Source organism: Acanthochromis polyacanthus, chromosome 3 (genome assembly GCF_021347895.1).
Source record: "Acanthochromis polyacanthus isolate Apoly-LR-REF ecotype Palm Island chromosome 3, KAUST_Apoly_ChrSc, whole genome shotgun sequence".
Lineage (NCBI taxonomy): Eukaryota > Metazoa > Chordata > Actinopteri > Pomacentridae > Acanthochromis > Acanthochromis polyacanthus.
In genome coordinates, this window is record NC_067115.1 from 29,717,234 (window position 1) to 29,975,273 (window position 258,040).

At 39.5% G+C, this 258,040-nt stretch overlaps 7 protein-coding genes and 1 long non-coding RNA gene across 15 annotated transcripts; 2 read left to right on the top strand and 6 right to left on the bottom strand.

Moving 5' to 3' along the window:
- Positions 1 to 1,135: 1,135 nt before the first annotated feature.
- On the bottom strand, positions 1,136 to 11,874 carry ppm1kb (protein phosphatase, Mg2+/Mn2+ dependent 1Kb). Its single transcript, XM_051946222.1, has 7 exons — positions 11,731 to 11,874; positions 9,730 to 10,265; positions 9,534 to 9,634; positions 7,359 to 7,524; positions 5,883 to 6,027; positions 5,311 to 5,445; positions 1,136 to 3,085 (listed from the first exon to the last, which is right to left on the bottom strand). The coding sequence occupies exons 2-7, from the start codon at positions 10,197 to 10,199 to the stop codon at positions 2,954 to 2,956; spliced, it is 1,149 nt and encodes a 382-aa protein (XP_051802182.1). The 5' UTR covers positions 10,200 to 10,265; positions 11,731 to 11,874; the 3' UTR covers positions 1,136 to 2,953.
- Positions 11,875 to 14,979: 3,105 nt separating this feature from the next.
- On the top strand, positions 14,980 to 64,870 carry herc3 (HECT and RLD domain containing E3 ubiquitin protein ligase 3). Its single transcript, XM_051946191.1, has 25 exons — positions 14,980 to 15,081; positions 16,916 to 17,267; positions 21,083 to 21,242; positions 25,154 to 25,230; positions 26,662 to 26,883; positions 28,788 to 28,879; positions 29,188 to 29,318; positions 31,424 to 31,575; positions 32,276 to 32,349; positions 33,439 to 33,563; positions 33,706 to 33,765; positions 41,263 to 41,374; positions 43,660 to 43,849; positions 45,753 to 45,916; positions 46,088 to 46,201; positions 47,806 to 47,829; positions 47,944 to 48,042; positions 48,215 to 48,385; positions 48,485 to 48,628; positions 51,678 to 51,844; positions 52,957 to 53,023; positions 55,180 to 55,262; positions 59,043 to 59,226; positions 60,995 to 61,097; positions 62,007 to 64,870. The coding sequence occupies exons 2-25, from the start codon at positions 17,045 to 17,047 to the stop codon at positions 62,213 to 62,215; spliced, it is 3,147 nt and encodes a 1,048-aa protein (XP_051802151.1). The 5' UTR covers positions 14,980 to 15,081; positions 16,916 to 17,044; the 3' UTR covers positions 62,216 to 64,870.
- On the bottom strand, positions 38,005 to 39,536 carry LOC127533391 (uncharacterized). 2 transcript variants are annotated; one of them, XR_007941130.1, is made up of 3 exons: positions 39,160 to 39,536; positions 38,754 to 38,912; positions 38,005 to 38,576 (listed from the first exon to the last, which is right to left on the bottom strand). It is a non-coding gene; the product is annotated as an uncharacterized LOC127533391 (long non-coding RNA). The 2 variants fall into 2 exon arrangements; XR_007941131.1 differs by having other exon boundaries at positions 39,153 to 39,536.
- A 3,211-nt stretch (positions 64,871 to 68,081) lies between the features above and the next one.
- fam13a (family with sequence similarity 13 member A) lies at positions 68,082 to 155,127 on the bottom strand. Of its 4 annotated transcripts, XM_051946187.1 has the most exons (26): positions 154,835 to 155,127; positions 149,302 to 149,497; positions 145,769 to 145,978; positions 141,831 to 142,008; positions 135,778 to 135,931; positions 132,917 to 133,000; positions 131,982 to 132,056; positions 124,740 to 124,981; positions 114,887 to 114,928; positions 102,715 to 102,756; positions 102,377 to 102,571; positions 97,763 to 97,967; positions 91,578 to 91,636; positions 91,241 to 91,283; positions 84,755 to 84,908; positions 82,481 to 82,546; positions 79,739 to 79,952; positions 79,508 to 79,649; positions 78,835 to 78,916; positions 77,524 to 77,729; positions 76,173 to 76,256; positions 74,627 to 74,722; positions 72,514 to 72,597; positions 70,724 to 70,920; positions 69,363 to 69,464; positions 68,082 to 69,272 (listed from the first exon to the last, which is right to left on the bottom strand). In XM_051946187.1, the coding sequence occupies exons 1-26, from the start codon at positions 154,859 to 154,861 to the stop codon at positions 69,164 to 69,166; spliced, it is 3,288 nt and encodes a 1,095-aa protein (XP_051802147.1). In that variant the 5' UTR covers positions 154,862 to 155,127; the 3' UTR covers positions 68,082 to 69,163. The 4 variants fall into 4 exon arrangements, with proteins under 4 accessions (XP_051802147.1, XP_051802148.1, XP_051802149.1 ...); XM_051946188.1 differs by lacking the exon at positions 82,481 to 82,546 and having other exon boundaries at positions 154,835 to 155,125; XM_051946189.1 differs by lacking the exon at positions 72,514 to 72,597 and having other exon boundaries at positions 154,835 to 155,124.
- Positions 155,128 to 156,719: 1,592 nt separating this feature from the next.
- On the bottom strand, positions 156,720 to 193,016 carry zgc:154142 (uncharacterized protein LOC555481 homolog). Of its 2 annotated transcripts, none has more exons than XM_051946186.1 (25): positions 192,795 to 193,016; positions 188,347 to 188,476; positions 185,820 to 185,913; positions 183,478 to 183,618; positions 183,179 to 183,276; positions 178,597 to 178,723; positions 177,109 to 177,309; positions 176,197 to 176,412; positions 171,951 to 172,091; positions 170,108 to 170,353; positions 169,763 to 169,948; positions 165,735 to 165,844; positions 165,465 to 165,565; positions 164,096 to 164,373; positions 163,669 to 163,832; positions 163,380 to 163,563; positions 163,056 to 163,274; positions 161,593 to 161,727; positions 161,260 to 161,487; positions 160,977 to 161,159; positions 159,797 to 159,909; positions 159,625 to 159,719; positions 158,743 to 159,032; positions 158,339 to 158,499; positions 156,720 to 157,206 (listed from the first exon to the last, which is right to left on the bottom strand). In XM_051946186.1, exons 1-25 carry the CDS (start codon positions 192,947 to 192,949, stop codon positions 157,009 to 157,011), a joined length of 4,194 nt encoding a protein of 1,397 aa, XP_051802146.1. In that variant the 5' UTR covers positions 192,950 to 193,016; the 3' UTR covers positions 156,720 to 157,008. The 2 variants fall into 2 exon arrangements, with proteins under 2 accessions (XP_051802146.1, XP_022054224.2); XM_022198532.2 differs by having other exon boundaries at positions 192,799 to 193,015.
- A 17,401-nt stretch (positions 193,017 to 210,417) lies between these two features.
- Positions 210,418 to 217,187, bottom strand: gprin3b (GPRIN family member 3b). 2 transcript variants are annotated; one of them, XM_022198529.2, is made up of 3 exons: positions 216,573 to 217,187; positions 215,926 to 215,984; positions 210,418 to 213,287 (listed from the first exon to the last, which is right to left on the bottom strand). In XM_022198529.2, exon 3 carries the CDS (start codon positions 213,194 to 213,196, stop codon positions 211,010 to 211,012), a length of 2,187 nt encoding a protein of 728 aa, XP_022054221.1. In that variant the 5' UTR covers positions 213,197 to 213,287; positions 215,926 to 215,984; positions 216,573 to 217,187; the 3' UTR covers positions 210,418 to 211,009. The 2 variants fall into 2 exon arrangements, with proteins under 2 accessions (XP_022054221.1, XP_022054222.1); XM_022198530.2 differs by lacking the exon at positions 215,926 to 215,984 and having other exon boundaries at positions 216,573 to 217,186.
- Positions 217,188 to 221,408: 4,221 nt separating this feature from the next.
- On the top strand, positions 221,409 to 236,088 carry elmod2 (ELMO/CED-12 domain containing 2). The gene is made up of 9 exons (XM_022198528.2): positions 221,409 to 221,530; positions 223,899 to 224,046; positions 224,143 to 224,171; positions 226,463 to 226,560; positions 226,664 to 226,793; positions 228,481 to 228,614; positions 230,902 to 230,970; positions 231,135 to 231,268; positions 235,144 to 236,088. The coding sequence occupies exons 2-9, from the start codon at positions 223,902 to 223,904 to the stop codon at positions 235,299 to 235,301; spliced, it is 897 nt and encodes a 298-aa protein (XP_022054220.1). The 5' UTR covers positions 221,409 to 221,530; positions 223,899 to 223,901; the 3' UTR covers positions 235,302 to 236,088.
- A 53-nt stretch (positions 236,089 to 236,141) lies between these two features.
- On the bottom strand, positions 236,142 to 243,802 carry ucp1 (uncoupling protein 1). 2 transcript variants are annotated; one of them, XM_022198526.2, is made up of 7 exons: positions 243,643 to 243,802; positions 243,364 to 243,497; positions 242,301 to 242,499; positions 240,707 to 240,904; positions 239,456 to 239,557; positions 237,729 to 237,909; positions 236,142 to 237,605 (listed from the first exon to the last, which is right to left on the bottom strand). In XM_022198526.2, exons 2-7 carry the CDS (start codon positions 243,487 to 243,489, stop codon positions 237,491 to 237,493), a joined length of 921 nt encoding a protein of 306 aa, XP_022054218.1. In that variant the 5' UTR covers positions 243,490 to 243,497; positions 243,643 to 243,802; the 3' UTR covers positions 236,142 to 237,490. The 2 variants fall into 2 exon arrangements, with proteins under 2 accessions (XP_022054218.1, XP_022054219.1); XM_022198527.2 differs by having other exon boundaries at positions 243,364 to 243,494; positions 243,643 to 243,782.
- Positions 243,803 to 258,040: the final 14,238 nt, after the last annotated feature.

The following is a 258,040-nucleotide window of genomic DNA, read 5'->3' on the forward strand; positions in this document are numbered from 1 at the left end:
GATTTGCACACTCTTGGCCTTCATTTAATGAGCTTCATGAGGTAGTCACCTGGAATGGTTTTCACTTCACAGATGTTTCTTGTCAAGGGTCATTTGTGGAATTTTTTGCCTTCTTAATGGGGTTGGGACCATCAGTTGTGTTGTGCAAAAGTCACGTTGGTACACAGTTGACAGCCCTACTTGACAACTGTTAGAATCCATATTATGGCAAGAACCATTCAGTTGAGTCAAGAGAAACCACAGTCCATCATTACTTTAAGAACTGAAGGTCAGTCAGTCTGGAAAATTGCAAAAACTTTGAATGTATCCTCAGTGCAGACACAAAAAACATCAAGCGCTACGAACAAACTGGCTCACAGGAGGACCGCCCCAGGAAAGGAAGACCAAGAGTCACCTCTGATGTTGAGAAGTTCGTCTGAGTCACCAGCCTCAGAAATGGAAAGTTAACAGCAGCTCAGATTAGAGCCCAGATAAATGCCACACAGCGTTCTAGTAGCAGACACATCTCTACATCAACTGTTCAGAGGAGACTGACCAATCAGACCTTTATGGTCAAACAGCTGCTAAGAAACCACTACTGAGGAAAAGCAACAAGCAGAAGAGATTTGTTTGGGACAAGAAACACAAGGAATCGACATTAGACCAGTGGAAATCTGTGCTTTGGTCTCTGGGAACTCCTTCAAGACTGTTGGAAACCCATTTCAGGTGCTACCTCATGAAGCTCATGGAGAGAATGCCAAGAGTGTGTAAAGCAGTAATCAAAGCAAAGGGTGGCTATTTTTGAAGAATCTAAAATATAACGCATGTTTGACTTATTTGACTTTGTGTTTTCTACATAATTCCATAGGTGTTCATTCATAGTTCTGATGCATTCAGTGACAATCTACAATGTAAAGTCATGAAAATAAAAAAACAACATCGAACAAGGTGTGTCCAAACTTTTGACTTGTAGTGTGTATGTGTGATAGCCATTAAACATTTTTGTGTATATTCTCAGAGTAAAGGTGCACAAAGTAATCCTGTTGACTATATTATATATAAGATAAAGCATTTGGACATTCTGGTTTTATGACTGACAACTAGCCCCAACCTTACCACACTGCTAGTAGTAGCTACAGTACAACAAGAACAACACTTTTAATGTATAATCTTTAATTGAAGTGTCACAAGCCATTTATACCAGTAATACAGTACTGACAGTGTTGCTGAAACAGTCACATTTAGGTCCCAGGTACAGATCCACAGAGCGAGAGATTACAATTGAAAGGCAGTGACATAAAACACAGTAAAATACCGAGTGAACACGCAGAAAAACTTTAACGGATGAGGACGTGTTAAGCATAGACAAAGTCTTCAGGGTAAGTCAAGGTTTCATTCAACACATAAATAAGGAAGAAAAATACTATTTACACAACACTTGTAAATGAAGTGTGAAGAAAAGCTGAAGAAAACACAACATTAGCAACTCTCACAGATGCAGTAAAATCAACGATAAATAGGAAGCGCTGGATCTGTTGTGCTTAAAAAACAAAGATAGGATCATACCAAGAGTGAACAAAAACGGTACAGTCTACTTAAAAGGTTTACGTCTGCCTCACTTTGGAAAATGCATCCACTCACATTGAATCAGCCACAACAACCTCTACAGCATAATTACTCCTCTACCCCACAGGCTTCAATTGTATTATTTAGTCATGGAGGGCATTAAAGCAAACATTCACACTGTCATCCATGGCTCTTAGCTGAACAGTTCTTTAGTGTTGCATTAAGTGTGCTTTGCTCTGTCTGAGTGACACCTAAATGGTGCAATTACTGATTAGAAAGAAGCTACAATCAAAGTGAGCACCTACGCCAAGGTTCTGCACGTGTGAAACAGGTTTAGCTGAGATATTGAGAAAATGTAACAGAGAACTATCTGTTTTACAGATGTACATAATAGAATTATTTACAAAACATACACTATACATTTCTGTACCCCGAGCACTTCCTCGTGCCCCGACAAGACCGGTTTAAATTCAGTACAGATGTGAACACGTATACAAGCTTGAACGATGCTGACGCTGCACTAACCGTGAATTTCTTATTTTTGTACATGTCAAGTTCAACCAAGAAATGCTGTTCAAGGTCGTGCAAATCTCCATCAAAGCTCGTCAGTGGTGCCTCAGTGAGTGTTCTAAAAACACAGAAAATATCAAGTGTTGAAGTTTCTTGTGTGGGAGATTAGTTTAGATGAGGAAATCTTTTAAGAAAAATCACATATGATCTAATTTAGAAGCTTTGACACTCCAATTGACACGCAATCGTTAAGACCCACTCAGTGACTTAATTTATTCACAATATTCATATGTGGGTTGTTCAAAAAGTCAAGAGGTTCTATGTACGAGGACTTAATTCAAATTACAGACACATTACTGCAGTTCAGTTCTATTTTCCCCACTCTCTTTAATCCAATCGTTAGCATTGAGAAATGGTGCAAAATCAAATATTAAAATCTGCACCTGTTTAAAATGGTGAACTCCAGACATGCAAGTTATCCAAGTGAAGTTACCGTCGAAATTTAAAGTGCAAATTTGGGCATGAACAGCTCGACAGCCAAAAAAGAAAGTATTTGAATGACAGACAGTCAGGAATTGTCACTACTGTAGAGCTGGCTGCATGTCTGTCATCACGAATTCCTGTCTGCCATTCACACACTCCTCAGCTCTGCCCACTTTGAGGTCATTGGCTTACTGGTAGATAAAACCTTGAAGAAAGAGGGAGCTTGTTATTATTTAGTGCACATCATGAATTCAGGGTCTAATAAACACAATGTCCAGCTAAATAACACGTTGTAGCCATCAGGCATCATCGTTGGGGCAAACCACTCTTTATATAGTTTCTCCAAGGGCACCTATTGTATTGCACACATTAACGGGGTCCATAGACCACACCTTTAAATCCACCATCCTGCCGACTACGCCCAGCGACCGCTGGACACGATACTTCTGCTGAAGGAGAAGCTTGCGTCCGAACTCTTGTGTTTTCCCCAAGCACCGAACGGCACCACGATGATTGTGCTGTTGTCCTCTGAACCATACTGCAGAGCCTAAGAAAGAAGAGAACCAGAGTGAAAAAAACCCCCCATCAACATACGCAGAAATGTCTACTCACAGGTGAGACAAAGTTCCCAGCTTTGCGGACACGGTGTGCACGAGATGTTACAGGGTTTCTGCAGAAATCAGACTTAATGCTTTTTAACTGTAAAAAATTTAATGCCATGACTGCGAAAACAACAAATTACACTGGCTTGTTTTGTTTTGTTTTTTTGCAAAAGATGATTTTTATATGAAAACTGTCCCTACATTTCACTATTTCTGAATCCGATAACCGCCCCTGACCACCCATGGGCTGTAGTTATTCTCTGAAATCCACATTTTCTGGCTATTGTTGCTGGAATTTGTATTTCCCCATTTCCCAGCTCCCCTCCACCTGATCCAGCCTGTTGGTACCCGACCGGGTGGAACAATTATCTCAGTGCTTCAGCATGTTCACGCAGATGCACATAGCTGATACATTGCATTCTATAATTATATATCATGATCAAATATTTTTCTGAAAACTGAACAATATTTTTTAAAGCCACTGAGAATCAAATTTAATGATTTTGAATGCCATTTAGGCCATAATATTCACAAAATAAATTTAATGACTACTAATGCTTTTTAATGCCCTGCAGAAACCCTGTTTTACTCTCATCAACTTTTTTTGTTGATGAATGAAATGGCTGCATTTTATGTGAAAGCTGTTACTAATAATCCTGCAATAACTCTTCAATAGAATTTACGCTGGTTTACAACACACAAATCTACTGATTCACTTGCACAACACTCCCCTGATAATCTATACAGTTTCCTGCTCAACAACAAACAGCAGGCAGACACAGCTGGTCTTAAGTTGGTGAACACTAGTGCTGAATGATGAATTGATTTAAAACTTGAAACACTGCAATCATCAAATTGCAAAGGATGCAGTTTAGGATATGCAATGCATGTCATTTTAACTGTCGAATCAACGGTTTTACAAATTCATGCCGTCCTACTTGGGTAACAGTCACACTTTTATTTGTTTTTCATGTGGTAATGCTTTGTCACATTTTAAATCTGTAATGTCAGCACTGAACTGAAGCATGACTTAAAAAAAAAAAAAATTATGGGCGCCCGTATAGCTGAAGGGGTTAAGCTGTCTTTGCTGCACGTCTTCCCACCACTTGTCTCGTCTCCCCTCCACCTATTAATAAAAGCCAAAAAAAGGCAAAAAAAAAAAAAACTACAAATCAAATCGAGACTACCCATCAGAAAAATTGCAGTTAGACATTTTCCTGCATTGCTCCAATCACAGTGGAGAACGTAGCAGCTCAAGAGTCACATATTTCCCTTTGTAGTTGTCAGAAATCTTCAGGAGAAAACAAAGCAAATGCTACACTGGTCTTCATCAGGTGGCCTGACACACAACTTCAAATGGATGCTAAAGTTGCTCTGTGTGAGGTACTGTATGAGTGGCCCCAGACCACTAAGCCTAGTCCACCCCACAATGCTGGGAGCTCAGAGGGAGAGTCTCTCCCTGATGAACACAAGTGTTCTGATGACAGCAAACTCACTGCCCAGTCAAGGATTCGGGTTGCCCGCTGTCCACCTTTAGGTTCAGGGCTGATAGATGGATGCCACGAAGATGAATTTGAGCTCATAGAGTATTTTTGGTGAGTGTTCTTAATTCAGAAAAAAAGCTTGAAGAGTAGTATGTCAATAAATGCCTCATCTGGCCACCCCTGTGACAAGTTTCTAGAGGTGCCTCTGCCCTCAGGTGGCCAAAAATAAATATATCAATGAATGCAGAGGCATGGCTAAGTTTAATAGCATAATAATGGGATTTCTACACATACTGTGTGACAAACACTAGTGATTAAAAGGCTGCACTACTGACATATTTAGACACTAAATAAAGTTGAGATGAATTTTCACAACCTTGTAACTTCCAAACCTGAGGGCATGATCAGGATTTCTCTGAAAATCTTTGAACAGCATGTGTAGATGCTAGGTTCATGACTCAACCTGCTGATCAGTGTGACACAGATTTTATAAGTATTTTCATTTGTCTGTTTGACACAACATGTAAGCATTGATTTCAAATGCGTAATGCAAATCTCAGCCATGAGCAACAATGAACAAGTTCCTCATCCACTCAGCACGGCATAAACCCACAGTGTCTCACCTGTCATACACATTTTCTCGGGGGTTTACTGCACATATTAGCTGTCATGTATAACCATTTTACCTGGTCAGATATTCTCTGAGCTGCCTCTTTGGGGTCGTGGCATTGGTTGATGACGTTGCAGATTTCCTGGCTGTTCATAATGAAGTTAACGCCATCTGTGGTCAGCGCCAGGAATGCATCATGGACATGGTGCAACTAAGGAAACAACAAGCAACGTTTAACAACATTTCGATCATGTGAACACGACCTTTACAGAGCTGTTTATTAGAGGACATCATGAGAAAGTAGAAATATTTTAAAAGGGAAATTAAGTCAACGCAAAGACAGATAATAATCATAAGACCTAATGAATGAAATCTTTAACAACTCAAGATGACATGTCTTCTAAGACTCAAGAGATGTGTGTCACTGGTCATACAGATTAGTATGCTAACGGACAGGACAGCATTGATTCAAAATGATGCCCAGATGTTCAGTATTCATTGTGAACTGTTTACTTTTAACATGGCAGAAACGTGAACAGAAACATCAAACATTACCATAATGATCATATTCATAGCTAGCAGTTTAACATACAGAAATGACAGTTAAGAAATGTGTAGCAGCTCATTTCGAAAGACCACTAAACCTACCGATAGTCTTTTGGTCTCAGGCTCAGCAATAACTCCCATGTTCTTCAGGTCAAAGTCTCCAATACTGCGCGTCATTGCCAACCTGCCGTTGACATTTGGTTGCCCCAGACTATTCCAGGTGATAAAACCCCCACTCTTCTTTATCCTGGCGGCAGGTGCAAATTGAGACAAAAATGACCAAAGTTCAGAGAGAAACAGAATTACGCTTCTGGCAATACTAATAGACTGTTTAGGTCACATGCGGAAATAATGCTACGGGGTGCATGTAGTGCAACTTCTAAATGTGCTTTGAAGACTTCAGCTGTCAATCCTTATCTGTAAAGGGTCAAAACATATTATTCAGTATCAAAAGGACTTTCTGTCATCAATCAAAATGAATCTCTTCAAGGACCATTATGTTCTATGCAACTTCTCCTCGCCAATACATTTTGTGATAACTTCCCAATGTGGTTTTCTGGATACATCTTGATATCATGTATAAGGCTGCAGGGGCGCTGTGGTGTATTGTAAATATACAGTATAGTACAGAGGTTTTGTACATACATAGTGTGGTGCAGGGGTATTCAACTAAAACTCAAAGCCATGGGAAGCCCACATGTATTTAGTTGATGATGCAGAAATCACATAAATATGTTTTCATGTTTGGTCCATTTAAACTGCTGGTTTCAAACAAAAATAAGAAAACTGAGCAATTTATTAGTACTTATTAGAGAATATTCAATCATTAACTTTAGTTTCACTTCAATTTGGTCACAAATTTAAGTGATTTCCTTCATTATGAGAGTGTCAGACCTACATGCTCTTCAATAATATCGTGTTTGAATATGTGAAGTTTAATAATTTTATTGTGTAGTTGTCTGTTATCAATAATTAGCTGCATTGATCGGTAAAATAAATAAGTTAACGCATGATTAACAGTTTCCTACCAGCATTCCTGTCTTACATCATTTCCAGTCGCAGCTTTTTACCGTCATAAATGTGTATGTTCCTCATTGTTCTCCATTAAAACAGCCTGTTTGTAATCAGTTCATTTTGTGCAGAAAATGAGTCAAATGATCGTTAAACGCTCCTGTTTGTGTGACGAGATTGAAGCAGAAAGTCTGAGTTGACAAAGAAAGTTAAAAACCGCCTTCATCCCTGTTAACTCTGACTGAGGTTTTAGTTTTTGTCGACTCACACAAAGAAAGTCTGAGTGTTAAACTGCCTTCATAGTTCAGCCTCTGATCTGCTAAATGCTGTAAACACTAGAAAAGCTGCACCGGTTAAAATAGAAGCGTCCTGTCAAATTTAAAATCCTCTTATAATTTATTGATTATAGGTCCAGGTCCTTATAGAATGAAGTCTGGGTCCAGACTAGTTAATGACCTGGGTTCTTGTATGTTGTGGATTAAACGAAGCCTCAATTCAGAGAATTTTGCCTCGAGGAATTTTAGTAATCAAATTACTTGAAGAATCGCTTCAGTCCTGACCATGTACCTCTCTTTCTCGTCCTTCCTTTCAGGAGTGTGGTCAACAGTGAGTTTCAGGGCCTTGCCTCTGCGGCACAACATGGCACGACTGTCACCCACACTGGCAACCACCAGCTCGATGCCGTCCCTCAGCAGGGCCACAGTGGCGGTGGTTCCTGCGTTCGTCCCGGCGACTACAGAGACATGAACGGACACATCAGAGGTGGAACGAGCCCTGGAGGTCCACACAGAAAAGTCACCTTGGTCGCAACAACTACATAGTGTATCTCACACTCACATCCGCACACTGAAACATAAACACATGGGTGGGAAGTTGTATAGTGAGACTTACAGCAAACTACAGATTACACTGTAAACAATAGAGGAGGAGGAAGTCACACATGCAGGTTGAACTGTTGCAGCATGAAGTTGAGGTCCAGAGGAAATTTGACAACATTTAAGTCTAAAACTGAACCTAAAAATGATAAATGTCATCAACTGACATGATACTTGTAAGAGTAGAGTACTGAGCTGGGCCCTCAAAAAGTCAAACATAAACTCATGTAAAAATGCTTCATGTTGTCCATTTATACCACTAGAATTATGGAAAATGGAACACTTGTCACTCACAATGAAAATTATAGCAAATTGAATTACTTACTGTTTACAATCATGATTTCTAATGACTTTTATTATTGCAGACAAACAGTATCATGTCTTTTAACATTGAAGCTAACAAGTATTTCCTGCCAACCATTTGAGTTTGGCAAGAAATCAATCAATCAATCAATCAGTCCTTTATTGTCATTGCACACTTTTATATACAATGAAATTTCATTTGAGCGGCCCTGCCAATGGCAGCTCTGGCTGCAGCACCGTTGGGAGCGCGCCTGTCTTCTAGGGCAGAATTATGACTTACAACACTTAACTTCAGCTTTTTAAGGGATGACAAACTGACGGCTGGCATTAGTAGATCTGGTGTAGACCTTTCTCTCTCCAAAGAAATGAATGAAATGACTAGCTGGAGATTTTAGAGATTTTAAGACTGTTTTTGTTTCTAGCCTAAACATGCTGCGTTTCATGGACTTGATTTCTCACTGACAACATACATCTCATACAACTTTTCAAACTGAAGCACTGTCTCACAAGAAGCGTTGCATACACTTGGTGAGAGGAGAAAAGAGGAAGAGAGAGAGAGAGGAGTAGAGGAGTTAGAGAAAGATAGGGAACCTTCCAGTAGTCCAGGATTTAGGACCCGCTGGACTCTCCTTCAATATCTAGCCTCTCGTCATCCACATTGGTGCCAAGGGCCTCCAGCTCTTAGCTGGATCAGCAGCTGCCGTAGATAACATGCACACACACATACAGGCATATTGGGACATTTCACACAGCGTGGCCGATGTATGGCCACATAACAGGAAAACTAGCTTTTATATCAACAGGTAATCATAGCGGTGGTTGAGAAAAATTAAGATAATCTGATGAGTTTCTACATGGCTAGGGCAAAAATGTAAACCAGGATTTATAAGAAAAATGATTTGCATATTTTTTTGAGGTAAGCTCAAATTACAGTTACTGTAATTTCAATGCTTGTACTAAACAATATACTATGCAGCCTGAGAAAATATAAACACACAGGTAACAAATTAAAGGAAAAAAACAACATTCACCACACAAGCTGTTTGAGAATCTTCAGCGTTTGTTGGCATGGGCTCTACAAGTTTTTTACTGAAAAATGCGCATGCCATTGTTTCTATCGTTCAGGGTTTCTGGTAAGGGTGATGGAGTCTGCTGATTAACACACCATTTCAAAATCTCACAAAGGTCTTTAGGGTGGTCCAAGAGTGGGAAACTGTGACATCACACTCTTCAGGATCCATATATATTATGTTTGTCCCCACATGTACTCAGGTTGTTCCTTTAATTTGCTGCCTGTCTTTATGTGTAAATTCTTTACTGGAATCAGTGAAGCACTAGTGTTCGCTTGACTTGTAGTTTGTCTATTGTTCATCAATTAATGGGTAACTAAGTGAATGACAGACCTCTAATTAAAGTGTTTAGCCATGTCAGTTAGGAAATCAGAGTCCCAGTAGGACAAGCAAATTCAGTTTGAAGAGAGAAGCAAAAAGTGTCATTACATATATGTATGTGTGTACATGCAGTGCACACGGTGTCTAAGTGCATGTAACATGAAAGAACCTACCGCTTGGAGAGAAGTGTAAGTGCTTCGCAAGAGCTTTGTCTACTTCAAGGAAGGCCTTTGTTAAAACTAATTCCAGATTGTCCTCTGCTGCCACAAAGTCCCTAAAAACAACGTGAAAAATAATCAAGGTTACAGACGTGTGAAATATAACACTCAAACTGTGATGCGGCTACACGTTAGCAGCAGGTTTCCTTACTTAATGAACTTCTCCATGTATTTTTCACAAAAGTCAGCCGCCTCTGGTCCGCCATGCCCATCAAACACAGCAAAGTAGAGGATGTTGTCGGTCATTTGGGAGACCTGGTAGCGATCTTCATTCCCTTTGCGTTGACCAATGAGCGAGGCACAGCCCACCTTCGATAGGCTAACTTTGGGAATGGGTTTGCCATAACGAATGCTGGAGGGCAGCAAGATGGGCTCATCAATACGATTGTCCCAGATGCCAAACGAATCCCAGGTGGTGGGGCGACCACTGCTGTCAGCATCAAAGCGTGTGTTGCTGTGCCGTCTTCCTGAAGGGCTGAAAAGTTTTCTGTGGAAGACTGTGAACTGCAGGTGGCTGTCGTGCTGGAGTGAGAATGGGACTAGGGCTGTCTGTAAAAGGCCAACGCGACCCACATGAGGACCACTGCACCTTGCCAGGCGCACGAGACAGGCTGCTGACATCACCCTGACAGCACAAACACCAGGGAAGCTCTGGATGGAGTTGTAGAGGAATGTGCTGTCCAAACACTGAAGAGAAATTTGTTAGTTAGACAGGATACGGAATTTTACTGAACATTAACAAACTAAAATCTTTTTGTTTATTCAGAAGGGGAGGAGGAGGGGGGTTGCAGTACCTGAATGCAGGTGTTTTCATCACCCCCGTTTTACTGGGGCTAAAGGTCTCTTCACACTAGAAATGATTGAACACGTGCTTTGATTTCCTCATATTTCAGGTAGAAACTAGTCATCAGGATTCAAATCTTTCTTTTTTTTAAACAAAAGTTCAGCTACAACAGCTGACTGAAAATTGATCAGTAACTTATCAAAAACTTTGACATGTTTTAGTTATTCCCATCCATCCATTATCTATACACCGCCTGATCCTCATTAGGGTCGCATGGGGGCTGGAGCCTATCCAAGTTGACTTAGGACGAAGGTAGAGGACACCATGGACAGGTCACCAGTCTAAACAATCACACTTGCATTCACACCTACAACAATTTATAGCTACCAATTAACCTGAGCATGCTTTTGGACTGTGGGAGGAAGCTGGAGTACCCAGAAAAAAAAACACACACAGGGAGAATATGCAAACTCCATGCATAAAGATCCTGGGAATGCAAACCAGAGATCTTCTAGCTGTGAGGCAAAAGTGCTAACCACCAAGCCACTGTGCAGCCCTATTTATTTATTAAGCAATCAAAACATGTTAAATATCCACTGGTTCCAGACTATCTGCTATCAACATCTGAAGGTTTTCTTGACAATAACAATGCGGTTATTTCTGGACTAAACACTGGTAAGTGGCTCAGTTTACCCTGTGACCAATTCTCTGACAAAAAAAAGATAGTGGGTCTCGAGTTCACATATTCCAAAACTCACCATAGTAAGTTATGAGTTAATCAAAATGCAATTCTTTCCAAATACCTTTAAGTTTATTACATGTATTTAACAGAGAAGTTTGGCTAAATGATGGAAAAATGCATTTGGTGTGTATAAATAACATTTCAATTTTATTTACGTGTCTGCGACACCACTGACGATGCCTCCTAAAAATTTAACAGCATCGAGTAATGTTTATAATATACTAAAAATAGCAACACATATAAACAATATGCGGACATCAAGACACACAGCTAGCGTCAACGCTAACGAATGATGCAACTACTGACAGTAATGAAGCTAGCAGCTTGCACCACACCATACTATTAGGACGATAACATAAACAAATTGTGGAAGTGTGCGTCTCGGTTAGAATACTTTCACGGCCCCAAAATAAAATGCAGTTTAATAAATGCAGTAATGAAAAACGTCATTTGACTAACGTTAACGTTTAAAGCGTCTTTAGTGTTAGCATTCACGAGCTAACTGTAAAACGACAGCTATCTTTAGCTGAGTGGCTAGCTAGATGGTTAGCCTGAGCGAGAAGCCCCCTACCATTTCCGACGCTTTCACCTTGACCTTTTAGCTGTTAGCTACATAAAAATCATACCTCGAGTATTTAAAGTGTATAAATATGCTTCAGTCTTCTGCCGGCTTGTTAAGGAGTGGCGAACAAATAGCTGAATGAAAACCGCCGCCCTCGTCTCCGTGTTGTTTCTTCAATGTTATCAAACAACTCCTGTGATCTGACCGCGCCAATCAGGATGCTGCGAAAGTCTACGCCTCCTTTGACGCCCCGCGAACTCTGCATATGATTGGCCAATGAAATGATTATTGACAGCTGTGTGGACCAATCATTAAGCGCAAATTCGGCCCTCGGCAACCAGTCAGAGGAGGAATCTATAAACGACCAGTGAAAATATGCTGATTTTCTCACTAAAATTCTTCTTAATTCACAGCTTTTTTTCTCTGCATAGTTGAAGCACAACCCACTCAGCTCCCACGTCTCCGATCAACTTTGTACTAGTTTTGGTTCTTGGGAAATCTGATTCCTCCGTGGAATTTAAGGTTACTGGGACTAGAACTCGATCTGGCCACTTTTAACTGGGTCACTGTGCAAAACTGTCCTCTTGGAACTGCATGATGTTACTTGGCAAAATAAGCTCAATTAATTTTGTTCATATGTGTGCTATCCTAGTCATAAATATCACATGATTTCAAGGACCCAAACCAAATTATGCTATTTAACCAGTGTTTATAATGCTTGCTGCTGTGGGGTTTGACATGACAAATCACATTTTTGAAGTAAGTATGTTGAGTGTGTTAAAAAATAACCTGAAATGTTTCTCTGATATACAGAGTACAAACATAGAGGAACAGAAAACGGAAATATCTTGACAATTACAATTTTTAAAAAAGCATTTCATAATTTTATAAAAGGAAATAGTAATTTAAAACACTCACCAGCCTTTCAAAGACATGGCTATTTATATAGAATTTTTTATTTAGAGTTTACCTTTACATCTGTAAATCAACTCAATTAATTTATGCTGACTGACACTGTTAAGCTGTAAGCTATCTTGTCTTCAAAGACATGAAATGCTGTGGAGAACCTAATACTTAAGTTTATCAGTCTGTGTTTTGTATAAATATTCATGAAAGAAAACAGTCATTGACATGTTTTATTGAAATTCTCTTTGAAGACACGAGAAGATAATTTTATGTCTCTCAACTGAATGACTAAAAGCATGAAAGACAGCCTCCTTTTCCTATATTTATATGTGTAATTTACATATAAATATGCTGATAATCTAGTTATTTCTGACTAAACTCAATGGGATCAAGAAAGATGCGCTGGTGTGAATTTTTCTTTTCTTTTTACATGGCACATATTTCAACCTAATTAAATGTTTATAAACTTCTTTTTATTGTTACATCTTCAGCTAAATAATTTCTTTGTCATGTTTCATCAAGAATATTTTCAATCTCAAAAAAGAAGCACCTTTAGAAATATGATGGAAAGAGAGAGTGATATGATGAAAATAAATGAATGTATTAAAGATTATTTTACATTTGTTTAGTTTACACATGAAGTTCAGTTTACTCGTCACATGAGAAAAGATAGGAAAAAATAAAGCATGTGCCACAATAAGAAACACTGAAAATACATTTACAGGTTATAGAACATTATGATTCAATTTGTCATAACATCTGCACTTCCTGTTTACTTCATCACTAGCTTTACTGGTACTGCTAATGAAATTTATTCATATTATATTTATCAGTCAGAAGTCATTTACAGAAGTTAAGTGAATTGTGAAAATTGTAATCAAATAGATGGTACACAAAGGAAAATGTTTTGAAAGCTCCATCGATCTTTGCTTCATCAAATTAATCTTTAAATGCCTCAATAAATCAGCGCCACAGTCACTCTGTGGATTCATCCAAAGACAGGACGGCAGCAAGGCCACCAGAATCTGCACCTGCAACAAATGCGAAATATCTTATCGCAGAACCACATTTGGACAGACAGCCTTTAAATCAAAGGCTGTCACATCTGGAATGCAAATGAAACTAATATGTTAGCAGATTTTTAAAAAAAAATTACAGCAGAAGCTAAGTATTGGCTGAAAGAAAAACAATAATGTATCCACTTTTGACATCTGTAAGTCCGAGTGACTGTGGATTGCATCATTGTGTGTGTGTGTGTGTGTGCGTGTGTTAGTGTGAGATGCTGTGTGTGTGTGTGTGTGTGTGTGTGTGTGTGTGTGTGTGTGTGTGTGTGTGTGTGTGTGTGTGTGTGTGTAATGTAGTTTATAATGTCTGTGCTGTTTTTGTTGGTCTTGTTTGTCCTCTGTGTACTTTTCCTAAAAAGCCCAACCAGTGACAGGAATTGGAAATGAGCTTAATGCTATACACTCGATATGTAAGACATAATTGCATAGTCCCCGATCAAATAAATAAATAAAATACAGTAAAGAAGTAATGAACCACATGCAAAACACTGAAAAATATTTCAAATATTAAGTTTACCCTCTTTGTGTTAAAGGAATTTCAGGGTAACTACACATGAAAAGAGCAACAGAAAGTCATCTGAGTGTGTGGAGGGAATTTTCAAAGTCTTTTCCATAAAGAATTCGTCACATTAAATATATCTCATATAGGTTTTACCAGGAGTAGTGGTTAGCACTTTTGCCCTGCAGCAAGAAGATCCCTGGTTCAAATCCCGAGGTGGGCCTGAGATCTTTCTGCATGGAGTTTGCATGTTCTCCCTGTGCATGCGTGGGTTTTCTCTGGGCATTCCGGCTTCCTCCCACAGTCCAAAAATATGCTGAGGTTAATTGTTTACTCTAAATTGCCCGTAGGTGTGAATGTGAGAGTGATTGTTTGTCTGTATATGTAGCCCTGTGACAGACTGGCGACCTGTCCAGGGTGTCCCATGCCTTCGCCCCAGTCAGCTGGGATAGGCTCCAGCACCCCCCGCGACCCTAGTGAGGATAAAGTGGTGTATAGAGAATGGATGGATGGATGGATGGATGGATAGGTTTTACCAGACACCAACATGTTAAAAGTCACTGCTGTGCACGCAATTACACTTTAATTTCTTTTATCACAATTGTTTAAAACCATGGAGGCAGCAAATATATATATATATATATATATATATATATATATATATATATATATATATATATATATATATATATATATATATATATATATATATATATAGTATGTCCCACAGTAAGAAACACTGAAAACACATTTACTTTACGGATTATAGAATGTAAAGGGTTGTCACATAATTTTTTGTAACATCCGCACTTCCTGGTCGGTCAACCAATCACATTTGTGCTGCCCGTAACGCTCGGTGACGTGTGCATCTTGTGGTACTTCCTCGTTTGTTTTCTGAGCTGCCGAACCGAAACCTGACGCCCAGATTCAGAATGCATCTGTCAAGGTAAAACACTCCGTTTTAATTTCGCACGAACACACCTTTATTACGACACCGTTTTGGCGAAGAGTCTAAACAACGAGCTGTTCGGTCGCTTTCTGTTTTTAGCCATAAGCCTTGAAAAGTCAGCTCTGCTTTAGCCTGCTAAGGTTAGTTAGCTATTAACTATCACGGCTCGTGCGGGTCATCAAACTGCCTGTTTTACTTCCGCAGCCAAACTAACTCAGCTGATGGCAGTAGAGATATTTAACTAAGGCTGCAGACTGTTTATACGTAGCATAAATACGTATACGTAGCTAATGTAACGTTGAACACTCAGAAGGGCTGGACCGTTTACAGTCTGCATAGAGCTAAACTTAGCTACTAGCTGAACGGAACTCATATCAAGCAAATTCAGATTGTTTGCTACTATTAAAACAGTGTTCTAGCAATTCAAAGCCACGCTTGGGGTGTTATAGTAAGCTAAGCTACAATATATAATATTTTCTGCAGTTTTTACGAGGTGGGATTAGTGTGTAGTTCATTTTCAGTATTTTCTTCCATCCAACTTGGTCTAATACAAAAATCTACCTTCCCTCTTTAAAGTTCTAATATTCTAATTTTGTTGAAACTGTTGATGAGGAATTTCAACTTTATGGTCATTTGGGGGCTTGTGCTGTATTGAGTTGTGGATTTATTACTAATTAAACTGGTACTGCTAATGAAAATGATTTATGTAACACTTATCACAGTCAAGAATCACTTTTTGTGAAAATGGTAATCAAATAGATAAATACAGCAAAGAAGTAATAAAACACACAGAAAAGAGACAGAAAAGTATTTCAAATATTTAGTTTACCCTCTTTGTTGTAAAGGGGTTTTACTATAAAAAAACACTAACTTGGATTGCAACTAGCAAAAACAGGCTTAATTAATAAGTTATTCTATACAATGTTAGCAAACGATGAAAAATTATTAAGATTACATTGTTTGAGCGCTAATTCTAGTATTCACCAAGGTATCTGTTGCATTGCTGTTGCATTAGTTTTTAACTTGGTGTACCCAATAAACTGACAACTGAGTGCAGATAAACAAAAACAATTATTATTTTGTTCAAACTATACAGTAAGGATCCATACACTACCATTCAAAAGTTTGGGGTCACTTAGAAATGTCCTTATTTTTGAAAGAAAAGCATTTTTTCAAAGGAGACATTAAACATTAAATGAATCAGAAATACAGTCTAGACATTGTTAAGGTGGGAAATGACTATTCTAGCTGGAAACAGCTGATTTTTAATGGAATATCTACATAGGGGTACAGAGGAACATTTCCAGCAACCATCACTCCTGTGTTCTAATGCTACATTGTGTTAGCTAACTGTGTAATTGATGATTAGAAAACCCTTGTGCAGTTATGTTAGCACATGAATAAAAGTGTGAGTTTTCATGGAAAACATGAAATTGTCTGGGTGACCCCAAACTTTTGAACGGTAGTGTGTATGATATGCATCGAAGAGTCCCATGCGACCACTATCACCATTTGTTTCTGTGATATTCCTTTGTGTTAATCTGAAGTGAACTCACGCTGTAACATGCATGTACTGTGAGTTGATAGACATTAAAGCAGGACTTCGTGAAGCTGCTTAAGCTAGGATTACACTGACAGTGCTTATTTAAACCCTCGTCCTGTTCCCATGTCAAAGTGTTTACATCATTCTCATACACTGTCAGACCCACCTCTGAACTCATCCTGACTTCATTCTTGAACCTTTGTCAGAATTCACACATGGAGCATGTGATCAGCGTGCTTCCCTAATGAAAAAAGACGACATAATGGAGCTCATTTTCATTTCTTTCAGGGTTGGAATTTACATGAAGAGGAGAAAGCGGGCCTGCTCTCAAGCTTGAGCATTATCTGTCTTCCTCCATCTGGCCGTCACTGTCTCTGCCTCCTCACATTGGTGCTCATTTCCTCTCCCTTCATCAACATGCTGTGCTGGGGGAATGCCAAGGATGGGCAGTTGGGTGTTGGTGTGGAAAGGAACCCAGTGTTTGAGCCAAGGAACTGTCAAGTGTTCAGTGGCAGGGGACTGAAAGATGTCGCCTGTGGAGGGCAACACTCGATTTTCCTGCTGTACGATGGTAGCGTGTACACATGTGGCTCCAACAGCTGTGGCCAACTGGGGCACGACAAAGCAGGGACTTCCCCAGGTAAGGCATCAGTTTGATCACCGGATTCGCTGACCTGGTTAATCGTTAAAGCTTCTGGACTGCACCATCCTGCTGCAATGCTTAAATGGGTGTGGAAAGTTACCCAACATGTTTAAGAATGTGGACGATCATGACGTGGGTGGTTTGTGCAGCCTGGCTATAGTCACAGTGACTGAACTGAGGGTCTCAGAAAAATGTGCTTTATTATGTTTGGTCAGCAGTGGTCTTCCAAATGATGAACATGGGTTAATTTTAAACCATTTTTCATTAAAATCTCAAAAGCTCAAATAGAATAGAATAACCCATAGTAGCTTGGTTTTTAACACACACATTCTTGCCAAGTCAATCTTGTCTTTTGTGTAAAATTGAAGAAGCTTCACAAATATGCAGTGAAATGCCCCTTGCATGTCTGAACAAGTCCAGTAGTGTTTCTATGTCTGCTGTGCAGCCTGGATGACTGCAGATCTGGAATACTCAGGCAAAGATAACTTTTCCAATTCCTTGTCCCAGCACATACACATTTTTGTCCAAAATGTAGTGATTGTAAACAGTAGTGGGTTTGTATTGGATTAATGGGTGGGTGGAAGTTTGTGTTGTGTGTTACTTTGTTTAGACATGTGGGTGAACCTGAAAAGCTTTGTTGACAAGCAGGAGAGAAGCTGACTAACTATCCCACACAGTGCATAAGTATTGGTACTTGACACGGCTATGTTTTGGTTAGTAGGCTTTATCAGCCATGTTAACGTTTTTGAATCATGCTGTAGTGTAAGCCTCACTGGAACCACATTATCAGCCTTATTGTGTATGCATATTTTGTCTGACACAGTTCACCTTTGTTATTCTGCTCCAAAGCAGGAAACCACTCAGGAAGCCAGTGCACCAACTTCATAACTTCTCATCTTCTGCTCCACATGTTCTATTCACACGTGCTTCCTACTGTAATTCTCAGTGCACTTAAAAACATAGGTGACGCTTATTTCCTGTGTGTGTATTATGTTACAGTGCTCTGAATCTCAGGTGCCAGTGTGCTGATATGTACAACACATGCCTGTTTTGGTTGTGGGTAATTTTAAGTTTTGACTGTGGAAAAGATGAGATCGTTCTGTTGAAACGTGTTGACACCCGAACCAAATGCCTCACGTGGGTTGGGTCCATGAGGGCGCTATGAATGCTCTCTACTTGAACAAATCGAGAAATGAAAAAGACATACCATTTTTATTTTGTAGGTCTATAAGTGAAAAGACAAAAAATAGACTGTCACCTTCGGGCAGGGGTGTCAGACATAAGGCCCACGGGCCAATACTGGTCCTCCAGAGGGTCTAATCCGGCCCACAGGATGACTTTGTGAAGTGTAAAAATGACAGATAAAAATAAATACTAACTGTGAAAATATTTAAAGATGTTGAACATTGTGCAATATAAGGTCAGTTAGCAGCTTCAGTATGACATAATTTGGTTTGGTGGAACTTCTATGTATTTTTTAATGTAAAAATTTCCTACTTTTACAAGGTGGGGGGACAATTTATCCTTCTTCGTTATTGAGTCAGTTCAGGTGGTCAGGATTAGTACACAGATGTGAAGGTGAATGTAAATTTAAAATACTTTCTAGATCTTGACAAGTTGTTTCTGTCATGAAATAAAATACTACACTGCTCAAAAAAATTTAAGGAACACTTTGAAAATATATCATATTTCAATACGGGGAAAAAACTAACTGGATATTAACAATGATATGGACTGGATAATGTGTTAGGAATGAAAAGTGCCACATTGTTTGATGCGAATGAAAATCATCAACCCCTCAGGAGGGCTAAATTCAAGACACCCCAAAATCAAAGTGAAAAACTGATGTGGCAGGCTAGTCCATCTTGCTGAAATTCCTTGGCAGCAACTTAAAATGGTGTTCAGTAGTTTGTATGGCCTCCATGTGCTTGTATGCATGACTGACGATGCTGGGACAAGCTCTGGATGAGACGATGGATGGTGTCCTGGGGTATCTCCTCCCAGAACTGAACCAGGGCATCGCTGAGCTCCTGGACAGTCTGAGGAGCAACCTGATGGTGTCGGATGGAACAAAATATAATCTTCCAAAGGTGTTCTATTGGATTCAGGTCAGGTGAGCATGGGGGCCAGCTAATGGTATCAGTTCCTTCATCCTCCTGGAACTGCATGAGTTCTCTTACCACATAAGACTGGGCATTGTCGTGCACCAGAAGGAATCCAGGACCACTGCACCAATGTAGGGTCTGACAATGGATCCAAGGATTTCATCCTGATACCTAAAGGCAGTCAGAATGCCATTGTCCAGCCTGTAGAGGTCTGTGCGTCCCTCCATGGATATGCCTCCTCAGACCATCACTGACCCACCGGCAAACCAGTCATGCTGAACAATGTTACAGGCAGCATAATGTTCTCCATGTCATCTCCAGACCCTTTCATGTCTGTCACATGCACTCAGGGTGAACCTGCTCTCATCTGTGAAAAGCACAGGGTACCAGTGGTGGACTTGCAAATTCCTGTGTTGCCAGCCGAGCTCCATGGTGCCAGTCAGCGAGCACAGCGGGCACTAGAGGACGCTGGGCCCTCAGACCACTCTCATTACATCTCTTTCTGATTGTTTGATCAGAGACATTCACACCAGTGGTCTGCTGGAGGTCATTTTGTAGAGCTATTGCAATGCTCACCCTGTTCCTCCTTGCACAAAGGAGCAGATAGCTGTCCTGCTGATCGGTTGAGGACCTTCGACAGCCCTGTCAAGCTCTCCCAGACTAACTGCTTGTCTCCTGGAATCTCCTCCATGCGCTTGAGTATGTGCTGAGAGACACAGCAAACCTTCTGTTAATGGCACGCATTGATGTGCCATCCTGGAGGAGTTGGACTGTCTGTGGAACCTCTGTAGGGTCCAGGTATCGCCTCATGCTACCAGAAGTGACACTTACCCTAGCCAAATGCAAAACTAGTGAAAAACAGCCAGACACTATTAGGAAGGGAAAAAAATGTCAGTGGCCTTCACCTGTAAACTCATTCCTGTTTTGGGGGTTGTCTCATTGTTACCCCTCTAGTGCATCTATTGTTAATTTTATGAACACCAAAGCAGCTGAAACTGACTAAAAAGCCCCTCAGTTACTTACTTGACCAGATTAGTATCCCACATGTTTCACTGATTTGATGCAATACTTAAATTAAAAAGTGTTCCTTTGATTTTTTTTTTTTTGAGCAGTGTATATCATTCAGTTCCAAATACCTGTGACTAAATGTTTCATGCATTTTGTGATGTGTAAGTTGTAATGCACAAATGATGAATTGAGGGATAGTATTGTTGAAATTGCACCTGTTTTTCTTTAAAAAATTCAGGTTAAAGATAGTTAATTAAATGTGAACATTTTCAGAATAGACTTTTTTGCACTGAAACACAGGGAAATATTTGAAGTTGTCATTATTTAGAGGTCATTATGCTGTGATTTTATTGGTCCGGCCCACTTGAGATCAAATTGGACTGCATGTGGCCCCTCAACTAAAATAAGTTTGACACCCTCGCCTTAGGACTTGCTCTGGCTGTTCAGGCATGTGGGTTCTGTAAAGCATCTTGAGACAATCTGAATTGTAATTGGTGCTCTCGGAATAAAATTGAATTGAATTTTGATGAGTCCAGTGTTCAATTTTGAATCAGAATCATGTTCCGGGCGAGTGCTCATAAATAAAAAGGCGTGAATCAGCGAATGTAATTTTATACAGCACGCACACTCCAGATTCAAGGCTCTACATATTTTCATCTGCTATAGTCTGACAGTTTTTCATTTTTTTTCTCTTCACAGAGCTGGTAGGGGCTCTGGATACACAGAAGATAACAATGGTATCGTGTGGTCGGGCCCATTCGATGGCGGTGAATGAGCAAGGTCAAGTGTTTGCCTGGGGAGCGAGTGAAGGGGGACAGCTCGGCCTGGGGACCGTGGAGGCGGCTGTTCGAATCCCAAGGTGACCATGTAGTGCATCAAAGAGGAATTAAAGCTTTCAGCCTGAAAGAGCAGAAGCACCCACACCAAAACCCACACTTGTGGTATTTGCAAGTAGTCAAGTGCCTGCTACTTGTGTGATGAATTTCCAGTAACTGCTGCAGTTCAGAGTGCCTGTTAGCACTGAAAGCACGCGGGGGTTTGTCAGAGTAAGATGTGAGACACTTGGCTTTGGACAATTCCTGCAAATACAAAGTCTGTACATCAAGCTAGGATGATTTGTTGAAACAAATAGCGTCAACCGTATTGTAGTTACAATGAGATGACAGAGAAAAACAGATTCAGGACCTGACAGGAGCCTACGCTGAGTTACTGTATGTAAAGGTACTGTAGGTACTGAAAATGTCATATTTAATATTTATATTGACAGTGTCGTATTATTCTTATCAGTCTCATGAAAAAGAAGAGATTGTTGAAAACACGTGATTTGTGCAGGTTTGTTCATAAATGTGTATTTGGACATGAATATTATTATTGTTCATGCTGAATCAACAACTTCATAATGTCTGTTGGTTATTTTTGGCCTTAAAAACAACCTATACAAGCATTAATGTCAACATCTGGAGGATCATGCAGCAGTAGACTGGGATGAATTGTCAGATACACTTAGCTCTGTTACATATCTTGGATGTGGTATAAGGAGAAATGAGCATTAAATGTGCTGTGCATTGGCCTTCTTTCATAAGAAGGCTTAAGGCTACTCGTGTAGGTCTTGGGACGGACCTTATATCTAGGTGTACCTGCATCCACAGATAAAAATTTGTTTTTGTTTTAAATGAAAGTAAAATTTGAACGAGAATGTTAACAGCCATCATAATTACTACTTCCATGGAACGCGGTGGAGTTATGTGACAATCGGCATACGTTTGTCCTTCTTATAGTTGATATCCGTCTGTTTGTCTGTCTGTTTGCTAGCCTAGCAGCACTAGACCCAGCTCTTAAGACACAAGGGTCTAGGAACGCTCGACAGGGAGGGAGGCGGGGTAAAATGTTGTCTTTCAAATCACTCTGCAGCAATTGGGTAGGTATACAACCAATCAGCGCAACGAATAGGCTGACGTAGTTCCTCGAGCGCCGGATTGTGGCTCAGTCCCATTAGCTTCCCAACCAGCGGAGCCAACTGGTATATTAAGGATTTGCCATATCCCGTCGGCATAAGTCCAAATACGTCTTTCTTCTCAATGAAACACTTTAGTGCCGTCCTTTGTTTATCTTTCAAGTTGAATTTTAGCTTCAAATCTTTAAGGGCTGTGGCCAAAGCCAAGTCGAAAGATAACTGTTTATAGTACGCCGGTTGTTTCTGTCAGAATCGTCGCGCCTCTGTCGTCACTTCGTTACGCCCGCCTTCTGACTCTACACTTCATGGTGATTCGTCCGGCCAGTTTTAGGAGCATCCAACCTCAATCCTTATGGAGGGTAACTAGACCCACCCTGGCAGAGAATTAAATTCGTTGCCGTGGGTTGTCTAGCACGGCTAGGCTATCTGTTTGCAACATTACTCAAAAATGACAGTGATGCGTTTTTGGATCCACGGATTTGATAAAGACATTTCTGACCTTCCCTGAAAATTTCATTCATATCCATTTGTCCATTTTTGAGTAATGTTGCTAGCAGTAAAACAAACAGACAGACAAACATACACCGATCGTCACGTAAGTCCGCCGTTCCCTGGCGGAGCAAAAAATCTGACAATCACAAGGTTAAAAAAAGAAAATTTGTGTTCACAGTAATTTGTATTTTACTGACAGTTTTGTAGAGTGAGCAATAAATAGCTTGTTATTTATTTTTTATTTGAAAAAGTTGTCAAGCTGTAGTTGGCAGAAATCTAGAAAAGGAAAAAGAAATCAAAACCCAGCCGGGAAAATGGTGAAATGTTGCCTTCCTTCTACAGCTCTCGTCTTTTTTGTCTCTCCAACCACACGAGCACAGACATGTACTGAAAGTTCAAATATGCAAAAACAGCCAGGCTGAAATTCAGCACTCACTTTCAGCTTCAAAAGGTGACTGGAGCCTGACTCCAAGAACTCTAACCCTTTCTGCCACCACGGCGTACTCTCACTGTCTGCTACTCTTTATGCAATTATCTGATTGGCTGATGACATCTAGTTTGTAGGTGTAGAAGTCTAGTTTCTTCTCAGGATGTGCGAATTACAATATGTTGAAAGATTATTGTGGAACCTTTGTCCAATGCTGCCTGCCTCAGTTTTAAATGTAGTTAGGCTGTTGTATGTCAGTTTCATTTTGTAATGGAGATTTTTAGAGACCAAATACAGACAAAGATTTAACTCAATAGGAGACCTATCAGAAAAAACATACCTTATACTGTATGTACTAACAAAATATGCGAAAATAAAAGAAAACCACACTGATGTCTCCCCAATGTTAGGCACAATAGTCCGCTAGTTATTCAAGACTGCAAAACTCCTACCTGGTCTGGTAGATGTCACCACAACAATGATTTTTAATAGAGCAATCAAGATGTGCTTCAAGTACAAACGCTCATCTTTAATTTGAAGGTTTTTACATCCAAATCAGGTGAACGGTACAGGAATTAGTATACATTTTAGATGTGCCTTGATTTGGATGTAAATGCTCTCAAATTAAATCACATCTTGGTTGTTTGAATTCAAAGCTGTCGTTGTGTACAGAGTCAAAATGCTGAAAATTGTGTTAATGTACAAATATTTATGGACTAGGCTGTAGATATGAACAGTGCTGTGAGAAAGTATTTGCCCCCTTCTTGAATTCTTATTTTTCTGGAATATTTCCCGCACTTTAAGACCATCAAACAAATGTAACTATTAGATAAAGATAACCAAAATAAACACAAAATACAGTTTTTAAATGACAATTTAATGTTTTAAGGGTAAAAAGCTATCCAAACCTACCTGGCCCTCGGTGAAAAAGTAATTTCCCCCCTTGTTAAATTGTGAATTAACTGTGGCTAGTCACATTTTTTAGAAAGCGAGTTCAACTTCACTGACCACACCCAAGCCTGATTACCTCCAGACCTGTTCAATCAATAAACTAGAAAAGCACTCAGAGAGTGTAGACCTCCGCCAAGGATAGAGAGGAAAACAGGAAACCCATGCAGTAAAGGATCATGAGCTGGAATCGAACCTGCATCTCTGACACATTTCTGTTCATGAAGCACCTTCTTAACCAGTTGAGCTATCTGGACACCTTGTTCCAATTTGTTGGACGACATACTAACCTTTGATGTTTTTGTCCTATTTTGGACCACATACTAAAACATACTAAAAAATTCAAAGTGATCCAGAATCCAGGATCCTTTCCGGATTGCCACCAAAATTAAATCAGCTCTTCCTCTTACCATAGTCTACATCCTCGAATATTCAGATACCAAATTAATATCCGGATAGTGCCGTAGCGAAGGAATATTGGGATATTCAGGATATTCGGGATATTCGGGTCCAGCCCTAGGCGGAGGTAATCACTTAAATGTAACCTGTCTGACTAAATGAAATCAGCCAAAAGATCTCAAAAGCTGTGACAAAATGCAAAAATCCAAAGAAATTGCCAGTTAAAAAAAAACGCTTGGTTTCAGTTGTTGCTGCTGAGGGTGGCCCAACCAGTTATTAGGTTTAGGGGGCAATTACTTCTTCACACAGAGCCAGGTACCTTTGAATAGTTTTTTTCCTTAATAAATAAAATCATCATTTAAAAACTGCATTTTGTGTTTACTTGGATTGTCTTTGTCTTATATTTACATTTGTTTGATGGTCTTCAACATTAAAGTGGGGAAAATATGCAAAAAAATAAGAATTTAAAAAACGGGGCAAATACTTTGTCATGGCACTGTATGTAGAATTTTCCGGTAGCTAATTTTGTTTTGTGTTTTCTTTTTTCTAGGTTGGTCAAGAGACTGTGTGACCATCGCATCTCCCAAGTAATGTGTGGGAACCAGCACTGCATCGCACTTTCTAGAGGTGTGAAAGACAAAACCTCCCACAAATTTTCTGTCCACTGTATGCACTGCATATCTTAACTGTGTCCACATCCAGTTGAAACAGATGGCACCAGAAAGCTTCTCATATTCACAGAATGAAATTCACATCCAGATTGTGTTGTCATTTGTTATTCATCCCTGCTTGTATTCGATTAGTGTGGGATACTCTGATTTTCTTTAAAAAAACAAAAAAACACATTGATGATAGATAGATGCCTGCCAACCTGGAAACTTGATTTTCTTAAGGTGTAAAGATACATTTTTTTAAAATTTGCCTCGGGGTGATTATTGTCCAGGTTTTTCAGGGAGGAGGTGTTTGGATTTGGAAAAATGTTTGTTGCCTTAGATGTGGGCAGGAAACATAATAATGGATTTATAGTGGTGCTTCAAAATGTGTGTGCCTTTTATTCCAGAGTTTGAAGTTAATAAGGAGAACCAATTGAACAAATGAGACAGTAATATGCATTAGTCTGATTCAGCTTCCTCTCTCTGTCTGTCATCACTCTGCGGTTTCAGAAACATCTCTCACACAGCAAAAAGTGAACAAGAAACACAAGTTTTGCCACAAACCAGTAAACCAGCTACTCTCACTGAAGCTAAGGCGATGCTACAGGCTAGCGGTGAAGTTAGAAGGCAGCCGGAGATTAATCTGAAGCAGAATCTGGAAAACATAAATTAGTAATGATTTAATAATAACCTTAGTGGACAATAAAAATGACAGAACAGTGAAAAATTAAGAAAATAGAGAAGATCAGCGGATGTAACTGCAGGAGACAAACTGGTTGATCACAGGCAAGAGCATCTTATTTCAATCAGTGTCACCTTATTCATAAAGAAGCCTAGTTATGAATAACAGGTTCTCTGCAGTCACATGCTGTTAATACAAAATATTGACTGTCGGCTTTTCTTGGTCACCAATAATGGGCACTGACCCTGAAAACCCACATCTGTCGATCGCTAATTTGGTCATTTACCGTATTTATTGGGGAAAATGAGTGTGACTTTTGCTCTTACTGTGTGGTGTCACCCATTTTGTATCGATAACTGCAGCTAAATGTTTCCAGAAACTGCTGATCAGTCTTGCACATCAGGTTGGAGGTATTTTAGTCCGTTTCTTTGTACAGAACAGCTTCAACTCTGGAAGGTTGGTGGGCTTTCTTACATGAACTACTCACTTCAGGTTCTTCCACGTTTCTTTTCCCAAAACCTTAGAAGAAGACTTTCAAGCTGTATTTACATAGAAATACAGAAAATTTAAAAAGCTTCACAAACTTTCAAGCACCAGCACATGTACAAAATCCAAACACTGTCATGCTACAGAACAAATGTTTGTCCTGTACGTTTTGGCAGTTATTGATGTGGACATAAGGCTGTATAGATGTATAAATTCTGCATGTCCTTTTCCACTTAGATGGTGAGCTCTTCACCTGGGGCCAGAACAGCAGTGGTCAGCTCGGTCTGGGGAAAGGAGAGCCCAGCAAGCTGTCCCCTCATCCTCTGAAGTCTCTGGCAGGAATTCCTCTGGCACAGATAACTGCTGGGGGAGACCACAGTTTTGCACTCTCCTTGTCCGGAGCTGTATTTGGATGGGGCAAAAACAGAGCTGGACAGCTGGGTCTCAATGATAAGCAAGGTAACAATTAGCTGGTCAGAAAGAATGTGCATTTGAAAGAGACATATTATCCTGCGTGATACAGTGGTACTAAAGTTTGGACACACCTTCTCATTTGATGGTTTTTCTTTATTTTTGTGACTATTTACATTGTAGATTCTCACTGAAGGTATTAAAACTATGAATGAACACATATGGAATTATGCAGTAAACAAAAAGGTGAAATAAGTCAAAACATGTTTTATATTTTAGATTCTTCAAAGCAGCCACCCTTTGCTTTGATTACTGCTTTCCACACTCTTGGCATTCTCTCCATGAGCTTCATGAGGTAGAACCTGAAATGGTTTTCCAACAGTCTTGAAGGAGTTCCCAGAGATGCTGAGCACTTGTTGGTCCTTTTGTCTTCACTCTGTGGTCCATCTCATCCCAAACCATCTGGATTGGGTTTAGGTCAGGTGACTGTGGAGGTCAGGTCATCTGATGCAGCACTCCATCACTCTCCTTCTTGGTCAAATAGTCCTTCCACAGCCTGGAGGTGTGTTTGGGGTCATTGTCCTGTTGAAAAATAAATGATGGTCCAGCTAAACACAAACTGGATGGGATGGCATGTCGCAGCAGGATGCTGTGGTAGTCATGCTGGTTCAGTGTTCCTTCAGTTTGGAATGAATCCCCAGCAGTGTCACCAGCAAAGCACCCCCACACCATCACACCTCCTCCTCCATGCTTCATGGTGGGAACCATGCATGTAGAGACCATTCATTCAGCTTTTCTGCATCTGGTGGAACCAAAGATCTGAAATTTGGACTCATCAGACCAAAGCACAGATTTCCACTGGTCTAATGTCCATTCTTTGTGTTCCTTGTCCCAAACAAATCTCTTCTGCTTGTTGCTTTTCCTTAGTAGTGCTTTCTTAGCAGCTGTTTGACCATAAAGGTCTGATTGGTCAGTCTCCTCTGAACAGTTGATGTAGAGATGTGTCTGCTGCTAGAACTCTGTGTGGCATTTATCTGGATTCTAATCTGAACTGCTGTTAACTTTCCATTTCTGAGGCTGGTGACTGGGATGAACGTCTCCTCAGCAGCAGGGGTGACTCTTGGTCTTTCTTTCCTGGGGCGGTCCTCATGTGAACCATTTTGGTCGTAGCACTTGTTGGTTTTTGCGACTGCACTTGAGGATACATTCAGAATTTTTGCAATTTTCTGGACTGACTGATCTTCAGTTCTTAAAGTAATGATGGACTGTGGTTTCTCTTTATTTAGCTGATTGGTTCTTGCCATAATATGGATTCTAACATTTGTCAGATAGGGCTGTCAGCTGTGTACCAACGTGACTTCTGCACAACACAACTGATGGTCCCAACCCTGTTAAGAAGGCAAGAAGTTCCACAAATGAATCTTGACAAGGCACAGTATGTTTACTACATAATTCCATGTGTTCTTTTATAGTTCTGATGCCTTCAGTGAGAATCTACAGTGTAAAAAGTCATGAAAATGAAATAAAAAACATTAAATGAGAAGCTGTGTCCAAGCTTTTCACTGGTCGTGTACATGTCTTTATAGCATTGAAACTGAGCAGAGAAATGTGTGGTTTGCAGAAGTACAATGTGGCAAATGCAGAAGAAAGAAACTGGTGTCCGAATACTGACTGGAATGTATGAGGAAGTCTCTGTGGTACAAAAGTATCGTGCTTGCCCGATGTTCTGCCTGCTTTGTTGTAGAACAGGACGACACGGTTTGTCATTTAAGGTTAAAGTCCTCTGTGGAAACATTTGGTGCTGTTTGGTGTTCTGTTCTAAGTTTTTACTTGGCACAATTAGAAGATTCCTATTAAAGAGTAAACTTATCGTTGGATTGCCACTTTCATGCTGAATTCACAAACAGAAGTAGAACAGTGTGAACTTGTTTGCTTGCTGTTTCCTTGCTCAGATCGTGCCGTCCCATGCCACATCAAATTTTTGAGATCTCAAAAAGTTGTTTACATCAGCTGCGGAGACGAACATACAGCAGCACTCACAAAGGTATGAACAGTGCTGCAGTCCTCACACAACATGTTCAACAGCTCAGTTTGTTTAGTTGGTGCCCAGTAAGCCATCAGATAATGATGTATTGTATTACTCTATACGCTGTTATTGCACAAAGAAAAAAAAGAAATGTTCTTCCAGCCACACAGCCTAACCCTGTCTCATTTTAATCCACCAAATAATGCGTGCTTTAGGTGTGGTCCATGACAAGACTGTATTATTTTGACTTACTGCAAAGCTATGCTAAGAATTTCTGTCTTGAATAACAACAAAAGCGTCAGCAATGTGGTGTCTCTCTCTGGCAGGATGGCGGCTTGTTTACATTTGGTGACGGCTCATGGGGTCAGCTGGGTCACGGCTCCACCAATAATGAACTTTTACCGAGACGAGTACTGGAGCTCATGGGTACTGAGGTGTCCCAGATCGCCTGTGGCAGGTACTGTCTGTTCCAAAAATACGTCTGGACAGTCTGTTCCTAAAACTATGAAACGGTCTTGCAGTGAACTCTATGTTTGTGAGTTTAATCTTTGTTGTGACTGTCAGAACGCTGCTGATTTAGCTCTAGGAGGTCGTAGTTAGTGATGCTGCTGTGTGTCGGAACATAGCAACAAAAATACTATAGTTTTAGTGCGTTGTCCACACACCCATTTACTTGTTGAGAGACTGGAAACACCTCTCATAAATGAAATAAAATTGAACGATTCCAAGGTGCCTTAAAGCTCAAAGGTGGATCCAACACACTTTTTTTGTCAAATACAGTGATAATCTCCTCATGCTTTACTTGCTGTCCGTTGTGTGCACTGAAAAAAAGAAAAGAAAGACTATTTAATCGGTGGACACCACACATTTTATTACATCACACATATTATAACCGTTTTCTTTACTAAATAGAGGTTTATGATCACTATTATTGCTGCTAGAGCTACTGCAGAGGTGTAAGCATTATTTTTTTTGCAAGAGAGAGTACTTGTATATCAGAAACATGCTGAAAGTAGCTTAAACCCATAGATGCAGAAGTGGGTCAAAAAAGACCCTGTGATGTTGTCTTGCAACATCTTTGTAATGAAAACTATTCATTTCATATTTCAGCTTTTCCTCAGAAAAATCTGTTTTTGATATTATTCCATTTCAATATTTTTTTTTACCTTTTATGCTTTTAATGAAATTGTAGTATTTGTATTACAACCCCAAGCTCTTTATCACTGGTAATATAATACAAGGGGTGATGAAGTGCACAAACTTGGAAGGATGCAGAGCAGCAACAGCTGGAGGAAGAGTATAAAAATGTCCACAAAATGGATGTTGACATTATTCTATTGCTGTTCTGTGTAATATTCTTCTTTTTAATTACCAAAATGTTCAAAATCTGTTATACAGTGAAAAATAGACACATTTCAAAAATGAAATCATTCTTGTGTGGACAAAAATACAACATAAACAATAATACATATGATTATTCTTAACCAGAATTACAAAAATGACATAAAACACACTGATTCTTATACAGGTAATTTGACCCACTTATGAATGAGTGTAGGGTCCAATCACTCTTGCATCTAAGGGTTCAATGGGGTTTTTGAAGGGAAACAACAGTGTACTGTATACTGTACAATGCAATTCAACAGCAAAATACTGATCTTCTCACATGTTTTGAATAATTGCTCCAATCCACAAACTCTATAAATTACAACAGTAATAAGAATAAAATAAAATAAAATAATACATGCAAAGCAAAAATATGAAGGAAAAACTCTAATTAGTGCCTGTAGGACAGTGTGTGTGCAGCACACAGTATTTGTTTACCAGTTTTACCTCTTGGATGTCTGAAAAAATCTGATATATGGTCACTGAAAACTAAAACCTGCACTCATGGCTTCAGCAAAGAGAGAGGTGGTGATACCGTCTTTGTAGAATAGAATAGAACACAATAGAACAGCTTTATTGTCATCATTCATGAGGGCATGATGAAAATATAAGTAGCTGCCACTGGACGGTGCATTGACAGTTAAAGTAACAAAAATACATAAAATCAAATGTACATACAAACAAGACTATATTAAGAATTACAACATATGCATAAAAGGCAAGCTATATACAGTACAGTGTGGGAGGTAAACAATGTTTGACGTTTTCTAATGTTGGGGTCACTTAAGGAAAAATCATTGAATTTGAATTTAGACCTGCTGTTAAACGTAGTGGCTGTGCCATTTTTGACCCTAAAACAACACGAGGGTTAAAAGTTAAGATAGCAGGCCTGTCCTGCAACGTTTCCGGTTAGAATGCAGCTGACTCCCTTTGTTGCCCCTGTCTTTTTGACTCATGGCGTAAGATTTTAATGAATACTAATTAATAATGACATTAAAAGTAATAAGAATGAAAATATATTCAACACTTTGACTGACAAAGCAAATTAACAAATCAAAATTGGAAGACCACAAAGTTACTGAATTCAGTTAGATTGTAAATGTGTAGCTGATGAACTAGTAAAGCAGTTTGTTAATACACCCCTGCATTATAAATCTTGCTTTTTCCTTTTACCAGGCACCACACGTTGGCGTTCGCGCCTTCCTCTGGCGTGGTGTATGCGTTTGGTTGTAACAGCCATGGCCAGCTGGGCACAGGAATACTGGGGGATGCCAGAAGCCCGTTTCCTGTCAAGACCAGTTTCATGACAGGAAATTTCCACAGAAGAGGTAAACAGGAGACTAGTTGATAGACTGTATAAGATGGTAGCTAAATGGCCTTTTAAAGATGCCTGACTGCTATTTTCCATGTTAGCATTTGTGCTTTTCAAGACAGGGCAGTGGAGATGCAGGCAGTAAATGTGGAGAGAAATGCTTCAAAGGGAATTAAGCTGTGGTTATGTATAATTACTAGGCCACCGAGGGACACTCTTTCCTGTTTCCTAGAATGCAGAAGTGATCGTTCAGAGATTTTGTTTCAACTTTATGTCATGCCTGTTCTTTGAAATATCTTCCCTGTGGCAATTCTGCTGTGTGTGGTTTATAAATATGACTGCAGACTGTTGGCAAAACAGCCGGCGATAAGATCCAGGAGGATAATTACTGCTTACTTATTTGCACAGCAGTTTCTTGTATTGGATTTACCAGGAATCAGCTTGTGATGCGACTGTATTCGCTCATAATACAATCTAGTGGGTGTGAGTCATAGGAGAATATTCTTTTTGTCAGAGGATGACTGTGAAACATGTTTAGAGTGTTTATTATAAGAAGATAAGCTTTTAAGGGCACCGTATGTTGTTAACCTTCATTATTCTGTATCATCTGCATACTCTGATGTCAGGCATCATTTTATACAACTGCAGTTTAAAATTATTTATTTATGCTTTTTTCCAAAAGTTCAATTTCTCTTTATTTTTCCTCTTTTTATTAGAATCCAAACAGTATACAGTGACCAAAACCATATGTGGAGGAGACCATAGTTTCTTATTGTACTCCAATGAGCAGGTATGTCTTTTCTTTTCCCACTGTCACTTGATGCCTTAATTGTTTTATATCACTTTATCTCAAATCTGTCTTCACATGTCATGACAACCCTTCATTGTTTACTGTCATCTTGTTTTTGCAGTCACATAGTTAACAGAATAGCGCTTCTGTTATTAAATGTGGAGCAATGTGGCACACGGGGGAAATTAAGCGTCTAAACAAGTCCAAATACCAAAAATGTGTACCTACTCCAAGCACAGTTGCGAATAGCGCTTGGTATGCGTGTTACAGCATCAAAAGAGGAAGTGCTTTGCAACAGAAATAACCGTCCTGGTGGAACATCTGTGGTTTATTGTACATATACAGTATGGTACAGGGGTTTTTAATTAAAACTCAAAGCCATGGGAAGCCCACATGTATTTAGTTGGTGATGCTGTTAACTCTGACTGAGGTTTTAGTTTTTGTCGACTCACACAAAGAAAGTCTGACTGTTAAACTGCCTTCATAGTTCAGCCTCTGATCTGCTAAATGCTGTAAACACTAGAAAAGCTGCGCTGGCTAAAATAAAAGCCTCCTGTAATATTTAAAATCCCCTTATTATTTACTGATTGTAGGTCAGGGTCCGTATTGGATGACGTCTAGGTCCGGACCAGTTATTGACCTGGGTTCTAGTATGCTGTGGATTAAACGAAGCCTCCATTCAGAAAATTTTGCTTCGAGGTATTTTAGTAAACAAATTACTTGAATAACTTGAGCAATTGTTTCAGCTGCAGCCCTACATCAAATAGTTAAGACTAAGTTAATCAGCTTCAGTGTTTCGCCACAGGGGGGCGCTGCAGTCTAAGCTTCTATTAGTTCATGTTTATACACAAACTATACTGTAAGAGGAGCATTTGTCTGAGGCAAATTTCAAACAAATTGTCAGGAATGTACACTGATAAATATGTAAAGCACACACACACTCCAGCTAAATATTTAGGCCATTTATTTTATCTCCTTTGAAGAAATAGACACAATCCAGACTGAACTGCGCCACACACAGCGAGTGCAGACAGTCCTCCATGTTTTCACAGTGCTGTTATGTTCTTCTGTTTGTGTTCCTCTCTACAGAGTTCTGTCGCCCCGGAAGATTTCAGGGTGATTAATATCAACAAAAGCCTCTCCCCAATCAATTATGAAAGGTTAAATTCATGGAGGTTAAAACTGATGTACAGCCCGGACTCCAGCATCACAACGTAAGTCAGCAATAAAAGAGGCTTTGAATTTAATTTTTCCAATTTTTAAATGCTTTACATAAGAATCTAACTTCAGTAGTGTCCCTGCACTTGGTCAGTGGACATTTTTCATTGTAGTGTGATTCTCTGTTTGTGTTCACAGCGACATCGTAATTCAGCTCTCCTCAACGGCTTGTTGGAATGCCAGCTTCTTGGACCAAAGGTACACAAACTCCGTCTGTGACAAAACACTTGTATAAAGTTACACAGACAGTGTGGTCAACCGTTGTTTCACTTTACGGTACGTTCACGTGTATTAATGTGAAGGTTTCAGTGGTAAAAATGAACTTTAGTGGGGGCTGGACCCCTAGGTTGGACAAAAGGGTAGCTCCACCTCGACCTGCTCGATTAATCTATATTAACAGGATGTTATTTATCCTTTTCAATATGTTTTGCAGCTCATATTTTTGTACTAAGACTGTTGGAATTTTACTTGTAATAGAATATTTTGTTTTTATTTACGTCAAGGATCTGGGTCCTTCTCTCCCTGCTGAACGGGTTTAAAATGTCAGTACAGAAACATAAGTGTCCAGAGATGAACTGAACTTTAAAACTTCAGAGGATTTCAAGATTCAGGAATTTTTATTTGTCACATGCTCATACAGTATGTGCAAAATTACAACCTTTGAAAAACTGTAGAAAATTAGAGAAACAAAATAATGGAGTGGATTTTAAATTCTGATAAAATTCCAAGGAAAAAAAAGAGCATAATGCTGACTATAAGTAAGAGTTTAATGAATAAAGAGGTGATAACATGCCTTCTGTGACAGCTCAGTGCTGGTTGTGCAAGATTTTATTCAGATGAACACAATGGACCTTGTGTACATACCTGTCCATGGCACTGTAGGTGATTAAACACTTTTTGTGTTGAAGGGAGAATGAAGGCTTCTGTTCAGTCTACATGCTGATGTGGAGGACAAATGCTGGCTATAACCAGATATTACTCTTTGCTGTGCCTCACTGGCTTCATTGCTATTATCAGAATAACTTTTTCACTGTGTTTACTGCTTCAGAAATATATATATATTTTTAAGACAATTGTAGAACATATAAAAAGGTTTGTGTAATCTTGGAGTGGTGTGAATGCGCCTGCTCTGTGTTTCTGCTGTGTTCTACCAAAAATAGCACAGTGCACACTCAGGGTTTTTATTTGGACTTGGTTCAGGCAGGTGACAGATGGTACAAACTGCAGTCATGCTTGACAACAAATTTATGGTGTGCTGCTGGATTGCTACTCTGAAACTCTCCTCGTGCTGCGTCACCACAGCATTATACCGGTGCATGGAAGGAAACCTGTTATTGGAGCTGAGAAAAAATAAGTTGTCCAAACTGATCTTGAGGAATTAGTACAGTTTTATCATAGAGTAACTGGCTTGTCATTTAAGCATATACAATCAAATGAATTGAAAAGAGATCCATTTTCTGTGATGATGAGGATCTGTCGTGTAGCACTACATGTTGGTATCCCTTCTTGTATACATGAGACACCTACTAAGAATCTGTGGGATGGTCAAGTGAGTGAGATCCTCTGGGTTATCAAGTGGGCGCCTTCTTTCCTTGGTGTTTTGCTGACTGGCCCACGATGCCTCCAGAGGGTTCAGCAGTGACTTCCAGCATCCCAGGTTCACCCCCTACATGCCATCTACTCACTTGAAGACCCAGGTGGAGTCTGTTCTCTTCATCCACAGCCACTGACCCTTTTATGCAGCTGGAGATGTCCTTGATCACTTACCAGTGGGCCTTCCCATGTACTCCCATCTCCTGGAGAAGCCTTGATATTGAGATGGCTACAAACCTTCTGCGGTCTACTTTGACTGCTCGGACCCTCACCTTCCTCCAAGCTCCATATGCCTCAGCTTTTTGCGCTCATAGGCCTCCTCTACTGAGATCTCCCAGGCACTGTGAGCTCGATGATGTAAACGTTCCTAAGAGAAGCTCACCATAGCACCAGGTCTGGTCGCAGATTGGTGGATATGATCTCAGGTGGGAAGCAGAGCTTTTGGTTGAAGCCTACCAGCATCTTCCAGTCGAAAGCCCCTCTCAGCTGCCTATGATCTGGTCTTGAGGTGATGAGACAGGCTCAACCCTCACCCTCCCAGACAAATGATGTTTCTTGCCAGCGATACGATGTGGGTGGAAGGACGTTGACACTCATCCGCCGCATGTCCAGCGCTAGTGCCAGGCACTTTGATAATGTTGTGAAAGCACGTAATCATGATTCTACAAGATTCCCATGAACTGATTCATCTGTGACATTCCACTGCGTGTCTCATACTCCCACTTTTCTCTCTGGGAAAGATGCTATCTGTGTGGTTCGTGAGATCTGTGCAATTCCATCAACCCGTGTGTAGGCGTCACAACTTTTTAGGCCACAGTCATCAGCAGATACTTATCTAGTCCTGGGAATGAGCTGCAGAGGTCATCAGGTTGGGACACAGATCTCAGCAGGCGCATGAAGTCCTTAATGCAGGAATTATTGAAAGTATTGACCAGAGCAGTACATCTGAAAGACAAGACGGAAGAAATGAGTGTGATTGATTTGATCACTGTTCAATTGTTCAGGACTGATATGAAAGAAAAATGACAGCCATGTCTATCCAGCTTGTCAAATGTGGGGATTTGCTATTTTTTAGTTTTACCTTTTAGAAAATTCACAGTTTCCCTGCAGTCAGTTGCATCAGTCGCCATGACGATGACTGACAATGATGATGTATTAAGCCACTTTATAACCACGTTTATCTGGGAACAGGATCTCTGTAAATAATCTCCAGCTATAGTGTGCATGCAGCAATTTTTAATCAACATTTAAAACCTTCAGCAACAGAAATTATTTTCTCACTGTATTCTACAGACAAATCATTATGTGAAAACAATTATTTTCATTATTTGATTAATTATTATTGAAAACAACTGTTAGTTGCAGCGTAGTCTAGACCAGTGGTTCTCAACCCTGTTCCTCAGGACCCCATGTCCTGCATGTTTTAGATGCTTCCCTGCTCCAACACACCTGATTCAAATGATCAGCTCGTCAGCAAGCCTCTGCAGAAGCCTGATGACGAGCTGATCATTTGAGTCAGGTGTGTTGGAAGAGGGAAACATCTAAAACATGCAGGACATGGGGTCCTGAGGAACAGGGTTGAGAACCACTGGTCCAGACTACGCTGACATTTAATGTAGTCTGTGTTTGTATTTTCCTTTGAGAGGGACAGCTTTGGGATTTGTTTGCAGCAAGTACAGCCCTTTTCATTGTATTAGTGTCACGTTTGGGACTCAGAGCTGCTCATATGGTTGTTTAGGCTCAGAGAGTTCTCATCTTTTAGTGGGTCTGACTCAGGGCTGCACAGCGGCTCGGTGGTTAGCACTGTCGCCTTGCAGTGATAGGCTGTATTGGCTAAACGAGATTGTGTTGGTTCGTTCCACTCACGTGGATCTACATGAACTCTGCTTTATAAGATATATCTATTGCTAATTAGTACCCCAAAAAAGTTTCTACTCACCGTTTCCAGTCATTTTTTTAAATAATTGGCGTTTTTGTGTCGGCCTTTTTTTACTGTGGCGTAGTGATATTTACACGGGCGGACTAGGATTTGCAGTGCGTGCAGCGGTTTTTGGTCACGTGGACCAATAGGAGCCGAGTCTTGTTGCTGTGGTATCAGATAAACATCCAACATGGCGTCGACTGTATCAAGCAGAGATACCAGCGAATATGACGAAAAGAAAAGAAAGACAAGGAAACTGCCTTCAAAAGTTACTAAAAAAGGATCGAAACGATGCTATATGCATCGAGGCTGTATTGGGACCATGGAAAAAGTGCCTAGAAAGTGAATTTCGCTCCACTACGCTGGATCTACGTGTTCAATGCATTTTTTCATAGACAATACCCTTCTAGACTCTGGGTTAAAAGTTCTACTCAGAATATTTGTCCGAACTTTGTCACCAGCCAGAAATGTATCTTTATGAGAATACCCAAAAAATGAAAATCTGGTGCTGCTGTTTTTGCTTGTTTTAAGTGCTATGTTTATTCTGGCAACACAAAATCTTTATCAAATGTCATAAACACATCTACCAAACATTTGAAACAAGTATCGGTGCCTTAGTGTACACATAGGTGAATTCAGAGTGAGAAATATAGCTAATATATTGAAGGAAATGCTTCAACTTAAGTGATTTGCACCCAGCACAATGAAATATATAGTAAATTTAGCTAAAAGCTTATGTGTCATATATTAAAAATATCACAACCTACTGTGTAATGAAAGATATAAAATAAAAAATGCACACCATGGCCATAAATGGCTGAAAATCAACCGAATTGCTACCACGCCCTCCTAAATCGGAATAATGGCAAAAATGGAATAAGACAAAAAAAATAAATGCACCAAAGGTCAGACTCATTCACAAGTATGGTATAAAACATTTATTCAAATACGGCAGTCTCTCTGAATATGAAAATATAGATTAATATACATACAAATATAGAAAAAAAATAAAGAAAGACAAAGAAAAACTGTACATGGTGACATGGTGTGTATATTACTCATCAATATCACTTTCATCAAAGTCATCATCCCATACAGCTCTGTTGTCTGTTTCTTTTGAAACATTCTCGCATGCTTGGCACCGACATAAATCTGTACAAGACAGTCTTGCAGACATACAAGAACATCTTTCAATTTCACATTTGGTTGTCTTGCAACTGCAGTGGACTATCTGCAAAACACTATCAGGGGCAGGATTTTTAGTCATCCAGATGTTGTGCTAGCCATGTGTTCTCTGTCACTTTCAGTTTGGCTTTCAGCTTGGCTTACCTCAGTGGACTCAGTAGATGTACCTGACTGTGGAGGTATCTTTTTTAATAGTCTATCAGCTGACAGTGTCTCAACAAAAACAAGTTCACTGGTGTTTCTCTTGGCAGGGCAGTGGAAAATGAGCTGCGGGAAGTCACACGTCAGCCGCCTCTTCAGTAGATCCTGCCTGAAACACAAAAAATATGGGGAAAGATGAGTATGTGTGTGCACATGCACGTGTGTGTTTACATAAACATACGCGCATACCCTTTTTTGTGAGAATAAGTCAATAGCAATTAACCTTGTAGTATTTACTTTTTTTGTTTACAAGAACCATGAGAGAGACACATGATATTTCTGTTACCTGTATTCTGAAGCATGAAGACCCTCTTGATTCTTCACTATGTCCATGAATGTCTTTCGTAGCTTGTCTATTCGCAGCACTTCCTGGTCAACTATAATCCTTTGACGGATGACAGTCTCACAGAAGAAATTGTAGCTGTCAGTGAAGGGTGTTTCAGTTCTGAAAAACACACGCACACACACACAAACCATGTGTAAACTGTTGCAGCCATGTCATATTTACATAATCATCCAGTCAAGATTATCTAAGCTTGTCTATTCCGCCAATTTTTCCTGAATAAAATTAACAAATAGGTTTTCGGAACTACAGTTAAACAAATTAAAGACTATGTTGTTTGTCAATGCCTCATTTTGAAATGTACAATGTGTAATAAAATGTTAATGCATTGTAATAACTCACGCTTCACCTGGTGTTGCAGTATTTGTTTCCATAGGCCTTGACAAAAACTTTGTGTACTGTGTGTAACTGGTCCTGTGGTACTGCACCTACAGGGCCGCACAGTCTTTTTCTTTAATGTGCAAAAGCACGCTGGTGTCCTCCTTCAGCTCAGCAGCCTTCTGCAACCGGCGTTTAAAAAAATATATAGAGAAAGCCACTGTAAGCGTCCCACCGTTTCTGTGTAAAGTCCTGCACGTCTTCGCCCTGGACATCTGTGAGATGCATATAGCATCGTTTCGATCCTTTTTTAGTAACTTTTGAAGGCAGTTTCCTTGTCTTTCTTTTCTTTTCGTCATATTCGGTGGTATCTCTGCTAGATACAGTCGACACCATGTTGGATGTTTATCTGATACCACAGCAACAAGACTCGGCTCCTATTGGTCCACGTGACCAAAAACCGCTGCACGCACTGCAAATCCTAGTCCGCCCGTGTAAATATCACTACGCCACAGTAAAAAAAGGCCGACGCAAAAACGCTAATTATTAAAAAATGACTGGAAATGGTGAGTAGAAACTTTTTTGGGGTACTAATTAGCAATAGATATATCTTATAAAGCAGAGTTCATGTAGATCCACGTGAGTGGAACGAAATTCACTTTCTAGGCACTTTTTCCATGGTCCCAATGCAGCCTATGAGAAGATCCCTGGTTCATGTCCCAGCCTTCACAAGATCTTTCTACATGGAGTTTGCATGTTCTCCCTCTGCATGTGTGGGTTTTCACTGGGTACTCTGGCTTCCTCCCACAGTCCAAAAACATGTGCAGGTTAATTGGTAACTCTAAATTATCTGTAGGTGTGTGTGATTGTTTGTATGTAGCTCTGTGATAGTGTCCCATGTCTTCATCCTAAGTCAGCTGGGATAGACTACAGCCCCCTGCGACCCCAGTGAGGACTGAGCCATGTAGATAATGGATGGTCGGTCTGACTCACAGTTCACTAGTTCTGCAGGGCGACTTTACTGTCTACATCAGAGTTTTCTGTTTGGCAAACAATCTCCTCGGGATAAGGTCCGATATGTTTGTGTTATGACTAAATAAAACCCGTGATATACGAATGTGAAGGTTGTAAATACCGTAATTTCCAGACTATAAGCCGCTACTTTTTTCTCACGCTTTGGACCCTGCGGCTTATAAAACGATGCGGCTAATGTACAGATTTTTACGTGCGAGCTTCATGCCATCATTAAATTTAGCCTCGTCACATCAGACCAATAAAATTACCAAACAGGTCACAGTGGACCATTGACACTGTTCAAATTAAATCAAACACTCACTAAATTCTTCAGATCAATCATTCTGTGCTTCATACACACACCCTCATCATGGAAAACACGAAGAAATGCGTATGATGCAGCTGTTGCAGGCCAAGCCTGCTCTCCTTTAACCTCGGCAGGTTAAGGTGTGTGTGTGAGAGAGTGTGTGTGTGTGATGTAAGGAGGAGCACTGCAGCTGTGTGTGTGTGTTGCAGACACGAGTGTGGAAACAGGCAGAGCGAAATGCACCACTATGATATACAATACAATAAAAAACTTAAAGATAAGTTTTAGCTCTAGTGCGCTAAGCTAAGCGCGTTGGAGTTGGCAGTGTGCATGGACTGACTCAATGTGTTTCACTGCCGTGTTGCAGGCACTGTTCGGAAAGAAAGTATATTTAATTACAAGTTAAATAAAATGTTTCAGTGTAAATATCTCATGTTACAATGTGGACACCTGCGGCTTATAGTCAGGTGTGGCTTATATATGTACAAAACTTTTTCTTTTTAAATTTAGTGGGTGCGGCTTATATTCAGGTACGCTGAATAGTCCGGAAATTACGGTAGATGCTGTGTCTCATGTTGAGGGTTTTGTTGCCTTTGCTGTGGGTGTGTTTATGGTGTTAACATCTGCTCAGGGATTGATTTAAATACGTTTGGCCTGTGTGTAGACCTAACCTTCGCTCATGTTGAGATTTATGTTTAATCCAAAGCAACGTGTATTTTTACATCAAGGCTTTACAATTAAGCTCCCAAATCTGAACCCTGACCTATTTTTATCCTTAATGAGCACTGAGCTGTATTTTCTGTGTTTCCTCAGTGATGATAACCACTTCAAAACCAACCCAAAGATCCCAGGCATTGATCTCAACTCTGTCAGAATGCTGTTTGAGACTCTGAACAAACCGGCCTTCTCTGGACTTCTGGAGCAGGTACTGTCTGACTGAGTTCTCTTAAATATATGTGTATGAACATTTTTGTCTCCTTTTTGGATTTCCTAGCATCATTTCCTGTGTTTCAACAACATCGATGTGTAGAACTAGTACTGTTGTCCCATTTTCTTTATCTGAACAGAGGCATAAATGCAGAAAATCCCCCACTGAGCTGCCACGTGCACTACTTTTAAAATAAAGCTAGCTTTTAAAAAAAAAACACCTCAATTTTCTTTGCGCAAATAGCAATAATGAAACTTTATGAGCACGAAAACACACACTTATTGGTTTTGTTTCGTGCTTGGGATCATGCTCCACTCAGTCAGATCATTTAAGGATGACGATGTTAAAGCTGCACCGAGGGTGTCAAACATGCGGCCCATGGACCAAAACCGGCCCTTCAGAGGGTCCAATCCGGCCCGCGGGACAACATTGTAAAATGTAAAAATCACAGAGAAGACATTAAGTGCAAATTGTTGTAGAAGCATGAATTTAAAAATCATTTCTAGACCATGATAAATTGTTTTGATCATGAAGTAAAATGTGATATTGTTCTTTTGTTGTTTTGTGTCTCATTTTTGTAATATTTTGTCTTGTTTTTGTTGTTTTTTTGTCTTTTTTTCTGACTTTTGTCGTCTGTCTTTTGTGTTTGTCATTTTGTGTTTCCTTTTTGTCTCACTTGTGTTTTTTGCGTTATTTTTGTCATTTTGTGTTTCGCTTTTTTGTTGTTTTGTGCATCGTTTTTGGTGTTTTGTGAGGGTTTTTTTGCCTCGCGTGTGTTTTTGTTGTTTTGTTTCTCGCATTTTTGTCTCATTTGTGTCACTTATGTAGTTTTTTGTCTTGTTTTTGTCATTTGTCCATTTTTTGTCCCTTTATAGCATTTTGTCTTTTTAGTTTTATTTCATGGCATTTGTCTGTTTTTTTTATTTGCTATTTTGTTTTTTGCTTTTGTCGTTTTGTGTAAAGTAAAATACTATGTCATTCAGTTCCAGATACCTGTCACTAAATGTTTTGTGCCTTTATAGACTCCCTGTGATCTGTAAGAGCTGTAATGTTTAAATGATAAACTGAAGCATGATGTTGTTGAAATTGAATTTATTTTTCTTTAAAACAATTCAGGTGGTTCATAATGTTTTGTAAATAGGTAATTCCTTAAATGTGAAATTTTTTTGCACTAAACCAAAGGAAAAATTCAGAGTTGTGGGTATTTATACGTTATTGTGCTCTGAATTTACTGGTCCGGCCCACTTGAGGTCAAATTGGGCTGAATGTGGCCCATGAACTAAAATGAGTTGGACACCCCTGAACTGCACAAATCAGAATTATTATATTAACAGTGGGTGAATCTCTGCGGAACATTGGAGCGTGTTTCAGCTCATCGTTTTTTCATCTTGCGTCTTCTCTGTTTGGGTTTAATCTCACTGCTCACGTGAGCCTTGCCGAAGTTGTTGAGAATTGTGAAGCATTTAGTGGCCAAAGTGGCAGAAATGTGTCTCAGGAGATGATGGAGGGCAAAACGAGGCTAGGAGGAAACCAAATATTGGACGTAATTCCTCATATATGCTTACTGGCCCCAAAATGAAGTAAGAAAATCTTGGGAAATTAGGGGAAGTTTTATAATATGATAGCCAATTTTTGGGTGCTGTTTAGCTATAACTCCATTGCCTTGGCATAAGGAATCGTTATCCACTTTGAAATGTTCTCATTTTCCATTCTATATTAATCTTGAAAGCCATTCGTGTCTATAATAAAAAAAAGTTTTAGTTTTCCTCTTAGAACCCACAAAACACTTCCCGTTTAGTGTTTTTGGGGTATGACACAGCATTTGCTTTGAAGCTATCGACTACAAGAAGCATCCATGTGGAAATCTGGTTTGTTTTGAAAGTACATCAAGTGCTGCCACAGACGTAGGACTGACTCACAACCTCTAACACTGGCTCCGTCATGTTAGGTTTGGGACTTGTACAACTAAACCCAACATGAAGTATAATCTGTGAGCACACTGAGGTCGCATTCCCAGCCACTAAAAGCCTCGCCTAAAATTTAGTGACTGATCATTTTTGCTCCTGCTGCCTGGTGGATCTGACCTGTTTTGAAATGGGAAATATTCCATAAATTTGTCTGGTTTACTTTGAACTTTCAAGCATGTAGCATAACAACACATTCAAATAGTTTTGTCTGTACAGCTATAAATACTGTTTCTTTCAGCTATAGTAATAAAAATGTAAAAAAAAACAACAACAACAAAAAAGCAGTCTGATATCTGTGTCCTCTCTCTTGTTTAGGCCACCAAGAGTTTTGAGAGTATGTTGATCCCTCAGCTGCCGCGCTCCCCTCCCGATGTCGAGGCCATGAGGATCTACCTCATCCTGTCTGAATATCCAGCGCTGCAGGACTCCAAGAACTACATCCGCCTCACTATACCCCTGGCAATGGCCATTCTCCGGCTCGATGCCAATCCCAGCAAAGTATTAGGTATCATATTTGCAAGATCATGCTATTCCAATATCCATGTCACCTGTGTTTGGTCAGATATCTCAGGAACAGATGAAAATCCTACAAAAAACAATGGAGCCTAAATGAAAAAAATTGTTTAAAAAAAAAAAAATCAAAAGTCTTCCTGCCAGAGATAAAGTTCAGCTGGCAGCTGGTCCGGGAGTTTCCCTGTGAGACACAAACAAAGGAAAGTTTTGCAACACACTAAGAATCTGTACTCTGGCTACTCTTGAGTCTTATTACTCTGCCAAGGAATGGTGGAGTTATGTAACGATCAGCTTTGATTTGTCCGTTTGTCTGTCTGTTTGCAACGTTACTCAAAAACGGACTTACGAATTTGGATGAAATTTTCAGGGAAGGTCAAAAATGACACAAAGATCAAGTGATTAGATTTTGGCAGTGATGCAGCTTAGTCTGGATCCATGGATTTGTTAAACATTTCTGTATCATTACGAGATAGCGACATGGCGTAACTGTAGCTATGACAACAATTGAACACTACGTCAGCTGCCTGCTGACCATCACATGATCGTGTTGCAGACTTATCCATCGGAAATGATACAAGGAACAGTTGATTAAATTGTGGGGGTGTTTCCAAGTCCCATCAATTCCCGCTGCCCGCTACATATTTAGGTCACATGATTCGTTATCCGTACATGATGTACACATGAATAACACACGCCTGTGCTCAGCGCAACATTATTTTGTTTGTGGGTACATCTGTATTAAATGGCCACATTCTATGTTGCCGTGATTTCTGCTACAAATTTTTTTCAAGATTTCAACCTTCGAAAATGATACGACTGAGCAGCCTTGGTGGAGCACTTTGCTCTCTGAGTGCTTTTTTGTTTGTTATTTTTAATTAGAGGCTAGAGGTTAACCTAATAAACAATGGTTTAAATAACTATTTTTGAAGTTGGTCAAGAGTAATTTTTCGATGCATTGTTGAGATACTTGGATGCTGTATTGGTATGCACATTGTATCACACAAGATTGAACAACACTCCCCAATAGCGTTGCTGGTGTTACTGAGTGCTTTGGAGGAAGGGGCTCAGTCACTGCCTGAAGTAAATGTTGGACATTTGAAAGATGAAGCAGGCAGGGTGTTACACCCAGCCTCAACATGAAATGCCATCCTTCACATGTCCCAAGCAGCCACACAACACGTTTTCTCCAAGACATTTATAATTAGTTTCCAATAAAATGTGATGTGATAACAAAAATTGTGGTTAACACAAAACCAAATCAGTGGTAATTTATAGATCAAATTCAGAGTGAGCCAAAAGCCAGCATACCAAACAAAACACACTATCCTCGGGATAGAAAATAAAAATGGTTAAAATAAACACTAAGTCTTTCATCCCTTTCTACTTAAACAAGAGAAAACACATTAAACCAAAAGCGGCAGCTCACTCCTTCCTTACATAGGAATGCTGTGCTTCAGCAGTGTGTGCTGGTTTGGATTCAGTGAAGGATGACTCGAAGGCGTTGTTATTTTTCCGCCTTATCTACTGGCTTTCGTCGGTAGCTTGACCAGTCCTGCGCTGACCCGATACTCTGGTGTTCAATCTTGTCGGCGATATGGCACAGCTCTGTTTGAATATTAGATCGATGCAAATCAAAAGAGGCATACACAGGAAAAACTAGGGGATTTCACTAACTGTTCTAAAACCTTAACGACTACTTCCATGACTACACAAACAGAATGGATCCTGGTTTTTCACATTTATTGATCTTGTACAGAAACCATATGCTAATAGCGCTCATACATTAATATGTTACGAAACAAACCAGAAATGAGTTACAACCACAGTGTAACTTCTAGTAAAATGTTAGCATGTTTGAGGTCACCGGTGTTAAACTCTCTGTTCTGTCCGTGCAGATAACTGGTGGTGTTTGGTGGACGGCAGCGTGTTCACCAGAATGGTCGACATGTACAAGAGCATCGTAGTGTTTATGCTAACAGGAGGCAAGACGGTGCTCGTACCTGTCTGGTATGAGAACTATTTTCTGGCCACGCTAAGGCTGCTGGAGAAACTCCACAAGGTATCCACAAATGCCACCTGCTGCACCTGTGAATACACGCTTAGCTGTGCATTGTTCCTCAGTTCAGTCTGAGGAGGAGGTCTGTCGGCCCTGACCAGATGGTTCTTGATGATCTGTAGCCTACCGTGACATTTCCTGGTGTTCAGACAGGTGTTTGTTCCTTGTTGCCAGGTAAACTTAAAGGCCAACCATGTGGAGTACAGCCGCTTTTATATCCCTGACATCACCAACCTCGTGGACATTCAGGAAGACTACCTCAAATGGTTTCTGAATAGAGCCGAGATTGTGAGTACTGACGTTCTCTGGCAGTGTTACACAAACATTTCATTTGGGATCTTCTGCACTGCTCCACGTGGACTTTTACATTGTGTACCAAGTTGTTATGCTGTTTTTGTTCATTTTTCCTAAATAGTCAATACAAATGACAGTCGTTACAATTTTTTTAAACCATCAACTACTACATTATAACCAGGGTTCTCTTAACAAAACTTCAGGTGATGGCAAAAGTATTTTTTTAAATATCTCAAAGTACAGTGTTCCAAATTATTATGCACACAAAATGGAAATCTGTTATATTTTCTGCATTAGGAGGTAGTTTTTCTCTTTCAATCAATAACATCTTTACAGGTCAATTTGCATGTTAACATCGGAGCCCTTCTTGGATATCACCTTCACAGCTCTGCTATTCATCAAACTTGTGAATCCATGTATAGTTTCTGCCTGGATTTCATTCGTTTATACCAGAATGGTCTCCCAGAGATGCTGTTTTCAGATATACTGCTGTCCAACTTCATAGATCTTCCTTATACAGATGCTGCACAGGTTCTCACTAAGATTGAGGTCAGTGGATGATGGTGATCACACCATGACTTTCTCTCCCTCTATGTCCATAGCGGACAAGAACTCAATGGTATTCTTTGCAGCATGCGATGGTGCATTGTCTTGCATGAAAATGATTTTACCCTGGAAGACAACGAGCAAGAAACAATCAGTTAGCACATATTTTACAGAGATCATTCTGACACCTTTACACACCTAAAAGGAGCCTAGCAGTTCACTCCCCATTACTCTTGCCGAGAACATCGCTCCACCACCTCCTTGCTGACGTTGCAGCCTTGTTGGGATACGGAGGCCATCCACCAGCCATCCAGAACTCCATCCATCTGGAACATCCAGTCTAGCACAGCATTCATCAGTGATTAAAACTGTTTAAAAAATGGTCTTCAGGTATTTTTAAGCCCACTGTAAACATTTCTCCTTGAGAACATTGATTACCAGTGGCCAAAATACACCTTTTAACAGCTGCTTTCTTAATACGATGTATGTACTTGACAGAAATCATTCTCAATACACCTTTATCTGAAAACGAACCCGTCTGTGCTCTGAATCGAACGCATATGTTTTCACAAGACGATGAGCACTCTTAGATTTTTGTGAAATTTCCAGTGTTTTCATCCATTCTGGAAGGCATTGCAATATTTCACACTTTTCATCTGCAGAAAGGCCTTTCTTCCTCCCCATATTGCATGAAACCGTTGACTTGCTTTATAATTTGGAACAACCTCCTTAAGTAGTTTACCTTTAATTAGACTAACCTGCCAAATGTATTATCAAAACTGCCTGAAATTGATGTTAGTGTTTTCAACAAGCAGGAGAAACAACACAAGCGAAACGTTTCATTGATGAACCAAAAACCAAATGTTTATTCAACTGAAATCCTACTTGCATAATAATTTGGAACACCGTGTATTCATAAATGCTTTACAGAGTGGGTGTGCCTCGGTTGTAGCTATCCACGGGTGTCACAGGAAATTGAAGGGAATTTAAAATCTTCTTACGGTACTGCATTTGACATTTTTTCATTTTCTGTCTCTTGTTTTGGTTTCTAGAAAACGGGCTCATCCCCTGCGCAGGTAAAGATAATCTAGAGATTGAATTTCAATCCTCAAAGCTTTAAGCATGTTGTATTTAATCCGACTCATTTTGATTTTGGTAGTGTGATAAGGATAAATATTTATTCTTTGCAGAGTGACTTTCTCACAGTGAACCTATGTGCCTACCCGTTCATACTGAACGCCCAAGCCAAGACAACCATGCTGCAAACTGATGCTGAACTGCAAATGCAGGTACCTGCTACTGATGGAGAAGTATTTCTGTTTGTGCTACATGCATGAAGAACAATAGCACTGCTTGTGTTTTATTTAGTCTGGTAAAATATAGCAGATTTTATTGTAATTGTGAGTTAATATTTTATTGTCTCTGTTTTCCTTCTCACCTCCGCCTGTGTCCGTTACCAAGATGGCAGTCAGCGGTGCAAACCTACATAATGTCTTCATGCTGCTCACGCTGGAGCCCCACCTTGCTAGGAACCCTTACCTGGTGCTCCATGTGCGTAGGAACCATTTAGTAAGTGACACGCTGCGTGAGCTCACCATGTACTCTGACGTGGACCTCAAAAAACCCCTCAAGGTGAGAGCCAGGTCTGAACAGAAAAAGTGACTTTGGTTCTTTAGTTTGCTTTCCTCTTGCTTGTTTCCACCCTTCTTATCGATCTCGCCCTCCATCCAGGTGATCTTCGATGGAGAGGAGGCCGTAGATGCAGGCGGAGTAACTAAAGAGTTCTTCCTGCTGCTGTTGAAGGAGCTGATGGATCCCGTTTATGGGATGTTCACTCATTACAAAGACTCCAACCTGTTGTGGTTCTCAGACAAAGTAAGCTAGCATTCAATACTTAACCCTAACTGAAGTCATATCCTTTTTTTCCCCACTTCTCTCTGATCCAGCCTTGAAATTGATGAGACAAAACATGTCTCCACTTCATGAATGTTCCTTATTGACCATGGAAAGAGCAGCTGGACCAAAACTCATCCACTCCATTCACATTTATAGAGTTTGTCAGTTGCCATGGAGATTGCTCACCTGTGGTCTTCATCAGACTTTGCAGTTTAATTTTGAATCGAAAACTGTTTGTTGAACATTTTAGTTTGAATTTAAAACAGGATGTAGAGAAATAAAGATTTCTTTAAGAACCACAGCTGCAGACAGTTAAACACACTCAGCGTTTCATTGTTGATAAAGGAAATGGTTGTTTTAGTTACATTATCTTTGTTACACTGAAATGTCAAGGTAAAGGTGTTTGTACAAATCCACCGACAGTTGCAAAGGATGAGAGGCTGTTCACTGGAGTGACACAGAGATTGTCATTTTTACTAGAAAGTAGTTTTCTTTACATATTTAATGACATTTATGTTCATGGGGTAGCATTTTTTTGTCCAGAATAACAATGACCCTGTTTCTGGAGATGATGTCTTAATCTTTGATCAAATTTCAGACAGATATTCTCTCTTGTGTAATTTGGGTGACACAATCCTTTAACCCTTAGATTGGGGGTCGGCAAGTAGATGCGGCTTCGGGCCAAAATGTTTGTAAACAATAGAACAGCAGGCCAACCTGTGGTGGGGTTGTGCTCCGATTCCGCGAGCGGGTGGGGGTGCGGTGAGGTACCGCGAGCAGCAAAGCTTCTACAGCTGATCGCCGCTGCTTGGGACACACGTCTCAATTCTGATCACAGATGTATTAAAAATGACTCCTGAGACACACACATGTTTTGCACACACTGTTGCTCAGTGAAATCTGGCTGGTACAACCGTGTCCGACCAGTAGCGCAAACACGGAAATGACCGGCAGCAGCCGACCACGAGAGTTTCATGTTGCAGTGACAGACTGGCTTGGCTCCGTGCCAAATCAAATTTTCAAAATCATCTGGCGGGCCAGATATTATTCCTGACGGGCAAGTTTTGGCCCGCGGGCCGCCAGTTGCCAACCACTGCCTTAGATGCTCCAGTGATTGGACCCTACACCTTTTCATAAATGGGTCAAAAATGACCTGTATAAGAATCAATCTGTTTTTATGCCATTTTGATTAAGAATAATCATTTGTATTATTGTTTGTTTTATATTTTTGTCCACACAAGAATGAGTTCATGTTTGAAATATGTTTATTTTTCACTTTAGAACAGATTTTGAACATTTTGATGATTAGGACTTATTGTTCTTCAGAAGTTTAAGATTGTTCATAATGTTTTGTTCAAAGATAGTTCAGTAAATATGAACATTTTCAGAATGTACTTTTTTTCCTCTAAAACAAAGTGAAAATTTGGAGTTGTCTATTTTATATTTATAGGTTAATATGCTGCGTTTTTACTGGTCTGATCCACTTGACATCAAATTGGGCTGAATGTGGCCCCTGAAGTGAGTTTGACACCCGTGCTCTACAGTAACTTGTTAGCGGAATGCGGTACAGTGTAAAATATTGCATTTATGAAGGAAAACTTACAACTTCCCCTAATAATGTACTTTATATTCCAAAAATACTGAACTTAAGATACTTGGACTTGCTGACTGCTGCGTTGGTACTGGAGTCACTTTGTTCTGATGTGTGTGTAGCAGCTCACCTGTTTGCTGTGCAGAACGAGCATGTAGGACAATAAAGCTAGTTCTAGCCAGCTAGATTTAAATAATTAGTGATGTTCCCACTGCTGTGCCGTGTATTTATTGAATATTTATCCCCATGTGTGATGGCTGCTGCCACTTAAAGTCAAAGAAAAGGGATGTGGCCCCATTTACTGTCAGAGACGATGTCCTGAAAGCATCTTTCAAATGTGCTAAATGGATTTGCCATCTGTTAAGAGGCAGTATTTTGAGTCAATATTTTAATAAATTCACTGACCACCTGTTTCAGCTTTTGTTTGGAAGCTTTTTCACGATAGCAAGAAACCTTTAATGGGTCCTCAGATTGTGTGTGGACAGTTGTTTGACCTGAAAGTGTGTTTTCCAGGAAGAGCTGTTATTTCTGCCATTATATACACGTAGTGATGCTGTATAACTTTGGTAACTCTGAGGTTTACAAAACACACTCCTCCATCAGGGGACATTATCCTGAACTTGGACTGTCAGTAGTTACATAAGTGGCTGCACAGTGGCTTGCTGGTTATCAGTTTTGACTTGCCGCGAGACGATCCGCGGTTCACCCTCAGCTGTACTTGTACACTAAACTCGGAACATTCAAAACATTGTTTCTGCTTAACTGCAGTAAAGTTTAGCTTACAGAGGCACGGTTTTAGACTCAGTCTCAATTTTCGGTTAATTTTTGTGCTAAAATGTTTCAGCTATAATCTTGTGGTGAGGAACAGCTGGAAAATAGAACATGTAGCATAATGGCATAATTAAGGTTCTAACAGGTTATTAATTAGAAAGTTGTGTTATGTATGTTTTTACCTTTGAATCATGCTGTAAATATGAATTTAAATGGTTATTATGTTACATGTCTTTGACCTTGTGAGATTTTGATGTGTGATCAGACTGACCCTGGTCCAAGTAGAAATACACTGCCCTTTTTTTTTAAATTTGTTTTTTCAATGAAAATAGTATTAAATGAACCGTAACTACAGACTAGACATTGTTAATGTGGTAAATGACTATTCTAGCAGGAAACAGCTGATTTTTAATGGAATATCTCCATAGGGGTACAGAGGAACATTTCCAGCAACCATCACTCCTGTGTTCTAATGCTACATTGTGTTAGCTAATGATGTTGAAAGGCTAACTGATGATTAGAAAACCCTTGTGCAGTTATGTTAGCACATGAATAAAAGCGTGAGTTGTCTGGGCAACAGCAAACTTTTGAGCGGTACTGTGTGTTTATGCAGGTGGAGCTGTGAAGTGCTAATGAGGGGAATCATTTTCCTGTGTCCATCTGCAGTGTTTTGTAGAGCAGAACTGGTTTCACCTGATTGGGATCATCTGTGGTCTGGCCATCTACAACTCCACCGTGGTTGACCTCCACTTCCCCCTGGCTCTCTACAAGAAGCTGCTTAATGTTTTACCAACACTGGAGGACTTCAAGGAGCTCTCACCCACTGAGGCCGGGTAACCGTTCTGTCCCAGCATGTTGGCTTGTCTCCTCAACACAGATGCTTGCTTTCATAATTCCCAGACACGGCAAACAATTTAGTGTGATTGTGTCCACATTATGTGTGTCCTCGCGGTTGAAAAGGGGAATTTCTGTTTAGGTCCTTTGAATAGAGAGTAAGAGAGCCTCAAAAAGGAATTCTGATTGCCTGCACAAACAGTGCCAGTCCTGCTGTTACCTCTAAAAATTGCTCTCCAGGTTTGGCATCAGGACATAAAACTGTGTCTGTTGCTTACATAACCAGGTTTTTTTTTTTCTCAAGTACCGCTGAAGCTGAGTGCCTCTTCATGGGAGTTAGAGCAGAAACAGTCAGCGTTTCAGTAGCGCCTAATTGTCTCCAGTAGACTATTGATTTAAAGATCATCCTGGAGTGCGATGACAAATTCCCTGGAAGTGGGTCTGCACAGACTGTTGCTATTGAGACGACACACTCGTAAAAGAAACAGTATCTGTAAAACCATTTAATATATTTATTCTGACTGCCTTCTTTGAGCAGTTCTAGTTTGACAGACTGAAGGCAAACAACGTACCGCATCACACAGACAAGAAAGAGACACATTTGCGCCAGTTTTTGATGGATTGTTTGGCTTTTGGTAACTGGCAATAACACTCCACCCTCTTTGACAAACTAGTATTTCTTGCCAGGCCATTTTCAATCTCTTTCCATGTTTCCCGGCTATTCACAGTAAATATTCAGCATGTTCTTTGCGGGAAAAGTCCCACAACAGTACATGTCATAAGCTAGTATTTTATTATCCCGCCTCTAACTTGACCGACCGCTTCTCTGATCTGTTTAATCCATGCAGTTGTTAGAGTTAAATCTTAGATGAATTGATTGAACTGCTTGATGCAGGAGAAAAACAGATATTTAGCCACAGAGCTGCAGATGTTGTTAAAGCAACAAATGTATGTTAAAGCTAATTCTGCTATTAAATGTTGAGATGATCTTATTTTAAATCCAACACATGAAGATTTTTGATCAGCTCAGTGACTGTGATAAGATCAATAGCTTCATAATCAACTGTTAGCAGCGTCTGTCTTCATTAATTGATTTGCTTTTTTTCTACAGGAGTCTACAGCAGCTTCTGGACTATGAAGGAGGAGATGTAGAGGAGACGTTTCTTCTCAACTTTGCAGTAAGAGAAGCATTTCATGTGTAACCCTGATTTATGTGAAAGTTTAGGATAAGGCTGGTGTTACTTCGGTACATTTCTTAGCTTGAGCAGTCACTCCTACTGAAGGTGTCAGTGTTTAACAACTGATCACTAATTAGTGTCTGAGCACCAGAAGTGTGTAGGACCCTCTTGAAATCCATTGGTCTCTTCTTTTTATTTTTTCTCCAGTTTTTTTAGTCGCAGTTTTGAAGGCCTTAAAAACACTTAAATGCATGAGAATTCACATGTCAAGACTGGCAAAATTTTTTATATTTTATGGAACTTAAAGCCAGAATGGATTAATTGTGCCACCTGGAAAATTTCAAACAGGCTCTATGACCAGGACATGTCACCTACAGCTATGAAATTTGATAGGCATAAGTAACTCATCACTTCACAAAAAAATGTGACTGACAACCAAACCTTAAACATAACAGGCAGTCTGCCATTTTGAATTATGTGCCATGTTTTGGACAATTTTGCACCCATTTTTGCACATTTTCAATAGCTATTAATTCAAACAGAGTATACCCAACTGAGCTGAAATTTGGCCAGGATGTCCACCATGCGTGGGTGATCAAAAGTTATCAAAATGCTCCATAAGCAAGTCTGTGGGGTGTGGAAATGACGTCTGGCATAATTTCGACGATTTGCCATGACACAGGAAATGCTGTCTAACGAGGCTGTACATGCTCCAATCTGCCTCAAACTTTACGTGTGTGATCACAGTCCTGATAACATACCTAAGCTGATCTACATTCACAGTGATAGCGCCACCTGGTGGACGTGCTTGGAGTCGCTGACAAGCAAGGATGATGCGGAGACCTGTTCAAGGCTGCTTGCAACTTTAATATTTTACTTGTTTTTCAAAACGCAAAGTTATTTCCTGAAACAGCTGATGGCTGTAGCCGTTTACAGACTTGACTCAAACTAGAATAAACAATGCATCTTTTGGGGTTTTCAGCAGTGGAGTAATACGTGTCACTTGGGTACAGCTATGGGAGAAAGATGTTATGTATGTTTTAGGGATTGGTGCAATCACAAAATTTGACCAGATCACAAATATTGCTGCAAACTGATACTTGTAGATACTTCTGAAGCATATGTCATTTATGACTTTACCAAAACCCTAATATGTTTCTGAGTGCATTTTATTACCAAACGATTGGAATTGCTCTGGTAATTATGTGATCAGATGTATGTTTTAAGAGGAAAACTTCTGCATGCTCACAACAAGACTCAGGTGTATTCATATTTCACGTGCTGATCTACCCTCTCTTTAGCCTAGCCGCGCTAGACAACCCACAGCAACGAATTTAATTCTCTGCCAGGGTGGGTCTAGTTACCCTCGGTAAGCCTCGAGGTTGGATGCTCCTAAAACTGGCTGACGAATCACCATGAAGTGTAGAGTCAGAAGGCGGGCGTAACTAAGTGACGACAGAGGCGCGACGATTCTGACAGAAACAACCGGAAACAACTAGCTAGACAACCCACGGCAACGAATTTAATTCTCTGTCAGGGTCGACAACAGTCGTTGAGCTCCATTAGCACCGACTCTGAATAATCTTTCTGTTAACATGTCTGTAATATACTTGAGCTTCACCCATTGACTGTATAAATAAGGCTTCACCGAACTCCCGCATCCTCTGATTTCCGGCACTTTAGGAACTATGTCAGCCTATTTATTGCGCTGATTGGTTGTGTACCTACCCAATTGCTGCAGAGTGATTTGAAAGACAACCTTTTAGCCCGCCTCCCTCCCTGTCGAGAGTTCCTAGACCCTTGCGTCTTCAGACCTGGGTCTAGCGCGGCTAGGCTACCCACTCTTAGTATGTGGGATTGACTAAAAATACATTACCCGTGTTTTGCAAGAAAACATGCAACTATGTGGGATATTTATTTGTTTTTGTTGTATTTCGACAACAACAGAGGTCTAGAACATGGAGAAATGAGCTATAAACTGCTTCGACTACACAAGAAAATGCTTATTAGAAGCAGTGTTAGCTTTGGTCTTCTTGTTGGAGTAAAACTTGAATATCACCAGTCTCATTCTTTAACTGATACGTGCTGAATTATGAGCCACAACTGTGTCAAAACCTGCAAAGAACTCCAAGCTGTTTGTTGTGTTCACACCTCAGATCACCAGGGAGAACTACGGGATGACAGAAGTGAAGGAACTGATCCCCGGAGGAGAGAGCATCGCTGTGGACAAAAACAACAGGTACGTCTGCACGACAAACCAAGTTAGGGCTGCAGCCATCGATTATTTTAGTAATCAAGTATTTTATCGATTATTCTGGGGATTAATTGAGTAATTGGAGTCTGTGCTTGGCGTTGCAGCATCAAAAGTGGAAATGAGCGCGCTGTGCAACAGAAATAACCATCATGATAGAACACAGGTGGACATGTGTGGGGTATTGTATAGGAGTATTGTACATATATAGTATATTTCGCTAAAACTCAAAGCCATGGGAACCTACATGTATTTAGTTGCTGATGCAGAAATCCCTTGTGTCTGTTTTTATGTTTGGCTCATTTAAACTGCTGTTACTGCAGCTGATAGAATGCAAATAAGAAAACTGATCAATTTATTAGTATTTATTACAGAGAATATTCAATCATTAATTTGTTTCATTTTGTTTTGTCCTCAAATTAAAGTGATTTCCTTCATTATGAGACGGTGTCAAACCTACATGCATTTCAATACAATATCATGTTTCAGCCCTAAAACCACACAACAGCTTAACATTTCAGCTGAGTGGGTTTTGGTGAGTCCATCAGGTTTTCCTTCACTGTCCTGTTTTAGTTGCCTACTTGCTGTCCACTCTGGAAGACAAACGGATCACTGTGAGGTTTATTGATGTATTTTTGCAGCACTGAGATTATCATGTGCTCACACTGTTTAAGCTGAAGGCCACGACGAGTCTTTTTTCGAGAGCCGCTCTGTTCTGCTCCTCAGCTCCACCTCGTTTCTTAATCCTGTCCTTGTGCCAGTGTCCCTGATTACAGTGTTCTGAGGAGGAGTCCTCAGCGAGCCGTGGGTGACTGGTGCTCAGCAGATGGCGAGAGCAGCAGTGGTCTACGCTGTTTCTGAAAACTATCCAACAGTCAGATAGCAAACTGTAATAAGAGACATAATAGAGCTGTGGTGTTGTTACGTTATATTTGGCTTAGAGTGCAGGTGGACTTGTCAGAAACAAGATTTGCTTTTGCCAGTCGGAGTGTGTTTTCAAGGCTTTGTGACCTCGGGGGTGGGACCTGTTTTGTTGGACTGGTGTTTGTGTGAGCACTGTATTTGTTAGGTTTTTGGTGTGCAGGTTTGTTGCAGGAGAGGACCTGCTGTTCACAGGCAAAGTTTTTCTCAACAGATTTCATAATAAAGCAGTTTATTTTTAGAGCCTTCCTTCCCTATTTTGACAGTTTTCCTGTTTGAACAGGATGTTATGGCAGCAGTCCAAACACCAAATCATCATTTTCTAAACTAAACTTTCAGGGAAATAGCTGAAAATTCTCTGATGGTTTCCTCGCTTGGATTTTTAAAATTTATTAATAGAGTTACTGTGCAAGTTTTCCAAAAGAGGTGAATCGGTAAACTCTTAAACGTCTCATGTACTGGAGTATTTTAAAGTTTTGGGTCTTTAAGAAGATTTAATTCAGTCTAAAGATGTTTGTATGTGCTGTTCACAAGTTTGAGGTCACTTAGAAAAGTCCTTATTTTTGAAAGAAAAGCAGTTTTTTTTCAATGAAGATAACATTAAATTAATCGGAAATACAGTCTACACCAGGAGTGTCAAATTCATCTGAGTTCAGGGGCCACATTCAAGCCAACTTGATCTGAAGTGACCAGTAAAATCACAGCTTAATAACCTATAAATAACCTCAACTTCAAAATTTTCCTTTGTTTTAGTGCAAAAATGTTCACATTTAAGGAATTATCTTTTTCCAAAACATTTTAAACAACCTGAAATTTCTTTAAAAAAATAAGTTCAATTTCAGCAACATTATGCCTCAGTTCATTTACACATGACAGCTTACAGATCAGAGTGTTTACAAAGGCACAAAACATTTAGTCACATGTATCTGTGTAGCATTTAACTTCATAATCAAAATGACAAAAGCCAAAGACGAAAAAATACAAAAAACTTCAAAAACAAGACAAAAATTACAAAAATGAGACACAAAATGACAAAAGCGAGAAACAAAATGACAAAAATGCAACAAACGACACGAAACAAAAATCAGACCAAAAAATTACAAAGCAACAAAAAATGGACAAAAATGAGACAAAAAATGACAAAAGCAAAACACAAAATGACAAAAATAAGACAAAAAACAAAAGCGACACAAAAAAGGAAACACAACGACAAAAACATCAAACGACAAAAGGCAGACAAGAAAAGACAAAAAACAAGACAAAATGTTACACAAATGGGACACAAAATGACAAAAGAGCAATATCATATTTTACTTTATGATCAAAATAGTGTGTCATGATCTAAAAATTATTTTAAATTTATAGTTTTACCAATTTAAAATCTACAGTTAATGTCTTCTCTATAATTTTTACATTTTGCAAAGTTGTCCCACGGCCGGATTGGACCCTCTGGAGGGCTGGTTCTGGCCTGCAGGCCGCATGTTTGACACCCTTGGTCAAGACATAGTTAATGTGGTAAATGACTATTCCAGCTGGAAACAGCTGATTTTTAATGGAATATCTCCATAGGGGTACAGAGGAACATTTCCAGCAACCATCACTCCTGTGTTCTAATGCTACATTGTGTTAGCTAATGGTGTTGAAAGGCTAATTGATGATTAGAAAACCCTTGTGCAATTATGTTAGCACATGAAAAAAAGTGTGAGTTTTTTTATGGAAAACATGAAATTGTCTGGATGACCCCAAACTTTTGAACAACAGTGTTTGCGCTTGTGTGTGATCAGCTTTTGTGGTTTTATGTCTCTTCTGCTGTACTCAGAGTTTCCTGTTTTTCTTGTGCAAGATAAAATCAGTTTTTTATGCAATAATTGAACATGTGTGTAAAAATGGGCCCTGTTTAAGTTTCAGTGATAGACAGTAGGGTTGCAACTAACTCTAATTCTGGATAATCTGTAAAGTTGTTTGACTTATAAGATGGTGGAAATCAGTGACGATATCCTCAGATGTCTTGTTTTCTCCACAATCCAGAGATCTTCAATTTACTGTCAGAAAGGAGTAAAAATAGAAAATATTCACATTTAAGAAGCTGGAATCAGCAGAATAAGACTTGTTCTTCTTAAAAAATAACTTTAAACTGCATCATTATTTATCCCAGTAGTTGACAATTCATCATTGCAGCTGTAGCAGACAGCAGGTCAGAAGTTCCTATCTCTTGCAGCAGCTGCAACATAGTAAAGATTTTAAAGCTGTGCATTTTCCCCTGACTCTATAATTTGCAGCATGACACGAAATTAGTCCACAATGCTTCTGAAAATTCTAAAAAATGCTCAGAATTTGTGCAGAATGCTTGAAAGTGATTCAAAAGTACAGGAAATTTGTTGAAAATTGAATGAAATAAATGTTTCTCTCCCTGAATAAAGCTGTATATTTTTTAAAATAGTCAAAAAAACATGTCATGTATTTATGGTAGAACATGTTGAAAAATTTCTTTAAACTTAGCTGTCTTCATTAGAATTTATAATAATCAGTATGCAGGTCAGCTGCTTGTTGTAATGGTTGATCAAGGGATGAAGAGATTATTGACCTCACTGGGGTGTAAATAAATTCAGGTCATTCTGGATGAGGAGGGTGTCTGGTGCTAAAATATACAAACCATCAATTAGCTCTAAAGCACAGCTGAATTGATGTGGAAACACACAGTTACAGACACAATGAGAGAGGAAGTGAGTGTTTACAGTCTGAATGAATTCTTTCCTCATAAACTGATTTTTGAGGATGCAGCTGCTGGGCAGAATAAATCACTAATCAGAGTGTTTACTGAAATGTGCATGTGTTGATGTGTTTCAGGAAAGAGTTCGTCGAGGCCTACCTGCGTTACGTGTTCTCAGACTCTGCGGCCGAGCAGTACTCGGCCTTCTCCTCTGGTTTCCTGAAGGTGTGCGGAGGGGAGATCCTGTCGCTGTTCCAGCCCTCAGAGCTGATGGCCATGGTGGTCGGCAACAACAACTACAACTGGGAGGAGTTGGAGAAGGTCAGTGTGTGGTTTGAAGCTCTAACTTGCCGCACAAACCATTTCCTGCTCAGCTGCGTATTCTCAGTTTTTACGAGCACTTTTCCAATCTCATAGTTGGATTCAAACTGCTGCAAGTACAAACCTTCAGTCCTCAGTGACGCAAGTGCTTGAAAACGGCTTGCTGTGGATGTGATGATCACCATGTTTCACCAAACAGAGCTGGAAATTTGGGTTTTACATCATCAACATGTGCCTGTTAGTCACCGAGCTCATTCATAGACTAAAACAGAATGGATCACAACACAGTCACACAACTTGTGATATCATACTGACCTGTACTTCACTTCTATTCAGTTTTATTATTTATTTCCGACAAGGATCGTGGTGGTGTCATGTGACGATCAATGTTGGTTGGTCTGTCTGTCTGTCTGTCTGTCTGTCTGTTAGCAACATGACTCAGAAACGGACTAAAGGATTTGGATGAAATTTTCAGGGAAGGTCAGAAATGACACAAGGACCAAGTGATTAGATTTTGGCAGTGATGCTGCTTATAGTGTGGACCCATGGATTTGTTGAAGACTTCTTATCAATGCGAGATAGAGACACAGCATCACTGTAACCATGACAACAAGTGAACACTACGTCACATGATTGTGATCCTACTACAAATCGAACACTGTGGACTTATCAGGACTTATCCGTTAGAAATGATACAAGGAACAATTGATTAAATTGTGGGGGTGTTTCTGAGTCCCATCATTTCCTGCCACCTGCTACATATTTAGGTAGCACGATTCAGTATCCGTACATAACGTTCACATACATCTATATTAAATGGCCACATTCTATGTTCCCGTTATTTCTGATCATCAATAACTCATGTACAAATCTGCATTTATAAAAAAAGTTCCGCTTTTCTGACAATGCCAAATGGGGGAATGAACAGCCTTGGCAAAGTACTGTGCTCTCTGAGTGCTTTTCTGTTTATTTACTGGGACATTCTGATTATAGGGAGTTACAACAGTCCAGCCTAGAGGTTACAGATGCATGAACTAGTTTTTCAGCGTCACTCTGAGACTGAATGTTCCTGAACACTGTCCTTTGACAATGTTGCACAGGCGAAATAAGGCCGTCTATAGAGTTGTTTTATGAGCGAGTTAAGAGACAGATCCTGGTCAAATATAACTCCAAGATTCCTCTCAGTAGAACTGGAGACCAAGACAATTCAGGCCACTGACGGTGCTCACAGTGAACCAGCTAGTCTTAAGTCAAAGTCAGCTTTATTGTCAATTCTTCAATATGTACATGACATACCAAGAATCAGAATTACGTTACTCTCTCTTTGTGCAACAGTAGACATTAAATAAACACTTAGAAGGTTCTGAGATAAAGGAAATAGTATAAATTTAGAAAATGTAATGTACAAAATAAGAAATAAAGTTTGGTTTTCATCTGTTAACACATTAAAAAGAATCATATGAACCACAGCTTGAGACACAGTTTATGCAGATGATTCTGACGGTTGGCTCACAGCGTAGCTCTGGATCTGATTATACAAGGGATGTGTTGGCACAGTCTCACATATTTCACTGATGATATGAACTGTTCATGCAGATTACAACATCAGTGAGAGATTATGTAAGATGTCAAAACTGAGAAATTTTTGAGATTTTTTTATGCATTTAATGGAGAAACTTGACAGATTCGTGAAGATTTAGAGAAATTTACTGATGACAAAACAGGAAAAAAATGCTTTTAATCTATATTTCTTCTTTTGTCTTCGCAGAACGCCGTCTACAAAGGGGAGTTCACAGCCACTCATCCAACAGTCAGATTGTTCTGGGAGGTTTTCCACGAGTTCCCTCTGGAGAAGAAGAAGCAGTTCTTACGTAGGCTTTTATTTCCTTCATTGCTTCATGTGCATGACAGTTTAATTCCGATAGTGCAATAAGGAAGCAGCGCTGCTCCCAACCTGCACGTCTGCCTTAACTATAGACAAGTAACAGTAATGATAGTAATTTTGCTGAATGTAAAGTCAGCATATGTATTCACCTCCCAACCCTTTTCCAGTTTATAGTCTGAGCCAAAGTGTTAAACAATGTAAGGAAGTGTGTTTTGGTTAAGCATTAGTTCACCGAGTCATTAAAAAGTTTATTTTTCTGCAAAATTAAAACTTAAAGATGATCAGATTCGACTCACCTGTGCAGTTTTTGAACAAAAATGATGTTTTGGGAAGTTTCTTAGCTTTTGAAAATAAAATGAGACTACATGTTTGCTATATACTTTTAAGGATTGACATTTATGTGTATATGTAAAGATAAAATAAGCCTTTATTAATCCTGCAGTGGAGAAAGTTGCAATGTTACAGCAGCAAAGAGAGTGCAGATATTTTAAGCATAAAGATAAATCGAAATAGACATAAACACGAATTCTAAAACATAACATTATAGGTAGTAGCAGTGATATTGCATTTTTTTTGATGAATAGACATACTGACAGATTACTGCTATAAGAACATTCACATCTCAGCCACCTCCCCTCTCCTCTGGTGTTCCCCAAGGCTCTGTTCTTGGTCCCATCCTCTTCATTATTTATCTTCTCCCTTCTCGGCCATATATTCTGTAAAAACAACATTCAGTTTCACTGCTATGCAAACAACACCCAGCTCTACCTTTCCAAATTTGCTTCTTTTAAACTTTTTGCATCTGTAAGTTTATATTTTTAATGTGAATGTGTTTCTACCATTACTTTGTCTCCACTGGTTGGTTCTAACTCCGTCGTCTGCCTCCTGCCTGCAGTGTTCCTGACCGGCAGCGACCGCATCCCCATCCACGGCATGGAGAGCCTCCGCATCGTCATCCAGTCCACCACGGCCGAGGAGCACTACCTGCCGGTGGCCCACACCTGCTACAACCTGCTGGACATGCCCCGCTACCAGACCAAAGAGATCTTGTGCCGCCGCCTCACACAGGCCGTGGAGCAGTACGAGGGCTTCAGCCTGGTCTGACAGGAGTCCGAGAGGAGGTCCAACCAACGCACTTTAACAGCAATACGCCCCCACGTGAGTGTTGAAGGAGCGTCAGCGGGGCATTCTGGGACGCAGGAGAAACGCTGTCTTTACACAGGATTGTTCAGCATCTGGAGTGTCAAAGGTCTATGTATGTAAATGCGGAAAGTATTACTGTGTTTATTGCTTTGGTCAAAGTTTCGCAACCTTTCAGGACCATTTGGAAGCAGATATGATGATGTTTGTTGGAATTATGTCAGAGGATTGAAATGAGGCAAGTAATCAGTGAAATTGGGGATCATCAGAACTTTGGGACCAACAATCAGGGCCGGAGAAGGTTGAGAAACTCTGGGCTTTTGGGCGTTTGCGTCGTTTTCTTTCTGTCTTTTTTTGCAAAGCCGTGTATTTTCTATTCCTTAAATTCTATTTTTCACCTTTAAAGAATTCTGTTACTACCTTTGAGACAATATATTGCTTTTTGTTACTTTTAATTTATTAAATAGAGTGGTTATTTTTCAACCAAATGAACATGTATGTATGTAAATAGCACTTTGAATATAACCTTTACCCCCGGATGAAGGGAGAAGTGCTAGTCCCACTGATCCTTTTAAATCTGGACTTGTCCTCCGCGATTTCAAAGAAGGTCGAAAGAAGAGTTAAACACGGTGAACATCGCTTTCAATCCCTCATTGCTGTTTAGCTGTGGATCACAGACCAGCTGACTTTGTCTTGAATCTGCATTCAACAGTGTGGCCTTCTGCAGCAAAACCTACTGTACGGACACTAAGCTGACTTCTACAGTCGATTTTTACTGGATGTCGTCTGTGTGCATGTTGTTGAGTGAAAGAAAAAACCTGATTGTGATTTAAAAGTTAGACATTTTCGGAAATACAATCTTTCTTGCTGAGAGATATATGAGAAGAGTGAACCAGTTTTCTTGTGTATCGGTTAAATATGAAGCCACAACTAGCAGCCAGTTAGCTTAGACTGAAAGTGCAACCAGTCAAGTGTTTAAGGGTAACAACCTGTATCTCTGAAGTTCACCAGTTAACTGCTTATATCTTGTTTGTTGAAGTGTGAAAAGGATATTTTATTGTTTTATTGCCCAGCTATTGCTTTCACCAAATTATGTAGCTTGATCAAGAAACGTCTTTCGGTTTCTGCTTCTAACTTTTTTTCCCGCTTTTTTGAATTGCAATTTTGAAGAGCTAAAAATGCTTAAAACAGAAGAAAATTTGCACTCAAAAAAGTTTATATTTTACGACACTTGCGTAGGTTTTGATCCAAAATGGCTCGATAGCGCCACCTGGAAAATTTCAAGCAGGCTCTACGACCAGGACGTGTCACCTACAGCTTTGAAATTTGGTAGGCATAAGTAACTCCACAATAAATGTAATTGACAATCACACCTAAAACACAACAGAAAGTCGGCCATTTTGAATTTTGTGACATTTTGGACGATTTTGAACCAATTGTTACACATTCAGAAGCTGTAAACGCAAACAGGGTGACCCCAACAGAGCTGAAATTTGGCCAGGATGTACACTAGGCATGGCTGATTAAATCAAAATGCTCCACAAAAGTCTGAGGGTGTGGGAATGGCTCCTGGTGGAATTTTGACAATTACTATTTACTGAAGTGGACAGGTAGCACAAAAAGCCACCTACAACTTTCTTGAGTCTTCACTGGTTTTCTGGCCAACCAAGAAGAACCACGAAATAATTGGTCACAAGCCACACTAGAGGCGTTAATTTCCATTTTTGCAGTCCCGCTTTTGTAGAAATTAAACAAACTAGACATATGCTGAGCTTTTATTCACGCAAACTCGCTGTTTTCAGTCTTTCTCATTCGGCTAAGCTAACTGGTTGCTACGAGTGTACCATAGAGCAAGTGTGTGGATCGTACCATTCCGACAAGAAGCGGGTAAGATTGTGTCCTAAAATGTAATTTTAAACTAAATATACAAACCTTGAAATGAATAATTGTAATTAGTATGGTTTCCAAGTTGCAGAATAAGAATACTTAAATTGTGATATTTGAATAAAATGCATATTTTAACAGTGTGGGCAGATATTAGACTCTCATATTTAGTCATGTGATGATAAACTGTATATCACTTGTTCCAAAACTTGCCCTGATACTGTATTTATTCCTGCAGTCAAACCTCTTAACTGAAAAATGCTGTTTAATTAGGTAGTGCATTAGTGTGAAGTGCGTGAAATGGTCTTGCATATATATATACATATACATATATATTTTTTATATATTTCCTACATGACAGCAGTGATAACGTGATTTCAGACAGTAAAATGATCCGATGTGTCCCGACTAACACATCCATTCAGCAATAACAACCTGAAACAGCCCAGTAATGTAGTGATAAACTCCTAAAGGTCTGAAACTCTTCTGAGATGTTTCTTAGGACAGTTCATCTCGTTGCTTAGCTCTATACTGCATGTACACACATGTTCTACAGTCAATATTTGTCCTCTTAAGGCTGGTTTCTCTTGCAGAGTTTAGTCCTATGCAAAGGTTTGTGACTTTTTTGCACCTTTTAATGTGCTACAGAAAATGTGATTTTTTGCATATTTGTCTGAAATCTACACGACGCTCTCTGTTCCAGCCAAGTTTTTAAATAAAATACAATGTCCGAGAGGCTTTTCTGCACGGCTCATGATTGTATTTCTGATTTCTTCACAATCGCAACAATACAACCTATGCTGTAACCAATTCGCAGATCCGTCTGTATGCCGATACCATTATCTATAGAGCTAGTTCCTCCGTCCACACTGCCCAGTCAGCGCTACAGATTAGCTTGGTTCTTTCTTTCGTGTACTTAAAGTGCATTAAATCTATGAAAACTAGTCATTAACTTTTACTTCAGAAGTACTTTAATTTATAATTGATGCACATTCAGGAGTTGATCCCGAACAGTGAGATAATTGGTGAATTTTTTAAGGGATAATTTCCATCGTTTCAAAGTCTCTGTGTTTGTTTTCCTCTTACAAATAATCACAAAGCCTTGACAACAAAAGGCTAATTTGTCCATTAAATTTTCCATAAAAAAGGCAATATATATATATATATATATATATATATATATACACACATATAGTTTTATATAGAAATGTGTTCATTAGTATTTTGTTTATATATGCATATATAGCATAATCATATATTGTCTCTTCAAATGATTAAAATAGGCTAATTGACTTTACTGCCATTATCTGCTTCTCTAACATATATTAGTGTGTGTGTGTGTTTACAGTGTTTGCAAAATACTTGTCTACAGTCGAGCTTAATATCAGAATATTCTATTACTGTTAATCCCGCTATGAATATTAAAATACGCCGAACCATTTGTCCTGTATCATAGCTGCATGTATGACGTTTGCAGCAAAAAATAAAAATAAAAAACGCATGAAAATCAGTTTAATATTCAGAGTTGAGATGGATTAAATGCGCTGTCAAACAGCGCTGAGTGGAGCGGGTGACCGGACCAAGATGGCGGCCGTATTTCTCGCTGCGCAGCACCCCGAGCGGCGTCTACTCTTTATTATGTCTATGATCAGGACTGGTCCGCTAGCTCAGTTAGCATCGCTAATTCACATTAAAGCTAATATTCACTGGATGCTAACTCTCTTCTCTGGTCAACACACACAAATAAACTCCACCAACTCCTGGGATTCACTGCTCACATTATATCAGACTCTGAAGTTGAACATAAAGTTCATTAAAACTGGCACCGATCAGTAAATTATCTTTTATTATTTTATTAGTCCTTCAGTGTCTGTTGGTCCAATCAGCCAAAGGACTGAAATACTGAACTGAAAACCAATAAAAACAAGTTTCTCTGACAAAAAAAAGCCGTGATTTGTTTTACAGAAAAATTACATGATTTCAAAAACGTGATTTTGAAAATGTAAATCAAACTGTAATAAGCGTTAGCTAGCTGCTCCACTTGCTCTGAATGTTCTTGTTCTAGTCTTTGTCTAGCCCAAACGAAAAATTAATCCATATTTTGGCTACATTACCAACAACAGCATCCCTGGAGTGACCGGAAGTTAGCCCACCTAGCGGAAGTGCTAATGAGGTCTGCTCTGGACTGGATTATTATCGTCACAAATGTAGCTTTGAAAATAAATCTTCTATAAGACACAGAGCTGTACCTCCGTTTCAGTGTGAGCTCTAATGTTTCTGTGTGTGATTGTGTCTGACTTCCTCTAAAAAAATCATCCTGTTCGCTGTGAGCTGCAGCCACAGATATTTATCTATCTACTGATTCATATCTATGCTCACTAGTCTGGTCCAATGCAGTCTACATGATGACGTTTCACCAGTACGTGAGAACCAAGTACAGACAGTTACATACTGAGAAACAGCCACAGTCTTCTTACCACAAAAGGTACAAAGCTGCTCTTCTCCTTCAGCATCATGAAACGTCTTCAAAGCTTCTTCAAATCCAAACAAAATACAATCAAAAGATCAAACTAACGTCATTGGTGCATTTAGGTGCAGTGGGTCAATGAAGTCACGTTCAGGAGCGTCGGAAATCGAAGTATCAATAATGTAAATTTCCAACGAAAAACTTGGGGGGGCACACGGGGGGCAAATCAGATCACGGTGATCCCCCCCTCCCTGTGCCCCCACGGAAGATCCGACACTGCTTTGTTTTAATGCAGAAATGTGAACATTTGAGGAACTATATTTTAACAGAACATAATGGAACAACTTGAAATTTCTTAGTAAAAATAAATTCCATTTCATTTACACATTCCAATTTACAGATGAGAGAGGATCTAATAAAGGCACAAAACATTCAGTCACAGGTATCTGGAACTGAATGATATTATATTTAACTTTATGATCAAAATAATGACAGACAAAAAAGACCCAAAAATAACAAAAACAGGACAAAATTTACAAAAATAAGACAAAATGACAAAAGCAAGAAACAAAATAACAAAAAAATGCGACCACTGAAACAAAACAAAAATTTGACAAAACATTATAAAGCAAAAAAAAATTGACAAACAATGCAAGCAAAAAAATCCCCACAAAATTACGATTAAAGTGAAACACACAGTGACAAAAACAAACAAAAACCACAAGCGAGACAAAAAGGAAACACAAAACAAGAAGCAAAAGGAAATAAGACAAAAATAAGACCAAAAAAGAAAAAAAAACAAGACAAAATATTACAAAAATGAAACAAAGCGACAAAAATTAGATAAATGACATAAGTCAGACAAAAAACAACAAAAATAAGACAAAATATTACAAAAACAAGACAAACAACAAAGAAAAAAATTGACAAAAAACTGACAAGCGACACAAACAAGACAAAAAAAACACAAAATGGCAAAAACGAGGAAAAAAATCATAAAAACATGAGACAAATGTCAAAAGTCAGACAAAAATAAAGACAAAAAACAAAAATTTTACAAAAATGAGATGCAAAATGACAAAAGACAAATGAGCAATCTAGTATTTTACTTTATGATCAAAACAATTTATCATGATCTTGAAATTATTTTAAATTTATGGTTTTACAAATTTACAATCTGTCTTCTCTGTAACTTCTACACTTTATAAAGTCGGCCAGATTGGACCCTCTGGTGGGCCGGTTTTGGCCTGCGGGCCACATGTTTGACACATCTGCTTTAAAAGACAATAAATGAATATTCACCACCTGTGACTTTCTGTTTTTGATCGCTTTGTCCAGCTCTGAGATTTTACTAGATATTTGTATCTTTGTTTATCTTGATTTTTGGGTCGTTTCTATTCTGTTATCAAAACACGTCCCTAAAAATAACGTTAAAATATTCACAATCGGAAAGAAGAAAAAAACCACGGAGCCAAGAAGTGTCAGTAAAAATATGATTTCATTCATGTTATATACAAAATACAATTTATGTACTAAAATGTACACACTCAAAATTCATTAAGCCTGGCCAGTGTTTACATTCAGTAAAAACAAAACTCACACTGATAATCATCCATTTTGGAGAAAGAGAGGAAGAAGTACTCGCTCACAGAAATGTAAACAAACATCCATATTTACAACTGAACAGACGAGGAGGAAACACGGCGGCCTTTAGCGACCACTCCTGCCCCGCTAACGGCCTTGTCAGTGTTAAACACACACCAGTGATTCAACGACGAGAATAGCTTATTAGACGTGAAGTAAATGTGGGTAAAAAGCAGAAAATATACAGTTGAATGCTGAACATGGTGCCAGTGGTCACAAAAGGAGGTCGTTTTATTGGACGAGATGAACATTTGAGCCTTTTTGGTTCGCTGTTTGCTGTCTTTGGGTTGTAGTGAACGAGAGGAAAAACACTTCTTTTAGTGAGCAAGTGCCTGATTGGACTTCTAGAGAAGCAACGCGAGATCATTTCAAACTATTCATTCAGCGAATACTGATACAAACGGTAACGTCTCCCTTACAAAAATATACAAACATCTTAATCACAAAATCCTTCTTCAAAAAATAACATTATATCTATTATTTTCATTACCAGGGTTGGTGCTTCTTTTAAGACTTCTATAGTTAAGCTCGAGGAAAAATAACATTTCTGTTAAAAACTCTCAACAGGATAGAAATAAATTATCAGCGATACAAGAGTGATTGGGGTTATCTGTGCGTGTCGCTTTAAGGTGAGGTCCGTTGGGGGGAAAAAAACGGAGATTTCAGGTGAAGCAGGTGAAGCAGGTGACTCGGTGTCGCTTTAAATCAGTCTTGGGTCGCCGGTCCTCCGCGGGCATCGGAGGAAAACCCCGCTGTGCTCGACGGAATGGATTAACAGGCTTACAGGTGGGCTGTTTCCAGAGCAGCGACGACGAGAAACCGATGTTTTTTATTTCCCCCTGCAGAGTGAGATGTGTTCGACTGGAGACCAAGTCCTCTGAGAGTCCTTTATTTTCAGATGAACTCTGTCTTTATTTTCAGTCTCTTTTGCTGATGAGGACTTCCAGCAGCCGCAGCTTGGCTTTAATGTGCTTGTATTCGTTGTACTCCACTGCCAGCGGGGAGCGGTCCTCCTTCTGGACGTTTCTATGGGAACAGGACAGCAAACATCAGGATCTGCGGTGGAAAAACTCTGCTCACCGTCTCTCTCGCGGCTTCGTTTTTTTTCCCTCTTACCTTCCGTTTTGCCTGAAAAACTGCTCCTCGAACTCTTTCAGGTTCTTGCGGATCCTCTTTTTGTCCTCCCTCGTCTCCTGGAGCTGCTCCAACAGTTCCTGCCTGTGAAGGAAAGACGAGGAACATTTTAGGATCTCACACTGCAGTTATTTTATAGTTTAACTGAAGCATTGAGGGAGAAAAAACCATGAATTCAAAGTGATTTCATCAAATTGTGTTTAAAGTATTAAACCCTCTGAACTCCAAGTGGTTTCAGGGTGTTGTTTTTTTTTGCTCCACCAAGGAACATGGTGGAGTTATGTGACGACTGGCGTACGTTTGCCTGTCTGTCTCTTAGCTACATTACTCAACAACGAAAGGATGGATTTGGATGAAATTGTCACAGGAAGTCAGAAATAACACAAGGACCAAGTGGATTGATTTTGGCAGTGATGCAGCTTATAGTCTGGATCCATGGATTTGTTAAAGATTTCTGTACCATTGTGAGATAGCAGCATGGCGTCACTGTAACTATGACAACAAGTGGGGGAATAAGCAGCCTTGGAGGAGTATTGTGCTCTGAGGTTGTTTTTTTTTAAGTTATCAGCTTGTAATCATCTGTAAAGCTCTTCTAAATTGCTCTAACATTTGGTAAAGTTGCTATAATAATAGATTTATTGCATTTCATTGTAGGGCTTTCTCTAATCTTTGCAAAATATTTAACATTTTTACCTGTTTTATTTCATATTTATTAGAATTTTAAAAACTAGAAAAGCACTCAGAGAGCACAGTACTCAGAAGGCTGCTCAGTTGTTGTATCATTTCTGACGAATAAGTCCCGATAAGTCCTCAGTGGTGGATTTGTGATCATCAGCAGGCAGCTGACAGTGTTCACTTGTTGTCATGGTTACAGTCGCTATCTGGCAATGATACAGAAATCTTAAACAAATCCATGATCCCGACTATAAACCCCATGAGTGTCAAAATCTAATCAGTTGATCCTTGTGTCATTTCTGACCTTCCCTGAAAATTTCATCCAAATCCCTTAGTCTGTTTTTGAGTAATGTTGCTAACAGACAGACAGACAGACAAACCAACGGTGATCGTCACATAACTCCACTGTGTTCCTTGACAGAGGAGAAATACAGATAGTTGTTTCCTTTTTCTTTAACAAATCAAAAAGTAAAAAGGTTTGCCCATGTCAACTATCTGCTGTATTTCATCAGCTTCTATTCTTTTAAAATTTGAAAACCGACCGATTAAAAACTGTCTGATGAATGTCGACTAAATTAAATGTAGCGACGTAAAAGCACAAAGCAGCAGAAAATGCAAACATTTTCAAACAACCTCAGTTACTTTAACAACAGTCCTGTCTGTCTTACGTGGTGGCTGAGTGCAGGTTGGACAGCCTCATGTCCGTCGTGTTCTTGGAGGGCGACAGGTCGTCCACGGGTGAGATGAAACCGTCCACTTCCTCCTCCATGTGGTCCAGGAAGCCAAACACGCTGAGGTCGGGTCGGACGGTCACGGTGAACTGAGTTTTCGAGTCTCCGTCGTCCTCCGAGCCGTCTTCCTCCTCCTGAGAAGAGATTACAGAAGGTCAGAGGGTTAAAAGGTGGCGCTGTTTGCCGGGTGTCCGGGCTGAGACGCTGCCGTGCATTAGGGTCGTGCGGTGTTAGTGGACAGCTGTTATAAATCATCAGGGGAGAGCAGCAGGATGCACGTCGATGCTCCTCCTTTCTGATTCCAGTCGTTAGACGGAGTTAATGTGAGTCCAAACCAGCTTTAAATCATCAGCTTTAAAGGAGCCTCAAAGATCCTTCCGACCGACCAGACTTCTACTTTCCATGATGTTACCTCACAATCTAGAGCAGGGGTGTCAAACATGCGGCCTGCAGGCCAAAAGTGGTCGTCCAGAGGGTCCAATCCGGCCAACTTTGTAAAGTGTAAAAATTACAGAGAAGACATTAACTGCAGATTGTAAATTTGTAAAACTATAAATTTAAGCTAATTTCTAGACCATGACAAGTTGTTTTGATCATAAAGTTAAATACTAGATTGTTCTTTTGTCATTTTGTGTCTCTTTTTTTGTGATATTTTGTCTTGTTTTTGTTGTTTTTTTCTAACTTTTGTTTTTTGTCTCATGTTTTTGTTGCATTGTAACTTTTTTGTCTGTCTTTGGTTTGTTTCGTATCGTTTGTCTAATTTTTTGTTGTTTTGTGTTTCCTTTGTCTCGCTGGTGCTGATTGAATATTTTTTGTCTCTGTTTTTTGCTTTTGTCATTTTTTGTCTCATTTGTGTCATTTTTTTGTCACTTTGCTACTTTCTTGTCTATTTTTTGTTTTGTTTTGTGTCGTTTGTTGCATTTTTTGTGTCTTATTTTTGTCATATTTTGTCTTGTTTTTTGTGTGACTTGCTTTGTTTCTCGCTTTTGTCATATCTGTCTCATTTGTGTCATTTGTATATTTTTTGTCTCATTTTTGTGATTTGTCCATTTCTTTTCACTAGAATACTGTTTTGTCAAATTTTTTTGTCATGTTCTTTCTCGCTTTTGTCATTTGTGTCTCATTTTTGTAATATTTTGTTTTGTTTTTGCTGTTGTTGTTTTGTCTTTTTTTGTCTGATTTTTGTCGTTTTGATCATAAAGTAAAATACTGTCATTCAGTTCCAGATACCTGTGACTAAATATTGTGTATCTTTGTACACAATCTGTGATGTGGAAGTTCTAATGTGTAAATGATAAACTGAGGCATAATGCTGTTCAAATTTAACTTGTTTTTCTTAAGTAATTTCAGGGTTTTCATGATGTTTTGTAAAAAGATAATTCCTTAAATGTGAACATTTTTGCACTAAAACAAAGGAAACATTTGCAGTTGTGGTTATTTATAGGTTATTATGCTCTGCTTTTACCGGTCACTGCAGATCAAATTGGGCTGAATGTGGCCCTGAACTAAAATTCGTTTGACACCGCTGCTCTGAAACACATCTGCATCACTCTGACGGAGCGACTCAAACATCAGCAGCTACTGATTCCACATCTGTGCAGACAGGCAGCCGTCCAATCAACAGGCAGCAATCAGGTTCATTAGAGGGTAAATGGTAGTAAATAAGGGGGAGGTGGGGTTGGAGGGACGGTGCTCTGATTATGGAAGCCGCAGCAGGAGCTCTTCACCTTGATGTCATCGAAGAAAAGTGCGGTTTCACCCTCGATAATGGGCTGAAGGAGGGGACCTCTGCGCTTGCTGGAGGGAGAGCCCTGTGGTGACGGTCAAGAAGGAGGAGTTAACCACGCTCAGACCTCGGATTGTGTTTTAATCGGAGCTAAAGAGGAGGAGTTCTTTGTTTTTGTTGTTCTTTTCTTTCTGAACATCACCTTTATCCACACATAAATAATTCCACATTTCCCAGCTTGTTTGGTTTATCTTCTCAGAGGAGTGTGTGCAAAACAGAAGAGACATATCAGAACAAACTTAAAAAATAATAACGATAAAAATAGGGAAGATTTACCAAAGATAGTGCACAGGTTTGTTCATTTAAATCTGCCATTTTTGGGCTAGTTTGTTCTCAGTTGAGTTTAAGTTTTCAGACAGAACACTGAATCATAAATTAGCAGTAAGAGCAGCAGTAAAATCTTTTAATTTAATTTAAATTTGGATTTTGGGATTCAGAGGGTGACAAAAAAAGAAACTAAACTATGATTATTTATGTTCATATAGTTGATGAAGCAAAGTGTGAGCTAGTTTCCTGTTGTATTCTGCAATAAAACTGTTTTATTTTCCTCTTCAAATGGGCTTATTATCATCTGTAAAGCTAACTTTTGTCAAAGTTGCTGTAATAATAGAGTGATTGCATTTCATTGTAGGACTTTCTCTCATCTTTGCGAAATATTTAATACTTTTACCAGCTTTACCTCATGTTTATTAAAATAAAAAAATAGAAAAGCAAAAACTAAACTCAGAATGTGTCCACAGTGACATAAATCTAGTCAACAGTCACCCAAAAACAGTCCAAAATAATTAGAACTTTTAAAATTCCTAAAGATTTATTTAATTTGTCTAAAATGAGGTGAAACCTGTCCAAGATGACTGGAGTGTAACCAAAATGAGTCCAAAATGATAAAAAAATGATCAAATGTGTTAAAATAAAATCAAATTGTATCCTCAATGACTCCAACGTTCTCAAAATGACTCAAAATGGGTTTAAAATGGCAGAAACCCTGTCAAAAATGATCCAAAATTCCTAAAATGTGTCAAAAATGAGATGAAATCCGTCCAAAATGATTCACGTTTATTCAAAATTAGTCCAAAATGACAGAAAAAATTACTCAAATGTGTCCAAAATAAAATCCTCAATGACTCCAATGTTCTCAAAATGGCTCAAAATGAGTGAAAAATGACATAAATTATGTCAAAAATGACTCAAAAGGCATTTAAAAATGGTTTTCTAAATGTCCCAAATGACTAAAACTGATCCAAAATTTCAAAAATGGGTCAAAAGTTTGATGAGATCCATTCGAAATGACTCAGGTTTATCCGATATTAGTGTCATTAGGGTCACAAAATATAATTCAGCACTTTAAGAGGAGGAGTTCTATATTTTTGTTCTTCTTTATGCACACATTGGGACCGAGGGAGAATAATTCCCACATTTCACAACTTATTGTGGGTCATTTTCTCATGTTAGTGTGCAAACCAGAACAGAAACATTAACATAAACTAAAAAATAATCAAAGATTGTGCACGCTTCTGTTAACTTAAATCTGGCGTTTTTGGGCTGGTTTGTGCTTGTTTGACTCCATGCACGCTGCTGTAAAGAATAATCTATGGAGCCACTCAGCATGATGGGGATTAGAGGTTATATAAAGGGAGAACTGTGTGTCCATAAGGCAAATCATATCTTACATAATAAAGATGCTTTTTAAATATCCGAGTGGAAGAATAATTGAGGAGCTTTACATTAATCTATGAGCGGAATTATTTTCTTACATAAATAAGAATATTTACTGGATGCATTTTCTGCTTCCTGTCATTAATTCTTTACAGCTTGTGAGCCTCTCGGTCTTTTCCCGTGACCTCAGCCTGCCACCTGTGAATCTCCTTTACGACCGAGGATCCGCTGAGCTGCTAAATCTGGACTTAAGAGCCTGGAAAGGTGGATCACACGTCTGCGGCACGACTGCGGCCCGTTCCAGCAGCACGAGCCGGGATTAGGTGTCTGCAGACGTTCTGACAATGTGCTGATCTGCGGCGCTGGCTTGTAAAGGTAGGTTAAGATGTGATGCTTACTATGACGGGGATGGTGGAGGCTCTGCACAGGATCTGCTTCACCAGGCGGTATCTGTCGTACAGCGGCTTCATGATCTGCCTCTCGCTTTTGGTCACCTGAGGAAGGAGTGTAACACAGATCAGCACAGCTTCAGCCTCCTTCTGTTGTCCTGAGTGAGCCTGCAGGCTAACAGCGCTAACACTAGAAAAGAGAGCACAGTCCTCATTCCCCCATATGGCTTTGTCACAAATACAAATCTATGTCTGTTCAGTTCTCAGCAGAGTTGTCCTTTAATTCAGCAGTCACCAACCACCCTTTTCTGGTAGATTTGCATCATTTTGTGTTGATTTTGCATCTCTTTCTGGTAATTTCATGTGTATTTTGGTGATTTAGCATCTTTTTCTGGAGATTTTGCATCATTTCGTGTTGATTTTGGACATTTTCTGGCGATTCTGTGCTAATTTAGCATCTTTTTCTGGTGATTTCACATATATTTTGGTGATTTAGCGTCTTTTTTTTTAGTATTGACGCATGTTTTTTTGCTGATTTTCTGCCTTTTTATGGTGATTCTGCATCGCTTTCTGGCAATTTTGTGTCATTTTGTGGTGATTTAGAACCTTTTTGGTTATTTTGCATCATTTTGCGTGAATTTTGCATCATTTCCTATTGATATAGAATCATTTTCTGGTGATTCTATGTTAATTTAACATCTTTTTCTGGTAATATCACATATATTTTGGCGATTTACCATCTTTTCTGATGATGCTGCATATTTTTTGGGTGACTTTGGATCTATTTATGGGGATTCTTTTGTGGTTTTGGGGGAGAATTCTGAATTTCTGCAGTGATTTGGAACCTTTTTGTGGAGCTTATATGTTTTCTTTGGTGAGTACAGAGTACTGAGCTGCACAGAAATAATAAAAACTTTTTTTTTTCATTTTATTTCCGGCTGAATCTGCAGGGTGTTTCATTCTGAAAAATGACTACAGTAGATCGTCTTCCTATCCCTTCTATCTGTGCTCATTTGCCACACTGTTCTCAGCTGTCAGTCTAACTGCTGCCAAAATGAATAAAAAACTACCGTCTCTACAGAGCTCTTTGAAAAGAGGGAGACTCCCTGCTAAAACAGTAGGAAAAGTAAAAACATATTCAGCAATAAAAACTATTTTTGTTCATTTAGGGCACATTTTTTTAAGTTAAAAAACCTTAAACAATAATTATTTGTTATGTGCACAATGACCGATCCGTAGAAAACTGAAAAAGGTTGGAGACCGCTGCTTTAATTGTGATGGCAACAAAAGTTGGCATTTCAAATGTCCAGAAGTAAAATCACATCCATCTACTTAAATTTCTTCAACAGGAACACACAGGAAAGCTGACCCCACACACACACACACACTGGCTGCAGACATTAGTCACCCTTCACTGGAAATGTAGGTCACCATCAAGTGGTGGAGAAGCTACATCTTCTGTGTTTGAGCCAACATGGCTGGCAGGAGATCAGATGTACGAGGTGGAGGACTCTGTGTTTGTTTGCTCGACATGCGGAGCTGCAGGAGGACTCACCGGTCGGCCGTGTATGCTCTCGTAGTAGAGAAGAGCTTTCTGCAGCGCGACTTTCTCTCCTCCGATCTGCTCCCGTGTCATATCCTGTCAGCAGGAGACGAGAAGTGAGTCAGTCGGTTTCAAAATGGCCTCAGTGTTGCAACAGCAAGAGCTTATTCCTCATGTTTGGTTCTCTGTCATAACGAATTCAAACCCTGCTGAGGTCTTTAATTTATGCTGTTTGTGTTACATGTAACATCCATTTGCTGGAGATGTTTTACTCATTCACCCCCTGTGAGTGTACAACTTTACACTGGAAAAAATGCCCCTCTCAAAACAAGAAAAAAACAGATTTCAAAAAACTTTTACCTTGAAATAAGTGAAAAAATCTGCCAATGAAAAATGGCTTGGTAAGATTTCTTGAAATAAGATCTGATATTTAGAATATTGAGATCTCAAAACTAGCTGGTAAAACTTATTTCAAGCTATATTTTACCAGGATTGTCAAGCTTAGGTGTCTTAAAATCAGCCAGACATGCTAAAAAAAAGCAGTTTTCACTCAAAAATAGATTTTCACTTTCATGTAGAATTCCTAATTTGAGATGTACTAACCCCCCTGTTGTCCTCATTTACGGGCACCAAAAATATTTTTTTAGTTTCCTTGATTGAAAAAAAATCCCCCAAATCAGCAAAAAATTCCCCAAATTTCAGAAAATTTGCAAAACCTTCAGGAAGAAAATTCCAATAATTTCTTAAAAGTTTCCCTTAAAAATTTTATTCGTAAAAAAAAAAATCCCCGAAATTTGGCAAGAAAATTCTTGTAAATAATTTTTAAAAATGAGTGAAAATCTTCCCAAAAAAATCCTAAAAATATCTAAAGTGATTACAAACATATCAGTAAAACTTCTAATATTTTCTTGAAGAGCACTCAGAAAAAAAATCAACCAAAATCCAGCAAAATTCACAAGATTTTGGCTGATTTTTATCGATGTTTTTAACATTTCTTTTTTTCCATTAAAAAAAAGTTCAAAAATTTCCCAAAAATTTTGAAAATGTGGATGTCAGAAGTTTCACTGTGAAAATATTTCTTTTTTTTCCACATTTTCAAACTTTAAAACGAGTCAATTTGATCTGCAGGACGACACGAGGGTTAACATATTTTGAGTTTTCTTGTAAAATTCAACTCAAAACAAGATAATTTCAAGATTGTTTGACTTAACAAGATATTTAAGATACGATGTCTTCAAACTAGTCCCTCCATCTCGCTGAAATGTCACTTGTTAAGTGAATTTATCTTAAATCAAGTGAGATGAGACATTTTGACTAAAAACAAAATAAATTAGACTTGGTAGGATTGGGAGTTTTTACATACCTTGATGTCCTCGGGGCGGTTCACCTCGTCTCTCTTCTCCTGCAGCTTCTTCAGGATGGACTCCAGTGTGCTCTCCACCGGCGGTTTCGGTGCCTTCTCCTGCTGAGGTTTCTTCTCCAGCTGAGAGCCGAAGCTTTTGGGCAGCGTGTTGCTGCGCTGGCGGGTCAGAGGCGGCAGGTCCTCCTCGGACTTCATCAGCTTGTGTTCTGGTGAAGAAAATGGCAGCAAAAAACCCACACGTGAGCATTGCAGGTTTTAGTTTAAATAAACAGTTTTCATTCACTATTAACCCTCATGTCGTCCTGTGGGTCAAATTGTATTTCGTGGTCACAAATTAGCATTTTGTGCGAACGAATTAGTATTTCGTGTACGTTATAGCTGTATCATGGCCACAATATATTTATTTTTTTACCATGTCACCAAAGGGGCTCCGTAAAATTGACCCGTTTTAAAGTTTGGAAACGTGGGGAAAAAAACGGAAACGTGGGGAAAAAAAACATATTTTCACAGTGAAAACTTCCACAATTTCAACATTTTTCGGAAGTTTTTGAAAATTTTTTGGTGGAAAAAAAGAAATGTTAAAAAAAAATGTTTCTTTAAGAACATTGAGAAAAAAATCAGCCAAAATCCAGTGAAATTTGCTAGATTTTAGTAGATTTTTTTCTGAATGTTCTTTTTAAAATATTAGAACTTTTACTGATATATATGGAATCATTAGAAATTTTTAGGATTTTTTGGGAAGATTTTTAGTCATTTTTTGAAAATATTTACAATTTTTATATATTTTTTTATTTTTTAAATTTTATTTAAAAAAAACTTAAAGGGGAAATTTTTTGAAACTGTCTTCCTGAAGATTTTGTAATTTTTTTGATAAATTTCAGGAATTTTTTGCTGATTTTTTTTTTTTTCAGAGAAAGGGACAACATTTTTTTTAATGCCCATAAATGAGGACAACGGGAGGGTTAATAAGAGAGGAAAAACACTGCTCTCGCCTTTATTCTTCTACAAAACAGCTAGCTATTATTATATCTTTATAGTCAGATTTTTACAAGATCGAGAAAAAAAACATGTTGTGATATGAAGAGTTGTAAGAGTTTAAAGACATTTTGAAAGGCCGTGTAACAGTGACTAATCCCACAGATGTTAACGTTGTTTGCATCAATGGTGCAAAAAAAAAGCAACAACACTGTAAAGTACTAGACCATAGGTAGCATTATAACATAGACATTTCCCTTCTAGTAAAATCCCACATGTAAGATTGTTTGGCTAAAATGAGAAGCAGTCACTGAGTTGCTTTCATTTCCGTTTTACCTTTCAGGTCTTTGCGAAGCTTGGCCAGTTCATTCACCCATCTCAGCACCTCTGGGTTTGCAGCTTTATCACTGTGGGAGGGCTGGATTAAAAAAAAACAACAACAAAACAACAGGTGACAAGTTGTTTTTAAAAAAAATCTAAAACCACTGAAATTAACTGTATTAACTATAAATCTCAAATACACTTTTGTTCAAAAGTTTGGAGTCACTTAGAAATGTCCTCATCTTTGAAAGAAAAGCAGTATTTTCAATGAAGATAACATTCCAGACATTGATAATGTGTTAAATGACTATTCTAGCTGGAAACGACTGATTTTTAATAGAATATCTCCATAGGGGTACAGAGGAACATTTCCAGCAACCATCACTCCTGTGTTCTAATGCTACATTGTGTTAGCTAATGGTGTTGAAAGGCTCATTGATGATTAGAAAACCCTTGTGCAGTTATGTTAGCACATGAATAAAAATGTGAGTTTTCATGAAGAACATGTAATTGTCTGAGCGAGCCCAAACTTTTGACTGGTAGTGTATAATCTATTCCCTAATTCCCTTTAATGAGTCATCTCAGACAGTTCATATCCTTGCTTCTGGTCTGGACAAACATCTTTTGAGTCAGGTTTTATAGTGTAGGGAATTATGAGATGAAGAAAGAACAGGTTGTCGGTACCCACCCTGTATTTTCGCTCCTCTTCAAACCTCTCCTCAAACCTGTGGATCTTCTTCTTCAGGATATGAATCCTCTTTGTGATCTGGGCAGAGGTCAGTTCCTCTTTCTCGTCGTCACAGGAGCCAAGGGAAGAACTCCGCCTGCGACTGTGGAGATAAATGACGCTGTTACTTCTGACAGCTTCTTCCTGCTGCCTCCACCTACAACATGATCCTCCAAAACGACGTCGGCTCACCTGACAAATGAGTGTGCATTTGGAGGCGAGGGTGGCACTTCTGTGTCGTCCAGATACTGCTGGCACTGTCCGTAGGCGTAGAAGCGAGGGGACACCATCGGGTCGCTGTCCTCCTCCAGCAGCTGGCGGATCAATCGACCTCCGGCGTGAGGCGACAGTCGAGCCTCCTCGCGGTCCATGCTCTCCCTCTGCAGCGAATACGCCGGCACCGGTTCTGAGGAACACACGAGCAAACACTTCAAGATGTGTCGCTTTGATTGTTCTGCATGGCTAAGACATATGAGACAATGCAAACAGAGGACAGGTTAGTCAAGGGAAATGTTGTGCATGCTGGCCAGCTCGCCTCAGTACAATAACAGCATGCAGCTCCCAGGAGGTTTGTAGCTCCAGAATAACAGGATGGGGTCACGCTGTCGGGCTGGAGTTCAAATCTGGTCGCTGAATCAGTATTCATCAAATCTATTTAGGTCAAACTGTTCAAAACAAAGCTAGAAATGACTCCTATTATGAACTTCTGGTTCTGTATAATGCCAAACAGTTACAGTTTCTTCAAGCTGCAAAGTAGCATCTTTAAATTACTTGTTTTGTCTTCTTGACCAACAGCCCCAAACCCACAGAAAAGCAAAATTCCTCACAAATAAGAAGAAGCATTTTGAGGCTTTGCTTGAAAAACAACGGAGCGCTCTGTTTTCAGAGTACGGTAGTTAATTTATTATCAGTCATCTCTATTTGTTGTGGCAGCTCTAATTTGGATTTCCCTTTGCAAGCTATTTTACACTAGCTTTGGAAATGGAGGTATTTTTCCGTATTGTAACTACATTCAAAATGGACAATATGCTTTCCTGCTGGGATATACCTTTTTTTGTTTTGTTTTGTTTTGTGAAGTCAAATGTACTTGTCCTGAGACCAAATCTAAAAACTAGGAGAAAAGAATGTGTGCAAATGTTTTTAAAATGCCAAATAAGTCTGGAGTCCCCCCAAAATACCATTTTTCTCTTGTCTCACCCCCCTGATGACCAAACTGAATCTCAAATAAAACAGTTAAAATGAAATTTAAATCAGATTTTTTTGGTATTATTTTTTCATTGACGTTTCTTGTAATTGTGGGAAATCTTTTTTAATCAACATAATATTTTAAATGATATTTTTATGCATGCTACCCTGTTAGCTTAACCTAGTAGAAGAAGAAGAAAACAGTGAATCACATGAAACACTGGAATTAACATCATCAAACAGTTTTCCAAAAGAATGGGTAGAGCTAAGCTATGTCCTCTCTCCTATTTTTCATATTTTCATAGCATCATTAGCCTTGATTAAATGTCTCACTTTACCTCAAATTTTCAAGGAAAGACTAATTCTTTTAATGTTTTCCATCAGTCAGTTTGTCCTCTTGGTCAGCAGTAACAGCTAGCTAAATATCTAGCTTCTACTGCTGAGAAAAAGCTAACATTAGCATAGATTAGCAACCCTGTATGCTTTCCTGCTGGGATATACTTTTTGTAAAGTCAAGGAGAAAGAAAAATGAAAGTCACAAAGCCTGAGTTTGTCCACAGATGAGCACCAGTTTCCATCCTACAGACACTACGAGGACACTTCTCTCCCCACGAACATCATGTTGGCTCCTCTCTAAGAGTCACTGGAGACAACGATGCTCGCTCTAAAACTGTTGTGGGAAAAAAAAACTTCCTTCGGGGATCGACAGTCGCAGATGTTGTTCTGAAACTGTGGGTAAGACACGCCCGCCCTGCCTTCCTCTGCTCATCCCCTGGATACAGTCTCCACTCTGGCAATAATTATGTCTGGTGAAAATAGCAATCCAGATACCCCTGACAATCCCTGGGCTATTAATAAAGCCTGTCTCTCTGCGGGATAATGTCAGGCCATGACCCCCGTTGAGAGGTGCAGCGATGAGTTTGTGTTTTAGTTTCCACTCTGCGTGGTGAGAGACAAACGCTGCATCTGTTCCAGCATGAGAGAAAGACTAGACAGAGGCATATCAGGTTGGGAGAATCCACTGTTCCAACGAGGAGGGAAAACTACAGAAAGATGAAACTCAACAGAAATAACAGATTTCATGGAAAACAGCAACAGGTATGGGGAATATAGTGAGGAGCCGTTACCCAGAGAGAATAGATGGAGGGAGTGAAAACAAGCTCTGAAGGAAACCAACCGTCAGTGTAAACATTCAAGGTGTCAGTATGCGACCGTGAAAATATGCACGCCCAGTCTAAAACTGCACTTGCATATTTTTCTTAGCCGGGGTGAGTTGAGGCATACGAGAAGCGATTTAGCTCAAATTCCAGCTCCAGAGTCCCGGGGGTCCTCCTCTACCTCTAGGTACGTGCCGTTCACCGAGTAGCAGCTCTCTGGCGTGTTGGAGCTGACTCATAGCGGCGGGTTGAACTCTAAATCACGCCGAACGTCTTCCTTTGAGGCCTATTATCTAGCTTAGTGCAGTGTGGCCGGCCAGTAAGGCTCCATGGCATTTGAAATTAATCCTTTAAATCAACTGCTTGCTGATGGTTCGGGATTAACTGGACTAATGAAACAAAAAACACGCCAGTGTGCCATTTCACTTAAGGCTGTTGTGTGCACGACGCTCAGCCACAATGTCCCAGATCACTCAAGCATGTTGCCATGCAGTGGAAAAGGTCATTCAGACAGCCTTCCCTTTCTTTGCTTCACTCTGACATGCTATTTGCCAAAAAAAAAGCACTGACAGTGATGTAGCACAAGACTTACCATCACAACAACTTGAATGGAAAATGGTTTTGAAATCAAGGAAAGGGTAGTTAAAGAACGTAGAATCTAGAGGGACAAGAGAAGAAGAGGGAGAGAAAAAGGAAAAGACATGATGAGGGAACAGAAACAGAAATAAAGGAACAGCAGCGTCCTTCTTGTTCCAATAATATGGGGAAATCTAATCAACATGCAACTGAAACTTTAATTAACTCATGAGACATATGAGCTTCAGAACTGTGTCTCTTCCTGTTGAACTGTCTGCTACTGTCTGTCCAACAGGCAGAGAGACAGACAAGGACAGGGCAGCGGCAAATATCAGGTCACCATGACAAGCATTTGCACAAAGTGTACTGGAACAAAGGTCTCATGCATCCTCGTGCCCGTTTGTACAGTAATATGGCTTCTGTACAGTATGCAGTAGTTTTATTAAATGATTATTCAGCTTGACTTGTCAGGACAGAACGTAAATCCCTCTTTGGCGCTTGTTGCTGAAGAATAATCGTGCCAGCTACACAGAAAGAAAGTTCAACTTTGCACAGCACAGACCTGCAGTTCGTGCTATGGCAGGCCTGACTGGTTGCTTTAAAGGCACCTTGAGGAGACAGTGTCGTCTGAGTGGCCTGTCAGCCAATCATGCAGCGTCCTTGCTGCTATGAGCTTGGTTAGATATTCAGGACAGAATGTACAAGCAGGAGGTCTGAGAGGAGGCAGAGAGCCAAGGAAATGTAGCAGGATGCAGAGGGTCTAATGTAAAATGTCTCATTGTCAGAGCTGGATTTAACCACTTTCTTCCACTTCATCACACCTCAACACAAATTCCATATTAATTAAAACCACACACCACCAGAGACGCACCAAGACATCCCAAATAGCTCAGGTAAAATTAACATTTCAGTTCTTGATGTGACCTCTTGGTAAATGCTGCACAACAACAGAAACTCTCACAGACTGCTGGAGTGTTTTTGTATGTGTGTAGGAAGTTTGGCCACTAGAGAGCTCCACAAAACACGCCATAGCCTGCGACTGACTGCTCCAACCGTGAGGCTGTTGAAACTGACAGGTTTATTGCATCGAACAGCTTGTTCTTACATCAAACAGGAAACAGTGGTGACTGTGGTGGGAGCGAAGACGAACTTTAACGGTGTTTTAAATGAACCTGTTGGTTATCAATCCAGTGCACAATTCAGCCAAAACGCTCTGCTTTCACTGCTCAATACAGAAACCTCCACCCACCTCCGCTGTGTTGCAACATCCTAACAAAACAATCAGGGTCTCGGTGCTACGCGATTGTAGGTTATTTCCTTTTTTGCACGTACTGCAATGCCGCACAAACAAACACGTCAATAACAAACTCAAAAGAGGGTCTGACAGCGACAGGGAGCTGGAAGAGACGTATGAATAATGCAGTGCACTGGCTATTTCTGCAAACTCCCTATCAGTAACGGCACGTGATGAGCCAGCATCAATAAAGAACCCAGACATGCTTCATTAGCCGCATTCAAATGCGATCTCGTGCACCGTTGACATCAAAAAGACAGACATCACCATCACAAATCCAGTGAAGGAGCCAAGAGAAGCTTATTAGAAAATGAGAAGTGACCGTTTAAATGGAGCACAAGCCTAAACATTTTAACCAGGATCAATAAACTGCCCAAAAGCAAAGTTCCTGCAGCCAGCTCACTGCACAATGTTATCATCCGAGCTCCCTTTTAATGATCGATTCGGGCTGAAAACAACAGCTGCTGTCATTTGCACCCTGGACACAGTTCAGCCACATGAACTGCAAAGTAAGTGACACATCATGGCAAAAAACCCACAATTTACTCTTTAAATAAAACCACAGATGGAACCCTAAGCTGAGAATCACCTTCCTTTACTCACATCACATGTGACATGAACACAAGACTGCAGTGCTGCCTTCGCTTGCCAAACCAGCACGTCTCCTCCAGAGATAAGCAGCTCGCACACTTAACAGGATCTTTAACAACTAAATTCTGCAATAGTGCCTGAAGGAGTTGCATCAGGAGGAGGAGGAGGAGCAGGAGAGGCAGCAGAAGGTGTGCAGCTGCTACCCAGACACCCATGTGCAGATCTGGGTGGAGGGCGTGTGTGTATGTGTGTGTGTGTGTGTGTGTGTGTGTGTGTGTGTGTGTGTGTGTGTGTGTGTGTGTGTGTGTGTGTGTTTTAGATTCAGTCCACATATGATAAAAAGCAAATGAAGCAAGCAGAAAAAGAGATCAGATCAGCAACAGCAGGACGGCCTCCAAGCCTCACCTCCCCAGTTGTTGTCCTGGGTCAGTGCTGTCAGGTCCAGCCGGGGGACGTCCTCGCAGCTGGTCTTCTCGCAGTCCGGGTCCGAGCCTTTCACCTCGCCGACCCTCCCCGTGTCACAAGTGACGGGCGACTCCTGGATCTTCATCCTCAATGCCTGCACGACCATGAGAGAAAAGCAAAAGAGCGCTCAACAACAACGATCAGCCCCGTGGACACACTCTTTAAGTTGAGCCACTCGCTCCCTGGGACTGGCCCTGCCCCAGTGAAGGGGGCTGCTCCCTGCCTGCCATTGGCCGCCCCCGCCGTCCAAAACATCCGCCCATCTGTCTGGAGCCGAGTGTGAAGGGAGCAGGAGTGGCCTTGCTCCGCCTCCTCTCTCACCCACAGGAATCCCTCAGCCCTCCCCTCATTCTCCCCTCTACAGTAGTTCTCTTTGCTTCCTCTGTTGCCTGACATGCTGCTCTGGACTTGTTTGTTTCAGGGAAGCCAGAGCAGGAGGGAGGGGGGAGTTAGAGAGGGAGGGAGGGAGGGGCAAGAGGTGAGGACAAAAAAGAAAAAAAAAAAGCAGACAGATTGTGAGCCAGCACACGTAGGCTGACTGGGTGATTTTTTTCCTCCCCCTATCTGTCTCTCTGTGCAGACAAACATTCAGCTCAGAGCACAGAGACCACTCTTCCTGCACCGTCTTTATTTATTATTTGCTCAGCATTTTAACCCGTCCCCTCCCCATATTCTCAACTTTCTCCAATTCCTGAATCAAAGCCGTGTCATCAGTTGTAGATAATCTGGACAGACAAACTCGGCTCAGGCCGGGCATTCAGAGCGTGTCCATGGATCAGCCCATGGGGTCCCATTTCCTCTGCATGGGCGTGGGACCAAGCTATTTTTAGGAAGAACAGATCAAGGCACACGGCTACTAGATCCCATAAATGCCAGAGACGCCTTACGGGAAGGGGTGCACTACAATCCGGTTACAAAAGCCCTTGTTTTGTGTTGTTTTGGGTTTTTTTTGTTAATGATACTAAGTTGTTGTTGGGCGGTTTAATGAGAGATTATGGCAGAACAGCATAATTCACTTCAGGTGGGCACAAGGCCAAAAAGAGGGAGTTATCAAATCTCCTCAGCTGTTTCATGGGAAACGACCGTGAATCACTGAGGTTACGGTGTGTGTGTGTGTGTGTGTGTGTGTGTGTGGTACCGCTGCCCACAGAGAACGTGCACACTGTGACCAGCTAGCCGTTTTCAAGAATCCCCACCCCCCATCCCCGTACAAGTACATACTGTACTCAGGCAACATCCAGGATCACCTTATCACAGATCCACAGACTTACTCAGTACTTTAAACAACATCCAGAGGAGTGACATGTCCAGCTGGAGCGGCGTCTGGACACAGTCAGGAACAATTTACCAACACTGTGGTAACACTTCTTGCAAAGGTACACAAACGTCAACCCAATTATAAAGGAACGAGCAGCTGTTGAAGAAGTACAGTAATCTTTTAGTCACGTAAAACACGACAGTGTTGTGTTCTTGCAATCAAAAACAGGAGGTCCCAGAATGGCCTTGTTCGCAGGTCAGGCTAGATTACTGCTGCATTAAATCAAAAGTACCATTTTAACCCTCTGAACCCCAAAGACTGAAAACAAGCTTAAAAACTATGGTGTCTATTTTTTTTTAAATTCAAAATTACACATACTACCGTTCAAAAGTTTGGGGTCATCCACACAATTTCATGTAAAACTCAGACATTTATTCATGTGCTAACATAACTGCACAAGGGTTTTCTAATCATCAATGAGCCTTTCAACACCGTTAGCTAACACAATGTAGCATTAGAACACAGGAGTGATGGTTGCTGGAAATGTTCCTCTGTACCCCTATGGAGATATTCCATTAAAAATCAGCTGTTTCCAGCTAGAATAGTCATTTACCACATTAACAATGTCTATACTGGATATTTGATTCAATTAATGTTATCTTCATTGAAAAAAAATGCTTTTCGTTCAAAAATAAAAACATTTCTAAGTGACCCCAGACTTCTGAATAATATTGTATAAACATAAAGATTTCCTCAGATGACCAACTTTAATAAACGAAAGCCATTTGAAAAAAAGAGTACTAACCACAATATATTCTATCTTTGCATCAGGAGGTGCATTGAGTCATGTAGACCCTAAACAGAATGCCTTTGTTCACATGTATTTATGCAATAGGCCACATCACTAGTGCATTAATTCAAAAGTACCATTTTAACCTTCTGAACCCCAAAACCTGAAAACAGGTTTAAAAAAAAATGTGTTATCTTTTTTTTTACTCCGCCAAGAAATGGGGCAGAGTTATGTGACGATAGGCTTGTCGATAGGATTGGTTTGTCTGTCTGTTAGCAACATTACTCCAAAACAGACACCGATCGTCACATTACTCCACCGCGTTCCTTGGCAGAGTAATTATAGTGAACTAAAAACTACATGAAAAAGAAACAAGGAGTGAAGAAACACTTTATACTGAAATAAACATAAAAATAGATTTTATAAAAAAGGAACTATGATGTATCTTGTAACTGAAAAAGTCAATAAAATAATATATATATATATATATATATATATATATATATATATACACCAGAAACATCTTCAGCTTCAGTCACTGTCAGTTTGGTCAAACCTGTGACCATAACAGGCATCACGAAGCAGATGTGCATTGAGTCATGTAGACTCTACATGACTGTGAGTCACCTGCCTTCACAGTGTTTGTATTGTAATACCTGCTCTGAACCTCTTGCCCCTGACAAATACATCACCTATTTCCATGAAAATAAGTCAAAGTCAGAGTGAAACTAAAACTAAGTAATTAAAAAAAAAAAACTAAAAGCAAGCACACCCACTCTGGAAACTACCTGAAACTAGAAAATGAATATAAAAATGTAGATATAAAATAACATGTTAATGGAAAATAATCAAGAACAATGAATAGAAAGTTTGCAGTACAGATTCCTAGATATCTAACAACTGTTTATTATTGTCTCATTGATAAACAGAACTCTTTAAAAGTAACTAAAGTCAGTGAATTCAGAAAAAGGTGTCGTAATTAGCAGTCAGTGTTCATCTACTTTGTGCTTGTTCTTCGTTAACTACTCTACTTTCTGTTCTTTCTTGTTAAATGTTACGAGCACAGCTGATGTGATCATGCAATTAAAGTATGCACTCATTAACTCTGAAACAGAGGAGTCTACCTAGTGAATGTTATGTAATGTTGCCAGTCTCAGAGGAGATAACACCTCATTGCAGAATATTATCTGTATAATCTGCTGTCCAGATTCAAAACGGGCCTCGAAGTTTCTCTACAAAGCCACAAATTTTCCTCTGATCCTTTAACATGCAACTGATTCATTAAACTCATACTTTACTGCTCACTTTACCTTGATGATGAGCTTATCTCATTTGTTTCGGCAGACTGATTAATCGATTTGTTGTCAATAATCACAAGAAGAGGCGCTGCTGCAAGCCTTTCTCAGGACTCAGTGGAGGACAATCGCTGTGGATTAACTCGAGTACAGATGTTTGCTAAAGCTCACCGTTGTGCTGCTGTGTACACATGCAATTCTGATGTACATGCAAACACACATACACACACACACACACACACTCACATTGCACATCATTCACTGGAACATCAGCCGCCATGTTTGCTCACTTGAGCCACGATTACATCATCATGTGAGGTCCAGCTGGTGCAAAGGAGGACGAGATAGACAGAGCTACTGTGTGTGTGTGTGTGTGTGTGTGTGTGTGTGTGTGTGTGTGTGTGTGTGTGTGTGTGTGTGTGTGTGTGTGTGTGTGTATGCGTGTGTGTGTGTGTGAGCAGGATGTATTGTAGGTGATGTACTAGACAATGATTAAACTGTGTTTAGGGGTTTACAGACACACAGTGTACAAACAAACCTTGTAAATGGTGGAATTTACATTTGCTTGAATGGCAAACAGACAAGTATGTAACCGCACACACACACAATGCAGCCTATTATAAGATTCCTGTCTGATAGCCGCTGTACATATGGTACATTCAAATCTCACACAGACACACTTACTGAGACTAGAAACTGCAAAATTTTTCTTTAGGGGCACGTTCAGTATATGGTTAAAAAAAACCCTGAAACTCTCACTGGGATTTTACGACAGACACAAGTCTTGTTTTCTTTTTGTGTGAAACAGAAATTGGTGGAAACAACCTTTTTGCCTGTTACTGACTGTGGAGGTGTGTTGTATATGAAGGCTTCTGCTAACTGTCTTAGCATGCTGGACAGTGTGCACCATGAGGAGCTGAGATGTGGTCCCCATACTCATAATTGGGTGCTCTATTCTAAAGTTAACTGGACATCTTTAAATGCCCGACCTCTCAGTCATTGGTGTTTATTTACAGAACCATTCTGGGTATTGTTCCTTCCTATTTGTCTTGTCTTTTAACAAGGAAAAATGGAAGCAACAATCTCAGATCTATGGATACTCTGCAATTTGTCGCCCCCAAAGTACCATCTGAACTGGGCAAGGAAGCATTTCAGTTATCAGCACCAAATGCTTGGAATAAATTACAATCTAAACTGCAACTTCAAGCCCTTGTTACATTGAATGAGTTTAAAGTCCTGGTGAAATCACTACAGCCTACATTGTCTATGTGCAAGTGTTGCATGTGAGCAGATTTTAATGTTGTTCATTTTATCTGTTGTTTACTGTTTTTAATGTGACTATGCTGCTGCCCTCTTGGCCAGGCCTCCCTTGTAGAGGAGACTTCCAAAAACAAGCAGAAAACCAGTAAACTGGCACATTTTCTGCAAACAATTGGCTGGTTAAGCAGTAAATACACTAGTGATCAAAAGTGTTGGGTCCCTTAGAAATGTCCTCATTTTTGAGAGAAAAGCAGTTTTGTTCAGTGAAGATAACATTAAATGAATCAGAAATCCAGTCTAGACATTGTTAATGTGCTAAATGACTATTCTAGCTGGAAACGGCTGATCTTTAATGGAATATCTCCATAGGGGTACAGAGGAACATTTCCAGCAACCATCACTCCTGTGTTCTAATGCTACATTGTGTTAGCTAATGGTGCTGAAAAGCTAACTGATGATTAGAAAACCCTTGTGTAATTATGTTAGCACATGAATAAAAGTGAGTTTTCATGGAAAACATGAAATTGTCTGGATGACCCCAAACTTTTCAATGGCTGTGTACGATTTCTGCCAGACCTCAAAAAATGTGTTGATTCTAGTTAAACTAACAACAAGTATACCCTGTTGTTAGTTTGAAATTTAACTGCAGGGGATGAGATGACCATATTAATTCTTGTAATTGAGAGAGGAAGAAAAAGCAGGCCTGACGGTAACAATCATGTCTGTGTGATGTCCATGTTGTAACCCAGGCATTAATGACCAGCTGAGAGGTCGCTACACTTGGAGAGCAGCGACATGCCGGCTCCAGATGGCCGCTCAGTAGCACAGTGTGGTGCTGATGGCAGAGCTGCAGTCAGAGCTGCTACTAAAATCCATCTGCGCCGCTCAGACAAAAATTCACCGTCTTGGTTTCGTACTGCATGACTCTGTGCGATGGCGCCGGTCCAGATTAAAACTGGAGATGAGCAGATGGAAGAGTGGGCTTGTTTCCTTCTGCTCACATCCAGAGCAAGTGTTTTCATTATCTTATGAACAACAGACTAAAGAGTGTTTGTGGAGGAGATGATGGTAAGAAGAAAAAAAAACCCTTTTCACAGGAACACTAAAATCTCCCTCTGTCAAAAGTGAAACTGCGTGTTTCTGTGGAAGTGCAGAGGAGTTTCTGTTCAGCTGAATCTGTGCTAATGTCACAAAAAAGCATGTTCAGTTAGGAGCTTTTTATTTACTGTTCTGACAGCATTACTTCATCAGTTTATTACTCCGTCAAGGAATGCAGCAGAGTTATACTAGTTTGTCTGTCTGTTAGCAACATTACTCAAAAACGGACAAATGGATTTGGATGAAAATTTCAGAGAAGGTCAGAAATGACACAAGGACCAAGTGATTAGATTTTGACAGTGATGCGGCTTATAGTCTGGATCCACGGATTTGTGAAAGATTTCTGTATCATTGCCAGATAGCAGCACAGCATCACTGTAACTATGACAACGTCACATGATTGCAATCCTACTACAAATCCACCGCTGCAGATCCGTGGGAAATCATATGACTGAGCAGAGTTGGAGGAGTACTGCGCTCTCTGAGGGCTTTTCTATACTGTGTTATTCTTTTTGAATCCAATTTTTGTGCATTCGTGTCTTATACATAAACATTTTTTTGCTGAATAGCAGTGTAAGAACTTGCCCTGCCTTTATTCTATCCTACTTGTTTTTGTTATTGTGAAAGGTGCAACACAAACAACTTCTATAGTTGTCTATAATTACTTTCGTTCCTGTATCTAAATGGTGGCACTAGCAGGAAAGAAGATGTGAAACTGAACCTACCTGTGAAGCTGGAAGAAGGCCATCTTTCCTTGAAACGCCAACCCTGGAAAATCCAACAGAGAAACCACCTCAGCAAAGCAGTGTCACCACCAGCTTGTGAACAATCAGTGCAGTTTATCTCACAGTTTACACAAGCTTCGGGAAAACCCTACATAGCGTACGCATTCACACACACATGCCTGCTATTTTATCAGATAAAGCCAATGTTATGAACACGACAACATGCGAAACGGATCTCTTGAGATAACGGACACAGCTGCGAGTGGCAGCCAGTAGCTTATCAATGTAGAACGAGCATTAAGGCAAGAGGCGCTGGAGAAGATTTTGAAGAGCTTACCCTTTGTGAAATCTCTCCATGTGGTTCTCTCCTGGTCGTTCACCAAAACATTCCTTGAACTGCAGAAAAGACGCACAGACTTTAACACTTACGACCATTTTGCATAAAATAGAACTAGCTGTACATATTGTATTAGCACCCTGACAGACCAGGAATGCTTTTTTGAATTGACAATTTTGAAACTTAGCGTAACTTATTTGATCATTTTTGTGTATAGAATATACATTAGAATATATATATTTTTTACTTAATTTATTTGTCCTTTATTTTACCATGTAAAAAGTCTGACAACCAGTTCTCATTTGCAAACGTGACCTGGCCAAGAGGCGCCAGCAGGAACAAATGCACATGTAAACTAGAGACACCACAAACATATTAACATAACATTGAACAAAAGTAGACAAGTAAGAAGCATGGAAGCATGTACATGTGAGTGAAAAAAATGTGCACGAGGCTTAAAAAAGTGTGTGAGTATACATAAGTATGCGTGTAAGTAAGGTCCAAAGTGATCAGCAGGAGCAACAGTCAACCACAATCTGTTGGAGTTTCGGCTTGAAGGTGGTGAGTGGAGTCAAAGTTGCAGGTTTGAGGGTGTTTTGTAAGGTGTTCCAGTCGTTAGCTGCTACAAAGTGAAAGAAGTTGCGGCCAAAAATAGTAGAAGTACTGAGGAAGATGAGCTTGATGTATTCACTAGACCTAGTGCGGTATGAATTATGGGTGATTTGATGAAGAGAGGACATGTTGGGAGGTGTATTGCCCAGAATCGACTTATAAACAAAATGAAACCGGCAGTGAAGCTGCCGGGTATGAAGGAAGGGCCATTACACCAGTTTATAGAGATCACAGTGGTGAGTGTGGAAGGGTGCGTTAGTGGCAAAGCGGATGTCTGAGTGATAAAGAGTGTCCAGTTTTTTTGAGCACGGTACTTGGGGCCATTTTGTAAAAGATGTAATTCAGAATTGGGAGTATCGTCATCAAGATGAAGGTGATTTTGACAGCATGAGCGAAGGAAGAGAAGAGAAGAGAAATGCTAGTCTGGCTCTGAGTTTGGCCTGAAGGTTGTCCAACCAGAAGCGTAGATATTTGAGTGAATATGCTGACTATACTGACTGGTAAAAGCATACTGTGCTGATATGTAGCTAGTGTAAATTTACCAATGTGTTGACAGTGTGTGGGGAGCTACTTTTAACATGTATACTGACGAGCAACGATTGGTTTTCCTTCTGGCTCGTTTAAGCCAGTAACATCTATTTTAAAAAGCAGAATCTGAAAGTTGTGGACTGAAACTAACCGTATTGCGAACATAAATGTATCCTTGATGCAAACCAACTGTTTCACACAAATCGGTAATGCGAGAGGTGAAAGCTCTCAGAAAGGAACTAATTCTGTTCACACTGTCTTGCGTAGCGTGTTGTATTGCTGTATAATTAACAGCTCTCCAAAGGCTCTCAGAGCCCATTAGTAGCTCCAGTGGCTCTTGACCTAATCAGCTTACGCTCACAGACACAGATCCTCACCAACATCAAACCTCTGCAAGCAGCGTGACACACAGTTGGACAGTCAATCACAACCATGCCAGTTATAATATATATACCATATGTGTGTCAAGGCTTCATGTGTCGTATGTACTGTTACGTAAAGTGTTGGCAAGAAGTGGGGAAATAGAACAGCCTGCTTGTCTCAGATTCTGCCGCCAGAGTGAGTGTGTGAACTCAACAGTTCTACTTCCATCAGTCAGTCGGTGGCCCGGCACGCCATGCAGCTCAACCTTACATTAGCAAACATCATTTATGAGCCAACAGTGAATATTAATGTGACTCGCTTTAAAGTACTGTAAGAAGAGAGTGCAGAGATCAGGTTACATGTTTCAGCTGCATGCTTCACAACATGCACAGTTACACTTTCACTACTTTCACACGCTCCTTGTATAGACTCCTGATTGCTCTGCAGACTTCCTGGTTAGCATCTGACAGAAAGCCAAGTATTTTATTATTTGTTTGCACAGTATGTGTACACGTAGCCTCGATCCTGAGATAAACTGTAGCAGGATCAAGGTGGGCAACATGGACAAAACATTCTTCCACGCTGTTTGTGGTCGTTTATGTGCGCTTAGACCAGAAAATGTGAGAACACAGCAGGAAAATACTACTAAACACAGCTTCCCTTCTCCTATTTAAAATCCAAAACATTTTGTTTACAACGATCTGGAGAATAGAGAAAAAGTTGGAATCAGACAATATTTTTACATTGATCTGAAATTAGACTAAACTGATAATAAATCTGTTATTAGAATTACAAAGCACATTATTTATATGTTAATCATCTATGTCAGGGGTGCCAAACATGCGGCATGCGGGCCAAAAGCGGCCCTCCAGATGGTCCAACCCGGCCCACAGGACGACTTTGTAAAGTAGAAAAATTACAGAAGACATTTACTGCAAAGTGTAAATTTGTAAAACTATAAATTTAAAATAATTTATAGACCATGACAAGCAGTTTTGATCAGAACAGAAATTACTAGATTGCTCTTTTGTCATTTTGTGTCTCATTTTTGAAATATTTTGTCTTGTTATTGTTTTTTTTGTCTTTTCTTGTCTGATTTTTGTTGTTTGTCTCATGTTTTTGTCCTTTTGTTTCTCATTTTGCCGTTTTGGGTTTCCTTTTTTGTCTTGCTTGTGTTTTTGTCTTTTTTTTTTGTCATTTTGTGTTTTGTTTTATTCATTGTTTTGTGTATCATTTTTTTCATGTCTGTTGTTTTGTCTCACTTGTGTTGTTAGTCTATTTTTTGTCGTTTGTTTCTTGCTTTTGTTATTTTTTGTCTTGTTTGTGTCATTTGTGCAATTTTTTGCCTCATTTTTGTTTTGTTTTGTGTCATTTGTTGCATTTCTTTGTCATTTTGTTTCTCGTTTTTTTCATTTTGTGTCTCATTTTTGTGACAGTTTGTCTTGTTTTTGTTGTTTTATATTTTGCTTTGTCTGACTTTTGTCATTTTGATCATAAAGTAAAATACTGTATCATTCAGTTCCAGATACCTGTGACTAAATGTTTTGTTCCTTTGTAGAAAAACTGTGATCTGTCAGTTGTAATGTGTAAATGATAAACTGAAGCATAATGTTGGTGAAATTGAATTTATATTTCCTAAAACATTTTAGTTTTTTCATAATGTTTTCTAAAAACATAATTCCTTAAATGTGAACATTTTCAGAACGTACTTTTTTTGCACTAAAACAAAGGAAGAAATTGGAGTTGTAGTTATTTATAGGTTATTATGTTGTGATTTTACTGGTCACTTGGGATCAAATCGGGCTGAATGTGGCCCCTGAACTAAGATGAGTTTGACACTCCTGATCTATGTGATTCAGTGATTTACTGTTTTAGCTCTGTATCAGTGTGATACTAAAGCTTTTGGTATTGATCCAACATATGTATTTTTTAGTATCTTACTATGAGAAACATAATGTTTTCTCTTCAAAACTATTTTTCCTATTGAACAAAACATCAGATCCTCTTAAAAGCAAAAAGTCATGCCGCAATTTTGCCAAAAGAAAAAAGTGTAAAACTGGGAAAAATAATAATTTAAATTAGAAACACTGTCACTAAATTAGTATAAAAAACAGAAATCTTAAAAAAAAGAAAACAGCTACAGTCATGAAATATGGCAATTTAAACATATATGGCAACACGATTTAGAAATTAAAGTAAAAAGCTGGATACAATGAAAAACCCTGGATGATGTTTTTCTCTATAGAGTGACTGAAATACCTGAGTAATCATTTACATATCCAGCACACTGAAATAATAATCAGGCAGCTTCATTTTGCCGCATAGCAGATCAGGAAGCATGCATTCATTTAATACAGCCAGAGATATGAAAGAAAAAAAACATATTGCAGCTTTAGGGTAAACAAGTAAATCAACTGTCAAAGCAAAATTCTACACCCTCCATGAAGCACTACATCTCACCAATTTGCTCTTGATTACATGAAATCGTGAGCACTCAACCAACGCTTGAAATGTTGTGGTCTTCAATACCCACAGTTAAAAAGACAAGTTGCTCTCTGCTTCCTCATCTTGAGTGGATGAAAGCTGCAGCTAATTGTGTACTCACAGGCTGTACATTTAGACTACTTCTGGAAAATAGTGGGTATCAGTTAGTTCTGCATGTTACCAGCTGCTGTGCAATTGCAGAGAAAAACCAGTCAGCTGCACAGCTTCCTGTCATTTTCCAACTTGTATCCATTTTGTGATTTTTGTTAATTCCCACTGATTATTTTATTCAGAAACAAAAAGACAGGGGGTTGATATGAATGCTTCATTTGTCTTTGGAACATCAGCGGCAAAGTTATGCAAATGTGCCAATGTAATGCGCTGATGTACACCACCAGAAAAAGTTTGGACACACCTTCTCATTTTTTTTAAAGTTATTTTTTGGCCTTTTCCAATAAATGCAGTGGAGACAGACAAGGAGGGAAGACATGCAGCAAAGGGCCACGAGCAGGAATCAAACCCAGGCTGCTGCGTCGGAGAAGTCCCTGTGCATGGATCGCCCACTTAACCCATTGAGCTAATAGGGCGCCCACATGAACTTTCTCATTTAATGTTTTTTCATTATTTTCATCAGTATTTACATTGTAGATTTTCACTGAAGGCATACAAACTATGAATGAACACATATGGAATTATGTAGTAAACAAAAAAGTGTAAAATAAGTCAAAACATGTTTTATATTTTAGATTCTTCAAAGCAGCCACCCTTTGCTTTGATTACTGTTTAGCACACTCTTGCCATTTTCTCCATCTGACAACTGTTAGAATCCATATTATGGCAAGAACCGATCAGCTACGTAAGTAAAGAGAAACCACAGTCCGTCATTACTTTAAGAACTGAAGGTCAGTCAGTCTGGAAAATTTCAACAACTTTAAATGTATCCCCAAGTGCAGTCACAAAAACCATCAAGCGCTACGACCAAACTGGTTCACATGAGGACCGCCCCAGGAAAGGAAGACCAAGAGTCTCTTCTGCTGCTGAGGAGAAGTTCATCCCAGTCACCAGCCTCAGAAATGGAAAGTTAACAGCAGCTCAGATTAGAATCCAGATAAATGCCACACGGAGTTCTAGTAGCAGACACATCTCTACATCAACTGTTCAGAGGAGACTGACCAATCAGACCTTTATGGTCAAACAGCTGCTGAGAAACCACTACTAAGGAAAAGCAACAAGCAGAAGAGATTTGTTTGGGACAAGGAACACAAAGAATGGACATTAGACCAGTGGAAATCTGTGCTTTGGTCTGATGAGTCCAAATTTCAGATCTTTATTTTCACCTGCCAGAAAAGCTGAATGGATGGTCTCTACATGCATGGTTCCCACCATGAAGCATGGAGGAGGAGGTGTGATGGTGTGGGGGTGCTTTGCTGGTGACCCTGTTGGAGATTTATTCCAAACTGAAGGAACACTGAACCAGCATGGCTACTACAGCATCCTGCAGAGACATGCTATCTCATTTAGTTTGTGTTTAGTTGGACCATCATTTATTTTTCAACAGGACAATGACTCCAAACACACCTCCAGGCTGTGGAAGGACTATTTGACCAAGAAGGAGAGTGATGGAGTGCTGCATCAGATGACCTGACCTCCACAGTCACCTGACCTAAACCCAATCCAGATGGTTTGGGATGAGATAGACCACAGAGTGAAGGCAAAAGGACCAACAAGTGCTCAGCATCTCTGGGAACTCCTTCAAGACTGTTGGAAAACCATTTCAGGTTCTACCTCATGAAGCTCATGGAGAGAATGCCAAGAGTGTGTAAAGCAGTAATCAAAGCAAAGCGTGGCTGCTTTGAAGAATCTAAAATACGTTTTGACTTATTTCACATTTTTTTGTTTACTACATAATTCCATATGTGTTCCTTCATAGTTTTGATGCCTTTGGTGAGAATCTTTCCAACGTAAATAGTCATGGAAATAAAGAAAAACAATTAAATGAGAAGATGTGTCCAAACTTTTGACTGGTAGTGGACATATTTCTACAACATACAACATAACCTATCTTTCATGAAGCTAACTTTAGACCTATGGTCCCAGTGAGAAAAAGGAGAAAAAAACTGCTAAAAACCAGCAATAAAACAGAGGACAGAATCTACAAAGATTGTGACAAATCTCCAAGACAAAAGAAAATGACTCACTGCGTGGGCAGCCTGGTTGTCAGTGAGCTGCACTAGAGTCGGAGTGTGTTTTGACTTCCTGGGTTTGGGAGTTTGCTCAGAGTGAGCGCTCTGTCCTCCCTGTGAGTCCCAGCTGCTGCCCGTGTCCTCCGCTACACTGCCTGAACTGCTACCACCACTCGACGGGATGTTCTCCTTGTTGGTGTTCGCCTTGATGGATGCAGGTCTGTTCTCAGATGAAAAAGAAAAAGGTGAGAAAATGAGACATCTGCCCTCCATCTGACTCCCTCTGCTCTCTCCGGTCTTTCTTTATCAGCTTGATATCAAATGAAACACTCCGGGAAATCAAATGCCAAGGCCATCCTGGTGCCTTACTTATACCTTCTTTAGCAGCTAATGTGCTGTTTGCAGTTTGTACTAATTCTATTTACTGTCCACGCTCTTGTTGACATTTTCTGCCATCTCTGGACTAAGACACTCCTCTAATCCACGTGTCACTGATCTCTACGGGTCTCCATCAACAAGGATTACCTTCTTACTGGTGATGACTGCAGTTGTTATGACTATATTGGGTGCTGACACTTTTCAAAAGTTTGCTGTTACCAAAACACCAACTGGAGGTAGTGTCATAGCAGTGAGGCTCTGTGCTCAGGCTTCATAAATGCATAATATTAATATTTCAACTTACGGTCCTAGATATAAACTTGATCTAAGGATTTTCAGGTGTTCATTAATCTATCACTGCTTGTGTTTTCACTTAGCTCCCAAAGGTCAACCTAATAATTATTAAATTTGCTAACTAAGCTTTATGCTGTCATTTAGTACATAATAATCTTACTTTACTTGGTTTTAAAACAGCACCTAATAAGCTCTTATACAGTTATGTGAAACAAGCTCCAGTAGTCAGACACAGTTTGTTGTTGTTTTATAAATAGCGTGTGATGTTAACATTTTAAGATGGGGTAGGTAGCTTTCTTTGGGCAAATTATTTACAGGTTTAAGTAAATCAAGTCTGATATTGGGAATTATAGCCAATCACAGTGAATCTTTTGACTTCAGACTTGACTATCGTTAATGAAGTTTGTTTTTTCTGCTTTTCAGATTTCTGCTTACTCCAGCTTTAACCCTTTACGCTTCAGTGCGTCGTAGGTGTACCGCCGGCGGTACACCTACTAATTTGCATAGGAATTTCAAGAATGTCCGACGGCTGCAAACCCGATTATATAAACACTATACGCCGATGGAAAGCTTAGATTCTCATGAATCCGCCGGTATAAACCACTTTCAGATGTGATTACCACAGCGGGTGAGAAAAACACATTTGTCCGACAAAAACAAATATTCATCCATCCGTTCTCTATACACGGCTTCAACGCACACAGCGCGACTCACATTTCCGGGTTCATTATTACACACAAAAAAAAGATTCCACAAAAAACGTCCATAATCCAACCTTTTACATCCAGACAACACAAGCCAGTAAACTATTTTGTCCAAAACATGTCCTGAAGTCGGTATATAATCCACGAATCGGTCGTTTTCAAGGAAATGCACCTCGTGATGTGCGTCCAATATTCCCTGTATTTTTCGTCATTTTTTTAAATTTAAAAATAGAATATTAGCGATTTTTTGTACTGAAAACGGCTGGAATTGACTGAAGCTTAAAGGGTTAATGCATTTACATCTGTGCGATTGTTCAGCACAGCAGTGGTTTAAAAAGTAGCATTTCTGAGTTGCAAAAGAAAAAAATAAGGAAATAGTAATGTTTTTGTACTATACTGTATATATTATACTGCTACTGTATCACAGGTCTAATATGCTTTAATGCTGAAAAATTTAACTTGTTTTTAATTTATATAATTGTTTATGATGATAATAGTTATGTGATGATCGGGGCTGGTTTGTCCGTCAGTTGGTCTGTCTGCTAGCAGCATTATTCAAAAACGGACCAACGGATTTGGATGACACCAGGACCAAGTGATTAAATTTTGGCAGTGATGCAGTTTGTTGTCTGGATCCATGGATTTGTTATGGTTTTACACATCATTGCGAGATAGTGGCACAGTGTCACTATAACTATTGCTAAAAGTGAACACTACATCAGCTGCCTGCTGATGATCACATGACTGTGATCCTACTACAAATCCACTGTTGCGGACCACAAATTTTGCAAAGATTTCAGCCATCGGAACACTGGAAAAAATGCCCCTCTCAAAGCAGGGAAAAAAAACTTATTTCAAGGAACTTTTACCCTGAAATAAGTGAAAAAATCTGCCAATAGAACAAGTGAAAAATGGTTTGGTAAGATTTCTTGAAATAAAATCTGATATTTAGAATATTGCAATCTTAAAATTAGCTGGAAAACTTATTTTAAGCTATATTTTACCAGGATTATCAAGCTTAGGTGTCTTAACCCTCCTGTTGTCTTCATTTACGGCACCAAAAATATTGTTGCCTTCTCTGAAAATTTTTTAAACAATCTGCAAAAAATTCAACAAATTTATAAAAATTTGCAAAATCTTCAGGAAGAAAATTCCTTTGAAGTTTCCCTTAAAAAGTTTATAAATTTTTTAAATCCTGAAATTTGGCAAGAAATAAAAATAAAGAAATATATAAAAATTGTAAATATTTAAAAAAAAAGGAATAAAAATCTTCAAAAAAATCCTAAAAATATCTGAAGTGATTCCACATACATAAGTAAAACTTCTAATATTTTCTTTAATTACATTTGGAAAAAAATCAACATTCTGATTTTTTCTCGAATGTTCTTAAAGAAACATTTCTTTAACATTTCTTTTTTCCACCAAAAAATGTTCAAAAATTTCCCCCAAATTTTGAAAATGTAGAAATTTTCACTGTGAAAATATGTTTTTCCACATTTTCAAACTGTAAAACGGGTCAATTTGACCCGCAGGACGACACGAGGGTTAAAACAAGATCATTTCAAGATTGTTTGATTAAGCAAAATATTTAAGATGCATTGTCTTAAAACAAGTCCCTCCATCTGCTGAAATGTCACTTGTTAAAGCTGCTGTCCGGAGTTTGAATCGCAGCGTCTCCCAAAACACTGTTGGTCCCTCCCTCCCTCTGATTTCGCACCTTTATTTGTGCACGCGCGCAGTACCTGACAGGAGTGCCTGGAGTGCTGCAGCATCTCGCCTGTTTTGCTGTTTTCCCCTCTTCTGCATTTAGTACATTTAGTAAATAATAAAGGAATTACGTTAGAATGCTGTATTGAGTCTAACTTGTCCTAATACCAAAATAACATGAATCTGCTAGGACGAACGAGTAAAGTTTCAATATGTGATTACACTCGTGTATCCCTCTCGATGACGTTGTTTATCAAACTTAGTGCATTTACGCGTGTATATGTGTTACATTGTTTATTTATTTCTATCTAGAGTTCAGAATTGCATGACTCCTCTGACGAAGAGTATGTCCCAGACGCCCCAACATCTTCCTCCAGAGGTCGGGCATCTAAACGAAGCCGTCAGCCGGGCTATGGAGGCCGTGGTCGGGGAGCGACGCGAGCACCCCGAGCCAAAAAACGTCCTGCAGTCTCTTGGCCTGACAAGCCGTGGGATTGGTAACTTTTCTGGAAGTTGCTGATCCCTGATGCTCTCTCCTCCACAAGCAAAACAAATGTGCGCGCGGTTGCGTAGTGCGTAGCTCGCCCACCTCTGCATGGGCTTGCTTGCTGTGCGCGTAACCGTTGATTGACAGCATGACAAAGCTGAAGCTCGAACTTGATTGGTCGACAGCGACCGGCGCTTTTTGGAATAACATGGGGGTCTATGAGAGGAAGGCGGAGCTCAGGAATAAATTTTCATATCGCGTTATACTAACTTTATATTATAGTATCGAACTAGACTAACACATTTAAGCTTTGTTAAAAAATGATACATAAATTGAAAACAAATGGAAACTCCGGACAGCAGCTTTAAGTGAATTTATCTTAAATCAAGTGGGATAAGACCTTTAGACTAAAAATAAGACAAATAGACTTGGTAAGAATTGGAGTTTTTGCAGAGAAATCATACAATGACTGAGCAGCCTTGGCGGAGTACTGTGCTCTCTGAGTGCTTTTCTTGTTATTATTATTATGTACACTATCGTTCAAAAGTTTGGAGTCACTTAGAAATATCCTTTTTTTGTTAAAATAAGCATTTTTTTCCCCAATGAAGATAACATTAAATGAATCAGAAATACAGTCTAGACATTGTTAATGTGGTAAATGACTATTCTAGCAGGAAACAGCTGATTTTTAATGGAATATCTCCATAGGGGTACAGAGGAACATTTCCAGCAACCATCACTCCTGTGTTCTAATGCTACATTGTGTTAGCTAATGGTGTTGAAAGGCTAACTGATGACTAGAAAACCCTTGTGCAGTTATGTTAGCACATGAATGAAAGTGTGAGTTTTCATGGAAAACAATAAATTGTCTGGGTGACCCCAAACTATTGAACCGTAGTGCAGATGATCATTTTATGCAAGCAAGTTTTTCTTTCTTTTCATGTGAGAAACAAGACTTTAAGGACAGAAAATAAGTGTTGCAACTATAGACAAACTGCCACTAATTTTATGCTGGTTCCATCAACTACCAACATCAACACGATGCCAGATTATCTGTACCTGTTTCTCTCTCTGAGTTTCAGTCCCTCCTCCTGCTGAACTCTCTGGTACCGACGTCTCTGCCGTGCCGTTAGCGTCACCTTGGGGCTTGAAGGACGCGTGGTGAACTCACAGTTCCCTGAATGCTGATCCTCTAAAGGGTTTACGTCAAAGAGGTGCTGCTCCACTGCTGAGCGTATGGTCCTATCCAGATAACTAATTGGAGCGGGAAAGAAAAGGAGCAGATCAGTAAATCTGCTTGTTTATGCTCTACAGTTGCAACTTCTGTGTAAAAACTGTGTAAATTACAAAAAACAATGTTACATCAGATTTAGGTTACTGTGCTAAAGTCCACTTACTTTACAACATCTGGTCTGCAGTGGACAGGGGAGAGGTGATTACTGAAGGAAAACAAGAGGGGAAAGGTTAATGTTACTAAAAGAAGTGGTCACAACAGGTCACTGAGCAACGCTGAAAATGCCCCGGGGCTCTGATTCTGGCCCCAGGTGATCAAGGCATCTACGAGCATGGCTGAGTGTTAACCTCAGCTGTGTTCAGAGCTTAAGTGGGTCCCCTAAGAGCAAAGTGGCTGGCTTCTATGGCTACCATTAAGCTCAGCTGCTGATTATGTGGTAGGAGATCTTTATACTGATCCATGTCTTCATCTGTAGCTTTCTTTTTCTGTCCTCTATTTATATATTTGACCTCATGTGGTGGAATATAGATATGGAATATTTCCATAGAACCAGACTCCTGTCAGCATCTGCTTTCCAAGTGTGATTTCTCAATTTTTGCTTGTTTGTTTGTTGTAACTCAGCTTTTTTCAGGGGGTTCTTCTGTCTCTAAGCTAAACAAATAAAGATTACTGGACAGCACCTTCTCAGTTGCAGTAGTTGAACGTAGAGATAAAATAATTAGTCGATTGAAGCCGAGGTAGGCTGGGATTTCTTGGAAAAATTGTGAAATTTCCATAACTACCTTTATGTGTATTTTAATTTAAGTGATCTGAGAGGAAACCAGCGTTCTGCACTTTCTCTTGGCTCCATTTTTTTTTAGAAGGCAAAAATTTCTATACGCTTCAGAGAGTTAAAAGTCTGATTCAATGGCAGAAAAAGAAGCATTGCCATTCCAGCACTGGCCACATCTGTCTACATTGCAAAGCTCCCCCCAAAAAACGGAGGCAGACTAATCAAAAAGACGTTTTGTCAATAAACAGATAAATAAAATCAGCAATGTTAAGAACTGATGTTACATCCAGGAACCACTATATTCTGAGCATCTCCTGGAACTTCATTTCCCTGTAATATCTAAATGTGTTGGAGTGGCTCCAACTGACTGGTTGATCAAAAATGTTGAATCATTCTGATCTGATGACAGTTTCACCATTGTGATAATCTGAAACTGTCTCTGTTTTGTTAATGACATATTTTAGTTTTGGACCGTCCCTTAAAGGTTTGTAGGAGATGTGAAATTCTGATGCGACCTTTATGAGAATAATCGGTAATGGCTGAAACAACAACTCAATTTAGCTACCTTAATAAACAATTGGCATTTTTAAGTCAGTGGTGTCAAACTCATTTTAGTTCAGGGGCCACATTCAACCCAATTTAATCTCAAGTGACCCAGACCAGTAAAATTACAGTATAATAACCTATAAATAACCACAATTCCATTTTTTCCCTTTGTTTTAGTGCAAAAAAGTTCACTTTTAAGGAACCATCTTTTTACAAAACATCATGAACACGAAATTTCTTAAGAAAAATAAATTAAATTTCAACAACATTAAGCCTCAGTTAATCATTTACACATTACAACCTACAGATCACAGAGTGTGTACAAAGGCACAAAACATTTAGTCACAGGTATCTGGAACTGAATGTTAAAGTATTTTAAATTATGATCAAAACGACAAAGTCAGACTAAAAGAGAAGACAAAACACAACAAAAACAAGACAAAATATTACAAAAATGAAACACAGAATGACAAAAAAACAGGACACAAAATGACAAAAGCAAGAAACAAAACTACAAAAATGCAACAAACAACATGAAACAAAACAAAAGAAGAGACAAAAAATTAGACAAAAAAGTTAGAAAGCGACAAAAAATGGACAAATTACAATAACAAGGCAAAAAATAAACAAATGACACAAACAAGACAAAAATGACAAAAGCAAGAATCAAAAGGACAAAAACATGAGACAAATGACAAAAGTCAGACAAAAAAAAGACAAATGATAGCAAAAATAAGATGAAATATTCCAAAAATGAGAAACATAATGACAAAAGAACAATGAACAATCTAATATTTCACTTTATGATCAACTTGTCATGGTCTAGAAACTATTTTTAAATGTCCAGTTTTACAAACGTAAAAGTTGCAGTTAATGTCTTCTCTGTAATTTTTACACTTTGAGGGCCAGATTGGACTCTCTGGAGGGCCAGTTTTGGTCCACGGGCCGCATGTTTGACACCCCTGTCTCAAGTGAAACATTCTATGCTTTCAACCTAAAAATGTAATGAGTCACTGCTTTCTTCTATTACTGCATTTTAAAACAAGCAGTCTAAATCTGTAAACTTCTGATGGCTGTTCAATGACTAATAAATCAATTAAAAAAAACCAAAATCCTAACACTGTGATTTAGTTGGTCCTTTAGCCTTTGAAGAAATGACCTGAATTTCCAGGAGTACGGTTACCTCAACATGTATAAGTTTGACATGAAAATAATCTTCTATAAACAGTGGTGTTGACAGTAATAGCATGGCCGCGCAGTGGACCACGTACGATAAAAGAAGAGATAATAATGGAGTGACGGCACACGGTGAAGGTGACTGCGGTGAACCTGAGTAAAATAGGGAGCTGTAAGTGTGGACAGTGAAACAGATTTCTAAAAATTTATTTGACCTTTGTTTTATCAGGTAAAAATGTTAGAGAACCAGTTCTCATTTGCAAACATGACCTGGCCAAGAGGCACCAGCAGGAACAAATACACATGAAAATTACAGACACATGCAGACATATAAACAGCCACAACGAGTCCACAGTGAGAAAAAAGTGTTCCAAAGTGAGCCAAAATGAGACCACAGTGAGTAAAAATGAGCTGACTATGGGTAAAAAATGAGTCTACAGTGAGTAAAAATGAGGTGACTGAGTACAAATGAGCCCACAGCGAGGAAAAATAAGCCCACAGTCAGCAAAATGAGCCCACAGTGAGTAAAAATGAGCCCACAGTGAGTAAAAATGAGCCTACAATGAGGAAAAATCTACCCATGATGAGGAAAAATGAACCAAAAGTGAGCCAAAATGAGCCCACAGCGAGAAAAAGTGAACACACAGCAAGGAAAAATGAGCTGACAGTGAATAAAAATGAGCCCATAGCAAGGAAAAATGAGCCCACAGCGAGAAAACATGAACCCACAGCTAGGAAAAATGACCCACAGTGAGTAAAAATGAGCCCACAGTGAGGAAAAAAGAACACAGCAAAAAAATTAACACACAGTGAGTAAAAATGAACCCACTGCAAGGAAAAATGAGCCCACATTGAGTAAAAATGAACCCACAGCAAGAAAAAATGAGCCCACAGTGACTAAAAATGAGCCCACAGTGAGGAAAAAATAACCAAAAGCAAGTCAAAATGAACCCACAGCAAAAAAATGAACAAACAGTGAGTAAAAATGAGCCCACAGCAAGGAAAAATGAGCCCAGAGTGAGTAAAAATGAGCTCACAGTGAGTAAAAATGAGCCCACAGTGAGGAAAAAAGAACCAAAAGCAAGCCAAAATGAACCCACAGCAAAAAATGAACACACAGTGAGTAAAAATGAGCCCAAAGCAAGGAAAAATGAGCCCACAGTGAGTAAAAATGAGCTCACAGTGAGTAAAACTGAGCCCACAGTGAGGAGGAATTAAAAGAAGGCACACCCTGTTGTGCGATAACCAGGTGATCACAATGATCAGATTAAGTAATTCCTATCATAAATAGGCCCAAACATGCACACAGGCTTTTTATATCACTTCAGATAACTGTGCTTCAGAGTTTCCTTTCCAAAAGAAATATCTCTAAACACGTGGAAATAAAAAAATCCTCTTTAATGTCAGCACAGGTTCTTTTGTTGGGACACTTCACAAGTAAAAAGGGAGACAGAAGAAGAGTGAAAGTGGCTCCAGAGGCAGCAGACTAAACTGCTTGATAACCTCACAGCAGGAAAATATTAGCAAAGAACCTAAATTTAGACCGGGCTCTGAACGCAGCAGGTTAAAGCAACAGAAAACAATTCAATGGCACACTCGTGTTGACTTAACCTGAGACCTCAATGCCTGCAGATGCCAGACGCACAAATTCATCAAGTGCAGTAGACACTTGTGACAAAAGGTCAGTTATCTCTAGAGGCTGAAATACAGCAGAAGTTTCTAGAGCTGTCGACAACTGTCTTGGACTGCTCTGTGCTAAAGGTTGGTTTAGTACGAAGATGATAAGAGGGTCAATTATATAACTAGAACCGATGCCAGCAAAGGGCGATTGTCATACCGTGAGTATCAAATCAAGCTTACCGTGCTCAATGTTGCAGTTTTAGCATTGATGCTGTGATGGTTATCTTTTTGGCTTGTTACTACTTACAATAAACAGTTGTCCACATGTGACTGGTCATCAAGTTACATATACTACCGGGGGTCACTTAGAAATGTCCTCATTTTTGAAAGAAAAGCAGTTTTTTTTCAATGAAGATAGTATTAAATTAATCAGAAATACAGTCTAGTGTAGGTCAACTGTAACTAATTTAGAGCAACTTTAACTAATATGGAGCAACTGTAACTATTATAGAGCAACTTTAATTGTTGAGCAACTTTAGATAATATAGGGCACTTCTCTAATCAGGGCTGCACAGTGGCGTAGTGGTTAGTACTTTCACCTTGCAGCGATAAGATCTCTGGTTTGGGTCCCGGCTTTCCCTGGATCTTTCTGCATGGAGTTTGCATGTTCTCCCTGTGCATGCGTGGGTTTTCTCCGGGCACTCCGGCTTCCTCCCACAGTCCAAAAATATGTTGAGGTTAATTGATTACTCTAAATTGCCTGTAGGTGTGAATGTAAGTGTGATTGTTTCTCCCGATATGCAGCCCTGTGACAGACTGGCGACCTGTCCAGGGTGTCCCCTGCCTTCACCTGAGTCAGCTGGGACAGACTCCAGCACCCCGTGATCCCAGTGAGGATAAAGCGGAGTATAGAGAATGGATGGACTTCTCTAATCATCAATTAGCCTTTCAACACTCATTTTTGAGCAACCTTAGATGATACAGAGCAACTTCAACTGATTTAGAGCAACTTTAGTTAATATGGAGCAACTGTAACTATTAAAGTACAACTTTAACTCATTTAGAGCAATTTTAACAATATAGAGCAACTTCAGCTAATATAGAACAACTTCAATTAATTTTTGAGCAACTTTAACTATTATATAGCAACTTTAACTCATTTTTAAGCAATTTTATTTAATATAGAGCAACTTTAACTCATTCAGAGTACCTCTAATGAATGTAGAGCAACTTAGATCAAAACAGAGCGACTTCAACTAATATAGAGCAACTTTAATTATGTACACTGCCATTAAAAAGTTTGAGGTCTCTTAGAAATGTCCTTATTTTTGGAAGAAAAGCATTTTTTTTCAATGATAACATTAAATGAATCAGAAATCCAGTCTAGACATTGTTAATGTGCTAAATGACTATTCTAGCTGGAAACGGCTGATTTTTAATGGAATATCTCCATAGAGGTACAGAGGAACATTTCCAGCAACCATCACTCCTGTGTTCTAATGCTACATTGTGTTAGCTAATGGTGTTTAAAGACTAATTGATGATTAGAAAACCTTCATGCAGTTATGTTAGCACATTAATAAAAGTGTGAGTTTTCATGGAAAATATGAGATTGTCTGAGTGACCAGACTTTTTATATACCGACGGCCAGATGTTGTTTTTCCTTCACATCCAAATCATTTTTGTGACTCGTATCATTCTCTCATTTAAGCAATTAAAATTCTGTCTGCTCGAGCCAGATTAAATACTGCTTTATTATTTATTTATTTATGAAATATTGAAAATTCTTCTAGTCTAATAGTTCCTAAGTTATTTGTCTGGATCATAATAGAATTGCACAAGATGATTTAAAAAGGGATCTTTTAGCAAGTTTTCTTCATTAAGCAAGAGCCAGATTAAGAACAGAATTGATCCATGAGAAGAGAAGATACAATAAAAATATCTAAAGTTAACAGATTTTTTATAGGTAAAAATGGTGCCTTTAACAGAATATAAAGGTAGTAAATACTGGTGATACATCCGATAATCATTATTTTTTAAACTTTCCTCAAATCTTTGCTTATTTTCTTGTATTTACTGGATAATTTCACGTTAAATTATTTATGTAAAATAATGAAACTCATATTTTTATGCTTCAACTGTTTTTAACTACTGTATTCTATTGTAGTAGATAACAGTAGTGTAACGTTATCAGATCTCAAGAGAGAAGTCTTTTAAAAACTCCTTGTATGGCATGTAGTACTCTGGTTTATTTCCATGACACCCTAAAATACACTACTAGCTCCGAGAATCTTTTATCTGTCATGGTCAGTAAACTTAAATTAGCTTTCTTCTATGCCCGTTCGTGCCACATTTAAACTGCTGATGAAATAAACAGCTGAGCTTCACAGCCAGTACATATCAAGTGATAAAACATTTAGTAATTAAATATCTTGTGGGAGCTATGATCGGCCCTAATAGTCTTTGAGTTGGCCCCGGACAGTTGAGGTGTGACAATTTGGCAAATGAAGTCGTCTCACTGCTCAGAGATAACTTTGTTCCACTGATTAAGTTTTTTGCTAAAGATGCAACAGTGTGAAACCACTCTGGTATGAGGCTTATTACCCGGTGTGCAACGGAGAGAGTGTGAGTCATGCACTGCTGGCAAAAGAGAGCATATGGCAAAAGGGATGAGTCAACGCATCAGAAACACAACTAGAACAACATCAAGAGTATGAGTGAGGCCAGTCAGCAATCCATCCTCAAGTTCACTCTAAAAACATCATAGTAGACCACAGAGTCCAGTCAAATGTTTGATCAACAGCTGATCAGCAACTTTGCAACACAATAATTGTGTTATTTCATATTCAGCTGTAAAAACGTTATCTGAGCTGTTAAGTCTGAGGATTCACACCAAACTACAGTCATTAACTGCCTTTCTATTGTCACTGCATAGCTGCAACACAAGTGTTTCATCTCAAAACAAACTAGCTGCTGTTTATTTAAGCTATGAAGCTAACAGTGCTCCAATTGATGAAGTGATGAATTGGGGAAGGTCTGCTAGTTATTGTGAAAGTGCAAACTTTTAAGATTTACGCAAAAACAAACCCTATATGCACTACCGTTCAAAAGTTTGGGGCCACCCAGACAATTTCATGCTTTCCAAGAAAAAAACACACTATTATTCATGTACTAACATAACTGAACAAGGGTTTTCTAATCATCAATTAGCCTTTCAACACCATTAGCTAACATAATGTAGCATTAGAACACAGGAGTTGATGGTTGCTGGAAATGTTCCTCTGTACCTCTATGGAGATATTCTATTAAAAACCAACTGTTTCCATCTAGAATAGTCATTTACCACATTGATATAATATGATAGACTGTATTTTGATTAATTTAACACTATCTTCATTGAAAAAATTGCTTTTCTTTTAAAAATAAGGACATTTCTAAGTGACCCCAAACTTTTGAACGGTAGTGCACATGAATTAAAGTTGCTCTATATTTGCTAAAGGTGATATCATCAGTTAAAGTTGCCTTAAATTAAAAATTCTTGACATTATTTAAAGTTGTTCTAAATGAGGTAAACAGGTAAACGGCTCTACATCAGCCGTTTACAGCTAGAATAGTCATTTACCACATTAACAATGTCTAGACTGTATGTCTGATTCATTTAATGTTATTTTGACTAAAAAAAATGCTTTTCTTTCAAAAATAACAACATTTCTAAGAGATTCCAAACTTTTCAATGATGGTGTATGTTAAAATGGGAGTAAGTTGTAAATCTTACTGATGTTAACAGAATTCTATTTTGTATTACTTTTATTCTCTTTGGTTGATGATTGTGATGCCTCATATCATGTTTGAACGATCGAACTGAAGTTACAGCCGGCATTGCTCAGCATTAAGACCCCGGCTCTTTCCAAAGATAGCAAAATCCAAATTTATAGGTTGGACTATTTCTTGGCCAGTTACTCGGGTTTTATTGTTTAAGAAGTCTTTTTACATTTAGACAACCATCTCCTGGATGTGGCTTTCTAATATTAAACAGACAAACAATGTTCTGTATCTAAGTCATGGCAAAAACACAAATAATCTCCTAAAAGACTGAACAACTCCTGGTTTGTTTGACAGACTCAAAATATAGTTTACCTGAATGACTGACTGACTGACTGACAAGTAAGCTGTTTCCAGTTTAATGGTGTCTGTAAGATTTGCTGAACTGTTCAGTCAGGTCTGTAAGGATATGACATGTCTGGCATTTTAATTCTGCAGTTGTGCTATTTTTATCCTGCTGTGTCTGTATTTAAAAAGCCAGCAGTGCAAGTCTTTGAACTTAATTGCCTAATTCCAGACCTTTTAACTGAGAAACTTCCTTTGCAAATAAAAGTAAGACCAAAATAGTATGCTTCTGCAGTTGTGTTGGTGATTTAAAGCCAACTGATCTTTAAGTCATTAAAACTGTGAAGGAAACAACTCCAAAGCTTCCACAGCAGATGCTAATACCAACTAAATCCTCAGCGCTGCGTACCCAGGGACGTCCACCCAGGTAATCCAGTGTTACACCACAGTCAGATATTATCCAGGACCTTCAGAGTCTTTGGTCAACACTCGGAGGGAAAAAAATATGTTGATCTATGATCCACTGTGGCTGGGCTAAGGTTAAGCTCACAAACGGCACTCTGAGACTTTCTGTACGCCAAGGAATGTAAGTGGAGCTCAGCAGAGAGGGAAAGCATGTATGCATTAGTATGTATGTGTGTATGTGACAAAGAACAAGTAGGCCATGGAGTTACTGGTGAACGTGAGCACGAGAAGTGAATGAGAGGCAAACAGTGAGAAGTAAGAGGAGAGTGGAAAAGTAAACACAAGTTGGTCTTTGTCGGTCATGGCAGAGTGAGAAATACTTTCTGGCTATAACTAAAGATTATTTTCAAAATTTGATATTTTTAAATTATTACTCCGTTAAAGAATGCGGCGTAGTTATGTGACGATCAACGTTGATCTGTCTGTCTGTTCGCGACAATACTACAAAACGGATTAACGGATTTGGATGAAATTTTCAGGGAAGATCAGAAATGACACAAGGACCAAGTGATTAGATTTTGTCAGTGATGCGGTTTATAGTCTGGATCCACGGATTTGTTAAAGATTTCTGTATAATTGTGAGATAGCAGCACAGCGTCACTGTAACTATGACAACAAGTGAACACTACATTAGCTGCCTGCTGATGATCACATGATCACGATCCTTCTACAAATCGACCGCCACGAACTTGTCAGGAAGACTGAGCAGCCTTGGTGGAACACTGCGCTCTCCGAGTGCTTTTCTTGTTATTTATTCGATAACTGTTTTTTCTAAAACATGAGACATCTTTCTTTGCACTTGAAAGTGTCCACAACCCACAAATATTCATCCATCCATTATCTTTAAACCTCTTTAGGGTTGCTGGGGGGCTACACATAGAGACAAACAATCACACTCACATTCACACCTACGGTCAATTTAGAGTGACAAATTAACCTCAGCATGTTTTTGGACTGTGGGAGGAAGCCGAAGTACCCAGAGAAAACCCACACATGAACAGGGAGAACATGCAAACTCCATGCAGAAAGATCCCAGGAAGGCCGGGACGCAAACCGGGGATCTTTTAGCTGCAAGGCGAAAGCGCTAACCACCAAGCCACTGTGTGCCCACCCACAAATATAAACTTTCTAATTATACAAATGTGAGAAAAGAAAATGTGAATATTTGAGTTACTAGTTAAGTGTGAGATTTTTGATTGTTGTGAATTAAAATGTGAAACTTAGAACAAGCTTAATGACATACCCTTCATGTTGTCTTTAAGGACTTCACATACATTAGGTATGCATACAACAGCAACACATACAGAGCACACAGTTCCTGTACATATACACACACATGTACATACATCTTACACACATGCATGCATACCCGTGTGCCTGTACATCCTGTAATAACTTACAGTGACATCCGACATGTCTTAAATGGGCCATATGACTTGCAAGTGTGAATAATGTAGCAAAATGCTGTCTCAACTCTATAAAGTAAGGAATCCAGTGATTATGTAATACGTACAAAGACATTACATATCCTATACCACAGTGAAACAGGTTGTAGTTACACATACACATACTACACATCCTGTACATAGCAAGACCTTGGATTAATGCAGTACGTCCATCACGGATATAAAGGATTTGTGTTTTATTATATCACAACAAAGAGACAAGCTGTCCCAGTTACTATTATAGCTCTTTTTCTATCCAGGTTTCCAGCTTCTATCAGCAAGATTTAATCAGACTGTATGCTAAACTTAACTTTTTTGTACTTTTACTACTCCAACAGATTATCCTGTGAAGCATTTGTGCTGTAATATATACCGTGTTCTTTTTAACATAACAAAAAAAAGAAAGAAAAATAATATGCTTGTTTACACAAATGTGCCAATGTGTAGCAGAAACACTCCTGGAAAAATGCACCAACCTCAAAGGACCAAAGATCCAGCTGTTAACAGAGAATGGCTGAGCCTCTGTGCTACATTCAGTACACTGAAGGTGAGTCATAACAGTAGAGTCATGTATGATTAACAAGTTCTTATCAGTAAGGTGTGGCTTGGTTGTAATCAAACATTGCACGTGCAAATACCTGAAATTTACTGTGGTAATGTGGCAAAAATGACAGGAAACCCTCCGGAAATTCATAAAATTAATTTGATACAGTGAGATAATATTAGGACTCCAATGAGGAAGAAGTTTCATCAGCCAGGTTTTTGGTAAATTGTTCAAACTGTTAAAATAGTTGTTAACTGTTGGGGGGAAAAAAACCACTGCAGATTCCCAGGGCTAAAGGTGGCATCTAAAAATATCTTGTTTATGTTTGGCCAACAGTGCAAACCCAAAATACATAAATTTAAAAATTATATAAAGAAAATCTGCAAGTCTTCTCAACTGAGAGACCTGAACTGGAATACATGGACATCTCTCACTGTCGAAAAGATGAACTGACTGAAAATAGTCCATTATTTTTCTGATTATTCATTTAAAACCTGTTTTAAGTTATACATATTTTCACTACTTCTGAGTATTATTCTGAGTATTATTCTTTTATTCCCACACTGTTCATTAATCACCACATCACTCAGAAAACACATCTTCACCCAGATGTGCCCTCCAGAGAGTCCAATCCGGTCCGTGGAATGACTTTGTAAAGTGTAAAAATTACAGAGAAGACATTAACTGCAAATTGTAGATTTGGAAAACAATAAATTTTAAATTATTTCTAGACAATGACAAGTTGTTTTGATCATAAAGTAAAATACTAGATTGCTCATTGTTCTTTTGTGGCTTGTTTTTGTAATATTTGTCTTGTTTTATCTGACTTTATCATTTGTCTCATGTTATCATTTTGCTTGTCGTTTTTGCCACTTTGTGTTTCCTTTTTGTCTCGCTTCTGTTTTTGTGTCTTATTTTTTGTCATTTTGTGTTTCATTTTATTCATTGTTTTTCGTCTCGTTTTTGTCATTTTGTGTCGTTTTTAGTCTTGCTTGTGACTTTTGTTCATTTTCTTAGTCGCTTTGTCTCATTTTTGTTGTACTTTGTCTTATTTTTGTCTGAATTTTGTCGTTTTGATCATAAAGTAAAATACTACATTGTTCAGTTCCAGATATTTGTGACTAAATGTTTTGTGTCTTTGTAGACACTCTGTGATCTGTCAGTTGTAATGTTTAAATGATTAACTGAGGCATAATAGCGTTGAATTGAATTTATTTTTCTTAAGAAATTTCAGGTTGCTCATAATGTTTTATAAAAAGATAATTCCTTTAATGTGAATATTGTCAGAACATACCATTTTGCACTAAAACAAAGGAAAAAATTGGACTCTATTTATAGGCCATTATGCTCTAATTTTACTTGTCACTTGAGGTCAAACCGGGCTGAATGTGGCTCCTGAACCAAAATGAGTTTGACACCCCTGCTTTAGATGGTATGTCTGAAACATGTGCTCCGGCTGCCTTCTCCACAATAAGCAAACAGTGTTGAGCAAACTGTTGCATGTGCACGCTGCCCTGCTTTCCCTCTAACTGATGGCTCTATTGTTCCGGATGATAATGCACTGAGGCAGCAAGCAGCCACTTCCCCCACACCTCCATTCCAAAACAACACACTCTCAACCCGCTCTGCCAGCCTTTAAACACAAACACAGGAGGCCTACCTCATGTAGAAAGGAGATATCGGCCTGTCGTCTTCTTGCGAGCTGAAATGAGAAAACAAACACGCCTTATTAGCTTGCACGATGTAGCCATAAAGTGCAACAGCATAAAATCATTAAGCACCCCCCTTCAACACTACATGCTAGTGGGGCTGAAAATAGGCACATAAGGCTGGCTTTTGTCTGCAGAATAATGGCTATGCAGCGCTACAGATCGGTGCCTTTGTGGAACTTGTCTCTGGTAATTATTATGGACCAAAAGAGAAATGGGAGCTGCTCTAGAATATAGGCTGCCTGCTTGCAACTGCATGCATTCCAACAACACATGATGAAATTATGCAACAAACGGAGGAACTCGGTGTTGGCACTGAAATTGACGTTGCTTAACATTTTCATATCCTGGCACTTGGAGGCTACAAATTTCATAATCGCCTGATCTTGTTTGCCTAAGCAGAGCCTGATTCTATATTATCTCCTCTAAAGTCAGAGCAGGAAGAAAAACACTGAAACCAAAACCTGAACTGGTTTATGTCTAACATGCATATGTATATGTATGTGTAACATTTAAAGATGAACTAAGTGTCAAAGGGTCTCAGTAAGGCCGACATTACTGACAATTTATCATGATGCTCAGACAGCTAAAGCTTTGCTGCAAATATGCAAAAATAAATAAATAAATAAAAACAGATTATTGTGCAGTAAATTAGTTACTTGAATTTTGAATGAGACAATGAGGAGCAGTTCTAAATTAATAAAATATAATTTTTTAATCTCTTTTGGGACTTTATTTGGATATCTACACACGTGGACAAAATTGTTGGTACCCCTCAGTTAAAGAAGGAAAAACCCACAATTCTCACTGAAATCACTTGAAACTCACAAAAGTAACAATAAATAAAAATTTATTGAAAATTAAATAATCAAAATCAGCCATCACTTTTGAATTGTTGATTAACATAATTATTTAAAAAAACAAACTAATGAAATAGGGCTGGACAAAAATGATGGTACCCATAACTTAATATTTTGTTGCACAACCTTTTGAGGCAATCACTGCAATTAAACGATTTCTGTATTTGTCAATGAGCGTTCTGCAGCTGTCAACAGGTATTTTGGCCCACTCCTCATGAGCAAACAGCTCCAGTTGTCTCAGGTTTGATGGGTGTCTTCTCCAAATGGCATGTTTCAGCTCCTTCCACATATGTTCAATGGGATTCAGATCTGGGCTCATAGAAGGCCACTTTAGAATAGTCCAACGCTTTTCTCTCAGCCATTCTTGGGTGTTTTTGGCTGTGTGTTTTGGATCGTTGTCCTGTTGGAAGACCCATGACCTGCGACTGAGACCAAGCTTTCTGACACTAGGCAGCACATTTCTCTCCAGAATGCCTTGATAGTCTTCAGATTTCATCGTACCTTGCACACTTTCAAGACACCCTGTGCCAGATGCAGCAAAGCAACCCCAAAACATTACTGAGCCTCCTCCATGTTTCACCGTAGGGACAGTGTTCTTTTCTTCGTATGCTTGGTTTTTGAGTCTATGAACATAGAGTTGATGTGCCTTACCAAAAAGCTCCAGTTTGGTCTCATCTGTCCAAAGGACATTCTCCCAGAAGCTTTGTGGCTTGTCAACATGCATTTTTGCAAATTCCAGTCTGGCTTTTTTATGAGTTTTTTTCAGCAGTGGTGTCCTCCTTGGTCGTCTCCCATGAAGTCCACTTTGGCTCAAACAACGACGAATGGTGCGATCTGACACTGATGTACCTTGGCCTTGGAGTTCACCTTTAATTTCTTTGGAGGTTGCTCTGGGCTCTTTGGATACAATTCCAACGATCCGTCTCTTCAATTTGTCATCAATTTTCCTCTTGCGGCCACGTCCAGGGAGGTTGGCTACTGTCCCGTGGGTCTTGAACTTCTGAATAATATGAGCCACTGTTGTCACAGGAACTTCAAGCTGTTTAGAGATGGTCTTATAGCCTTTACCTTTAAGATGTTTGTCTATAATTTTTTTTCGGATGTCCTGGGACAATTCTCTCCTTCGCTTTCTGTTGTCCATGTTCAGTGTGGTACACACCTTTTCACCAAACAGCAGGGTGACTACTTGTCTCCCTTTAAATAGGCAGACTGACTGATTATGAGTTTGGAAACACCTGTGATGTCAATTAAATGACACACCTGAGTTAATCATGTCACTCTGGTCAAATAGTTTTCAATCTTTTATAGAGGTACCATCATTTTTGTCCAGGCCTGTTTCATTAGTTTGTTTTTTTAAATAATTATGTTAATCAACAATTCAAAAGTAATGGCTGTTTTTGATTATTTAATTTTCAATAAATTTTTATTTATTGTTACTTTTGTGAGTTTCAAGTGATTTCAGTGAGAATTGTGGGTTTTTCCTTCTTTAACTGAGGGGTACCAACAATTTTGTCCACGTGTGTACCTGTGAGAAGAGAACACTTGTCGGAGCAACATGAGCAACATTACTGCCTCCTGGTTCTATGCCTCCTCCACTAAATCATATATTCAGTAAAACTTAAAGTTTATTTTTGTTTTACCAATAAACTTCCTTCACATAAAGTTGCAGCCATTCTGCCCGACAGTGCTTCAAATTCAGAGGTTGCTGCAAAGAAACTACAGTATAAATTCTAAAATGTGCATCAGTTCATGTGAACAATAGCGCCAAATTTTAAATAAAATCCCTTCTTAATCATGTTTCTGATACACTGCAGAATGAAAAGAATGGGCAGACAACCTGAAAGCATGATGTCTCCAGGCCAAAGCTGTCGTTGCGGAGGAATAAAAATGTTGGGAGCTGGTTTCCCAAAATCATCTTTAGATAACCAATGTTTAAGTGGTTTTGTTCAGTTGAACCTGATGTCGAGCAGTTTTCTTTGTCCAGACAGTTGTAAAGTAATCTACGCCAACAAGAATTTACCACAAATTCCATGGTTTTATGAGAACTAATATTTTACCCAGACCACAAACACAATGATTTATGGGTAAAACCATCTCTGAAAATTCTGGATATTGTGTTTGGAAACCAGGAAAAGCAGCGGTCTCAGGGTTCAGTCTTGACCGGTTAAATGATTAGCAGATGTAGCCACATTTATTAATTGCTTGGTGATTTGCATTTAATCTTTTACATATTGTCCGTGAATCTATCCAAGTTGAGGTAAGACTGATTTTATTTAATTGCAGATCATCCATTTCACTTTTTGTATCACAGCAGAAGCCAAAAGAAGTAAAATTGCTATATTGTTGACAGATTTAAATACTGACTTTCAGAATCAGACTGGTGTTTGAGAGGTTTTGTTTGATATCAGTGGAATATCAAGTGGACAGCATCAAACCGAAAAAATGACGCCCACAGTCAGTCAGCACAGTGGGTTGTGTACATAATGAGCCTCGGATGTTCTGAAACACAGAAGAAAAGAGCTGTTATTGTGGACCGCTGCTGAATGTTTGCTCCTCCGTTGTGTTTTGGGATGTGACGTGCCTGCATGTGACTTATTGTAAGAGGCAGGTGTGTCGAGGGGGGAGGGCAAAACTTCCGAGCAGCACCTCGACATGTTCAAAACAAAGGATTTGGGTTTCAAGTCGGGCAGGAATCAAAACGTTGTTGCACTTCAAAAGTCTTCTCAAATGTCACAATGCAAGGTAAACTGGATGTGCTCCTCCAGCCTTGTTTTAGCTGAGGGGGTAGTTCACCACATAACTCTTCCAAATTCTTTTAGAGCCTAAATGGTGAATGAGGCCCCCCTTCCACCTCACACCCTTGTTCTTAACCGGTGTTACACAGTCTGGCAAGCGTATTAAAATAATGTGTGCCGTCACTGTCGCCGTGAATTGCAAAAGCGGAAATCCTGCTTACCCACTACCTTACTGAAGGGATAACAAGAGGCTTTGTAGGCAGACTCAGAAAGGCCTGATCCCTCCGGGCAGAACGGAAAACTACTAATAACAAGGTGGTCAATCTGGACAGGTTTTTCCAGCTTCTCTACTGCTTCAACAATTTCAAGAGACGAACACTGGTCTGGTTTAAAGGATGCTATAGGATCACTTGAATGATCCAATCTTCTTCTTTTTTTTTTTTTTTTTTTTGCTGACAGGAGAAGCTGGCATTATTTTTGCTCAGAAATGGGTTGAGTAAAGCCATTATTTAAGCTGCTGCTGCAAACAAATAGAAAACAAAGCGACTCCCCCACAAAGTACAAACAAGAGTGGTGATCAGGACTTTACTTGTCTGTTATTTATGGTGTCAAAGCAACACAGAGCCTCACGTTTTACAAGGATGAAAGAAGATGTGGAGACACATAGAAGAATTTACAGACGACAGTCCTCAGTTTTACATGCCTCTTGTTTTGTGTGTGTGTGTGTTTTCTTTATATCATGACCATTACTTGTGCTATAACTTATTTACACTAAAAAATAAGTAAGAAAAACTCCATACTTGTATGTTTTTTGCAGAATGGAAATCAAAAATCCAAGTAATGTTCCAAATACACTATAATTTAAAAGTTTGGGGTCACCCAGAAAATTTCATGTTTCCCATGAAAACTCACATTTTTATTCAACATAATGGCACAAGGGTTTTCTAATCATCAATTAGCCTTTCCACACCGTTAGCTAACACAATGTAGCATTAGAACACAGGAGTGATGGTTGCTGGAAATGTTCCTCTGTACCCCTATGGAGATATTCCATTAAAAATCAGCCGTTTCCAGCTAGAATAGTCATTTACCACATTAACAATGTCTAGACTGGATTTCTGATTCATTTAATGTTTTCTTCATTGAAAAAAAAAATGCTTTCTTTTCAAAAATAAGGACATTTCTAAGTGACCCCAAACTTATCAACAGTAGTGTATCTACTTACAAACAATTCTAAATCCAGCCATACTCAGACAAAAGCAGCAAATAGTCACATTTATGAAGCTAAAGCCTGTGAATTCTTATGCTTAAAAAGTTAAACTATAATCAAAATTGATTCGTATTCTTTTCCATCAGAGCTGAGCAACATACATGCTTTTTATTGTTCTTTACCGGCAAACCTCCTTTCACTTTGCAGTCAATCTGACTTTCAGTTAGCTGAGTTAACAGATCAGACTCAGTATATAGTAGTCATCATAGCATCAAGACATCTGAATGTAGTTTTTGATTTTTTTAGTCATGTTTTCCAGTAGACTTATAGTCTCAGCATGAGAAAATTAAAGACGCCATTTATGCACATTTAAAGGTTTATAAATGTATTTTTTATATTGACTGGAATATGTGTACAAAAAACACATTCATTTTCTACTGTACATTGCTGCAGTACCTCCTGAAAAGCTCAGTCTGATTGGTCAGCTGTCCCAGCAAAGTCAAGGCAACATTGGTTACAAACTGTAACCTCAGATTTGTGAGTTTTGAGGAGTAGCTCTGACAGAAGCAGCTCCTGCAAGGAAATGAGGCACCTTCTTGTTTTTTGGGTTTGACTGCAAAACTAGCTGCCTAGCAGACGGTGTTTATGTGTGGTGGTGAAGAAAAATAAGTAAGGCCAGAAAATGCACAAAAAATATCTAACACAGTTAAGGAAATGAAAGAAAGCATAATGCAGGCTCTTTGTTAGATGGTTGAATGAAATATCTGCGAACAAACCTGGCAACCTTTGACTTAACGGTAGATGTCCTCCAACACTGAAGCTGGAGAATCTTCACTGACATCAAATCTTTGCATAACTAAAGGCCACTGTCTCATGACAGGGTTGGAAAAAAGGTGTATTGACATTATATTTGTCGGAAAACCAGTTTGATCCAGCATGCAGGCTCTTGCTGTAAATATGTGCCGTCATGCTTTCAGGCTGATGGATGAGACTTCCTGACAGGCGGCCAACAATACTGTTATACCCACAGGTAACCTGCACTCACACCACACTGCAACGTTTCTCACTCCCACTTATTTCCAACGGGCTTCTAGGAAACTCAGTGGTTACATCACAAAATTCAGTGAACCATGGCAGCTCCACACAAAAGCCAGTATGCATCCCCAGCATGCGACTATGCAAGGCTAAGAGCGGAATAACTCCACATGATACTGCAATGTTTCCTGTGCAATGAATCCTGTGCGGTGAATGGGTTGGTGTCATACAGTGATGCAAAAAATGCATCTGTGAAATATTGCATTAAGAATCACTCTCAGTTCTTCAAGTGAAATTTCTTTTAGTACAGTAACAGCCAAAAATATTAAACAAATCCTTAAAAGGGAAATTAAAAGTTTAAAATTCATTGGTTCCATAAAAATACATAAGAAATTTTGAGTATTTTGGTACCAGTGATCCACTAATGAAGTTCGTGCTTTCTATTAAAAGACATAAGTTTTGGTTGCCGTGCTTCGTGTCAATATAAAGGCAGCACATTTGAAAGTTCATCAGAGACAAAAATGGGTAAAACAAGGAACCTAATGCAGGAGACACGCCTGAAGATACAGATTCTCAGCCAGGAAGGGTATAGCTGCCACCAGATAGCCAGGAAGTGGAGATGCAGTCCTTCAGAAGTTGGATTCACTCTGCAGAAATATAGATGAACCAACAGGCTGGAAGACAAACCAAGATCTGGGCATCCAAGCGTTTCTTCAGCAAGAAATGACCACATCCTGATCCACATGCGCAGGAAAACCTCTGAATGACACCACAGGACCTTCAGCAGCAGAGGTAAACCACACTGGAGTCCAGTGTTCCACCTGCACTGTACGTGGCCGACTTTTAGATCATGGCTTAAGGTCCTACAATGCTGTCAAGAAGCTTCTGATCAATGAGAGACAGAGGTTAGCCCAGCGTCGTTGGACCCAAGAACACAAGAACTAGACAGGCAGGAATTAGAAGAAGATTCTGTGGTCAGATGAGTCCAGTTTCCAGCTTTATCTTCCTCTTGCTAATGTGAGAGTATGCAAAAGACCAGGAGAAGCATTAACTCCAGCATGTACAGTAGCATAGTGGAGGCAGTATCATGGGTTGAGGATGCACGAGTGCTGCTGGTGTTGGTCATCTCGATGTCTGTGATGGCACATTGAACTCTGCTAAGTATTGTGCCATTCTCCAAACCCACATGCTCCTGTTGAGATCAAAACTGGATGTCTCAATAAAATAATGCCTTGAACACATCCAGGACAAGTAGAATTTGGCTGCAGGAGCTCAGTATCCACGGTCTTAGAGTGTGTAACTCAATCCCCGGACATGAGCCCCATTAAAAATCAGTGGCGGATTATCAAAAGGTCTGTTTCAAAGCCTAAACCAAAGAATTTAGAATAATTAAAAACAGTAATTCAAGAAGAGTAGGACAAGGTTACCCCTCAGGAATGTCAAAGCCTCATGGGGAGCATGCCAACTAGGATTAGAGCTCTACTGTGTGCTAATGGCAGAACTACTAAATATTAGTTTGATGAAGTGATGGTTTACTTACTTTTTGTTCAGTTTTGAACACATTCTCTGTTATTTGTTCACTTTGATACCGACAATGTTGAGATCTGACATATTGAAACTGTCAAGAATTTAGTTTTGTTAGTTTTTAGAAACACAAAAAAGATTTTTCCACAAATATTTCATGATAATATTTGAGACTGTGTAAAAAGGGTGTCCAAAAACTTTTTTCCACCACTGCATATTTTAGATACAGATGTACCTGAATGAGATGTACCGTGTCACACAAACCTCATTTAATTGATTGCGAAAGAGGACAGTAGGTATACATTAAAGATGTGAGAGAGAAATGAACCAAGATCTAAAAGTGGAGCCACTAACAGGGAACCCTGAGAGTGATGATTAGATTTCTACTGTGACCTGAGTAATCAGGACAACCACACATAGGGTAGTAGTTCCCAGAAAGAAGGGATGCATGTGTCAGCTATAATATGAAATTACAAGTTAATCAACACAGTTGATAGATTAAAAAAAAAAATCTCTTTATCACCAACTTCCCAGATTCCTGATTGAATATTTTATACTCAGCTTGATTAAAATCTGAAATCCTTTCTTCGTTTTGCCATTCTGGACATACTGAATACAGTTTTGGTTGCTGTGCTGCACTGTGTTGACTGAGATTTGTCTGACACATACTTATGGAAAGTGAGAGCAAGCTGATGAGTACGCATGAGAGCCGCTACAGATATGAAACGCAAATTTCCACTTGTGTAAAATGATTGTATATAAGCCATAAGTTTTATTTGTCAAAATCACAGCCACTGAGACTACTATTTAACACAAAGTCATAAAAACTTTTTTCCCGTCATAAATAAAATAAAACACTTTGTTTGTGAACCTTTAAAACTCCATGGTCTAATCCGTTTGACACTACCAGAGAGTATTAAAAGCTTTTAATGAATTAAAGATGGTGAAGTCATTTTGGATAATTCTCCACATGGCAAGTGTCTGTTAGTAAATACCAGTGAGTTCAGATGACTGATGCACATTACTGAGGTTCCCTGTCACACTACCTCTACATCAGCCATCTAATACGGCTTGGCTAGGAGAACTTTGGGGTGCTAGGAACATCCAGGAAGATTTACTAGTATCCTGACACGGTGAGGAAAGCTCTTGCCACCTTGGAAGTATCATCTTTGCACCTTCATGTATCCAGGACATTTCTGCTCCAGTAAAAGGCAACGGTATTCCGACTCAACAAATTTTAAGTCACACAGATTCATCATTTCAAAGCTAAACACCAAAGAAAAAAGTTGATTAAGTTGAGTTTTTCCAAGACAGTACTTAATACTGTATAATGCCCCTGGAATTTGTCAGATAATAAAAAATTATTGCCGATAAAGCTATAGTACCACAAATTGACATGCATTCAACGTAATCTGATAAACTAAGTTCCATTTATAAGATGACTATGTGACCATGTGTGTCATTCTAAACGTTTATGTAATGCGTTAATGGATCTAGTGCTGACACAGTTTTGAACTGTGATTAATGTCCTACTAAAGGTCACCAGTGTGTTCTACAAGTTGCAGCGAAGGCCAAAATGGTGTCTCAATTTCAAATTCAAACGTTTAAGCATCATACGCATGACATTTATTGCTTTACTACACACTATGTCTTGTAGTTTGTCCACTGAAAAAGAAAAAATCCACTTCTTTTTTTTCCAAATAGAAACAATAATATTCTGAATTTAAAACTTACATTGTGGATAAACAGCATTTGGAGGGAGTTAAAAATAACAGAAAAGTAGCAGTGTACAGGTGAGTGGGTTAAAACTCCTGGTGGAAAAGCGAGTACCCCAACAACAGACACAGCTGTAGACTTGCTATTCCAGGACTGAAGACACTCGATACTATGAGGGTCCAGTTTCAGCTTCTTATAATAGGTTTGTTTGCATGCCAAAAGCACATTGCCATGGAGCTCAGGCTGTAGGTCTCTGAACAGTTTTAACCCTTACCCTGGCCTTACAGCACATCACCGGTGCAAGCAGAGGTCATAGCCTATTTACTGCTGATATGCCCTCCTTCATATTCCACATAGAGGCAAGATGGCATCACAAAACAGAAATGATGTAACTTTAAAGATTAGGCACATAGCAGGGAAGCTTTGCTTTGTGCTCTACGACCTTCGGTTTTCATTTACACCAGTTCAACACAGTTAAGGCTGTGATCATAATAAAATCATAAAACTGCAGGAGTGGCTGAGAACATTTCACACAGTATCTGAATTCTACACTGTTCTTTACTTTTTTTCCTTATAATGAGGCATCACAACTTTACCTCACATAAGAGGCTCATAAAACAAAGTAATATCTACTACTACTATTAACTAATTTCCTGTGGAGCAGCTCACAAAATGATATTAGCCCGTGTTTGTAATTTTCAGGTCATGCACAGGACACACTGACCTGCTAAGGGCCTCCAAGCTGCCAGAGAAGCTGACATCGTGGTGGGCAACGTGCGAGGCAGCTTCAGGGGGGTCTTGGTGATGCCCGGGTGTCGTTTCCATCCCCTCTTGGCCGGGGCTCCTCAGCTCTGAGGTCAGCGGCAAAACTATGGGTATGGAGAGAGGCCTTGTGTGGGGCGACCCAGCAGAGAGGCTGGGCTGTGGGACAACTTGAGTCATGCCGGCTCTCTTCCCTTTCCTCACCTGTTGGGCACAGACAGCGAGCCTTAAGTCTTGTGACAGGATATGTGAGCTGGCATGAGAGGTAAGTGATACATGGCTAGTAACGTTTCTGTACAATCAAGCTCATTCAGACATGGGCACACGTGTAGAAACACACAGTGGAGCTTTCAACCTTTGCTCAGGTTGCTATAAAACATGCATAAGAGGGATCTCATGAGGTGAGAGGGAGAGAGCAATAAATGAGTGGAGGAAAAAAGAGGTTAGCCTGTAAAACTGTCAGGTTAGACTGATGTTTGCCTTACCGTACTGACCCTGAGTGGGTAGAAACAGCGTGAACCGCCAACTGTCGTGTAGGAAAAGAACCGTAACCTAATTACAGCCACATTGTGAAAACTACCCTTCTGCATTTTTACTAAGTCACAACCAAGGAAACCTGAGGGAAATGTTAAAGAATGTGTCTCCTCGTATATAAGGAGAGCACTCGTATCGCTGCTGATGTAGACTGAAGCCAAATAGCTGTCTGGCTGCAGTAAACAGAGTACGAAATGGGCCTGACACAAACAACTTAAGCATCGATAATGGTCAGAAACAGCTAATGCTAAAAGTGGCTCCTCGGCTGAATTAAAAGGTTTACTTTTTTTTTGCCTTTACACCAATTACCAATGGAACATTTCTGTTTAGTGCTGAACTTAATGGGCTGTTCTAAAATCCATGCATGCAGCCTCCATTTAGACATTTAGCCATTGGTGCACTTAATGGATGCATCTCTGGAAACATAATTAGTTCTTTAGCTAGACCTGGGATGGATTTTGCCCGTCGGAACTTTGTGATTGACTCAGCTAAATTTACCTTTCACAGAAAACCACGATGGAGGAAAAAGGAAAAGGGAATGTGGACATACAGGCTTTGTTTTTAACAATGAGCCTGTAAAGGAGACGTCATGGAGAGACAGAAGATGCAAAAAGGTGTTCTTGTTTTGTCTATGATGTTACTACAGGTTTTTCTTTGCCGTGATTTGTTGCTGTTTTGCTTTTATGTGATTGTAATCAATAAAATCCTTAGAGAAATTGTAGCAGCTTCTCAATTCTCCAATAATGTCATGTTTGTTTGAAAAGTAAATAAAAAGTGTTCATTTATTCATTCATTACTGCTCACTGTATGGTGAAATCTGTGTGAAGAGTTTTAGCTTTTATGCTTGTATATCACTGCCACTAATGTCTGTTTTCCTCTTGGATAAAATGGTCACTTAAAAATATACTTTGGAATATACACTATTGTTTAAAAGTTTGGGGTCACTTAGAAATGTCCCTATTTGCGAAAGAAAGGCATTTTTTCAATGAAGATAACATTAAATGAATCAGAAATCCAGTCTAGATATTGTTAATGTGGTAAATGACTATTCTAGCTGGAAACAGCTGATTTTTAATGGAATATCTCCATAGGGGTACAGAGGAACATTTCCAGCAACCATCACTCCTGTGTTCTAATGCTACATTGTGTTAGCTAATGGTGCTGAAAGGCTCATTGATGATTAGAGAACCATAGTGTAATTATGTTAGTACATGAATAAAAGTATGAGTTTCAACGGAAAACGTGAAATTGTCTGGGTGACCTCAAACTTTTGAACAGTACTGTACATCAGAAAACAGTGAAAAATGTTCATCTGTATTTCCCAGAGCTTCATGAAAACTCTCATTTTGTCTGTCCAACTGTCCAAAAGCCTAAGACGTGCAGTTTACTTAAATGCAAGACAAGGAAGAGCAAAAAATTCTCAAATTTGTGGTAACAATACTATCAAATTCAAACAAACAACTGGCTATCAGACCAGATGATTAGTTTTACTTTGATCGACAAACTAAATGATGGAATTTACATTTTTAAAAGTATAATCATTCCCACTGGACACAGGTTTCCCCATCAGTTTAAATACTGTTAGCTCGTTCTACAGTCTCCATCTCTGCTTCTTGTATCTGCCTGTGCACAAAGACTAGCTCAGACACAGCAAGCATTAAATAGTCTAGGTGGCAAAGAAGTCCGACAGACCAAAATGAGGATATGACCTCGTTTCTAAATCATGGATTAACTTATAATTTGAAGGTTTATGAGTAAAACCCTCAAAGACCGCCAAGAGAAGCCAAATGCAATATTTAGAACTTGATATTTTATGTTGATGTGCTTTCTCTCTGTTGACCTGCAACAAGGAAAAGGAGCTTGAAAACAGCCTCCACTGCTATGTGATCTCTATTCATCGACAGCTCATTTCTCACATGTCTAGTTTTTCAGAAATGTCTTTACAATCTGATCCGTACCTGTTCTCGCTTGCACATCCAACACAATTACTTTCATCTGGCTTTGTTAAGGATTAGATGTTAGACTAAGCGCTTTTGCTCAAAAAGAGAAAAGATGACCTTTGTCTGTTTTTCCAAAAAAATTGCTGATCATAGCAACAGAAGGCTTCCCTGCAATGCCACGGGCCATTCTAGATTTGGAGGACAGTTTACATCCCACCCACCAAATTTTAAATAACTCACGTACAAAATACTAGAACATGCAGTTGTTGTGTAAATTTACTCGTCCTGAGACCAACTTTTAAAAATACCAGGAGAAAAGAATGTTTGAAAATATTTTTTAAATAACAAATAGGTCTGGTGTTTCCCCCTAAATGCCATTTTTCTCTTGTCCCACCTCCCTGATGGCCAAATTGAATCTGAAATAACTTTAACAAATAAATAAATACATTTAAATCCCCTTTTTGTGGTATTATTTTTTCATTGACATCTCTTGGATTTGTGGGAACATTTTTTTAAATCCAAATAATATTTTAAATAGTAATTGTTATACGTGTGTCCCACAACGGCCCTGTTAACATAACCTTTCAGCTGACAGAAGAAGAAGAAAACATGATGATATAAATGCTGGAATTTATATCATCAAACAGTTTTCCAAAAGAATGGGTAGAGTAAAGTTATGTTCTCTCTTCTATTTTTCAAAACATTATCAGCCTTGACCGAATGTCTCCCTCTACCTCATATCATCTGGATAAGACAAATTGTTTCTACTGTTTTCCATCAGTCAGTTTGTCCTCTTGGTCAGCAGTAGCAGCTAGCTAAATATCTAGCTTCTACTGCTGAGAAAAAGCTAACATTCGCATGGATTAGCAACCCTGTTACTGTGATTAGAGTAGGGTCAGCAAACAACACATAAAACATGGAATAAAAATGGTACCATTGATGTGTACGCTGAGCCAATCAAGCCTTTGATAGTTTATTACCTATTACTGATGAATATGGAGCAGAAAACTGTAAACAGAAGGTCTACTTTTCAAAAATGTTGAAGCCCAAATGACCCTCATATTAATTTACAACAAGGCGCTAGTAATACTACGCCAAAAGCAACTGAGTCTAAAGTTCATCTGAGGACATAAATATCTGCTAATCACACAACATTATTGTTATTGACGGGTGCATTTTAAATCAAACTAGAGATAAAACAGGCGTGTTTATGGCTGTCTAATTTAAGCGAGTGGGTGTGGTTGGTTGTTTGTGTGTGTTTTACTACTAAACCAGACCTGAGGCCAATAAATATTGTAGAATTTAATCGCTCACATCTGCACCTCCCAGTGCCTCAGAAGCTGCTGCAGCACTGGTAGCAATGTCTGAGTTGTGATGAATAAAACAAATTGTCTTTACCGGTAATGAGAAGTGATACCATATCTGTACAGGATTGTTTGGAAAATGCAGCTATAAAAGTACATATTCATAGCAATGATGAATCACTTGATAAATCATTAAGGAGGCCAGTTCTCTAATCCTTTAACCCAATTTTTTTGTTTGTTTTTGTAGGGTTTTTTTTTTTGTGACAGCAAAGGATATCTGTAAGTTTCATGGCATCAGCTATATCATTAGGAATCAGTAGCTGGAAAGTAGGTGGGCTTTGTGCTTCAAAAGCTTCTTAAAAAATGAAATATAATATATAAACATAATTAATTATTGCAATATGTAGTTACTTCTTTTTTATATCTTTTGAATTACTCTGATGTTTGGACCGTTGGTTGGACAAAACCTCGAACATGGTCGTCAAAAATGAGCCATTCATAAGGAAAACTAGAGGAGCACTTAGAAAGCGTAGTCCTCTGCCAAGGCCAAAGCCATATCATTCAATTTTAAAGAAGGTGGTCAGATCCGCACTAAACTTTTATGTATCCTTCCTTTGGAGGTGCTCCACCTCTTCACCAAGTTTTATGAAATTCAGCTCTGTAATCTTGCTGACAGAGAAACAAACAGAAAGCCTCGGTAGAACTTCTGTAGTCAGCTCATTGCTAATCTTGGTATTTTAACCTTGTGCAGCACTTTGGTCAACTGGGGTTGTTTTGAAAGTGCTTTTCAGATAAATTTTGACTTGACTTTGACTGACAAAACTTTCCATTATGCTCACAGTCTAAAATTAATGTCTTATCTCTTACATGCATAAATAGGTCAAAAGTGACCTGGTGAGGTTGTTTTCTTGCAATATCTTAGTAATGACAATGTCTGTGCAGGTTCTCATTCATCCAGGTCATGGTTATCCAAAGTAGTTTAAAACAATCCACTGGACTTTAAGAAAGTTCCTTGAAGACGTTTCAACCATCATTAGCACTCAAGGGCTCAGTGACATCTGTGCATTTCACCGACCCCCACCGATACTCACAACGACCATCGTTGAGTAGTCAGATGAGTTTTGGTATCGGTCGTTGGAATAATAGCCCTGGACACACCTCACAAAGGGTTAAAAGCTGAGGCAACACCAACCACCACCAGAACTGAAGAAGCCTCTTGGATGAGAGGTGAAACGTCTTCAAGGAACTTTCTTAAAGTCCAGTGGATTGATTTAAACTACTTTGGATTTGTAATGAAAAGTTTTTATCACTTTATTTTCCAGCAATTCATCAAAAGCATGGTTTTGATATCATTCCATTTAAATTTCTAAGTTACCTTTAATACTTTTAAAGAAATGATAATATTTATATTTCTACCAAGCTCTTAATTACAGATAACATCATAGAAGAGGTGATGCACAAACTTGGAAGGATGGAGAGCAGCAACAGCTGGAGGAAAAGAGTAGAAAATGTCAACAAAATGGATGTTGATATTCCTCTATTGCTGTTCTGTGTAATGTTCTCCTTTTTCAATAATCAAAATGCTCAATATCTGTTATAAAGTGAATAATAAACATATTTCAAACATGAAATCATTCTTGTGTGGACAAAAATATAATACAAACAATAATAAAAAAAATATTCTCAACCACAATGACAAAAATGGGATTAAAAAAAACCCTCTTTGATTCTAATATTGGACATTTTTGACCCACTTAAATCCAATCAGTTGTGCATCTAAGGGTTAAATACCTGCTTCACACCTGAAGGAATAATGTAAACTCTTCCATGCTGTTGCATTTCTGTTTGTAGCTTTATTTAGTGGTGCAGAAGCTGTGTATGTTCACTAGATTAATTGTTGTTCTGTGCTTACTAGGAGGACCAAATGTTGATCTTTCGCTTGTGATATTGAACACACATTGTGCTTCATGCACAGGATGCAGCTGGTCGAGACAAGAGAACCAATTGGAGGGCAGAAATGTAGGACGGGTGTGAACATTGACCAATTGCAGTGACTTTTTTGGCTGCATGCAGAGCCAGTCAAGTCTTTCTTTCTCTTGATTCCCAAAGGAATAAAACCAGCCATACATTCAGAATTCCAGTTAGAAAAATCGGGATATCATGCTCAGAAGATGGGGATGCTATTCCAAACACTAAGAGGCTGGAACGGATCAGCTTGCACCGTGGAAAAGGACATGACTTGTTGGGTGCAAAGGGGACATATTCTGTGTATTTATCTTAAATCTTCAAGGTGTGTGTCCCAGCAGCTACTGGTTGAGTAAACGGTCAATAAACAAACAGGCTACAGTCCCTGACGCAGTGGTCATGGGTTCGAGTCCAGATCACTGCCCTTTGCTGCAGATCCTCCAATACTATTCTCCCACCTTCCTTTCTCTCTCCATCCTCCTATATAAGAAAAAGCAATGTTCGAGGCAGTCTGGTCACATCAAAACTCACTGGAGGTGTGTTTAGTTTGCCGCATAGCTGCACACCAGCACACTGAGGCCTGAGGGGCAAACTCCTATGATTAAAGGTAAAGTAACTTCAAGCATTTACAAATATTCTACATACCGGCTCTGCTAAAACCAAAAGCTTTCTCACTGACTATGAAGTAAAACAAACATCAGTCATTAGAGGATGTCTTTATCCTCCTGAGCTTATCTTGCTATCAGTCAGCATTTCTTTTATCTCTACAGCGACACAAGTCTTGATATGACTGAGCCATTTATGACCCCAGATCTGTTTTAAAACTGTCTTCCAAACATCCTTTTAGTGCGTCTAAAACCCTAAAAGAAACTGAGTGAGGAAATGAGAAATGACTACTTACTTCACCTCTACTTGTGAAAAGAAGTATGAAAATATAAACTTTACCAGCTATTTTTCCATTTTGTGGCATCACATGATGAGTGCTTCAAACTTAACTAGATTTTCTACTACAAATGTAGCTCTCTTGTTGAACTTTTTGATTTAAATTAATGATCCCAGAGCTCAATTTCTAAAACACGTGCACAAACAGGAAATTTTCAGCCTTTAATTGCACTCAGATCAATAGCCAAAAGCCATTCTCTGTGACAAGGCTCATCTGTAGCAGCACAGTTGTAACAGCATACCAGAGCCCATGTTTGTCTCTCCCTGCAAATAAGCACGTTGCTGCTTCCTGCAGCAGATTGCCTTTATCAGATCACATCATGTGACCACGCAGCGAGGCCACAGGCATCAGAGGCTGTCTGAGAGATAGACTGAGGCTAATTAGAACCAGGGCATTCGAGCAGATAAGGAAGCAGTGAGCGTTTAGCAGAAAGAGTGAGAAATAAACTGTGGTAAAACAACAGGCCCGTAAACAAAAGACAATTAATCATACTGACAGGAAAAGGTTATTTCCTGTACCTTCTTTTTCCCTGTCGTCGCCCGTGGAGTGGCAGCAGAGGATTTGTCTCGATGTTCTGCGCTTCCTGCTGCAATCTTTAAAAATGTGGAAGAAAATGGCAGATGGACAGAATGAGATTCACAGTGCAAAGTAAAATTATCTGCATAATTTTAGGAACACAGTTAAATATGTTAAAGATTGAATATAGCTAGCAAGCTATGAACATTATAAACAATGACGGACAGGTGAGTGAATGAAAATAGGTTGGACTGCATTATAAAACTGATTACTTTAACGGTTGGTGTAAAAAGCACTAATTATGATCATCTCAAGCTGCTATTTCTACATTTTATGTCACTGTTTTGACACCTACACTTGCTGCACTATGGAAAAATAAACATGTTTTATTGCTAAATTGTAGCTTCAAATAAATATACAAAATAAATAATCAATAAATTTGGATAATCCTGCCATAGTATCAACAAGAGCAAGGGAATAAATGCAAATCTGAAACACGCTATCTTTCAATATCTCTATCCGACAAACAAATACAGGCAGGTTGCCCATAACAGTGTGTTAAAACCAGAAAAGTGATCAACTATTCAGCAGAGTGACCTGAAAAATCAAGTCAGCTGACACTGATAACATCTTTAAAGCTGTGAGAAACCCACACAGACGCACACAGGAATGGCTTTGGTGTTGGAAAACAGCTTTTCCAAAACATGCCCATGCTATGTTAATCACGTCACACAGATCACATGGTTGGTGTTAAAAAGGACTATGTAAGGGAATTTAAAGGGTTCACGCAAGTTTAACCTGGGAATGTCAGGCGTAAACAACAATTTCACAGCAGACTCCCAACAAAAGCTTCCATAATGGGTACACTGTGGAGCATTAACGCATAAACAAAGACGCACACATGTAGGCCTGCTACTGAAAAAAGCCCAGCACGCACTTTCATCCTGGAAACTGGCGTCGGTGTCTTTGTTTTGAGATGGATGGTTGACTTCTTTGGTTCTGCGTTCGTCACAAGCGCTTCCTGCGAGCAGAACGGGGACAAAGAAGACATTTGTAATCAGTCTTACAGTAGACACAGTGGGCAGAAAGCTTTGTTCGCCAATTGATATTGCAACAGGAGATTCATACAAGCAGCAGTTGTGAACTATTCTTCTCTTTTCTTCTGAGAGCCCCTAACAGCATGGCTGCACATAAACACTCACATTAAAGACCTCCTTACACACCTCCTGCTCGTCAGCATTTTGTGACAGAAGGTGAAGGCAAAACCAGTAATCAAATGTTAAAAGGGAGACAAGGAAGGTCAAAGGGCCTCCACAGGCCGTGCATATGTGCATGTATGGGCTAGTGCTTTTGTATATGTGAGCACGTTTGCCTGTAAGATGATCTTGGTTGACCGTGGGGTTTCCTATAGAGCAGTGGGGTCTCATGTGACAGCGCCTCTACAGGCATTCACAACACAGCACAGCACAAACGTTTGTGACTGGAAAAAAAACGACACAATATTGTCAAAGTTTTTACAGGACTAATTTTGCTGCTCGTAGGAATCTGCACCTTGGGATTCCATGAAGTGATCAGTTAATTCACGATCAACATCTGCAGAGGACATTTGCACAGCGATCAACACTATGTTTGATGGTGGGAAAAATAGCAGGAGAGGTACCCTGACTGAAGAGGTGAGAGGTCAAACCCATGTGGAGTTCAGTCCTATGCCCGCTGTCTGGTCATCAGAAGGCCAATGTCTTGTTTCACACATCACAAGTCATCGTTCAACAGCAGATGTTGACGTCCATGTATGTGTATGAATAAATTCTGACAAGGTTTTGAAGTTTTGCTTATGGTGTGAGAGTTGAAAAGATACTGATGCTGCAGTTATTCCTGCCTCTCATTTCATCTGCTTTAGTATGCTCAAATGAACCTTAGTTTACTGTAAATCCATGCGACACGTAGTGCACGTGTGGGTAAAAATAATTGAAAGCAATGACAAGAATTCCATGCTAATTAAGGTGGTTGGTGTGTCACTGAAACAGATCAAAGCACAACAGCAGTTCTCTAGTTGTTCTGGTCTGGGTGTGCTTTATATCTTACATTCCAATGAGGTCCCTGTGGGCGGAAAAATGCAAAAGAGTGATAGTGGCAGCTGCATTAAAGACACTGAGGGATTGTAGGATGTTCAGGACATTTGATCTACATTGTTTATTCCATAGGTCAATTCCTTTTAATGTTTCATCATATTCTATTTGTACTATTTTTCGGAAAAGAGAAAAATAAATCAATGAATCAGATTTTTTTTTTAAAATCATAGTTTCACCACAAAAATTTAAATTTTGTGTGAGAAATTACTGTCCAAATAAAAACCCAAGTAGTGGTGATAAAGCAAGTACAAAAAGTGCACGATTTTTTATTGGCAGCAAGTAAAAAAAACATCACAAAACATTGGCTCCAGAAAATTGCCCTACCACAGCCCAATTTGTCAATATTGTTAAGAAGCTGCATATTATAGAGTAAATGGACTCCTCTACAAGACTCCAAAAAAGGACCAAGGAAAAAAGGATGGAGAAAATGGTGTGTGTATTTAGACACTGAAAGAGATAAACATTAACGACTATTGTCACTCTGTTATTGTGATGCACAGACCTCCAATTCATTCCGAGACGCTCCCCCTGTTTGTATTTTTCTAATTTACTGCATTATTATTAGGGCTGGTTCGAATAGTGGTTTCTGGCCTCCGAATATTCGGGCCCTATTAAAGACGAATATCTGAATATTCGTTCCGCCCCGTAACGTCCGGGAAGGGGGTGGGGGGTATTCGCATACCAAAATTAATATCCGGATACTGCCGAACAAATATTTGGACATTCGGGTCCAGCCCTAATTATTATATATTTTTTTTCTATTTTTATTTTAATTCCATTTCTTATCATTATTAATCTTGTTGATGTTGGTAATATGGTTTCCCTGTTCCTTGTTCTGTAAATGCTCCTTTAAAAAAAATGCATAAACAAAAAGTATGAAAAAATTACCCAATTTCATATAGACTTCGGGATTATATATTCCTAAATGTGTTGAGATAATTCTTCTTATACTTTAATAAAACACTTTTAAAAAATCATTGGATTATCTGAACTACACAGTCAAAAATACAAAAACATAGTTGTTTTTCTTCATTCATGAAAAACTGACACATGTTGACAGACACTGAATTTGGCAAACATGTTTTCCAGTCAGTAGATAAATTGGTTCAATTAAAATGACTTTTTTTTTTAAGTTGTAGCTGTTTTCTGGAGAGAAATGGTATCTGCATTTAGTCTGAGATCAAATGATAAGATTCAATTTCTTCATGAAGGAAGATTTGCAGTCTTGGTTCATATTTTTCTGCCGCTGCGCTCGAGGTAGTAACAGATGCAGCAGTAGGATGCTGCCAAGAAAACCAGCCAACCGGACAAACCGGCAAATCAATAAACACATCAGCCATCAAGGCAGCAAATAGAAATAAACAACCAGAGACTCAAACCGGCCACCTGTGGAGAAGTGTTTCCTGTGAGGCTGTGATAAAGGATCACTTTTAAATCAATTTTGTCTTGGCATTATGTAAGCTCGTATTTATAAACCATCACTCCTCCGAGTGGATGGGCAGCATGAGGTCACAGGCCAGAGAGGAATCCTACTGTTTAAAGTGTATGGGCTCATCATGTGACTCACTGTTCTTGTCTTACCAGCTGCCCAACAGTGTACTGGCTGCCAACACACATCTCTTTCATACAAACATTAACATCTGGTGCTCCAGGGAGTATACAGCACCTTGACAATGATAAGCGTCGGCTGTTCTTCTGAGCCGTCCTCTCTGACTTTGTCCGTGCTCGCCTCAAAGATGCTGCTGTAGTTCTGGATGAGTTTGACCATGATCTTGTTACAGACATTTTGGTCCTTTATTGCTTCGAAGCCAGGTGCCACACTGGAAAAGAGGACAATCAAAAAAAAAAAAAAAAAAATCAAGGAAAAAAAGATTACATTTAGTCAAATTCTTTAAACATGACAGCAGCGGCAGAAATCAAGAATCTGTACTGAACAAACATGGTTCAACAGTGATCTTGATACTGAAATGGAATTTGGTCATCGGTTCGTCGACCTGAATTCAACTTCCCCACTAAGCACGATGTGTCATGCTACTGAACAGCTGTTGGAGATGTCCACTGGGCTATAGGCTTAACCTTAGGCCTAATTATATAACATCGGCACACACGCACAGAACCACACACTGCCCGCGGTGAAGAGAACAGGTTGTACAGTATGAAAAAGTACTTCGTTTTTTTTCAACACCTCTGTCTAGTGAAATCTGATCTTGTTTCCATGCAGGTCTCCCAGCAAAAAGACACCAGCTTATCACTGGAGATTCCCAGCAGTTCCCAGTCTGGAGAACAGTGCAGCTATAGGTCAGGAGAAGTACAAGTGTGATTTGAAACTAACTGCTCACTAAGCCCATCACAAACAGAGAAAGTGAGGCTACTGACTGCTACATTATAGTCACGTCTGAAAACAGATGTTCAGATTGTATTCATCGTGCATTACCATCAGTAGGTGTCTGATTGATCACAAAATACTTTCTGGGCCAATATGTAATTGAGGGACTTTTGAAGTCCATGGGATATATCTTGTATATATTTTATTAAAAGTAAAAAACAAATCATTTTAAGTTCATTATGATCATGTCTTTACAAATTCCATAATTATTTATTATGGAAACAATCACTTATTAATAAAAAATGACTGGATAGCACTAAAATGTCAACTAAATAACCATCTGAATTTAATAACAACCACCTTCTAATTAGCTAAACAATAATAAAATGAGCTTTCCTTAAAAATAGTTTTGATTGTGTTGTTTTTATTAAGTTGAGATAATCATGAGAGATATTTCTTTTATGGCAATATATCAAATTTTATATGCAAAAAAAACAAATTGTATCCATGTCTGAGAAATCACTTTCAGCTAAGTTACCCCAAGAAAAGACTGGCAAGACTCCAAAAGTAGTGTGTGAGTCAAGCATGGTTTTATTGCATGTCGACAGGTTTACCACAAGATCTTTATAAATAACTTTCAATTTTACTCAATTGTATGCAGTTTATAATATGGAGAAGAGTCTTTCTGTCAAAATGCCATGTGGTGTTTGCTTATGGGCGGCCATGTTGATTTTAGGCCTGAAAACAGCAAAAATGTCAACTGTTACAAAAATTCCTGCAATTATATGTTGAACCTTCTGTTGCAAAGACCCCAGAACTATATTTAGCCACAAGAAAAACAAAAAGACGAGATCAGGGTCCACAGAGCAACCGTACAGGTGTACCAAGTGGAATTTGTACTGTTTTAAATATAACGGTTGGTCATACTAAAAACTGATATTATTTTTATTTTTTTGTTTTTTTGTAAAGGTTTACACAATACTCGATAACCCCTATCAGATGTTCCATTTGCTGTCTGACAGCAACTGAATGTGTCATCCTCATGTATGAATGAGCACCCTCGTCTGTGATCTGTTGCATCAGCAATGTTACGAGAAAATGTAGCTCTTTACTACAGAGAAACTGCAAAGAAAGCTAAGATGTCAGTGAGTGCAGTTTTCTTCACCATCAAAAGGCTCAGAAACTGGAGGAAACTCTGACAGGAAGAGGTCCGGAAGACCCAAAGCCACAACAGAATCAGAAGACAAGTTTCTGAGAGTCAACAGCTTGGTGAGAGGAGCTCACAGGACAACAGCTTCAAGCACAGCCTAATAGTGGTCGTAGTAAGAAGTCTCAGTTTCAACTGTGAAGAGAAGACTTGGAGTTGCAGGTTTGACAGGTGGAGTTGCAGCAAGAAAGCCATTGCTAAGACGACAGAATAATAAAAAGAGGCTTCTTTGGGCCATGAAACACCACCAATGACCTACTGGAGACTGGAAGAAGGTACACACGTGGACAAAATTGTTGGTACCCCTCAGTTAAAGAAGGAAAAACCCACAATTCTCACTGAAATCACTTGAAACTCACAAAAGTAACAATAAATAAAAATTTATTGAAAATTAAATAATCAAAAACAGCCATTACTTTTGAATTGTTGATTAACATAATTATTTAAAAAAACAAACTAATGAAACAGGCCTGGACAAAAATGATGGTACCTCTATAAAAGATTGAAAACTATTTGACCAGAGTGACATGATTAACTCAGGTGTGTCATTTAATTGACATCACAGGTGTTTCCAAACTCATAATCAGTCAGTCTGCCTATTTAAAGGGAGACAAGTAGTCACCCTGCTGTTTGGTGAAAAGGTGTGTACCACACTGAACATGGACAACAGAAAGCGAAGGAGAGAATTGTCCCAGGACATCCGAAAAAAAATTATAGACAAACATCTTAAAGGTAAAGGCTATAAGACCATCTCTAAACAGCTTGAAGTTCCTGTGACAACAGTGGCTCATATTATTCAGAAGTTCAAGACCCACGGGACAGTAGCCAACCTCCCTGGACGTGGCCGCAAGAGGAAAATTGATGACAAATTGAAGAGACGGATCGTTGGAATTGTATCCAAAGAGCCCAGAGCAACCTCCAAAGAAATTAAAGGTGAACTCCAAGGCCAAGGTACATCAGTGTCAGATCGCACCATTCGTCGTTATTTGAGCCAAAGTGGACTTCATGGGAGACGACCAAGGAGGACACCACTGCTGAAAAAAACTCATAAAAAAGCCAGACTGGAATTTGCAAAAATGCATGTTGACAAGCCACAAAGCTTCTGGGAGAATGTCCTTTGGACAGATGAGACCAAACTGGAGCTTTTTGGTAAGGCACATCAACTCTATGTTCATAGACTCAAAAACCAAGCATACGAAGAAAAGAACACTGTCCCTACGGTGAAACATGGAGGAGGCTCAGTAATGTTTTGGGGCTGCTTTGCTGCATCTGGCACAGGGTGTCTTGAAAGTGTGCAAGGTACGATGAAATCTGAAGACTATCAAGGCATTCTGGAGAGAAATGTGCTGCCTAGTGTCAGAAAGCTTGGTCTCAGTCGCAGGTCATGGGTCTTCCAACAGGACAACGATCCAAAACACACAGCCAAAAACACCCAAGAATGGCTGAGAGAAAAGCGTTGGACTATTGTAAAGTGGCCTTCTATGAGCCCAGATCTGAATCCCATTGAACATATGTGGAAGGAGCTGAAACATGCCATTTGGAGAAGACACCCATCAAACCTGAGACAACTGGAGCTGTTTGCTCATGAGGAGTGGGCCAAAATACCTGTTGACAGCTGCAGAACGCTCATTGACAAATACAGAAATCGTTTAATTGCAGTGATTGCCTCAAAAGGTTGTGCAACAAAATATTAAGTTATGGGTACCATCATTTTTGTCCAGCCCTATTTCATTAGTTTGTTTTTTTAAAAATTATGTTAATCAACAATTCAAAAGTGATGGCTGATTTTGATTATTTAATTTTCAATACATTTTTATTTATTGTTACTTTTGTGAGTTTCAAGTGATTTCAGTGAGAATTGTGGGTTTTTCCTTCTTTAACTGAGGGGTACCAACAATTTTGTCCACGTGTGTATTATGGACTGATGAATCAAAATTTGAAATCTTTGGTTCATCATTCATCACGATTTTTGTACGCCCTGAAGTAGAAGAAAGGATGGTTCCTCAGTGTGTGACATCAACTGTCAAACATGGAGGAGGAAGTGTGATGGTCTGGGGCTGTTTTGTTGGATCCAGGGTCGGTGACTTGTACAAAGCGAGAGATACCCTGAACTAAAACGGCTACCACAGCATTCTGCAGCACCATGCAGGACCCTCTGGTATGTTCCTAGTTGGTCAGAGGTTCATCCTACAAGCAAGATAATGACCCAAAACAGAAGTCCAAGCTATGCCAGAACTACCTTAGGAAAGAAGGACAAGATGGTAAACTTGAAAACATGGAGTGTCAGCACAGTCTCCAGACTTGAAGCCCATGGAGCTGGTTTGGGATGAACTGGACAGAAGGATGAAAGCAAAGCAACCTACAAGAACCACACATTTATGGAAACTTCAGCAGCAGAGTTGGGAAGAACTTTTTGAAGAATATTTGATTTCCATTGTGGAAAGAATGCCACGAGTACGCTCGCAAAAGGAGGCTACTTTTATGAGTCAAAAGTTTAGAATACATTTTGGTATACAAATGTATTATTATTATTAATTTTTTACTTAATTTGTTTATTTGTTCTATCCTTTCATTCTCAGTACAACACAACATTAACTTGCATAATTTCCAATAAAAACCACAACTTTTGATCGGTAGTGTATTGAACATCGCTTTAAACCCACATGAACAACAAACATCACGTGAAGAACGTGACTTTCTCCGATGCCTGAATAAAGCCATGAGGAACATTAACAGACAAGTGACCTTTGCCTGAATGACAGAGTGCCGTCACTTTTTGAAGTCAGCGATGTTTTTTTATTCCATGCCTATAAAGGGCTTTGATCACGTGAGATTTTCTTCATAGCTGTTGACAAGACTTAATTCAAGTGCGACCTTTGATTATTATAGTCTGGAGTTGATGCAGTTAAAGGTGCTTTAAAGCATCTGATGTAATTATGAACCACACAGAAAAAAAAAACGTGAGCAGTTAAACACAGGTGCCTGACCTAATGATGGGACATTTCACAGAAAAACACAGGAATGACAAAAGCGTCTCAAGGAGATTTTACACGCTGTCCCAAAATTGTGCTTCTATTCTTACCAGACAAGCTACAGCACCACCTGCTGGCCACACATTTTCACAGAAACTACTTTTTAACCTTCACTCTGAAATGGAAAATTTCAATGTCCATCTAATTTTTTGATTTAATTTTCTATTTTTCCTCTCGTCACTTACAAACAAAAAATGCAAGAACAGCTGAAGTCCCTGTGGGTACATCTTGTCCTGAGGTTTATTATCTCACTCAGTATTTCCAGCTTGTTGCAGGACCTCATCCATCCAGCTGCTCTGATATGTGAAACCAAGATTTGTTATCTGACTCATCAAGCAAAAACAGGCGAAAGCTGACTAAAGGGCTGCCTAATTTTCCAGACGAGGTCAAGGTGCCTTACTGTGTTATATGAAGCCGTAACCATATTTTACAATGGTCATAGTGAAGCAGTTAAAACCTTTAGCTATTGTCCTTTAATAAAATGAATGCAGCACAGTAAGCTGGTAAAAAGACAGACATTTCTGCATCCTGCCACTCTGAAGGTGAATTATTAAAGCCAATGTCAGACACACGTCTGAATTTAACCCTTACACAGTAATCGAGTATGATAATGATTACACTTTGACTCAGACTTTGGAAGTTAGATTTTGTTTTGATTCTTCCATTCGCCAGCACTTACTATTATTGCTGTTCCTGTTCAGCTTCTGTAAAGCTCTACAGCACACTTTGGTCTCTTTCAGCTAATTGTTTTTCAGTTCAAAACTTTACTGTTTTTTAAACACACACAAAAAAGTCAGCTAATGAATAACTACACAAAGAGGAGGATATTTCCCTCAAGAGTTAGCGAAGGCCATCAGAAACATGATTTTAAATGACAGCCAATGCTGCTCTGTACCTGCTCGATTTGTTATTTATTATTATTTTTTTAATAACACAGCCATTAAAATATATCTTTAATGTATTTAGAGCACACTGAGCTGCCTCCAAGTGACCATAAGTACTAAAGCTTCAATAAAACCATCTAAGTGCTTTGAACAGTGTTTGTTAAATACAGATTAAAAAGAAGAGAAAGCTGCAGTAACTGTGAAACAGGCCCATTTGTGCTTATTTGAACTATTAATCCCATGCACCCTTAACAGAAAAGTTGAACTCACTGGAAGACACTGGGTCCAAACACCGTGGCGAGGTTGAGAGCGGTCATGAGGTTGTCTTTGTGGTTGTTCTCCACGAGAGTTAGGAAGTGACAGAGGTAGCGCAGGAGGCTGAGGTGGATGTCTGGAAGCTGCTGCAGCAGATTTCTCAAATCTGACCAGGAGCCATCATCACCACACTCTGCAGATGTACAAGATACAACAACAGATCAAAGGTGTAGAAGCACTGTCGTTCACTTAGAAATGTCCTTATTTTTGAAAGAAAAGCATTTTTTTTCAATGAAGATAACATTAATCAGAAATCCAGTCTAGACATTGTTAATGTGGGAAATGACTATTCTAGCTGGAAACAGCTGATTTTTAATGGAATATCTCCATGGGGTACAGAGGAACATTTCCAGCAACCATCACTCCTGTGTTCTAATGCTACATTGTGTTAGCTAATGGTGTTGAAAGGCTAATTGATGATTAGAAAACCCTTGTGTAATTTTGTTATCACACGAATAAAAGTCTGAGTTTTCATTAAAACATGTAATTGTCTGGGTGACCCCAAACTCCCCAAACAGTAGTGTATGTATTTATTTTGCCGATGTAATATTTGTTCAGAAAAAAACAAAAATTAAATCTCCATTTTACAATTTTTTTGAGCAAAGTTAGTAAATACACATGTGCTTTAAGTAATTTCCTCAATATCCTGCTTACTTCCAGTCACTAATAATCAAGCAACTAGAATTGAACGGTCAGTGAATCATGAGCAATTTGAGATAAACTCTCAGTGGTCAACAGTTAAACCTTCATGTTACAGCCCATCTCCAGCAGGCAGAGAAAGCTGCATCCACCTGCTCTCTGGAACATCTAAGCTTGAGTTATGGAGACGAGGAATACGTGAGCAGTACGGCAAAGAGCTTGAAAATATGTTGATGCTATTACTTGGGATACATAATTGGGTCAGAGTTGGATAAACGGATATGACTACTGATCCCGAACGGCTGAGTGACGCAAACGTTGCGAGTGTGTACGTCTATGTGAGCGTGCGAGCATGCGTATGAAAGCTGGTATGTGTGTACGTCTGTTTGGAGTTTGTAGAGGGAGGGAGAAAGGGAATAATGGCTTGACAGCTCACAGCTGAGGGAAGGTCTGATTCTAACTGTATGTGTGCATATATGTGTATGTTATCTTTGTATTTTTATTGTCAGAAGTTATGATTTATTCAGGTTAGTTCAACAGAAGGATGTGAACAGCAAAAATCTCATTTTTTTTTTGGCTAGAGATTGCACTGAAAATGAAAGATGCTGCTTTTCCTTTATAATTAATTGGTTTTTTTTTAAATATACAGCACCATTCAAAAGTTTTGGATCACACAGGCATTTTCATGTTTTCCATGAAAACTCACACCTTTATTCAACATAACTGCACAAGGGTTTTCTAATCATCAATGAGCCTTTCAACACCATTAGCTAACACAGTGTAGCATTAGAACACAGGAGTGACGGTTGCCGGAAATGTTCCTCTGTACCTCTATGGAGATATTCTATTAAAAATCAGATGTTTCCAGCTAGAATAGTCATTTACCACATTAACAATGTCTAGACTGGATTTCTGATTAATGTTATCTTCATTGAAAAAAAATGCTTTTCTTTCAAAAATAAGGACATTTCTAAGTGCATGGTAGTGTATAACTGATGACGTAGTTAAATGTGACCACATCAATATCAAACATACACGGCACTATGTGTTCATATGCACTTTCCACTACGCTACTGTATTTAAGGATGGGTGAAATGATAATATTAAATATCATATCTACTATCTCAGGCAGGCATTAATGCCTCTGGGCTTGTAGTACAAATCAGTAATCAAAGCTGCTGAATGAAGATATTGAATTTTATATGGCCTGTGCATCAGTTTCATAAAGTACCATGATTTGTTAAGTATTTAATATCATGAGTTAGCTGTGCCAGTATATATACTGGTATTGCATAGGTACAACATTTATCCACTTGCATAATCATATGCAGTGCTGTGAAAAAGTATTTGAACCCTTTCTGATGTTATCTATTTCTGCAGTATTTTTTACACCTAAATGTTCCAGATCATTGAATTGTTTATATTTATTTAATATTATGCTTTGTAATCCTTTCCAGACTGATAAATGTCAGTGACTTTGTTTCACATCTATTCTTGAATATCTTTATCCTGTGCTGCTTTTTGAGACCCTTCAGCTATGTCACAGTGCCAGACAGGTTCTAGTTAGGTGATGTTTAGATTCAACTTGTCTGGCAGTAATCATACGTGGGCGTGGCTGGTGAAACTGAACCCATTTGCCAAATAAATATGGACTTTGAGTAGGTTGGTGGTAGCTAATGGGACAGTTACTCTCTCACGCTTTTTTCTTCAATAAATGGAATCCTGATTTAAAAATTGCATTTTGCTGTTTTTGTTTTTGTATTTATTTTCTTTTTCTGCCTTTATGATTCTATGGCATGTCTGAAATAAATGAAATAAAATGGAATTTTGTGTTTTCTTTAGTTCATTTTGTCTTATATTAAAATTAGTTTGACGATTTGAAACATTTAATTCTGACAAATATCCCAAAAAATAGAAGACAAGGGCAATATTTTTTCACAGCACTGTAAGCAAACTGTGGTATAATCTTTTATAACCCAACTACGTAGATCTGGGGAAGTACCAGAGCAAAAACACTCCTTAATCTATAAGGCTTTCCAAGCAGCTGCAGGGTCACCCATTTCCAGGAACAGTTAAGTATTGCAATGAACTATTATTTTGATTGTAAGTTAACTGTTAACATGTGGTATCATAAATGATTCATAATAAGTATGTATCATCAATGATTCTGGTTAATAATTTACAATAAATACAATACAGATACACAATAATGACAAACATCCCTCCTAAACTCCCACAATTCAATGCGATGTTTATAGAAAGTGACATTTTAACCTGCAAAAATGCAAAACAAATCACTTTAAAATAGCGGATCCATTCTCAAAATCAACACTGAACAAGTATCTGCCAAAAATCTAGTCAATTGATGGCAAAACTATATAAACTAAATACAGCACGTGAGCAGTAATCATTACCCAAGCGGTAAAAATGATGTGAAGTTGGGAATATTGTTCTTTTTCATTTATTTGATTTAAGTAACAGTCTCATTAGACTTTCAACTATACTTCGATGCCATTGTTAGTCTTGCTAATGCATGAATGATGCACAGGTGTACTTGAACTCTGAGTGTTTTCATATTCTAAGTGGTATGTCAATGATTATACTGTTAATCATTAAGTAAATTAATCTGCCCCTATCCGTCCACTCATCATACACCTAAACCGTTTCAAAATTTGACAAATGCGAGCAAAAAGGCCAAAACTGTTGAACAAGTACGCCAGAATAATCACATTCTCCAGCTGTAGCCAAGAGCATTTTGCTAATGCAGCATTTGGCCGTAGTCCCTGAAAAACCAGGCTCATATTTCTGGGATCTATGAAAGCAAAACGGACACTGCGGCCAAAATGTACACTCTACTCCCATCAAACAGATTACACCCAGCGATGGAGGAGGGTGGACGGTGAGCACAAACACTCTGCCTGCCAAATGACTCATTCTATCTTTTACAATCTCCAACATTATCACCACACATATGAGGTTTATCAATCTTCACATCACACAGACTCTCCCTCGTATCTCAGCATTTCCTTTATTGTCATTTCCTGATGCACGTGACTGAACTTCGAATAGTAATTTTACTACTGAGATGACCTTGATATTCACTGCACTTGAGTAGGTGTTGATATCCACCAGTATTGTGGACACGTGTCACATTACAAAAGTGAACAAAAGTAAAACCTGATCTGTATCAGCTGGCAGACTAATTCTAGTGGGCAAATACAGGAGTGAAGTGCTACCACAGGTCGATTTTTTACCTTGGTAGTGCTGTATCAGTGCTTGTTGGACCATTGAGCTCACTAAACCCTCTGGCAGGTCTCTGAGAAACTGTTTAAGCAAGCTGGCCACGGTGCTCATATCCGACTGAGAGAGGAGGTCCACATCCTCGCCGCTCTCCAGCTGCTGTTTCAGGGTCTCCACAGCACGGACATTCCCATTTACTCTGAACAGACCCTCCTGATGCAGTGCTAGGGGGGAAAAGCAAAGAAATACCCTTTAGTTACAGGTTGTACACATGTAAGAGTCAGGCTATGGGCACATAAGAGTGGCTTTATTGTCATGTTTTGATGGAACCTGTTAAACAATTTTATACCCATACTTATGCTGGTGGTGCCAGTTCTTCATTCCTTCAACAGCTCTCATAACAACCATAGCCTATACACTTTATGATAACAACTAACTGGCAAGAGTTTCATTAAAAATGGCACAGCAAATGTCACCACAGGATGACGTGTAGCACCAGATTTCCCTTTGGTCCACGGGAAAGTAGTGTCTTTCATCTAGCAAAACCACCAGACCAAAACTTGCATCCAATTAATATTAAACTAGGTCAATATATAATTGCCGGACTTTTTGTAACATAGTTGACAGGTATCATAGTTGAGATTTTTTTGCTGTTTTCAGGCCTAAAATCAACATGGCTGTCTATAACCAAGCACCACATGGCATTTTTACAGAAAGATTATTCTAAATATTATGTACAAAATTGAGTGAAATTCAAACTGAAAGTTATACAGGTGTCATTGAGACACTGGGTGTCATTCCCAAGAGAGACACGTCCTCATTTATAAAGATATAGTAGTAAATCTGTTGACATGCGATAAATCCACACTTGACTCACACACTACTTTATATTAAACAACTAATAAAGCCTTGGAGTCTTGCCAGTCTTTTCTATAGGAGGAAATGACATCAGTCGGTCATGTGATTTGGAATTAACACACTTCCTTGAGAGGAGTTTTTGTAATGGGTAACTTAGTAGAAAGTGATTTCTCGGACACATTCATTTTCGATATAAAATTTGATATAATGCCAAAAAAGAAATATCTGTCACGATTATCTCAACTTAATAAAAAGAACACAATCAAAAAATATGCTCATTTTACTCTTGTTTAGGTAATTAGAAGGTGGTTGATATTAAATTCGGACGGTTATTTGATTGACATTTTAGTGATATTCAGTCATTTTTTATTATTAAGTGATTGTTTCCATAATATTTATTTATTGAATTTTTGAAGACATGATCGTAATAAACATAAAAAACATTAGTTTTTTACTTTTATTGAAAACGTATACAAGATATATCCCACGGACTTCAAAAGTCCCTCAATTACATATTCTCTTGAATCTCTCCAGTCAGGCGCAAACAATAACTTCTAGCAAACACATGTAAAGTCGTCAGAACAAATTGTAATGATTTTTTTAGCCATAATATGGTGTAAAAATGGCAAACCCATCAGTTTATTCTCCTATTCCTCAATTTAAAAGAACGGGTTATTTGTATTTTTAGAGGTAGCTTAGCTCATATTAAATTCAGCCTCTTCTTGATAATGCTAAAGCAGTTTAAACGGCGCACATGTAGCTAGCCGGCTAGCAAGCAGCCGCCGCTAGCTTCAAACAGGAAGCTAATTAGCTCGTTAGCATGTTCGAGGGCGGATAGGGGGACGCTTTCCTACACGGTGGGAAATTGAGAAACGCTAAGTGCAGGTAGAATTCATAGTTTGTAGTCTGTACAGCTGCCGTGAACCAGTATACAGCCTTACCTCTACAGTATTTGATGGTGAGTGCGATGTTTGTACCGCAAATTTCAGTTATGTACGTCTTTGGCCCGATGCTGTACGTCTGAGTGGCTTCCACCACATGTTTTCCCATTAAAAGTTAGGTTATCACTCAAATCCCAACAAGACAAGTATTTCTTCACTTAGCTGATTAGGTCTAGCTCACTGAGACTTGATTTTATTTGTTAATTTATTTAAGATAGCCATTTCTACTTGTTTGGATAAAATATAGCAGCGAATTAACCCATGGATTTACCAAAGGGTGTTTTTGGGAACTACTTTCTACCAAAGAAATAGTCCCTTCTAATAAAAAAAATATAACAAGAAGAAAAAAACATCAGTCAGGCCTTCACTGTCTCTATAAAAGCATATTTCTTTAGACATTTTTAAATTTTCAGTTGCAGAGCACCACATACATAATGACATTCACCTCCACAAATCCAAATATTATGGATTAGATATGTTATTTTCCTCTTTGTTTATAGTAAATTGTTTACAGGTAGTCTGAAGTGTAAAGTTATAAGAGGACTGAGTTCCACTCTCTTTTACTGACATCTAGTGATCCAACACTAGAACTACAGAAAATTAAAAAAATTAGGTCAAGTACGAAGTGTGTTTTTCAGTTTTAGCATTTTTTAAATAATAATGAACTTTGCTTATTCATAGTTGAAAATGCACATTGTGCAGTTTTGTTATAGCTGGTGACTTAAACTGGTTTCCATTCATTTCTGTGTATCCTGACTGCACAGATCTTTGTTAAAGTTTAGATTAGTGTTACATAAAGTGAATTCAAACTGATGGATTCCCACAGTGGGATTGATAATATCTCAGTTCTCTCCATAAATACTCTGTGCTTTGGCAGGCTCCTCTTGTTCCTGTATTTGTGTTTGGATGGGGATGAAAAATGGCAAACACAGCCCCCTCCATAATTATCTGCACCCCTGGTTAAGATGTGTTCTTAACCAGGGAGAACCTGCAGAACCTGGAGAAAACCCACATATGCACAGGGAGAACATGCAAACTCCATGCAGAAAAATCCTGGGAATGCCGGGCTGTGAACCGGGATCTTCTAGCAGCAAGGCGACAGTGCTAACCACCAAGTCACTGTGCAGCCCTATCTTGTCTAAAATGTTTAGTTTAATTTAATTGATTTGCGCTTAAATTAAGATAAAATGCATTTGATTGATGTTATCTCATATTACATGGGATGTATTTTAGCCTAGAAGGGTATATTCTGGGCTATTTCAGCCCCCAGGGTATAAATGGGCTAAGCTAAAGCATACTTTGATTTTTGCTTTAATCTGGCCTGCACAGATCAAGTCAATCTTGGTTTAAGCACAAATCATAGACAACACAAAGAGATGTTATCCTGAAATCTGCTGTACACAAACTATTGAAAGCGACACCAGCCAATGTGGATGCTCTTTCATAATGTTTTGCTTAAATTTTTCTTGGTTTTGAATTCAGTTTTTTGTTTGATTTGAACTTTTTTAAAATTCTAATTAGCTCGAGGACATTCTAGTTATGTTCCTTCATAATAATTTGCTTGCTGAACATACCTATTTGTAAAAAAAAAAAAAACCTAAAGGCAACAGTGCAGCCTCTATATTTGGAACTGACAATATTAATTAATATATAAAATGACCCATACAAAGCAATGTTACAATGGAACACCAAATGTATCCAGTCAGTCCTCAGTCTGTTTTATTCTGCTCTAACAGGTTGGGCCTCACCATGCTTGCGGAGATGCTCCACCATCATCTGTACCACCAGAGGGACTCCATCCTCCACCAGGCCCTTCTCTCGCAGCTCAAACAGAGACACTCCAAACAGCCTGGTGTGCTTGGCAGCCACTGTTCTGGGTCTGAAGATGGGAATCTGGACCATCTTCTTCATGTCCTCTTTGACCTGCACTGCTGTCTTGTTGTGCTGCAGGGAGAGCAGAGAGTCGGTCAGGAGACAGAGGGCAGCGCTGGAGCATCAGGTTAGACACCACTGAGACACCCGTCCTGGAGAAAAGCTCCCTTTGCTCGCTCCACTCCATAGACTAATCATTAAAAGTGTGTGTGAGGCCCATGACGGTGACTCAGCGGAGTTCCTGCGTGCACACTTCCTGCTGCAGCACTGCCATGCTCTGAGAGGACAGTGTGTGCTGAGAGCCGGCAGGAAGAGAGAGGGGAGGGCTGGCTGTGCACGTGTTGCTATGACAAATATCAGGTTACCATGCAACACCTTTGGATAAAGGCATTACCAAAGTGACACATGCACCTGCACAAGTAGACCTACAAATGGGTGACAGATTAACGGAAAACCATGAAAGCTGTACTCTGTTGCACTGCAGGGGGTGTTTTGCTGCCATGGTTTTGATTCCACTTGCCCCCAAAGAGGGAAGGGTCACTGCAAATCATTATAAAGCTGTTTTGATTGATCACTTTCATCCTAGAATAACCCATTTCCATCCTGATGGGAGGACTCTCTTTCATGAAAGTGATGTCAATCGTGTGTTTTGGCCAGATCTCGACCCAGTTAAAATCTAGTGGCAGATTTAAGAGCGCTTCAGCATCATTGTCAAACCAAATGAGGGAATATCTTTTGGGAGAATGATGTTAATCTCCCCAGCAGCATTTCAGAGACTTAAAGAAACAATGCCAAGGTAGCATGGTAGCATGCGTTGGCCCCATGCCTTATTGTGACACTTTATTTTGGCTTTTCATTCATTTTGTCGCCCGTCTGCATGAGCACATTTATAGAAAAAGATCCAAAGTGTTCTGTACATGTTCAGGTGTCGTAAACATTCATTTTCATGCATAGAAAGGAGAACCCTACTAAATCCTGATGTGTTCAATAGAGGACATCCTGGCTTTTCAAATGATATCTCATGTGATTGGGCGGAATGAGGGAAACTTTGTTTTCATCCTGAGACAGTAATAAGACTGCCAGGAAAAGAGAAAAGTTTAATAAAATATTGTTAAGAGATCATTGTTTTACTCATGGTGATATATATTTTCTTGTTTTCGAACATGTCAGGAATTATAAATTGGAGTCAGAGTTCAGTTAAACTTTTGGTCAGAAAAACTAATAGCCCCTTTGTGAATGTCCGCTGTAATGGACACAAGAATGATTTAATGGGTTTAGCTAATAGCTAACTACCATCCTAGTTCTTTGTTTCCATTCAAATTTCTGCCCCAAAACACTTTTCTTTGTGGGGCAATAAACACATTGAATGTATTTTTTGTGTAAAGTAATTAATTCATTCAACCGCTTAAATTGTACTCTACTATTTATTTAGTCTCTTAAAGTTTCATGAGAAAACAGATTGACATTCTTGTTTTCTTGTCAGCTTGTTTTGATTTCGAGGCTCAGCTGTTTTTATTTTTTTGTTTTGTTTTACGGTAAAATCATTCTGTTGTCCGCTACAGTTGACAGGCTGTAAAATCTAAAATTGCAAGATATTTTTTTTTAATTCTAAATTGTGAGTTATTATTTTTAGCTCCAAAAAGACAGGGAATCACAAAAAAAGTTCAATTAAAAGATGCTTTTCTTTTCCCCCTGCGTTCTCAGGTGGATTTATACATTTTGAGGCATTCTTTTTGTTCCATTAAAGAAAAAAAACAGTTTCACAAAACTTAGTGGAGTAAAGCAATATTTCTGTATCTAGTGTACTAGAACTGAAGTAAAAGTGGCACAAAATTGTAAAATTCACAACACAAGTAACTGAAAGTAGCTGATGTCCTTTGTTTTGTTCACCACTAATTCTCTAACTGCCAAACTGAGCCCATTTCCTTCAGTGTAAATCAAAGCCTCAGGATAAAGGGTTCATTTTCCTGATATGTTATCAAGGCAAACAGAGCCACATGGTCTCTGTCTCTTCATCTAGATACTTAGAATGTCTTCTCTTTTGCTGCCTTTCTATGAGGGTAAACACTGAGTGTATAAACACACACACACACCCTACAGAACATCATCTCCATATACTGAGTTGTCATTAGACAGAACAGGATAAATTACTGATCCATTTGTCACGTTTATAACTACAGTATAGTCCACTTCTGTCTTTGTTTACTCTGAGCAACAGACCGGCAGCATGTTTTGGACGCTGACTGAGGACGAAAAGACTTCCTGCACTTCCGAGTAACACGGAGTCAGAGTGAGTTTTACTGCTGTAGCCATAGCAACACCTCCACCATGTGGCATGTTGTCATTCCACAGTTTACCACCTCAAACTGACCCGCACAATCAAGAGACCTAGGTGATAATCTGGCCACACAATGCATTCACACTGAACAACAGGCAGGGTGATGTGTGTGAATGCAGATGATGCATAGGAACAATGCAACTGAACCTTCTTGGTTGATAAAATTGAAGTTCGGTATTTTGAATCGTCATGCTTGGATGGCTGCTTATGGTGTTCTAGTATTTAACACGCTACTCTGTCACTGCCAAAGAGCTATAAAGAGCTACAAATAGAATTGTTTTTCCTTCTTTTCAAGTCTGATATGTCTTTATGATGCAGTATGAGATGTTTAAATATGATTTTAATGATAGGGCAGTGCTTTTCTTATGCTTTTCAAATTTAACTGCATTTCCCATTCAACTTTTCCTTTAGATTACTAGGCTGTACTGTTTATACTATACTTTATATACACAACAGTCTATTGGTAATAATGCCAACCATTCCACAGATTGTTGCAGTGTTTGAACCTACTGATTGCCCCCCTCTAGTGCTGCTGCAGCAGGTGTTAAAGAGTTAAGCCGGTCTGAGCTAGCTCTGACTGTGATAGGCCTTACTGAACAGATGCCCCCTAAATCTGTCTTTACTATCTCACACACACGCAATAATTCCACACACATTTTCTTAGTCTGCATATGCACACAGCCTCAGACAAGCCCAAACAGGAGACATTAGAGAACAGCAACATGTTAAGTGGTTAACGCTCAAGGAATGGAGGATGAATAGAAAAGTTCAGAGATATCTAAAAAACAGTGACAAAATGTAGTGCTAAGCACACATTATCTAATAACAACAATAAGTTAGTCACGGAGGCAATTAGCAACACAGTTAAAACATTTCAAAATACCCAGAATAAAAATGAACTGGCATCCTCATGGAAAACCCTAGAGCAGGGGTGTCAAACATGCGGCCAGTGGGCCAAAACCGGCCCTGCAAAGTGTCCAATCCGGGCCGTGGGACAACTTTGTAAAGTGTAAAAATTACAGAGAAGACATCAACTGCAAATTGTATGTTTGTAAAACTATACATTTAAAATAATTTGGAGACTATGACAAATTGTTTTGATCATAAAGAAAAATACTAAATTGTTCATTTGTGGTTCTATTGTGATTTTGTGTCTCATTTTTGTAATATTTTATCTTGTTTTTTGTCTCTTTTTGGTCTGACCTTTGTTGTTTGTCTCATGCTTTTGTCGCTTTATGTTTCCTTTTTGTCTCGCTTGTGTTTTTTGTGTATTTTTTGTAGTTTTATGTCTTGCTTTTGTCATTTTTTGTCTCGTTTGTGTCATTTGTGTACTTTTTGTCATTTTACTTCTCACTTTTGCTATTTTGTGTCTCATTTTTTGCAATATTTTGTGTTGTTTTAGTTGTTTTTTGCCTTTTTTGGTCTCTTTTTGTCATTTTGATCATAAAAATATATAGTAAAATACTATATAGATACCTGTGACTAAATATTTTGTGCCTTTATAGACACTCCGCAATCTGTAAATTGTAATGTGTTAATGATAAACTGAGGTAAAATGCTGAAATTAAATTAAAATTTCAGGTTGTTCATAATGTTTTGTAAAAAGATAATTCCTTAAATGTGTACATTTTTTGCACTAAAAAGGGAAATATTTGGAGTTGTCGTTATTTCTAGGTCAGTATGCCGTAATTTAACTGGACCGACCCACTTGAGATCATACTGGGCTGTATGTGGCCCCTGAATTAGAATGAGTTTGACACCCCTGCCCTAGATCGTGCATATATCTGATTCCTAGATGACTTTCACAACAGTGATTTAACACAGCATTGTGTAAAAAAATTATTGCAACATCTTATGTATTTAGATCTTAAATTGGACCAATTTGCAGACAGTGTTTCTTCCCACCTTCATACTGTAATGAGCTGTAGTTTTGGACACATGTAAAACCATGGTTGTAGGCAGCGCCTCTTGTAAACATGTTAAAAACTGAGCATATAAAATCTCCTCATTCTGAATTCTCTGTAGAATTTGAATTGTTTCCAGTTCATTTTGAGGTTAACTCATTTCTTGGTGATATGCGTTGGTGTTGGGCCCGTGTGAACCAAAGCAGCCGTGAATAAAGGGAAACGCATACTGTCAGGAGCCAATTGCCTCTATTGTTTACAACGATAGTCTGCTGTGATTCACCTAATAATCCTCCTCCCTTCCCCCGTCTTTAAGACAACTTCACGCTTCAACTTCTGACAGTGGCACAGAAATCTTTTGTCAAGGGACTGAGCGAGTCTTAACCCCCTCCTTGAGAAACCCATCTTCTCAAGAGGCTCGTAGGGATACTTTTCTTAAACATTTAAATGAATCAACAGGTCTTTTTAAAGATTCATCAGTGCAGACTAAGTGCCAGCAGTACATGCCATCTACTCGTGTCTTTTACTTGCTCTTGAAGGGAATAGCAAGCCCAAGCATGTGCCCTCCCTTCCCTCCCCTCAGCCTCTCTCCCTATGTGGGTGGCCATTCAAGCAACTGGTGGCAAAAGCACCACAGGCAGCACAAGCAACAGCTGCTAAGCTCAAGAAAGACTGCTGATGGAGGCAAGGACTTCAAAATGCATTTTTAAAAAATCAGGCCGTTTAACTGGCTTCTAAAGACATTATTTCCATGAAGGGAGTTTTGTGAGAGTGACCTCATTTAAGGGTTGGATCATCACTTGGAAAAAAAATGACTGAGGTAGACAGAAAACATGAAGCTTCTGGTGTGTTTTTGCTGTAATTGGCACAGAATGGTGAAGAAAGCTGATTTCTTTACTATTACAGGGAGATGTATTCATTGTGAACCTTCTAGTTGTACTTTAGGTGAGCAAAGTTACTTTCTTTTAGCGAGATAAAGTTATTTTTGCTGCAAGTGAAGGAGATTTGTCTCCCCCTTGGCATTTTAAACAGGCTTTTGAACCTATCACAACATCCACACCATCACAAAAGACTGTGTGGAGCGACACAGTCCCGTTATGCATTCTTTAGCCCTCAGGTTGAATAGGAAGTCTTAAAGCCAAGTCAGGCTTTGTAGCTTCTACTCACACAGATGGTCATAGCTCCTGCCCCCATTCTTCCACAGAAGAGACGCCTGCAGAGGCAAAGATGAGGGGAAAAGTTTCTGCTGTCCGCCCTCCTCCTCTCCTCACTAAGCTCCAGGACACATTCTTTGACTTTTCCCAGTGGTGGGAACCTCTTTCACTTCAAAATTCGCCATTGAAACGCTCCACAAATGGATAATCCAGACAGGCGGAGAGAGCGTAGAGAAGTGCTGTCACTACCGGCAAACTATGTGCTGTCCGACCCATGAGCACAGATTAGGACTTCTTTCTTTCTCTTCCTCCCTCTTTATTCTCCTCTCTCTCCTCCTGGGCTGAAATCTGAGCCGAGCTCTCCCATTGGCTCAGTGGCCTGGTCACGTGATGAAGGGGCCAAGAACCAAAACTTGAAATATGTCCTGCTGGAGGACAGAGCTTGTAGCACGAAGGCTGAAGGGAAATGTGTTTTACTCCAGATTGTAGCAGCATTAACCCTTAGATGCATAAGTAGGACAAAAATGAGCCGGTGAGGTCGTTTTCTTACAATGTCTTTGCAATGAAATATTTTAATCTTTTCATTTTCCAGCTATTCCTCAAAAAACATGTTTCTGATGTCATTCCATTTAAAGTTTTAAGTTACCTTTTCTACTTTTTGAGAAATTATAATATTTGCATTCCTACTCCAAGTTCTTTATCACTGATAATATCATAGACAGACTGGTGACCTGTCCAGGGTGTCCCTTGCCTTCGCCTGAGTCAGCTGGGATAGGCTCCAGCACCCCCCGCGACCCTAGTGAGGATAAAGCGGTGTATAGAGAATGGATGGATGGATGGATGGATGGATGAAGTGCACAAACTTGGAGGAAAAGATTGAGAACAAATTGGATGCTGACATTCTTCCATTGCTGTTCTGTGTAATATTCTTCTTTTTAAATTATCAAAATGTTCAAAAATGTATTTTAAGTGAAAAATAAACATATTGAAACCTGAAATCATTCTTGTGGGGATAAAAATATAATTCAAACAGTAATACAAATAGTTATTCTCAACCAAAATGGCCAACCAAAAAATGAAAACACATTTTTGACCCACTTATGAAATAGTGTAGGGTCAAATGAACTCATGCATCTGAGGGTTAAAGAACAATAGATTCATTACCTGAACAATTGTACTTGAGATTTTGCATTAAATGTAACAGACATATTTATTTGCAATTTCTAATAACGTAATAGGCATTTGCTGGTTCCAGATTGTCAAATGTTAGGATATGATGCTCTTCTTGGTCATATATGAAAATAAGCATCTTTGGGTTCTTGACTGCTGACACAAAACTACTGAAACAGATGACCAGGAGAAAATTTGATTTGCGTTTTTTAAAATAAGCATCTTGTCGCATAAACCGGCTGCACAGTGGAGTAGTGGTTAGCACTTTCGCTTTGCGGCAAGAAGATCCCCGGTTCAAATCCCGGCCTGAGCCTGGGATCGTTCTGCATGGAGTTTGCATGTTCTCCCTGTACATGTGTGGGTTTTCTCCGGGTACTCCGGCTTCCTCCCATAGTCCAAAAATATGCTGAGGTTAATTGATTACTCTAAATTGCCGTGGGTGTGAATGTGAGTGTGATTGTTTGTCTGTATATGTAGCCCTGCGACAGACTGGCGACCTGTCCAGGGTGTCCCCTGCCTTTGCCCGAGTCAGCTGGAATAGGCTCCAGCACCCCCCGCGACCCTAGTGAGGATAAAGCGGTGTATAGAGAATGGATGGATGGATCTTGTCGTCAAAACCATTAATAAGGAAAAATACCTATTGGATTAAATTAGGATGAATGTGTCTGAACTTTCCATCGCAGTCATAGTATTCATTTAAACATCGGAATCATAGAAAAGGACAAAAATTGAATAGAAAAATTTTGCTTTAATCAGTTATACATGTTGCATTTATTTCCTTACAATGTTTGGCACAATATTTAACTTGGATCCTGTACAAAATATAGGCAATATTAAATACAAATTTGTCTTCTCTCTCAACTGTGTCTCCCCTGGGAGGCCAGGAAAGGCGCTTTAATATTACATTCACTAGTTTTCCTGGTGAACTGCAAGTGAAGATGTAGAGACGTAGCGGCTTATAAACACAACAAAAATTAGCAATGAAACCAGTAAATATCTGTATATTTACTGTCCGCTTTAGACGGGTTTGGTACTTTCATAAACAAATTTCTTGATGTTGTCATCTATCCAGTCACTGAAGGCGGAGACGCGAGTGAACACGGAGGGCTTCTTGTCTCTGATGCAGCCCTGAGGCCCAAAGCTCACGATGCCATGTACTTCCCAGGTTGGGTTTACTGAAGTAGTTTTGCAGGCGAAAGGACCTCCTGAGTCACCCTGCAGGAGAGCAAAGATTCACATATGATGCATGGAGGAACATTTGATCTTGGCAGCCTCCGCAAATTATTTCATTGCCCTTGAAGTTGTAAAGGTCAGCCTTTATTAAAAACCTGACAGAGTACTCTTAAACTAAATGTCAGTGCTGTGTTTGATGAAGCTTTCCTAAAGTCTGAAACTTCTCACTGCTTTCCACAACACCGTATTTCTAATCATGTCCCTGCTTGCATAGTTTACTCATTATGGTGAACAAATAATGCTGCTGCGTTCTTTTGTCCAATTACGCCTGTAAACAGGGAGGCAGCCATTTCCAGTCAAGGCTGAATGACCACAAACAAAACAGTTTGCAGGGTTGTTACATAAATGACGAGCCGATCTTAAGAGGCCAGCACACTTACGTAATGTGTAAAAATGGCTTGAAGCAAGTTTCAACAATCCAGTAGCATTCCTGCTTAACTATTTTCAGTGTCTAGTTATATTTTTACTCCGCCAAGGAATGGCAGAGTATGTTTGTCCGTCTGTCTGTCTGTCTGTCTGTCTGTCTGTCTGTCTGTCTGTCTGTTAGCAACATTACTCAAAAATAGACATACGGATTTGGACCAAATTTTCAGGGAAGGTCAGAAATGACACAAGGATCAAGTGATTAGATTTTGGCAGTGATGCGGCTTATAGTCTTTATTCACTGATTTGTTAAAAATTTCTGTACCATTGTGAGATAACGGCACGGCATCACTGTAACCATGACAACAAGTGAACACTACATCAGCTGCCTGCTGACAATCCCATGATTGTGATCCTACTATAAATCCACCGTTGCGGACTTTTCAGGACTTATCTGTCAGAAATGATACAAGGAACAACTGATTAAATTCTGGGGGTGTTTCCGAGTCCCATCAATTCCCACGGCATGCTTCATGTTTAGGTTGCGATTCAGTATCTGTACATAACGAACACATGCGTAACACGTCTGTGCTCAACACAAGGTCATTTTGTTTGTGGGTACATCTAGAATAAATGGCCACGTTCTATAGTACTGTGATTTCTGTGTCAAATTTTTTCAAGATTTCAGCAGCCTTGAAGGAGTACTGCGCTCTCTGAGTGGTTTTCTTGTTTTGTGAATGTGTCTCCTAACCTGACAGGCTGACTTAAGCTCATCTGGGGACTCGTATCCAGCACAGATCATGGAGGGCCTGAGGCTGTCCCACCAGTAAGCAGGCTTACTGCAAGTCTGGAAGTCAATAACAGGAAGGGCTGCCTGATTCAGCTTCTCAGACACTACAGGAAACAGGTTACCTGAGATAGAAGACAAAAGTGAAAGGTTTATGTTGCAGAAAGTGAGACGTTGATATGTTTACCCCATAAATGGACTTGCAGCACTTTGTTTCTGCTGAGAGTGAACATTTTTAAATTTACAAAAGACTCTTCGGCATCACATTGGTGCAGACATGAGGCTCAGCTGCTGTTACCTTTTGTTACTGTACCAGCATTGCAACTATAGTTCCAGTACAGAAAGCTGAAACTTGTGACTACTTCTACCTTTCTCGTCTCCCCAACCGGTGACGAAGCACGGTGTCCCAGCAGGCACCACGATCTCGGGTTTGGGCAGACAGATGGGGCTGATCTCCCTCGTCATATTGACCGGCTCGGCCAAATGCACCAGTGCAATGTCGTTGCTGATGTCGGTGTTATCCTGCTCGTAGACAAACCCCTTGTGGCGGATGATCCTGTCCACCTTGTAGCACTCCTCTGCTGAGGGAACATCCATGGAGGAGTTCATGTGGTGCTTCCCCAGACACATACGCCAAAAGGACGGTACATTCAATGGGCTGTAAATGTAGATGGAAGATGAATGTAAAGGAGACAGTTACAAGTTGTTGTAACTTAAGGCTATTTTGGGAGGACAAAATGAATTAAGTGCTTCTAAAAGATGCTCTAAACCTGCAATAACTGATTGTATTGGCCTTGTGTGGGCAACAGAAATAGAAAGTTAATTTCATTAAGTTAATATTGTAAATATTTGGTCCGTTGTACGTCTGTTCGACTTCATTTTAGTTCACTGTTTCAATGATCTTCACATATTAAGAAGAAGACCTTACAATGTTATAGAGACAAACCCAACAAGTCCAGCAGTTCCCTTTACGATCTTGTAGCTGCAGAGAAACATTGCTCTTTTCCAAAAACATGTCATTCCTCCCTCCGCATTTGACTCTGTTTTTATCTCTAACCCCTATAAACAATGAGCTTAAACTCAACTGAAAAGCTGTAAAGCCGGGAGTAGCTTTAGATTTGGTGATAATTTTCAAGCAGCTTCTTTCACATCGTCAAATTATTGTTCACATCATCATTTGATAACACTGTGACTTCAAAAATATCCATTAAAACCACTTTAAAGAACTGAGGACTGTGTAGATCTCTTACAACATGAAACAGTGAGCAGCGGTGAGGATCCATTCCTCATGAATCAAAGAGCCTCCACAGCCATGCATGTAAGGAATGGGAAGCATCGGCGTAGCCTGAGGAAGACGTATATTTTTAGTAAATATCTTCACATCCGTCATTGACTGTTGGCACAAGCAGGAATGGATGGTACCTGCATGGAGACCTGCCACGGCCAGGAGTGGGGGATCGCCTCTACCCCATTCACTACCCTTGTGGTGGCTGTGTTGGGTGTCACTTCTGGGTTGCCACAATCTTTTGGCCAGTCTAGAAAGAGAAAGTGTACAATTTAGGCTGTTGTCAGTTATCAGTCATTTAGCATGCATACATACAAATCCCCACATTACCTTTAAAAATCCAAAACTCTTAAGGTTCAACATTGTCCCCCTTTTAGGCAAATTAATGAAAGCCTCATATGTCTGCAGAATGTGTCAACATTTCTGCTTAAAATACTGCAAAGATGGTACATTTCAACATGCGTACACTACCGTTCAGAAGTTTGGGCTCAGCCAGACAATTTCATGTTTTCCATGAAAAAAATGTCCTAACATAATTACACAAGGGTTTTATAATTATCAGTTAGGACAACAACACCATTAGCTAATACAACAGATAGCTAACTTTAGTGTCTGTTCCAGGTAAAAATGGAAATTCATCTTTTGTCACAGCTCTAAGACAAACTTTAAAAACCCCTTTCAAGCACTGACAACACCCTCACTTCAAAAACAATACAATAAAAACAAAAACAAGTATAGCACATAGAATAAATAAGAACACAGTACAGTCTATTCTGTGGAGCAGCTATTGGAGAGGGGATGAAAAGATTTTTTTGTAGATGTTTTTGTCAATGTAGCATTAGAACACAGGAGTGATGGTTGCTGGAAATGTTCCTCTGTACCCCTATGGAGATATTCGGTTAAAAATCAGCCGTTTCCAGCTGGAATAGTCATTTACCACATTAACAATGTCTAGACTGGATTTATGATTAATTTAATGTTATCTTCATTGAAAAAAAACTGTCTTTCAAAAATAAGGACATTTCTAAGTGACCCCAAACTTTTAGCTAATGGTGTTGAAAGGCTAACTGATGATTATAAAACCCCTGTGCAGTTATGTTAGCTCATGAATAAAAGCGTGAGTTTTCATGGAAAACGTATTTTTCTGGGTGAGCCCAAACTTCTGAATGGTAGTGTACATTGTGGTTTCGTGTTCTAATCTTGCTCCAGTTGACTGAAGCTTCATTTTGGATGTGGGAACCTCCATCTGCGATCTCAACATGTCACATCACATCAGAGACGCAGGGCTGATCAGAGCCAGACCGGGCCTACGCTCACCAATGATGATGTTGTCCCATGGGTTAGGAGGTGAAGGAGCTAAAGTTGGGATAACACTGGCATCAGTGGTCCAGTAACCACGAAAACCGCTCTGCTGATCGGCTCCGTTGCTGAGGAAGCGGATGACGACTGTGCTACTAGGAATGTTGATGGGGGATGGAGGGGCAAAGCCACAGAATCGACCTGCAGAATAGAACAGTTTTAATTTTTTCGCCACTGTGCAGCTAATACTCCGTACAGAAAATTAAAAGCAGACGAGAGAATTTGTTTGCCAGTGACCAACCTAGTGATGTCATGCTCTGGCCAGTGCCACTGAAGATCTCCACGTAGTCCACACAATTTCCCAACGCGTTCACCGCTTGCAGTTCAAAGTCAGTGAAGACTACATGGATCATTTTTGCTGAAGGAATGTTAATGTGCCACGTGCATGCACTCTGAGCGTCGTAGTCCTTGGGCCAGTTAGGAGAAACGATTTCCCCCTGCTCACTGCTGAAACTTCCTCCACAAGGAACTGCAGCAGAACAAGAGGAGATGGACGGAATGAGACGCTTACATTTAGCCTGGAGGCCACCACCTCAGTGATTTGTCCACCTCGCTTCTTTTTCTCCCGTCTTACCTTCTGCTGGATCCACCGCCTTCCAGGTAGCAGCGAAGCCGGTGTCAACTATCTTGTCGTTGGAGGAGAAGCTCATGTGAAGTACATTTCCTTGGCTCACCACATCTTTAGGCAGGATGTGACTGCAGTGGGTGCCTGAGGTGAACATGAAGAAGTGTCAGCCTGACTTGTGTAAGATGTTATGAATCTCTGCTGCTCACTTAGTATCTTTCTGACCCGGTTTTACATGTTACACACATGACAAAGATGTATGCTCAGAGCTACACTGTTAGTCAGTTTTATGTGACACTTTACTGCACAGCAAAATAAAAAAAAAACTTAAGGGGAAAACACAGCAACTCCAGAGATACTGACAAATATAAAAATTGAGAAATGAAAAGCTGCACTCATAACACATTTAGACCAAGGGTGTCAAAGTCATTGTAGTTCAGGGGTCACATTCAGCCCAATTTGATCTCAAGTGACCAGTATAATCACAAATCGACAAAAAAATGCACAAATGTCACAAATGAGACAAAAAATGACAAAAGTGAGAAAAAAAACAACAAAAAAAATAGACAACACAACTGAGACCAAAAAACCCACCACAAAATGACAAAAACAATGTACAAAACAACAAATAAAGGAAAACACAAAACGACGAAAACGTGAGCTAAACAACAAAAGTCAGAAAAAAACAACAAAACAAAATATTACAGAAATGAGACACAAAATGACAAAAGAACAATGAACAATCTAGTATTTTACTTTATGATCAAAACAACTTGTCATGGTCTAGAAATTACTTTACGATTTGCAGGTAATGTCTTCTCTATGATTTTTACACTTTACAAAGTCGTCCCACAGGCCAGATTGGACCCTCTGGAAGGCCGGTTTTGGCCTGCAGGCCACATGTTTGACACCCCTGACTTAGACCATTTTATCAGGTCAAGCTCTTGGTTGATGTGGATGTTTAACTCCTGAGACAAAACGCAGGTTTAGATATAAAGACACAGTCACCTACTGACCTTATATTTCACTATCTACTTGAATAGCTGTCAATGATGTTCTGTGTAAGACGTTTTTCCATATATGAACTCAAAAGTTGTTGGGTTTTTTTTAGTAATTTTTTGACACATTCATTTGACCAATATTTAGAACCTATTTTGCTGTATTTATCTGATAAAGTATTAAATTTAACACTTAAATGTGAAGATATACGTCTGTATTTTATGCTCTCCCTCTCCTGACATATTCTTATTTTCACCGTTATATTATTTTCATTTCTAGACATGACATGGTTTCTGTTTGGATATGCTTTTGTGTCTTCAGTCAGGCAGCCTGTGGATTTTATCCTGAAGAAGGATGTGAAACTTGGGAAGTTAGATGTGTTTAGAAGCGTTCATTTGTGACATGGTGCAGTGAGTGTGTGCAAAAACACATGGTAATCGCATCAAATTATTATCTGCAAAAACTGTACATACCTAGACTCCCTAGTGTGTCTGTGAGGGCGACTTTGTCATTCAGGCACAGCTGGCTCTCCTCCAGTGAGAAATTTTGGAAATGAAGGTGGACCAGTTTTCCCACAGGAACCTGGATGTTCCACTGGCAGCGAGCGTTGTTGTCATAGCTGCCAGGGAAGCCCATAGTGGACAGAGAGCCGCTTGTACTGATCAGGTCCTTTGGCCCTCCACAGCCAGATGCTGCAGAGGGAGAACAGAGACAGTGAACACCAGCAAAACACTCAGACTTTGTCACATATTTAGCTTGCGAGCAAAGTGGGTCACTTTAGACGCCTTGATTCATACTGTGCTCGTTGTAGATGTCCCTGCGCATGACATTTGAGATCCAGGGGATGTAAGCAGAGGAGCGGGTGAACACGGAGGGCTTCTTATCCATAATGCATCCTATAGGGCCAAAGCTGGTTATACCATGAACTTCCCAAGGAGCATCAGCAGAATCCTGGCAAACCAGTGGACCGCCCGAATCTCCCTGTCAAAGTCGCAAATCAACAATACAGCACAGATGCATGACAGGGTGTCTTTTCATTAGCATTAGCAGAACAAATGCGGCTCTTCTTGCAGGTCCTCCTTTTACCTGACAAACAGACTTGAGCTCGTCGGGCAGCGTGTAGCCACAGCAGATCATGGAGCTTTTCACCTGGAACCACCAGTAGTCCATCCTCTTGCAAGTGTCGAAGGGCACAACAGGCAGGGCGACCTGGTTAAGGCCCTCTGCAGCTTCAGGATTAAGTGAATTACCTGCAAAACACACAGGATTGTTGACAGAGTGAGCATAAAAAGAGGAGGTCTTTGCACACTGAGCCCAGCAGGGGGCGTGCAAAGTATGCAGCAGTGAATGCTGAACAGCACAAAACCCTGTGAGATGTCTGAGGGTTATGTGCAGTGGTAAAATATCACTTCAAATCAGCTCTGAAAGGTCAGGCCACAATTTACTGTATTGGTATAAACATGTATCAAATGGAATATGTGTGTGGAAGCTGCTAAATAAGCAAAATCAGCACCGGTCTCATCTCCCCAGCCAGTGGCGTAGCACTTCTTGCCTGCGGGCAAGACTTCCTCCTCGGAGGGAAGGCAGGCGTATGATATCTCGTCAGAGGGTTTCACCTCCATGCTCAGCCTGACCAGGGCAATGTCAAACTCCACCGTGGGCACCGTGGGATACTGGAAGCCCTCGTGGCGATAGATGGCAGACACACCGTAGCAGGATTCACTGGGCTCTGTGTAGGTCAGGTTGTGCTTGCCAAGACACATGCGCCAGCGTTGCAGCTCATCAGCATATCTGGACAGGAAATCAGCAGAGTCAGTATAAATATTTTACATCAGGGGTGTCAAACATGCGGCCTGCGGGCCAAAACCGGCCCTCCAGAGGGTCCAATCCGGCCAACTTTGCAAAGTGTAAAAATTACAGAGAAGACATTAACTAGAAATTGTAAATTTGTAAAACTATATAATAATTCTTATACCATGACAAGTTTTGATCATAAAGTAAAATACTATATTGTTCATTATTCTTTTGTTGTTTCTCATGTTTTTGTCGTTTTGTTTCTCGTTTTTGTTATTTTGTGTTTCCTTTTTGTCTCGCTTGTGTTTTTATCCCCCGCCTCCACGAAGTGGAAAAAGGGGATATAGGTTTGGCCTCCGTCCGTGCTTCCGTGCGTGCGTTCGTCCGTCCGTCCGTCCGTCCGTGCGTCCGTCCGACATGAAAGGGACAGCTTTTCTCGGAAACTATTACAGCTAGGATTACGAAATGTAGTGTGTAGCTTCACACCATGGACACCTTGATCAAGTTCGAAAATGAGACCTGTGCGATAATATTTAACAGAGTTATGGCCCTTGATCACTGTTTTGGATATAGACTCCTAGACATCACATGTGGCGGGGGATATTGATGACCATGTCGTCTTGTTTTGTCTTGTTTTTGTCATTTTGGGTTTTGCTTTATCCGTTGTTTAGTGTATTGCTTTTCTTGTGTTTTTTTTGTCTCACTTGTGTTGTTTGTCTATTTTTTTTTTTGTCATTTTGTTTCTCCCGTGGAAAACATGAAGCTGCCTGGGTGACCCCAAACTTTTAAACGATCGTAGTATATATCGTTCACACGCTCCACACTGCATCAGCATCTCTCTCTAAAGGCCACCATTAGCCGAGGCACTGAGGCATTTCTAACAAGGCGTTGCTGTTACTCTGTAATAAGCTCGAGGTAAAGGCACAGAGACCAATAATTGCTTTCTGCGATTATACAAATGGTCTTTCAAACTTTGCAGAAAAAAGGGGAAAATAAAATGTTTTTTAAAGTCAGTAACTTCAGAAGCTCTCTCTGGGACATTTCTAAAGTTTCATGTACACCTATTGATGAAGAAACGGAGCATTTACCTTATGAAACAGTGGGCTGCTGTAAGTACCCAGTTCTTATGAATAAGAGTACCACCGCAGGTATGGGAGAATTCAGGTTCTGGTCGGCTGTCAGGCCACACCTGAAACAAACACACAACCACACGCAAGCAGAGCACACCGATCATTAAATGTGATGAGCACAACTGCCTAATATAATATTCCTCCTTACATTATGAGGAAGCTGTAGTTCTGATGTAATTACTTGCATCCTTATGTGAATCTTGCACATGTGTTAGTGGAGATCCTCACCTGCATGGACACCTGCCAGGGCCAGGAGTGTGGCACGGCCGGCTCTCCGTTCACAATGCGCGACACAACAGATGGAGGAATGGCTGGTTTCCCACATGGACTGGGCCAGTCTAGAAAAGATTTGTTTGTGTATAAATAAAGCCGGAATATACAGTACATGCCTGCAGCTAACAGATAAGGCCCTGTGTTGGAGGAAAGCGGCTCTCAATCATTGACTCTGACACACTTTTGTCTTTAAAATAATTCCCAGTCATACAAAAACATACAGAATATGTCCCCTTTGCGCCCCACAAGTCGTGTCCTTTCCCACGGTGTAATCTGATCCGTTTCACCCCTGCAGTGTTTGGAATAGCATCCCCATCTTCCAAGCATGACATCCGATTTTCCTGGAATTCTGAATGTATGGCTGGTTTTATTCCTTTGGTAATCAAGAGAAAGAAAGACCTGACTGGTTCTGCAGACAGCCAAAAAAGTCGCTGCAATTGGTCAATGTTCAGCCCGTCGTACATTTCTGCCCTCTGATTGGTTCCCTTGTCTCGACCAGCTGTATCCTCCTCTTCCTCCTCGTAATTCTCTTCCTCATTATTGTTCATTCCAGTTCTTTGAACCCCTGTGTATCATTCTTGATTTTTGGCTCTCATTAATCTGCTGGTCAGTAATGTGTAAGTGTATCTTCATACAAACATAAAACCGTGCTCCTGCTGCAGAATTCAAAGCCAAACCTCTTGATGATTACAACATGAGCATACGTATGGATATATATTTCTTGTTGGTCAGCCAAAGGGTTTGCGCTAAATTGTCCCAGTCTCTTTTATCTCACATGTTCTCCCTTCGCTCCTCATCTTTTTACTTTCATCACCTGACAAATAAGGCAACTCTGCCTGAGCCCAGGTGGAAAAAATCTCAAAGGCAGCAGAGTCTATCTGTAAAACAATATTTCAGCAATTGACTTGGCAGCGGCCGCAGCCACCTGGGGCTCATCACGGCGTGAAGGATGAAATCAGGCGACAACCAGCATGGAGGGAAAGTGTAGCACTAGGTCACTTCACGTTGTGCTCGCAGCAACACCAAATCACTGGAAAGCTTTACTGTGCATCTGGGAGACGGGAGAGCAGTCGTGAAGAGGGGATAAGGATGAGAGGGAGCATGAATCAGATGAATAAAGGGAAGGTACCATGTGCAGCAGCACCTGAAGAGCAGTTTGAAGCTATTGTCTGTTGGTCAGCTTGATTGAAAAATATTGCTCTGCTGGCCAGTGAAAACAGTATAATAAAGTAGGAGAGACAGAATATTAAATCTGAGGTTATATTAGAGATGTGCTAAAGTATTTATCATCAAATACATTTGTATAAATTTACACTACCACTCAAAAGTTTGGGTCACCCAGGCAATTACATGTTTCCCATGAAAACTCACACTTTTATTCATGTGCTAACATAACTGTACAAGGGTTTTCTAATCATCAGTTAGCCTTTCAACACCATTAGCTAACACAATGTAGCATTAGAACACAGGAGTGATGGTTGCTGGAAATGTTCCTCTGTACCCCTATGTACTCCTATACACTCGATTGCAAGATGGCGCCGCAGATGGCAGCTTCGGCACTGCGCTACTGTATTATCGCTCATTTTGCACTGCTGTGTTTATATATTCCTTTATAGCTTTGTAAATATCTGTATATATTGTGCTATATCTATTTTTCTTACCACTATTTTTTTCCTCTTCTTTCTGTAAGGTTTTTATTATTTTCTTTCCTTATTCCTAGGGTGACACCAGCAACTGAAACCAAATTTCTTGTATGTTGTGTACGTACTTGGCCATTAAAGCTGATTCTGATGCTGTTGTAGATATTCCATTAAAAATCAGCTGTTTCCAGCTAGAGTAGTCATTTACCACATTAACAATGTCTAGACTGTATTTCTGATTCATTTAACCCTCCTGTCGTCCTGCAGGTCAAACTGACCTGTTTTGAAGTTTTAAAAATGTGGAAGAAATATATATGCATTTTCACAGTGAAACCTTCTACATTTTAAAATTTTTTAGGAAATTGTTGAACATTTTTTGGTGGAAAAAAACAAATTTAAAAAACTGTTTAAGAACATTCATAAAAAAATCAACCAAAATCCAGTGAATTTTGCTGTCAAATTTGGGGATATTTTATTTTTAAAAAATAAAACTTTTGAGGGAAACTTTTCAGGACTTTTCTTTCTGAAGATTTTGCAAATTTGTATAAATCTGGGGAAATTTTTTCTGAATTTTTGGACTTTTTTCAGACAAGGCAACAACATTTTTTGGTAAGGACAACACGAGGGTTAATGTTACCTTCATTGAAAAAATTTTTTAAAAAATAAGGACATTTCTAAGTGACCCTAAACTTTTGAACGGTAGCATACATTTGTATAAAAACATAATTTTTGCAGTTATGTTGAATCTTGAGCAATCATTTTCAGTATTATTCTGTTGACTATTTTTTAAATTATAAAATAGTACCTTTATCAATAAAACATCACAAAAATGTTCAAAAATCTTGATAGCAGGTCATGTTTTAAAATTGCCTGTTGTGCTAGGCTTGCGCTAGCCGATCGCCACAGCGCCATTGGCGCATTGTTTTGCTGGATGGCGCAGTCATTCTGAACCATGTGAGCCACAGTGGTGCTCTATTTTTCTGGTAAAAAGCAACAAAAAAGGGTTTGACTTACTTTTCCTTCGAAACGCCCGAGCGATAATATAAGAAAAACCAACTTTTTCTCTCGGCAGGCGTTGGAAATGATCAGAGCCACCCGAATCTTGATCACGGGTGGCTCCAAGATTGGCCCCGCTCTCGGCCAATCACAGAAAAGCATGCTATTTTTACTGCGTGAAATCTCTGCCACAAGGTGAGTCATTTGCGATCAGGAAAAGCGAGAAAGAGGAGGTTTTTGTTGAGTTTATGCTACAGTTGTGAGATATGGTACATAGTGAGGGTTGAAGAATTGGACATAGGAGGAAAAGAAGGTAAATTGGACATGAAATTAATATTTTTATGGTTCAAAAACTTTTGATCATGAACATGTTTGAGGTACAGGTTTTTAAATGGCCAAATGCATCTATATATGGGAATGTGTCTTCACCCCTGACTGCCTGTTTTTATGAAAAGAACATTAAATTTGGATCTGAAAGTTTTGCAAAATGATATAGACTCACACTTTGTGATGATATTTATATTCAGGACTTAGACTTAAACATTTCACGTTGCTCGGAGCAGCCGAGGAGGAGTGTAAAAACGCTGAAAATAACAACATACATACATATAAGTAGAAATAAAACAGTTAAAATAGAACTGTTTAATTGAGCTTTTTTACCTCAAAATGCACCAGAATGCAGGAAAATAACTCAATTTTTTCCGCTATCACTGACACAGAAATTTGTGGCTTTTTGTGGCTCATTGTTATTCTTATGAGTGAGCCACAGTGGCTCGTCATTTGAAATTCCTAGTGCAAGCATAGTTGTGTCCAACCACAAAAACGTAGCAATTCCTCTCATTTTAGAACCTGAGATTGATGTGATACATTTCGTATTTATGTCTAGTAATTGAACTGCATTTGTAGCGATGGCTAACGGCAATGTTACAGCTGTGTTTGTTTATTTTTTGCCACTTGGGGGAATTGAAACAAGCTGACAGAACAATATTTGAAATATCACTGCATTTTGAAACTGACATTTTGAATGTGTTAGTGCTTATTTAAACATCCAGTTGACATTGGCCAAAAAATAGGATTCATTTAAGAGCGTTTTTTGTTGATGATGCAGCTGAAAACAACTGCTGCTGGAAATAAAGTTGTTAGAAATGAAGTCACAATGCGCTGAAAGGCATCGAAAGACTGATGAATACTGCAGTTTTTTAAAATTATTTCTCTAGTTTGAATCACATGGCTGATAAATTGTTAATATCAAAAATACTGATTAGTACTGCTTTAAGTTTACTTTTAACCACGTGTGTCAGTGGTGTAGATGTGTATCGGTATACTGCAGATGTCAGTAAAGTCTACCTATGGGGATGTCGTCCCAGGGGTTGGGCTGAACTGGTGGATCGGTGGGAGCAGGCAGGCTGGGGTTTGTGGTCCAGTAGGCCCTGAAGCCTTTAGCCTCAGTAAACAAGTCTGTGTGGAAACGAATCAGCAGCCTGGTGCCTTCTGTCTGGATGCTAGCCGGCAGCTTAGTCCCACAAAATGGACCTAAACAGATTGAAAGAAGGATTTGTCCACAGTAAATAAAGTGATATACAGGCTCTATAATTCACAGGTTGAGTGGGTTAATTGAATAACTGTTGATGGTTTGATTTCAGTGTGATCATGGAAACCATAAATGATTTGTTAATAAACAAACCTGCTTACCGTGCGTCTGCAGCAGTGCATTAGTGATACCATTGATGTCGTACACCATGATGTTGTCATAGCATTTGGACGACAGGAAATCTTTGGCTTCGAGGTCAAAGTGGGTGAAGTTCAGAGTGATTTTCTTCCCCAAAGGCACAGCAATGTTCCACATGCACTCAGTGTTGGCCTTGTAGTTCATAGGCCAGTTCTGGGACCTGATAATCCCAGTTTCCTTTTTGGAAGAGAAGCCACAGCCCTGGATCTCTGGCAGAGAGATGAAATGAGGGAAACTGTATGAGAAGCATGATTGTTAATTTGATAAATGCAGACGAGCTACAGTGTCTGTCTGTCTGTGATAAGAGGGAGTCTTGAGGAGTAAATAAGCAATCTCGTCACGGCAAAATGCAAAGTGGAACAACTTGATCTATCAGATTAACTTTTGCTCCATTTTGTGCTGATAAAAAGTTTTGGGGCTATTATCATAAAGCAGTGAAACAGCATTATTTTAAACATGACACATAAGGTCACAAACTTAACGAGGCAGTTTTTGATCCTTGATGAAGGCATGAAGTTTAGACAGAGCAAAGATTTGCTTGGGCTTGAACAGAGGCAACAGCAATGATGAATGTAAATACACAATCGTTTAAAAGTTTCGGGTCACCAAGAAAATTTCATGTTTTCCATGAAAACTCACACTTTTATTCATGTGCTAACATAACTGCACAAGGGTTTTCTAATCATCAGTGAGCCTTTCAACACCATTAGCTAACACAATGTAGCATTAGAACACAGTGATGGTTGCTGGAAATGTTCCTCTGTACCCCTATGGAGATATTCCATTAAAAATCAGCCATTTCCAGCTAGAATACTTATTTATTTAGACGCTTTCGAATCCTAAGACTGTTTTATGGTTTTACTGGTTTTCGTAGATTTGTGTTTTTTATGGGTTCTATGGTTTTATAGTAATACAAACTGTATTGTTTTGTTTTTTATACTGTTGGAAAGCACTTTGGACTTCTGTTATGTTGTTGTAAAGTGCTCTACAAATACATTTTAAACGACTGATTGTTTGATTTACCACATTAACAATGTCTAGAGTGGATTTCTGATTCATTTAAGGTTATCTTCATTGGAAAAAAATGCTTTTCTTTCAAAAATAAGGACATTTCTACGTGACCCCAGACTTTTGAATAGTACTGTATGTAATTGTATTTACTCAAGTACTGTACTTTGGTGTAATTTTCAGGCTTTTGTAACTTATTTTAATAAGGTTCAGTTTTTTCTTCATCTTCTTCAGTAGATTGAACCATTTCTAAATACATTTGTACCTCCAAGGTGCTATTTCTACTTTTTACATTTTACTTCCAAAACACAGGACAGATCATTTTAGATGTTGGTACATCTAACTGCAGCTGAAAATCATCCTTCAAAATAAAACTCGTTTGGTAGTGGCTTCATTCAGTGCAGTTTTACTCTTCTTTAATCATATTATTGAAGCAGCACTGCAGTTTGCTGTGTGCCTATTTTATTGAAGTAAACAACAGGAGTTTTGCTTTTGATGTGTTTATTGAAGTAAACTCCTCTACCCTCACCCTGTAAAGTCTCAGCTCCTTTCCTGATAATCATGATTAAGAAAATGATAATGATGTTTTATCTTGCTCGTTCCACTTCACCCTGTACTCTGACCTGTGCTTTGACAACAGCTCTGCAGTTTTTTATAGATATGTGACAGAAGAGCGAGATGTTTTATGGTTGCTTTTATTAGGTGCAGAGCTGCATCAGCAACATGTGCCTCAGGTGTGAATGTGTTCCTGTCAGCGTGTGTTGTAATCGTGAAAGTGCCTGTTCCAGTCCACGGTACCTGTGATATCCTCAGGATACACAGCCTCCCACCTGGCAGAGAATCCTCGGTCTGTGAGTCGACCATCGGACTGGAAGGTGACAGACATCGTGTCGCTGGCACTGACCACCACAGAGGGAAGCAAATAGCCACAGTGTGTTCCTGAGAATGAGGGAGAGTGTGGACAGAGGTATAAGATGGGCGTAAATGGAAAAAGCAATAGCAAGAATGAATGGAATGATTCAGGTGAAAATCACAACAAGAGTGACAGCTAAAGTAACAGCAATGAGCTGTAAATATGTGTGTAATTAGATGATGAAACACTACCAGTCAAAAGTTTGGACACAACTTATTTATTGTTTTTTTTCTTCATTTTTACTACTTTCTACATTGTGGATTCTCACTGAAGGTGTCAAAACTGTGAATGAACACATATGGCATTGTGTAGCAAACAAACAATTGTGAAGTAACTGAAAATATGTTTTTGTATTTTAGAGTCCTTAAAATAGCCACCCTTTGCTTTGATGATAGCTTCACAAACCCTTGTCCTTCACTCAGTGAGCTTCATGAGGTAGTCACCTGAAATGGTTTTCACTTCACAGGTGTTCCTTTTTAAGGTTCCTTTGTGGCATTTCTTGCCTTCTTAATGGGGTTGGGACCATCAGTTGTGTTGTGCAGAAGTCAGGTTGGTACACAGTTGACAGCCCTATTTGACAACTGTTAGAATCCATATTATGGCAAGAACCAGTCAGCTAAGTAAAGAGAAACCACAGTCCATCAATACTTTTAGAACTGAAGGTCAGTCAGTCTGGAAAATTGCAAAATTTTGAATGTACCCCCAAGTGCAGACACAAAAACCATCAAGCGCTACGACCAAACTGGTTCACATGAGGACCGCCCCAGAAAAGGAAGACCAAGAGTCACCTCTGCTGCTGAGAAGTTCAGAGTCACCAGCTTCAGAAATGGAAAGTTAACAAAAGCTCAGATTAGAGCCCAGATAAATGCCACACAGAGTTCTAGTAGCAGACACATCTCTACATCAACTGTTCAGAGGAGACTGACCAATCAGACCTTTATGGTCAAACAGCTGCTAAGAAACCACTACTGAGGAAAAGCAACAAGCAGAAGAGATTTGTTTGGAGCAAGAAACACAAGAAATGGACATTAGACCAGCGGAAATCTGTGCTTTGGTCTGATGAGTCCAAATTTCAGATCTTTATTTTCACCCACCAGAAAAGCTGAATGGATGGTCTCTACATGCATGGTTCCCACCATGAAGCATGGAGGAGGAGGTGTGATGGTGTGGGGGTGCTTTGCTGGTGACACTGTTGGAGATTTATTCAAAACTGAAGGAACACTGAACCAGCATGACTACCACAGCATCCTGCAGAGACATGCTATCCCATCCAGTTTGTGTTTAGTTGGACCATCATTTATTTTTCAACAGGACAATGACCCCAAACACACCTCCAGGCTGTGGAAGGACTATTTGACCAAGAAGAAGAGTGATGGAGTGCTGCATCAGATGACCTGACCTCCACAGTCACCTGACCTAAACCCAATCCAGATGGTTTGGGATGAGATGGACCACAGAGTGAAGACAAAAGGACCAACAAGTGCTCAGCATCTCTGGGAACTCCTTCAAGACTGTTGGAAAACCATTTCAGGTTCTACCTCATGAAGCTCATGGAGAGAATGCCAAGAGTGTGTAAAGCAGTAATCAAAGCAAAGGGTGGCTGCTTTGAAGAATCTAAAATATAAAACATGTTTTGTCTTATTTCACACTTTTTTGTTTACTGCATAATTCCATATGCAGTATACCATATTCATAGTTTTGATGCCTCTCACTGAAATAGTCATGAAAACAAAGAAAACCCATCAAATGAGAAGATGTGTCCAAACTTTTGACTGGCTGTGTATATGAGTAGGACATAATTAGCAACTGTTGAACAAAAATAATCATGTGCTATATTGACATTGTTCCTACCAAGAACATATAAAAATGCAACATAACATGAACTAGTAATAGCAGCAAATGCTACTGAAATGCAAAGCATGGTTCATCAGCTCAGTCAGCTTCTGGAGAAGAGATGTTTTTGCACAGAGGAGTCATTTTAGGCGACATTTATTATGTGATCCACCAAAAGCATTATCCTTTAATAAGAAAGTAGTATTCCATCTTGTTTTATGTACTTCTGTGTTTTTGTTCCTGGATGTGCAGCACAATGATGCCTTGATCGTGTTTTTATATCCTGCCGCCATTGTACAAGATATGCAGACCATTACGTTGTCATGTTTGCATGCTGAGTGCGACCATGTTGATAGATTCTTGTGAAGAGAACAATATATAATAGAAACTATACGTACACCACAAGCAGTCCAAACACAGTAAATGAGCTGATTATATTTTGAAGCAGCTGACCGCATAAATTTACAAATTAACCAAGTGATGCTTACTTCTTTACCACCTTAAACTAAGAGGTTCACACTGATATCAGATATCTAGTATGCATACCTAAACATGCTGGATTGACAATTTCAAGGACCAACACCAGCTGAAAGCATTCAAAGGTCCTGCATGTGTCAGACAGTTGTGTTAGTTCTCAGTGGGGTGTACAGTAGAAGCACTGCAGCCCTTTCACATTTGTTTTGAAGATAAGACAAAACTTTGGCAAATAGAAGCACCTGTGATGACAAGAAGCAGCTGGAGGAAAAGAATGAAATGCTGAAGTGAAATTAAACAGCAGAGGATATTTCTCACTCTATCAGGGGTGTCAAACATGCAGCCTATGGGCCAAAAGCGGCCCCCCAGAGGGTCCAATCCGGCCCATGGGATGATTTTGAAAACTGTTAAAACTACAGAGAAGACATTAATTGCAAATTGTAAATGTGTCGTTTTTGTTGTTTGCCTCATTTTTTTCTCACTTTATAACTTTTTGTCTGTTTTTGTCTCTTTTTTGTTTTGTTTCGTGTCGTTTGTCTCATTTTTTGTCGCTTTGTTTCTCACTTTTGCTATTTTTGTCCCTTTGCGTTACATTTTTGTAATATTTCGTCTTGTTTTTGTTGTTTTTTGTCTTTTTGGGTCTGACTTTTGTCATTTTGTTTCACGTTTTTGTCGTTTTGTTTCCTTTTGTCTCGCTTGTGTTTTTTGTCTTGTTTTTGTCATTTTGTGTTTCACTTTATTCATTGTTTTGGGAATCATTTTTGTCGTTTTGTCTCATTTTTTGGTTGCTTTGTAACTTTTTTGTCTAATTTTTGGTCTCTTTTTTGTTTTGCTTCATGACATTTCATTGTTTTGTCATTCTTGCTTTTGCCATTTTGTGTCTCATTTTTGTGATAGTTTCTCTTGTTTTTGTTGTTTTTTTGTCTGACTTATGTTGTTTTGATCATAAAGTAAAATACTATATCATTCAGTTTCAGATAGCTGTGACTAAATGTTTTGTGTCTTTATACTCTGTGATCTGTAAGTTCTGTGTAAATGATAAACTGAAGCATAATGTTACAATTTAACTTATTTTTATTAAAAAAATTCAGGTTGTTCATAATTGTTTTGTAAAAAGATAATTCCCTAAATGTGAACATTTTCAGATTGTACTTTTTTGCACTAAAGCAAAGGGAAATATGGAGTTGTGGTTATTTATAGGTTATTATGCTCTGATTTTACTGATCCGGCCCACTTGAGATCAAATTGGGCTAAATGTGGCCCCTAATTTAAAGTGAGTTTGACACCCCTGCACTAGATCAAACTAATGTTATGATATTTCTTTTTTTAATGAATGTGATTGTCCTGCTTTAAGTTACAGCTAATGAGTATCGGATGCCTGGGTTTGGGACTTCAACACCTCGCGGTTTCCTCTCACTTCTACTTTTCATTCCTCTCTGCATTTTGAACACAAACACCCTGAACTTACAGGACACAGCACTAAAACACTCCCATCGCCTATCTGTGAGTGCTTCATGGGGACTCGCTGCTTTAGTCCTTGAGAACTCAGCAATAGATAAAGCTGTATCAGCCCCACTGCAGCTACTGGAGTGAATAATGAGAGGTAATTTATAGTTTGCTGGGTTCTTCGCAAAGAAGATCCTAATCAACAGTTTTACAGCAGTGGGGGACAGCTATTGAATTATACTGTAGTAACAGGGCAGGTAGTCCAGCAATGTGCGTCTAACACCAGCCAAAGGTCTCAAACTCAAGGACGGGATGCACATTAGCTTCTTCGCAACAACAAATTAGTGTGCTTGAGTAAAACATTAAGCCACGGCTCACCCAGAGTGCTGTAATTATCCGAGATGACCAGTTTGTCCTCCTTGCACGCTCCCGTCTCTCCAGGAATGGCCAAGTCAGTGATCTGCAGTTTAATCAGGAATCCTGTGGACACTGATATCTTCCAGGAGCTATGCGAATGAGCAGGATATGGATTTGGGAAACCCGAGGACTGGATGACTCCTTTGCGCCCCTGAACGATCACTGGACCGCCACTTCCTGCAGCATAAAACAAGAACTTGGATGTTTTCTCCTCATTATGCAAATTGTGTGTAGAAGCCGGATCCAAAGCTGGCTGCCATCTAATAGGGCTTATTGTCTTCTTTTCCGTCCTCCAGTTGATGAGGACCAGCTTGTTTTGATACAATGAACAGATTCATTATGCAGTACCTTAATTGGCCACTGGAGAGAACCTCTCTGTCTGCCAGCAGCTTTAATGCAGCGATGAGGAGAGAAAGCTCAAGGGAGATGTTACTGCTCCCACACAGAGAGCTACTCACATTCATCCTTGTTTGGTAGCTGTCAACCTGACTCAAACTGCATGTGTGTGTTCTGTACGGGGAGGGGGAACACTTCTGTAAGGTATCATCAAACTCCTGTTGATCAGGAATGGCCATGTAGCTGATAAAAGTGGTGTATCATAAGAAACTATTTCCACTGGAGGCACGGTCAGCAGAAATAAAATGTATGCTAGTGAGGCAACCAGACAAATCTCAGATGATCTTCTCAGAGTATTTTTTTTTTTACAGAAATCGAAATGGAGACATACAAAGGAAGGAGTTTGCTCGTGATGTTGTCAATTGAGCCAAACTGTGTCGTGGGATTGATGAGAATATTGATCCGTGCTTTCCTGCTTTATGTTAATTATACATGAGGGAAATGAACCAGTAAGGCGTGTTGAGGTTTGGAGCTTACCAGTAGTAGTGGGAGGTCTAGTGGTTTGTGTGGTGGGTCTGGGTGTGGTTGGCGGCGTTGTGGTGGGAATAACAAGGCTGGAATTTGTGTAAGTTGCGTTGAATCCTTTAGAAGTCAGGCTGTTGTCAGATTTGAAGCGGACAACCATGGTGTTGCTGCTCGACTCCACCGGCTCTGGCATCGTTCCCCCGCATAGTTTACCTGTGATGGATTATACATCTGTGAAAAACTGATAAACACTCACAGAGGCTTGTGCAATAATACCAATTTCGCTCTGACATCGGTGGCTCATCCGCCCTGCTTTAGCAGCGAAGTCCATGCAGACAGATTTAAATTCATTAAGTTTAAAATAGACTCCAGAAGCTCTGTCCATTCTACAGCTCCTCAAACTTTTAAATGAGCTCATGTTTTATTCATGGGCCCACATCGTTGACACTGTTAATGCTGAACAAAGCTCACAGACTGTTCTGAAGTTTGAACACATCCTTTTGCTTTTTCATCACACATCCAACTTTGACAATAACTGTACTGATGAATGCAGATATTATGGTATGTACACCGCCTGGCCAAAAAAAAAGTCATCACTTCGATTTAACTAAGCAAATAGATAAGAGCCTTCCATTGGATAATTATTGCAGTGATGAATGTATCAGCTGCAACAACTTATTTAACCCTAGCTGATGCAGTGAGGAGCTTCTCATTTCTAAAACAACCATGTTGGAAGACATATCCTGTGGTCATGGAAAGGATGTTAATCTGTCTCAGAAAGGTCAAATTATTGGCCTGCATCAAGCAAAGAAAACAACTAAGGAGATTTTTGAAACTACTAAAATCAGGTTAAGAACCGTCTAATGCATTATTAAAACCTGAAGGATAGTGGTGAAGCATCATTTGAGGAACAAATGTGGTCGGAAAAAAATCCTGAATGATTGTGATTGGTGAGCACTTAAACCTTTAGTGAAATCAAATTGAGGGGAAAAAAAAACAGAACAACTTAGGGCAATGTTCAGTAGTGAAAGTAAGAGCATTTCCACACTCACAATGTGAAGTGAACTCAAAGGATTGGGACTAAACAGCTGTCGCTCTAAGAAAACCACTGATCAGTCAGGCTAATCACAAAAAAAGATGACGATGCCAAGATTCATGGGGCTCACATTGAGAATGCGTGGATCAGGGAGCATGAGATGTCATTTTCACACATGGATTGACCTCCACAGAGTCCAGACCTCAGAATCTTTGGGACGTGCTGGAGAAGACTTTGTCTGACTCTCCCATCATCAATATAAGTTGATGTTTGAAAATTAATACAACTCTGAACAGAAATAAATGCTGTGACAAACGATGCCACAGTGAATGTGTGTCATACTCAAAGCAAAAAGGCAGTCCAATGAAATATTAGAGTGTGACTTTTTTCTTGGCCGGGCAGTGTAATGTTGTATGTATAACATATCCCAGTTTATCACTATGGATGTCTTACGTTATGCTTACCTCCTGAAGAAGAACCAGGCTTGTGGCCATCGTAAACCTCAACAAAGTCTCCACAGACCTCAGGGACCAAGTCAAAGGACGTAAACGTCAATCGAACCCTCTCGCCTTCGGGCACTGTGATTCTCCACTGATCCAACAAACAAACACACACACACACCAATCGTTAATGAACAGTTAATGATGTCGCTTACAGTGCTCCCCTTAAAGCAAAGCTGATTTCAAACATTAAAGTGATAGTGGCCACACCAATGGAAGGTTTGTAATAAACGATTCTTTAAAATGAATCTCGACAGCATCTATCTACATCACTCCCCCTGTTCCTTCTGGTCACATGGCTGCAATATGAGCTGCATTTTGACATACTGTAACTCATAAATAATTCTATCACTAATTCCGCTACTGTTTGGACAGACGACAATCCATCAAGACTAAAGCCCGGCCAGATGAAGTCCTGATGACAGCCAAATAACACCATATGACTCCACATCCAAGTCCAGCATGCAAATTCTCTCATCCAAATTGACTGTGATTTAATTATGCATTAATCGCTGATCAAACAAATTCTGTCGAGATGATTGTGTTGAAATCCAAAGCTAATGGATTTACTTTGAGGTGAGAATCGGAAATCTTTCTCTTTGTTTAGAACCACATAATATGAATCAATACTGTGACATTGTGCACAGCTCTGTGGTCGATGCTGTGTGGTCTATTCAGGACATCTTAACTGTAATGAGTTGCAGTTAATTGGCACAATCTGTAGTATAATGCTGTTGGAATAAAAGAAAAGCCTCTGTTCCTCTGTCTCAACCAATCCTCTTTTGTGATTAGATTTAACTAGCGTAAAGTTTGTGATACGTTAAAGCAGTTTAAACCTGGATTCACCTCATCAGTTAGTACTGAAGGCACAATACAAATGTTAACTATAAGCCCTTAATTTGTATTAAAAAAATGAAACATTGCCGAATGTCTCCCCTCTGAACTTGATTTGTCTTGTAAAAAGAAAGCCTCAGAGTGGACAACAGTGGAATCAATAATGTTTTTACATCATGCAAATGAAGAAATACACCTCAAATACACTTGAATAGAACCTGGCAGAAAGCTACAACAGCACATTTTCGTAAGCAGCTATTTCTGTTTTTAATTGTATAACAGGTCCTGGAGTTAATTTTTGCTTAATATTAAGACTCGATTAAAGGGAACAACTTGCATGCACACATGGATCTTTTTAACTTTTAAAAAGTGGCAACCTGCACCTTTAAAGGGACATTCACAGTAGAAGAACTGCAGAATTTCTATGTTAGCTTTATTTTTTACATAGCCTAAATTAGCTAGGGTGATATCAGGTAAATTGGGCCATCAGGTAAAATGGGCCATTTAAGCTTTGGATGTCCTAGCCCCTCTGATTTTTAGAGCCAATGACAGCAAATGGTCTCAAATGTTTGCCACAACTGTACTTAACATGAAACAACAGATTTTATTGGTCTGTGGTTGTTTTTGTGGGCGGAAATAAGATTCAAATTCACACTGCACTGGAAAACTGCGTGGTGAGTGGACTGGCATAAGAATTTCTGATAAAAATTATAAGGATGATAAGTCAATTAAAGAAATGTGTATATATAAAATTGTTGATGTATAATATCTGTCTTGATGACACCTATCAGAAATAATGCTTAAAGTTTGGTATTTGGACATTTTTTTTTCAAAGATTGACGTTTTTGTTAGTGGCCCAATTTAGCTGAACCTATTCAGGTAAGTTGGGCCCCCTGGTTTCAGCTAAAATGGGCCACCCTTTTTGTCAGTCACACATGCACACGTGTACACATTTGAAGGGAATGCAGAAGGCATTTATGTGAAAAGGATGCATCTGCCTAAAAATAATGATGATCAGTGATTTTAGTAACAATCCACTGACTTTATCTGCAGTGAGTACGGCATCTATGATGAGGACCACTTCACCTGTCAGGACTGTATTTAAATTTGTGGTTTAAGTAGCCACATACCGGGCTTTGCAAAAGTTCTGTTACACGGTTTCATGATCTTTAGAGACGTTTACATGTCGGAGTGAAAAATTCCATTAAACAAACTGAAAGTTCTACCTTATAGGCAGGTGTCATTAACACAAATTTGTTCTCCGGTGAAGTTGTATCAAGATGGAAGTCAAAAGAGTTGAGATATCTGCTCTCCTTCATGCTGGCCACAACAAGTCTGACAGAGCCAAGCAGCTGAACATCAGCCGGATGACCGTCCACAGAGTCGCGGAGAGGCTCAAGAATGGTGAAGATCTTTCAGTGATCTTTCAAGAATGGTGAAGACCTGAAAGATCTTCACCATTCTTTAGCCTCTCCGCAACTCTGTGGACGGTCATCCGGCTGCTGTTCAGCACAAAGGAGAGCAGATATCTCAACTGTTTTGACTTCCATCTTGATACCACTTCACCGGAGAAAAAAATTTGTATTAAGGACACCTGCCTATCAGGTAGAACTTTCAGTTTATTCAATGGAATTTTTCACTCCGACATGTAAACGTCTCTAAAGATCACGAAACACCGTGTAACAGAACTTTTGCAAAGCCCGGTATGTACCTACCCAAGCACACACACACAATTTAAAATTTTGACTATTTATATATTATTGAGGTTCAGTGTTTGCATTCATCCCATTTGTAGGCCTAGTAGGTTGCAGTTGTTTTTTTTTTTATCATTATTTATGTGTTTTATACCCAAGTTCACAGTGCCATGTGGATTCAATACATTTGCCATGAGCAGATCAGTTAATCATTTACAATGTAATGAATTGTCCTGATATTATTAAATTGTTCTTACACAGTATGTTGCCATATTAACAGTTTTTTTTTTTACAATAAAAATTGATGACTATCCCTTTGCAGTTGGACTGGCCCAACTTACCTGATAAGCGTCCCATTTTACCTGATCAGCTGGCCCATTTTACCTGAACTTTGCTTGTGTAAAAAAATTGGCACAGCTGATGTATCAAGACCTGTAGGAACTAAACAATCCTATTTACTAGATAATTTCAATGCAAAATTAAAAGAAAACAACCATTACTAGCCATAAAACCACATTTTAATAGAATACATTGTTTTTTGTTAGTGCTTCAAGCGATTTACCAAAAAGTGGCCCAAATTAGCTGATATCACCCTACTTCATTTTTAAAATTCTCTCTTTGGTTGTTGATTTAAGCCTTGAAAACTTCCATTTGTGTACCAAAGTTACCTATTTAGAAGTTGGCTTTTCCATGAGAGGGATCTTTCCACAATTGGAGGACATTTTGCATCCCACCCCTCAAATTTCAAATAATCCATATACAAAATACTAAAACATGCAGTCGTGTAAATGTACTTGTTCTGAGACCAAATATTTAAAAAAGGAGAAAAGAATGTTTGAAAATGTTTTTTTAAATACCAAATAAGTCTGGAGTTCCTCCTAAAATGACATTTTTCTCTCGTCCCACCCCCCTGATGACCAAATTGAATCTCAAATAAAACAGTTAAAATGAAATTTAGATCTCCTTTTTATGGTATTATTTTTTCACTGATATCTCTTGTAATTGTGGGAACATTTTTTAATCAACATAATATTTTAGATAATTATTATTATTCATGGAACGTGTCCCACAACATGTTAGTATAACTTTTTAGCAGAAGAAAAAAAAAGTGAATCTCATGAAATGCTGGAATTAACATCATCAAACAGTTTTCCAAAAGAATGTGTAGAGCAAATCTATGTCCTCTCTTCTGTTATTTGTATTTTCACAACATTGTCAGCCTTGATTGAATGTCTCACTCTACCTCATATTATCAGGAAAAGACTAATTCTTTTTACTGTTTTCCATCAGTCAGTTTGTCCTCTTGGTCAGCAGTAACAGCTAGCTAAATATCTAGCTTCTACTGCTGAGAAAAAGCTAACATTAGCATGGATTAGCAACCCTGTTACTGTGATTAGAGTAGGGTTAGCAAACAACAAATAAAACATGGAATAGAAATGGTACCATTGATGTGTCAGCTGAGCCAATCAAGCATTTGATAGTTTATTACCTATTATTAATGAATATGTTGAAGAAAATGTAACAGAAAAGGTTTATGTTTCAATGATTTTGAAGCCACTAAGCTCGACTGTTGTTTGTGAAAAGAAAGGGTACAACACCTCTGTCATAATATCAACTGTCATATTCTGATTAATGGTTATTCATGGATTAAACCAACATAATAAAACATTTTTCGGGTGAACATTTGAACTATGGAGAGAGCCGTGCTAGCCGATTCCTCTTCTTTATGCTAATCAAGTTAATCATCTAAATGGATTCGTGGGTATGATTGACCTCATATATTGATGTGACCCACTCTGTAATAAAAATAAAAATGTCAGCGCTAGCAGCTTTTTGGAAAATACTGGTATACAGCATGTGCTGATTTAAATATTTATTTACAGTTTGTCACAGAGTGTACTGGGTGTTATGATGTCCTACAGCATACACCCTCTGATAAATGTCAGCAGTGCTTTCTCAGATGTTAAACCTCAGTGTCAGTAAATGTTAAGCTGTTCTGTTTGTGAGTGTGGCAGCACCTGGTAAAGAGCTCCGTTCGGGTAGTTCTGCTCCGGGAAGCCGGGGGTCATCAGTTTCCCTGTATCACCTTGGAGAAAGCCACCGGCTCCGGCTATTTCTGGCAGCAGGGATGAAGAGCACTTCAGCTCCACAGACACCTCAAGGATACCTACAGCACAGCCCCTCCACCTCCCCTCACCAAATTCATTTCCCATCTACTACCCAACATTCACTTTCTAGGTCAATCATATACCGTAAGACAGAAACATTAAGTCAGGGCAGTTTCTGAGCTGAAATGGATTTCCACTCGTAATGTTACCTGTTGCCTGCTCCGGAGACACCGCTTTGTAATGAGCCTTGAATCCTTGGTCGGTTTTCCTGTCGTTGGTGTCGAAGTAGACGGTGAGGTGGTTTGTCAGAGACACCAGCGGTTTGGGTTTGGTGTAGCCACAGTATTTACCTACGAATAGTCCACAAGTTACGCAGAGAGAGACAGAACACCTAATTAATACACCTTTTTAAAGGCACGAAGCAAGTGTTAAGATATCCTTTAAGGCAGGGGTGTCAAGTTCAGGAGCCACATTCAGCCCAGTTTGATCTGAAGTGGGCCGTACCAGTAAAATCAGAACATAATAACCTATAAATAACCACAAGTCTAAATTTTCCCTCTGTTTTAGTGCAAAAAAGTTCACCTTCATGGAATTATCTTTTTACAAAACATCATGAACAACCTACAATTTCTTAGGAAAAATAAGTTGAATTTCAACAACATTACAATCTACAGATCACAGTGTTTCTATAAAGACACAAAACATTTAGCCACTGGTATCTATATAGTATTTTACTTTGTGATCATAATTACAAAAGTCAGACAAAAAAGATAAACAACAACAAGACAAATTGTTACAAAACTGAGACACAAAATGACAAAAAAACAACACAAAACAAAAAACAGGCAAAAAATTAGACAAAAAAGTTACAAAGCGACAAAAAAATTACAAAAGTGAGAAACAAACAACAAAAATGATACACAAAACAACGACTAAAGGAAAACACAAAACGACAAAAATCAGAAACAAAACGACAAAAATCGGACAAAAAAGACAAAAAAAACAACAAAAATAAGACAATATATTACAAAAATGAGACACAAAACCACAGCAGAGCAATGAACAATCTACTATTTTACTTTATGATCACAACTACTTGTCATGATTCAGAAATTATTTTAAGTTTATAGTTCCACAAATTTACATCAATTTTGCAGTTAATATCTTCTCTGTAATTTTTTCACTTTACTAAGTCATCCCACGGGCCGGATTGAACCCTCTGGGTGCCACTTTTGGCCCGCGAGCCGCATGTTTGACACCCCTGCTTTAAAGAATGGGAATCGCAAACAACCACAATATGATGTTGCAAGATCACAATGTGAATGAAAACAGCCACATATTGGCATAAAACAACCACGTGGGAGGGATGGAGAACGCTACAAATGTCTACATTCATGGTCTCTAATTATTTATACGGATTATCTCATGTGGAATATTTATTGTTTAAAGTTGCTCCTTCGGCATCCATTTGCCACAATGAATAAATATTGTATCTATTAATTATGTAAAGTCTATTCTTGCCAAGAACAAACTACGCACATTTTTCACTCATTTCCCCAATGTGGCTCTGGCCGTTCCTTTGAATCTGTGCCCCAGCCTGTCTTCTCTAAACCATTCCCTGTTAATTTGCCTCTACATAACAAACACGGAATGGGGGGATGCGTCATTTAAACAAAACAAAAAAAATCATTCCAAGCAAACACAAGATGTTCATGCTTTCAACTCTACAGTCTGGTTGGAAAACGAATCGAGGCTTGTGTTACTGAAGGCAGAGCAGTGTGCAGTGGAGCAGCAGACCTGAGGGGCTCACCAGCTCAGTCCTGATAAACCCACCTATCTGTCTACAGACTCAGCTTCATGCTTTAACACTCCTCTGATCTTAACATCTTAAGGGTCAAAAATGATCCGCCTGTCCTGGTTTTACACTGGTTTTGTCCTTCTTCTAGACTAATTGTGTCCTGGTTCTAGACTGGTTGTGTTCTGCTTTTAGACAGGTTTTGCCCTGGTCCTAGACCAGATGTGTCCTGGTTTCAGATTGGTTTTGTCCTAGTTCTAGATTGGTTGTGTCCTGGTTCTTGATTGGTTGTGTCCTGGTTCTTGATGGATTTTGTCCTGGTTCTAGACTGGTTCTGTCCTGGTTCTAAACTAGTTGTGTCCTGGTTTTAGACTGGTTTTGCCTCGGCCCTAGATTGATAGTGTCCTTGTTTTTGAATGGTTGTGTCCTGGTTCTAGACTTATTGTGTCCTGGTTCTAGACTGGTTTTATCCTGCTTCCAGACCATTTGTGTTCTGGTTCTAGACTGGTTGTGTCCTGGTTTTAGACTAGTTGTGTACTATTCTGGACTGGTTGTGTCCTGGTTCTAGACTGGTTCTGTCCTGGTTGTGTCCGGGTTCTAGACTGGTTCTGTTCTGGTTGTGTCCTGGTTCTAGACTGGTTCTGTTCTGGTTGTGTTCTGGTTCTAGACTGGTTGTGTCCTGGTTCTAGACTGGTTTTGTCCAGGTTAAAAATGATTTCTCTTGTCTCCTTAGGTTGGAATAAATGTGAGATTTACCGATGATTCCCAGTGAATCTCGCAGTGTGACCATGTCTCCCGTGCATTGCTGGGTGTCCTCCAAAGCAAATTCCTCAAACCACAGATGGATCACCTGAGGGAGAGAAAAATGCAGAGATGTTTCATCTATATTTGGGTCCGAGTACCAAAGGTGGATCCCTTTGTTGGGTGTGAGTTGAAATGGCAGAATAGCGCTACCTGGAAAATTTCAAACAGGCTCTATGACCACAAAAATGTAATCGAGAATGTAGGAATGGCGGCTGGCAGAATTTTGACAGTTTGCCATGACACAGGAAATGCTGTGTAACTGGCCTGTACATGCTACAATCTGCCTCAAACTTTACATGTGTGATTAGAGTCTGGCCCTGATGAATTCTATAGACCAAAATACAGTCACAGAGAGAACACCACCTGATGGATGGGTTACCATGAAACAGGAAGTGCTGTCTAACTAGCCTGTAGATGCTCCTATCTGCCTCAAACTTTACATGTGTGGTCACAGTCCGGCCCTGATAACATACCTAGGCCGATATACATTCACAGTGATAGCGCCACCCGGTGGACAGTTTTGATAGGTTGCCATCAACAAGACCATAGGCCGAAATACACTCTCAGTTGCAGCACCACCTGGCGGACTTGCTTGTGTTCATTGACCAGCAAGGCTGCGAGAACTTGACCGTTAAACAGCTTTAATATTTTTTTTTAAAACTCCGAGAAGTTGATAATTGGACGGGCAGGAGTGAGTCCTCAGCATGAAATCTGATGCATGTTCATGTGTTGGAATGTAGAGAAACACAGCGTTCAAGAGAGAAGCAGCCGAAGTGCAAGAAGTCAGTCGGGCTGCCAGAGAAGGAAGGATCAAGGATTTTGTTTTGTCCTGTGGGTCTAGGGAGGGGAAAGCTAAGGAGAATGAAGGAGACAAGGCAGCCATCTGTCCACGATGCTGCCGCTGCATTCATCCCAGCTGTCTTCGACTGCTTGGCCTCACATTAGACAGTTTCCATAACAGCAACGAGACAAACGCCACTCATCAGGCACCCGTCTGGAATACAGACACCAGTGACTTGTTCTGATCTGCACAGTGCCATGTTGAAACTGGTTTTCAAATAGAAAGCAGTTTCAGACCATTTCAGTCCAAAAGAAGTGTTTCATTTATTAGGAAAAAAACAAAAAACAAACACTTTCTGTTTTCCTTGTGACCAAACCAAGACTAACTGTCGAGCCATTCGCCTCTGAATATGAAAACAACAACACCAGCTGTTATGGTGAAAACTCATGTTTGCTTTGCATAAAATCTGATATTAATGTTCTACTGCAACTTTTTGATTACAGTGTAAAACTATTTAGTCAGAAACAGTGAAAGGGGTGGGAGACTGACAAATATCTGTAAAATAAGGATTTTTTATAGCCAATTTAACTTTAGTTAAACAGCATTATTTTAATAATTTTAAGTTCAGTTAAACTAAAATAAAATAAATAACAGTAAATTGCTTCAGAAATTACTGTAAGAAATGTAATTAAAATATTTTCATTTTTTATAGTGTAAAAATTACATTATGTAAGATGATGATTACGGAAATGATTACGTGCTGATAATTACTATTGCACTATTACACTTTCTATTGCTTACTATTTTATCTGCTTGTTCTTTTTAAGTTTGGTTTAATATTGCACCATGAACTATCTGCTCTTTTATTTTACACACGTTGGGCTGCCGTAGTGTATGAAAGCTGCTATCTGACTGCCGTTTATTATTGCTCCTTATCAGGGATTGAGTTGCACTCAGACTTGTTACACAGTACCGTTCAAAAGTTTGAGGTCACTTAGAAATGCCCTTATTTTTGAAAGAAAAGTCGTTTTTTTTTCAATAAAGATAGCATTAAATTAATCATTTTACAGTAATATCTCAGTGGAGTAGTGGTTAGCACTTTCGCCTTACAGCAAGAAGATCCCTGGTTCGAATCCTGGGGTGGGCCTGGGATCGTTCTGCATGGAGTTTGCATGTTCTCCCTGAGCATGCGTGGGTTTTCTCCGGGCACTCCGGCTTCCTCCCACAGTCCAAAAATATGCTGAGGTTAATTGAGTACTCTAAATTGCCCGTAGGTGTGAATGCGAGTGTGATAGTCCGTCTGTGTATGTAGCCCTGCGACAGACTGGCGACCTGTCCTGGGTGTCCCCTGCCTTCGCCTGAGTCAGCTGGGATAGACTCCAGTACCCCCCGCAACCCTAGTGAGGATAAAGCGGTGTATAGAGGATGGATGGATGGATCGATCTCCATAGGGGTACAGAGGAACATTTCCAGCAACCATCACTCCTGTGTTCTAATGCTACATTGTGTTAGCTAATGGTGTTGAAAGGCTAACTGATGATTAGAAAACTCTTGTGTTTATTCATGTTAGCACATGAATAAAAGAGTAATGTTTAAATCTCTCAGTCAGCATTTCATTAAATATTCTTTGTGCATGGGGTCATTTAAAAGTAGACTGTTTGGGTTCACTGGAGCAGCAGCAACGATGGTTTTTGTCACCTTGTTAGGGTCCACGGTGATCTGCCAAGCACAGCTTTTGCCGTTGTCGTAGCTGTTGGGGTAGTTGAAGCTGGTGAAGGTGCCTGATTCTCCGGTCAGATCCTGAGGACCGCCACACCAGAGCTGGGCCCTGGAAGTGAATGAAAAAGGTTGTTACTGAGCCATCTTTGTGGAAATCATGGCTCAACGAACAGCTGCTGGTAATGTCCTCTTCCACTGCTCTCTGAAGCTCATGAATGTATCTGTAGATAACAGCATGTTTATGAGCCTCAGAGCTGAAGCTTTTAATTACTGTGTACAGGGTCGATATGGATCATTTCTAAGCAAGGATACCAATAACTGGTATTTGTAGTTACTGTAAAAAAACAACAACTATGGTGTCAAACTTTAGAGTAACGGAAATTCCCCATTCGGCACTCTGTAGAGATACCTTTATGTGTGTTTGACAAGTGCCAAATTAAAAAAAAAAAAAATTCAACATTTATCTTCAGGTATTGATTGACTATGACTGGTGACAGGTAATCAATCAGGGGGTGCTGTGGGTGGGAGATTCTTAGAGACCAGACTAGAGTACAGAGAATAAAGCTGTAGTAGCACCATATGAAATAATTATAATATCTGGATTTAGATGATAGAAAATAATGACAGTGATAATTGGTTGAGCCCACTACTAAATACCAGCTCAGAACCAGAACTCTGGATTGGGATTTTTTTTGTTTTGTTTGTTTGTTATTTCATTTTTACATTGGAAAACATTGTTCCAACCTTAACCCTTCTATTACCTTGAAATGTACCAACATCTTTTAACCTGAGGTCAGTTTCACTCCAGCAATCTAAACCTCCAGAAAATGATCATACTCAAAATTGTTCCCCATATTTATGTGTCAGGTACTTTATGTCATTTTGTTGGCTGCCTAAGTAGCCCTTTCAATAAAACAACCCCCTTCTCACTTCCCTCATGCATCCAGAACAGATTACAAGAAAATCTCACTGCCTGAACTAAAATGGTAGAGACAGATCTTTCTGGTGTTTTAGTGGCTTCATCTTATTTCAAAGTACATATTTTTGTTCTCTATAACATATAATGAAAAACTATTTCTGTTCAGTTTGACCCCAGGAAAAGCGAACACAATTTCAAAAAGTTTAGGGCCCTAACGTTTTTGAAGACTATAAAATTGCATGTTTGAGTGACCTCAACATCATCCAAAACAACCAAAACTAAATAGTGTAAGCTGTTGATATTTATTCTATGTTTTCTAGCTAAAAGCCTGATGACACTGATGCTACAACGTGTGTACAGGACATTGAAAACATCACATTCATTTAATATTTACCCAGTTGTCCCCATTAAGTTAGGAAAAGTCATTAAATATGAAGAAAAAAAAATATTAACATTGAACATTAAATGGAGTCAAGTTAACCCCATAGATAATAGGAGGGTTAATAAAGACTAAGAAACCCCTACCATGCTCAAAAAAACACACAACATGCAGGTTTAACTGTTTACCGTGTTCATATTTTCCACTTTTGTCTGAATACAGCGCACATCTGTGGCTAGAGGGAATCCACTGGCGTTGCAGGTTTTGGTCGTAAACAAAACTATTGGATGAATTGAATTTTTGGCGAAATGAAAAACGGAGGGATCAGCGGTTCATCCGGAGGGCGTCATGGAAATCCATTGATTTGTTACTGCACTAACAAACAGCACTGCAGGTGAAGCCATTCTGTTTACTCTGATATTCAAATGATTAAAAATCACTGTGTAATCTTGGCGGTGTAAATTAAAGCCAGTTCTGCAGCCTCGGCAGCGCCATTGATTATTCAGTCATTCACAGCAGCAGGCTTTTCCCTCGTGGCCTGAGCAGCTTCTGTCAGAGATTCTGGAGCACAGCTGTGTGTCACAACAACAAAACTGGGACGTATTCTGTTTTTTAGGCAGAACATGCATGTAAACATAGCCGCGGTGTCGTTCTGCTGTGTAAAACAAGCCACCCCAATGTTAAGACAAAGTTGACCCTTTTTAAAGTTTGAAAATGTGGAGAAAAAAATTATTTTCACAGTGAAACTTCTGATGTCCACATTTTTAACATTTTTGGAAATATTTGAACATTTTTTAGTGGAAAAAAAAGAAATGTTAAAATGTTTCTTCGGAACATTCACAAAAAATTTACCAAAATCCAGCGAATTTCACTGGATTTTGGTTGATTTTTTTCTGAATATTCTTAAAGAAAATATTTGGAATTTTTGCTGATATATATGTAATCACTTTAGATATTTTTTAGGATTTTTTGGAAGATTTTTACTAATTTATTGAAACTATTTACAATAATTTTCTTATCAAGTTTGGGGGATTTTTTGTAAATAAAACTTTCAAGGGAAACTTTCAAGGAATTATTGGAATTTTCTTCCTGAAGGTTTTGCAAATTTTCAGCAATTTGAGGAATTTTTTTGCTGAATTTTTGGATTTTTTTCAGACAAGGAAACAATATTTTTTTGGTGCCTGTAAATGAAGACAACAGGAGGGGTAATACATCCAGTCCTACAGTAACTCCTCACAGCTGCTCCTGTATGCAACACTTAACTTTTCCTCAGGGCTACAGAAGACTCTGATGACCTGTAATGCAGGAAACAAATGGTTTCTGCTGATAATCACTCCACCGCTTAATCCCCGTCATGCCAACAAACAATTCCCCAAATTTGTTTTCCAAAATCAGGCAGCAGAAATGTGTCGGCTCTCATTGCGGTTTCTTGTCTCCCTGCCTGAGGGCAAAATAAATAATGATTTTGCTGAAAGAAAAATGAAACTGGAAAGAGGTGGAGGAGAAATGGAGGAGGGGGTAAAGGCTGCTGATGTAGTGATGGCGCATTTATTACTGCTGTGAAATTACCGGGACAGTACGGGGGTCAGACATAAGCATCACTGTTTGCTTCTCACCGTGCTTCCATTTCACTGGCATCAGATGTAAATCTCCCTGTGAAAGTTCCAATATTAAAATTTATTTACTGTTCCACAACAGCAGGGAACAATATGAACCCAAACCTTTCACTCAGCAGCTATCTGTGTTATGTTGATTAGCACTTCTCTATTGATATTTGTTCCTGAGAAGAAAAATATTAGAATTTAAAGAGGCTTTTTTTGGAAATTACAACATCACTAAGAGTCTATGGTGAAGCTACAATGCTGTGAGACTGTACTTTGAGCTAAATGCTGATACCTGCAGTCTCATGGCGATACTGCTGATGTGCTGAAAGGTTAATGTTATACATGCAGATCATTTCAGCTAGACATGTTTATATGGGGTTAGTACTGTCGCCTTGTAGCTAGAAGGTCCCCGGTTCATGTCCCGGCCTTCCAGGGATCTTTCTGCATGGAGTTTGCATGTTCTCCCTGTGCATATGTGGGTTTTCTCCGCGTTCTCCAGCTTCCTCCCACAGTCCAAAAATATGCTGAGGTTAATTACTGATTCTAAAATGTCTGTAGGTGTGAATGTGATTGTTTGTCTCTATATGTATCCCTGTGATAAACTGGAGATCTGTCCAGGTGTCTCCTGTCTTCACCCTAAGTCAGCTGGGATAGACTCCATCCCCCCCACCCCCATGACCCTAATGAGGATTAATCAGTTTATAGCTAATGGATGGATCTGTAACAACTGCATGTGTATTGGTTAGTTTGTTTGTAGTTCCACACATTGCTCCACATACTGATTTTCTTTAAATCGCTGGTCGATATTTTTGCACATTAGCAGAGGTAACATATTATGTTATGCATCCACAGTTTCTACATCCATCCATCCATTCTCTATACACCGCTTTATCCTCACTAGGGTTGAGGGGGGTGCTGGAGCCTATCCCAGCTGACAGTTTCTACATAATTTCCTGAAATTGTAATTTCTGAGATGTTTTCTAGGAAGAAATGTGAGACTGGGTTAGCTAGACTAGCATATACATTAGTGTTGAAAAGTTTGGGATCACATAGAAATGTCCTTATTTTTGAAAGAAACACAGTTTTTTTTTAAATGAAGATAACATTAAATTAATCATAAATCCAGTCTACACATTATTAATGTGGTAAATGACTATTCTAGCTGGAAACAGCTGAATTTTATTGGAATATCTCCATAGGGGTACAGAGGAACATTTCCAGCAACCATCACTGTGTTTTAATGCTACATTGTGTTAGCTAATGGTGTTGAAAGGCTAACTGATGATTAGAAAACCCTTGTGCAATTATGTTAGTACATGAATAAAAGTGTGAGTTTTCATGGAAAACATGTAATTGCCTGGGTGACCCCAAACATTTGAACAGTAATGTATGAAGAACGAAGGTTTTTAGAATTGATCTGCACACCAAAGTAAGCACATAAACATAGGAGATATCAGAAAAATGCAAGTGCAGTACCTCAGATGTGGTGTGTGTTTGCATTATTATATTTTCCGAGCATGAACACTCACCTTCTATATGAGGAGGAGAGTCATCTTTGTCGACAAAGTAGACGACCACAAGGCCGATGCAGGCCCCAGTCATCGCCACAAACAGAAATATGAGACAAACTTCCAGGTTGCTCAGACCCCTGGACTTACGGCGACCCTTCTCCACGTCCATTTTCCTCCCAGTGGTGGAGACGAACCAGACTGAGCCTTGTCCAGCTGTTCAGCAGCTTATTAACAGCACAAAGAAGACCACGTCTGAACTTTGACAGCTCAGGTGAACCTTGAGCACACTTGTTGCATCACGCCAACATTAGTGAGATGGATGAGATTGTGCCATAAGTTGTGCGATATCAGAAACAGACAGTTAATGAGTGTTGATGCTCCAATCAGAGGCTCATCAGTTTATCACTGAGGAGACTGAAGCAGCAGATAAAAGCCAAACCTCCCACCTGTTTCATAGGAAAGCTGTTCTCAAAGCAAATGTAATAATTAGTGGAAAAGATCTCAAAGATTTGTCACTGTGTGCATAAAAACCATAGCAGTTAATTAATCCAGCTGTTTGACTTCCACTGTATAGAGACAATTTAGACAGCAAATGTTGATACAACTGCTCTTTTACAGTACTCAGGTGTGATTTGCAGGTACAGCTATGTTGTAAAAGTGATGCTTTAATGCAACAAAAACTATATATTATTCCAAAATAAGCCAGATGCTTTGATATGTTTACTTTTGTAACTTTAAGTATTTTTTCTGTTAATATTAATACACTTAAATTTTGAAGCACCTAGACGTGTTTTTTTCTCCTATTTTACTGGTATTTTGACTGAAGTAAAATATGTGAATACTTTTCCACGGATGTTAAATGGTGCAGTGGGCCTCTGTTGGTCAGTAAACACACTGTAGCTCACAGAGCTGAAGAATAGAGAAAAAGGTTCAGCTGGGCAAATATTAAGCGACAGTTGTGGACAATAAATGATGCGATGCTGTACAGCAGGGGTGTCAACCTCATTTTAGTTCAGGGACCACATTCAGCCCAATTTGATTTGAAGTGGGCTGGAAATTTCTGAAGAAAAACAAATAAAATTTCAACAGTGTTATGCCTCAGTTTATCATTTAGTCATTACAACTTACAGATCATAGAGTGTCTATAAAGGCACAAAACATTTAGTCATCTATGTAGCATTTGACCTGATGAGCAAAACGACAAACATCAGACAAAAAAAGACAGCTAGACAAAATATTACAAAAATATGACACAAAATGAGAAAAACAAGACTCAAAACAACAAAAGTGAGAGACAAAACGACACAAAAAAAATAGACCAAAAAATTAGAAAGACACAACAAATGGTTAAATGACTAAAACAAGGCAAAAATTACAAAAACAAGAAACAGAATGACAAAAAATAGACATCACAAGCGAAACACAAAAACACAAAACGACAAAAACTACACACAATACGGTGAATAGAGCAAAACACAAAATAAAACAAAAACACGAGTGAGACAAAAAGGAAACGCAAGATGACAAAACGAGAAACAAAACAACAAAACATGAGACAAAAGTCAGACAAAAAAAACAAAGACCAAGAACAACAAAAGCAGGACAAATGAGACGCAAAATGACAGAAGAACAATGAACAATCTAGTATTTTACTGTACGATCAAAACAACCTGTCATCGTCTAGAAATTCTTTTAAATTTATAGTTTTACAAATTTTGCAGTTGATGTCTCCTGACCTGATTGGATCCTTTGGTGGGCCGGTTTTGGCCTGCGGGCTGCACGTTTGACACCGTATCTTAATTCTTTATGGGTTTTTTTTCAAAAGTATCTTAAGGGGTTTTTTTTATCAGTTGGGCATTTTTTTCCCCATGAGACTGCTTCACTGTTTATTTGGAAATCTGGTGACATTTCTCTTTATTTTTAGTTTCATTTTGTCAGCAGTAAGCAGCAAATTCATTATCTTGTGTTTTTTTAATTTATTTATAGCTCTTTCATAAACAACACTCAGCATGATGTTTGTTGATAGCTGGCAGATTTCAATCCGCAATAAACCTTGAACAAGAGATATGAGGCCTGTATAGCTGCCATTTAGGACACTGGTCTCACTTAGAGCTTCAAACAAGCAAACACAACTTAAACAGAATTTGCAATCAGACATTTCACTGATTAGATAAATATGACAAGACTAATCAGAGTTTTCCCAAGAAGTATTAGTAGCCTGCACTAGAAATAAAGTAGCCTGCAACACTGTTGCGCAATGGCAACAGTGGTGCCATTTACAATGCAGATGGTGCAGATGGTGATGGTGCAGAATATTTCTCTCAGTCCAGATGTGAAAAAAAATTGGCCAGGACTTCCCCTGTATTTTATCATTTCACTCATCTTACAAAATATTTACAATCATTTAGAGCATTAATGAAAAAGGCTAAATCAGATCTATATGGGTAGCACCCAGAATGTTTTCTAAGTCCAGACATAAAAAAAATTGGGCAGCATTTCTCCTGTATTCTGTCATTTCATTCATTCATAAAAGGTAATTGAACAAATCTATGAAATCTATGAAATGTTTACATTCATGGGATTATTTTCAGTAAATTTTAGTAATGTCAAATCATAGTTTGCAAGCAAAAAAGTGGTAAATACCTGTTCTTGTTTTTTAGGAAGCCCAACATGGTCTGCTGGCCCTTGCTAATCTCCTACTAAACACTGCTAATGGGGCAACACGGTGGTAGGTGGTTAGCACTGTTGCTTCACAGGTAGAAGAGTGCTCCAGCTTCCTCCCACAGTCCAAAGACATGCTGAGGTTAATGAGTGATTGGAAACTGTCTGTTGGTGCGAGTGTGAGTGTGACTGTTTGTTTGTCTCTATGTGAACCCTGACTTCGCCCAAAGTCAGCTGGGATAGGCTCCAGCCCTCTGTGACCCCACAGTGTATTAGGTGGTGCATAGATGATGGATGGATGGACAAGACTAATCTCTGCAGCTGTGAGACTGTACCTGACTTATTTGCTTCATGACACAGCAGCGCGCTAACATGTTGACATTTATAACGCTGACATTTTGATGCTTTGCAGAAATGTTTGCCGTGTTAGCACACATTTGCTAATTACCACTGAGGACAGGCGAGGCTGATGATGTCAGTCGTGCTGCAGTCATCATGAAAACACATAGTGCACAATCACCCAGACAATTTCATGTTTCCATGAAAACTCACACTTTTATTCATGTACTAACATAACTGCACAAGGGTTTTCTAATCATCAATTAGCCTTTAAACACCATTAGCTAACCCAATGTAGCATTAGAACACAGGAGTGATGGTTGCTGGAAATGTTCCTCTGTACCCCTATGGAGATATTCCATTAAAAATCATCTGTTTCCAGCTAGAATAGTCATTTGCCACATTAACAAGGTCTAGACTGTATTTATGATTCATTTAATGTCACATAAGTCTTTTTTAAACAAAACTCAAAACCTTCCTGTTTGAAATGGCTTTCAATACCTAGCGGCATGGTGACATTTTATTACTTTTTATTTCTTTTAGATGTGTATTTTAGTGCTGTTGTGTTGCTGTTTATTTTTATTGTCTTGCTGTATATTTTACTGGCTGCACAGTGGCTTGGGGGTTAGCACTTCTCGCCTTGCAGCTGGAAGATCCCCAGTTCGTGTCCCAGCCTTCCCAGGATCTTTCTGCATGGAGTTTGCATGTTCTCCCTGTACATCCGTGGGTTTTCTCCAGGTACTCCAGTTTCCTCCCACAGTCCAAAAACATGCTGAGGTTAATTCATTATTCTAAATTTGCACGTAGGTATGAATGCGAGAGTGATTTGTTTGTCCTGCTTTAAGTTACTGTATTGTTTCCAAGTTATTTTCCTGTTTTTTGTTTTTTTTTCACTGTGAAGCACTTTGGTCACCCTTTGGGCTGTTGTAACGGGCGATACAAATAAACTTTGATTGATTGATTGATCTTCATTGAAAAAAACTGCTTTTCTTTCAAAATTGAGGACATTTCTAAGTGACCCTAAACTTTTGAACAGTAGTGTACATTTGACTGGGCAGTGACACTAGATGAATATTTGGATTTCTGATGAAAATCTCATTATTTAAAAAAAAAAAAATCTTGTTGAGTCTTAAGTGAAATGTGCAGTCATTGTCTTCACTGAGTTTTTTCCTCCTTGAAAGAGGGATTCAGACTTACACTACTCTTCAAAGTTTTCTTGATGTTAAGGCTGAGATTGTGCTCTACACACAATGAGACCAGATTTTGCACTTCTCTTCTATCTGCAGACTCATTGTTGTTCGTGATAGTCCAAGCATGGTCGTGCCGTCTGCAAATTCAGCAATGTTGTTGGACGGATAGGAGGATAAACAGTCATGTGTGCAGAGCAATAGGCTGAGCACACATCCTTGTGGGGCACCTGTGATTAGAGTTTTGAAGAGTATAAAATAGGCTTCACATTGAATGGTTTAATGGAAAAACTTCTAAATATGTCATTTTCATGTATGAAAATATTCTTCTTACACAAGGAAGTTCACAATTCATTATCTGGGGACCATTAAAGCATGAAACAAATTTTCTGCAAACCGCTTTGTCCTCTGTTTAATCTGTGTATACACAACGTCCTCCATAATTATTAGCACCCCTGGTTAAGATGTGTTCTTTAGCTTCTCATAAATTCATTTTTTTTTCTAAATAATATAAGACCACAATGAAAAAAAGGAAAGGAAAAATCCAACCTTTAATTCAAGTGCATTTATTCATTGCAATTTACACTGGCCAACAACATTTTTGTTGACTTACAACTGAGACTTGTTTCTGACTAATTTGAAGGTGCTGAATCCAAAAATCACAATGGTTTTTGCCTAGGACGTCAGGTTTTTGCTCTATGGCATAACTGCATATTTATCAAGTACGTATTAAAATATGATCACTTGGTCATAATGGTCCACACCCAGTGCATGCAACAATCCTGGTACATCATGACAACAAACAAAATCACTCTCAGCTCTGAAATATTGCACAAAATCTCTTTCCCTGCTGCGATAATATGTTACTTTGGTACCATCTTGGAGCAAATTCTTTTCATTCAATCTTGAAGCTAATAGTTCTGATGTTTCTTTTGAAAGACCTAAATCATTCAGCTCAGCCTGATTAAAACACTCTGGCTCTTTTGTGCTTGGACCGCATTCTTCAAAATCGACATCACTACCATGTTCGCTATCAGCCGATATAACATCTTGATCTTCATCAAGTGAAGGAAACTCTGTAAAATGTGGCACAGGTACATCATCAGAATGGGGCACAGGGCGAATTGCTGAATTCAGATTTGGGTAGCTTATTTTATGCTTATTTTTCTTGTTATAACCAGAAGTTTTGATGAGACAAAAGTAGCAATCGTCTATATGATTCTTCGGCTCTCGCCACACCATAGGAATTCCAAATGCTAGTTTCTCCCTCTTTCCCTTGGTCTATTGTCTCAAATTTTCAATGCAAGGCTTGCACACTTTATGTGGTGCCCAAGACTTGTCCTGGTCTCCAAGTTTGACCTTAAAGTAAGCCAAGTAGGCTCGCTTCACAAAGTCACCAATATTTGCCCTTTGAGATGGTACAGTAAAATTTCCACAGATATAACAAAATGCATCTGGAGTATTCACACACTTTCTACGAGCAGTAGCCATGCTTGACTTTCAATCTGAAACACAATAGGAAATTTAATTAATTCGGGTTTAAGCTGGCATTTTCCCAATTAAACATGATGGGTGTGGCAGCCACCGATACTACAAGTCCAAATGCCACAGAAAAAAAACGTGACGTGATAGGTAAAAACTGATGTCATTTCTGAAATCAGGACCCCAAAATTAGGTAAAAACAGGTGTTAGTTTTCAGACAGCAGAGAAAAAGTTAAAATTTGTTGGGCAGTGTTATTTATTGCTGGTAGGAGTCACCTCTGACACCATGCTGTTTGTGGAAAAAATCCAAGTTAATTCAAAAAGTAGAGACATTTTCTTTGGTGTCTGATCAAAGTTATATTGGAAGAACCGCTTGAGACCTCCGTTTTTCTGAGAACCTGACTACAGCTCAGGAGATTATAATAATCCCGATACACTGGAAATGCAGGACAGGAAGTTAAATTGGGTGAAAAGAATAGGAAAGTTCAGTTTGATCCAGGCAAAAATTGAAATTATTCTAAGTCATAACTGCATTGTCTCCAAATTTCTTTCACAGACCTGAAAGAGTTCATTTCTGTACTTCTTCAGATAAAGCAGGCGGGGGGGATTAACCTCCTTTGCCGTGTTGCAGACAATGCAGAGTGACACAGACCGCGCTGTGACAAAAGCACCGAGGTTAGGGGTAATGAGTTTCACGAGGAGGATCTTCGTTTTGGGCTGAATCTCCACACAAAGACGCTTGATTGGGTTTTGTCAGAATCGTCTCCTGGATCCACTTTGGCTGTGTTAGGATCTGAAGCAGCAATCTGTCCGTCTGGACCCTTTAACACGTCATTTTCTTTCGAGATAAGGACTTTCCTTCCATTTTACAAAAAGCAATGATGTAACAAAAGCTGCTTTTCTCTCCTTGGGGAAGCAGAAAACAATGGAAAGGATCATTCTTTAGGCAGAACAATGATTTTCCATCAATGGCAGAAACCTATTGTTTAAGACACTGTTGGTAAATATTGATATCCTGCATGTGTCTCTCTGTCTGTCTGTCTGTCTCTGGATGTATCTTGAAGTCTCTCTTTCCTTTTCCTGTCTCGGTGTTTCACCTTTATGAGTGTTTGTTTTGGATGTTCTTGCTCCACCAGGGGACCTATGATTTATGGGCACATCTGTCACCCATAATAAAGCAGTCTCTAATGAAGCCAGGGAAGGTGACCTTTGTGTATATACGCGTGTATGCCTTAATTGTTTCTTTAAACACAAGCCTTTGCACATATATGCGGTGTTAGAAAGGTTACAAGTGCAAGTGCTTGTGAGCTGAATGGTAAGCAATCGATGAGCGCTAAAATGCTGGTTACATCTATGTTTGCCTGTTGTAGATAAGAAATAAGGTAAACTGACTGACAAACAAAATGTCTACTGGGAAAAGCTACAAAATGGAGAATATTTGAGGCATCGTAAACAGACGAGGATGCCCAAAAGTTAAAGGAAAACGGTGTTGCTGGCAAAAAAAAATGCAAATAGAAGATTACAAAAAAGTACAGAGAGCAGGCTGAGGCAAAAAATCCCTCCAAATTACAGGCAAGATTCAGAAAACTGAAGTAAAATGCTGGTAAGCTAAAGCACCGAGTACATTGCCAGAGCTGGAGGTTTACATACACCGTGGGGTTGATAAGCTGAGTGGAAACAGATGATCGGAGAGGCGGGTCAGGTGATGCTTCTGTCAGGAAAGGGCAGGCAGGTGGGAGTGGCGACGACGCTTCGAGTTAGTGCAAGGAAATTGAAAAGGACCAAATAATGACTGAATGAAAAAAACCCAACAGCTGGTGGGAAGAGACAGAAGAGGGCTATACTGCAGAAAACTGGAATTGTTCAACAAAAGCACGTACTCATACGGGCCAATGCTGCACCGCAAACAAATGTAGGCCATATATTCCACTGGGAACTGAATGGCCATCGGGAGGACGGGCCTCTCTTCCAGCTATCTCAGCTAATACAATGCGAGGATGAATAAGGGAGAGGAGCAGCAGCAGCAGAAGAACCATTTTAAACATTCTGCAGCAGAGGAGTAACCAGCAGAGGCTTTAATTACCTCACTGTTACTGGCTTAGGATGCTCGTTATGATATCATCGTATGGCATGGAGAGGAATGGGGAGATGGAGTTGAAGGGGAAGGGACTAAAAAATATCCCCAAAAATGATTCAAAATGGCCAAAAAATGATTCAAAATAACCACAAAATGATTGTAAATGGTCACCGACGATTTAAAATGACCCCAAAGTGGATTCAAAATGAATAAAAAGGGATTACAAATGGCCATGAAGGGATTCCAAATGACCAAAAATGGAATCAAAATAATCAAAAGGGATTCAACATTACCAAAAATGGATTCCAGATAACCAAAAAGAGATTCAGAATTGCCTAAACTGATTCAAAATGATCAAAAATGGATTCAAACGGCAAAAAAAGGGATGCACAATGACCAAAATTTGATTTGAAAATGGCCAAATGGGGATTCAGAATTAATAAAAAGGGATTCCAAATGGCCATGAAGGGATTCCAAATAACCAAAAACGAAATCAAAATAACCAGAAACGATTCCAAATGACCAAAAAAGGATTCAAAATGACCAAAAATGGATCTTAATTGGCCTCTAAGGATTTAAAGCGATCCCAAATTCAAAATGAATAAAAAGGGATGACAAATGGCCATGAAGAGATTCTAAATAACCAAAATGGGATTCAGAATTGCCTAAATTGATTCAAAATGACCAAAAATGGATTACAAATGGCCATGAAAGGATTCCAAATGACCAAAAATGGAATCGAAATAACCAGAAAGGATTCAGCATTACCAGAAATTCATTCCAGATAACCAAAATTAGATTCAGAATTGCCTAAAGTGATTCAAAATGATCAAAAATTGATTCTAATGGCCAAAAGGGGATGCAAAATGACCAGAAATGGATTCAAAATAAATTAAAAGGGACTGAACATGACCAAAAGATGTCTTAAATGACCAAAAATGGATGTTACATTTAACATGAACACAGTGATGGAGAAAGACACAGAGGATGAAAGCCGACGGTGAAAAGCAGAATGAAGACATTCAAAGACGAACTGAATGAAAGAGAATCGGTGACAAATTCTTCCCACTGCAAAATCTCCAGAGCACTTTTGGAGCTTGTGTCTTTGTAGAAATAAATGGCAGCACTGTGATCAGCAGCTAATTACCCACTCCACAAATCTCAAAATATGATCTGTAAATATTATTGACACTCATCCCCGTGATAAAAGAGGATCTAATGTGACACAAATGATCTGTGAGCGTGTGTTATCCTGATGATGGTCTAGATAATTGTAATGGCTTCTTTCCAACTGCTGTAGCGTCTGCAGGGCTTCCTATAAGGGTTTCTATATGGACTGAAGGGGCTCATGTGTTTATGATGCTAACTGGGTCACCGCAAGCAGATCTCAAATCCCAATACCGCTGCAACTTATCAGTAGGACTTCAATTATAGCTCAAAATGATGCTGCCGCTGCTGCCCTCAATTTCTGCTGGAATCCGAGGATGCTGTTACACATGGTGATGTTTACGCTTTGAAATTATTTTAAAAAAAACACACATCTGCAGGGTTAAGTTGGACTAAAACAGGGCAACATAGAGTCAAGAATACCTCAGACATTACAGTTTACACTATATTTATAAGAGCTGCTCATGAAAGGTTAATTACCAAACATTATGCAATCCTAATTTCAATAAATGTTTGTATTTTCTTCTGCATACATAACAGGGATGCATATTGTTTCTTTTACTGCAGCTAAAAAACTCCAGTAAACATTTCACAGCCCACTGAAATGCCGGTTTCTTGTTGTTTTTCTTATCCACATTACGCTATCCAACAGCACCATTAGTTTCACCATCTCAGCGTGAGTCAGGGAGGCCCTTGGGCTGTAACGGGGCTCCTGCTCCCTTTCATGGACCACCAGTCTTTAATTGTAGCTTCTGACACAGCCTGGGAGTTTCCTTGATAAGCAGCAACACTTGAGAGATTATTATTTGGCTATCAGGGTTGTACTGTCACCGATACATTTCAGAGATGTGCATTTATTCACCAGTGTTACAGGTTACATGATTGTATGGTATGGTCTGACTGCACGTAAGCATTATGTTGTGATGTATTATACCAGAGGTGTCAAACATGCGGCCCGCGGGCCAAAAGCAGCCCTGCAGAGGGTTCAATCTGCCCGAGGAACGTCTTTGAAAAGAGTAAAATTTACAGAGAAGACTTTAACTGTAAATTATAAATTTGTAAAACTTTAAATTTCAAATAATTTCTAGACAAGCTATATAATGTAATATTTTGTCTTGTTTTTGTTGTTTTTTTGTCTGACTTTTGTCATTTGTCTCATGTTTTTGCCATTTTGTTTCTTGTTTTTGCTGTTTTGTGTTTTCTTGTTGGTCTTGCTCGTGTTTTTTGTCCTGTTTTTGTCGTTTTGTGTTTTGCTTTATTTGTTGTTTTGTGTATTGTTTTTGTCGTTTTGTGTTTCGCTTTGTTGTTCTGTGTATTGTTTTTGTCGTTTTGTGTTTTGCTTTATTTGTTGTTTTGTGTATTGTTTTGTTGTTTTTTGTTTTGTCTCGCTTGTGTTGCTAGTCTTCTTTTTGTAATTTTTTGTCTTGTTTTTGTCATTTGTACATTTTTTTGTCTTTTTTTTACTTTTGTGTCAAATTTTTTGTCTCTGTTTTGTTTTGTGTCGGTTGTCGCATTTTTTGTCATTTTGTTTCTTGCTTTTGTCGCTTCGTGTCTCGTTTTGTAATATTTTGGCTTGTTTTTGTTGTTTTTGTCGTTTTTTGTCTGACTTGTCGTTTGTTTCAAGTTTTTGTCATTTTGCTTATTTTTTCGTTTTTTCGTTTTATTTCTTTTTTGTGTCACTTGTGCCTTTGTCTTATTTTTGTCATTTTGTATTTTACTTTAATTGTTTTGTTTATTGTTTTTGTCGTTTTCTGTTTTTGTTGTCTCTCTTGTGTTGTTTTTTTTGTCATTTTTCCTTGCTTTTGTCATTTTTGTCTCGTTTCTGTCATTTGTGTGTTTTTTGTCATTTTTGTTGTTTGTCTATTTTTTGTTTCTTTTTAACTTTTTTGTAAGTTTTTTGTCTCTTTGTTTTGTTTCGTGTCGTTTGTCTCAGTTTGTTTCTCACTTTTGTCATCTAATGTTTCATTTTTGTAATATTTTGTCTTGTTTTTTTGTCTGACTTTTGACATTTTGATCAGAAAATAAATACTATATGGATAATTGTGACTAAACGTTTTGTGTCTTTATAGACACTCTGTGATCTGTAAGTTGTAATCCGTGAATGATTAACTGAGGCATAATGTTGTTGAACTGAATTTATTTTTCTTCAGAAATTTCAGGTTGTTCATAACACTTTGTAAAAAGATAGTTCCTTAAATGTGAACTTTTTTGCACTAAAACAGAGGAAAGGTTCAGAGTTATGCTGTGATTTTACTGGTTCGGCCCATTTGAGGTCAAACTGGGCTGAATGTGGCCTCTGACCTAAGATGAGTTTGACACCCCTGATCTATACGTTGCTGGGTCTTTCTTCTCTAAATGCAGTAAGAATACAGAGTCGGTTGTGTGTTCAATAAAATACCAAAGGAAGCCATGGAGCCCACAGTCGGTGAAGTAAATATCAGAAGCAAGCAAAAGTCTGTACCAATAACAGTGGGTGATACTTCTCCATATGCTTTTGAAATCCCTCCCTATGTTCCTTGTCATTGGAATAAATCTTCCCCTGTGCAAACCACCACCTGTGGTCAAATCTAATCTGCACTTCCAAATGGGAACCAGTCACACCGACACAGTGAGCAGGGGGTCATTAAAAATTGAAACACAGCTAATTAAAGCTGGGGTGAAAGAATCAAACTCAAGGCTGCTGATCGGGCCTCCTCCACAGAAACAGACAGGAGTGAAAAGTAGAAACTGACCTTGACGGGAAGAGGAGGGAGAAAGAGAAGACACATGTTAATCCACCTGAGGCTGAATTTAGGTTTTAATATGACTCCACAGATTAGTGACAGCAGTGTGACAGCCTTCAGTCAGCACCGTGGCACAAGATTCGTCTCGAATGACACACTTTCCGTCGTAGCAGGTCTTCAGGGTTGCGGCTACCTCCAGAATCATCCACAAGCTCTTGTTCTTATCCGAGCACGTAGGTTTGGACAGATATAAATGTGACTCGGTAGCTGTGTTCTCTGATCCCAGCGGATCAAAAAGAGGCATTAGGATTAGACGCTTCAGTCTGAGTTGTTCTTTACAGGTTGTGACATTTCACAGCACTACGGCGATGGAGGACGTTTTCGTCCCTGCTATCATGTCCTGACATTAACATGAAGTGATGTGCTTGTTAAGAGAGTAACAGCAGTCGCCTGGAATCAGTGTTACGCCAGGCAGGACAGTAAATTCACACTGAAAGGAAGTGTTTTAGGCAAAGCAAAATCTTCTGAAGCAAATGTTATTACATGAAAATTATCTCATGACATCAGATAACAAAGGCTGGATATCACCTGAAATGATCGTAAGATGGAGAGGCTCTACACTTAACCTGAGACTTGAATTAAATCAGACAACCTTACACAGAGCTTCTGTTGAATTACATACATTTGAGTCTCAGGATTACAGACACAACTGTGACTGTTCACAGTTTGGTCTGCACAACTTCAATAAACAATAAAAAATGCCCAACATGATGCCGGCAGACGTCTTAATTTGTCAAAACAACAGTCCGAATATATTTATTGTACTATAATTGAAGACAAGCAAACACAACTAATTGTCCCGTCTGGGAGCCTGTTAATATCAAATGTTTGCTGTGTTTGCTTGCACGGTGACCTAAATGATTAATTGGTTATCAAACTGTGCTGATTCATTTTCTGTTTGACTAATCAATTAATTTACTACTTGTTGCGGCTCTAATAGCTGAAATCCAATAAGAACCGTGAAATAACAGTCACGGAAAACCAATTTCGAAGATGTATTGTTTTTCTAAGTCTGTTTACCAGATGACTTAAAGCAAACATCAAACTCACGCACACTGATGGCCTGATCAGACGTTGCTCTTCTGTTGGGTTTGTCTTTTGCGGTACACATATTACTCCACCAAGGAACGGTGGAGTTATGTGACGATCGCCGTTGGCTTGTCTATCTGTCTGTCTTTTAGCAGCATTACTCAAAAACGCACTAATGGATTTGGATGAAATTTTCAGGGAAGGTCACAAGGACCAAGTGATTACATTTTGGCAGTGATTCAGCTTATAGTTCGGATCCACGAATTTGGTAAAGATTTCTGTGTCATTCCGAGATAGCGACTGTAACTATGACAACAAGTGAACGCTACGTCAGCTGCCTGCTGATGATCCCAAGATTGAGATTCTACTACAAATCCACTGCTGCGGACTTATCAGGACTGATCTGTCAGAAATGATACAGGGAACAACTGAGTAAACTGTGGGGGTGTTTCTGAGTCCCATCAATCCGCCGCCCGCTACATATTTAGATCATGCGATTCGGTATTTGTACATAACATACACATGCATAACACACACCTGTGCTCAGCGCAAGATCATTTTGTTTGTGGGTACATCTATATTAAATGGTCACATTCTATGTTGCCGTGATTTCTGCCACAGATTTTTTCAAGATTCCAGATGCCGGAAATGATAGAATGACTGAGCATCTTTGGCGGAGTACTGCGCTCTCTGAGGGCTTGTCTTGTTACTTCTTTGACTACAAATGTCAGCAAATCACATTCAAAGAACAAGTTATTAGTTTCTTTCTCATAAAAAGTATCATCATTAACTGCAAAAATCTTATTACAACTGGGAAAGTTGGACTCCACGACCATTTTGAATGAATATAAATGCTCACGGGTTGCTAATAAAGAAATCTGCACCATCAGTCACACGGTCTGAATGCTGCTCCCTCAATGTTCTACATCTTTTACACCAGTGGCTGTTGAATTCATGAGGTTTTCCTAAAGAACTAAGTTTTTCAAACAGGCAAGAAAAAAGTCTAAAACACCATTTCAGAAGAAATAATCAAACATCTGCAGTGCTTTTCTTGTTCTTATTATTACAAAGACTTAAAAAAAAAATCTGTCTTAATCACAGGTGCAATTGAATTTATTTTCCCATCATTAATTAATCTGACCTTTGTTTTCTTCAGTAAACAACAAGAAAAGCACTCAGAGAGCGCAGTACTCCGCCAAAGATGCTCAATCTTGTATGATTTCTGAAATCTTTCCACAGTTCGTGGTCCGCAATGGTGGATTTGTAGTAGGATCGCAATCGTGATGGTTAGCAGGCAGCTGATGTAGTGTTCACATGTTGTCATAGTTCAGTGACACCAATGATACAGAAATCTTAAACGAATCCGCAGATCCAGACTATCAGCTGAATCACTGCCAAAATCTAATCACTTGGTCCTTGTGTCATTTCTGACCTTCCCTGAAAATTTCGTCCAAATCTATTAGTCCGTTTTTGAGTAATGTAACTAACAGACAGACAGACAGACAGACAAACTAACGCTTATCGTCACATAACTCTGCTGCTTATTTGCCATAGTAATTAAGTGTCTCGAAAACATCAAAATCTTTGTCCATGGCACCTGTCTTTAAATAGTCCCAAACCAGGCGTAAAAACAAGCAACCTTATGTGTGAGAGGCTAGAATCAGCATTTTTGTTCGGAAAATGAGTCAAACTATTATTATTTTTAAGTAGTTGTTGATTAATCTTGTCAGTAATTGATTAATTGACTCATTGCAATTCTAATCTTAATTGCAGCTGACATAAATTCTACATTTAGAAAGTCAGGTTACAACAAGTCTGACATAATATGAACACATATTAATCACCCTCAGTAACTGAAAACACCTGTGTATGTGCACCATCTGTACTGAATAGTGAAAATTTGCAGCCCAGAAATTATTCATTTTCTGACACCACTTTGAAAAACTGAGAAGATTGACACCTTCTATGTGAAGTGCTATGAGAGACATATGTTGGGAAGTGGAGCTATATTAAAAATGCTGAATTGAATTGAGCTGCACATCCCCATGTCACACCTGAACCTATATTTTTAATATAAGCTGCTGTCATATCTGCATATGCAGTGGTTTGCGTTAGTGTCCCACAGGTTTAGCTGTTGTCTTGTTTTCATTCTGTTTGCTTCAAAATGAGAAGCAGTTCTGTTGCTTTTCGAGTCTCTTTTTCACATAACAATAAACCAAAGCAATAACAGCTCACTGCTGCATGGGCATGGTTCAAATCTATACCGCTGACAATGAGATGAAACTATTTCTTCTGCTCAGTGCGCCTAAAACTGTCAATTTTCATTCCAAGCCTTCTTTCCTGCACCTATTACAAATGATGTGTTGATGATCTTTTCTTTGAATCAGATCTCTCTACAAGACAGTGAACTGAAAGCATCTGAGTCTTTGAAATAAACACAAACCTTGTATGTATGCCTTCAGAGAACAAAAATGTGTAAACTCTCGCTCAGCGTTCAACATTTATTAATGGTTCCCAAAGCCCCTACTGAATTAGGTAAAAGAGCTTTTATGCCACGCTGAACCTTCTGCTCGGAAGCTCTTGATTTAAAATCGCAAATTTGGTTCCTCTTTGGGAATCACTCAGTGCTGTATGATCATCAACTGCACCAGTCGCTCTCATTGAGCCTCTCTTTAAAGTGGTTTTAGTTCAAACCGTGTATTTCATGTTCATAATTGTCAGGTTAATGTAAAGGGTTATTTATATGTAAAGCAAAACACTGTATTTACACTACCATTCACAAATTATCTAATTATGAAAGAAAAGCATTTTTTTCAATGAAGATAACGTTAAATCAATCAGAAATCCATATATAAATACTTATGAAGAGCTCATTTGCAAAAACAGATAACTCCGTTTTGATAAATTTTCAGAATTTTTTGTTATTGTTTACTTGAGATAATATCAAACTGAAGTTGAGTGGCTTTGACTCAGTAGAAAAATACATGACAAAAATTATTAGTGTTATTATTATCATTATCTCAAGTAAACAATAAAAAATGAGTTTTCTGAAAACAGAGTTACCTGTTTTTGCAAATGAACTCTTCATATACAGTGTAGCTGGAAACAGTTAATTTTTAATGGAATATCTCCATAGGGGTACAGAGGAACATTTCCAGCAACCATCACTCCTGTGTTCTAATGCTACATTGTGTTAGCTAATGGTGTTGAAAGGCTAATTGATGATTAGAAAACCCTTGTGCAACTATATTAGCACATTAATATAAGTGTGAGTTTTCATGGAAAACATCAAGTTGCCTGGGTGACCCCAAATTTTTGAACGGTAGTGTGTTTGCATTCATCATTGTTGTTGCCTCTGTTGAAGCCCAAGCAAATCTTTCCTTCATCAGGGATCAAAAACTGCCTCATTAAGCTTGACACTTATTTATCCAGCACAGTCTACACCTGACTCTACCTTTAGTCTCAGCTGCGGTGTGCCATCAGCCTGCGTCTCCTGTGCACAACTCTGATGTTTCCTGCTGCTCTCACGTCCCCTGACACGTGCACAAACACTATGTCATGCTGAGTTATTGATTATTCTCTCTCACATTTGGCTTTCATGTCTTGTCTTGACCTTTATTTTCTGCATGTAAGTCCCACTGTACTCAACCTTTTAGTCTATAGATGTGATTTAAAGTGAATTTTAAAAAATACCAGGATTCTATGCCTGTCTAAAATCTATTTTTCCATCCATTATATATATCTATATCATTTGAAAAATCTTAGCTCACTTTCTCAAGGCCTGAAGTCATGCCTCTGAACTGCTTTTTTAACTCTAACGAGCATTCCTAAGATCCATCCATCCATCCATTATCTATACACCACTTAACCCTCATTAGGGCCATGGGGTGCTGGAGTCTATCACAGCTGACTTAGAATGAAGGTAGGGGACACCCTGGACAGGTCACCAGTTTATCACGGGGCTACATATACAGTAGGTTCTCAGTTTACAACATCCTCAGCCTACGGTGTTTCGTCGTTACGTCGCCATCTCCCATAAATTTATTAAGAAAATTGTAGGAGCCAGTTAGGAAATACAGGTAATTATTTTGGTGTCAGTAGGTTTCACTCCTTTATTGGTTAATTGTCAGTTTTACCTATTTAAAGTAGGAACCAGGTTTTTCCAGCCAGAAGGGCAGAAACCAGTTTTTGACCGTCGAACAGCAACGTGTGGATGTATAAATTTATGCACTTTTTTCTGGGCAAAAACTAAAGACCCTGTGTGCATCGCAAGGTAAATCGAGTTGGACTTTCATTCATTTGTTGCGGCAATTAAGTGCGTCAATTAAGTTTTTATGTTTCCCGGTTGGATCCTCTCAGTGGCTTTAAGCATTGGCTTAGCCTCTTAAACAAAAGTCTTGTTCCATTATTCAGATGTACGGTTTTTGCAACATTAAAACAAATTTTGCACCAGAATTAGTTGGTGAGCAAAGCAGTCGAATACGTTACTGTACAGTGTTTTTATGTCCTCGGGTATGATTTTACCACTGTGTTGATGCAGGTGAGTGACATAGGTACTTATGAACGTATCGGAATTCCAACTTACAGCGAAAATCGTGTTACATTCTGCTGTAGGAACAGAATTCCGACATAAGTAGTGGAGTAAGTAAACAATCACACTCCCATTCAGACCTACGGGCAATTTAGAGTCACCAATTAAACTCAGCATATTTTTGGACTGTGGGAGGAAGCCGGAGAACCTGGAGAAAACCCATGCATGTACAGGGAGAACATGCAAACTCCATGCAGAAAGATCCCAGGAAGCGAACTGGGAATCTTCCAGCTGCAAGGTGAAAGTGCTAACCACCGAGCCACTGTACAGCTAATGTGTAAAGTCTCAACATTAGAAATGAAGAATGTGTAAAACTCGACAGTGTTTTTCTTATTTTAATAGAAAACCAGAAGAAGAACAGAGATTAAACAGCGCATTTACGTATGCATACAGTCCCTTTTTCAATAACTCACTAAAAATAAATACGCATGAAAAGAAAATACAGCAATCTTATAAATATAGGGCCCCAAAAACACCTCAAAAACATATACCAAATGCACCAAAATGTAATGAGATGTCGGTTTAATATATTAGCACAATTATTCTGACAGTAAGTAAAATGATCAGTGCCTTTATCTGTGAAGATCTGGACTTCATTTTAAGTCATACAACTGCCACTGCGACTAAGATACATGCGTTTCACTATTATTGCCTTTGTTATTTAAAAACCTCTTTTCATAATATCTATTTCTAGAAAATAAGTCTTGAGTTGTTTTATATTTCTATTTTCCTACCTCCACAAACATCACAAATATTTGGACTCTTTTATGCTACAACATTCCAGTATACTTACTTACAGGGATCGTCGTCCCAATAATGCTTCACGTGGCATTGCAATCGTGACGGGCGGAGGACAAACAATTTGACCTCTAGGAGAGGGGAGGAGTCCGACATTGACTACCTCTGTGCTGTGCTACTCGAGGACGGAGGAGGGAGGGGGGCGCACACAGCAGTTGGGCCGTCTGACATTTTGCAGCATTGACCTGAAAATGTTCTGCTGCCTCCTTTTGTTCTTTCTGCCATGTCGCGGTGAATCAGGACCAGAGATTGACTTTCGGAAGGAGGTCTGAGCTATCAGTTTCCTCTCTTGCTCCTTGATTTTGCACTGCAAGTGGCTCTGAATGGCAAAACCGAGGGATTCGGGGTCCACAGAAGCCCCGTAGACCTCCCAAGTCATCCCCTGTTCATCCCAGACGACGTCGTGCACGCTCTTGTCTTTCTGCTTCCCCGACTGCTCGTCCTCTTCGTCGTTTCTCTCCGGTTCTATCTTCTGTTTGCTTGAATTTGTCTCCTTCGTCCGGGTTTTACCTCCAGCTTCTTTCCTTTTTTCTTTTGAACTTTGGTCTTTATTTTTACTTAGATCTGCCTTAGATGTGGTGTTTGCTGCTGCTGCTGTTGTTGTAGTTGGCAGGGCCCGGTCAGCTTTGGCTGTAGCAGCAGGCTGAGACAGCGCAGCATTGTTACCGTCAGCAGATCCAGACTTGGAAACACCAGCTGTCTCTGGGGGTGTCCCTGATCTGAGAGAAGGAGCTTCAGCAGTGGCTGTTTTTGCTGCGGATGCCTGAACTCCGGTTTTATGCTGGGAGTCGCCACCCGTCTCGCCTTGTTTCTTGTGGTTGCTGTGCTCGATGTTGATTTGATAAACTGGCTGGATGTTGCACAGAGCTGATCCTGGCTCTTTGGGCTTGGCTCCCAGCCTCGAGTCGTGCTGCTGGGATAGAGTCTCTGAGTGGAAAACTATTGCAGCATTCTGATTGGGGCACATCTCCGCCTCCACAGTGAGTCTCTCAGACCTGGGGTCAATAGAGGCGGGTAGGGGAGTTATATTGGTCTGATGGAGGCTCACGCTGTCGTGAACCTGGTACACCACAGCCAGGCTCTGCAAATCCTCCCTGGGGATTGCACCACCGCTCGGCCTGCGGGTCGCAGCGAAGGGCAGCAGACTTGGACTCGTGGACACAGCCTTACTGCACATGTCAGCTACAGCCTGAACCTCCATATCATGACGCTGCCCGGCCGGGGCCGGTGATTGGGATGAGGTCATGGTCGAAGCCTCCCTGTAGAGCTTGCAGCGCTGCTCTCCTTCAAAGACAGCTGTGTCAGTCTGGCTGCTTTCCTCGGCCACCTGTCCATATGCAGGCATATTTTGTGTAGCCTGGGGCACAGCAGAAGAGTCCTTCTGTGAAGACACCAGCTGATGTTTATCTGAGGAGACTTGTGGTCTCTCTACTGGTGGAATATCCTTCTCTGCATGTGCCGAACATGAATTCTCATTTTTAGACTCTGCGTCTTTACTGTTGGATGGAGGTTTAGCGGAGCTAAGCGGAGTTGAAATTTCCATGTTTTCTATAGGTTTTGGTGGCACTGACCTTGATGAGCAGGTCTGTATACGATCAGACTCTTTAGCTTTCTGAGGTGTGTCCTTGGGAGCAGAAATACTCCCTTTGTTGTCTTGTTGTGGTTCAGATGCTGTATTCCTTAATTCGGTGCTGTTGTTGAGGTTTTTGTCATTTGGAGAAACATGCTTATTACCGTTCTCTCGTGCTGTGACTTTGGCTGAGGATGTCAGCTCTGCAGGCTGCTCCTCTGGTGCACTTGGCCCTTTTATTCTGGAGTCTTTGCCGTGCACGTCGACCTTTGACGCTGTAACAGCAGACGACAAACACGTGTCCCTTTCATTAGTGGGGCTTAGCATTTTCACGTTAGCGTTAGAATCTCTCCGGTCGCCTCCTGCCTCACCCACAGCTTGGCCTGTTGGAGAAAGGTCGGGCAAATGTTGATCTCCACCTGTCACATGCTCAGACTCTATCTGGTTTCCATTTCCTGGTTCTGGATTGTCTGACACAGTGCTGCTAACTGGTTCACCTCCCTTGGAAGCTGTTTTCTGGGTGTGTGGGATGGCGTTAGCGGGAGCAGTCGTCACAGATAAGTTATCCTGCTTGTCAGGAGATGTGAGGGTGGGTTTTGGACAAACCTGAGAGAGTTTGAGGTTGGACTCCTTACCCCAGTTGGCATTAGACTCCTTATTGCCCAGTGTGTCGGCCACAGCCAGCTGAGGCACCATCTGGACTGTCACTGTCCTTTTTGGGTTAGTTCCCATGCTGGATTCACTGTTTCAGTCTTTAAATACTGTCGTAATCCAAAGATGGAAGCAGATGCACAGTGTGCTCTCAGTCACTTTCTGCAGCTTCCTAAAGGAGGAAAACAGAAATAGACTTAGTTTATTTTCAATCATTAACTCTGATAAATATAATCAACTCATATAGGACTCCAGAAAGAGATTATGTCATGTGAGATGATCCAATACAGTTCAACTGATAAATCATTAACATGCATTTAAGTAATCATTGTTAGAGTAAACTGAGCAACCAGTGACCTCTACCTGCCTCATGTCACCACTGCTTCAAATACACGTGATTCCAAACCGAACCATCAAATGAATCATAATATATAAACATGATATCAATACTTGCTGTAATTGGAACTGTATTCAACTTTGGCTTTTCAACAAGACATGATTTCTGTACTATGACTGATGAATCAATGTTTTTTTGTCACCTTACCTTATAACCTACAATGATTAATACAGGATTTTTATTGTTTTCTGACGTCCATGATCTACACTACCGTTCAAAAGTTTGAGGTCACTGAGAAATGTCCGTATTTTTGAAAGAAAAGCATTTTTTTTAATGAAGATAGCATTAAATGAATCAGAAATCCAGTTTAGAATTGTTAATGTGATAAATGACTATTCTAGCTGGAAACAGCAGATTTTTAATGGAATATCTCCATAGGGGTACAGAGGAACATTTCCAGCAACCATCACTCCTGTGTTCTAATGCTACATTGTGTTAGCTAATGGTGTTTAAAGCCTCATTGATGATTAGAAAACCCTTGTGCAGTTATGTTAGCACATGAATAAAGTGTGAATTTTCATGGAAAACATTAAATTGTCTGGTTGACCTCAAATGTTTGAGCAGTAGAGAATTTTAAACCTATTTGAAACTGCTCAATCAAAACGTGTGACAAAAAGTGAGAGAAAAATCCTTTAAAAAAAAGAAAAGCTGGGGGAAATCCCTAAAGAGGATGCGAAAATGCTGTGTCAGACTAAATCCCAGCAAAGTTCACAAGCCTGTAAGTAAATGTAAGCCGCAATAAGACTTTGACATATGGAGGCTGAAAGTGCTTACAAATTAAATGTATTTTTGATGAAAGATTGTGGATTTTCTTATCTTTTTGCGTTCCACAAAACCTAATATCCATTGGCAGCACATCACCCACTCAGCTGATGTTATCATATATACCCAGAACGTCGCAGCATGAATAGTGTCGCTGCATATAAAGGGACACCAATAATGAGTCAGCTGATGAAGCTCCTGCATTGTTGATCACTGACATCGACTCAGTTTGATTAAAGGTTGATCACCGTGTTATGGGACAAATGCCAAGCTAACCACTTAGCCAACATTTCAATTATCCTTAGAGGGGTTTTTGTCAAACACAGTGCTAATAAAAGGCCGGTTAATTAGGAAGCCCTTTTAGTGAAAAAAATCCACAAAAGGTTTCAAAACCAGTGAAATGATTCTAGATCAGGGGTGTCAAACATGCGGCCTGCGGGCCAAAACCGGCCCTCCAGAGGCTTCAATCCGCCCCGTGGAATGACTTTGTAAAGTGTAAAAATTACAGAGAAGACATTAACTGCAAATTCTAAATTTGTAAAATTGCAAATTTCAAATAATTTCCAGACCATGACAAGTTGTTTTGATCATAAATTAAAATACTAGATTGCTCACTGTTCTTTTGTCATTTTGTCTTCTTTTTAAAAAAAAAATATTGTCTTGTTTTTGTCGCTTTGTCTTTCTTGTCTGACTTTTGTTGTTTGTCTCATGTTTTTGTCGTTTGTTTCTCGTTTTTTTCATTTTGTTTCCTTGTTGTCTCGCTTGAGTTTTTTGTCTATTTCTTGTCGTTTTGTTTCTTGCTTTTGTCATTTTTTGTCTCGTTTGTGTGATTTTTCCCTTGCTTTTGTCCCTTTTTTGTTTTGTTTCGTGTGATTTGTCACAGTTTTTTCTCATTTTGTTTCTCATTTTTGTGTCTCGGTTTGTCATTTTATGTCACTTTTTTTAATAACATTTTGGCTTGTTTTTGTTGTTTGTTATCTTTTTTCGTCTGACTTTTGTCATTTTGATGATAGAGTAAAATACTATATTGTTCAGTTCCAGATTCCTGTGACTAAATGTTTTGTCCTTTTTGTAGATTCTCTGTGATCTGTAAGTTATAATGTGTAAATGATAAACTGAGACATAGTGTTGTTGAAATTGAATTTATTTTTCATAAGAAATTCAAACTGTTCATAATGTTTTGTAAAAACGATAATTCCTTAAATGTGAACATTTTCAGAATGTACTTTGTTGCACTCAAACTGTGATTTTACTGGTCCGGCCTACTTGAGGTCAAATTGGGATGAATGTGGCCCCTGAACTAAAATGAGTTCGACACCTCTGCTCAAGATCTTCTAATCTGTTTCCACTCGGTGACCTGCAGTTTCACAGATCTCATTTTTTATTGAAAGCGCTTGACTTCATGTCGGGTTTCTCTTAAATGTGAAAAAGCATCTGGCCAATTCTGTGAGTAATATGTGTCAGCACTCGGCAGATGGCTGCAATATGTGATTGTGAAGAGCACAATCCTACAAAACAGCCTTCGGGCTAAAGAGGAAGAAGAGCCACCCATTGATAATTCAGCGAGGTACAGCAAAGAGAGCATCTGTTGGGCTCTTCTGTCTCACTGACATTATTGATGACGGTCGATTCTGCATAATGTGCTGCTCACCAGTGGAGCTAATGTTGAACTCAGCCTCATCAGTAAGCATCCTCCACACTGGGCTTCTTCTGTGGAGGGACAACAACAAACAACACATTTTTTTTTATTTATTTACACTACCAAAGACTAATCCTTCCTATACCAGAATCACCTACCCCTTCATGCACTTGGCAGCCTGAGGGCAGATCTGTAAGTGTGGCAGTATTGTAGGTTACTGGTGTGGGTCATGGACAGGTGTAGCCAGCTCTGTGTGTGTGCTTTGCCACGATGCATCTGCCTGTCTGTTGTCAAAGCGCAAATATTGATGGAAAGCATATCCTGTCTGTAATTAAATATTCAGCAATTACAAAACGCCTTCCTTCTTTGTCTGAGGTGTTTTAGTTGCTCTTGTTGCCTGCAGCAGTTGAACAGAAAAGAGTGAGCAGAGAGTGCGTGCAGAATGTGAATCCATGCAAGACGGAAAACACAACACAGGCTGCATCCACACGACCTATTCAGGCCAATTAACATCTCTGTCATGTACTGTTGCCTCCTGTCCCAAACCCAGCGCCTCACAAGCCTCTCATATGTGCTCATTTGATTTGACCTTGCGCACGAATTGAGCATCTAACGCAGAAGGTAAAACGCACTGAGATGAAAAGATGAGGATGGCTTACCTTCAGGTTGAAGCCCCGTGCCGCTGGGTGCAGTTTTTGCGCGTCCGTGTCAGTGAGATGTGGGGCTAAACCCTAAGACACGAATATGGACAAATCAACCCTGTGTCGGTGACACCAAGCCACGCCTTCCACCAGAATATGGGTCTTGGAGGTATCGATCTTTCTCAGCCGAGCGCAAAATTCAAGCACCCTGACGGACCGACCGTGCGCAATGAGTCACCGCCGTCCTGCCGATGGATGCAGCCTCTGAGCTCTGTTTTACCGCTGACTGAGGTGCAGGAAAAGCCCCAAAATGGACCGTTCATGGTTTGTGCCATCCCAGACTGAGCGGGTTCGGGCAGGGCAGCAGCGTGGTGCAGCAGAGTAACCAGATGAATGGATGAAGGAGGAGAGGATGAGGATGGAAGCAGCAGCCTATTGGAAAAGCCGCAGGCATTCAGAGGAGGGTCACTTGCACTTGAAATTGATTACTTTTAGATCCAGGCGCTGGCTCACAAGGCGGCCCATAATATTCCAAAAGGATAGGTGGCTTGTTTTCGCGGTGCCTGTTTGTGTCGTTCTGGAAATGGATTCATGACTGGACCCTATTTGTTATGTGGCTGTTTGGAGAGAGGCATTAAACCAGATCAGGTTATGATTCTGAATAAGATCATGTTCATTTACATTACAAACTGCTGTTTAAAAATGAGCAGAATTTCCTCTGAGCTCTGCAGAATAAATCACCTCAGTAAGCAGGACATTTACAACATGCTGTCAAAGATGCAGTTTATCTGACTTTGAAGGGATTTCTGAAACCTCTGTTTTTATAAATGGTCACAATGCACATACGCTATCATTCAAAAGTTTGGGGTCATCCAGACAATTTCATGTTATCCATGAAAACTCACACTTTTATTCATCTGCTAACATAATAACACAGGGGTTTTCTAATCATCAATCAGCCTTTCAACACCATTAGCTAACACAATGTAGCATTAGAACACAGGGGTGATGGTTGCTGGAAATGTCCCTCTGTACCCCTATGGAGATATTCCATTAAATTTCCAGCTAGAATAGTCATTTACCACATTAAAAATGTCTACACTGTATTTCTGATTCATTTAATGTTATCTTCAATGAAAAAAATGCTTTTCTTTCAAATATAAGGACATTTCTAAGTGACCTTAAACTTTTGAACAATAGTGTAGCATCATTCTTAAAGATCAGATGACGATCAGTCGATATGATCTTGATGTGTTGGAACTCCATACATATGAAACTGAACCTTGATGGCTTATGCTTACGATCTTGCACTCCTTTGGAACCCTGCTATTCATGAGGGTTTCTGTTCCTGTCAGCCTTTTTCTCATCAGGGTGTTGAGGAGGCTGACACTCAGCCAAATGAAGAACAACTTGTTCTCCAATGCCCTTGACCCCTGTAACTCTGAAGGTTGTCTTGCTTTGGTAGACCACAAAGTCTAAGATCAGACCAGTTGGTGCAGCCAAGACAAACACTTTCAATCCAGTTGGATGTGGTTTCCATCAACAATGCTCAGTAAAGTTCTCTCTGTTTCTGAGAACGACTCTCTTTCTTGAGGAAATAACTACATATGTCCTCTACTGAGGACAGCTTTAAACACTTAAATATAATGCTAAAATACAGTTAAAATAATTTATACAATGTTGGTTGTTAATGTGTTGTTAAGAGTCTAATATAAAATATGCCAACAACATTTCAAGACAAAATTTGCTCAATAAAAAGTATTACACGCCTTCTTTTCCTCTTCCCATAAAATGTGCTTGCACTGATGGACACCATTTTCCTTAATGAGAAAGTGACCAAAGCCCCACCTCTTCACATTTGGTATCACTGAAAAGCCCTAAATGTCCTGTTTTTGTGATGATAATTACTTTAGCTGATTAATCAACCGACAGAGAAGCAACAGTTTTCATAATCAGTTGCTTTACTGACTTTTAAAGTAAAAACTATTCAACATCTGCTGGTTTCAGGTTACCCAAAACATGAATTTGAGGTGTACTTTCTTTTAATCAGGCATTCAAAGAACAGTCACTCACATTTGAATATGATGTATTTGGGTTTGGGGGTGTTGGGTGAGTAAAATGAGGTTATTAATCAGCTTGGATTGTACAGTTGACCATAAAATCTTCTTGTGGAAAACCTGCAACTGTATTGATGGAAGATCAGAAAAAAGTGTGAATAATTTTAGTTAAAGTAATTTTGTAACACACGTACACAATATCATGCCACTGACAGAAGATCACAGAATACTCAAATGGCTCAGTTTAGGTCTGCTTTGTCATTACACCGCAGGAATCGGTGGTTGTGGCTGAAATATTGTGCTTACTGATGTCAAACGATCCCTGCAGGAGTCGTTCAGCCATTCTATAAATTAACACACTGTAAAAAAGGGGAATATTACAGCAAAAAAATACAGCAAAATCATGAAAAATAACCATCTCAGCTCAATATTTTTATGGTGAAAACTTCTGTAATTACCCAAAAATATCTCTCATTCAACAAAAAAACATTTTGCAGAAACAGTTTTCTGTTAATAGTCACTAGTTGCATGCAGTTTTAGAAACACACCTGCAGTACTGAACCTGACTTTAACAGTTTTATCAACGGCCTTTTAATGTTTCTTTAAATGTATGATTATTCAGAGTGACAGGTTTTTAACATGACAACATTAGTCAGGTAAATTAATTGTGCATTAATGTAATTTTTTTGATCATTTTGTGTATTTAAGAAATGTGCGGAATAAATCCGTAAAATAAACGGAGAATTCATGTTTTTATAACAGTGCATTTCAGACTTTAATCTTAACATGCAGATAAAATATTCTGCAGGAGCAACAAGTAACTGATATTTTTTTATTTATTCATGACATTGTGTGCTTTTTTCTATTTTTCTATTTTTTTTTATTTATTTTATCTCATGCTGCATGTGACAAATAAAAACTCTTGAGTCAAGTAAATTAAATCATCCCAAATCTGGTTTACTTCTGCTTCTTAGTGTACATTTTCTCCATTATCTTCAATGTTGTGCTTTCCTCTTACTTAACAATTCGATGCATAAGTGTGTTAAAAATGACCTGGTGAGGTTGTTTTCTTGCAATTATCTTGGTAATCAAAAGTTTTATCATTTCATTTTCCAGCTATTCCTCCAAAAATGTGCTTTTGATATCATTCCATTTAAAATTTTAAGTTATCTTTTATACCTTTAAAGAAATTGTAATATTTGTATTACTACCCCAAGCTTTTCATCACTGATAATACCATGCACAAACCTGGAAGAAAAGAGTGGAAAAATGTCAACTAAATGGATGTTGACATTCTTCTACTACTGTTCTGTGTAATATTCCTCTTTTTTATTCGTCAGAATGTTCCAAATCTGTTATAAAGTGAAAAATAAACATATTTCAAACATGAAATCATTCTTGTGTGGATAATAATATAATACAAACAGTAATACAAATGATTATTCTTAACCAAAATGGCATAAAAACACATAGATTATATGGATCATTTTTGACCCACTTATGGAAGAGTCTAGGGTCCAATCAGTCGTGTATCTGAGAGTTATGAAACTGTGACAGTATGATGGTCCTGTTAATGCTGAAAGAGAGATATGACATTGTAGCATTTAGCAAATGATGGTGATTATATCTGGATATTTTCACTTTAACCAGTAGTTCTTTAAAATATGTTTCATATTGTATCTGTTAGGACTGTTACAGCTAATTCAATATCTGCTTTAGAGCCTTCTCCCATCTGAGGCTAATCTATCCGTCTGTTATTATATTCTAAATGGTTACTTTGGGGATTCATTCTTCAAATATAGCTCAGGTCTGAGACAGGAGTTCCTCTTGAAATGCAGTGATTGTACAGGATAGACCTCCTGCCTTTAAAAGCCCAGAGGGACTGATTAGGTGAGAAGGCAGACCGCGGCTTAATTACAACCGAGCATCTCAGAATGGGCTGCATGTGTTGTTGATAAACCAGATTACTGCTTCAAGCTTCTATGCAGCTACTTAAAAAAACCAAAACAGCACAGTTATAGGCGGTTATTTGTTGTCTGTTTGCACCGTTATGAGGCAGAATGGAATAATGGAAACCTAATGTCACATTTCCAGAGAATAAGGGGGCAGTGGAGCACAATGATTAATTCACAGGCCACAAGAGGAGGAGCTGAGAAACACTTGATTCAGCTGTACTGTGTTTTAAGATGCTTGGAGAACCATGCTTTTATTTTAACTTCATGTCCAAAAGCAGCAATCAGTCAGACTTTATTTGTAAATCAACAATTCGTACAGCTTAGTGCAGTCCAAGATGACTCAGAGCAACATCTCAAATAACTGTTTTTATGTAGAAGACACAGTTATTGTGTGAATCTGGCATCATCTTGTGGTTCATTTTGGAAAAGGCCTGTGCTTGGAATCTTTTATTTGACCCCAATCTGATCTGCCGACAGAAAATTTCAGCTGCAATGTAAAACTGGCAGTTTGCGTTTGCCTATAAAACTAGATGTATTATTCAGCGGCTTCTTAAAATGTACCATTTTGGGCAAAATGTTGCATCAAGAACCAGCACCGTGTGAACAGTAGATGGAGCTGCACAGCTTCCAACGCATCCGATGCTATGTTCAAATACGTCATGAAATACAGAATGATAATTAGATTCAACCAAAGGTTCTCCGCATGTGTACGCTACATCAACAAAAAATCCATGTCACTCATTAAAATTATTTAAAGAATATATATGCAAAATTTTGATATAAATTATTGAAAAATATTTCAATTTCCTCTGTGATTGGTGTTATCTCCCGGTATATCCGTGCTGAACCTGAACGCACCGGAGCTAGAGCTGTTGTCAAGAGAAGCGTTGCTAACCCTCACGGCTGTCGGCTTCAAAGTGGAGATAAGTTTGGACATTTTTCGGACTGAAAACATTTTTCCCTGGTGAGATTAACCTCTACTGCTTCCTTTTCGTAAAACGCACCAAACATAAAAGTGTCTTCGACGTAACTTAATGTGAAGTAAACGCGATGTAGCTAGCTACACGAACACAATGACAACCTGTTGTCTGAAGTCGGTTAACTGTCATTTGTGAGTTTCGAAGCCACTTAGTTTGTTAAATTTTAAAGGTACCAAAGCAGCAGTTTGCTAATATTAATATACATTTCTTGTCAAAGCGCCCCTAAAGTCGCTAAATCGGTGTAACTAAACAGAAAGAGGACGTTTGTGGGAAGTTAGCATTAGCACCAAAGCTAGCCGCCACCGTGCTATTGTTGTGGCAGTTGGAGTGTGGGCTCGCTGTATCTATCCCTCTCAAATTAACACGATCCTCTTAGTATAAGTGGTGCATTTGAATTTTATTATGACTCACAGTCAGCTGATCTTCTAATACACCGAGTAGTTAATTACTATGGCTGCTTGTACAAGGAAGAATAAGGTCAGCTGTTGCTAATGGTGGCCATTGTTGGTGACACAGACAGATCAGTGTGTCAGCAACATTAGTCCTACTCCTAATCATATTGTGGTTGGAAATTTCTGAGCACGTTTACTCAGCTCTAAACCTACCATTATGCGTGCTTAACCTACTTACTAGTCCTCCCCTTAGTTTAAATTCTACTACATGTAACTAGAAACCTCATGTTCATTCATTCAAATGCTTCATCAGACAGCATAGTTCCTGCCTGCTTTCAGATTAAGAGTTTTCATTAAAATAAAAACACGTGTAAAAGAAGGTAGAGAAGAGTTTAAAAAATTGATGCAATATTTATTTTGTCATTTTGTAAATAGTGAACAGTGATAAAGTATTTTAAGAATAACTAAGAGGTCGTCAAGTCAGTCAGTTATCATTATGTTGCTCATTTGTATACCTATTCATATTGAACCAGTATTGTCGTGTTACTACTGGTTTATTTCATGGTCAGATGCATTTGTTTACTTTTCCAGTTTATTAGGATAAGATAGAACCTTAATAATTTTAAAGGAAATTCTTATGCCGGATATTACTCAGGAAAAAATACTCTTGAGCCATTTATCTTACCTTGGAACATCTTTTCTTTTTATTAAGTACACTTAGAAATTAAACCTATACAACTAATGCAATCAGGTTTCATTTCCTGATTAAGAAAGGGGCGTTCTGTGGTTGCCAAACATTTGCATACATTAAATACAATGAGTAGGTATTACCTTTTTGACAAAAGTCTGTGCATGTTTCTGTTATTTCTGACCATTTAATAAAAAAATATCCGTAGCATGCTTGATTAAATGAAATCTGAATGAAAAAAACTGGTTTAAAATGTATTTTTAAAGTTTTTTTTTTTTTTTCAATTCTTACCATTTTTGCCCTTGATATTTTCCTTGTATCCTCTTGTGGGGGTGCTTAAAAAATATCCTCTATACAGGAAACACCCTGCAATGAAACAGTTATGCTGTTAGGCTTAAAAAGGATGCTTATAATGTTGAGTTGTATTTTTTACAAAACTGTTTTAGAAGTGTTGATTGAACTGTATTGTATAGTACTGAATAAAGGGAACATTACTAATAATCATGTATTTTTAAAGAAAGGACAAAAACTGAGTACGACTTGTTCAGTACAACTGTGCAGTTATCGCATTTATGCATTTCTGACCATGACAAAATTGTAAACAGAATGTTTAAAACTTTTGAAAAGGTAGAACTGCACATGTACAAGTGGCCACTGAGTGTATGTTGCCTTGTTGTGGGTTACAGTGTTCTCAGTTTAACCAGCTACAAGATTAAAATGCTGCAACCATGTTCATACAATAATGACATGACTACTTTCCTTATTTTTTATAGTTTATGTCCATTTACATATATATTGTTATATATATATATGTTATATATGTGTGTGTGGGGTATATATATATATATATATATATATTACATCCAACCCACTAACAGGTGCCATGATGAAGAGATAATCAGAGTTATTCTCTTCACCTGTCAGTGGTCAGATTGGTGCCTGATCGGTGTACGAGGTGACTAGTTCCATTAAATTCCAGGATAGGATTAATACTTGTATGGAGTATTTTTACATAATAAACAGTACTGCTTCCCCCACCACCATCAGTATATATGTGTTACAGTCTCATGCATATGAAAAACATTCATGGGCTTCAGTCACTTTAATTTAAATATCCATGTAGTTTGGTGATCCATAGCCTTCCAGAAACCTTAGGCAATTTCAGAACCAAGAGACATCATTGACCCATTTCAGACAGTCATATTAACAAAGTGGCTACTCAGAAAACTACTCATATGTATCTTGTGCTTGAATTCTCTGTTTGTGTTGTAGGAAATGTTGGGCTACATCTGGCAGTATGTTTACACATCCTTCCTGAGATACTGGTTGAAGTGGCTCATCAGACAGGCAACAGGAAAATGTGAGCTGCAGAGAATATGTTCTGAATGCAAACCTGGAGCAACAAGGACAGCTAAAGCAGGTGAATTAAATCATCCCTGACCCAGTCTACCTTTGCCTCTAAAGGACAATGTTTTTGTAATATCTTAATTTCTTTACCTCTTGTGTCCTCTTGCAGAGTACTCTCTTCGCTCTTCAAAGAGCAAGGTAAGAAGATGTTGGCTTTGTTTCTAATATCCAGTATTACTCCACGGTAAATTCCAAGTGTAGCTACAGAAGTTGTGCATTAAGACAGTTGTAGTGCGACCGCTTCTGTTAGGTTATGCTTAAGTTTCTTTATGCAGCTGTTAAAAGACAAATACATGAACCCTGCAAATTCAGGGTTGATCATTACTTGATCAAGGAATCTGCCTTCACTTTGTTTTGATGTCACTAAAAACCTAATATACACTCCTGATCAGACTCTTCACACCCATTGAAAAGCTGCAAGAAATTACATTTTGCACACTTTTGGATCTTAAGAAGGTTCTGAGTAGAGCTTCAAAATGCAAAAAGAAGAAATGGAAGCAAGAGAATAAATAACTGAGCAAGCAATTTATTGAAAACAACCATTAAACTGAAAATAGTGTTCATGGAAGGATCAAAAGTTTAAGACCATAGCTCAGAAAATCCTGAAAGCCCCTCAAAACAGAAACCACCGTTCTTGTTGATGACCTCAAAAATTCCTTTAGGTAAGTTTGATTCGAGTGTTTCCAGGAGGCTGGAGGTTACTCCGAGCGGTGAAGATGGCTTCATGAAGGGCATCCATGGTCTGGAACTGATCTCTATTGTTGTAACCTTCTCTTGCCATTCATTCCCAAATGTTCTCAGCTGGATTTAGATCAGGGGAACATGCAGAATGGTCCAAAAGAGCGACGATCTCCTTGTCGTGCCGTTAATGTTGGAAGCCATCAGGACTGTCAAAGTTGCATTTTTTTGTCATCGGAGAATAATACTTTCTTCACCTTTCAGTGTCCCATGTTTGGTGCTCCTTGCAAAGTCCAAACAGATAATTTTGTGACATTAAAGGAGATGTGGATGTTGAAGGCGCTTTTTGTTTTTTAAGCCCTTCCCTCCCAGATGCTGTCTGATGGTTATTGGGTTGCAGTCAGCACCAGTAAGGGCCTTAATTTGGGTCCAGGATGGTCCCGTGTCTTGGTGGACAGGCCAGTCAGATCCTCTGGCTTAGCGCTGGTGAGGTATTTTTTTCGGTCTAGCACTTGACTTTTTTGTTCCATAACCCTCAGGATCTTTGAGAAATTCAAAATGACCGTCTTACTGCGTCCAGCCTCAGCAGCGGTGGCGCGTTGCCAGAGGCTTTGCTTATGCAGCTCAACAATCCCAGCACCTTCAAAGACAGAAAGCTTTTTGCCTTTGCCATTAGGAGTTCATAAGAGTGTAAATACCTGTCAGGAAATGACATGGAACCCAAATTTTTGTGCAGATTTTGGCTTTTATAGACTGTGGTCTTATATTTATGATCAGCTGACAAAAGCATGTTTGAGTTTAAATGCAGTTTTCAATAAATTACCTGCTCAGATTTTTTTGTTTTCTCACTCTTATTTCTTCTTTTTTTTGCATTTTGAAGCTCTACTTGGACTCTACTTAGAACCTTCTTAAGATCCAACAGTGCAAAACGCAAATTCTTGCCATTTTTCAACCGGTCTTAAGATTTCATCACCTAATAGACAACATAGTATGACTGTTACTGAACAGCAGTTGGTAGGAAAGGAGGTCACTTCATTAAAATGCAAAGACATGCGTTCTAAACGGACTTGCCAGAAGCTGTCTTTCTGTTTTTCAGACTGTTTCACAGTTTCCATGAAAACTTCCATGAAAAATATCTGTTCCCAGACTGCTTGAGTCTCTTTGTGAGATGAATAGTGTTTTCTGTTCAGTGGATCTGAAGCTCCTTACAGATTTTGGGGTCAGAACTTTGAAAATATGGTGTGACTTTGCTGTAAATGTGTACTTAGCGGGTATGAAGTCACCAGGATTGGTCCCATTTTTTTATATGTATTTTTTTTTTAAAGCTAAGCTAACTGGACAAAAGGAGGACAGAAATTTCGTCATTTGGACATTATTCTGGATTTGTGTGATCTCTCTTTTCCCAACCACTCAGTTCTTCCCTGTCTTTTAGAAAGTTGTATGTGTGAACTTGAATAACATCGTATCCTCTGAGCTTAATCAGGCCTTATCTTTCAACTCACTTTGCCCAGCTCAGGTGAATTGACTCTACATGACATTTATGGTTATAGCTCGATAAGCATTTTCTGGTCAACAGTCCATTCAGTGTAGAAACAAAAGTGCTTTGGTCATCTTTTTCGTTTTCTAAGGTTGACATTGAAAAACATTTCTTCACTCTAGTTGCCGATTATCTGGCCGCCATTGTGTGAATTATCCTTTCTAATGGCTTTCTGTATCATTTTTCTCTTGTCCTGTGTGTTCTTCCTCTGTAGGTCTTAAGAGGAGCCTTGGAAACCAGTAAGGATAATTTAGAGCAATGTGTGGATCAAATTATGAAGGAAAAGAATGTCAAACCTCAGAAAGATCCCCAGTAAGGTTACTTCTGTAAATTTGAATGTAGTTGTCACCTCCAATTCTTTTCTCGAGGTGTGATTTTCGATCTAGTGACTGGTTCCACTGCTGTTGTTTTTCAGGTTCAAGGCGAGTCTACACATCTGTCTGCTACAGATTACAGGATATAGCAGTTTGTATGTATCTGTAGAAGACTTGAGGAAGGAAGTTTTCAGCTCGGACAACCCTGAACACGAGGCCATGCTTTTAAAGGTATGGACTCCTGCTTCTGGATCCGTACATTAGTACAGTGTTTGCTGTATATGTTTAAGCTGAGTGATTACTGTTGCACAGAGCAAATGTGGACATGCCCAAGGTATATGTACACTACCAGTCAGAAGTTTGGACACACCTTTCTCATTTGATGGTTTTTCTTTACTTTCATGACTATTTTTCATTGTAGATTCTCACTGAAAGCATCAAAACTACAAATGAACACATATGGAATTATGTAGAAAAGAAAAAAGTGTGGAAAAAGTCAAAACATGTTTTAGATTTTAGATTCTTCAAAGCAGCCACCCTTTGCTTTGATTACTGCTTTACGCACTCTTGGCATTCTCTCCATGAGCTTCATGAGGTAGAACCTGAAATGGTTTTCCAACAGTCTTGAAGGAGTTCCCAGAGATGCTGAGCACTTGTTGGTCCTTTTGTCTTCACTCTGTGGTCCATCTCATCCCAAACCATCTGGATTGGGTTTAGGTCAGGTGACTGTGGAGGTCAGGTCATTTGATGCAGCACTCCATCACTCTCCTTCTTGGTCAAATAGTCCTTCCACAGCCTGGAGGTGTGTTTGGGGTCATTGTCCTGTTGAAAAATCAATGATGGTCCAACTAAATGAGATGTCATGTCTCTGCAGGATGCTGTGGTAGCCATGCTGGTTCAGTGTTCCTTCAGTTTTGAATAAATCCCCAACAGTGTCACCAGCAAATCACCCCCACACCATCACACCTCCTCCTCCATGCTTCATGGTGGGAACCATGCATGTAGAGACCATCCATTCAGCTTTTCTGTGTCGCACAAAGACACAGCGGGTGGAACCAAAGATCTGAAATGTGAACTCACAGATTTCCACTGGTCTAATGTCCATTCTTTGTGTTTCTTGGTCCAAACAAATCTCTTCTGCTTGTTGCTTGTCCTTAGTAGTGGTTTCTTAGCAGCTGTTTGACCATAAAGGTCTGATTGGTCAGTCTCCTCTGAACAGCTGATGTAGAGATGTGTCTGCTACTAGAACTCTGTGTGGGATTTGACCTTCATAAAGTAATGATGGACTGTGGTTTCTCTTTACTTAGCTGATTGGTTCTTGCCATAATATGGATTCTAACAGTTATCAAATAGGGCTGTCAGCTGTGTACCAACCTGACTTCTGCACAACACAACTGATGGTCCCAACCCTGTTAAGAAGGCAAGAAATTCCACAGATTAACACTGACAAGCAACACCTGTGAAGTGAAAACCATTTCAGGTTCTACATCATGAAGCTCATAGAGAGAATGCCAAGAGTGTGTAAATCAGTAATCAAAGCAAAGGGTGGCTACTTTGAAGAATCTAAAATATAAAACATGTTGTGACTTATTTCACACTTTTCTTGTTTACTACATAATTCCATATGTGTTCCTTCATAGTTTTGATGCATGCAGTGAGAATCTACAATGTAAATAGTCATGGAAATAAAGAAAAACCATTAAATGAGAAGATGTGTCCAAACTTTTGACTGGTAGTGCATGTACAGATATTTTTCCTTTTTGTCAGGCCTGTATATTTCAGATGACATTTGAACTTTGTAAATCAGCAAAAAATATTTTATAAAGTTATTTAACTGAAGATTATGTTTAAATTACGAGGTATTATTGTATTAGTAACTAAGTTATAATGTTTGACTCCTGTTTTATCGTCCTCTCAGCTGTGGGACTTGCTGATGCCGTCGGTCAAACTGGAGTCGAGGATCACTAAACAGTGGGGAGACATTGGATTTCAAGGAGACGACCCCAAGACAGACTTCAGAGGAATGGGCCTGCTGGGCTTAATTAACCTTGTGTGAGTACTCAGTTAAGGACAACGCAGCATTAATGAAGTGATAAAGAACTACAGAGAATATCAGTAACAGAAGTATCTGCCCCTCATTTACTCTGAAAACTACACCAGTGCATTGTAGCACTATGCAGTCATGAGAGTCATGACAAAAAAGAAATTCTTGGCTATTTTTGGACATGCAAACATTAAACCCTCTTGATATAGTACTTAACAAATAGAAGTTATAGACATGAACACACCAAGAAAAATTTTAGTCAACTGTTTAACAAAAATAAGAACAGATGTAATATTCTTCTGGAAAAAGTGCCCCTTTAGCAGATGTATTTTTTAACCAGTCTCTGACATACCTTTTCTGCAATTTCTGTTGTTCTTTGGAAGTACTTCCACTTCCAATTGAACTCGGACAGATGGCGTCATGTTCTTTGATGTTAAGCCAAATTCACTGTTGAATCAATGTTTGCGAGATGCCCAGTCTTTGGGGCAATGAAGCAACCCAGAACTGCAACATTTCCACCACCCTGCTTCACAGTTAGTATGAGGTCCTTGTCCAGAAAAGCCAAACAGCTCTATCTTTGATTCGACTGTCCAGAACACACTATTCCTAAAGCCCTTATTCTTTCTTTTTTTGCTCACGTGCAAGCTGTCCTTTTGCTTCAGTGTTCTTTGTGGACAGCCGAGGCTTTTTCCTGGCAGGGTGCCCACATGCAGGCCAAATTTGTGCAATCTCTTTCTGATTGCAGACGGATGCACTTTGACACTGGAGTTTCCTGCAGATCCTCTGATGAATGTTTGGGTTTCTTGGAGATTTCTTTTGGCACAAGACAACCTCACTTTCAGGCTGAATTTGTTGCGTTCTCCAACTGTGTAGCAGCTGTGTGTAAAAAATTAAACCAAGCACATCTACAGTGAAGCTTGACAGTAAATAATTTATCCGTGCATGGGTGTTAACACCTCACAGTCACAGATTAGTGGGCTGTTGTGCCATATACTGTAGCTTCCCAACCAAACAAGTAATAATGTAATAAAAACAATCACCCTGAAAACAAGCTCTGCAGTAAACACAGTGCTTATCTACCTGCCATGGCTATATAACGTACAGTACCATTCAAAAGTTTGGCGTCACTTAGAAATGTCTTTATTTTTGCAATAAAAGCATTTTTTCAGCAAAGATAACATTAAATAAATCAGAAATCCAGTCTAGATGTTGTTAATGTGGTAAATGATTACAGTGGTCCCTTGTTTATCCCGAGGGTTACCTTCCAGAACAAATACGCAAAGTAGCAACCTATTTATTGTAGTATTTATATATATTTTAAGGCTTTATAAACCCTCCCCACACTCATATAAACCTTACAAACCACCACAGAGCAACACTATGCGCAGCGATCAGACGTCGATGTGAAATGGACACGGCGAGGCGCTGAACGCTGCTACATACGGGAGGAAGAGAAGACTGATGCTGCGGTCTCTGAGCCAGTCAGCACCCAGCACTGTACACTATGCATTTCGTTTACATTTAATATTCTTTTAATACATTTTAATTATTATTTTTTATTATTTTTTGGATTGTTTTCAATTTTTTAGGCTGGGAAAAGGCTTATTTTACTGCAAAAATAATAAAATAATAAATTATGAAAGTACCTATATCCGCGATACAGTCAGACCGCAAGAAGTGAACTGTGATATGGGGAGGGATAACTGTAGTCAGCTGGAAACATCTGATTTTTAATGGAATATCTCCATAGAGGTACAGAGGAACATTTCCAGCAACCATCACTCCTGTGTTCTAATGCTGCATTGTGTTAGCTAATGGTGTTGAAAGGCTAATTGATGATTAGAAAACCCTTGTGCAGTTATGTTAGCACATGAATAAAAGTGTGAGTTTTCATGGAAAACATGAAATTGCCTGGATGACCCCAAACTTTTGAACGGTAGTGTACTTCCAACATTTCCAGCTCTCTACTTTTAATTTTACCCTGAACTGACCTGTAGTACTTAATGAAATGAAGGTGGTTCTAGAAAACGATTCCAAATCAAAATATTTTAGAGTAGTACATGCTGCTCACACTGAATAAAAGATTTTTTTAGGTTTTGCCTGATTTTTATAGCAACACCAATCACACAGGTGAACATTCATTAATTCAAAAAGTTGTGCTTTAGAAAGTGATACTTGAATGTTTTATTTTAATATAAATGTTGTCACTAGTGAGTGCACGTTTACTGTTTACTGTTTAGAGCAGTTTCATCCATAGATTTGAGTATTATTGATTCTTTCAGTTTTTCTTCGCAGGTTTTTTAGTGAAAACTACACAGTGGAGGCTCGTCAGGTGTTGTCTCATGCCAACCATCCTAAACTAGGGTAAGAGTCATCACCAGTTTATTTTCAACACTGCTGTGTCAGACGTTTAATGCTTCTAAAGTCACTGTATTGTTGTCATTCAACCTAGACATGAATAGACTTGGATAATTCAGGTTCTCCACCACGCCCTTGTCTCCCCTTTGTATTCACTGTGCATATTTTAGGTATTCGTATGCCATAGTTGGGATCAACTTGACAGAGATGGCTTACAGCCTCCTGAAGAGTGGTGCTCTGAAACCACATTTTTACAATACGATCCAAGGCACACCGGAGCTGCAGCATTTTCATCAGCTCTACTGTGAGTAACAAAACCATTCTTCTGTTCCTTACGGTGGTAATGTTGCTGGTTAGCTTTATTTCCAAAGGACTTTTACTCCATTAAGGAACGCGGTGGAGTTATGTGACGATCACTGTACGTTGTTCTGTCCGTCTGTCTGTCTGTACGTGACATTACTCAAAGACAGACAGGTGTGCTCAGTCTTGTATGTCACTGAGAGATTCACTTTTGTTGCATTGCGTTTCTACACACGTGGACAAAATTGTTGGTACCCCTCAGTTAAAGAAGGAAAAACCCACAATTCTCACTGAAATCACTTGAAACTCACAAAAGTAACAATAAATAAAAATTTATTGAAAATTAAATAATCAAAAACAGCCATTACTTTTGAATTGTTGATTAACATAATTATTTAAAAAAACAAACTAATGAAACAGGCCTGGACAAAAATGATGGTACCTCTATAAAAGATTGAAAACTATTTGACCAGAGTGACATGATTAACTCAGGTGTGTCATTTAATTGACATCACAGGTGTTTCCAAACTCATAATCAGTCAGTCTGCCTATTTAAAGGGAGACAAGTAGTCACCCTGCTGTTTGGTGAAAAGGTGTGTACCACACTGAACATGGACAACAGAAAGCGAAGGAGAGAATTGTCCCAGGACATCCGATAAAAAATTATAGACAAACATCTTAAAGGTAAAGGCTATAAGACCATCTCTAAACAGCTTGAAGTTCCTGTGACAACAGTGGCTCATATTATTCAGAAGTTCAAGACCCACGGGACAGTAGCCAACCTCCCTGGACGTGGCCGCAAGAGGAAAATTGATGACAAATTGAAGAGACGGATCGTTGGAATTGTATCCAAAGAGCCCAGAGCAACCTCCAAAGAAATTAAAGGTGAACTCCAAGGCCAAGGTACATCAGTGTCAGATCGCACCATTCGTCGTTGTTTGAGCCAAAGTGGACTTCATGGGAGACGACCAAGGAGGACACCACTGCTGAAAAAAACTCATAAAAAAGCCAGACTGGAATTTGCAAAAATGCATGTTGACAAGCCACAAAGCTTCTGGGAGAATGTCCTTTGGACAGATGAGACCAAACTGGAGCTTTTTGGTAAGGCACATCAACTCTATGTTCATAGACTCAAAAACCAAGCATACGAAGAAAAGAACACTGTCCCTACGGTGAAACATGGAGGAGGCTCAGTAATGTTTTGGGGCTGCTTTGCTGCATCTGGCACAGGGTGTCTTGAAAGTGTGCAAGGTACGATGAAATCTGAAGACTATCAAGGCATTCTGGAGAGAAATGTGCTGCCTAGTGTCAGAAAGCTTGGTCTCAGTCGCAGGTCATGGGTCTTCCAACAGGACAACGATCCAAAACACACAGCCAAAAACAGCCAAGAATGGCTGAGAGAAAAGCGTTGGACTATTCTAAAGTGGCCTTCTATGAGCCCAGATCTGAATCCCATTGAACATATGTGGAAGGAGCTGAAACATGCCATTTGGAGAAGACACCCATCAAACCTGAGACAACTGGAGCTGTTTGCTCATGAGGAGTGGGCCAGAATACCTGTTGACAGCTGCAGAACGCTCATTGACAAATACAGAAATCGTTTAATTGCAGTGATTGCCTCAAAAGGTTGTGCAACAAAATATTAAGTTATGGGTACCATCATTTTTGTCCAGCCCTATTTCATTAGTTTGTTTTTTTAAATAATTATGTTAATCAACAATTCAAAAGTGATGGCTGATTTTGATGATTTAATTTTCAATAAATTTTTATTTATTGTTACTTTTGTGAGTTTCAAGTGATTTCAGTGAGAATTGTGGGTTTTTCCTTCTTTAACTGAGGGGTACCAACAATTTTGTCCACGTGTGTACTTTTCAACATTAAGAGACTGATTTGCACTGTTCATAAGACGGAGCACTTCACTTATCACCTTAGAAACAAAGCAAATATTTAGATGTGATGCAACTGGAATCATTTCACATTTAAATGGTTCAGCATAGAGGTATAATGACTTCTGTATTTCTGTTAGGTATGAAGTACATATTGTTGCTCTGCCAAGGAACGCAGCAGAGTTATGTGACAATCGGTGTCTGTCTGTCTGTCTGTCTGTCTGTCTGTCTGTCTGTCTGTCTGTCTGTCTGTCTGTCTGTCAGCAACATCGCTCAAAAACGGACTAATGGATTTGGATGAAATTTTCAGGGAAGGTCAGAAATGACACAAAGACCAAGTGATTAGATTTTGGCAGTGATACGGCTTATAGTCTGGATCCACGGATTTGTTGAAGATTTCTGTATCACTGCGAGATAGCGGCACCGCGTCACTACCATACTTTAAGGACTATAAGGAGCGTCTTTTTCTTTTTTCTCACGCTTTGAACCCTGCGCAGGGTTTCTGCAGGAGATTAAAAAGCATTAATAGTCATTATGTTGATTTGAAAAATTAAGGCCTTAAATGGCATTAAAACTCGTCAAATTTGATTCTCAATGGCATTAAAATTCTTTCTACAGTTTTCAAAAAAAATATTTGACAATGATAATATATAATTATAGACTGTGATTCGTCAGATACGTGGACCTGCGTAAACATGCCGAAGCAATGCGACAACTGTTCCGACTGATCGGGTATAATTGCCAAAAACTGCATGTTTTTAAAGTGGCCGGCAGGCTGGACCAGGTGTAGGAGAGCTGGGAAATGGGGGAATGCAAATTCCAGCAAAAAATGGCTAGAAAATGTGGATTTCAGAGAATAACTAGAGCCTGTGGGTGATCCAGGGGTGGTTTCCAGATTCAGAAACAGTTAAATGTAGGGACAGTTTTCATATAAATATCATCTTTTACAAAAAACAAACTTGTGTAATTTGTTAAGTTCACGGGTGTGGCATTAAAACGTTTACAGTATAGCACTAAAATGGCATTGAAAAGCATTACGTTTGCCTGGCTGATTTCTGCAGAAACCCTGCTGCGGCTCATACAACGATGCAACTAATTTATAGATCTTTACGAGCGAGTTTCATGCCGCCAATACGTTCAGCCTCGTCACATCAGAATGAAATTACCAAACAGGATCACAGTGGACCAGTGAAACTGTTCAAATTAAATGAAACTCACTCACACAAAATTCTTCAGATCGTTCATTGTGCGTTTCACGCACACACCCTCATCATGGAAAACACTCAAAGAAATGCATGTGATGCAGCTTTTAAATGAAAGGCAATCGATCTGCCTGTCAAAGAAGGAAATACAGCTGCTGCACATAAGCTTGGCATCAGTGAATCGATGGAGAGACGCTGGAGTCGGCAGCGTGAACTGACTCAATGCGTTTTACTGCCGTGTTACAGGAACTGTTCGGGGAAAAAGCATTTATTTCATTAAAAGTATAAAAAAAAATCTTTCTGTGTAAATATCTTATGTTAAAACGTGGACACCTGCGGCTTATAGTCAGGTGTGACTTAAACTTTTTTTAAAATTTAGTGGGTGCAGCTTATTTTCAGGTGCACTCAATAGTCCAGAAATTATGGTAACTATGGCGACAAGTGAACGCTACGACAGGTGCCGGCTGAAGATCACATGATCATGATCCTACTACAAGTCCACCACTATGGACTTATCAGGACTTATCCATCTGAAATGATACAAACAACAATTGATTAAATTGTGGGGGTGTTTCCGAGTCCCATCAATTCCCGCCGCCCGCTACATACTTAGGTCACCCGATTTGGTGTCCGTACATAACATAAACATGCATGACACACGCCTGTGCTTGGAGCAACGTCATTTTTTGTTGAATATTTGGTCTGCTGGAAATGATCTGACTGAGCAGGCTTGGCGGAGTGCTGCGCTGTCTGGGTGCTTTTCTTATCTAAAATTGTTTTTCTTCTTTTAGGTTATCTGGCGTACGAATTTGATAAATTCTGGGTGGCAGAAGAACCGGAGAGCATCATGCACTTCAATCAGTACAGAGAAAAATTCCACACAATTGTGAAGACGCATCTACAGGAGCCCGATGCGTCTCTCACACTGACTGTCAGCTCAAAAAACTAACACTTTTCACACGATGCGGCGTTCTATCTGGTAGAAGGAAGGTTCGGCATGAGCAATGCTGACACATTACAAACAGACTGCTGCTGGTCGATGCCTCATATTCCTAAAGATTCCAAACAAATTAGTCCTCTTGCGTTTGGTTTTGTGATTCATTTGTGATGCTCAGTCCATCTTGTTCCAGTGACAGTTAAGGTATTTAAAATCGAGCACAAATCTTAACACCTTATACCTCAACAACGACCATTCCAGTGGTTCATTCACTCATGAAGGGGAAATGAGAGCTGCTGCAGAGGACTGTAGTGATAAAAATGGCTCTATATGTTGTAAGGCTTTAAGCACTTTCAGTGAGCAAGCAGCCAAATTGTTGCATTTAAAGGCAGTAAAATGGTGATGAACAACCTTATTTTAGCTGTCTTGTATTTATGTGAACAAAGCCTGTGTGTTCTCACATTAGTCCTGCTCAGGAATTTAATATTTATGTTCAGAGGTAATGGCTGAAACTAAGTATAAGGAATGATTTCCAGTTTTTGGCGCTTCATTGTGGTGCTCTTATCTTTAAAGTTGTGCATGTTTTAACCAGTCCCCCACTGATGTCATTAATATCATCTGTGTTATGTAATATCAGTGAAATGGTTGTGAGCAGTTGTTTTCATACATTTGTATGTCTTAAGACTGATACTGAACTTTTATTAACTGTTATTTTTATGCTGTGATTTGCTTTTGGAGGCAGGTTTGTAAAACTCACACATCTTGCTGAGGGTTAATAAACACAAATTTGATTTGAAAAGCGTTTTTCCTTTTACACATTTGAGAGGCCACGTAAAAAAAGCAAACACAACATCTGTAAAACAAGTCAAATATATTTAGGATTTATATAAACATGTTTTACACTTATTATCATGGGTGCCAATGTTACTTAGCACATGCAAAGATGCACTGGTTAAAGATGACAGACATGTTAAAATGACTCGAGTTATGGATAAGGGCTGGTCCTACAATTCAAATTAACAAATCAATGAAGATCTCCAGGGATAGGAGATCTTCGTAGATTTTGATCTTGAGGGTTAGGGTTTTCGTAACCCAGACCCTTGGAGATATTCGTTAGGTTTGATCTACTAATCCTGGAGGTCTTTGTTGATTTTGATCTCCAGGGTTAGTTAAATGTTTTTAACTTAGGGGGGGTGGGGAGGGTTACACCTTATATGCCTTCAAAAAATCTAAAAAAATGTTAAGTGCTTAAGCTATTCATTAGGTATCAAAGAAATGTTTAGTTAGTGACCTACAACAGCTTGGCAAGTACTTGTGCATGGCTCACAATCTTTATCTGCCATTTTCTCAAAATCTGTATTTTTTGGGACAGGCGTTACATAAAACCTAATAACTTTTAAACTATTTGAGCAATCATGCTGATTTTTTCACAGATTGTTCTTAAGACAGTACTTCTTAAAATAATGGATGCTTTTTTAAATACTTCATAATCTGACCACTTAAGACCATTTTCATTCTGGGGTAAAGAGTTATTTATATTGAAATGGTTGCTGTGGCAATAGGAAAAAGAGTTATCCCCAAAGCACCCATTATTTTTTTTTACAGTAGGTTACTCTATCAACAGGTATAATAGTCATTGACCCAAAATTTATAGACTCTGAGTAGATAGCATCTAAAGATGGGTCACCGGGAAATGTGTATTGGCATGTTTATGACAAGATTTTGTCCCCAGGGATCACTGCATGTAACTTCTAATTTGCAACTCATAAGCTTTAAAATGATGTATAGCATGTTAAATTGGGTCATATCAAACATTGTTAAGAGCCTATACAATATAATGGCTTTGCGAACCTGTGAAATAAGGTGTACTCCCCCTTAAGACAAGGCTCATCAGTGTCTTGGAAACTGAGCCTTTACTCAAACTCAACACGTTTTGGTACCATTTGCTCCCACAATATCCAGAATGGGTTCATTGTGACAAATTTTAAATATAAATAGAGACGTGTGTGTGTCTTCTCTTACACAAGAAGACAAGTTCATGACAGATAGTCCTATGCTCCTTTTTAAACAAAGGATTTTCTCTCTTGTCACGATGGGACAAGAGGATTGTCGGATAAGGCTAAAACGAGAATTTCATTTACATTGGGTTTCCTCATTGATGTTCCAACCCAGCGGCAGCGGTAACGATAGTCAAACTTTTCTTAATTTGTGGCCTCCATCCTCTTCTTCGAGACCATCATGGCTCTCTTGATTTGCTCAAACGAGACGAACATCACAACATTCCAAGATCCCAGTCTCAGAAACGAAGGCACGAATCTACAAAAAAAAAAAAAAAAGCAAGAAAAACAATGAAAGGTAGGAGTGGTCCACCAATGTGGCGTCACCTAAACCCTATTTAACTGACGTCAAGTGAATTTGCTCTGGAGGTCAAAGGTTTACCCCTTGTAGAACGCTGAGGGCCCCTCTTTAGTCAACATGGTCCAGGCACAGTTGATGGCGCTTTTGTACTGGCCTGGTGGAGAGTTCATGTATCGCGTTTTCACCACGTCTACCGGCGAGGCAATCACCGTGGTAACAAAGCCGGCACCGAACGCGGACACAAAGTGACACGGCAGGTTGTCTGTGGAGAGAGTTGGAAAATGTCTGAATGAATCACGGCAACCAGAAGTTGTTTGTCGTCGACTGTGCACTGCAGTAAGCCGTGTCAGCACGTTATGTAATCCTGTGACTGATGGAGATAAATGTCGTATCAACTACTGTATTTATGGCACCGTGTAGGGGGAAAACACACCATGTACTGTACTGTGCCAGCCTGTGTGTCCTTATCAGCTGTGGATGAGGTGAAGAGGTGAGAGGGTGTGTGGATTCCGTCCAATCAGCTGTCTCGCTGAGATGGCAGTAATAAAGCTGAGAAACACATGTACACTACTGTTCAAAGTATGGACTCACTAGAAATGTCCTCATTTTTGAAAGAAAAGCAGTTTTTTTTCCAATGAAGATAACAGATTAATCAGAAATCCAGTCTAGACATTGTTAATGTGGTAAATGACTATTCCAGCTGGAAACGACTGATTTTTAATGGAATATCTACATATCTATATTCCTGTGTCTAATGTCGTGTTGATGATCTTTTCTTTGATTCAGATCTCTCTACAACAAGACAGTGAACCTAAAGCATCCGAGTCTTTGAAATAAACACAAACCTTGTGTGTATGCCTTCAGGGAACAAAAATGTGTAAACTCTCGCGCAGCGTTCAACATTTATTAATGGTTCCCAAAGCCCCTACTGAATTAGGTAAAAGAGCTTTTATGCCACGCTGAACCTTCTGCTCGGAAGCTCTTGATTTAAAATCGCAAAATTTGGTTCCTCTTTGGGAATCACTCAGTGCTGTATGATCATCAACTGCACCAGTTGCTCTCATTGAGTCTCTCTTTAAAGTGGTTTTAGTTCAGACCATGTATTTCATGTTCATAATTGTCAGGTTAATGTGAGGGATTATTTATATGTAATGCCAAAACACTGTATTTACACTACCATTCACAAGTTAAAAATGTGCTTTTATATGAAAGAAAAGCATTTTTTTCAATGAAGATAACATTAAAATGATCAGAAATCCATATATATTCTAGCTGGAAACAGCTGATTTTTAATGGAATATCTACATATCTATATTCCTGTGTCTAATGTTGTGTTGATGATCTTTTCAGACAGAGGAACATTTCCAGTAACCATCACTCCTGTGTTCTAATGCTACATTGTAAATGGTCTTTATTTATATAGCACTTTACTATACCTGCAAGGTACCCAAAGCGCTTTACAAGATACGTCACATTCACCCACTGATAGCAGAAGCTGCCATGCAAGGCGCTAACCACGACTCATCAGGAGCAATTATGTCACCCAATTTGGTGTCTTGCTCAGGGACACCTCGACATGAGCACGACGGGCCGAGGATCGAACCGGCAACCCTCCGGTTGCAAGACGGCCACTCTACCCACTGATCCATGCCACCATGTGTTAGCTAATGATGCTGAAAGGCTAATTGATGATTAGAAAACCCTTGTGCAGTTATGTTAGCACATGAAAAAAAGTGTGAGCTTTCATTGAAAACATGAAATTTTCTGGGTGACCCCATATGCTTGTACAGTAGCATATGAACACTCACCTGACATCAGCTTGTGTTTGAGGATGGCCTCCTTGATCAGGTCATATGTAACCAGCTCTGTGCAGTTGACCAACGCGTTTCTTGTGATGTTTGGTAGTGTTCCTGGAGGAAACAAGAACAATTTTGTGTCATTCCAGAGAAAATTAATGGGTGCTTACGACCAGACCGGCTCAGAAGCTGCTGACTTTTCCTCCAATAAGTGTATTTAATGGAGCCACGCACAAATTTGCCTTTACTACAAACATTTTCCAAGTTACAGGCCCTCAAAGAGCATACTTGTGGGGTGAAATCTGACAATGTTAGAAAGTCATTTTGATACAGAATGAATCATCCATCCATCCACTATCTATACACCACTGAATCCTCATTAGGGTTGCAGGGGGCTGGAGTCTATCTGAGCTGACTGAGGGTGAAGGTAGGGGACACCTGGACAGGTCACCAGTCTATCACAGGACTACATATAAAGACAAACAGTCACACTCACATTCACACATATGGACAATTTAAAGCCAGCAGTTAACCTCAGCATGTTTTTGGACTGTGGAAGGAAGCTGGAGAACCTGGAGAAAACCTCATATGTACAGAGAGAACATGCAAACTCCACACAGAAAGATGCGAAAGACGCAAACTTGGGGATCATCTAGCTGCAAAGCGACAGCGCTAACCACCAAGGCACTGTGCAGCCAGAATGAGTCATGGCTGGTAATGAAATGTAGGGAACAAATTTGACTTTTCATTTGTTATATTTGTTGTAACCTCTGTCACACTTTTAAAGTTTTCTTTATTCTTTCATTACACCAAGGCTTGTTCGTGTGACTCAACATCACAGGTATTTATTAACCTGGTGCAGTTTTGCAAAAACTGTTTGAAACTTTGACTCCAAGTTGCTGATAGACTTAATCACATTGAACAATCATGCTGGCTTTGGATTGTGGCACCTGGAATGGATGTAAAATTGATTTGGATGCAGTTTTTAGAAGAGCTTAAATGTAGGTTTTAGCCTTGAAAAGATCACGTGATTAGCATGAAATTTCACCTTGCCCGTCTGCACTTCCAAGGCCTGTCACTGTGAAAATATTCATAGTATTAATGATAAACTTTTGCACGATTTTGTTAAATACAATAAAGGTATTAAACATCAAAAAACAGCTGATTCTGAAGGGGTGACATGGGACTTTTTTCTGATTTGGTGCTTTGATTTTATTGATAAATGATTTCTGGGTCTTTAATGATGTGACGCTCAAACGGCACCTTTCCAAAGCCCTCGTATGCCCTCGTTCTGGAAGATGTGTTTGTAGGCCTGCATGGTGCCGCTGTAGCGACGAGCCACGCCGTCCAGGTTCATCTGGGCCTGGAATCGAACCTTGACCACATCGGTGGGTTGCGCAAAGGACACTGCCATCGCTCCCGTAGTGCAGCCGGCCAGGATACGAATCAGCACATGGGGATCTACGGAAAGACAGAAGCAGCAGGAGAATATGACCTCATGTTGTCACAATTACTTCATATAACTACAGTTTACTCCAGTTTTGGTAATTTAGGAACTAGTTATGGGTCATTCCAGAATTGGAGGACATTTAGATTTCAAAATGTTTGAAAAATACCATTTCTGTTTTACAATCTTCTGCTCCATATTCATCAGTAATTAGTAATAAACTATCAAAGGCTTGATTGGTTCAGCTTACACATCAATGGTACCATTTTTATTCCATGTTTTATTTGTCGTTTGCTAACCCTACTCTAATCACAGTAACAGGGTTGCTAATCCATGCTAATGTTAGCTTTATCTCAGCAGTAGAAGCTAGATATTTAGCTAGCTGCTACTGCTGACCAAGAGGACAAACTGACTGATGGAAAACAGTCAAAAGAATTTGTCAGATCCTGATAATATGAGGTAGAATGAGACATTCAGTCAAGGAAAGTTGATCAGGTTGACGACAAAAACAAGACACGAAACAACAAAAACAAGATACGAAATGGCAAAAACTAGACACAAAACGACAAAAACAAGACAGAAAAGACAAAAATGTCATCTACAGGTTATGCTAACATGAATCATGGCTGGTAAAAAAAAAAAAAGGTTATGCTAACATGTTGTAGGACACACATTCCATGCAAAAATAATTATTTAAAATATTATGTTGATTAAGAAAAATGTTTCCACAATTACAAAAGACTTCAATGAACAATATAATAAAAAAGTAGATTTCAGCTTCATTTTAACTGTTTTATTTGAAATTCAATTTGGCCATCAGGGGGGTGAGACAAGAGAAAAATGTCATTTTAGGGGAACTTCAGACTTATTTGGTATTTAAAAAATATTTTCAAACATTTTTTTCTCCTACTTTTTCAAAAAATTTGTTCTCAAGACAAGTAAATTGACACAACCGCTGCATGTTTTAGTGTTTTGTGTTTGGATTATATGAAATTTGAAGTGTGGGATGTAAAATGTCCTCCAATTCTGGAATCATCCAAACATTTATGCATCAATAATTATGTGTAAAATGCCTCATCAGTTTATAAAATAAAGATAAGGCACAGATTAAACCTTCACCACCTTCACTGAATAGTCTTTCTCCGGCATAAAGCTCCTAATGCACGTCCGTCTTCCTTAGTTCTGCCTCCTAGAAAAGGTTTGTTTGGTTGAGATTATCTGACTTGATATCAAAGGGCACAGGCTATCACTTGTGCGGCAGATTGTAAAAGCCGCTGATGATTGTGATTTTGAGCTCTGAAGATAAACCCGTCTTGACCTGACGTCCCACTTTGATGCCAACACTTTTGCTTGTGGACATATCCTGATGAGGGGAAAAGTGAATTTATTTTTTTAGTGCTCATCACTTACTGTCTTTGCCTCCGGTGTAGAAGTTTTTGACGTTGTCGTAGAGGCCGATTCTGATGGAGGCGAAGCACAGCTGTCTCTGGAGCCCGGCTACCAGCCCGTTGTACAGAGACCTGGGCCCCTCTGTTCGGATCATGGTGCTGATGGTCCCAAACACCCCCCTGTAGCGGATGCCTCCCACTGCCGTCTTCTCTCCCTGAATCTGGGGACACACATTGTACTCAAGGCTGAAACCGGCTCTACAGAGCAGAAGCCTTCAGACTGAACGGTGCACGATTGATTTAGGGGGTCTGAGGCGGACAAAGTTGAAAGTGCTCAATCAATAATGCCAACAGCACACCGTGTTCCTAAGTAGTTTATAGCTGGAATGTCAAACATGAGGCCAGCGGGCCAAAACCGGCCCTCCAGAGGGTCCAATCCAGCCCGCAGGACGGCTTTACAAAGTGTAAAAATTACAGAGACGACGCTAAGTGCAATTTTTCAATGACAGTAACTACTATTTTAAATTTGTCCTCAACTTTTACGTATTTTTATGTATAAATTTTCTACATTTACAAGGCAGCGGGATAATTTAACCTTCTTTCTTTGTATCTCCTATTTTAGTTTGTGGGGTGTGGTGCTCAGGAATACTGCACAGATGTGTGAACGAATGTAAATTTAGCTTCACAAATTGTTTTGATCAGAAAGCAAAATGCCAGATTTTTCAGTTCCAGATAGATTCAATGTTTTGTGCCTTTGTAGACACTCTGTGATCTGCAAGTTGTAATGTGTAAATGATAAACTGAGGCATGATGTTGTTGAAATTGAACTTATTTGTCTTAATTAATTTCAGATTGTTCATAATGTTTACCAAAAAGACAGTTCTTGAAATGTGAATATTGTCAGAATGTACTATTTTACACTAAAACAAAGGGAAACATATGGAGTTATTATGCTGTGATTTAGAACTAAAATGAGTTTGACACCCCTGATTTAGAGCCAAACTAAAGCTGATGAAGATTATATTTCCAGTGTGTTCAGTGACGGTGAATAAACGGGGATTTTTCTCATCTTTTCTAGCGTGTACCTGTAGTCTGACTTTGGCCGTGTCCAGAGGAAATGTGACGATATCGGCTATACAGGCGGCCGCTCCAGCACTGGCCATCTTCACCCCCAGAGGAGGAGGGACATCTGAGGGTTTAAGTCCTACCATGTTTCCTGCTACACGCAAACACACACATCAGATCAACACATAAACATTAACCCCATGTACGAATCAATCATCTTTTTACATGTCCATTAGGGTTGACATCTTTTATCAGCTATCAAGGTGCAGATTGATGATAAAGGAATAAAACTCACTTACGTTGTTTGTCTACAACTTAAGGCTACCGTTGATGCTCAGTTTTTTGTTGTTGTTTTTTTTGTTGCCAGGCAGGATCGGATTGGCCAGCTTTTATAATCCATACAGGGCCTCGCTCCACGGAAAGGAAAGAAGCATCTTTTGGCTTGCATTTATACATTTTCTGTCCAGCTTTTTTACGACATCCGCAGAGAGGCGTTACTGTGTGCTCCTGTACTCCGGGACTAATCAAAGTCCACTCCCTCTCAGAAAGTCAATGTTCAATTTGCCCCACAGTGCAGGCACTTCGGAGAAAAACAACTATTTTACTTTCCCATTCTGACACTGGAATTTGAGAGTCTTTTCATCTAAATTGTTGTTTATCCCCCCGAAGTTTGCACCTCTAAATGTTATTTTCTTGAATTCAGATTTACATTTACCTTCTCAAGTGCAATTTCTACGTCAGCAAGTTTAGTTTCTGTCTTGTGTTTGTCACTGACTTAATAAGAAGCAACTATTTACTTCATTAGACCAAGTGTTAGTGATAATCATAGGCGTCAGTTCAGGGGGGGGGGCGGTGGGGACGTGTCCCCCCCACTTTTTGTCAGGGGTCATTTTGTCTCCAACACATTCAAATTCTTCACATGTAAGCCGTTGTAAACCCAGTTATTTTCAGTAGTATAGAAAATTCCGACGCTCCTGAACGCACCATCCGCACTCTGCCGAGAGTTAAGATAAGATAAGATAAGATAAGATAGACTTTATTAATCTCACAAAGGAGAAATTTAACGTTACAGGGCTCTTAGAAACAAAACAAAAAACAGAGGAGTGCAAAAAGTCACGAAAGTTGCACAGACACGCAGCACACCTTCGTGAGGTTAAAAAAACAAAACAAAACAAAAAAAAACGCGCAGATGCTAAATTTGCGCCTGTGCCAAGTGGAAGCTCCGACCAGAGGCGTGCAGGTGCAAAATTTCAGCCCGGGAGAATTAGTACTATAGCGGCCCACAGACCCCTCTACCCACATGTACTGATAGCTCAACAGGTTGAGCCTCTGCCTTTGGTGCGGTGGTTGTGCGTTCAAGCCCAACTTGTAGCATTTTGCCGCCGTTCTTCGACATTTTCTCAAAGTGCTGTGGTCTCCATCCCCCCCCCCCCCCCACACTTTTAAAAACAAACTGACGCCCTTGGTGATAATAAAGCAGTATGGAGGTTCATCTTTTCTCTCAGCCAATGACAGCACAAACAACAGTGTTTACAGCTGATTGGCTAATTCACAGTCTGTCCTGCAGGATAGCCTCACAGCACGTTGTCCTTTCACTTTTCCGGCAGCATATCAGCCAGTTTTCCTTCATTTGTAATCAGGCGTAAACTAACCGTGACGTCACCCGTTGGTTTCAACGCCGAGAAAATGAAGCCCGGATTTTGCTACTTCCTGGTCGCCGTTTTGGATTTTTTGGAGCCAGTGACATAAAAAGGATCATCAAACAGACTGGACCGGAGAGCAACTAGGGGCAGGATTGGCTGAGAACTCTCTTATCCCGCCCACATTTTACTGCAGAGGCTTCTGTTGCTGTCTATCAAGTATAGCCACGCCCCCTGGCTCCGCCAGCTTTAACGATTTATTTAAAATTCAGTATTGATTTATTTTAAGATCGGCCACCTGATCTCTCATTTTGACCATGAAAACTAACAGGAAATAAATCCTGAGCTGTAGAAAATCAGTCTATCAAATTTTATTTTTTCCAAAAATGAATTGGGGTCTATGGAGCAACAGCTTTTTGGAGCCAACCCTACCGGACGGCGTGATATTGCAAGTTTTTGACACTTCCGGATTGGCTTCAATTCTGGAGCCAGATGCTACGTCCACTATATATACAGTCTATGTTTGTAATTCTATTGTCTCTTACAGCTTTCACATTTTGGCTGAAGATGAGCTGTCTGGAGGTGGGAGAGTCGTGACGTGATCTGGTGACTGAACTTCAGCATATAGCAGATAAGAACTTTGCATCACGCCATGTTTGGCCTCCCAGCAGCTTGGCAGGAGAAAGGGTTTGTTTCACAATGTGAAAGCTGCAGAACATTAAAGGAAAAACATGCAGATGCTTTTTCACTGGTTCACCTGTAGCAAAGATGAACGCAGTTAAATCCTCCCCTCATAAAGCTTAAAAAGTTCAGTTTTAAGAGACATTTTTATACTGCAATTTGGTTATTCAGGGATTGTGCTTTGTGGTGCTGTTAAATTGCGTTTCATATTGTATCATATGTGTTCCTAATATCTAATATTTGTCCTCCCAATTACTGCATATAAGGGAGACTCTTAAATGCTTAAAAAAAATTACATTTTTAAAAAAAATTATAATTACAACTTCCAGGATATTGGACTTGTTGCTGAACTGTTCACTTAGGACCAATGAAATACAATTACATTAAATTCTATTTTTTTTATTTATTCATTCATTCATTAATTTATGTATGTATTCATTTATAATATAGTGCCAAAACATCTCGTGATGCTAAATTACAGTATTCTTGAGAATCACTGGACATTAACTGAATGAAAATCAGATACTAATACTAATAAGGATAACAACGACAATAATAATTAAAACAATAGCATTTATAAAAAATGATATTTATAATAACTATCATTATGGTATTTTTTATAATGTTATTGTTGATAATGATAATATTGTTATAATTATGGTGTTTTATTTAATGATATTGTTACTAATGCAACATTCTTATAATTATTAATTATAATACTGTTATTATTTACCCTAATAATTGTTGCTATTTTGAAAATAACACAAAATGAGTCAGAACAAAAGACTCTCAAGCTCTTCACTTTCCCATCAGTTTTCTTTTTATTGTGTTTTTTTCCTAACCATTAATGTGATTAACTGCTGGAAATAAAACTGAAATAACTATTTGTTATATAAAGTGAAACCCTGCAAACGACACAAAAGAAGTTTGATTAATTATTTATAGCTCTGTCAGGTCTCTGAACGGGGGGAAGAGTCATATCCATCTGTGATTGGTTAACCTCAGCCACAGCCCCACAGTGTTCCACAGCCTGGTAGGAGCTGAGCTGGGCTGCAGTTGTCTTTACATCGGGCCCATTTGTGGGTTCTTTGTCAGAACAAAGATGTGCATGTGCTCCTGTTTGAATTTAATATCTTATATAAAGAAATCACAACACTCTGCGCTCAAACTGGCTGTTTAATGGTGCAGAAACAATTCATAAAAGCATTCACATCATTTACTTCATTAAAAATAAGGACGCAATACAATTAACATTCCAAATGAGCTTTATTAGCAAACTGCACTTCAAGCATCAAATTTCCGCAAAAATGTCCGTTGTCAGTGATGTCTGGATCCTAGTGACTGTTAAAACTAACAATTTAGTGCATTTCATGAATCAGTCACATTTCAAATGGAGAATTTAACAACTTTGGAATGACCTGCCTGATGAGATGAAGCTTGCAGAGTCAAAACTTCTTTTAAATCTCTCACTTTTATGTGAAATTTACTGTCAGCTTTATTTATTTAGTGTTTTTTCTGTATTATGTCATTATTTGAGATATTCTCTCGTTTTGTTTTACTTTTAGCTGCCTGGTTCTTTGGTGTGACGTCGTCCCTTTATTTCTCTATTATTTTAATTTCTAACTTTTAACCCTCAATTTTACTCTAGTTTTTTAAACTGCCTGGTTCCTTTGTTTGATGTAAGTGCTACTCTAGCTAATTATTCATTGAATTTATTATCATTTCTACTATTTATTACTGCTCTGCCCTGTCTGTCTTGTTTGACTGTGTTGCATGTTTCAAAAGTCAAAGCACTTTGTGAACGTTGTTCTTAACCCTTCATTTATACAGCACCCTTAAGAGTGTTTTATAAATAAAGTTATAACTGATAAATGATTTGTTGTGCAACTAAAATTAGGGGTGAAAAAGCACAATATTTCCATTGCCCTGAAATTTTAAGAATAAACTAACACTGACTTGAAATAGTCAAGGCATTACAGAAGTATCACAAACTCTTACTTTTGAAGGTGCAAAAACCTTTATTTGATGCTTTGATCAAAATCTTCAGCAGCAGAGGTGGTCTCAGGTCTCCTGAGTCAGTTTGTAGCGCTTGATGGTTTTTGTGTCTGCACTTGGGGATACATTCAAAGTTTTTGCATTTTTCCAGACTGACTGACCTTCAGTTCTTAAAGTAATGATGGACTGTGGTTTCCCTTTTCTTAGCTGATTGGTTCTTGCCATAATATGGATTCTAACAGTTGTCAGATAGGACTGTCAACTGTGTACCAACCTGACTTCTACACAACACAACTGATGGTCCCAACTCCAGTAACCCTGTAAGACCCAAATATAGGGGGAAAAAAAATAAATAAAACATATATATTATACACATATGTAATTCATTTTGCAAACCAAAAAGTTATGTAAATATATAAACTATATACATATGTGTATATATTGGTTACGCTGCCGATGATGTACTTCATGTTCTCGGATCGGTCAAAGCTCAAAAAAAAAAAAAAAAAGGGTCAAAAACGTAAACAACAAAAACCAGGTCGGGAGCGATTGGACGTTGAAGAAAGCTGAAAAAGAGTAGGTTGCAGCAGAAAACAACTACTCGAGTCCTCCATGGCACTTGAGTTTAGTGAGTAAGGTAAGAGCAGAAAGGGAGCTGCCACTCGGACGCAGTTCTTCCACCCAGAGAGAACCTCTTTCTGCTGTCGCTGCTACACAGACTGCTCTAGTTGAGGTTTTAGGTGGAATATTCCTTTTAACCAGCCCTCAGGTCTCTGAGGATTTTAGATGGAATACTCAGTTAAACCAACATTTCAGGTGCATGTCCAGGGATTTTTGGTGGTTTTATTGAACAGGAAGAGTTTTGTTTTCCTATTGATGATCTTTTACTTTGTTCCTGGTTGGAATGCCCATCAATGTCAACGTGAAGTTCACTTTTAGTTCTGTTGATTTATATTTACTTCACTAACATCCATTTGCTTTTAACCCCCTCACATGTTGTGTTGTTGTAAACTTGCTTTCAAATAAATACTCCTCTAACCCTCTGGAAACCAGCATTTGGACTGTCTTTGTGTTGCTCCTCACCTACTTCAGACAACCGGGAAAGAACAACGGTTTGTGGACCAAAGGCTAAACTCTGATATTTTTAGAGAAACATGCTATACTATAGGCTTTTTAAATTGACATTACTATGACATTGTTGTCATGTTTTAGACATAACACTAAGGATTTGACCAAATGACTATACTTTCACTTGTGCAATGAACTATTATTGTATGGTATTTTTTAGACCACATATTAAACTCTGATGTTTTCTTGAATAACATACTATTTTGACAATATACTGCACTATGACATTTTTGAACCACATATACATGACAATTTTAGGCAACATTCTATCATTTTGCATTTTTTGAACCACATCATAATCTAAGTTTTTTTTGCCGACATGCTCTACTATGAACTACAGGCCATACTATGTTATTCTTAAAAAGTATACTGTACTTTGACATTTTTCTGAACTACATTCTATACTACTGTCAGGGCTGTGGCGTGTGGAGAACCCAAATGCAGACACACTAGACAGTCGGCCTTAATTTATGAAAAAGGTTCATTAAAATAAAACGGCTAACTGAAAACAAGACTGAGATGGCTTCTATGACAAAACAACAGCAAACTACAGAACAAAGGAAAATACTCACAAACCAGGGACAAACTAACTGAAGGCCAAATGAGAATCACAGAGTCCAAAAAGCAGTCTATAACCAGGGGGGAAAAAAAAAAAAAAACAGAGTAATCCAGTGAGCAGAATATCCAGGGGAAAGGAGGGAGCAGAGACAGGAACGAGGTTAGTCCAAGACAAGATGAGCCAGCGACCACTGAGAACAATGGCTGGGCTTAAGTACAGAGGGGGGGAACACAGGTGAAAGGAGTCTGAACTGATTGTGTCAGGTGACAACAATCAGTGACAAAGAACAGGGAAGGCAGAAAGCAACAGACAGAGGGAGACAGAGAGACCAGAACGCAGAAGGGAAAAATAACAACAAATGCAGAATCCTGACAACTATGGCATTATGCACACAGTGCTTTGGTTACATGTTGATTTAGAATCTAGATTTTTTTTGTGTTTTGTTTTTTGATGGGATTACCACAGACCTGACCGTGAACACCGTTGACACCCACCTGAGAGAGACGCTGCCTAAGATCTCAAGGCTGCTTGGTCGTGGTCTTTCTGGTCCTGCTGGAGAACATCTTCATCAACTATGTCTTCTTTTGAAGAGGTCCTCAGATGCTGCAATCTCTGACCTTAAGGAGGAACTGCTACTTTCACTCTGTAACGAGACAGCAGTTATTTTAAAGACCCAGCTTCTGGTGGCTTTGAGTGAAAATTTAACATCCATCAAAACAGAACTGCAGATGATTTTCCTTGATCCAGCCTGAATCCACAGAGGACCAGGAGCAGATCAAGGAGCCAGAGGAGTCAAGTAACCAAAAGCAAGGCTCAGCATCAAACGACTGACGACGGTTCTTATAGGACGCCAGGACTTGATTAGCTGGCCTCCACCTGCACATGATCTGCTGATGACAGGTGACACACAACTGGACTCCTCATCATCACAGCACACACCTGCAAAGAGAGAGAGAGCCCTGCCACAGCTCACAGCCTAAGCTGTGGCTGAAACAAAACATGTGTCTTTGCATGTTTTAACACCTTATTTTGCAAAGAAATTAACACATTCTTGCCATCTGCAGATTGCACTTTAAAGAAAAGAGCCTTTTTTTGTCACGTTGAGATAAAACGGAATAAAATGTACCCTCTCCAGACTTCACAGTAGAGCCTGGAAGTTGGCTGATCTCAGACCAGTTCTGTGTCCCAGCAGGGTCATACATTCATCATGCCTGTTTGCCTGTAGTGGGAAAACAAAATATATGTAAATATAAGTAAACGGAGTGCGAGATCCCCCTGGTCGATAGAGTGCTTTGAATTTCATTATGCAACAAACTGTCTGGCTGTTATAAACAAGGCCCGTGAAAAAGAAGTGATCGCTGGATGTGATAAAGATGAAATGTAATAGTTTACACCACCATGAATCTGACTGTAACATCCACACTATTAGAAAGGCCGATAAGAGCATTTATGACTATTTGCTTGGTGTCATAAAGGGAAGTGGGCTGTTTGATTAATACGAGCAGCTGGCTGGCTCCAGGTTCAGCACATTCTGATGTTGCATATAACTTACAGAGGTGGTAATGGGCCGGTTTATTTACTAAAATGTGATCTGTCACACATGTGAGATAAGCAGAATTATGACTAACACATTCTGCATTTCCCCCAAGTGCTGCGTTTGATATGCACGCTGTGCAAATGTTTTCATCCATCCATTTTCCTCCGCTTATCCGGGGCCGGGTCGCGGGGGCAGCAGGCGAAGCAGGTCGTTCCAGACGTCCCTCCCCCCGGCGACGCTTTCCAGCTCTTCCTGGGGGATCCCGAGGCGTTCCCAGGCCAGACGAGATATATAATCTCTCCAGCAAGTTCTGGGTCTGCCCCGGGGTCTCCTCCCAGACGGACGTGCTCGGAAAACCTCCAGAGGAAGTCTCCCTGGAGGCATCCGAATCAGGTGGCCAAACCACCTCAACTGGCTCCTTTCGATGCGAAGGAGCAGCGGCTCTACTCCGAGCTCCCTCTGGATGTCTGAGCTCCTCACCCTATCTCTGAGGCTGAGCCCAGCCACCCTACGGAGGAAGCTCATTTTGGCCGCTTGTATCCGCGATCTTGTTCTTTCGGTCACTACCCAAAGCTCATGACCATAGGTGAGGGTTGGAACGTAGATGGACTGGTAAATCGAGAGCTTTGCCTTACGGCTCAGCTCCCTCTTCACCACAACAGTTCGGTACAACGCCCGCATTACTGCTGACGCCGCACCAATCCGCCTGTCCATCTCTCGCTCCATTTTCCCATCACTCGTGAACAAGATCCCGAGATACTTAAACTCCTTCGCTTGGGGAAGCAACTCCCCCCCAACCCGGAGGAAGCACTCCACCGGTTTCCGGCAGAGAACCATGGCCTCGGACTTGGAGGTGCTGATCCGCATCCCTGCCACTTCACACTCGGCTGCAAACCGCTCCAGTGCGTGCCAGAGGTCACGGTCTGAGGACGCCAACAAAACCACATCATCCGCAAAAAGCAGAGAAGCGATCCTGAGGCTCCCAAACCGAAAACCCTCCCCACCACAACTGCGCCTTGAAATCCTGTCCATGAAAACCACAAACAGGATTGGAGACAAGGGGCAGCCCTGGCGGAGTCCAACACCCACCGGAAACGTGTCTGACTTAATGCCGAGTATGCAGACACAGCTCTCACTTTGGTTGTACAGGGACCGAACGGCCTGTAACAACGAGCCTCGGACCCCATACTCCCGCAGTACCCCCCACAAAGCCCCTTGGGGGACACGGTCGTACGCCTTCTCCAGATCTACAAAACATATGTAGACTGGCAGGTCATACTCCCATGACCCCCTCAGCAGCTCTGCAAGGGTAAAGAGCTGGTCCGCTGTTCCACGACCGGGACGGAATCCGCATTGCTCCTCCTGAATCCGAGGTTCGACTATCAGCCAAATCCTCCCTTCCAGCACCCTAGAGTAAACTTTCCCGGGGAGGCTGAGAAGTGTGATACCACAGTAGTTGGCACACACTCTCCGATCCCCCTTCTTAAAAATAGGGACCACCACCCCGGTCTGCCACTCCCCAGGTACTGTACCTGATGCCCACGCGACATTGTATAGACGTGTCAACCAAGACAGTCCAACAATGTCCAGAGCCTTCAGCATCTCAGGGCGAATCTCGTCCACACCTGGCGCCTTGCCACCGAGGAGCTTTTTAACTACCTCGGCGACCTCTGCCACGGATATGGACGCAGATACCCCCGAGTCTTCAGGCTCTGCCTCCTCCATAGAGGACGTGTTTACCGGGTTCAGGAGTTCCTCGAAGTGCTCTTTCCACCGCCCGACGATATCCCCAGTATGGGTCAGCAGTTCTCCACCCCGACCATACACAGCCTGAGCGAAGCCCTGTCTCCCCTTCCTGAGGCGTTGAATGGTTTGCCAGAACTTCCTCGAGGTCGACCGAAAGTCCTTCTCCATGGCCTCCCCGAACTCCTCCCACACCCGAGTTTTAGCTTCCACAACTGCCGCAGCTGCCGCCCTTTTGGCCAGCCGGTACCTGTCAGCTGCTTCAGGAGACCCCCGAGCCAACCAGGCTCGAAAAGTCTCCTTTTTCAGCCTGACGGCCTCCCTCACCGCTGGTGTCCACCAGCGGGTCCTTGGATTGCCGCCGCGACAGGCACCAGTGACCTTCAGACCACAGCTCCTAACAGCTGCTTCTGCAATGGAGGCTTTGAACATGGACCACTCAGAATCCATGTCCCCAACCTCCCCCGGGATGCAGGAGAAATTCTTCCGGAGGTGGGAGTTGAAAACCCTACGGACAGGGTCCTCCGCCAGACGTTCCCAGTTCACCCGCACTACACGTTTGGGTTTACCAGGTCTGTCCGGCAGTCTTCCCCGCCATCGGATCCAACTCACCACCAGGTGGTGATCAGTTGGCAGCTCTGCACCTCTCTTCACCAGAGTGTCCAAGACATACGGCCGCAGGTCTGACGATACGACTATAAAGTCGATCATCGACCTTTGGCCTAAGGTGCTCTGGTACCAAGTACACTTATGAGCAACCTTATGCTCGAACATGGTGTTTGTTATGGCCAAACCATGACTAGCACAGAAGTCCAATAACAAAACACCACTCGGGTGAAATATTACCAAAGAATACCAAAGAAATATTCACTCGGGTGACTGCATACTATCTGCTAATGTGGTTTATACAAAAGTGTAAAACTGGTTGGTTTCCTCATTCAAAAAAACATCTAAATCTTGCTCAGATTTACGCTGCAGGGATGGATTATATCGAGACTTCACCCATTCAATCAGTGTATCAGCTCAGCAGTTTTTCTTTTACATGCATTTTTTTCAGCAGTCTTGCCAGTGAAACAAACCAGTTAAGGTTTAAGCTCCGTTGAATTTACCTCGGGATTAATAAAATATCTATCTACAGTGCCTTGTGAAAGTATTCGGCCCCCTTGAACTTTTCAACCTTTCGCCACATTTCAGGCTTCAAACATAAAGATATAAAATTTTAATTTTTTGTCAAGAATCAACAACAGGTGGAACACAATCGTGAAGTGGAACGAAATTTATTGGATATTTTAAACTTTTTTAACAAATTAAAACCTGAAAAGTGGGGTGTGCAATATTATTCAGCCCCCTTGCATTAGTACTTTGTAGCGCCACCTTTTGCTGCAATTACAGCTGCAAGTCGCTTGGGGTATGTCTATCAGTTTTGCACATCGAGAGACTGAAATTCTTGCCCATTCTTCCTTGCAAAACAGCTCGAGCTCAGTGAGGTTGGATGGAGAGCGTTTGTGAACAGCAGTCTTCAGCTCTGCCCACAGATTCTCCATTGGATTCAGGTCTGGACTTTGACTTGGCCATTCTAACACCTGGATACGTTTATTTGTGAACCATTCCATTGTAGATTTGGCTTTATGTTTTGGATCATTGTCCTGTTGGAAGATAAATCTCCGTCCCAGTCTCAGGTCTTTTGCAGACTCCAACAGGTTTTCTTCCAGAATGCTCCTGTATTTGGCTCCATTCATCTTCCCATCAATTTTAACCATCTTCCCTGTCCCTGCTGAAGAAAAGCAGGCCCAAACCACGAGGCTGCCACCACCATGTTTGACAGTGGGGATGGTGTGTTCAGGGTGATGAGCTGTGTTGCTTTTACGCCAAACATATCGTTTTGCATTGTGGCCAAAAAGTTCCATTTTGGTTTCATCTGACCAGAGCACCTTCTTCCACGTTTGGTGTGTCTCCCAGGTGGCTTGTGGCAAACTTCAAACCAGACTTTTTATGGATATCTTTGAGGAATGGCTTTCTTCTTGCCATTCTTCCATAAAGGCCAGATTTGTGCAGTGTACGACTGATTGTTGTCCTATGGACAGACTCTCCCACCTCAGCTGTAGATCTCTGCAGTTCATCCAGAGTGATCATGGGCCTCTCGGCTGCATCTCTGATCAGTCTTCTCCTTGTTCGAGGTGAAAGTTTAGAGGGACGGCCGGGTCTTGGTAGATTTGCAGTGGTCTGATACTCCTTCCATTTCAATATGATTGCTTGCACAGTGCTCCTAGAGATGTTTAAAGCTTGGGAAATCTTTTTGTATCCAAATCCGGCTTTAAACTTCTCCACAACAGTATCTGGGACCTGCCTGGTGCGTTCCTTGGTCTTCATGATGCTCTCTGCACTTTAAACAGAACCCTGAGACTATCACAGAGCAGGTGCATTTATACGGAGACTTGATTACACACAGGTGGATTCTATTTATCATCATCAGTCATTTAGGACAACATTGGATCATTCAGAGATCCTCACTGAACTTCTGTAGTGAGTTTGCTGCACTGAAAGTAAAGGGGCCAAATAATATTGCGTGCCCCACTTTTCAGGTTTTTATTTGTTAAAAAAGTATAAAATATCCAATAAATTTCGTTCCACTTCACAATTGTGTCCCAATTGTTGTTGATTCTTGACAAAAAATTAAAAATTTCTATCTTTATGTTTGAGGCCTGAAATGTGGCGAAAGGTTGAAAAGTTCAAGGGGGCCGAATACTTTCACAAGGCACTGTATCTATCTATCTACAAATACTGATGCACCTCGACTGTTTTTTGCTGTGACTCATCCAGATTTCCACAACTGTTCCAACGACACGATTTAAAAATCTGTCGTGAGCGAACTGACAGCCATCGACGTTCGACTTGATCAGATGCTGTCACTCCAGTCGGAGGCCATCAGTGGTTAAAACTTCCTCCTCGGCAGGATCCATCGTCTCCATTTACAGTCCATCCTCTTTAAACTGCGTTATTGATCTTGGCCTAGGTCACAGAGGTTTGGCATGAAGGTGGGGTGAGGTGAGGATGCAGAGGAGGAAGCTTCCCCTGGGTGTCTCCAGTGCCAGCTTCCTCTTATTTAGCATTTGACCCTGCTCTTGGCTTTACTGCTCAATGCAGCAGCCTTATTTTCAGCACATAGCCGATAGCTGCCAATATTTAGAACAAAGGACTGATGTCCATCATTTGGTCCAGATTGGACCACATGCAGCTGAGATAAATAATTCAATTTTCATGGCAAAACATAGATATTCGCCGCGCCCCCACAGACACGCCCTTCGATGATGAGTCACTATTTTCTCTGGGAATCATCATCAACGTGTTTAGGCTTATGTCACCAAATTTAAGGTGAATCTGATCAACCTGCTGACAATAGTACATCAAAGTGTAAAATTATGTGTATTTCCTGATACCACAAGGTGGCGCTATGACTGTGAATGTATACAACTACATGGATGTCATCAGGGCGGGACTCTGATCATACATGTAAAATTTCAGGCAGATTGGAGCATGTTCAGGAGAGTTAGACAACATTTCCTGTTTGATGGCGAAGGATCAATATTTTTGGGAGTCACCATGGCCACACCCTTTGAATGTTGCGGAGCGTTTTGATAACTTTTCTTCAAGAAGGACTGTTGCATATACTGGCCAAATTTGAGGTATCTCGGACTTACCCCCCATGATTTATTAATCAGAAAATTTTTACAGCTAAGTCAAGATGGCCGACTTCCTGTTGGGTTTAGGGTGTGGCCGTGATTGATTTTTTCGTGTGTCCTGATGTATGCCCCCCAAATACAGACCTGATCAAAATCTTAAGACCAGTTGAAAAATTGCTAGAATTTACCTTTTGCACATTTGGATCTTAATGAGGTTTTAAGTAGAGCTACAATATGCAAAAGCAAGAAGGGGGAGTGTGACAAAAAGCACTTTGAAAAAGTAATTTATTTAAAACAACAAGTAAACTGAAATAGGCTGTTTATCAGCTGATCAAAAGTTTAAGACCATCGCTCAAAAAACTACAAAAACTCTCCAAACCACAACAAAAAATTTTCTCAGTAGGACTCAGTAATGAGCAGCTCCACTGTTCTTGTTAATCACTTCAAAAATTCGTTTGGGCATGCTTGATGCGAGTGTTTCCAGGAAGTTTTTGGGAACATTGCTCCAAGTGGTGAAGATGGCTTCACCTGTCTGGAACTGATGGACATTTTTATAAACTTCCCTTGCCATCCATCCCCAATGTTCTCTATGGGATTTAAATTAGGGGAACATGCAAATGGTCCAAAAAGAGTGATGTTATTCTCCCTGAAGAAGTCGTTCATCAAGCAAGCATTGTGAACTGCAGCGTTGTCCTGTTGAAAAACCCAGCTGTTACCACACAGATGAGGGCCCTCAGTCATGAGGGATGCCCGCTGCAACATCTGCACGTAACCAGCTGCCGTTTGATGACCCTGCACCACCTGAAGCTCCAGTGTTCCACTGAATGAAAAAGCACCCCAGATCATGATGGACGCCCCTCCACTGTGCCGGGTAGAAAACATCTCAGGTGAGATCTCCTTGTCATGCCAGTAATGTTGGAAGCCATCTGGACCGTCAAGGTTACATTTTTTCTCATCAGAGAATAAAACTTTTTCCACCTTTCAATGTCCCATGTTTGATGCTCCCCGGCAAAGTCTAAATGGGCAGTTTTGTAGTGTTGAAGGAGACGAGGCCTTTGAATTCGATTTTTGTTTCAGAAACCCTTTTTCCACAGATGCTGTCTGATGGTTATTGCGCTGCAGTCGGTACCAGTAAGGGCCTTAATTTGGGTCGAGGACCGCACTGTCTTGACGGACAGCCAATCGGATCCTCCAGCTCAGCGCAGGTGTAATTTTTTTGGGTCTACCACTTGACTTTTTTGTTCCATAATGCTCAGGATCTTTAAAAAAAATTTAGAATGACCATCTTACTGCGTCCAACCTCAGCAGCAATGGCACGCTGTGAGAGGCCTTGCTTCTGCAGCTCGACGATCCGACCACGTTCAAGAAGAGAAAGCTTCTTAGGTTTAGCCATCAGGAGAGCATGACCGTGTGAATGGCTGACAGAAAATGAGAATTTTGAGCAGATTTTGGCTTTTATAGCCTGTGGTCTTAAACTTTTGATCAGCTGATAAACAGCCTATTTCAGTTTACTTGTTTTCAATAAATTACTTTTTCAAAGTGCTTTTTGTCACACTCCCCCTTCTTGCTTTTGCATTTTGTAGCTCTACTGAAAACCTCATTAAGATCCAAATGTGCAAATGGTAAATTCTAGCAATTTTTGATCAGGTCTTTATTGTGGCTGTAGATGAAACATTGTGGCAGTTGGCCTAATGACCACTTTTTCAATTTTACCGGGGGGCGCTATGGAGCCAT

Bases quoted from the DNA above. Each gene is read 5' to 3' on its own strand.
- zgc:154142 (XM_051946186.1), bottom strand. From the start codon at position 192,949: ATGGACGTGGAGAAGGGTCGCCGTAAGTCCAGGGGTCTGAGCAACCTG. The intron at 178,724-183,178 runs GTGCTGCCACAC...TTGTTGGATCAG, and splicing joins CGAACGGAGCTCTTTACCAG to TGGAGAATCACAGTGCCCGA. The intron at 172,092-176,196 runs GTGAGCCGTGGC...CCTCATTCTCAG, and splicing joins GGATAATTACAGCACTCTGG to GAACACACTGTGGCTATTTG.
- fam13a (XM_051946187.1), bottom strand. From the start codon at position 154,861: ATGGGGGCAGGAGCTATGACCATCTGT. The intron at 91,284-91,577 runs GTAAGCTCTTCA...TGGATTTTCCAG, and splicing joins ATGGAGAGATTTCACAAAGG to GGTTGGCGTTTCAAGGAAAG. The intron at 78,917-79,507 runs GTGGGTACCGAC...TTTTTAATCCAG, and splicing joins AAGAGGAGCGAAAATACAGG to CCCTCCCACAGTGATAAAGC.
- gprin3b (XM_022198529.2), bottom strand. From the start codon at position 213,196: ATGGGAACTAACCCAAAAAGGACAGTGACAGTCCAGATGGTGCCTCAG.
- elmod2 (XM_022198528.2), top strand. From the start codon at position 223,902: ATGTTGGGCTACATCTGGCAGTATGTTTACACATCCTTCCTGAGATAC. The intron at 226,561-226,663 runs GTAAGGTTACTT...GTTGTTTTTCAG, and splicing joins AAACCTCAGAAAGATCCCCA to GTTCAAGGCGAGTCTACACA. The intron at 230,971-231,134 runs GTAAGAGTCATC...TGCATATTTTAG, and splicing joins GCCAACCATCCTAAACTAGG to GTATTCGTATGCCATAGTTG.
- ucp1 (XM_022198526.2), bottom strand. From the start codon at position 243,489: ATGGTAGGACTTAAACCCTCAGATGTCCCTCCTCCTCTGGGGGTGAAG. The intron at 242,500-243,363 runs GTACACGCTAGA...GTGTGTCCCCAG, and splicing joins CGGCCAAAGTCAGACTACAG to ATTCAGGGAGAGAAGACGGC. The intron at 237,606-237,728 runs GTAAACCTTTGA...TTTTTTTTGTAG, and splicing joins CCCTCAGCGTTCTACAAGGG to ATTCGTGCCTTCGTTTCTGA.
- ppm1kb (XM_051946222.1), bottom strand. From the start codon at position 10,199: ATGTCAGCAGCCTGTCTCGTGCGCCTGGCAAGGTGCAGTGGTCCTCAT. The intron at 9,635-9,729 runs GTAAGGAAACCT...CGTTGTTTTTAG, and splicing joins TACATGGAGAAGTTCATTAA to GGACTTTGTGGCAGCAGAGG. The intron at 5,446-5,882 runs GTAGGTTTAGTG...TTGTTTCCTTAG, and splicing joins CTGAGACCAAAAGACTATCG to TTGCACCATGTCCATGATGC.
- herc3 (XM_051946191.1), top strand. From the start codon at position 17,045: ATGCTGTGCTGGGGGAATGCCAAGGATGGGCAGTTGGGTGTTGGTGTG. The intron at 26,884-28,787 runs GTAACAATTAGC...TTCCTTGCTCAG, and splicing joins GGGTCTCAATGATAAGCAAG to ATCGTGCCGTCCCATGCCAC. The intron at 55,263-59,042 runs GTACGTCTGCAC...GATGTGTTTCAG, and splicing joins GCTGTGGACAAAAACAACAG to GAAAGAGTTCGTCGAGGCCT.